Source organism: Urocampus carinirostris, chromosome 10 (assembly GCF_059441175.1).
Source record: "Urocampus carinirostris isolate Australia breed hairy pipefish chromosome 10, RoL_Ucar_1.0, whole genome shotgun sequence".
In the NCBI taxonomy this organism is placed as follows: Eukaryota; Metazoa; Chordata; class Actinopteri; order Syngnathiformes; family Syngnathidae; genus Urocampus; species Urocampus carinirostris.
In genome coordinates this window covers 18,220,469-18,508,163 of record NC_142358.1, presented here as the reverse complement: position 1 = coordinate 18,508,163, position 287,695 = coordinate 18,220,469, and the positions used below count along the sequence as shown (strand labels likewise).

The 287,695-nt window shown below is 39.9% G+C and overlaps 3 protein-coding genes across 4 annotated transcripts; 1 reads left to right on the top strand and 2 right to left on the bottom strand.

Annotated features, from left to right (window-relative positions):
• Window positions 1–28,676: 28,676 nt before the first annotated feature.
• On the bottom strand, window positions 28,677–50,504 carry egln2 (egl-9 family hypoxia-inducible factor 2). The gene is made up of 6 exons (XM_088345212.1): window positions 50,201–50,504; window positions 47,233–48,597; window positions 36,573–36,692; window positions 35,300–35,436; window positions 29,239–29,306; window positions 28,677–29,134 (listed from the first exon to the last, which is right to left on the bottom strand). Exons 2-6 carry the CDS (start codon window positions 48,373–48,375, stop codon window positions 29,082–29,084), a joined length of 1,521 nt encoding a protein of 506 aa, XP_088201338.1. The 5' UTR covers window positions 48,376–48,597; window positions 50,201–50,504; the 3' UTR covers window positions 28,677–29,081.
• A 25,926-nt stretch (window positions 50,505–76,430) lies between these two features.
• On the top strand, window positions 76,431–83,077 carry tmem160 (transmembrane protein 160). 2 transcript variants are annotated; one of them, XM_088346116.1, is made up of 5 exons: window positions 76,431–76,758; window positions 76,845–76,869; window positions 80,804–80,896; window positions 81,032–81,374; window positions 81,559–83,077. In XM_088346116.1, the coding sequence occupies exons 1-4, from the start codon at window positions 76,543–76,545 to the stop codon at window positions 81,358–81,360; spliced, it is 663 nt and encodes a 220-aa protein (XP_088202242.1). In that variant the 5' UTR covers window positions 76,431–76,542; the 3' UTR covers window positions 81,361–81,374; window positions 81,559–83,077. The 2 variants fall into 2 exon arrangements, with proteins under 2 accessions (XP_088202242.1, XP_088202241.1); XM_088346115.1 differs by having other exon boundaries at window positions 76,432–76,758; window positions 81,032–83,077.
• A 17,414-nt stretch (window positions 83,078–100,491) lies between these two features.
• npas1 (neuronal PAS domain protein 1) lies at window positions 100,492–201,544 on the bottom strand. The gene is made up of 12 exons (XM_088345379.1): window positions 201,073–201,544; window positions 179,924–180,091; window positions 173,749–173,987; window positions 148,646–148,713; window positions 143,261–143,350; window positions 122,434–122,614; window positions 119,565–119,677; window positions 115,061–115,257; window positions 113,583–113,689; window positions 111,100–111,247; window positions 105,147–105,259; window positions 100,492–102,869 (listed from the first exon to the last, which is right to left on the bottom strand). The coding sequence occupies exons 2-12, from the start codon at window positions 180,016–180,018 to the stop codon at window positions 101,848–101,850; spliced, it is 2,373 nt and encodes a 790-aa protein (XP_088201505.1). The 5' UTR covers window positions 180,019–180,091; window positions 201,073–201,544; the 3' UTR covers window positions 100,492–101,847.
• Window positions 201,545–287,695: the final 86,151 nt, after the last annotated feature.

Sequence of the window (287,695 nt, the reverse complement as noted above, 5' to 3'; positions counted from 1 at the left end):
ACCAAGTCCTGATACCAATGATACTTTTAATAGTTAAAATTAAAGTTCAACAAATAAATTGTTTATTTGTGAATACAAATATATAAAAAATATATTAAGACGCATACAGATGTTTGATACTGTTTTTCAAATGAATTGTATTATGTTGTGTTTTCAAGGTCAGGAAAATACTTGATTTGGGGTGAAGTGCTTGAAAATTCTTGAAATTAGTTCCTATGTCGTGTTTCCCGGCAGTCTGACTCGACAGACCAAGCTTTTAAATAAAGAAAATAAAAATAAAAAATGCATTAAAATGACGCCAGTCCTCGTTATCGAGTTTTCATGTGAAGCGTTACTACCACGTATTGTTGCATTCAAGAAGACAGTTTTATCAGACTAGTGGCTCAGAGGTCAAGAGGTCGCATGTTCGATTCCCAGCTCCTCCGTGTTAAATGTCGAAGTGTCGTTGGGCATGACAATGAATCCTTAATGCCCCCGATAGCACATAGTTGCCTTGCATGGTTGACGCTGCTATCCGTGTGTGCGTGTGTAAAAGGGAAAAGTGTGAAGCACATTGTGAAGCGCTTTGGGCGGTCCTCATTGACTTGATAAGCGCTATATAAATGCAGACCACTCCATTCCATTATACCTCAAATAAGTATCACTCTTTTTTCAAGGAACCACTGAAAAAAAATTTAAGTAAACTTTACTCATTATATCCCTTTTATTTGCCTGCCTCGGTAACCAGGCATAGATTTTGACAAACAGTTTTGTTTTGCTTTTCAAAAGTAAATTCTTTTGTGCCAGAAAGTCCCTTTAACGGCAATGATTGCCTGTAAAACCTCATACCCAATGCCCTTCTCCTTCTCTTTGTACTTTGGTTGTTTCAAACAGGTTCTTTGTTCAGTCAGTCACACCACATGTTTAATCATTGTGATTCTTAGAAACAAAAACAAGACGGGGAAACCTTTTTCTCTTGTGGGAAAAATCAACTTTAAACGTGGCGTTTTCCCAATGGAGCCCCTTTTTATAACAACAATCGCCCGACGAAATTGACGGGCACATGCCTTTGCACTGCGGACGAGCAAGAGACTGTCAGCTTATTTGGGTATAAGAGGAAGAGATGAAAAGAAGTCCCACAGTAATTTCTTCATACCACTTATGATTCAACTTTTAGACTGTCTGTTTTTTGTGGATTTTAACCACATTAAATCTTCAAAAAAAAAAAGTTGGAGGGAAATTTCACATTGCCAATCACACATAGAAGAACTTGAAATTGTTCAAATCTTCATTGAATTAACTCTAAAAATGTTTGCCTCATGTATAACTTAAATTAAACCAGCTCGGTGGCCTTGAGCGTATGTCGCCTGCTCCGTGACTGGGAGGTTGTGGTTCAAGCCTCGGCCGAGTCATACCTAAGACTTAAACATTGGTACCCGTTGCCTCCCTGCTTGGGGTTGAGCATTAGAGGTTGGAATTTGGGGGTTTGGTCACCTAATGACTCCTAACACCTCAGTTGGGTTGAGCGAGGGGGCTGGGAATCCCCTCCTCTGAATCAATCTCCCAGAAAGAGTCAGAAATGACTTTAGCCACCTCCCACTAGGGGGATATGGCTGTATATATATATATATATATATATATATATATATATATATATATATATATATATATATATAATATATATCAAATTGGTTAAAACATTTACAGATCCACTGCTTCGATGGATTTGATCTCACTTTCTGGGTAGTTTTTGTTGAAAATGCCTCAATTTGTGGGTTGTTTCGACCAATGTTATGTTTTTGAAGGGGTCCCTTTGAATAATGCAAGGGAAAGGTTGGGGGTTGTCTTTCAGTAAAAAGGGCATGTATTTTCTTTCTTTTTTTCTTTCTTTTTTTCTTTCTTTCTTTCTATTTTCTTTCTTTCGTTCTTTTGTTTGTTCTTTTGTTCTTTCTGTCTTTTCTTTCTTGCTTTTTTTCCATTCTGTCTTTTCTTGCATTCTTTCTTTCTTTCTTTATCTTTTTTTGCATTCTTCCTTTGTTGGGAGGAGGCGTTTCTGGGTTAGAAACAAATATGTGTTCTTTTTAAACAATGCAATAACTATATATATATATATATATATATATATATATATATATATATATATATATATATATTGGTAATTGTATTGCTTTTAAATTATATCTCACTTTAAATTCTATGTGTACATGTGCCCTGTTTGGGGCAGCTTTGATTTCATTGACACTCTGTGTAATGAAAATACAGATGTTCTATTCTATTCTATTCTATTCTATTCTATTTTATTCTAAATATATGAGTCTTTTGGTAGGGGAGTCCTCCAAAACAAATGTACTCTATGTTTTGAGTTAGTGTCAATTAAATGATTTTGTTTTTTAGAATCGTTTTCTAGAATTGCAATTAAGAGTTTTCTTGAGGTTGCGATAAACATTATACAATTTAAGTTATGATAGATAGATAGATAATTTCTATGTGGGTAATACCAAAATCACCCAACTTTTGTATTTATCGCATCAAACATGTTCTTTATAAAACAAATTCCAGGTGGGTCGGAGGTTGTTTTGAATGAAATTACCCAAATGTTTCTTTTGTTTTCAGCAAGCCAGTTTTATTGTATGAGTGTCTGTCTAGGTAACCAATTATTATCATTTTTTGACCAAATTTTTCTCAGAGTGCTTTAAAACAAATCTGTTAGGAATATGTGTACAAAAGCTCTTTGTTAGAGTATCTAACCATCAAAAGAGGGCAACCCATTTAAAAAAAAAAGAAAAGAAGAAAAGCATGGGACAACAAAGATTCTGCTGTGTCAGGTGTCACAAGCGAAGTCAAACAAGGAAGACGTTGCCAAGGTTGAGAAAAGGGAAAAACGATCTCTCCTAATCTCCAGGTAACTGAATACCTGTTATTCGGATAAAGAGAGTTATCAATACTGGTCATTCATGACAGCTCACTAACTGTGCTGTCCAGAAATACAAGTTTTTTTTTTGAGAAATAAAAAAAGGGAAATATTGTTCTTTAATGGCTGTTTGTTATTATTGAGGAATGTGCTTAGTCACGATGAAAGGACAACTGAGCCAATGTGGGGGAAAGAGTTACAGTATTTTGCCAATGGCGTTTTTGGGTGATTGAAAAGAGGCCCTTATTTGTTATATTAATGCAGTCAGATACAATATGTATGTTTTACTACTTAATGTTGTTTATTTTAAAGTGTAAAAAACACAATCGTGACCTAGAAAACTTGAAGCAAGTCTGAAATTGCCTTCCACACATAAGATTTCAGCATTCTGTTAAGAGGAAGAATGAAGCGTGCCAACAAAAGAACACTGTGGTCATGTGAAACATAGGGGAGGCTTGCTTGTATTCCATACTTAGAAATCAGTTTCTGTAGCTGTGGGCGGTACCCGCAAATGTTGTATCCATCCGATCCAAGTAATTGCAGATGCCTGTACTGATACTTTTTGCTCGGAAATGTCATGATAATTTTCCCCTCGTGTAAGTTTATAAGAACAATAAACAAAGATTCTAGGTGCCAAGGGGTTTAAACTTTTTATTTAAAATGTACAATTCAAACACATGAAAGAATAATTATAAATATTTATGTTACAACAATCTCCGAACTAAAGTCAAGAAAAAAAGCACAGTAACAGAATTGCAAATTTAACTATGTCATCACGACCATTAAAATCCATTTAATTGAGAGTTTTTATTTTAAATATGGTCAGAAAGTGCAGTGTAAATGATACCATGTAAACACCTTTAACAGTAAGAAAAACTGGATACTTCTACTGAAAGACTGATTCATAACAAAAGTGAAGAGTCAGACCAAAAAAGCAGGAATTTAAGGAAAATACAAATACTGTATAAGATATATACAACATATATATAATATACGTATGTTTTTAAAATAAATTAAGCTTTGCAAATTAAGTATATACACAATTTGATCCAATTTAAAAAGGATCTTGCTTGTATAATCTTACAAACCCCTAACAACGTTGTGATAGTACTAGTTAAAATGGGACGACAGAATAGATCCCAAGACAATAGTATCGATCCGATCCATATACTATCTATTGATATTTTACATAACCCGCCTAACCTCGCCTGTAACCGGCTATATACCCAAGCAGCACCACTATAGCTAACATTTTACAATTTATCTTATTGTATAATATTTGACTGCTAGATGTCATTAAATTGTCTAATGCAAACGAAAACCAGTGCTAAATGAGCACCGCTTGGCAGCATGATGACTGTCAAACATGGCGGCGACGACTAAGTATGGACTGTGCTATGTAAAAAAAATACAAATTTTTCAACCTATGAATCTCTATGTAAATTAACATTGGTGTAATCGTTTTTATCTGTTATCAAAATGTGTGTTTTTTCTTTATTAAATGGAGGTTTTTTTTGGACCTCTAGGAGTCACTAAATATTTCATACTGTGCCTCTAAAAATATAGAACACAAGAATATTGGAATGTTTCAATGTACAATACCATAAACCACTCGGGGGCAAAAAGCTCAATCTAAGTAACACAAGTTGTAAATATAATTCTCTAATATCATATGATAAGCCAGTTAAACAGTGACAAAACAGGCAGCATTTGCGTTTCAATAAGAAAAGACGGTGGTTTTTTATTGAGGAACTTAGAGGAAACATGTGTTTTCCAGCTGCTTTCTTCACAGCCCTCTTCCCAGTTTGTTTTGCCCGAGGACCCATGTTGAGTTCTCTGCACTTATTAGTAACATATTTTGAATGTAAGTGCCAAGTTCAGCAAGCCTCTAAAACTCTGTTCCTTGTTAACTCTGTCGGAACAAAAACAGAATGGGATCCATCAGGCTCTTTCTTCATTTTAAGTCAAATCAGGTCAATGCAAGGAAAATGACCTTTTCCATTTCCTTCATCTCGTGACAATGGTATATCAGTACACTCCCTTTGTTTGTATAGCAATACACAGTTACCTGCTTGAGGTCATAACTGTCTGTTATGTCCAAGGGGATGAAAACACACGGTTAGAAGACAAAGTAGCCTATCAGCTATCTTCTTGGACCTGTTTTTTACGATCTCAAGAGGCAATATTATTTATAAAATAAAAACCTCACTGTCAAACTTTATAACATTAAAGTTACAGTACTTTACTGGAAGCAATAAATCAGCAAGGTAATTGAGTTTTCCACAGTACGTACTCTAAGATTTACAATATGACGCTGTAAACGTATATACAGTTAAATACTGTACAGACGCTGCCCGACTTACGAACGAGATTCGTTCCGGACACTCGTTGGTAAGTTTAATTTGTTCGTAAGTTGCTTCAGTGCTATATTTTGTATGTTTGAGGTTTATATATGTATGTTTAAGGCTTGTTTTAGTAACCTATATTGTTTTGTACAAATAAATACAAATTTCATAAAATAATATGCTCTTAAAAGATAAAGTTGAGTTTAACTTACTTTTGGAAGATGTGCTTCAAGAGGTACTCCTCTGTGGTAGAAAGTGGCCGAAAAAAGCCATCCAACCATTTTGTCAACCGCATCAAGCATTCTTATTTCACTTTCATTAAAAAAAAAAACGTCTCGCATCTTCTTTACACTTTCCAACAACCATGTTGAATGGATGCACAAGATAATAAACAGTAGAAATGTCAAAAGTTCAACCGTATAGAATGTTTACACATGAACTAGGAAGAGGAAGCAGATTTTTTCTTTTGGTGAATGCTGGGTGATCTCTCACAGCGCCACCCCACGCGGGTAGCGGCGGAAAGAAGCACTACAGTACTGTCTTGTACTCGGAAAAAGGTGCACGCATCACAAAATCTAACTTACAGCAATGTCAGGATATTTTTAGACATCCCCAAAAGAGGGATACCCCGAGAAAACCCACCGAGGAAAAGGGAGAACATGCAAAGTGCATGAAGAAAAGCGGAACGTGTAAATATTATTATTATCATTATTATTATAAAGCGAGGAATTTTGGATTGTGAATTCGCTATGCTAACCGCTCAACCTTAGCCTGCTGCAAGATTATCGAATACAACTCTCACTGCTGATCAAGGGAGTAGGTTTGGACTTGGTATGGGGACATTTTTTAAGTGATCACATAATATTGGAGAAAAAAATACTCTATATTGGTGGGGACATGTCCCTTTCGTCCCCAAAAAATTAAGTACTTCGGTGGCCTTTTTAAAATGTGATATATAGATGATGCAGACTGCTTAGTAACTGTCAAGGTTAAAACTTGAGACTGTATTAGGATAAAGAAATGAACACACTCTGAGTCGGAGATTTAGGTTTTTGATAGCCCTTCCCTCGGAGGCGCAGGAAGGAAAAATACGCTCCGCCTACGGATAGAGGTTTATTTATTTGAAAGCACAGGCATGGGACAACACATCTGATTGGCTTAAGTGAGGTCTTATGACTGCAAGAAAAATAATCTTATTGGTTAAGACAGAAAACACATGTGTTAATTGGAGTGAATAATACTGGTTGCGAGATGGCGTATGAGCATAATACATGAGCAATAAGAATAGTGAAACTTTGTAACATAAAGGATACAATGCATCTCTGTAATGTAGGAAGGGAAGCAAGCTCTTGAGCGGGCTTCCCGGTACTAAAGTGAAGGCAATCTTGATTAATAGTTAGCGGGCCCCAAGAAGATACAATTGTAAGCTCTTCCCAGCACCAAAACGAAGGCCATCTTGATTAATAGTTAGAAGGGCCCAAGAGGGCAACAATCGTTGCAAGAATACAAACATACATACAAAACATACAAAATAATCTTCAGCTTCGTTAAGGTACTTTTGAGGATAACATCATACAAAGGCAACATTCAAACTATAATCAAACTATAAATTCCCTTACAGTTATATTTGTCTTAGCTAAAGTTATGGAAGAAATACTCTCACTAAAAAATTGCAGAGTTCTCAGCCTTGTTCGGGTAACTTTCCAGTGTTCGTTTTTCGCAGTGAAATTCAAACATTCCTTGCCTGAACATATTTACATTATTTTCCTGCAACACACATAATGTACATGCCAGAATGCCTTCCCTGTTGATTTTACAGCATGTTACTGAAAAGTTGTACGTACAGCAAGTATTTGTAATACGTTTTAACCATTATGCATTGTGACATACAGTTAACCATTGTAATAAAATAAAACAATATACTGTAGTTTTACTGTTGAAATGTCGGCAATTTGTTTAAGCGTAATGTTTCTTATTTTCACAGTTTCTACTTCAGAAGTGTTGACACCAATGTTGCAGAAATATAGTTTAGATTATGAAAGACAAGCAAAATGGCCTGGCGTTGCTGGGCTCATAGAAGATGGCATTCGGCTGCTTGAAGTGGTCGGTGGGCGGGAGGTGCAGTACACAATTCGGCGACTGTTCCGCTTCCTCATGGCGTCATTTCCGCGTCATTTTCTCGTGTGGACCACGGGTGTAAAAGCTCCCGAGCCGGTGTTGTGCCCAAATCCGCCTCCTACGCAATGGCAACGAAGAAGCCAATATGTTATTATTGTAATAGTTTTTCATTTTTATTTTATTATCTTGTTATGAAATGAAAAGAAATGTCAAGAAATAGAAAATGATTAAGACGAGGTCACTACGGTGACGGGGATCCATGTTCACCCCTTGACGTCTCGAGCACAACTGACGTGTGCTCGGCAAATCGCGCTGTGTATACGCGGAGAAAGGCGTTTGACCGTCACACGCGTAACACGCTAATTTCACGTAATAACACCGCAATACAGGCGCAGAACATGCTATTACCATGCTCCACCCACGATGAACCGCTGAAATTTCCCGTCCTACCCATGTGTAACCACGCCCTGGCCGTGGCCAGAGCACGTCGTTCCGCGTCATTTCCACGTCATTACCTCGTGTGCCGCCCGCGGTTAACACGTGCTCAAAGTTTTGAGCAGCTCAAAACTTTTTCACGTGGCCAACCGCGTGTGAATTTCCGACCGCGAGTAAAGCACTGCTGTATCTCGTCTATATGGCGGTCTCAAAGCGTCCAACAGCGCCCAACAGCGTCTGCGTCACGGCTAGAAATTTCTGGTCGTGGTTCAGTACTTTTGGAAACGGTGCATTCGCAATGATCGCAGCAAGCCTTTACGGCTAGGACCTTAGCTTGGCCTTTTGGCTGAGAGTAAGTGTCCCGGCTCCTAGGCTTTGGAGCGTAATATGAACTGACCGATAACGGATATTGAACAACGAAGATAGAACAATAACCCCTATCCCCCCCTCGATACGTCCGTGAAAGGCTGTGTACCCGCGCTTAAAAGAATTGAGCGGCGCAAAACATTTTCGCGCTGCCACCCGCGCGCGAATTTCCGACCGCGTGTTAAGCACTGCTGTATCTCGTCTGTATGGCGATCTCAAAGCGTCTAATAGCGTCCGCCTCGCAGGCAGAAATATCTGGCCGTGATTCAGCCGCAAACAGCTGTGTGACCGGGCACTTGCAACGGCCAGATGTACAGCTGAGTAAATTTTTACAAAAATCTGTTCAGCTGTTTCTGAGCCTGTAAGTCACATACAAACACACACATGCATGCATGCACGCACACACACACATACACACACAATATTTATAAACCAATATTCATAAAGTAGCTAAAATTTAGATTTAGATTTTCATTTTGATCTTGATAGATGGATAAAAAGATACATGTAGATAGGTAAATAGGTAAATAGGTAGATAGATAGATAGATACATGTAGGTAGGTAGATAGATAGATGGATGGATACATGTAGGTAGGTATGTAGATAGATAGATATCGATAGACACACGTCGATAGATGGATAGATAGATGGATAAATAGAGATGGATAGATAGATAGAGATAGGTAGATAGATAGATGCAGATAGGAAAATAGATTGGTAGGTAGGTAGATTTAGATGCCAATCAAAAAGGAGAGCAAGCTGGATCTTTTGCCTTTCAAACACAGGCAGAAGTCTAATTGCTTGCTTCTGTTTTGTATTCATCCACGTGATTTCTTTCCATGTGGTCCCGTGTGTCCAAACAACTTTCCTCTTATGAACACAGTGCGTCATAGGACGGCCCTTTAGTGGATCTAATTCAAGGACACGTTGCATTATTTCCATGTTGTCACTTGCAGAGCATCTTAAACGGTACGTGGTAGGAGGGATGAGTATGAGGCACCCGAGAAAAGAAGGCGGGAATGATATTGCTTTTCAGTATGTCATTCATCCGACAGGGATATTAGATCTCCTTATTTTATGCATTTTTGTAGCATGTACGTATATGAATTTAAAATAGGGTTTACAAATACTACAGAGACTACACACCCCACTAAAAATTGTTTCATGGTAATCACAAATAAGAGAACATATACTGGTATATCAGATGAAATTAAAATAAATAGAAAAAGCACCTGAAAGGAATATTGGTGCCACCGCCATGCTTCACTGTAGGCATTGTCTGAAATAACGTCTGCCCAGAAGCCCGGGGCGAGCATATTTTACGTCGGACGTACAACTTACAAAACGTCTCCGCCTGGGTGACCGACAACTTTAAAAAAAAAAAACAAAAAAAAAACCTAAGATTTATTTGCAATTCAACCGGTTTGCTTTATTCCAATTTCCAAACCTTTGTTCCGTTTGGAAATTTCGGTTCGTTTGGCATTTTGCATACTCTGCAGCCAATCAGAAGCCTGCATCAAATAACTTCGTGCTCCCAGACTTTCCCGAGCGTTATAAGGTCGTGCATTCGCATATCATTTTCCTAAGTAGACACACAGAGAACGCAAGAAAAATGGATAAGTGTTTAAGAATCAACCCTAAACCTCAGCCCCAGAAAAATGATTCAAAAGAGGCTAACAAAATTTATGACGCTACAAAACGTAAACGTACATTAAAAGCATCGTGGAAAGAGTTCACATTGCTTGTAGCAGACAACGCAACGCAAACATTAGTAAATACAGGTACATACTGATGGAAGATGGAAAACAGCGTTGTCATGTACATGCAATGAATGTTATAAGTAGTAGTAGTAACTTAATTTTAAAGTGTAGTTCTGTTATATATTCTGATTATCAATCCTTAATACTTTGCAATAATGGCTTTTTTTCAATTAGTCGTCTTATTATGGTTCAAGTTGTGAAAAATGGGGCAGGCAACTTTATGGCTGGTGTCCGGTAACTTTTTGTCATTAGTTTCAGACACTGCTCTAGGACATTTATACTTTGCTGGTTCTAGGTAATATTGTATCTGTGATAGCACCCAAAGATAATTTGGAAAATATAGCGTAGGTTCAACTTAAGTTTTATTGGACTACAATAAATTCGCTTTCTTTTTATGTTATTCATCAAAGACATTTTCAAAGTTTATGACGTTTGTTTTTTCTTTAATGGGACATTGTTTATTATTAAGCGCATTATACTCGTTAAAAAACGTAATCAGTAAAAAAAATGTTTCTTAACACAACACAATACAAACACATACATCATCGGTTCATTCCCTCCAGAATTGCTTTCAGCTGGTTAGTAATGCGGAGAGGGGCTTACCCAGGGTGAAACTTGGGGGCTCCTGAGCTGACTTGATGAAACTTGATTGTCCATCCATCCATTATCTGTACCGCTTATCCTCAGTAGGGTTGCGGGGGTGCTGGAACCCATCACAGCTATCTTCGGGGAGTGGGCAGGGGACACCCTGAACTGGTTGCCAGCCAGTGGCAGGGCACACAAGGACAACTACCTCGCTCATTCACACCGAGGGACGATTTGGACTGGCCAATTACAGGTACAATACATGTTTTTGGAATGTGGCAGGAAACCGGATTGCCCAGAGGGAACCCACGCAAGCATGGGGAGAACATGCAGACTCTACACAGGAAGTTTTGATCTCGCGACCTCAGAACTGTGCCGCGCGCGCACTAACCACTGCGCCGCAGCGCTGCCCTTGATTGTGTCTTTCACTATTCCACCTTACCACTCGTTTTGTAGACAATTCAGACTTTCTCACCTTCATTTTGAATGTGCTTTGCTTGTAAAATTGAGGGGAAGGGGACAGGGGATAAATTGGATTGAGCCTTAATAAATGCCGCATGCTCGCTTAACTGTTGAGAGTTGTTTGCGAAATGATATCTGAGAAGAAAACTATTGGCTTTAGGCAAATACAATAGATCTCGGGTCCAGCTGCTTAGCGATTGAAATTCGGTATTATTTACCACATGTGATGATTTGTTATCTAGAAGGACAAGTAAGGTGATTCATGTTAAAAGGACCTTGAGTTTGTTATTGTGCCTTTTCTGATTCTGCAGACGTTTTGGCAACACAGTAGCGAATCAGCATGGTGCAGAAAGCGCATGCGTCCTGTCGACTCCAGAATAGACAAGGAACACACTATCGCGTGCAGACTGCATTGAGCCGAATGCAGAACCACAAGATTACAAAGTGCTGATTGGCTGAGAACCACACACCCTTCTTTCCACGCCCCGTTTCCCAGAACAGGCTTCTTTAAGGACAGCACTTGCTATGCTGTTATACGATCTGGCATGCCTGACTCTGCTTCTCTGCTTTTGCACCACTACTGCTCTTCTGGCACTCAAGGATCGCCTTGTATGGAAAAAGGAAACAGAAGGGGAAAAAAGTAAAGGAGGAAAATCCGTGTTGGAATATAAGTACAGTGACTTGCAAAAGAATTGGACCACCAAGAATTTTTCGACGAAATCCCGTATTTTCAGCCTTCATTCTTATAGATATTTTTTCCCCAAGAATCAACCACTTGTTAGACACAATTGTGAAAAGAAACCAATTTTATCCAATAATTTATATTGTGTTAACAGATAAAACATTGACAAGTAGACGTTGCAAACATATCGGCCCCCTTTGAGTTAATACCATAAGCCGCACCTACCTATAAACCGCATGTGCCCACATTGAAACATGAGATATTTACAAAGAAAGAGTTTTCAAAATTTTAATAATATACCTTAACTTTCCTTATCTTGTGATGTGGCAATAACACGACAGCGACATGGTAGCAAAGCACTAACAGGGCCAGTTTAAAAAAAAAGACATACTGTTTAAAATCACTGAGATATTGCATTTGCTCTCTGTGTGTTCTGGCAGTCTTCAAGAATATTTTCCAGTTTAGGCCACCTGAAAGCTTTTTTCGTCTTTTTACATTGCTCCAGTTCTTCCCGCTGCTGTTTCCACTGTGTCACCATGAATTCATTTATGCCAAGTTTGCAGCTGTTTCCCTCTTTATCGGCCAGCTTGTATTTTCCATGATAAGGGTCTGTTCACTCTTAGTTTAGTCATGAACAAAGCGGAAGTTACATTAAACTTGCGTCTTCTCGACACATATATTGTCATGATTACCCAAGTGGAGCCACCTGGGGTAATCAGGGGGTGCGCTGGAATGTGCTTCCTGATTGGTCAATGCTCCCTATTTAAACGCGTTACGCTGAGAACTCTGAGTCGGAGGATTAATTCTGTAATTCTGTACCCCGTATGACGCTCCCGATTACCTGTGCCTTGTTTACCTGATTCTGTCTGCCTGCCTCCGATCCGACCTGCTTCCGTCCCAAGCTACGATCTTCTCTCCAGTCCTGGTAAACTCGACCTGCTTCCGTCCCACGCTACGATTGGCTACGTCGTCCGAAGTTGTCTTCACAACGTTGCTGTTGAGTTCGGTCATCGTGTTTCCCGCTAACCCTTACTCTTCCCCAAATAAAAGACTTGTAACGAACGCTCTGGGGTCCCCTGCTCTGTTCTGGTAATCCCCTTGACATATATTCCATGTGTCTCACTCTTACTTTTACGGCTTGGACACCCCTGGCGGCCGTCAGAAAAACTGAATTAATCAGTCGCATAATTGCAAAAACCGCAGGGTTGAAAGCTTGTTATTAAAATTGCGACTTGTTGTCCGTAACGAGGAAAAACACTGTGTGAAGTACAGTATATAATTTTAAAAAATGCTATTGTGGTTAAATAAACTGGATTAGTTCATCATTTACTCATTCACTACCAAGCAGGTGAGAATGAACCCTAGACACCTACAGACGTCAATGGCAGTGAATGAGTTACAAAAATTGTTCGTAAAATCTTGGGAAAAAAGCTGTCCCAAAGAGTTTAAATTCCTGTGGGTTGAGCTGGAAAATAATCACTATCATCATACCCAGGTCATCACGTGCTGCAGTACCGTACAATCCTTCCAAAAGCACATGCGTTCTCATGAGACTCGACAAGCGAGATGTGGTGGGGTTTTTGAGTTCATTAAATGGAGTTCAGATTATCTCTGCTTGTGCCTCACATGGTGCATTTCGCACGACCTTTTCTTGGTACATTTGTAATTCTTTATCATACGTTGCCCCAATTACTGTTTGAAGTGCGAAAGGAGATCTTTTAAGAACAATGCAAAACATGTTGGGTTTTTTAACGAAAAAATGACCTTCAAGGTGATAGTGATTTGGAGGTGGTGTATGTGACTTCAAAATATTCTTCTTGCTGACGCCATCTTTTGGCTGAAATTATCTTTTCAGCTCCCTTTGTTGTACATTCAAGTATGTGAAATTCTTACATGTACTCAAATAAATTGTCACTTTTTATCTTTTTGGGGGTTTGGGTTGGTATTTGGACTGTATTTAAAACAGTCCTTTTATCACTTTCACCTTTTTTATCCTGGCATAAAAGGAAAGCGCCACCACGCGTGTGACATCAACCCCATGGGCTTGTCTTTGGTCTCCTTGAGACAAAAGGAGAACCGGAAGGCTGAAGTCATGCGGCCACGGACAAGAAGACAAAGGTTGGGATCTTCTGCTGCGCCATTCTTCTCAACTTTTCCAACAAAATACCTTTTGTTCCTGTGAGGTAAATGGAAAAAAAAGGAAACACAGCAACTTGTTTTGGTGCAGGGGCAAATTATATTTCATTTCTGAAAAGATATGAAAATAATTCCTGATCATTGGAATACGCTGATTATCTTAAAACCGGGTTTATTGTTCGGTACTTTCATTATTGCTACAGAATCTCTCCCCCCTCCCCTACGCCAACTCTGTGAGTGTTTGTGTCAAAAATGTTCCTTATTCCTTTATTCTATTACATTTTTTCTTGACATGTTCATAAAAAGTTTGTTAGAATCAAACCACTTGCATTATTTCTTTGTGTTTCTCTACTTTTTTCATTCTGGGCTGATCAATTATTATCTATATCAATGTACTGAAAAATCAATAACTTAAAGCTAAAATAAAATCTGTTTAGTGTATTGCTTCCTTCATCATAAATGCTCGACACAATATGAGTCTATGTCGAAATAATTTGGGTGGGAAACTGTGAGCACTATCTGCTGGCCGAATTCGATTTTGAATTAAAAATATAAAATTTTAAGCATTTTTATCAACATAAACGCACTGTTTACAGACCTCCCCCAAAAATGTGTAACTGTTTGAAACTTTTTTTTATGATATTAAACTTTTTTAATATAAAAAGTCGTCGTAATATCGACCGGTACCTTGGATTGTGATTACATTTTACTCTAAATAATATTTCCAATGCATAACCTGTGAATGATACACCATTTTTTAATTTTTTTGACCTATCTATCTATCTATCTATCTATCTATCTATCTATCTATCTATCTATCTATCTATCTATCTATCTATCTATCTATCTATCTATCTATCTATCTATCTATCTATCTATCTATCTATCTATCTATCTATCTATCTCGACTTTTATAAATGATAAATTGACCTAAAAACAACTTAAATTTGAATTTAACCAATTAAGTCAAAAACAAGAAACATAATTCCAAATTGTCTGTCCAACTGTCCAACGGTCCATCCATCCTCTAACCATCCATCCATCCATCCATCCATCCACCGATGATGAACAAAGAAATACAATTTAAATAGTGATTTTTGTTATCCGTACATAACCTCACCATCAGAATAATCTACTCCTAATTCTATTTATCAGTTCAATGTTAATCATCCAAGCAGACTTTATTAAACCAGCTTGTCTTCATAATGGTAAACCGATGAATTTGTCATCATTAAGTTCATATTCCAGGCCAGTACATCCTTATATCTTCCCAAGTGTTTCATTTCATTTCATCCAAAGATTTATTTGGTAATATACCTCCTCGTCGTTTGAGCCCGGCAATATTGCCAAATATATTCCCTCAGTGGCTATCGTGATTAAAGGATTCACTTCTGCATAAGTAAGTCCGAAAATCTATTTAGGCTGCTGCTGGGATTCTCGTCTCTCAATATTAAAATCAAACTTTGATGAAATTTTCTAATATGAACCCATCCGCCTCCGTTTACTTCATTCCCTCCCACTGTGGACTCCTGGAAACGAAATCCCCTCAGGGGTAGACAACGGATTGTTGTCGGTTGATTAGAGGCCTCCTGACACAATTGATCTCTTATTTGTCGCGGTTGAAGTTGAGCTGACATGATGCTTTCCTGCGAAAAAGACAAACAGGTGACAAATGAGGACAGCACAAGCGTGCTACAACATTCTTCTTCATCCCGTCCCTGATCCCTGCAGCACTAATCCTGTTCTTCTTCTGCTCCAGTGCCGGCTCACGCTACAGACTGCAACTTAACTTCAACCAAATTTCAGATGTATTAGCAACAGTTTCCCCGGGAGAAACAATATAAATGGGAATGATCTGTTCCCAGGTCAAGCTCATATCAGTTTTTTGTGCTTAAGAAACACTTAGTTTGCAAAACTCACATGACCAAACTCAGAGAACAATTTCGTTATTTTTACCGTTTTCAGTTCATCAAACTTTATTTAAATTGCACGATCATTCACAAAATGCAACCTAAACCGATTAGTATTTAAAACAAGATTTTCTCAGGAGGTAGAGCATTCGTCTTGGGACCAAGATGTCACAGGTTTGATTCCCGGCTCCTCCGTGTTATATGTCAAAGTGTCCCTGGGCAAGACACTGAATCCCTAATGCCACTGATAGCAGATAATTGCCTTGCATGGCCGACGCTGCTATCGCTTAGTGTCATGATTACTGATGCGGGGCACCGGAGTGTCCTCCGTTGGCGCCAACAGCCGCGGATGCTGATTGGCTGCAACCTATTTTAAACCGCCGCCTTCCTGACAACACCCTTCGGATCATTTTGTGAACCTACGCTATACGCTAGGCAAACTTTTGTGACTCCTGACCCAATCCTGCCCTGTTTTCTGCCTGATACCTGTTGCCGACCTCTTTTCTGACCCGTTTATGTCTTTGCTCCTCCGTCCCAGCCATCGACCTGTTTTTCTCGGTGTCAACGACTACCTTTGCTCGACACGGAAGTGCCACTTCCGCGTTCCTGCTATCTGCTACCCGTGACAGACGATCATCGGATCGTGGATACAAGTCCTGTTCTCCTTCTTCATAAAAACGAACGCAATTGGGTCCTCTACATGACAGTTAGTTAGTGTGTAAAAGGGAAAAGTGTGAAGCGCTTTGGGAGGTCTTCATTGACTTGAAAAGGGCTATATAAATGCAGACCATTTTATTTACATTCACGACATAGCATCTGTTTTTCAGCGGCTCTGAGCATACACTAAAAATTACATTTTAAAATGCTAAAAGAGCAGGGTTGGGTTGGGTTATTTTAACTGGATTACTTTCAATTACTTTTGGATTACTCCAATACCAAATATGCTAATCAAAGACAAAATAAATTAAATATGAATACAATTATGACTCACAACACGTGGTAAGCTTTCTCTCCTGGCTTTGATCTCTTTGATCTCCGGCAAAACTAACATAAAATGCAACAGAAACAAAATGAAAATAAATCCAAACAGCTTGCCAACATCATTTTTGCCGTTCCATGTATTCCGTTACTCCCCAAGCCTGTACAAAATTCAGTAATTTTATTCATATTCAGTTTCTATTGTCTTTTATTAGCATATTTGGTATTGGAGTAATCCAAAAGTAATTGAAAGTAATCCAGTTAAAGTAACCCTACCCAACCCTGTAAAAGAGGAAAATTACCGGTAACCACTGAGAATTCCTCTTTGAAAATATTTTCCCCCACTTGGTGCACTATTTTAAAGTTCAAATTGTAAACATAATCTCATGAATAGTCCAGAATAATTGACCTGGAAATTTGTCTGTTTTCAACAAATGACTGCTGTTTTTGACCTGAGGATAGGGGTGACAATTTTGTGGTGTTCTTCAGTACAGAGGCTGATCGTTTTTTGATGGTTAAAACCCCCTAACGTTCCGCCGGCCTGCCTGACTGTTGAGAAGCAATACGTGTCTTCACGATGTCACCAGTCACTGAAATACGTCATGCAACTTATCATTGGAAAGTTTAAATTCTTGGAATTCAAGATTTGAAAATATATTTAGGGGTGGCAGTAGCTCAGGAGGTAGAGCGATCGTTTTAGGATTAAAGGGATCCCTGTTCGAATCCCGGCTTGTCTGTGTTACATGTCGAAGTGTCCTTGGGTAAGACATTGAACCCCCAATTACCCCCAATAAGCAGGTTAGCGTCTTACATGGCTGCACAGATCACGGCCGCTATTGGGAAATGTGAAGCACAATGTAAAGCGCTTTGGAAAGTCATTGACTTGAAAAGCGCTATATAAATGCAGATCATTTCATTTCATTTCATATTTATCAGAGAAACATCACGATCAGTCTGTAACAAGATACCCGAAAACTATAAAGCCGGTATAGCTCACCAATAATGTCAGCTGATGACACAATTCTCCACAAACATGGTCTTGTTACATTCATGAATGTCCAGTAAATCCAACCGTGAATTGTTTTTACAACAAAACACACAGTAATGCCGATGGCTAAAAAAATAAATAAATAAATAAAGAATCCACCTGAAAACATTTTTCCATCAATTCACGATCCTTGTTGAAATCCGTTTGTTTCGTGCTAGTATTCCCTTTCTCAAGTAAACAAACTCGACAGATGATTTCCAATATGGCCAAAGGCCTCTGACCTTTTGATAGAAACCATTCTCAAACAATTGGAAGCTTTTTTCACAGTCCCTCGCCTGTGATAGCCTTTGAGGGCCTGTATTGAACAAAACCTGACATGGCCTACTTTGGCTTCAAAAATCTTCAATAGTGACTGAATCAGATGATGATTGACACATTGGTTAGTGATTGACACATTGGTTAACCATTGAAGTCCTCAACAGAAATATATGCACATTTACGATGTATATTCAAATCAGAGCAGAAAATGAACATGCATAATGCAACTTCGGCTCCATTTGACGCGTGATTATCACGTGCAAGAGTGCACAATCAGTGATTGACTTCTGAAAAAATAAGTCAAACATTTACAAGTCTTTCACAAGGTCTAGAAATGGCCAGAGTAAAATACACAGTTGCAGAGGTTTTTAGAACTATAAACTGCTCATCTCCAAATGGCCTCTTTTGAAAACGCCTTGACATGTCTAATTTAAAATGTTCGGTTTTTCAGATTGAGAACAAATTTTATCTGGAACCATGCTATTGTCTCAGCTGTTTTACAGCTAAGATACCCATGCTACGCTATTCTGCAATTCAGGCCAGAATAAAAAACTTCTAATTCTGTATGTTCCAATTTAGATTACTTAATGTTGATACATTTTGCAGTGATTATTTCAGTTTGGGACAAAACTTCAGAGTGTTGCCTTCAAAAGAGACCAAAACCGTCCATATGCGCCATACGGTTCCAGAACAGCAATTAATTTACATCCAGTTATCTTGAATTTGGGTCTTAAGCGAATTTTACAGTATTGGTAAAAGGTCAAAGGATTTTGACCACCTGATAATCTTGCAAAATACTCACGTAGCCTAAAAAGATGGTAGTAAGTTGGTAAGTAATAACAGTTAAAAAAAAGTGGTCCTTCCTGCATATAATACCATGGCGGCGCGACTACACGCAGCGGCTTTTACGTGTCTCTCCAGTAATCGTCGGCTGCTCTCTGCCCAGTCTGGAGGACATCGCCTGCTCTCGCTACCTCAGCAAAGCAGAAAACATCATCAAGGACTTTTTTCACCCCGGCCACCATCTCTTCGACCTGCTGCCTTCCGGCAAGCGCTACAGGTCACACAAAGCAAAAACGAACAGACTCAGAGACAGTTTCTTCCCCACAGCCATTACCACCCTAAACAGACACCGCACAAAAAAATGAAAACTGTTGCAAAAAAAACTACCTCCTACCTACTACCTCACACGTATGTAAAATGGTACTCACGTACATGCTGTCTGCACTATGTTTGTTCACTGCTCAAACAGACACCGCACAAAAAAACTGAAAACTCGTGCCAAAACTACCTCATACGAATATAATGTTACTCATGTCTTGTTCTTGCACATGTCGACTGCACTACGTTTAATGCTCAAATTGCACAATGTCTGACCATTTCCTTTTTCTGCACTATGATGTCTATGCCTGCACCAATGTATATGCTGACTATTTTTACACCATGATGACTTTGCACCAAATGCAATATTGCACAACCGTTACGATACAACGTTATCACGACAACCCTGTATGTAACATCCCACATGCCGACATTTCTTGTGTAAATACCATGTAAATTATAACTATAGCCTTTTTCCCCTTATTCCCCTTGTTTTATAACATTATCTTCTCTGTTCCTTTATCTTCTTGCTCATACCCCACTATGTGTAAAACTGGAGTGTCATGCCCAATTTCGTTGTCACAATATGCTAGCCCATTTGTAACAATGACAATAAAGGTATATTCTATTCTATTCTCTATTCTATAATATCCTTAAAGAAAGTTTCTACACCCCTGATGTAAAATATATTAAAAACAACTAATTACCTTCAGCTTCTCCACAAAAAATGCTTGGTCACACGCACAACCTGGGGAACAATAAATGGTAAATATAAGAAATGACATGGCAGAACACAGAGAAACCATGTGAGGAATAGCATTTACGTGTGGTTGACCCACACGAAGCAGGATGAAAGCCTGCCACTAGAGTGAAACCTCAATTTGTCATTTGAGTAGCCTGGGTGTGAATGAGTTCTGCAAAGCAACAACAGACAAATGTTAGTGGACCGTAGGTAATACCTGCTTCTGATCAGCTTCCTTTTTCTAACCTGATCTGAAACGACCTATCGGTGTAGGCACAAAGCCCTCTGTGGGTCAAACAGTGGGGTGAGATGGTTTAATCCTGCACCCACCCCTGGGGGATGTGCCTGTGGGATCTGACTTCAGACACAAGCTGTCCTGTGATAATAGAATGCAAACACACACACTGTTCTGTAAAGCCCGCCTAGTCAAATCAAGCCGAGCGCAACATGCATCGGGGCACTTTTTGCCAGGTGGGTCCACATCTGGGGGGGTTCATTCCATCTGAACTTCCCCTTATCTGCATTATCTCCTTGTCACATCCTGACTCAAAGGCCCTTGGTCGTTTTCGTCGCATAACAATTGTTCTGTTGCATGACAAGGCTTTATGCTAAGTGAAAGTTTTCTTGCTCACTCCCTGGGAGTTGATCAGGCCTTCTTAAATACAACGAAACTATATCAATTCAAGTCAAGTCATGTTTATTTGTATAGCCCTTAATCACAAAGGGTCTCAAAAGGCTGTACAGAACACAGATTATTGCAAACTAGAATATTATTACACCATCTCCTGATCCAAAACCTACATGAGGCCAAGGAAAACCTCTAAAACTTCAACATGAGGTAAATGAAGAAACCTTGAGAAGGGACCGCACATAAGGTAATCTCCCTTCCAGGATGACCAGGCCAAAATGGATGTTGCAATAACAAATAAAACACAGATATTGTCAACATAAAATATAGGTTATTCATATGCTATAGAATACCGTAGAAGTGTGTTTAAGCTTAGATTTAAACATTTCCACTGACGTTGCAGATCAAATCTCAGGGGGAAGAACATTCCACAGCACCGGGGCCCGAATGGAGAACGCTCTCGAACCTGTGAATCTCTTCTTGGCTCTTGGGATCACTAGTAGACCAGCATATTCAGAGCAAATGCTCCGGACCTGAACATAGGGGAAAATTACATCTGAAAGATATGATGTTGCAAGTCCATGCATGATTTTGTACAATACCAACATAACCTTAAAATCACATCTTAAGCTAACAAGGAGCCAGTGCAGGTTAACTAAAATCAGGGTAATGTGATCAAACTTTCTTGTCTTAGTTAAAAGCCTCCTGCAGCATTTTGTACCAGCGGAATGCTCTTGATTTTGGACTTCGGGAGACCGGAGAGTAGTGCGTTACAGTCATCGAGACAGGAGGTAACAAACGCATGAATTATAATCTCCGCATCCAACTGAGATAGCATAGGGCGAATTTTAGCGATGTTGAAAAAAATGTTTCTAGTTATATTCTTAACGTGTGTTTGAAAGGAGAGATTGGGGTCAAATATGACACCTACATTTTTGACTGAGTCACTCTGGGTGATATTACATTTGTCAATGTTCAGAGCAGTTTTTAGATGGACCAATAACTAACATTTCGGTCTTTTCAGAGTTAAGGCGCAAGAAGTTGAGTGACATCCATTCTTTTATTTCAGTGAGGCAGGCCTCCAAATTTCCACAGTTTAGTGTAGCAGATTCCTCCATCGGAAGATATAGTTGAGTGTCATCTGTGTAGCAATGGAAACTGATATTATACTTGCAAATATCACCTAATGGAAGCATGTGAATGCTGAAAAGAAGGGGGCCAAGTACTGAACCCTGTGCATCACCACAGGTAACACTAAAGGGCTCAGATGTCATTTCACCATATTTAACACAGTGTGTAATTTCCTATGGCGAATCTAAGGTAAAACATATTAGTTCTCCTTAAAGATAGGAACACAACAATATCAGCTTGTGTTGTAATCATGAAATATGTCACTGCATATATTTATTCAGGTTGTGTAATTTCTCCATTTATAACTTCTTCCTTTATTTAGTTAAAATTAGATAACTTCAGTTACGTTGATTTTGTTGCCAGAAGTGGCCTTGATTGCTGTTGTTAGGTCTGTCACCTTACTTCTTTGAATAGTACACACAATGAGAGACAGGAATTGTACATTTCAGCTCATTGGAAAATTTGATCAGCTCAAGTCCTGAATGTTATCTGGCCAGCGTCTCAACACATCTGCTTGTATATTACAAGAATTCAGACACAGTCAGGAGGAGGGGTCTCAGACACTCCAAGAGGACACAATCGTAAATGGAGTGAGTAGGGGGTATATTCCTAACTGCTTGTCCGGGGGTAGATCATATCAAGCAAACTCCAACTATTATCCTTGTTAAAACACAATTGATACCCTTGGTCAAAGGTTGATGCTATCTTCAGTAGGACAGTGCGAACTCTTTAATTTCAATGTTTGACGTCGTAGCAAATGCATGATAGAATTTTAATCAGCTTTTGGACTGCTCTTTTAATATAAGGAGGCTGGAAAGTCAACTGACTACCCCTGTGTGATGTGCCCGTGGGATCCGACTTCAAACACAAGCGGTGATTTTTTTTTGTGCCCAGAATATTCTGTAAATAAAACCTTGAAAGGATCTGCTCATCTCTTCAGTCTTTACTTTAATTACTTAAGATCTCACTGCCTGGAATCAAACAAACAAGCGTAAGTAAAAATAGATAATTTACAAGATAGTGTAGAGCTCTGCAAAGACAACAGAAAAAAAGTTTTATTTCTATTTGATAAAAGTCCACTTTATTAGTCAGATTTTAAACCACTTCTATTCATGGACAAGTTACCTACTCAATGATTATCCTAATTATTATCAGTGAATCAATTCATACCCAGGATATTCATCCATCAAGGGAAGCACGGCAGCACAGTGGTTAGAGCGTGTGCGGCACAGTTCTAAGGTCTTCGGAACCTCCTGTGTGGGTTCAAATCCAGCTACCGGACCTTACTGTGCGGAGTTTGTATGTCCTCCCCGTGCTTGCGTGGGTTTCCTCCGGGCACTCCGGTTTCCTCCCACATTCCAAAGACATGCATGTCAGGTGGATTGGCCGGTCCAAATTGTCCCTAGGTGTGAATGTGCGAGTGAGTTGTCTGTCTCTGTGTGCCCTGCGATTGGCTGGCAACCAGTTCAGGGTGTCCCCTGCCCACTGCCTGATGATTGCTGGGATGGGCTCCAGCACCCCCGGGACCCTACTGAGAATAAGCGGTGTAGCTAATGAGATGAGATGAGAGATTTATCCATCAAGGGGAGCACGGCAGCACAGTGGTTAGAGCGTGTGCGGCACAGTTCTGAGGTCATGAGATCGAACCTTCCTGTGTGGAGTTTGCATGTTCTCCCCGTGCTTTTGTGGGTTTCCTCCAAGCACTCCGGATTACTCCCACATTCCAAAAACATACATATCAGGTTAATTGGCTGGTCCAAATTGTCCCTAGGTGTGAATGAGCGAGTGAGTTGTCTGTCTCTATGTGCCCAGCGACTGGCTGGTAACCTGTTCAGGGTGTCCCCTGCCCACTGCCCGAAGATAGCTGGGGTGGTCTCCAGTACCCCCGCACTGAGGATAAGCGGTGCAAATAATAATTCATCCATCAAAAGATTTATTAGAGGCACGTTTGAAAATTGAAGATAATATATGCTCATTTTGCAAAATTCATCTTGAAACCATGTTCTTTTCATGCCCAATTGTTCAAGAGTTCTGGCAAAATGTTTAGCTCTGGCTTACTCCTGTCATCTCCAATTTTCCTACCAACTTGACCAGAGATCATATCACATTTGGACTCATTTTACTGGACAAGAATGACGAAAATGTAAAAAGTTTCATCTTATTTACAGCAAAATATTTCATCCACAAACAAAAATATATCAAAAGTGTAAACCTGTTTTTCAGAATGTTGTCAGTGAATTTGTGTTTTTGATTGAATCTTTGAGTTTGATGAACACACCCAGTGTCCAAGGCATTTATAACATACTTTGGAATCTCATTCTTGCATTGATTCAAACAGGTCTTCATTTTTATTCTATTTATTTATTTGTTATCTCTATTCCCACAGCACCTTAAAATGTTTACCCTGCATTGTTTTGTTTTGTTTTGTTTTACTTTTCAATGCCAAATTCGTTTGTATTTGCAATGTTCAAAACAAATCGTTCAAAAGCACAAAACACAAAAAAACACCAAAAACTTTGGAACAGACGAGGCATCACGTGAGGGCCGTGGATTTTTAGAATTAATTTCATATTTCTATCTCTTAAAATGGCTGTTTGTTTGTCTGTAGTGAGACAAAACCAGTTTTTTTTTTTTCAGTGAAAACCTGCTATACCCAGGCCCCATAATGACATAATTCCTTCAGTTTGACACATTCTTGAGCAAATTCCTTTGATATTTAATGTGGGATCTTAGTATGAAGAACCTGAGACGTACAAAAAAGAAAAAAGAGCACTTTCCAGAAAAGTGAAGGGTGTGGGACACACACTTTGAGCCAACATCACTGTTTACCCTTTACCTTAAAGAATTGCACGCATGCGCAATGGTTTAACAAATTAGTTCAATTGCGTCATTGCAATGAGCCACTACATGTAGGACATTACTAATTAATTTCGCTAACTAAATTATATTTATAGAAATATGTCACAGTGCAATCCTAAGTGGTCAACGCAGCATGCTTTTTCTTTTACCTTTAATTTAATAATACTGTAATAACAAAAAGGTTTAAAATCATGGACACTATGTCCAAATACGTAGTTTCCGCATAAAACTAAAATCCACCGAAAAAAAAAATGTCAGCACTGAATTGTACTGTATTTGCAAGGATGCGTTAGTTATAAATATCTGTGAGCGACCCCTAGTGATTGATCACTGCACTTGAATTGCAAGTATTTGAGCTCTGTCATTGACTAAAAAAGCCACTGAGAGGTGCTATAGGAAAAGGTTTAGAAATTGCTTAGTGCAGCGCTATCTTGGGTGAAGCGTAATTAAGGAAAAAAAAGAATAACAAGCACCGCTTAGGTGATTACTTCAAATTCATATAAAGCCAAATTTTGGTATGATTTTATTTGTTCTCCCTGTAGTTGTCAAACATTTATTTACAGTACATAACACAAATATTTTTTAAACCAATAAAAGGAGGTAAAATAAGCAATCAATGATAGGCACAGCTCATCATTCCTTGTATTTTTCCTCTCGTGGTATTCAAAACAATTGTTATTGTACGAACGCTTTAAACACAAACTATAGATACAATTGTGCTTACTCAACCCCTACCTTTTTAGCTATTAAGAGGGCGTAAAATGGTGTCCAATCCAAATTGCCCTCACGACAGGCATAATTCGTTATTTTTTTGGCATTTTAGCCGTTTCTATCAGTCCAAATTATAAACAAATTAGGCATAAAGTTTTAAATTTAATGAATAGCCAGGTTTGTTGTAGCCTAACACCCAAACCGCTAGCTAAGTGCACCTTTAGCATACATTAGCGTAGCATTATTTTTTGGTTGATTCAATTTTTCAATATTTTTCTTATATTTCAAAAGAATGTCCTTCTAAATATTTAATTGTAAATTGCAGATTTAAAAGTTGTTCTCTGTGTTATTGTTGTTGTATAATTTCCTTTTTGTAAACACCAAAATAAATTGATCCTATTTTGAGCATTTAGCTCATTTGAATTGAATGTAGCTAATTTCTACACGGAGTACGGTGCTATTTTGTTTCGTCTTTGCAGGGCCTTTCAGCAATTATTGTTAAATCTTACATGGCAACGGATTGAAGTACTGAAGTTTTTGTAATTTCAGTCAGAGTAGCCATTTTAGCTGTTTCTATCAGTCCAAATTTTAAACAAATTAGTTATAATGAGCAGATAATTGTTACAAAATAATTGAAAGGTCAATGTTATTCTCAGCTTTACATGCATACATTTTGTAGAAAAAAAAAGAAAAATCCTAAGCATGAATTTAGCAAGATGTGTCAGATTGTGTGGCGTGTGCTGCTCTGAGTAATTTCTGAAAGTTCTAAAAAAAAAAAAAATCAAACACATCAAAACATGAAGTCATTATTAGTAGGCATTTATTTTTTTCAATTTTCACATTAGTTTACAATTGGTTTGATTGTTGTCAAGCATTTAAAAAAACAAAAACAAGGAGGCATTATTGCATTTTCTTCAACTACCGCAGCCAGTTTGAAGTCACTCCTTTAACCGTCTTGTTTGCCTTTGCAAAACGCTCAATCAGTTCAGTCAATAAAGTGCTTTTTGTTGTAGAGAAACCTTTTTAACCAGGCCAATACATAAAACCGTAACCATCTTTAAGACAGTAGAAGTAGATCTATTACTTGTGCAAATATTCATTGAAAGTCACTTTTACACGCACCCATACAGGGAACACTCCAATTCACTCCTGTGCTTATTATTGTATTGTGTGTTTATGTATTACAAGTACATGCATTTTGAAATGGGATCTGATACAATATTAAAATCAAAGCATAATTATCAGTAAACACATGCTTTATGTGGTTTTGAAGGGGCAAACCGTGAAATTATTTATTTAGTTCCTATACAATACATGCATGATTTAGTGCAGTACTAAACTACTGCAAACTTGTTTGCCATTTGTTAATGAGTATTTTTTAATATAGGTTTTTGGAGCATATTACCGTATTTTCCGCACTATAAGGCGCACCGGGTTATAGGGCGCACCCCGAAAAAAATAGTTTTTGGTCCTATTTTTGACATGCATAAGACGCACCGGATTATAAGGCGCTACAATGGGAACGTCGACAAGTCAGATAGTTCAGTCAAACTTATTACCCCCTTAACATTCCCAAAGCTTGCAAAGACGCAAATACGGATGCGGTGTCTGTACGATGTCACTCAAATGCATCGTTCAATCATTCGGAAGGTTAAAGTCTTGGGATTCAAAAAATTCCAACCATTCCTTAGTTTCTATTTTCTTTTTCGCTCGCAACTTTACTGTGCATATGACAATAAACACTTGGAATTGAGTTTAATTTAAAAATAGACACTCCATTCCATCCATTATCTGCACCGCTTATCACAGAAACATCGAGTTAAGTCTGTAACAAGATACAGGGACAATATAAAACCCGGAGTAGCTCACCGAAGTCGTTGTGTTCATAATAATGTGCAGCCAATGTCCTCTTATATCCTTGAAGGTAGTAAATCCAGGAGAATAAAATATTTACAAATACAGAATAGAAAAAAATGCTTTCTCTATGCCGTCAGCCACGTGCTATACACATTCATCTTTTTCGGCCAATTGCAGGCTTTGTTTTGCTGTTTAAGCCAATGCCAGCCTGTAAATGATAAAAAGGATCCGCTCCTTGACCTCCGAATAACTTAAGCCAATAGTGATAGATTCAAATGATGATTGACACATTGGTTAGCCAATGAAACGCAGGTAAATAAATCCCAGCATACACCACGTACTACTTAGCGTTCGGGGGAAAATCTAGTCGGCGGGTGCAAGTTAGTTGGAAAACTTTGCGATTTAATATTGATCCATAAATAAGGCGCACTGTATTATAAGGCGCATGGTCAGCTTTTGAAAAAAATAAAGGCTTTTAGGTGCGCCTTATAGTGCGGAAAATACGGTACCTATTTCTAGATGCTCACAACGAACTTTCGTTTATCTCAATAAATAAAACATTTTGGATCAGAGTCTACTGTTCAATTAACACAATTGAACAAAAAAAAACTCATGTTTTAAGTCGAGGTTGTTGTTCTTGATGCATGAAAAAAATAGAAAAATGTGTTTAGGAATATGAACACAATATATTCCTCTTTGTTACATTGCAGAATTCACCTATTAGCTGGTTTATTTGCATTTTCTTTGGTCACATATATCGTTCAGACAAATGTACTATTTTTGTTTTTTTCCTTCCCCAGCAAAACATCCACAAATTTAACCTAAAACAATTTAAAAAAATACACAAACACATGAGTTTAAATTCTACACATTATTTCGAGATTCACAAATCGTAAAGCATGGAAAACCTAAAATCCAAGAAATGAGAATACTAAGAAGCCATTGGCCTCCTAAAAACTACAGATGGTTTCATGAATTTGAAAAAAAATGAAAAATCTTTAACAGGTCTTACAGTTTCCCCCCGTTTTAGGTGCACTTATGTTCAGAATAAAACAAGGTGAAACCTGCAATGTAATCAGCTTATTTTAAAAAAAATGGTTTTAGGTCTGTAAAACATTAAATTATTTTCTCACATTTAAACTAAGGTTTTAAATCTGTACAGGTATGGTTAAAAAAAAGTAAGGCTGTGAATCATGTACAGCAATATACTGAGGGCACATTGTTTTTAAAATTTCTAATTGAAATTTATCTTTGTACTACTCATATAATTGCTTGTATAGTTTAAATATTCTTGCAAAACGAACCTTGTCAAAATGCAAAAATAAAATAGAAAGTTTTCATAGCATATGGACAATTATGGAATTATCTGCACATACTTTAAAAAAAGATATGTAGCTTGTTGTATTTTAATTCTCTTAGAATGTGGTTGACATCGACATTTTGTACATTCTTTTTACGTCAGAGAAAATACGAGGTACAGGTCGACACACACGCACGCAGTTATATGAGACCCTGTTTGAGACTATGAAGTGTAGTCCGATCACATCACTTCTAAATGTAGAGTAAAAAGTTTTTTCTCACGAGCCATCAGGGGAGAACAATACAAATGTGCATGTCGTCTTCAGGACGATTCCGTTTACGTTGATGGTGTTGACTAAGTAAAGAAGTACCATCTTCGGTCAAGTAGTCAATACTCTTTAATGGCTATTTCACATCATGCAGGAAGTCATCGCAGGGTCAAAATGACCTGGTGGGGATGAGGATGCCCCTTGTGTCTCTGGAATTATAATCATCTTATTTGACAATGAGGAGAATGGATTTGTCCGTGAATGATAAGGGAAAGTCTTTTTTAATTCCAGTTAATCATCCCTTATTGAGGATCCATCGCGATGTGTGTAGAGCAGGAAGGTTTGGTTTTCCTGAGGGGAAGGCCGCCTGCTGACCTTTAGCAGGGCGGCGCGGTCTGTTCCGCACAATCGGGCGACACTTTAACTGCCGTCACTCCTTTTATGGCATCCATTAAGAGCTCAGAAAGGCACACGGTGCTTTCATGCTCGCTCGCCGGTGATTTGCGGGGATTCATGTCCTGCTGTTCTGACTGACGGGCACTTGAACACCTTTCTGTCCCGTTGCTATGGACACAGGTAGCAGACAAAGCAGACATTAGTCACTAAATGAGCGGGGTGTTTTTTTTTTTAATAGAGAATTAACAAGAAAGACTAGTTGGTCAGCTCACCTAGCCTGTATTTCTCTTTTGCTTCTGCTCGCTCTTTGGCATCAAAGTACCAGACTGTGATGGCGTAGCTGCAAGAAAAACGTTTTTTTATCATTGACATTTTTCACACCACTTATGGTTAAAGGAACAGGGTCTGTCAATTGAAGAGAAATGTCTTTATTGTCATTGATAACAACATTGTTTGCAACCAGATAAGATAAGGCGTTCAAAGAGAAACACATAATAAAGGCTATAATGAAAAAAAAGATAAACACTTAAACGCTGCAACTAACAATTATTTTAACAATTAATTAGACTTTTTTTTAATTGATCAGTGAATCCTTTTTTTTTTTCAAACACATTTTAAATTTCCTCCTCTTTATTCAAATAGTGAAGATTTGGACTGAAAATACTGCAGTAAGTAACAGAATATTCTATAAAATAAAACACAAAACAATTAAAGTGTTTGTTATATAACTTAACAATAAACAAAGATGCATACATATGTATGCTATACACCTGCGAGTATGTAAGATACGCTTCTCCTACCATCTTATCCAAAGCCCATATTAAATTTGGACTTGTCATATAAAACAAAAACCAAGAGAGCAGTACTTTTAGTATTTAATTTAATGAGTAGCAAAAATTTGTATCTACAAAAAATATCAAAAATGTAAACCCATTTTTCAAACTTCTGTATTTAAATGTGTTTTTTGGGGTTAATTATTAAATATTATCAAATCAAATGTATTTGTAAAGCACTTTTTAAGCAAAAGAATTGCCACTCAAAAGTGCTGTATAAATACATTTAGCATACAACAAACAAGTCAAGTCAAGTCAAGTCATTTATTTTTGTATAGCCCTAAATCACGAAGAGTCTCAAAGGGCTTCACAGATTGTTACACTATATTACACAGACTATTTTCAACCGACAAGAGGAGTAGGTTATTCGTATGCAATGGAGTAGAGGTGAGTTTTAAGTTTAGATTTAAACATTTCCACTGAGGTTGCAGATCGTATCTCAGGGGGAAGAGCATTCCACAGCACCGGTGCCCGGATGGAGAACGCTCTCGAACCAGCAGAAGACTTCTTTGCTCTCGGGATCACCAGAAGACCGGCACTCTCAGATCGTAGGCTTCGGACCGGGACATAGTGGCAAATCAGATCTGAAAGATAAGAGGGAGCAAGTCCATGTATGATTTTGTACAGTACTAAGAGAACTTTGAAGTCACATCTTTGGCTTACTGGGAGCCAATGCAGGTTAGCCAAAATCGGTGTTATGTGATCGTACTTTTTTGTCCTAGTTAAAAGCCTCGCTGCGGCATTTTGTACTAGCTGAAGAGACTTGATTCTGGACTTCGGGAGACCGGAAAGTAGTGCATTGCAGTAGTCGAGACGGGAGGTAACAAATGCATGAATTATTGTTTCCGCATCAGACTGAGACAGTATTGAACGGATTTTAGCAATGTTGCGAAGATGGAAGAAGGCAGTTCTAGTAATTTGCTTTACATGCATCTCAAATGATAGATCAGGGTCAAATATGACACCTAAATTTTTAACTGAGTCACTCTGTGTGATGTGACATTTGTCAAGGTTCACAGCAGTTTTTGAGAAGAAGTCACGGCATTTAGAAGGACCAATGACTAACATTTCGGTCTTTTCAGGGTTAAGACGCAAGAAATTGAGTGACATCCACTCTTTTATCTCAGTGAGACAGGCCTCCAAATTTCCACAGTTTAGTGTGGAAGATTCCTCCAACGGAAGATATAATTGAGTGTCGTCTGCGTAGCAGTGGAAGCTGATATTGTACTTGCGGATAATATCACCTAATGGAAGCATGTAAATGTTGAAAAGTAGGGGGCCGAGCACTGAACCCTGCGGAACACCGCAGGTAACATTAAAGGGCTCAGATGTCGTTTCACCATATTTCACACAGTGCGTCCTATCTGAGAGGTAGGATCTGAACCACGAGAGGACGGTTCCTGAGAGACCAATCCAATTTTCCAACCGTTCTAGTAGGATATTGTGGCGCACTGTGTCAAAAGCAGCACTAAGATCCAGCAGCAGCAAAAGTGATGAAGCGCCAGAATCCATTGACATTAGGAGATCATTTGTTACCTTGATCAGCGCTGTCTCAGTGGAGTGGTTAGCCCTGAATCCTGATTGCATGGATTCAAAAAGGTTGTTCTCAGATATGAAAGCATTCAGCTGCTGTGCCACTACTCTTTCGAGTACTTTAGAGAGGAAAAGTAGGTTTGACACAGGTCTGTAATTACTTAAGATTTCTGGATCAAGGTTGGGTCGTTTCAGTGTGGGTTTAATAACGGCGGACTTAAAAGCTGCTGGAACTACACCTGAGGAGAGTGATGTATTTATAATATTTAGAACTGAAGGCCCAATGACGCTAAAAAGACTTTTAATAAGTGAACCTGGGAGCGGGTCGAACTGGCAAGTTGTCGGTTTGGCCGCAGTCACCACTTGTTTGAGATCATCAAGTGACAGTTCACTAAAACCGGCCATTTTCCCTGGGCAGCCACCCTGTCGTGCATCTGTAAGTTTCAGTTCTTTAATACGAGTGGTACTAATAGTATCTTTAGCAATTTCTTCCTGTATGCATTGAATCTTTTTAGTGAAGAAGACCATTAAGTCCTGAGCAGAGTGTGTCGAACTATCAGCGATAGTCTGTTGCCTTGTAAGCGATGCTACAGTGTCAAAAAGGGCTTTGGGGTTGTTCTTTTGAGACGCAATCACCTTCGAAAGGTAGGCCGATTTTGCAGAGGCAAGGGCCGCTTTATACTTTAACAAGCTATCACACCAGGTTTGATGGAAAACCTCAAGCTTGGTAGCGCGCCATTTTCTCTCCCATTTCCTGCATTCTTTTTTAAGGGTTCTAGTTTCATCAGTAAACCAAGGTGTGCGTCTTTTAGGACGTGATTTTAGTTTTAAGGGCGCTATGGTATCCATCACACTAGTCAGGGTGGTATTGAACTCATTCGTGAGTGAGTCAATCGAGCCAGTGTATTTAGGAAAGGACGCAACTGCTTCAGGAAGGAGTTCAAGGAGCTCAGAAACTGTGCCAGTGCTTATATTGCGTCCGCTAAATCCTTCAGCTTTTTTAACACTACATTTAGTTAGCACCTCAAATGTCACTAAATAATGATCGGAGATAACGGTAGTACACGGTAGCACCATAATGTTTGAGGTTAAAACTCCTCGAGTCAGAATCAAGTCTAGCGTGTTCCCATTTTTATGGGTTGGCAAATCAACCAGTTGAGTAAAACCAAATCCATCAAGTAAAGAACTAAACGCAATAGTGAGTGAACTGTGTGGGTCATTCATATGAATATTAAAGTCTCCCATAATTATAATTTTGTCTGCATAGGTTACTAGTCCAGACAAAAGTTCAGCGAATTCGTCTAAGAAAGTTGTGTATGGCCCAGGAGCACGATAGATAGTTATTACATCAATTGACAATTGAGGGGACCGCGTCACAAGAGCCTCAAACGTTTTGTAATTATTAGCGGTCCGTGGATTAAATTTGAGCGATTTTTCGGAGATTAGCGCAACACCACCACCCCTTTTCAGCGTGCGTGCTGTATGACTACTCTGGTAGTCTGGGGGAGAAGCATAATTAAGCGCTAAGTTCTCATCCGGGCGTAACCACGTTTCACAAAGACCCATACAATTCAGTTTATAATCACGAATAATATTATCTACAAGTAAAGCTTTAGGGGCGAGGGATCTAACATTCAAAAGACCAAATTTTAGCTTTGCTGAATCATTTGACTTAGCTGAACTCTTTGTAGTCTTTGTCGAGATCTTCAAAAGCTCCCGGCGTTGTGGCCGTTCGTGAGCGCCGAGTTTAAAGCGTCGGTTGTCCGGCGAGGAATGAATGATGGAATTAGTTACATCCTCGCGTCCAACCTCGTGTCCATCTTGCTGCTTAGACTTCACACGCTTCACACATCTACCTGCACGGCAGCCGCGTTTCCTTTCCGAACGCCGCCTCCGGCGTCGCCGCTTATTAAGAGGGATGGATGTCCACAACGAAGCCGGGTCTCTTTGAAGTTCGCTCGGTATATCATGAGCGGTATAAAAAGTGCCCGAAAAGTCGAAATTTAGACGCTCACCCAACCGAATAAGTTCGTCCCTACTGTAAGTGGTTTTAGCCACACATGTGTCCAAAAGTGAAAGCAAAAAAGACAAGAGAACAGCAATAAATAGAAGGTTAGCTGGAGAGCTACGAGCCGCAAGCATGTGTCCATGCGCAGTCGCCATTTTGTAAACAAACACAGTAAAATCCCCACATGGAATAAAAGTAAAGTATTATTCACTAAATATTATAAGTTAAACAGATCAAAAATAAAAATAATCAATTAAAAGCTACATTAAAGTCTGTTCGTACAGTTCGATGGAGGTTTCGATTTCCTAGTTATTGTTTTAATAACCAGTGGAACTATGTGATCAAGTCCTAATTTTTGGATTTATTTTTTTACATGATCATTTGTAAAATTGAAAATTTTGACCAAATCCAAAATGCCTCAGCACTTGAGTGTCGTCAGCCCTTGTTTACATGAAATGAAAAAGTGCAACTACTGAGGTATATACTGAATATGGGTCCCACCAGTTGAGAGACACGACGATACATAATACACACTGCCCTTTCAAAAATGGGTTTTCCGCTACATGTTATCACACTATTTTTTACGATCAGGGTTGTGAGGGTTACTTTCAAAATGTTATCTGATACAGTTACTAATAACATGTTAGAAAATGTAACATAATACGAAAATTATAATATTAAAGTAATGTACATTTGGATTACCCCAATACCATATATGCTAATAAAAGACAAAATACACTAAATGTAACTAAAATAACAAAATGTTGTTTAAGATAAATGAACAATGTAACCGTGAAAAAGAAATAGAGGAAACCAAGATCAGGTAGTTGTAGTTTTTGGTCAAACAAAAAAGTGCTCACAATTTAACCACGTAGTATAGTAGTATAGTATAGTGTGAATTTCCCTACGGGGATGAATAAAGTATCTATCCATCTATCTATTGAGCAAAAATCAAACGTTCTCTTTCACATAGCGGATATGATATGCTTCTTTTAATTCACATTATAAGCACATAAAAAAAAATCATTATTGTTCTAAACACACAGAGTGTTGAATTTTTTAATTTCCAACATACTTTGAGACTTTGTGTCATCCCTCCCTGACTTTCTAGTGCCTGTAATTGAAATTATAATGGACATAATTAATCTATAAGTGCATTACGTATATGTAAATGTAAGACAAATGTGAATGAGTGCATGGGCGAATTAATGGATGCTTGGTTTCTTGCGCATCGGGGCGTGTGAGTGTGGAATGGAGATGGCAGAGAGAGAAAAGCGTGACCGGACATGGCGAGTGTAAACAGAGCTATTGCAAACGAGGAAAAGAATAAAAAAGTTAAATGTAATGCACACCGGACTTCAATATTGCCTCCTGAAATAAAATTGTAATCCTGCAAAGTTATCCTTATTTTTTTTTACCAAATAAGCCTGTAATTTGATTACGTCTTTTTATGTCACCGTAACAGAATGCAACTAAAATTGTTTGTATTATTATTATTATTACATGTATTCCGTTACTCCCCAAGCCTGTTTACAATACACTATTTAAATTGCGCTAATATTTTAAAAGAAATTGCACTTTTTATCTAGGCCAGTCTCAAAGCATTATCTTGTAAACATTTTTTCCCATTTATCCGGACATTCTTTTGTCTTATTCTCATCTTTTTGGTCTGTATCATGTTTTATCCTATTGAAAACAATGTTCACGCTGACAGTAAAGGCAATTGTATTCCATTTAATTCTATTCTAAAACTTCCACTACTCATACATAACTTATTACACAATGTCTCCTCACTCCTGCGGGGTTACTTTGTTTATTCCTGTCTCTTATGTGTGTACCTCCCCAGCATGAGCCCTGCATCAGGAAACACACTTCCTGTTTCTGATCCCACCTCACCCCGAGCTAAGAAAGAGGACAGCCATGTGAACTAAAAGGTAAATGTTGTGGTGCGAAGCTCACCGAGTGGCATAGGCCGGTTTGACCTCGTGTGGGTTACGGCGGTCCGACCAGAAGATGAGCAGTCGATCGAACGTGGGTTCGATGTTTGCCACTACGTTTTTCCCTTCGGGGAAAATCTGTAGCAGGCCTCCTTGCGTCTAAAAAGAAAAAAATAATTCTGTTGGTGTTCATTCTAACCCTGAAAGACAAAGCTTTGTAAATTACACCGCTTTTATTTTCCCATTGTCTTTGGGTGCTATTGTTCAGAATCACAGCGATTCTGGATGGACCACGTATGGAAACCCCGCCCACAGCTGTAGAACTTTTATAAGCTACAATACTTTGGCTAAGGAACAACACCCGAAAATAAAGAAGATGTAGTATTGATGGGAGTGTGGGCAGCGCATATACTATCCTAGTGGGATAATCCCATTTATTATTGTGTATGTCAGCAGACACTAGCAAGGACGCTCTTGCGTTCTACAGCGCACACTGTCAGCCCAGTCCCCACGTTTCGTGACCTAATATACCTTCGTGACTGTCACGTTACTGCGCATTATGGAATAACGTGAATGAATCAGTGAGAGCAGGTGGGAGTTTTTGCTAGCTTCCTTTTTTGTAACAATGGATAAACTCTACGTAGGTGGTTCAAAAACACCGTCAGATTCGGTCCCCAGCTCAGATATCGTCAGTGGAACAATAGAAGGAGGAAAGGCGTCTATATCGGAGAACAGTGTTGCCTAAGCAACATTAAAATCAAGCAACTGGAATCTCTGCGTCAATTAAAAATATTGACTTTTCAGTGCAACAACAAATTAACTACAAAAATACACTGTACAGTTTGAAAAAAAAAAGCTAACCGTGAAACACATTGTCCCTGCCAAACATTGGAAACATGGATCAAAATATTTACAAATCTAAAAAAAAGGATCAAAACAAAACAAAACAAAAAAAACCCAATTCTAACCTTTAAAAAGCGTGTGCAAGTGAGACAGCTGTCTATTTTTTTTTTTTAAATTAAGCCGGTTGTAAGCTGTTGCTGGATGTGCTGTTGGTTATGTTTAACGTGCATTAGTGCTGTGAGAACGTTTTTTTGGGGGTAATAAAAGTTGTGCCCCCCCCCCCCCCCCTAATGGATTTGATATTTATCCATCCATCTTTTTATTTATTTAGATTTTGCCATGTATTTTTTAAAAATTACTAATAATTGATGACACCCCAAAACTGTCAAATATAGCCTGGTATAATGATGTGTAAACAAAGCTTGTATTGGGGGTTGTCTTGATTTTCATACCTTAACATCCCAGTTCTTGTTGAGATAGTAGATACAAGTGATGCATCGCCCGTCGCCATTCGGGTTATCCACATGGCGGACGTATCCTGCACCTTTCCCTGGGTAACAAGCGACCATGGCCTACAACAAAGAAAACCGGATGATTCAAGGCGGTTGGTCAGCACCATTACATATTACAAAAGAAATGAACAATGTGGCCTTGTGCCAAGAAATGTTCTACTGTAATATAATCTGGAAATTGTTTGGAATACCAACAACAATTAAGGGTTTCCATTCCGGTTCCCACAGTGCCAAACGCACTTAAATATGTGGAAGTTCAGCAGGTGGTCAATGCTATGATCTTGCACATTAAAATCCATTAGTGAAACAATGGTCTCACGCGGGTATTTCCCCCAATTGACGCCTGTGTGTCCAGGCCGGTTGGGCGGCTCTGGAGGCCGCTCTCGCCAGGGGAGCGAGGAGCTGCATGATTGCTCTCGAAAAAGTGCGCATTCCAATATAAAAATGCCTTCAATGGCCTTTAAATGGAGGAAAAATGAAGAGCGGGCGCCAGGAGTCCAGGCTGCAGAAACAAGATCATGTTTCTGAGATTCCTGAACCTGACTAAACGGGCATCAACGACTTGGGATCGTTTTACTGGCTGGCAGCAGAAAGAGATACTGAATGATGATCAATTGAACTGGTGATACGAAACGATACACTGCAAAAATTTCTGGGTAAGGGGAAAGGGATTCGGAGAAGTTCATTTTTACTGGCGCTACCTTAGGTCGTATAATGCTTCACACTGCTGGCAATTTTTTTGTACGGATAAGCGGGTATCAGTGCAGGATAAGCCAGCAACAAATAATTATTTTAATACGGATTTTTTTTTTGTCGATTACTGTAAATGTCAGACAACAGAGCACACCAAATTAAAGGCAGCATGCTCAGATTTGAGAACAATATTCAATTTTGTCTTCGTACAAGCCTCACCAAAATTTTTGCCACAGGCGTAAAAAGCCATAGAAATAAACTAATTCCCGTCCATTTCTTATAAGTCTAGCGCACACTTGGCGCCAACTGAATGGGGAATTTGGCTTAGACGCCTTTGGCTGCAGAATGCTAACGGCTCTGTGCCCTCGCACATCTGACACCTGGGTCGTATTCAATTCTGCCCCGGGTTGTTTACGTCACGTATTGGATCATGTGACCATTACAGATGGCTATTACAAAGGCGAGCAAATATTTAGAATTGCACCCAAAAAATGCGAATGAGGGCTGCGTAAAATGTTAGCCCAATATTTCAGATCAGATTCAGATTCAGATCTACTTTATTGTCATTCTAGTACACGTGTATACAGAACGAAATGTCGATGCATCTGACCCCCGCAAGGCAACAGCGTCAGTAAAAATTCACACGAGGGCTGACCAATATAAATTTATTTTGGTAACAATGTCGGAAAAATTACTTTTATCATCAGGAAATCGGCTAATCACAGGGTAGCCCTTAGCAAGTCTAAGTAAGTTTGTAGCTGCCTAACCGCTATTTGCTCAAGCTAGCAGTCGGATAGTTAGCTAACTGTTACCTTGTGTTTTTGTCCAATAACTAGCCAACCTTTATCCAGTCATTGTTAAGTCGTCCAATTCAGCAGCTAGTTAAGAATTGGCAATTATTGGCATGCTAGTCTTGGTTGGCTTTTGGCTAGATTTATGTTTACCGCTAGTCAGTCTTTGTTTTTTCGATTTAGTAGCTGGTTAATAAAATACTAGACTTGTAGCTCAGGAGGTAGAGCGCTTGTCTTGGGATCAAGGGATCCCAGTTCGAATCCCGGCTCGTCCGTGTTACATGTCGAAGTGTCCTTGGGTAAGACACTGATCCCCTAATACCCCCAATAAGCAGGTTAGCGCCTTACATGGCTGCAAGGCCGCTATTGGGAAATGTGGAGCAGATTGTAAAGCGCTTTGGGAAGTCATTGACTTGAAAAGCGCTATATAAATGCAGATCATTTCATTTCATTTTTCATTTATATCAGATTCTTTGTCATGAAAACATATGGCAGTGATTAAAGTGCACGAGCAGTGGAGTTTATCCTTACATACTGCAATAAATTAGCCATAAATAATTTAATCTTAGGTGACCACGGTTCGATGGTTGGTCAAGGTTGCAGACACCTCACAACGTTGATTGATTACAAAACAGATTTCCATCACCTTTGTCAACTTATATTGCCCCTAGTGGAAACTCCGCATCATCACCTAAACGGCAGCCGTGCGTTATTCTGTGACTAACAGGTTCCGTGCGGTCGCGTTATCGATTTGCCCAGGCTGGCTTGACACCGATGTCGATGCTGCGCTACAACAAACGTTTCTACCCTGAGGAAATCAAAACAGATTTCTGGTGCAGCCTCCACCTGTCAGTGTCTTTCAATGACGCGGGACCTGAGGGCATCCTCCCCCTGTTTCTCAATCCGAGCTAAGTGTTTCTGAGTTTGTGCTGCTGCTAAGATGCCCTGGGATTTCAGAAATGTTCAAGTTCATTCAGCTATTTCTATGTTGTCCTCGTTAGTAACTGTCAAAGAAATTATTAGACAGTCTGCCTGTTCCTGAAGTTTTCACAATTCCTTCAGGAAGCTGTTACAACAGAAACTGGTGTACTGTGGCCCTTTTACATACAAGCTTCTCTAGGTAGGAGAAATTTGAGGTGTGAGATGTCTTCTTGCCCGACATACGAGACAAAATCCGAATGACGAAAATCTCCAGATGCTCACTGTTAGCCCAGGCTCCTCCCGGTTAGCAGGCATGTTTTCCGCTATACAGACCAGATACCAGTTTTATTGTGCTCTCTCGTGCTCCCTCACTCCACCACCAAACACCGTTAGCAACTGCCGACTTCCTCCATGACTACGGATCATAATACACTCGCATGTTATTTGAGTAGTTTCATCTTATTTATTTTTACAACAAAAGTCAATCATAAATTTTGACAACAAGAACAACCATTGTTTACTAATGTCGCCAGACATATTTTTCTAGCAGCACGAGGCACCTTACACGATTATAATCCCCGGTGTCCGTCACACATGCGTGATTTCACTTCTGTCTCGAGCGGTAACACACAGAAATGATGGAGTCAACATCAAATATGTCTATGTTTGGGAGCATTTAGCCTAGATATGGCAGTACCTCGGTGATACACGAATATTTAAAGACAATGTACATTGGACAGTTGAACGAAACTGAGTATGACTCATGCTGGTAAGATTCAGGTAACATTCACGCCAATATGGTTTTGATGACATGCATTGTACATTTCTATGCGTGCATATCGCTACAAAACAGAACTCGAGTCTTATGCCTTACTGTGCCGGACAAACTTACTTGAAATTAAGTGCATGCAAAGAACAAACGTCTATTGTTAAAAGTTTAAAAAGACAAATGTCAGATGTTTGAACCCTTTGATATCAAAATGTTGAGAATCGTTAATTACTTTTGTTACAAACTGCTAAGTCTGTAACTTAGCAGTTGCCTGCTGAATGTACTTCACAAAAATGCACATATATATTTTATTTAATTAATTATAATCCTATAACTAGACAATTATATTTTTGCGCCCACAAAGGCACACCGTGTTAGAAGCCGCACTCTCTGCAGAACTGAACTGGTAGCTTGATCCCAAGACGAATCCCAGCTCGTCCGTGTTACATGTCAAAGTGTCCTTGGGTAAGACACTGAACCCCTAATACCCCCAATAAGCAGGTTAGCGTCTTACATGGCTGCAATACAAGGCTGCTATTGGAAAATGTGGAGCACATTGTAAAGCGCTTTGGGAAGTCATTGACTTGAAAAGCGCTATATAAATGCAGATCATTTCATTTAAGTATTGATTCCAGAGTAAAACACACAGATAGAAAGTTGTGGGAATTTGTTTTTCAGCTTCCTCCAACTTGCAAACCTTTGCTTAATTTGTCGTCAATTCTCACTAGTTATGGGTCTTTGTGATTTTGTAGGAAATCCGATTTTTAACTGGCATGAGAAATTAACATGACCAGTGTCTTTAATGGTGTGTAATATTTGGTGCCTCCTAGTGGTTACTAAAACAAAATCATTGATTTGAATACTAGGTAAAAATACATTGATTATCATAACAATGTCATTTTTTTATAAATAAAAAAAAATCATAGGTCGAAAAATTTGTATTTGTTTTACACAATGGAATTCACACTGCCACAGTATTTTCCGGGAGGATGCCGTCACGCCGTGCACTTTGTCCCACTAGCCTATGTCCTGACCAGAAAACACAGTGCCATCTAGTGATAAAATATTACACATTGGGGCTTTTTAATACATTAAAATAAATGTAGGAATTGATTCAAAAAAAATTTCCTAGGCTGAAAGTGGCGGACAAAATATTTTCCCCGTTGCGACTTCTTAAACAAGTCCAGCTTTTCTCAAAAAGTCTATCAAGCAAATGGCTTTGACAGTGTATTTGCGACCAAATCATTTTAATTTCCTTCACCAGCCACTGTGGGTTGACAAAAACGCTGTTAAATCAACAATATACTGTATTTACTTGTGCAGCGCATTAACAGCGGACTGTTGGTGCCATTGTTTTTGTGAATTACCGCCCCCCGCCTTTGTGAAAGCGGTAATGTTTCTCCAGGCACACGTGAAAAATTCGAATTTTGATTGGCTAAAACAACAGCGATAGCACATCCAAGCTATGCTGCACACAAAACTTTGAAGGCGTCTGGGCAGATTCTGGAGCCTAGCAATAAGTAATCCTGAGATGTGATTGATTAAATGCTTAAGAATGAAAGCACACATCTGGAAAAGGCGCAAGCAGAAGAGAAGCAATGAAAGGAAGCTGACATACAATTTGAAATTACTGTACATAACAAGTATTGATGGACAATATAATTCCCATCAGGATTCAGATATTTTTTAGGCCAGCAGAGAAGGCCTTGCAGGCCCTTACGGCCAGCCACCGTGTTAATCACTTGGTCCCCTCGCCTAAAGCAGATGTTTTAGTGGTTGACGCAGCCTATTTTTATCCTAATAATAACATGACATTTTTATTTTAGAACAGCAACTCAAACTGGTAGCCCTGTGCGCTAATCAGTAACAAAAAAAGTCACTCTCTGCTTCAAGTAGGTGACCCTTGCACTAGCCAGTATGGATTCGAGACAGTTCTGTTATTACTGTAACAAAAATAGAGGAAATCAATGTGACGGACAAGATAAACAAGCAAACGCAAACAAACGTCACACAGCATGACACAGCATAAGGCGATCCTATCTATGTTCCTCGGCTCAAATCACATCTCTGCTGAGATCAGCGCCCTCAGTAAATTAAATTCTAATTGGAGCCAAGCAATGCGTGCCCTGACAGGCAGCACTATCCATGCCCGCCGCGTGCCAGCCACATGCTCGATTTCTGCTGGTTGCTCGGGCAGAAGATGAGTGATTATTATGACTGGCAGCTACATGATTGTGCGAGGAACTGATAAAGAGACCTCTAAGAAACAGTTCTGTTATCTAGTTTCCGACCACGCCTATAATCTCGTTCTAAAAAACATCTTCATACTTTTATGAGTCAATACTTAATGTGACTTAAACTCATTCAATACCAGGGGTTTCACTCAATTAGCCAGTGCCAGCCAATTTTTGCCATTTTGATTCATTTCAAAAGGCTTACAAAAAATAGTTCTGTAGCTATATAGGCATTGGGAACATCAAAAGCAAGCTTCAACACTCATCTTTCATTAGAAAAAAAGGATGTTTTGTTGACAATATCTGTGCATTATTTATTATTGCAACATCCATTGTTGTCATCCTGGGGGGATTACCACATGTGCGGTCTCTTCTCAAGGTTTCTTCATTTTCCTCAAATTGAGGTTTTGGAGTTTTTCCTTGTCCTCATGTAGGTTTTAGACCAGGGGATGGTGTAATAATAGTCTGTAATAATAGACTGTGGTTTGCAATAACCTGTGCAGCCCTTCGAGACTCTTTGTGATTAAGGGCTATACAAATAAAAATGACGACTTGACTACAGTTGAACATTGCCAAGTTTCTTAAAAATACTTGTTTCCAAGTAAACGGCTATTTGTGAAAGGAAAAATTTCAAGCAGAACCTTCACTTAGGTGCATTTTTGCATGTCTGAAACCTTCAATATCTAAACAATGCTCTCCATAAACGCGAAGAACCTTTTCTAGCAAAATATTTTTTGCAAGAACACTCAACTTTGCAATAATTTTTCAGTGTCCAATGGTTACGGTGAAGTGATCACATGATTTTAGTCACCATGGCAATCACGTTCCCTCAAGGTCCACAAAATGTCATCCTTCTCTGACCAGATGATGAGGATGGGACTTTTTCTTTAAAGGAACAAATTGTCGAAGCTTTGTTGGCCTTTTGTCTTTGCATTGTAATTCTCACCACATTGCTTCAGTACACTTACTTGCTGTGTGGGGCTGCCCACACACACTCATTCGACGGAAAAAGGACAAAAAATGATCACAGCCAGTCCTGTCGGCTAATGGTGATTTAACATACTAAAATCATTGCCAGAGGCTTAATACTTACTGATGAACAGCCCCAAACTGTTTATAACATTTTTTTAAACACAACAAGGAAAGGGTATGTTTACATTTTAGCACTAAGGGACAATGCTTCTGAAACGTATTTACTGTATATATTATGGCACTGAATGAGTTAATGAGCTTATTTTTTTTTAGGTAGGGGTTTATCATTAATCCTTAATTATCAAAAGTCCCATTACTCGTTACAGACAGGGGTGAAAACATTTAAAGTCAAGATCTGTCACTGCCATGTTATCACATTTAACTTTTGATTAATAACTCGGGGAACAGGCAGAGGATATTACATGAATTAGCATCAAACATGACTAATGGATGGCCCAGTCAGTTTTTTGTGTGCAAGTCTGTCAGATATTTCAGTGAACAAAGAGCAATGATGTGAGGAACTCTCTCCCTCTGTAATATCAAGGCTCGTTATTTTGAAAAACCCATTTAAGTTAATGAATTAGAAAGAAATGGATCAGTAATAATAGTGTACAGTATATCTCACAGCACTCATATCAAGTTACAAGGAAACTGACCATGCCTAATTAGCAAATTCCTTAAGTCAATTGTCCAGGACCAGAAGGATTCTTGATGTTTGAGGACAAAGTGAATTCTTAGTTCATTTAGGGAGATATCTGCCTGTTTATTAAACATTCAAACTCCTTAGTCAAGTACTTTAACCGTTTTATTAACCCCCCCTAATTGTTTTATTCAGCCAACCAGCGGAAAGCGTTTTTGGTTATGGATGTGTAAAACAATTTCATTGAAAATGTAGAGCTAAAAAAATACAACCTAAATATGAAAAATGTAATTAAAAAGGACATTAATAGGAGCTGACCTACTTACAGTGGAAATTAGAATGAATATTCCAAAAGATAAACGGATTGATTGATGAGATATATATATCTCAATATATATCAATATATATCAATCAATCATTTATTTGTATAGCACTTCCCAGGCAAATAATTGCAAAGTATTTGATAAAAACATTTGATATACAATAACAAAATAACATTTCCACCTTACTTCTCACCCAACAACCCAAAACACCAATTATACAGACGCATGATAACGTTTTTTGACAAGTTTGACAAGACTGGACAGGGTTTTTCCAATATTTTATTTTTGTTAAATATTTTACTGTAACCGTCTGTGTTTTTGACGTTCCAAGTTGTTGAATGGGGAAAAGGGGGGAGGGAACTTTATTTTCTCATTCCACCCAGAATATTTTGATACAGACTGAAAAGTGCAATACATTTTAATTTGATGCTTCCTTTTAAAATTATCGTCCGATCTGACATAACCATTTCATAACCGATACCTCAGGCCTTTAGTGTCTAATCATTCTTCCCCCTCCATCTTTTCAGAATGAAATATCATGTTGGTTGTGGTAGCAGCAAGTTGTGTAACAGCCGTAACTCTTGTTATTACCAGCTTCAGCCGGAATGGTGGCACTGCTGAGCACCAAAAGGGCATCTGAGGACGAGCTGCCGCAGCAGACGCTTTTGGAATGGCACAGATTCTGCTGTACTATCACAAGATGACTGCAAAACCACATCAATGACCCAAATCAACATTGCACCACCACGGACGACTCATAAAAGTTTGAGCTTGAACAGTACGGCGCACTGCCGCAGCTGATCTTTCTGGTAATCTTTCAGCATATTCAGAGCTTGTCTCTGTATGGGCTTGTTACCAAGGAAACCCTTCGGAAAAAAAACTCTCCTTACTACAATTGAGCTAATATGATGACGTAGCAGGGAAATGTGCTAGAAATAAGTCTGAAGCAATCGGTTGGGATGGAGGAACTTTAAAAAGAAATGACACAAAATATTGAATATAACAGATAAGTACCCAGTGACCTTCTGTCCAGCTGCACAGCATCTAAATCCTCCTCTAATTTTTGCCGCAGTCTTCCGCAGTCTATTAGTAAGGACATGGTGGAAACCTGGCAATAAACCAAAGTAATTGAGAAACTTCAATATCTCATGCTCTTTCTTGCATTCATTTTCTACACTTCTCTCCGATTGCACCTGACAGCAGCATGAAACTGGGGAAGCAAAGGTCGTAGACAAGAGAGCGGCACTATCCAAACATCGCCTTGGTCTTATGTAAATGAGGAGACGGGGGGCAAGGGCTAGACCAGGGGTGGGCACACCCGGCCCTCGCATGTCCTACATGTGATTCCAATCACCAGAAGCATTATCAAGCTTCTGTACAGCTTGCTAACAAGCTGATAATTTATTTGTATCATCTGAGTTGGACAAGAGAAACCTCCAAAAACATGTAGGGCATGCGGCCCTAGAGGAATGGAATTGCCCACCCCTGGGCTAGATAGATGCCACGACTTGTCCAACACACGTGGTGACTCAGATTGTTTGAAATGAGTAATATCCTCCCAAAACTCACTTTTCAGATAAAACCGGTTCTAGCTCTGCAAATGGATAGCGACCAATACCCTCTGGGCTATCATCTAGTCAAAATGAAAGGTGACAGGTTTAACAAGCATAGTTCATTTCCAGAGGTAGCGACAGCATTTAGGAAAATAAAATACAGTCAGAAATGAGAGTTGTGTAGGAGACCCTAAAGACAGAATTTATGCTTTAATGGTACCCTTGAGGGAAATTATTGGAGTGAAATGGGACAGCGAGATGTGCTAGAGTACAAAAAGTAGAAATATTCCAGTCAGTCATTACAATAGAGAAGATAATGGAAGATACTTATTTCTTATTTTACATTATAATTATTTATTTTTTTGTAAACTAATAAAACATTTGCAGATAATGTTTTTACCACTGTATTTTTTTTCAAGTTACTTTTATATATAATCCTGAAAACACATTTTGAAAAATGATCTGTTATGGCAGATGGTCGAAATTGTTGGATTAAAAACTAAATGTAAATACTTTTTAAACATCTTTTTTTTCTAAAATTTTTGGAAATCGCAGCAATATAACATTCAAGAACAAAAATAGGAAAACTAATATTAAAAAGAAGCAAAAGCCAAGTCATCTGATACCGATGGAAAGTTTTATTTCCCAATATAAATAATCATTTTTGAGAAAAATTCAATAGAACAGGTCTTATTTTAGTTAAGGAAAAAAATAGATAAACTGTTTTTGCAAAAAAAAAAAAGGAATCCTTATTAATCAGATTACTTTTCCAACATTAAGGGTCAGTTTCCTTCTTTTGCTAGACAAAAATACATGAAAAATAACAACAATTCGTTAAATCCAGCGAACGGGGGAATGATTTTTTTTCATTGCAAGAATGTAAATTTACTTCAACACTTGGAACTACTGTATTTTTTCAGACTGTAAGGCGCACCTAAAAACCCAAAATTGGACGTAAATTTGAAAGTGTGCCTTATAATCCAGTGCGCCTTGTAGACTGGAAAATATGGTAGAAAAAGTTGGAAATTCATGGTTAAAATTAAATGATACTGCATACAGTAACCATTTATGAATTAATCCGTTCATTTTGGTGGTGAATCCAGATGTCATAAGGTAAATGTATGTTCTACACAATTAAATATTGTATTTACATGTATTTCTTTTTTCATGTAACCCAAGCTCTTACTGAGGTCTAAATTCCATTCGCCATAGTCCATTGCTCCTTATATATAAAAAGATATATCACAAAATACTATTTTTAGAGGGGTGCACCTGATAATCTGGTGACCTTTATAGCGTGTAAAATATGGTTCATTCAGTATGGTAAGAGACGAGAATTTTTGGGGGAAAATTGGTTATGATTGTTCAGCAGACTTTTTTTAATGCATCATCACCCAAATTATATTAATAGAGCCTTGAAAAGCATAAGATAAAAGCATTTGTTACTAAAGGTGCAGTGTCATGTTGGTGTTTTAAAAGGAAAGGAAGCATACAGGTAAGGCTACCTCTATTGCCACAGACAGCTAGGGGGTGATTTTTCCGGCCATACAGCTTCCTGGTGCCACCATGATAAGGGTATGGTTTGGACAGGCCTAACTATAGGCATAAGGCCAAGGTTTGGAAGAAGAAACGGTACACTGAGCAATCTCAACTTAACCTTGGGCATGGATGTCAATTTGCAAAACTCCAGATATAAACTCTCACCTTAGTTCGTCCGTTGATGACACAATCCCCAAGCTGTCCATTAGCAGCGCTGTACATGATGGCCTTGTCAATGAACGACATCAGAGTCCCGATGTTCCCGCATCCAGACTCGTGTCCTTCAACCCAGGCAATCTGGTCTCCGCGGATTCTCGGAGAGGGAATACCCCTCTGGCTCACCAGCTGCCCGCCTCGGAATTTATCATTCTGATTTAGGACTTCCACTTCCTCCAAGACCTGTTCGCCCAGTACAGAGCCCAAAAAATTGTCCTTGACGCATATGCCGTAGTACTTCATGCAGGGTACGATGTACTGAAGTGCAACACGCTCGGCTGACCAGACAGACACCTCTGACGGTGGAGGTGTGGGGATTTCATTGGCCTCTACGGGAGAGGTCCGACTGCAGTCATATGGAGGTCCAAGACAGGCGGGCTGATATATATTGCGCTGGTCGATTGGAGCTAATGGAACCGAGGGGCTGATTGGTGCTACGCACGGGTTCGTCATGAGCCGGTCATCGTAGTAACTCTTACCATAATCAACAGTCATTCTGGAACCCATAAAATTATGAGCAATACTTCCATCCGCCAGTCTCCTTCGCTTTAAGTCAGATTCCGAGGTAAAAACTGCAGGCTCCTCAAGCCCTGTTGACGCTGTAAGAGACAAAGAACCAAAGTCCCGGTTTTCTCCGCCTCTCCTCTTCTGTCGAGCTCTCAGGTCATTATTGATCTTCTTTATCATAGAAAGGTCCGCATTCTGTAACAGGCAAGCTCTGCTGGTCAAGGGGGACACGGGGGCAGCTGGGTTTGGTCCTTGGGCCAAAACGTCTGCAGGGGTTCCTTCCACAGACAAAGATTCTACGCCTCCTTCGTAAAGCGGCATGCCGGTTCTGGTATGTTGGGTCGGCGTTGCGAGACCAAGAGGGTCGCTTTGTGAGGCAAGACCCAGCAGAAATTCATCAGCGCTTGGACTACCCACCAAAATCTCACACAGCCCGTTGATCCCCATATCAGTCGGGTGCGTGTAGGCAATCTCCACCGGTGCGGGGGCGAGCTGCTGGCCGCCGATCCTCCTTTCCTTTTCCACTACTGATTTGCAGGAGGTTGAGCTGGGTTTTAAGAGGCCGGCGCCTCCCAGAGTCTCCATTTCATCACGTCATGTGCTGGATGCGCACGTAGCCCACGTCCGCCCTTCATCATTCAACTGAGCCGCTAGGTCGTCTGACGGAGAGGAGAGCTAATGCAACCACTTTCATGTCCCAGCCTTGTTTTTCTTGCTTTCATGGCAACCTTCCTCCACTAATCTGAATGCGACCAAACTGTGGATCGGCTAGTGTTATTTGCCGGAACATTGTGAAGTTTTGTGTATCTGTGGAGAGTAAATTGAGACATTTTAGAGATGTTTATAGCATGGCATTGATAATTTCTTATAGTGAGAAGTAATAATTGAGTAAAAGTTAAAGGTAATATTTTTTTATTAAATATTGCTCTTAAAGGGACGGAGTGTATTATTTGACCGGTAGGCGTCACTCTACTGTTTAGTGCAGTCTCAAACTTGCGACCTGTGGGATAATTGAGGCCAGCAGGATGGCTGTTAGAGGCCAGCGCCTTAGCATGAAGGTTTATTGTAAGTGCTGACCCTCCCTCGTAACTATTCATTTTAAACAGATGGTTTTATTATTTCCATATCAATTCTTAACAATTTAAGATCTTTTTTTGAATAGGACATTTTAAAAAATATATATTTGAGAAGATAAGGCAGCACGGCGGCGCAGTGGTTAGCGCTTGTGCGGCACAGTTCATGTCGTGGAAACCTGTCGTGGGTTCAAATCCAGTTCCAGACTTCCTGTGCGGAGTTTGTATGTTCTCCCCGTGCTTGCGTGGGATTCCTCCGGGCACTCTGGTTTCCTCCCACGTTCCAAAAACATGCATTTCAGGTGAATTGGCCGGTCCAAATTGTCCCTAGGTGTGAATGAGCGAATGAGTTGTCTGTCCCTGTGTGCCCTGCGATTGGCTGGCAACCAGTTCAGGGTGTCCCCTGCCCACTGCCTGGAGATGGCTGGGATGAGCAATTGCAATTATGCCAGCTCCCTTTTGGTGAGGCTAACATCATGAAAAAAATGCTAAAGTCTCGACAGGAGTATTTAAAAAAAAATGCTTATTTGTATTATAGATTAACTATAATAATATTGATTACCATTTAGAATAACTATTGGGTCATTTTCAATAAATGTTTTTTTCCCCATTAAGACACAAAATAAGACCCTAAATCCCTTTAAATGGACAATGAATATTATACAGTGTAATATATTTGACCACAAGATCTAACTGTATTGTGCAACCAAAAATGAGTGCTATAAGAACAAGGAAGACTACAAACTACTGAGACTCGTAAGTGGCCAAATCGCACCATTTTTCTACATTTGTTCCAGCTTTTTGCAAGGTTATTTTTTCCAGTCAGCTCCCTCTAGGTAAGGTTCTAGTTATGTGAAAAAAAGGGAATTTCTCTACTTGCAAGTGTTTTCTAAACATGCATGTGTATGATAGAATAGATTGTGTATTTTTGCTTATTATTTAAATCAATATCGGTTGTTGTTTTATTACCACTAGGAGGCACATATAAATGAATACATATTGTCACTTTACAGCTAAATGCACATGAAACCAAAGACTAATTAGATAAAACATGCTTTACATAACCTTTATATAATGTCTTTTTGGCTGTCAAAATGTATTTTATTTGCATTACATTCCATTTTTTTGATTAGTTGCAATCCAAAACTGGAATGACGTGGTCAAATGTTTAATTTTAAAAACTTTTCTTACCAAACTATCCGTTTTCAGCAAATATGTTGCAATGTTGTGGATGTGTCAAGATGTTTAGTCAATTTAAAAAAAATCACATTTAAAAATTGAAACTAAAAGGTGAAGTGTAGGCAAAAGGTAAAACAGCCCTGACGCGCTTGACTTACTTGAGCCCACAGCAATGCAAATCCACTCCTGCGCGTACGTGACAGGCTGTGTGTACGCATGTTATTTCCGGAATGGTCTACTCCAATCCACGCACCCTTTCTGGTTCCTTCCCTCCCACGTACATTCAAAACACGAGCACGCACGCGAACTCGCGAGGCAATGAAAAGAAATATACGAGTCGAGTGACTCGAAGCACGTGGAGAAAAACTGGGAAGCTCCTCATGGAGGTTCCTCTCTCGCGTACGTGTTTTTCGGCGAGTGGACCTAATGTGGTCTTCCCTCTCCAGCGCTCTCTGTTTTATTCCCTCCCCCAACTCTCACGTACGCTCTCGTGGCGCGACGCGCGTGGGCCATGTGACCACGAGCTACTATCGCTAACTACAGATAAGGTTAAATCAGTTAACGTAACCGTTACTTTTTTAGAATCCAAAATCTCATTTTGAATGTCAATCCCCTGAAATCAAGATTGTTCATAAAATTTATTTTAAATGCTATACCTTTTTAAAAGTTAACCGCAGAAAAATTCCATATGACCAACCAATCAGAAGATGGTAAACTGTGACGTCAGCCGAAAGACGATGTTCAAATCAGGGTGGGCGATACCTTGAGTTTTTTTATCGAGCCTTTATAGGGTAGTATCGATCGCTACCGGCTACTGACACCCTGCTTGGAAATCCTCTTTAAATTAAAAACTATTATCTTATAAAAACTAATACCCCGTCTGAAAATAAAATGAGCTGAAGGCATTATTTATAAATTACATTTGGATTATTTTAATATAAATGTTTGTTCTGAAATGTAATTTAAAAACTCCTACTCCTGGAATACATGTCCACCCAATTGAGAACCGTTGGGTTAGAGGTATCCATATAGAGGGCTCCGCGCTTTGTGCTAAAAATAGTAACGCGGCTTCGTGCCGCCATCTTGGAAGTCTGTCGATTACAAGCGGTGATAGCGAGAGGAGCAAATATTTACTCAGTTTGTCTATTTATTTACTCAACTAGCTTCGTTTGTGTACGGATTTTGTCAATCAACACTATGGAAAACTACGTGGAGAGTTTAGACAAGCAAGCACGCGAGCGGTACGCTGCGAAGTTGCATTTTATTGGAAAATTGGATCCCTACAAAATTAAAAACAAGGACTGGAAGTCTGATCCCGATTTGTTGCCGTGTGTGACTTACATCGAACTTGTTAACTATCTTATTTTCCACCCAAGTCCCTTTTGTGAACTGAAGGATTTTCAAAATTACAAAAGTATGGAAGCCTATGACAGATTTGTGTCTGGTTGGGTTCGGGATGTGTCTGTGCACACACCTACAGTATTTAACCTAGCCATACTTGAATGGTGTCGACAGATCTACATGAAGTACACATGTCCCATAACCTTTTAAAAAATTATTTCTACATCATAAATAATTCAATTTACCTGTCAGAAAGTGGTCAGAACAAACACGAACACAGTCAAGCTTTGGCAAATTCGACCGGTTGATAGCTGCCAGCCACATTTGTCTTCGCCGTTCACTTTTCTCCTGAGCTTCAATCCCCTGATCGTAAACACACTTCGGAAGTCTAAAGAAGCCCTTCCCACCCTTTTCCCCTCGGCTACAACAGCCAACAATAACGCACGTATTCGGCATTACAATGTAGAATCTAACTGGTTCGCTGAACAATAACAATGAAGTGAAAAGCTTTGTGGACTTCCAAAATGGCCGCCAGCAATGCATTGTGGGTAATCTTAGGACCCCGAAGCACTCTATACCCATCCTTCAAGGAGTATAAGTATTTATTTTGACGCTTATTGTTATTCGACATTTATTGTTTTTTTTTTTTTTTTACATTTATTGTAGTCTCATTCACTTATCAAATGAGACAAGGAGATCCAACTATTAGAGAAGCTAACATAATAACTTGGCTCACGATTTTTCTTTGCTAATTGTCGTTTGTCATTCTGTTTCTTAGCTTTCTTGATAAGCTATGTCAAAAGTAGAAACTCTGTTAACTTAAATTATCAGGAAATTTCAAAACATTGTAGTTTGCTTATATATCTGCTTATAATTAGAGTTTCCTGACTGTTTAAATGTCTTTTGCTCATATGTCAATTCGTAAATCTGTATTTTGGTTAGGAAAGGCTCAGTATTTCCAAATTTGCTCAGCATATGTTTAACATTTAGAGAGGTGAAGAAATATTACTCCAGGGGTCTAAAACTCCACTTTTAGGGGGGCTGCTGGAGCTTGGTTGAGGGTGAGTTTCTACACAGTGTAAGCTGTAAATAAAAATATAGATATATTAAGAATATTCAGTCAGTTAGTCAGTCTGTCAGTAATAAATAAAACAATACAGCATATAGGAAAACAAACTATATATGTGACTAAAACTATTTAATAATTATGATTAAGATTCTAATGTGTGTATTTACAGGCGTTAACCTCAAATTGTTTGACCACGAACTGTTTTGAACACAGCTATTTTCAAAATCTACAGAACAGAAAAAAAAAATAAAATACACCCAAGTTGTGTTTTATTACCATGTTCAAGCAGAGAAAACATGGGTCAAAAGCAGAAACTCACCGAAAGATATGTGCAAGGTGAATTCACTTTGTTTTAAGCTTCAGTTTAACAGTAGCGACTCTCTCCTCCCCAGAGGGAGCATCCATATCAATGTGGGGGCCTCAGGATAATATGGACAAAGGTAACACGCAAAAATAAAATAAAGTACATTACACAAACACATTGCATGACAAGTCACACTAAAATCGATATCAAACCTGGTCATATGTCAATAAAACTAATCTACATTGATTTTCATGCCTCATACATGAGGTTGTATTACAAATGTCAGTAGGATACTGAGAGGCTGCTTTGTGACATACAGGGCAACAATTACAATTAATATTGTATCGAAAATGAGCAGTCGGAGCAAATGAGGTTGTGTCAGGTGAAGGATGTAAGGATTATTGTCTCACCCGATGGAGGATTAGGGACAAATATTGACATCGGTCTGTCACGCAACATCAGCCTTAGACTTTACGCGGAACACGATTTGATGTTTGACAGAGTGAAGGGATTAAAGTTTGACTACTTCTCACTGGCTATGAATACAAATATATGTTTTACACTGCATAACGCATTTTCGTGTTATAGAGGCAGACATTTTAAGAGACCAATTTCCAATATTGTTAACAGGTCAATAGTTACAGTGCCTGAATATAAAGCAAAATATACAAAGGAATGGTTTGAAACTAAAAATATATAGGTGTTAGAATTACCAATGTAGAGATGATGGATAACAGTGGAACGGTGTGGCAGGTAAGTCAATTGTTGTTTGCAGATGTGACAGCGCTTGTGGCTGATTCTGAGGAAACATTGAGAAGGTTGGTAATGGAGTTTGGAAGAGTGTGTGATAGGTATAAGTTATGTGTGAATGTTGGGAAGAGTAAGGTAATGAAGTGTTCACATGATCTAGTGGGCATGGCGTGAGAAAAAAGGTTGCATGAACAGGTGCTGGAAGAAGTTTAAAGCTTTAGGTACTTCGGTTGTGATGTGGCTGCAGTTGGTGGAATGGAGTGCGAGGTATTGCACAGAGTGAATCAAAGAAGCAAGGTTTTGGGTGCTCTGAGGAGAGTGGTGAGCAACAAGAGTATGAGTATGGATGTTAAGAGGGGACTGTAAGAGACCGTTGATTGTGACGACTGTGTTGTACAGTGCAGAGACTTGGAGCCTGAATGCAGATTTAAGAAGGAAATTAAATGTTTTTGAGATGAAGTGTTTGATGAGTATGTTAGGGGTGACAAGATTGGATAGATTGAGAAATGAAGTTGTGAGAGACAGAACTGGAGTGTTAGTTTAACTGAACAAGCGTTTGGATGAGAGAGTACTTGGTTGGTTATGACACATGGAGAGGTTGGTTGAGGAACGAATGTTGAAGAGGATCTACAGAGCAGAAGTAAATGGAAGGAGACCAAGAGGATGCCCGCGATTGACGTGGACGGATTGTGTTATGAGTGCACTGCAGGAAAGAGGTCTAAAAATAGTGGAGGCTAGAGCTCTTGTTGGTGAGAGGAATGGAGTGGAGAGGTGCTGTAAAAGGATAGTGGGATGTTTAGACGCATTCTAAGGGATGGGCAGGGCACCCATATGATGCAGCAGGGGTAAACCAGTGAAAGCTATCGGGCCCTGCTGTTGAACAGAAGAATGTGTTGTGTCACCCTGACCCGAGTGACATGGCCGCTTTCCTGTGTCCCGTTTCACCTGGAGTGACGAAAGCATGACCAACTTGGGTCCCGAGGTTCTTAACTTGTTTGGGGGTTTGGGCATTTGGGTTGGTCAAGGTCCCCAAAAAATTGTGTGTGTTTTTTGCTACTTTTTCCCTTTTTAAAATTTTCATTGTTTCGTATGTGTTTGCCTTGCTGTCAGTCACCCCTCTCGAGGGATATGACCAGGGTAGACAGATAGATAGAATTACCAGACCTCAAATGAAATGAAATGATCTGCATTTTATTTAGCGCTTTTCAAGTCAACAAAGACTTCCCAAAGCGCTTTACAATGTGCCTCACACACACTCACACACCAATAGCAGCCGTGCAGCCATGCAAAGTGCCTACCTGCTTATTGGGGGCATTAGGGATTCAGTGTCTTGCCCAAGGACACTTCGACATGTAACACGGAGGAGCCGGGATTCGAACCTGCGATCTCTTGATCCCCAGACAAACGCTCTACCTCCTGAGCTAATGCCGCCCTCAATCCTACAGAGCATTTGTAGAAAGATCAAATAATCACTATCAAACCTATGAAAGCTTGATCTTTTTTGTAAAGAAGAATTGGAAATAATTATGGTTCAAGATGTGCAAAACCTATGGAGACATACCCAAGAAAGACTTGTGGCTAGGATCGCATGTTAGGACTGTATAATTATATTTATCCTACAGTTGACATTTAATATGTTATATGTGTTCTCAGCTATGTTTGAAGAGTTCTCAGCCTGCAAGGCCATGAGTTGTGTTTCGATGTACAGACTGTGTTTTGTTCTCACATACCAACGGATGTATGTTGACCTATGACCTCTTCATGCCATAACTCAAGATTGTTTTTAACCAAAAAGCGTGAGAAGAAGGAAAAGGAGGCTCTCCCAAAACAACAGGAAACCGTCCATCTTCAGCCAGATGACAAGCTTTCCAAAGAAGACTAATCAACTCTACGTAGCAAAGGCAAAAACTGAATATTAGAAGGGAGGTTTTTCGAGGAGATCCTCAGAGCCAGAGCCGAGCCGAGCCAGAGCGCAGCAAGCAGGGCAGAGCGAGCGAAAAGATGTCTAACAACGGAATGTCGGCGGTTCTCAATATGATGATTAATAAAGTAACTAATTATAAAGAACCGATTCTCTTTGTCCTATATTGCAGAGCGTTTTATTATAAATGTTGGAAACGTGAACCTAACATTTAATTGGTCCTTCGAGCCGGATTCCAAGATACCAGATGATTCCAGGACGCGAGAGGAAAATCCAGGAAAGACTGTGGCCACAGCATAAAGACCCTTTTTCCGGGACTGGACCTTCCCTCGCGGGCTGGGATCTGACGGTTGACGGAAAGCCAAGGACTTAGAGAATCGTGAGTAAAATTTATTCGTAACATTGTGTGCATGTAGATAACCGGTAAAAGAAATTGACTCGCGAGCGCGGGGGGTAGATTCTTAAGGTTTAAGAATCCTCCGTCGAAAAGATTAAGAATTCTCTGTAGAAAAGGAAAATCTTAACAGAGACAAAGTTTAAGAATCCTCCGTTAAAAAAAAAAAAAAAAAAAAAGAAATTAGGGGGGGCAGATTCTTAACAGAAAAACCCTGACAATTCTAGACTCTATCAGGTAAATAGTTTTCAGACAGTTAAAATTCCGCGGGAGGTGTGGACTCCCCTAACCCAGCGCTTTAAAGTTAGTTAAATTTCACAAGGATGTGCGGAGTCCTCTGTCAACTGAAAATAAGTGGAAAAAGAACAAGCGATGTAAGAACGTGATCACGATAAAAAACAAGACGTCTGTGTGATTGAGAAAGAGCGAATGAAATATAAAGTTGCCCCTGGGCAAATTGTATTTTATAAAAAAATATAAATGGGCTATTTAGATGCGTTAAATCAAAATAATGCCAGAATAATACCGAAAAAGATAAAATATTCCTGTTTTCAGTTCAAAAAATTGGTAAAAAAGGACTGGGAAGAATAGGAAAAATCTAATTGAGTGAATTGAAATACACTAATTTGAGATAAGGGCATTTTTATACCAAAAAATATTGAAAAAATTGTTTATAAATACTTTTTTTTTCTCTTTCAATTAAAATGGAAAAAATGGATTGAGTGAAATTCAAATGAGTAAGATAATTCATAAATAAATAGATGCCATTTTCACATTAAATAGGTGAAGCTAAAATAGTAGATTTAATTGGTTTAAAGAAAAAAAAAAAAAAAAAAAAAAAGGGGAGAGAGAAACATAAAGGGGAAAGTTAATTAAATATTAAGAGAGATAATTTGGTGAAAATTAAGTGAGACTAACCTTAATACAATAGATTGGAAAAAAAAAAAAAACTTACTTTTTCAATATTGAACTGTTTTAAATCTAGAGTAAGTAAATGGGTAGAGTGGAGCACATTATAGAGTGCTTTTGAAGATCTTCATTGACTTGAAATGCGTTGTTTAGATGCAAACCATTTGCGATTTATGGCATTACCTTTGTGGAAATACCGTAATGTATCCTAAAAAGGAGGATAACGAATATACAGGGCCATATAGTGAACCGCGTCGATTAAAGGGAGGAAGAGCAGGCACACAGTAATATGCCTCGCTCCACGCCGCCCCCACAATATGCCAAATCATTCACATGCGCTAACACCCCCCAGGCCATTTACCCACTTCCGAGGAGAAGCCGTGAAGAGGGTAGGGTTTTACCGCCCGATTCTCAATGGCTAAAAGGCCAAGTGGACCCCCTTATTGACAGAGTAAAACATAGATATAGATAACGAGAAACTGATTAATCCTGAGTAGGTCAGATCATGGGTCATAGCACGGCCTTGGCAGTGATTAATTAAAAAGGGAGTTATTTTTCTGGGTTGAATAATGGTTTTAAATCTAGAAGGTGGATTCACACGTGACACCGAGCAAGCTGTGAATAATTAAAAAAAAAAAAAGAGGTGAATATGAGGACGCAGGAATTAAGTGGACACTAAATTAAGGAGAAGATAAAGTTATAGTGAAACAATATTTACACAGAAATATTTGCATGTAAGATGTTACATACAGTTGAGATTTGTGTAATATGCATTTGGTGAAAAATAGTCAAAACATGTGACAGTAATTTTATAGATAAGCTATAAAAATAAAAGAAAATTATATAAAGGATGAAAATCTATTTGAAGGCAAATGAACATAGACATAACATATTGTTTTGCTTTAGAACAAGAAATGAGAGAATTGCAAAGTATTACAATAATAAATTCGACTACAAAAATACTGTAGTGATACAAAAACTACACTATTTTGTTGCCATAATGAGAAATATTATAGACTAAAAAAATAAATAAATATATATATATATATATATATATAAGGAAGGATAAGTTTGATTTTACAGCAAAAGTGTTGCTCTAACGATGTTTTTGAGATTCAGAATTTTGGTTCTTGTCTCATTTGGACTCAACAATCCGCTGAGGAGAAAATGGAAGAACGGTGAGGAAAAAAAAAAGTAGCATTACTAACGATGATGAAGATATTTGAATGGGATGAACGATGGTAAGTGAAAAACCAATTTTTATGATATTAAAGGAATATGTCAACAATAAAGGCGTTACAGGTGGGAACCAGAAAAGTTTTGTGTTCATATTCGGCCGGTATGAACCATAACTATGATAAGTAGATCTCATCTTGTTGGAATCCATCACAGCGATCATCGAGCAGCGATTGGAGGACACCCTGAACTGGTTGCAAGCCAATTGCAGGGCACACAAAGATAGACAATTCACTAGCTCATTCACACATAGGGACAATTTGGACCAGTCAGTCCACTTGAAATGCATGTTTTTTTTTGAAAGAGGAAAGTAAACCGTAACAATGAGAGCATGCAGGCTGGCTTGGAACACACACACCTGTTCCCAGGTCCTTAGTAATGCCGCACACGTGCTGGCCACTGCGCCACCGTGCTGCACACACATATATAATATATATCTCATCTCATCTCAGCAGCTGCACCGCTTATCCTCAGTAGGGTCGCGGGGGTGCTGGAGCCCATCCCAGCAATCATCAGGCAGTGGGCAAGAGACACCCTGATATATATGATTTTTTTTAAACTGAACTATCAATAATGATAATATGATAGGAATTTTGAATTCCGTGTACTAGCTTGCTAAAAGATTTATAGATCTTGGCAGAACCCCTGAAATTTAGTGATACAAAGATCGAACTTATAAATCGGTGACAAATATAGTAGATATCTGCGTATTCATTCAGTTTTGATCATCGAATTATTAATTTATGTTCTGCATTTGTTGATGGTAATTGCGAATAACAGGCTTGTCTTTTTCCATTTTTCTACTTACTGTACTTTTCTTTAACATCTTCGTACAACATAATTCGTGATATCAATCATCAAAACAAATGAGCCGTTTGAAAGCAAGCTCTCTTTGATGAATTGAACAAGGAAAAAAGCCGTTTGTCTAATAAAAAGACTGACCTTCGCTCGACAAGAATTACCAACAACAATGACGTAATCTCGAAGCGACGAGATCTCATTAGTAAAGATCGGCGTGCAGGAAAATAAAAACTCGTACAGCAAATTCAAAAATGCGTTAAATCTTTGTTAAAAAGTAAACAAAATGATAATGAAAATTTAAAGGAAAAAAAAAAAGGTTGCGTACCCAGCATAAATGATGCGTTTAAGACAGGTAAATAAAAAAAAAAAAAATAAAAAAATGAAAACACTGAGAGTATAATACAAGATAATTATACAGAATAGTATAAAAAGAAAGAATATTTGAGTGAACAACTAATCATTTTTCGTTGAAAATGCGAATAGCAAAGGGTAATAACTTTAAGACGTGTAGTTTTGCTCTTAATAAAGCAAGGGCGATTGAAGCAATGAAGATGACTAAAAACGGTCCATAATTTTAGTGTCAATCTTCTTGTTCGTAAATGGACAAATTCAAAAGAGGCGTAAGACGTAAAAAGATTATTTCCTTAGTTGTTCTCGTATTACAGAAAGGAAAATTCGAGATTAGAAATCATTAATAACGTAGCTGAAGCTATTTCAGTCAATGAATGAAATGTTTCCTTTAAACAAAGGAAAAAAGAAACGTATTAATAGTCGGACCAGATCATGTTGATCTGTATAGCCTTGGTCACGGGGGATCTTGAAGGGCTGCTTAAAACAAAGACTAATGCGTAAAGACAAAGATTGTTGCGCGGAATAAAGATTATGAAAATAAAATAAATACACTCAACAAGACATAAGTGACGAGTATGTATTGTTCTATATTGAATCAATAAAAGATTGATTATGGTTACAGAGAGAAGAAAATACAATTAGAGAAGTTATGACATTAAGTTCGATTTGGCATTTTTTGAGAAATTTTTGTTGATCTTTTGAGATTTTTGATGTTTAGTGTGAGGGTTTGGAATTTTGACAAGTTTAGCCCAAAGGACAATTGGGAGGACAATTGATTACACACTGAATTTTTTTAGAATGAGTGTTACGATTGACAAGTGATAAACAAATGTGTAACAAATACTGACTTATGGTTTGGTTAAGTTAAAAGGAAACGGTTTCTATGGAAGAGCATTTTTAGAAGACAATGAGAAACTGATCAATCTTGAAGAGGGCCATAGGAAAAAACGGATTAGTTGATTTTGAGACATATCGGGCTAATTTAAGAATAATTGCATGGGAAATAAATGAATAGAAATTAATTAAACTAAGATAATGTCTACTAGTAGTTAAATTGAGAAAAATTTGAATAATCCGGTTAATTTACAAAAAATCCCACTACGTAAGCACAGTGGAATTAACGAGACTCTCAAGTGCCAGTGAATTCCGCAAAAAGACTCTTTCTAAGTCTCCAAAGGACATATAAATCTGTCAAAAAGAGGCCATGGACTAATTTGCTGAAAGAGCCAAAGACATCAGTCATCCATTGTCTGCGCCGCTTATCAACAGCGAGGCCAAGGGAGTGATATGGAGCACATCCCAGCTACGCTCATAAACAACGAGCTCACGGGAGTGTGGGGGTAACACACACGGCGAGACGTAAAGTGTTGGGCCTGCAGTCGAAAGGTTACATGTCCTTTGAATGTGAAGAAGAAAGCTCTGCTGAGCAACACCAAACAGCGTGACTAAGCCAAGATAGTATTCAGACATAAAGTCAAATAGATAGATAGATAGATAGATAGATAGATAGATAGATAGATAGATACTTTGTTCATCCCCGAAGGGAAATTCACATTTCCAGCAGCATCCCTGAGCTGAGAACAAACAATCGAGAACAATCGAAAATAACACGGGAGCTGCTGGAGTGGCTGCCATTTGTGACGGCGCCGGAAGAAACGATTCAATTTGAATCATGTACAAACAAACAAACAAAATATTATTGCATATGGTAGCAGTTCTTTTTTCGAGCAAAATATAGAGTGGTTTTCGAGTGCCCTCTTGGAAACAAATGAAAATCATGGAACTTCAATGGACGCTCAAATGCCAATTTTTGAACGCTCATTGCAAATCCTGTTGCGTTTTTGCTTTGGAAAATAATTGTTCATAAGTATGAAACTGATTGTGCTTACTTGAATAATGATTTGTGTTTATGGTAACTGTGTGTACAAAATAATGTTTGCCATAGCAGCAGTATTCTTACCTGATCCACTCAAGCCAGATGCTATGGCTGGGATACAACCAGTGATTGAAAATTTAATATAAGCAGGGGTGTTAGTGGAATGTGCCGACTCCCCAGTAAACACGCCACAACATGCACTCTTGGTTAATATCGTGGACCTATAACAACTCTGTGACAGTGACTGTGCCACCAAATGCCACCATTGTGATGTCCATACCGATAACCTCTTTAAAAGGGTTCCAGTGAGGCAGTCTAGGGAGACAGCCAACACATATTACTGGGCAAGGGTGGGAGGAGTACTGGTGGTACGTGTTTGGACACGGAGCGTTCCAAGGGTGGGAGTATTTGGTTATAACGGAAGCAGGGGAGTACTGGACCCCAGGGGACAGCTCTGAGGCCCAGTATTTCAAAAAATCGGGTTAAATTGCAGCATCAAGGAAGCAATTTACAACTGACTATAACCGTTACAAACCAGACAATTCGACCTCCGGGATCAGATTTTTTTTAACAGCACGTGCTGGGGTTTCACGTTATGGGCCTGGTCCTCGGGCATGGACCCCTTTTTTCCCGGTCGTAGTGTGTGTAAATGACAGTATGAAATCGACTGATCAGCCAAAATTAAGTAACTACTCTGTAACGACAAATATCACATCAGTAAGCATGTCAGTCGAAGACATTGATGGGTGGTTCAAAGTTACCACAGGAATTTCAAGGATAGATAACAACTGGTTGCTAATGGCTGAGCAGGCGGCACATGCTGTCATAAATGATTGTGTTGTGTGTAGTCTGAATGATATACAATGTCACCGAATGTTGACAGTCAATATAACATTTAAACCACTCTCCCGGAGTGACATCTGGTGGTGGTGTGGAGAAGACAAGTTGTATGATAGACTACCGTACAATACCACGGGATTGTGTGCATCTGTGTCTCTTATTTTACCTGTGTCTATAACCGCCACCACAATCCCTGAATTGCTAACATCTGTGAAGAGCTTGTTACCACATGCATGGAAAAGTAAAGGTCTACCTATGCCTGGAGTGACAATGATCCTACATACATCGACAGTATCGGTGTTCCAAGAGGCGTACCAGATGAATACAAATTAGCAGATCAAGTAGCAGCGGGTTTTGAATCTTTGATTTGTTATTGGTGTACAATTAATAAAAATGTTGACAGAATAAACTATATCCATTTCAATGTGCAGAAGTTAGGAAACAAAACAGAACAAGGTTTCTCCGCCATACACGAGCAACTCTCTGCTACCTCCCTCATGGCTTTCCAGAACCGGATTGCTGTTGATATGCTACTGGCTGAAAAGGGAGGGGTCTGTTCTATCTTTGGTGACCAATGTTGCACGTTCATACCGAACAACACGGCAGCAGACGGAAGTCTGACAAAGGCCCTGGAAGGCCTCAGGTCACTTAACAACAAGATGAAAGACCACTCAGGAGTTGACACATCAATGTGGGATGGTTTTGGAGATACGTTTGGAAAATTAAAAAAAATAATAATATCAGCCATGATGGCAATAGCCGTTTTTGCGGCAATTCTCACATTGTGTGGATGTTGTTGTATTCCGTGCATAAGAACATTGCTAACAAGACTAATTACAACAGCTCTTGCCCCAATGCAGGCAAAGATGGTACCTTTGTATGCTCTGTTGCCCTCGGATACCGATGCTGATGATGACTCTGGCAATTACCATAAAAATGACGATGGTGAAAATTGTAATGACACAAATGTTGATGATGATTGCCTGTCTCTGCATTTTCCTTATATTTACTCAGATCCTGGTCATTATGACGACAACCTCTAAGTGTAACAACTGTGTTGTATTCATGATTTCTCTGTTGAAAATCGTATTGCGAAATGACAGTTGAATGAAGTATTATATCAACTGTAGGATAAAGAGGAGGGAAATGTTAGGACTGTATAATTATATTTATCCTACAGTTGACATTTAATATGTTATATGTGTTCTCAGCTATGTTTGAAGAGTTCTCAGCCTGCAAGGCCATGAGTTGTGTTTCGATGTACAGACTGTGTTTTGTTCTCACATACCAACGGATGTATGTTGACCTATGACCTCTTCATGCCATAACTCAAGATTGTTTTTAACCAAAAAGCGTGAGAAGAAGGAAAAGGAGGCTCTCCCAAAACAACAGGAAACCGTCCATCTTCAGCCAGATGACAAGCTTTCCAAAGAAGACTAATCAACTCTACGTAGCAAAGGCAAAAACTGAATATTAGAAGGGAGGTTTTTCGAGGAGATCCTCAGAGCCAGAGCCGAGCCGAGCCAGAGCGCAGCAAGCAGGGCAGAGCGAGCGAAAAGATGTCTAACAACGGAATGTCGGCGGTTCTCAATATGATGATTAATAAAGTAACTAATTATAAAGAACCGATTCTCTTTGTCCTATATTGCAGAGCGTTTTATTATAAATGTTGGAAACGTGAACCTAACATCGCAGCAAAAGGAGATTGTACAATGTATTAACTCAAAGGGGCCAATATTTTTGCAACGCCTTCTTTACAATTTCATAGTTTTTAGCACAGTATAAATCATTGGATACATTTTGTTTCTTTTCACGATTATATCTCTCATGCTGTTGATTCTTAGAAAATATTTTGAGTTCTTTATCTATAACTTTAAAGCCTAAAATATGGCAATATGTCGCAAAGTTCTTGGGGGACCAATACTTTTGCAAGGCACTGTATGTGTTGGCATCGATATTGGTTTTAAAATAGGCGTATCAAAATTCAGTATTTGGAACATACATTTCAAACTCCTGGCCCGCAGGCCATGCTCCTCCTTGATCTGCTACCTTATCGTGGTGGAGGAGTTTGTGTGTCCCAATGATCCTAGGAGCTATGTTGTCAGGGGGCTTTAAGCCCCTGGTAGGGTCACCCATGGCAAACAGGTCCTAGGTGAGTGGCCAGACAAAACGCAGATCAGAAGACCCCTAATGATGAGACAAAACTTTGGTCCTCGATTTCCCTCGCCTGGACGCGGGTTACCGGGGCCCCCTTCTGGAGCCAGGCCTGGAGGTGAGGTCCGCTGGCGAGCGCCTGGTGGCCGGACCCTTACCCACGGGGGCCGGCCGGGCACAGCCCGAAGGGACGACGTGGGACCCTCTTCCCATGGGCTCACCACCTGTAGGAGGGGCCAAAGGGGTCGGGTGCGCAGAGAGCTGGGTAGCAGCCAAGGGAGGGGTCCTTGGCGCGACGATCCCCGGCTACAGAAACTGGCTTTTGGGACATGGAACGTTACCTCTCTGGCAGGGAAGGAGCCCGAGTTGGTGCGTGAGGTTGAGAAAATCCGACTAGATATAGTCGGACTCACCTCTACGCACGGCTTGGGCTCTGGTACCAGTCCTCTCGAGAGGGGTTGGACTCTCTTCCACTCTGAAGTTGCCCGTGGTGAGAGGCGCAGAGCTGGTGTGGGCATATTAATTGCTCCACGGCTCGGCGCCTGTACGTTGGGGTTCACCCCGGTAGACGAGAGGGTAGCCTCCCTCCGGCTTCGGGTGGGGGGACGGGTCCTGACTGTTGTTTGTGCTTATGCACCAAATAGCAGTTCGGAGTACCCACCCTTCTTGGGGTCCTTAGAGGGTGTGCTTGAGAGCGCGCCCCCTGGGGACTCCCTCGTACTGCTGGGAGACTTCAATGCTCACGTGGGCAATGACAGTGAGACCTGGAGGGGCGTGATTGGGAAGAACGGCCCCCCTGACCTGAACCCGAGTGGTGTTTCGTTATTGGACTTCTGTGCTCGTCATGGTCTGTCCATAATGAACACCATGTTCAGACATAAGGGTGTCCATATGTGCACTTGGCACCAGGACACCCTAGGCCGTAGTTCGATGATCGACTTTGTCATCGTTTCGTCGGACCTGCGGCCGCATGTTCTGGACACTCGGGTGAAGAGAGGGGCGGAGCTGTCAACTGATCACCACCTGGTGGTTAGTTGGCTTCGATGGTGGGGGAAGATGCCGGCCCGACCCGGCAGACCCAAGCGTGTTGTGAGGGTCTGTTGGGAACGGCTGGCAGAATCTCCTGTCAGAAGAAGTTTCAATTCGCACCTCCAGCAGAACTTCGCCCATGTCCCGAGGGAGGCGGGGGACATTGAGTCCGAGTGGACCATGTTCCGCGCCTCCATTGTCGAGGCGGCTGATCGGAGCTGTGGCCGTAAGGTAGTCGGTGCCTGCCGCGGCGGCAACCCTCAGACCCGTTGGTGGTCACCGGCGGTGAGGGATGCCGTCAAGCTGAAGAAGGTGTCTTATCGGGCCTTCCTGGCCTGTGGGACTCTTGAAGCAGCTGGCAGGTATCGGCTGGCCAAGCGGAATGCGGCTTTGGCGGTTGCCGAGGCAAAAACTCGGGCATGGGAGGAGTTTGGCGAGGCCATGGAAGCCGACTTCCGAACGGCTTCGAGGAAATTCTGGTCCACCATCCGACGTCTTAGGGGGGGAGCGGTGTGCCATCGACACTGTGTATAATGCCGATGGGGCGCTGCTGACCTCGAACCGGGACGTTGTGAATCGGTGGGCGGAGTACTTCGAAGACCTCCTCAATCCCACCAACACGTCTTCCTCTGGGGAAGCAGAGCCTGAGGACTCTGGGTTGGGCTCTCGTATCACTGGGGTTGAAGTCACCGAGGTTGTCAAAAAAACTCCTCGGTGACAGGGCCCCGGGGGTCGATGAGATCCGCCCGGACTTCATTAAGGCTCTGGATGTTGTGGGCGTGTCATGGTTGACGCGCCTCTGCAACATCGCGTGGACATCGGGGACAGTGCCTCTGGACTGGCAGACTGGGGTGGTGGTTCCCGTCTTTAAGAAGGGGGACCAAAGAGTGTGTTCCAACTACAGGGGAATCACACTTCTCAGCCTCCCTGGTAAGGTCTATTCAGGGGTACTGGAGAGGAGGGTCCGCCAGGAAGTCGAATCTCGGATTCAGGAGGAACAGTGTGGTTTTCGTCCTGGCCGTGGAACACTGGACCAGCTCTATACACTCTTCAGGGTCTTTGAGGGTGCATGGGAGTTTGCCTGTCCGGTCTACATGTGTTTTGTGGACTTGGAGAAGGCATTCGACCGTGTTCCTCGGGAGGCCCTGTGGGGGGTGCTTCGGGAGTATGGGGTACCGCACAGTCTTATCCGGGCTGTGTGGTCCCTGTATGCCCGGTGCCAGAGTCTGGTCCGCATTGCCGGCAGTAAGTGGGATTCGTTCCCGGTGAGGGTTGGGCTCCGCCAGGGCTGCCCTTTGTCACCGATTCTGTTCATAACTTTTATGGACAGAATTTTTAGGCGCAGCCTTGGCGGGGATGGAGTCCGGTTTGGGGGCCTCAGCATTGCGTCACTGCTTTTTGCAGATGACGTGGTGCTGTTGGCTTCCTCAAGCCGTGATCTTCAGCTCTCGCTGGAGCGATTCGCAGCCGAGTGTGAAGCGGCCGGGATGGGGATCAGCACCTCCAAGTCCGAGGCCATGGTTCTCAGTCGGAAAAGGGTGGTATGCTCCCTCCGGGTTGGGGAGGAGGTCTTGCCCCAAGTGGAGGAGTTCAAGCATCTTGGGGTCTTGTTCACGAGTGAGGGTAGGATGGAACGGGAGATCGACAGACGGGTCGGTGCAGCGTCTGCCGTCATTCGGACCCTGTACCGGTCTGTCGTGGTGAAGAGCGAACTGAGCCGAAAGGCAAAGCTCTCGATCTACCGGTCGATCTACGTTCCTACCCTCACCTATGGTCATGAACTTTGGGTCATGACCGAAAGAACTCGATCCCGGATACAAGTGGCCGAAATGAGTTTCCTCCGCAGGGTGGCTGGGTTCTCCCTTAGAGATAAGGTGAGAAGCTCAGTCATCCGGTAGGGACTCGGTGTAGAGCCACTGCTCCTCCGCGTTGAAAGGAGCCAGTTGAGGTGGCTCGGGCATCTAATAAGGATGCCTCCTGGACGCCTCTCTCGGGAGGTGTTCCGGGCATGTTCCACCGGCAGGAGGCCCCAGGGGCGGCCCAGGACACGTTGGAGAGACTATGTCTTTCGGCTGGCTTGGGAACGCCTCGGGGTCCCGTCGGATGAGCTGGAGGAGGTAGCTGGGGATAGGGACGTCTGGGCTTCCCTTTTAACGCTGCTGCCCCCGCGACCCGACCTCGGATAAGCGGAAGACAATGGATGGATGGATGGATGGATGGCCCGCAGGCCATCCGCGGCCGTCAAGAGGATATTTTGGGGGCCCCGACATAATGTGAAAGTGCGAGATTGATATGGATGCTAATTAGTTAGGCAGTCCTCAAAATTCACAGGCTAATTCATGTTTAAGATTCAATGTACGTCTGCCCTGCAATATGTTTGGCTAGCTAATTCTTTGTTTGACCCATGGCATTTCGTACACATCACATACTATAACTTTCAACACATAAACTGATTGGATTAACCATTTTTTTGCAACCCGATATATTTTATTTGAAATTAAATGCGGAAAGAAGGGGGTTCTGGGGTGGTCTCAGGGAATACCCACTGCTCTTGAACTAAAGCTTAAAGGACATTGGATGCATCATACAAGTAACATTGTAAATGAGTTTTTGCCTTTGAAAACCCAAGGCAGCCCAACTTTACTGATAATCTAGTTACGGCGGTTCCTAAGTAAATTGCGTTTGAGACACTTGGATCTCTGTGAGAATTTTAGCCCACCCCATTTCCGAAATGGCCACTGTAAATAAAAACAGTAAGGCTGACTATAAAGGCCGCTGCTTCCAAAACATGTGTTGATTGGAGTATTTTTTCAGAGAAATCCGAAACAACTGCATCTGCCTAATTTGCCTGTTTCCAAAGAATATATTATTAAAGGACAATGCCAGAAGAATCAAGCTGACTACAAAAGCTAACTGGAAACGAACCCTGTGAAAAGGTGAAGCACCTGGAAGCGTTTTAAACGGCATATTATCGCTTTTTCACGAGACCCTGCGAGTCAAATGAAAATTCTACAAAGGTGAGCTAAGAGGTCGTGACGCTGATCGCTAAGCACTGCAAACCTTTTACAGAGTGTGAATTTATTGCAGACTGTTTGAAGAATGCCAGGCTGGATAGTTTTCCCTTACACACTTTCAGCTTACCAAATCTGGCTGGCTTTCTGAAAAAATTGGACACCCCTGGCTTAAAATGGACACAATCATCTGAGCAAGAAAATGTTTTTGGTAAGATTATTATTCTTATTTTCTGCAATTGGCTGGCAACCAGTTCAGGGTGTCCCCTGCCCATTGCCCGGAGATGGCTGGGATGGGCTCCAGCCCCCCCGCGACCCTAATGAGGATAAGCGGTACGGATGATGAGATGAGATGAGATGAGATTATTCTTATTTTACTGTATATTTTATTCTCTATATTTTTTACTTTAGTTTTTCCGTGTATATTTTTGTAACCGGTTCATTTTTTGGTTCTCGTTACAATAAATTAAGCACTGAATTTATATGAATATTTTGAGTAATTCCAGTGACGATTGTATGATTTTTTAAATTAATTTCTCTGCCATTGACGACTTATAACATCCAAATTCTTAATTAGCAGTGCAAGGTCTAAATACGGTATAAACTGTTTTTACAACATGTGAATAAACCACATAAAAACAAAGGGCGGCAATATAACAAAAATAATAATTAGGATAATCTCTTTGACAACAGATTTATCAAAGTGGTAATTGCATTTGGAGTCAAATGAGCCAAATCCTTTCATTTGCAGAATATGGATTTTGTGAGCAACATATTTTGCCATTAAGTTTCATGACAGCCAATTATATAATGCTGCGCAGGAGGCAGGTGGCCAACAAAGCCAGCCACATCAGAGCTGATCTGAAGAAAAATAAAAATCAAAGCTGCTGTACCTCGTGACGTCACAGTTACTCAAAAGGAAAGAACAAACTCATGCACACGCCAGCATGCACATACTCACACTTGCATTATTTATTATCGACCAGCTTGGATCATGTTTTAAATACCTTGCATGCTTTGGCACAAGGCAAGGTTTCAGGATTCAATTCATCATCATCATTAAATTTCTTGACTTTGCTTGGGTTTGTTCCAGAAAGTGCACAACAGTGTCGTCTTTGCAATGCAAGGTCAGCGCTCCCTCCACAGCTGGCTGAAGCAGTCCAGAGTAGTGCAGCTCGGCACGTATACATCTCCTCCCCCTTTCCTCTTCACGCCGAAAGAATTAAGTGGAGAGGGCAGCCCGGAGTAAAAGGAAGGTAGAAAGCTGTTTTTTGGTTCTTTCAACACTTTAAAAGGTCATTCTGTATGCATCATGGCTTTAGAAATGCTTGCATGAAGTACAGCAAAAGAAGCTGGCTTTAAAAACGTACATACTGTACCACGATGCTTGTGATTTTTACATATGAGTATCAGTTTCTATGTCTAATGTATTTGATTAAACATATTTAATATGGGGCAGCACGGCAGCGCAGTGGTTAGCGCGTGTGCGGCACAGTTCTGAGGTTGTGGGAACCTCCTGTGTGGGTTCAAATCCAGCTCCCGGCCTTACTGTGCGGAGTTTGTATGTTCTCCCCGTGCTTGCGTGGGTTTCCTCCGGGATCTCCGGTTTCCTCCCACATTCCAAAGACATGCATTTCAGGTGAATTGGCCGGTCCAAATTGTCCCTAGGTGTGACTGAGCGAGTGAGTTGTCTGTCCCCGTGTGCCCTGCGATTGACTGGCAACCAGTTCAGGGTGTCCCCTGCCCACTGCCCGATGATTGCTGGGATGGGCTCCAGCACCCCCCGCGACCCTGCAGCTAAAGAGATGAGATATTTAATATGATAAAAAAGCACGTGTTGAGGAGTAAATAATTGGTGAATCATGTTGAATTACCTTTGACAAAGCCAGCCCTTGTGGCACTACCATTTGTTATGTTGTCATGCTGATCATCACTCACTTGTTTTTACACGGTTGCCGAAGGCCTTTGCATGATATTTCATTCAAACGCTACGAAATTTGCTCTTTTCTGTCTGCATCTCTGTCCCAAACCGAACATGACAAGAAAAATGTTCTTCCCTAGGCAGATATTTTTTCTTGTTTTTATTTAGCAATTTTTTATTTTTCTTGAGTAAACAAAATAATGATTTAAATGCTTAAAATGTCTGCCATCAGCTTTGTAAAATAATTTAGCAAATTTTTATTTGATGCAATGGAAATTTTAATACAGAACAACTTTGAAATTAAATTATAAATATTTTAAATAAATATTTTATATTTAAATTCCATGGAAGTTGAGTTAAATGTAAATGTAATTCCATTTATGTCCATTAAAAGAAAACATAAAGTGTTTAATTTAATAATAAATATCGCCTCTTGTCAGGATCTGGCATGCCATGTTCAACTTTCAATATATCAATCTGGGGGGAGTGGCTGGAGAGCGCCCACCGGGCCTAATCAGTGACTACTCTTGCACCTCATTATTCCACCTCCTTATATTGACTGACTCTGACACACGTTTCGGCCGTTGCCATTGGCATTTCAGATTTGTTCTTTGTTTCTGGTTTGGACATTTTGTTGTTGTTTTGAGACCAGTTATTTGTTTTTTCCTTTTTTTTTCTAGCTTTTTTAAAATTAAAAATCGTCTTTTTTTAGCACGCTTGCTTCGGTGCCTGCTTCCCCGCGAAACGGGTCCACCCCAAAACAAAACGGTTATTAACAAAATTTAGAAACATACTATATTTCGAACAAACATTTTTTCAAACAGGGAAAATAACAACGGGGGTTGTTGGGCAACCAAATTTAGTTGAAGGAATCCCCTTGGCCAATTGTGAGCATGTGTGTGTACAAACACCTGCTGTCCCATTGTATCAGTGACAGTAGCGTGAGAGCTAGCACAAGGTCAGTTGTAAATCACATCAAAGCTTTGGCTTTTGTAAGAATGCTACTTTCAACACACAAATGCACACACACAAAAACACATAACTCCATGTGTCGCCCATAGAGACCTCCTCCAGTCCTCGAACCCGGAACATCCAAGTTATGACAGTTGTTTTGATGTGCCAAACCACTAAGCTCACTCCAGCTAAAGACAAAAGGCCATCAGGAAGTGAACATCAACACACGTCAATGTAGCAAGTCAACAAAAGGTCTCGCCCATATTGTCCGTTGACTGTGGATATTAAAAATGTGCACTCCCTTGTTTCCACTGCCAGATGTTTGTCACTTAAAACAATGATACCAAGATAGATCATTGCAAACTCTTTCCACCATTCATGTGACCTTCCACCTGAGATGGAGCCAAAATAGTTTAAGAAACAGTTATGTTAGTGTGCACACTCTCTTATACAAACCCTAGCAAAACGTATGGCATTACCAGTCTTGGTCAAGCCCTCACTCAGACATTCTGTTCTGTAGAAAAAACTCATCACAAACGTGAAACAGTCGTAAGGTCATTCCAAAGTGCAACATATTGGGATTCAGAGACACTAAAAGAAATTAGGACAAACATTGCAATGGTCAGTAAATGTTACTTTTATAGAGCAAGTGCAGATGAATAAATATGGAATCACTCCATTCTAGGGAAAACATGTGGAATCAGTGCATTTTGAGTAGAAAATAAGGACACGTCCATTCAATTTCCTTTCTTTGATTGGACACCTTGCTTAGATTAATTCAGCAGTTAAAAGCATTGCAGTTGTCACACCTTCGAGGGCTCCTGAAGTAAGTGGATTGGGAAGAATCACGGCTCCAATAAGAGACCAAAGACATGGTCGTCAAACTTATTGAAGAACGAAACTCTACTTGTATGGTTGCCAAAGATTTAGGCTGTTCACAGTCAGCTGCATCAAAGATTTGGACCAAGCACAAACAGCATGGGAAGGTTGCTAAAGTCAAGTGTACTGATAGGCCAAGGAAGATATTTAGGCTTCTAGACAAACAGCTAAATGCCATATGTCTTGAAAACAGAAAATGCACAACAAGACAATGAAGAGGAATGGGAGGAAGTTGGAGTCAATGTATGTGACAGAACTGTGCAAAATCGCCATAAGGAAATGGGATTTTAATATAGGAAAGCTAAAAGGAAACCACCGTTGGCACTTAAACACAAAAGAACAAGACTGCAATGGGCTAAGGAGAGCCAATCATGGAGTGTGGATGAAATACACAAGTTTATATTGACATTTTGGACAGCTTTGTTATTCAATTAATTGAGAAAATGTTCGGGGATGCTGAACTCATTTTCCAAGATGTCAATGCATCATGCCATAGAACAAAAACTGTGAAAGCAATTCTTGGAGAAAGACACATCCAGTCAATGCTATGGCCTGCAAATAACCCATATCTCAACTCAATTGAAAACCTGCGGTGGAAATTAAAAACAAATCGTCCACAGCAAGGCTCTGACTTGCAAAGATGATCTGGTAACTGCAATCAAAGAGAGTTGGCTCCAGATTGTTGAAGAACACCGTTTGTTACTCATCAAGTCCCTGCCTTAGAGACTGCAAGCTGTCATGAAGGCCAAAGGTGCTGCAACTAAATACTATCCATCCATTATCTGCACCGCTTTTCCTCAGTAGGGTCGCGGGTGTTCTGGAGCCCATCCCAGCTATCTTCAGGCAGTGGGCAGGGGACACCCTGAAATGGTTGCAAGCCAGGGCACACAGAGACAGACAACTCACTCACTCATTCACACCTAGGGACAATTTGGACCAACCAATTAACCTGATATGCGTGTTTTTGGAATGAGGGAGGAAACCGGAGTGCCTGGAGGAAACCCACACAAGCATGGGGAGAACATGCAAAATCCACACAGGAAGATTCGATCTCATGACCTCAAAACGTGCCACACACGCGCTAACCACTGTGCTGCAGTGCTGCCTAATAAATACTATTGTTATGTTTTTGTTGTTATTTCTTTGTCTTTTTTCTCCGATTCCATATTTGTTTCCTCAGAAAGGAGTGATTCCATTTGTATTTCCCTGCACTTGCTCTATAAGAGTAACATTTACTGAAAATTGCAACATTTTTTTTCCAAATTTCTTTTAGTGTTTCTGAATGCCAAAATTTTGCACCTTGGAATGACCTTACGATTTTTTTCTACACAATAAAATGTCTGAGTGAGTGCTCGCCTAATACTTGTGTTTCCTTACTATTTGCTAGGGGTTACTATTTGCTAGGGGTTCCTAAATTGATAATGATAGATGAATGGATTAATGGATAAATGGATGGATGGATGGATGGATGGATGGATGGATGGATGGATGGATGGATGGATGGATGGATGGATGGATGGATGGATGGATGGAAGGATGGATGGATGGAAAAGATAAGAAGGGAAAAGGGTCAGGGAGGCCATGCTCTGTCTTTGCCAAATTAGTCTTTCTGGACCTAGAAACATGATTTTATTCGTTTTAGGTATGAAGTCCAATCAGTGCAAATATTAACTCGTCTCACACATCTATTTAGGAGTTAGTAACAAATTAGATTGAGCAGTATGCTTGTCAAGTACTTTATGAAATGAAACGATCTGCATTTCTATAGCGCTTTTCAAGTCAATGACTTCCCAAAGCGCTTTACAATGTGCCCCACATTTCCCAATAGCGGCCTTGCAGCCATGTAAGGCGCTAACCTGCTTATTGGGGGTATTAGAGGTTCAGTGTCTTACCCAAGGACACTTCGACATGTAACACGGACGAGCCGGGATTCGAACTGGGATCGAGCGCTCTACCTCCTGAGCTACTACCGCCCCATATAAACTTTACTTCAAAAATAATTTGTCCATAATTCTAACAAGAATCTCAATTTCCTGTCTCAAATACCCCAATTTTATGCAATTTTCACAATAAGATTATTTTTAACTTACCTACCCACCTATCCATATATCTGTCCCTCCTTCCATTCATTAATCCATGCATGCCTCCATCCATCCAACCATTTCCCCCCATCCTTCCATAGACCATTTATAGATCTGTCTATGATTGATTGATTATTGCTCCAGCGAAGGTCGGGGGGTCCCGTCCCTGTGCGTTGAGCCGACCAGATGAACCAGGTTTTTCCAATGCTGGCGGTCTTGTGCCAGCTGCTCTGCATCCTCTACAGCAGGGGTGTCAAACTCATTTTAACTCGGGGGCCACACGATAGAACAAACATTCTGTCGGGGGCCGGACTAGTGGATTAAAGAGAAAGAAAAAGAGAGATAAAGAAATAAGAGAAAGAGGGAGGGAAAAGGAGAGAGGGTGGGAAAAGGAAAAAAAAAGAGAGAGAGGGGGAGAGAGCGTGAGAAACAAAAGAGATAAAAAGTCTTGAGAGAGGGGAAAAAGAAAGGGAGAGGAAGAAAGAAATCCAAAGAGAAAATGAAAGACAGAAGGAGAGAAAAGAGAAAAGAAAGTGTGAAGGGTAGGGAGAGAGAAAGAGAAAAGAGAGAAAAGGAAAAAAGGAAGTTAGAGCAAAACAAATTAGAAAGACACTGAGAGAGAAAAAACAAAGAGCAACAAAGGAAGAGAAAAAGAGAGACACAGAGAGTGAAAGAGACAGAGACAGAGAGTGGGAGTAAAGGGGTGGAAAAGAGAGAGAGAGAGAGAGAGAGAGAGAGAGAGAGAGAGAGAGAGAGAGAGAGAGAGAGAGAGAGACAGAAAGAAAGATATACAAGTACGGTGTCTTTGTTCGAGGCACCTGGCTTTGGCAACATCAAGTGGACATATTTCAACCTGCAGTTTGTTTTTATCTTGTGCTTCTCTGAGTGTTGTCTCGCGGGCCGGATTCAATCCCTTAGCAGGCCTGATCTGGCCCGCGGGCCGCCACTTTGACACCTGTGCTCTACAGCAACTCCGTGTTGTTGGAGGTCGCCCGCAACGACGTCGAGCCATCGAGTGCGGGGTTTCCCTCGTGGTCGTCTCCAGCCTGCGGCCTTTGGGTCAAACTGGAGAATGGCTCTTGTCGGATGGTCTGGTGGTAGACGAAGGACATGGCCAAACCAGCAGGTGCGGCGTTGTGCGACCAAGGAAGATGCTCGGGGCTGGCACGTGCGGGCTCTGAGCTCTATATTGGAGACTCACTGGGACCACCTGATGTTCTCGATGGTTCTGAGAACCCTGCTATCAAAACCGTCGATTCTTGTGGCCAGGGATTCGTTCAGGGGCCATGTTTCTGAGCGATAAAGCAGGATAGAGAGTACGGCGAGATCTGTCTATCCATCCATCTATTCATTGATCTGTCATTCCATCCATCCATCCACCCATCCATCCATCCATCCATCCATCCATCCATCCATTTATTCATTCATTCATTCATCCATGCATCTACCCATCCATTCTTCTATTTATGTATCCATAGATGTCTTTTTATCCATACATTCACTGATCTGTCTATCCATCAATCATTCATAGATCTGTCGATCCATCCATCATCCAATTATACATTTCTCCATAGATCTTTCATCCATCCATGCATCCTCTGTCCATTCATCTATCCATCCATCTACATATTTATCTTCCCTTCCATGTATCCATTGTTTTATCTATTCATTCATCCATCATCCATCCATCCATCCATCCGTTTATACATCCATCCATTTCCCCCTATGAACACATGGGTTGCCCGTGGACGGGTTCTGAAAATATCTAACTAGTGATGGGGTTATTGGGATTTTCGATAAATTTTATTTCTGATTAGCAGATAAACCGTCATTGACGTAATCAGCGTCTTTGAATATATAACCACTTCTTTCAATTTTTTTTAAAATCTGCCAAAAATGTTTATATGTAAATCACCCAGTAGGCAGCACAGTGCGGCAGTGGTTAGTGTATGTGTGGCACAGTTCTGAGGTCGTGAGATTGAAGCTCCTGTGTGGAGTTTGTATGTTCTCCCCGTGCTTGCGTGGGTTTCCTCCCGCATTCCCAAAACATGCATGTTAGGTTAATTGGCCGGTCCAAATCGTCTCTAGGTGTGAAAGAGCCAGCAAATTGTCTGTCCCTGTGTGCCCAGCGACTAGCTGGCAACCAGCTCAGGATGTCCCCTGCCCAATGCCCGAAGATAGCTGGGATGGGCTCCAGCACCACTGCGACCCTACTGAGGATACAGATAATGCAGATAATGAATGGATGGATGGAAATCCCTCAGTGCCCTTATACAACAGTTATTTTGGTGATTGACTGAGCCAATTTTAACTTACCTCTCATTATTACTACCTGGTAATAACATAATAGTAATTTAGAAACGAGTATCAAACTGGTGGCCCTTTGTGCTAATCAGAAACAAAAAAAAAATAGCTCTTATTTTCAGAACGGTTGGCGACCCCAATCTAGATGTTCGACTTTCTGGCACCACCGCGTGTTAAATTCTTCGATCTGCATGTTGCTTAATTCGCGCCGTTCTCAATTTTGACCACAAGGGGCGCTGCGTGGATTTAGTTGGGGCGTTGCTTTTGCATTCCTAAATGCTCGTTGACTGCGCTCAGAGTTCAGAGTTCGCGCGGGGCTCATGTTGATAGTCCCCACTCTGTTATCGTTTTCGGCGCCCCTCGACTCGAAATGTAATGGCCTTCCTGCGCTTGTGCATGCGGCGGCAGTTGCCCATAGCTGCGGCACATTTGTCCCGCGTCGTTGCGAGGCTGCAGTGGCCACCTGGCAGCGGGCTGACGGACGGCACGCGGCGGCTACTCACCGACAAGGCGCCGTGGGGGAAGAACCGATTGCCGGAGCTCCCACAGCAGAATTACCAGCTCACAGACCTTGACAAGGCGGACGCTTTGGTGCTCAACTTAAAGGCCGTCTTTTTACCCCCTGTGTTTATTTTGTTGTGATTTAATTCTAAATTTTCTTTCTCCGCCCTTGACAGATGTTGAGGAAGTCTCACGAAACAGGTGTGTTGAAGCAATGTTTACCTTAACTGTGCCATAATATAACGTCAACGATTATGTTTGCAAATTCAGTATACAGGTACAAGGACGTTACAGTAATAACGTTCATTAAACGGGCAACTTCCGCGTTCTGTAGGCTTATATAATCTCTGAACATTAGGTATTACATAAATAACCCTCGAAGAAAAGAACTATAGTATACTATCCTCAAACACTTACCGTAAATCCCGGACTATAGAGCGCACCTGATTATAAGCTGCACCCACCACATTTTAAGAGGAAAACCGATTTTGTACAGACACAAGCTGCACCTGTATATAAGCCGCATGCGCCCACATTTAAAAATGTAACAAACACAAAATTAACCCAAACCCGACTTCAAGTCCTGCATTTGAAACTAAATGTCCTACATTAAAGTCCACAGTCCAAAAATCACAGCCGGCAAAATGAACGGAAACTGATACCGGTACTTAAGGTTTGATGAAGACCTGCAGAGTCCGGGTCCCGTTGAAAGTAATCCAAGGAAAAAAGTGTATATTTCCAAAGGTAAGGGTGGGAAAAATATATCCGATGAACACATTTACTCACGCAACTCCTTTTTCTTTAACCAACTTTTTACCCCCTCTTCTTTCCCTGTCTGCCCCTCACCTTTAGCGGTCCCCACTTAAACTCGGCACCCCGTGTTTGTTCCGCCCCTCCTTTTTCATTCACCCGTGCAAAACATCAGAATAAGTGTCTAAAATAAATACAAATAAATGCATTACAAAAATATACAGTTGCAAATACATATTATACATGGGTTACACATATTTACAAAGAAAGACAGTACACCGAGAGAGTTTTCAAAGCTTTAATAATAATAATATAACTTTCATCCCAAACGGTGCCTGTGACAGGGCAGTTAATGGTAGCAACACTCGAGCGCCGCTGCTGGCCGTTAGAAAAATTACATAAATTGGCCGCATCACTGAATAAGCCGCAGGGTTGAAAGTTAAGGAAAAAAGTAGCAGCTTAAAGTCCGGAATTTACGGTAATTAATTTTGTACAGTAGAATTTGGACTTTGAGTCACACCTGATTAAAAGCCGTACCCAGTACATTTTTAAAGAAAAAATCTTTTCTATATACATAAGCCATGCCTGATTATAAGCCGCAATTGCCCAGATTGAAACATGAGATATTTGCAAAGAAAGACGGTACACAGAAAGAGTTTTTGTAATATGCGGTACTTTCACCCCTTAACGTTCCGCCAATGGGCTGCTGGACTTTTGATGAACATACGTAGCTGTACGGTGTCAGCCACATACCATTAGTAAGCTTAAACTCATAGGATTCAAGTAATGATTTCCATTTCAAAGTATACTCATTAGAGAACATCATCTGAAACAAGATACTTCAAAACTATAAAGCAGACGTTATTCACCATTACATCCCCTGGTCAACTTACTTCAATGTCCACGAAAAGGGCTTCGTTACATAAAGGACACTTTATACAATCCAACCGTGTACAGATGCTCCCCTTCTTATGAACGAGATACGTTCCGGGCAATCGTTCGTAAGTTGAATTTGTTCGTAAGTTGCTTCAGTGCTATATTTTTTATGGAATGTGTATTTAAGGTTTATCTAAATATGTATAAGGTTTATATACAGTACGTATGTTTAAGGCTTGCATAAGTAACCTGTATTGTTTTGTTCTGAAAAATAAACATTTAATACAATTAGATGCTGTATAAAGATAAATAATGTGAAGTTTACCTTACTTTTGGAAGATGGGCTTCAAGAGTCAGGCTACTTCCTCCTTTGTGGTAAAAAATTACCGAAAAATAGTGATCCAACCATTTTCTCAACCGCATCAAGCTTCCTTATTCCACTTTCATTTAAAATGAAACGGCTCGCCTCTTCTTTACACTTTACACAAACCATATTGAATGGATGCACAAGGTATTAAAAAAATGTCAAACTTCGTAGCGCGGCGGAGATACTGTACAGTATGTTTACACACAAACTGGGACTGCAACAGGAAGAATAGCCAGATTTCTTCTTCGGGGTGGATTCTGGGTGAGCTCTCACAGCGCCACATGCAGGTAGCGGCGGAAAGAAGCACTACAGTACGGTCCTGTACTCGAAAAAGGTGAACAATACATAATCTAACTTACAGCAATGTCCAGATATTTTTCGACATCCCGAAAAAAAGTTCATATGTACCGTTGTTTGTAACTCAAATGTTCGTAAGTAGGAGAGCGTCTGTAAAATATTCACTCCAAACCACACGATCATAGGAATCTGCCATAAACATTTCTGCTTCGTCTGACGTTGCTTCTAGTTATCCGTACGTTTCTCCACATTTCCGTTTACAAATAAACCGTCTCGTAAAAATTATTCCCAATATGGTAGTTGGCTTTCCCCTTTCGACTGACACCTTTTTCACGATGAGGGTCTGTTCATGCAAGTTTCTTTTCACTATAACCTCCACTGCTTGGGTGCTCCTAGTGGCCATTGGAAAAAATGCAAAAATTAGTCACATCATTGCGATACACGCAAGGTTGGAATCGTGTAAAAGAAAGTTGCGGTTTATAGTCAGATATTTACAACAAACAGCTCAGGACAGCTTTGAATTAGCCCTGCAGTGGGACCTTTAAAAAAAGACAGCATAAAACTTGCTGCTATTTGTTCTTGCTGTGGTTTTCTATTCGTGCCTTATTACTGCATGCTTGCACGCGAGGATGAGGAAGTAATTTAATTTGTGCTGTATGTTGTGCATATAGTATATTTTACAATAAAGTTGATTTTTGCAAGCTCAACTGAAATTTGCCTTTTGGAAAATAAGGGAACGTATTAGCACAACTTGTTACATTTTCTCCATGTTTCATCAGGTAAATTAAACTATTCCAATGGGAATGAAAGAGAAGCTATACCTGAAATTTGTGTTGATAAACGTCTTTTAAAAGACATTGAGAGGTTTAGCACAGCTTGCTACATTTTTCTGTGTTTCATGACTTTAACTATACGTTCTCAGGTGGGCCGGATCAGTTAAAGAATGTACAGTTAAGTCAATATGAATAGCTTACTGTAGTTTTTTCACTATACTCTTCTATCATTCAGCCTACTTTATTGGCCTATCCTACATATTATAATCATGGATGACAAAGGATTTTTTTCTCAGCATAACACATTTATTCACAAGCAATAGGAAATAAATTATTTTCAGGTTTGGCATCGAATGCGTAACTGGTTTCTTTTAGCAGTACAGTGAATGAAGTTTTACACCCGAACCAACTCACCTCGCTATACAAACTAAGTTGGAACTAAGAAAAAAAAATATTTTTTTGCCTTAATTGTCATAATGGTTTGAAATGAATACAAAATAAAAGTTTTAGCTGTGCATGGGAAATAGGATTAGACAACATGAGCTCAAACTACTATGCTGGGCCTACTAAAGCTGAGAATATATCCTTACTGCACTCTAGCACCCGGATGAAGCATTGGGTTTGTATTTATTTTAAATAGCATAACTTTTGATAGAAATTACCTGCAGGCTTGCTTATTTTTTGCCATTCTCAGAAATGTATGGTAGAACGATAAAATCATCCAACTGGTCTGGCCCGCGAGCTGTGGGTTTCACATGCCTGGTTTAGGGTATCAGTCACTTTTTGCATTAGAAAGGAATTTGATGTACCCATGTTATCTGTATGTGGTATCAGTATCAATAATTACTGAAGATTTGGGTATTGTTTGGAAGAAAAATGTAGTGAATATTCTTCCATAGCACAATGTAAAGTTCTGCAATCCATAGCACGATGCTTTGATTACAAAAGCTAAAATAGATTCATCATCAGACAAACCTTTTTTCTATTTCTTACCAAGTTCTAAAAATGGCCTGATTGCGCATTCACTCTTTTTAAGACTAAGTGGTTAAAACTTCCTTTGACTCTCTGGCAGGTTTTCTGTCGTGGTTCCGAAACGGTTTGCTTGCAACTGGAATCGGAGTCATCGCCTTCGTGCAGAGTGAAGTGGGGCGAGAGGCGGCATACGGTAACAAAGAAAAGCAACCGTAGGATAAGCTCCACATGGGAAATTTTACCAGGACAAAAGCGTTCCATTTAATCTCTCAAGTGATCACACATCGATAAAGACGTATGTAATAATTAAATTTCTGTTTCCCTGTAGCCTTTTTCATCCTGGGCGGCGCCTGCGTGGCTTTCGGTGGCGCCTCCTACATAGGCAGCCTGTTGACCCTACGTCGGCTGATGCTACTGTCCGTGCCCGCCTTACTGATGCAAGGGGCCGTGGTGGGCAGCGTGGGTCTCTTCTGGCTTTGCGCCGTATCGCTTTATATCGGCCGCCTGGAAGTGGAGATCATCCACGACGATGATGATGACGGTGATGAGTGCCAGGAGTGCCGCGAAAGGCGTGAGAACAGAGGTTATGGGGGCTCACCACGTGACAAGAGGCAGATCGATGCCGACGACGGGGACAGCAAAGGGCCCGAAAAGTAGACGTAGTCCGCTTTGTAAGTGTGGGTGCGTGCGTGTGTGTGTTTGAATGCAGGCCGTGCTAAATGTGGGATTTAAAAGGGCCAAAGCCAAAATATGGATTCTAATACAAGACCTCTTTTATACTGGTTGACTTACAAATACTGGATGTCCCAAATATTTTCAAAACTGATAACTCAATTATTTATTCTTTCTTTACAGACCGAACTCATTGAACAGAGTGTTGAGAGACAGATTTGTCTTTGAAGAAAAGATATTTACTGTAAAGTGCTACTGGAAATATGAAAACGCAGTACAAGTACAAGAGTCTTTAACAAAGAACCACCTACACAAGTCACCATTACTCAAATTGGAGATAAGTTTGAAGCTGACGGAACTGTTGAAGAATCCTCCAGAAGACCACATACCTCGACAAGCCCCATTAAAGAAAAGATGACTGGAAATCTTTCAATGAAGTCCAAGAAAGTGTTTATGGCAAGCTCGTCATGAGGCATTTCAAAATCATCCGTCCATCGCATCATGAAATGTCAAGATCATTTAGTCCATGCTTTAATCCTGCCACACTTTCTTCACTTCTTTGAAATGTTTCCAGTAATACTTAATGTTCATATAGGTGCTTGAAATCTATGCTCACATTTTAAAGTTGTGTTTTCAAGGTCAGGAAAGGGAGTCCCTGAAAAACACATGCAATATACCGTAAATTAAAATATTTACAAATAAGCAAAATATTAAAAAAAATAGCTTTTTAAACAGTGAACAGACATAAAGTCGAACAACAACGCAATATCCCTGACAATGCAAAACAATAAAATATAAATTAGAAAATATGATCTCTTTAGTGCAATAAATACATTGTAAGATGCAAAAAAGACGATTTATAATTCTATTTAAAACAATTTCAACACAGATCTTCAGACACTTTTGGAAAAACAGCCCAAAAAAAGGAAGTTAAAATAAATATAACAAAAGGCAAAAGATCAGTAGTCTCTAAAATTGAAAGATTGGATCCACTGTGTTTTGTAACAATCAATATCATTAATATTAGTCAAAATTTGGCTCATTTTTCTGCTTTTTATACATATAGTACTTTCTTTTTTCTTGTCTTCTGTACTGAATTCCATTATTACCCAACAGCTATAGGGCCATTTTTGTGTTTGTAAACAAGTGTGACGTAGCCAAGTTGCATGTGCATTTTTGAAGCAGCATGACGCAATTCGTGTCACTTTTTAGCAGCCCATTGACACCAAAGATAGTAGATTATAGATAGGAACCTCTAAAAATAGCACAAAGTGTGTGCTAGTAGCAAGATAGCGGCTTTACTTAAGTCATCAGAGCCAACAAAAAAAAGTTATTCTGATCAGCTCTGGATTTCTTCCTTTGAAGGTACTTGACATATTGGCCATGAAAGTGCTTGAATTTGGCCATGACAAATTTGTGTAAGAACCCTAAATATTTCTTCTTCTGTGGGTCTTTTTGATGTATGTGGTCCTCTAGACGCTTCTTTTTGACGTCCTGAACAGCTCCATCAGCTTCAAACTTATTTCTAATTTGAGTGAAGGTAACTTTGTTTTGGCCCCTCCTAAATTCTCTTTTCACTTCCAATTTGTTTTCATACTTCTAGTAGTATTTTGAAATCTATTTCCCCTCTTCACAGTCAAGTCTGGCTGCCATCACTCAATTTAATGGATTAAGTCTATAATAAAAACATATAATAGACTTGTCGGCTGTTAAAATGTGTTTACATTTTTTTTGGGGTACCCTTTATCCTGCCTCTTAAGTACAGTTTCAACATCGATTCGGTGCAAATCACAGGTTATCTGCAGAGGGGCGGGGGAAATTGTACGAGAAGGACTTAGCTGAATTATACACGTTTTCGAAAATGTTTGATAATGGAAAGTTATATGGTTTCTGTAGGACAAACATTTTTAGTTTTCCAGTTAATGTAATATTACATATGTTCCAATGTGGCTCTTTTTGGGGGTTGCTAGTAAAATCAAGCTGTAGTATTTGAGAGCTTTCCACTGGTTACCAATCAAAAATAGTGAGCGCAAGGATTACCAATCTAAACAATTCTCCATTATGACCTTATAGGAGGTATCTTCACCAATCTGAACATATCTGATGTACTCCATTGTGTGTTGCCTGTCGTTCAACACATACTGTATACGATGAAAAATTTGATTTTTCTGCTGCATTTACACCTTTTTTTATGTCTCTTTTGGAAATAATGCTGCAGTGAGTCTGCTTAGTTGCGCCAACTAAGTGTAGATGAGGCTATTAATGCACATTAAATCTTAAAGCTGTAGTAATCATTTTTTACAGATGTTGAGTTAAAAAATTTATTTTTATCTTTTCCCTAACAAAACAAAAAATCATGGTTGTATTGCCATGCAGGTTATGTCACATTTATAGTTTCGTAATCATTATAGACTCTTGCTTACGTTATATATTTTTTGTTTTATTTGATTTTCCTAGAATGCATTTACTTTTATCTACTGTTTTCTGTGCAGTTCAGCCTAACATTGTCCAGTTATTGCATTATTGTTTACCAGCCTGTACCTTTTTTTTTTTTTTTTTTTTTTTTTTTTTTTTTTTTTTTAAAGTTTGCTAGTGAATGAGTTTTTCGGGTAGGGTTTTGAGAGGAATAAAAGAAAAAACGTGATTCTACAAAGGCTTAGACAAGATTAACAGCAGTGTGAGCATTTGATTTCCAAACCTTGGCACTTTGTTCATCCATTGTCAGGCCACAACTCAGTTTTTACAGTTTTACAGATCGGAAAGGAAATATGACACTTTCTAAACTGGAGAAAGTAACCTATGATCTTCTTTTAGCAATAGATCCCGGCGTCGCATGTGACAACTGGGGTTTGTTTTTATTTATTATTACCGGTAGTTTGCGTGCACTTTATTATCAGTGTACATGCCGTACAGTGAAATAAAACACATGAAACGGGCTAAAGTGTCTGTTTTCTTGGTGGTAAATTTCAAAGGGAATCATAAATTCATGAAGAAAAGAAATGTTTTAAATGAGGAGCTTAGTTAGTCACCAACATGGTGCCTGCAGGGAATATTAGTAAAATTGACATCATCTGTCAATAGCCAATATACTGGTGCATATATAGTTTTGGATGATTGCAGTTTTCTGTTTTTTTCATTTTTGAAGTCGCTGTTTCTTTAATTAACGTTCCTGATCATAAGGCGCACCTAAAAAAATCCCTAATTGGCTAGAAATTCGAACGTGCGCCTTATAACCTGGCGCTCCTTATATAGCGCAAAATATAGTTTATAAGATTGAAAATGCATTCTCAAGGTGTGCGTTACTATGTGAGGTTTAACGGTGTACTACTATATTAGTGCAATGGTTGATCAATCTAAAAATATTCAGGTGGTGAGAGCGGCAATACTTAACTAATAAGCCAACAATGACACAGATGACATATGAAAAGGCATTCGGTTTGATCCCAATATCTTACGAACTTCACTCACGGTGCCAGAAAGGAATGTCAGGGATTGGAGAAAACAATATTTGGCCTGAGAGATATATCCATCCATTATGTGCAACACTTATTCTCAGTAGGGTCGGAGGTCTGCTGAAGTCCATCTCAGCAGTCCTTGGACAGTGGGCAGGGGACACTGAGAACTGGTTGCCAGAAAATCACAAGGGACACAGAGAGGAACAACTCACTCGCACATTCGCACATAGGGACAATTTGGACCGGCCAATTAACCTGAGATGCATGTTTTTGGAATCTGGGAGGAAACCGGAGTGCCTGTTGTAAACCCACGCAACCACGGGGAGAACATGCAAACTCCGCACAGGAAGGCTGGTAGCTGGATTTGATCCCATGACCTCAGAACTGTGCTGTGGACGTCCTAACCTTTTAGCCGCCGTGCCATCCCTAAAAGATCCTAATTGACACAAAGTCTGATTCATTATCAAATAGTGTTGTTTCATCATGCTTTTTAAAAAATGTATCGTCTGATCAATCATTGCACATATTGTCTATTTGTATTAAATATGCAAAATGTTGTACACATTAGTTCTTAGTGTAGTTTTAATTCTTTGTGTTTTTAGCTTTAATTTCATGCGCCTTATAGCCAGGTGCGCCTTATGCATGATAAATATATGGAGGGTGCATGTTATAATCCGTTCTACCTTATAGTGTGGAATTTACAGTAGTAAATATGATGCTACATTTGACACACATCTCCTTGAAGATAAAAAAGGTGCAGTATTTTGGCATAATGGGAACAGTTAATCAACAAATTGAAAGCTTTAAGCACAGTTTTATTGTTCAACTGAAATATACACATTGTTTATGTTGCGTATCTAGAATGATCCTTTTTGAAATGAATAAAACATTGCCTTAAAATTGCCTACCCTAACACGATACCTATTGGGTAATGTAGCTCCAGGGCAGGAGTGTCAAACAGGGGGCCTGCAGGCCGAATCAGGCCCGCTAAGGGATAGAGAAGCGCAATAGAATAATGAGCTGCAGGTTGAAATATGTCCACTTGATGTTGCCAAAGCCAGGTGCATCTGACAAAGTAGCTGCACTTGTATTTCTTTCTCTCTTTTTGTGTCTGTCTCTCACACTCTGTGTCTCTTTCTCTTTCTATGTTTCTCTTTGTCTCTTTCTCCAACTGTGTCTTTTTTCCTTCTTTTGCCCCCTCTTCCTTTTTTCCTTTTCTCTCTCGCTCTTGCTTTCCCCTTCTCTCTTTCTCTCCTCTCTTTCTCTCTTTCTATTTCTCTTTGGATTTCGTTTTCTTTCCCCCTCTCTCACTATTTCTCTTTGTATTTTTTTTTTGTTTCCCACGTTCTCTCACTCTCTTCTCTCTCATTCTCCTTTTCTCTCTTTTTTGGTCCCACCTTCTTTTTCTCTCCCTCCCTTTCTCTTATTTATTTTTCTTTCTCTCTAATTTACTAGTCCAGCCCCCGAGAGAATATCTCTTCTATCATGTGGCCCCCGAGTTAAAATGAGTTTGACACCCCTGCTCAAGGGTCACCAATGTGGTGCCTTAGTATACCAGGTACTCCCCCTAAGAACGCCCGAGAAGCCCACAAAATGGTTCTGAAAATAGCTCACCAGTGATGGGTCATTGTGATTTTCTAGGGACTAGCATGATGTTTGGGTTGACTGAGCTCCAATAATTACAACACGCCAATAACGACCTATTTTAGAAACTAGTAGCCTTTCGCGCTAGTGAATAACAAAAAAGTAGCCCTCGGTTTCCAAAAGGCTGGTCACGCGAGTAATACAGTGTGTTGCAGATGTGTCATCCCTTTTATGTGCACTTTTACCACATTTCAGGTTACAAACAAAAATATACAAATACAGGGAGTGCAGAATTATTAGGCAAGTTGTATTTTTGAGGATTAATTTTATTATTGAACAACAACCATGTTCTTAATGAACCCAAAAGTCTCATTAATATCAAAGCTGAATATTTTGGAAGTTGGAGTGGGGTTTTTTAGTTTTAGCTATTTTAGGAGGATATCTGTGTGTACAGGTGACTATTACTGTGCATAATTATTAGGCAACTTAACAAAAAACAAATGTATACCCATTTCAATTATTTATTTTCATCAGGGAAACCAATATAACAGCTCAACATTCACAAATATACATTTCTGACATTCAAAAACAAAACAAAAACAAATCAGTGACCAATATAGCCACCTTTCTTTGCAAGGACACTCAAAAGCCTGCCATCCATGGATTCTGTTAGTGCTTTGATCTGTTCACGATCAACATTGCGTGCAGCAGCAACCACAGCCTCCCAGACACTGTTCAGAGAGGTGTACTGTTTTCCCTCCTTGTAAATCTCACATTTGATGAGGGACCACAGGTTCTCTATGGGGTTCAGATCAGGTGAACAAGGAGGCCATGTCATTAGTTTTTCTTCTTTTAGACCCTTTGTTGCCAGCCACGCTGTGGAGTACTTGGATGCGTGTGATGGAGCGTTGTCCTGCATGAAAATCATGTTTTTCTTGAAGGATGCGGACTTCTTCCTGTACCACTGCTTGAAGAAGGTGTCTTCCAGAAACTGGCAGTAGGACTGGGAGTTGAGCTTGAGTCCATCCTCAACCCGAAAAGGCCCCACAAGCTCATCTTTGATGATACCAGCCCATACCAGTACCCCACCTCCACCTTGCTGGCGTCTGAGGCGGACTGGAGCTCTCTGCCCTTTACCGATCCAGCCACGGGCCCATCCATCTGGCCCATCAAGACTCACTCTCATTTCATCAGTCCATAAAACCTTAGAAAAATCCGTCTTGAGATTTTTCTTGGCCCAGTCTTGACGTTTCAGCTTGTGTGTCTTGTTCAGTGGTGGTCGTTTTTCAGCCTTTCTTACCTTGGCCATGTCTCTGAGTATTGCACACCTTGTGCTTTTGGGCACTCCAGTGATGTTGCAGCTCTGAAATATGGCAAAACTGGTGGCAAGTGGCATCTTGGCAGCTGTACGCTTGACTTTTCTCAGTTCACGAGCGTTATTTTGCGCCTTGGTTTTTCTACACGCTTCTTGCGACCCTGTTGACTATTTTGAATGTAACGCTTGATTGTTCGATGATCACGCTTCAGAAGCTTGGCAATTTTAAGAGTGCTGCATCCCTCTGCAAGATATCTCACTATTTTTGACTTTTCAGAGCCTGTCAAGTCCCTCTTCTGACCCATTTTGCCAAAGGAAAGGAAGTTGCCTAATAATTATGCACACCTGATATAGGGTGTTGATGTCATTAGACCACACCCCTTCTCATTACAGAGATGCACATCACCTGATATGCTTAATTGGTAGTAGGCTTTCGAGCCTATACACCTTGGAGTAAGACAACATGCATAAAGAGGATGATGTGGTCAAAATACTCATTTGCCTAATAATTCTGCACTCCCTGTAGTTTGTATCAAACATGAGGTGTCTTTAGACAAGGAAATCAAAAATGCAAGTTTACATTGGCTCCAGTGGCTGACTAATACCAAACTACACCCCCCCCCCTCACCTCCATCTTAGGTAAAAAGAAGATGATTTCAGATGTAATGTCTTGAGAGGCAGCTGAGATGTATAAACTGTCGGCATGAATGTGGTACATGTGTAATTTTTATAATGAGGCCATCATCTAAAATATGCATGAATACGTGAACTCCCCCCGCTGTGTGTGTGTGTGTGTGATAACCCACAGAATGAGTAAAGGGGGCTGTCCAGGATATAGCCGACAATTTATAATAGTGGTGGATGGTTTGGACATGATGTAGTTAAATATGTTCAAATATGGGTTCCAAAATTCCATACTTTATTATACTATTCTATTATTTATTATTTTGAAAGTATGGTTAGCGTTCTAAATAGGGGGGTTAATGAATGGCTTTGGCTCAATATTTTGGGCAGGCGTTGGAAACCTTTTTGAGCCATAATAGCAAAATATTTTGATGGTTTTTTTTTTTTTTTTAGAGAGCCATCCATACACCCATTATCTGCACCGCTTATCCTCAGTAGGGTCGCGGGGCTGCTGGAGCCCATCCCAGCTATCTTCGGGCAGTGGGCAGGGGACACCCTGAACTGGTTGCCAGCCAGTCGCAGGGCATTTTTTAGAGAGCCATACCATATATTTAAAGACCAGATTCAGCAAAACCACCAAACCCGCTGTACAGACAAAATCTAATTTTCAGCGCATTTATTTCTCTGTGTGACATTGGATGGTTTGATACTTTTTATGAAATAATGCTAATGCCAGAGTTTGTGTCCTATATCAACAAATATACCACTTTAAACCTGCCGCCATCCCACAGTTACTTAAAGTCAAGCTCATTCTGACCTTAATTGTTTTGCAAATATTGGTTCCAAAACAAGGTGCAAGCAGAGTTCTTTAGATGAAATCACAAAAAACTGTAAACGAAAAGTTTATGTATTTCCCTTCAGCGCAGTGGGCGCGTGAGAGAGGGTAGTGTGCTTTTGTGTGCTTAGCTCTGCCCACCCCTATCGCTCACCCAATCAAATTTTTCTGTGTCCTTGGCTAGCATTTGGGGTAATTACAGTTGGTTCTGTGGGTTTTTATTAAAGTGTCAAATTTGGAATGCATGGTTAGCGTTTTATCACCAAGCCATATGTACTTATTAAAAAAGCCATATATGGCTTGCGAGTCATAGGTTCCCGACCCATGATTCAGAAGGTACAATAGTGGTAGGGTTTTAAAAGAGAGTTAAAATTAACACCTTTCGCTTACAAAATATTTGTTAGAATGTGCGAATCCCAGCACGGCGGCGCAGTGGTTAGCGCGTGTGCGGCACAGTTCTAAGGTCTTGGGAACCTGTGTGGGTTCAAATCCAGCTACCAGACTTCCTGTGCGGAGTTTGTATGTTCTCCCTGTGCTTGCGTGGGTTTCCTCCCGGCACTCCGCTTTCCTCCCACATTCCAAAGACATGCATTTCAGGTGGATTGGCCGGTCCAAATTGTCCCTAGGTGTGAATGAGCGAGTGAGTTGTCTGTCCCTCTGTGCCCTGCGATTGGCTGGCAACCAGTTCAGGGTGTCCCCTGCCCACTGCCCGATGATTGCTGGGATGGGCTCCAGCAGCTAATGAGATGAGATGAGATGTGCGAATCCACTTTTGGAATATTATTCCAATTTACGATTCAAACCATAGTGAGAAGTTCAAAAGTTGTTACAATTATGGGTAGGATTTGTTTGTAGGGTTTTAAAATCTTCCTATTAAAGTAAGGTTTTGAAATAGGGCTATGGCTTTAAAATTATTGTAAGGGTTTCAAAGTAAGGTTTTGAATTTATAATACTTTCAATGCAGGGTTTTAATTAGGGCTAAAGATTTAAAATGAGTGTAAGGGTTTCAAATTATGGTTTTAAAATGTTTTTTCCTTTCAAAGCAAGGTTTTGAAACAGGGCTAAAATAAGGTTTTAAATCTGATGTTGGGTTGCAAAATCAAGAGTTCTTAGAGTGCTGGAGATACAGTATAGAATGTTTACACACGAACTAGGAAGAGGAAGCGGATTTCTTCAGGGTGGATACTGGGTGACCTCTCAAAGCGCCACATCCCGGTTGTGGCGGAAAGAAGCACTACAGTACTGTACTACAGTACTCGGAAAAAGGTGCACACAATACAAAATCTAACTTACAGCATTGTCCGGATATTTTTCGACATCCAGTTTTTTTTTAACGTAAGTTGAATCGTTTTAAGTAGGGGAGCTGATAAGATAATCAGCACTTCTCAACGCAGACGGCCATGGTGACGTAGAAACGCTCGAGGGTGTTTTGACCATTTCAGACATCGAGGCGAGGGGGCTCTCCTGGCACGCCCATCGGAGGAGCCGGCACACCATCTTGCAGGAAAAAACGTGGGCCGGGACAAGGAATCAAAAAACGAGAGAGGAGGCTTGACAGAGACTCAAGCGACACTAATCCAGCTAATTCGGCGATATATTCGATGAAGTTCACTTAGCCAAATTATTTAAGAAATTAAATATGCCCCCGTGTGGAAATGCCAGTCTCTTGTCCATATTTTCCCATCAAGAATCAAGTGCGCATTGTTAGGAGAATGCAGGTTGTGTTTGGTTAAAGGAGTCAGATAACTAATTCGAACAATTTGGTAAACGGTACATTCTTAATATTAAATTCCTAACAGGAGGTACAGGAAAATTTCCAAAAAATGGCCTTAAAAGTGCTTGAAAAGTGCTAGAATTTGGCCATGAAAAACTGTACTAAAAAGAGGCCCTTTCTCGACCATGAAAACACCACGTTAGATTCAAGCATATCCCGGATTCCAAGCACCCGTACAAACCCAGCGTATAAGGGTTTCACCCCCTCATCTTTCTCCTCCTCGGCAGCTTCACTTGGGTGTGCAAGTCCGTTTGGCATTCCGAGGGCTGTCCGCCGTGGCCCGTCTAAAGGGCGAGAGACGCGCGCTCCCTGACAATCGCCATCGGTCTCCGACCTCCAGAGCGCCTTTTGCAGCCGAGTTCACGTACGATACGGCGCCACCGCCGCCGCCGCCGCCGTCTCTTGTGCTGGCAGGTGCGAAATGCCACTGGTACGGATCATGGGAGCAGCATTAGGAGTAGACCGTCTGTGACCTCCCAGCGTCGCCTTTTCACCATTCACTACACTGGTGGTGTCAAAGATGAGGGATTGAATCTGGCCCGCGAGACAACGCTAAGAAGCACTAGAGAACTGCACTATTAAATATGTCCACTTGATGTCACCAAAGCCAGGACAAGACGCTCACAAGAGAACTGGAGGTGTATTCGCTCTCTCTCTACTTCTCGCTCCCATTCTAAGTCTCTCTTTTTCTCTGACTTTGTCTCAATCTTTTTTCTCGCTTTCGTCTCTCTTCTTTCTCTTTGTCTCTTCCTCTTTTGCTATCTGACTCTTCTCTTCCTCTTTCTGACTGTCACTCTTTTTGACTTTCTTTTTTCCCCTCTTTAACTTTCTCCCTCTCTTCATCTTCCCCTCTTTCTTTCTCTTCTCTTTCTTTCTCACTCATTCTCTGTAGGTCTTTTCTTTTTTTCACTCTCTTTAATGCTGTCTTTTCCCTCACATTTTCCATCCATCCTTCCATTATCTGCACCGCTTATCCTCAGTAGGGTCGCGGGGGTGCTGGAGCTAACCTCGGGCAGTGGGCAGGGGACACCCTGAACTGGTTTCCAGCCAGTCGCAGGGAACACAACTCACTCACTCATTCACAACTAGGGACAATTTGGACCGGCCAACTAACCTAACATGCATGTTTTTGGGAAGTGGGAGGAAACCGGAGTGCCTGGACGAAATGCACACAAGCAAGGGGAGAACATGCAAACTCCACACAGTATCGTTCGATCTCAGGACCTCAGAACTGTGCCGCACACGCGCTAACCACTGCGGTGCCATGCTGTCCTTCCTCATATTTTATCTCTCATTATTTCTCACTTTCCTCTCTGTTTTTTTGTCTCTCTCCCCTCTCTCTCTCTCTCTCTCTCTCTCTCTCTCTCTCTCTCTCTCTCTCTCTCTCTCTCTCTCTCTCTCTCTCTCTCTCTCTCTCTCTCTCTCTCTCTCTCTCTCTCTCTCTCTCTCTCTCTCCTCTCCCCATTTCTCTTTCTCTTGGTTGTGTATTTTGTTATTTATATATAAAAAAAAAGCAACAATTGTATTGTACTGCTCCCATGTGGTCAAAGCTCATATTCAGAAGTACAATGGAGTATTCGGCAAGTCAGATGTTTGTAAACAATGATGGTGAAAGGATCTGTACTAGAAATTTCATCCATACTTTTCTAGAGTGACAAAAAGAGAAAACAAAAAATCGCGTGCACGCCATACATAGGTTGGGTCACGTAGAGCGCCATTTTCTCCCCAACAACGGCTCTTGTTTAGTATGCGCTTCCTTTGGTCTTGAGGAGGAATGATCCACACTCTAATGAACTTGGGCCCGCCACTTGAATGTAAAACAGGTTTTAAACCGTCTTCAATGTCAGAGCCCCGTCCCTGGGGCAGCTTCACACGTCTCGCCCGCATTTTCGCTCTCGTACACGGATTGCGCTTTTGTCTTCATTTTCAAACCCATTTAGTCATCACGTCCCTCCGTGTGGCTTTGTGTCAAGGTTGAATTTTTTTCTCTGGAAATGGAGCTGAGGTTGGCTTGTTCTGCTTGATGTTTCCTCTCAGGAACAGCCGAGAAACTTGCGTTTAATATTTGCGCCGTAGAAGCCGCCTTTCATGTTAGGTCCCGAGTGATTCTTGCTCTCGGCGTGCTTTATTTGAATTTGTATTACCTTGGTAAATAGTCACTTAGAGTTGATGGGCAGCACAATATTGTGCAGGCTTCCACCTTTGTTCCGTGTCACATGAATAATAATCAGAAATTCAAATGTGAATATTGCCTATCTAAGCTAATATCATTTTTTGATCATATTATTTTCCATAAAGAGACAGTGTGTGATTTAGCAGTTCATAGTGGTAAAAAATCGCCGCAATTGAAAACTTACGCTCTGTCGCCATCAGCTGGTTGAAAGTCATGATAGCAGCTCATTCATCAAGTATGTGTTTTCTTACACAGGCTCAAATAAACTCATATTTTTTCATCTTTTGGGGGTTTGGGGTAGCGTTTGGACTGTATGTGAAACTGTTCTTTTGTTACTTAGACCATTTTTAGGTTTTACTCACAGAAAACCTTGAGGACGATAGGTCAAAATGGGTTCCTGTGTGAATTGTGTAAATCCGAGGGGAAAATGTTTTGAGAGGGGTATCATTAGTTTTTTGCAGAGTAGTAGCGCTTATTGCAGAATGTTGGGGGTCCCATGTCCTGGATAGGAGTCCCTTATGCTGCAGCATGTAAATAAATGAAGAATCTGCAGCCACGACATGTACATACATGAAAAACTATCCTTTCTTCCGCGGATCGTCGTGAAAACGTACAGACGTGAAAATGGATCAGGTGTTAAGAAGGTGAAAACAATGTGGAGGAACCACACACACACACACACACACACACATACATACACCTTGAGGGTATTGCACACGAACCAAGAGAAGGGATTAATCCTGGATATGTTTGTTCCAGCTTCAAGTCAGTTGCATGAAAGCAGGGTAAATTCAGATCGGCTCAGTTAATGCGGCGATTTGTTCTCTACGGCTAGCCTGCTCCTGTGACCAGCCTAACTACCAGGCTAAGATTATCCCCGGAGATACATCTGGGACCTCTACTGTCATTCTTGTGAACAATTAATAGGTTTTCTAGCATTTCCATGGATTTTTGTGGTTATTTTAATTATCCTGAATTAAAAGTTTACATGTAGTCCATATTGTGGTTTAATTAGCCTCTGTTGACTACACAATTGCAAGAGTCATTTTAATATAATTCTTGTCATTGTTTTGCTTTCAGGTTGTTTTTTTGCTTTGCCAATTAAAAATGCTAGTCAAATAGTCAAAACAGCTTTCATGAATATGTACTGTATATTGCTCCTTTTTTGAGATTCTAAAAAGTGACGCAAAAAGTATTTGGCAGTGTCATCTATACGTCAAATGTATCTGTTCCCTTGTCAAAGAGAGAGAAGGGTTGTGTTGGCAAACAGGGTTTGGGTTTTGGTTGGAGTTTGGTTAGGGTTTTGACCAACAGGGACATTACTGGTATCTTAAATGGTAAGATACCTGTCATCCACACACAGGGTTGTGGGTTCTAATGGTGTGGTTGTGGTCGGAGATAGCGTTAGGCTTAGAGTTTAGGATAATATGAAAAACTACTGCTAGCTCAAATGAGAAGATGCCTGTATTACAGTCACAGGCTGAACCCTAACCCAAGTTCAGACCAAAACCGTAATCTAAATTTCAACCAAAACCATAAGCCTAGCTCCAACCAAAACCCTAATCCTAGAATTTGTACCGCCTTGGCTGGGCATCAAACCCAGGACTCTGGAAGTGTACTACAGACATCTCAGAGCTATTTCCAATGGTAAATAACACTAACCCTACCACTGCTGAAACAATTACCCTTAAACAAGGCTGTGTGTAAGACAGCCATCTTACCAGTTGAAATACCCGTGATGTTCTTATTTAATCAAAACACTAACCATAACTCCAACCAAAACCCTTACCCCCAACACAAACCTAACCCCTACCCTAAATCTAGTTCCAACTAAAACCCTATCCCGAGAATTTGCACTGCCTTGACTAGGGATTGAACCAAAAACCATGTGAGTTTAATATAGGTCTCTTACCAGTTGAGTTGGCAACACTGTGGCTGCTCCGAACCAAAACTCAAACCGTAACCCGAACTGCAACCCAAACCATGAAGCAAAAAACGCCAACACTATAACCCACTAACAATAGCTCCAAGATGAGGGCTGTAACCCTAAAATTTGTATATCCTGGGCTAGGAATCAAACCAAGAAACCCTGTGAGTGTAATACTGGCATTTTACCAGTTGAGCTACCAGTGATGGTGAGTGCTCCAAAGCCAAACTCTTACTCCAAAGAAAAAATAATCCCAGTTCTAGACATAACCCTAGTTTAGACCAAAAACATAACCTTAACCCTAGCTCCAAAACTAAGCCACTAACCAAACTGACCGCATAAAACAGTGTTTTAATTTCTTGTTGTAAATTTAAACGATAGTGAGAATATCTCCATGAGGAGAAATTCAGCGTCTTAGTACTCTGTGTGCCATGTTTTATGTAGAAACAAAGTTTATTACTGCATCTAGCTTTTTAACAGCAGCAGCATCCTCTTCCCCTAACACACCAAGACGGAAAGGCTAATGTTCCATGAGTGCAAATTCACACCAGAAACACCTAAAACCGTAATGGCTAGAATAACCGACATGAAAAGGTGACGAATGCTTGCAGAAGAGACAAAGAATAAAACTGAGTTCTGATGACTTTGGCTAAGCCTTTCAGAGAAAATCACCCAAAACATATAATATCGACTGTAATATTTTATTGTTATTGTCATCGTTATGACCGCTTGTCTTATTTCCCTTTTTCTTTACATTGTACATTTTGACAAAGCAGCTGAAATATTCACAAAGATGCGAGGATCACGTTCCATTCACAGTGATAGCCGAAATCAGTTGAATCCGAGTCGAAAAATGACCTTCAGCGCAGAATGTCAAACGTTGTAGATTTTACAGACGGCACAAGAAGGAAGCAAAACAAATACAGAGATGTCCAAAAGTGACGTTTTCCTGACACGGCAGATCGATCCAGCGTACTTATTTGCGGGTGTACAAAGTGCTCTAGAATTCAAAGTTTTTTTTTATTTTATACTAGTATTCAAACTAGATTTCAAGAAGTAAAATCTCGTCCCATTTTTCACAGTTTAATAGCCGCTCTGGGTAACCTTATTTAGCATTTTGCATGACTTGCTAGGAGGACCAATCCCACCTCATTAAGATATAGTTATACATAAATCGATACCTAGAAATACATGCAATATAAATGAATAAACACATGAATAAATCACGTAATACCTAAATATTATTATAAATGCACTTGACTCACATATAGATACATTATAGTATTTTGTCGTGTATTTAATCATTTATTATTCTTGTGTAATTTGTCATTAGTTTTTCGTGTATGATATGTAATTAACGTGTTATTTTGTCTCGTATTTTGTTATGTATGTTGTTATGTTTTCGTGTATTTTGTTGTCACCTAATGACTCCCAACACATCAGTTGGGTTGAGCGAGGGGGCTGGGAACCCCCTCTTCTGTATCAATCTCCCAGAAAGAGTCAGGAATGTGTTCTTGACTCTAGCCACCTTTCACTTGGGGAAAAAAAAAGTATATATATATATATATATATATATATATATATATATATATATATGTATATATATATATAATCTTGTCGTGAATTTTGTCATTGGAGTTTGGCACGAACAGTATATTGTTGTGTATTTTGTTACTTATTTTGTAGTGCTTGTAGTCGTGTCGTGTATCCTGTATTTCGTTGTTTGTTTTGTGTATACGTTGTATTTAACTTTGTTGTTTTTAGTTGTGTTTTTAGTCATATACTGTACTTAGTCATATTTTTTAATTTTTCTCCTGTATTATGTTATTTAAATGAAGGAGCGGGTCAATCTGTCTAAGTTTTTCACAGATTGGTTGATCAAGGAGTGCACCCATCAACTGCAAAACCTTTCCTCCGCCAGCTAGCAGGCAGCCAATTAGGGCGGGACTGTTCAACCAATAGGTGAAAAGGTCAGCCAGTTTAAGCCCCTCCCCCCTTTTATGAATAACAAATTGTTTACCTCTGCTGGTTTCCTGATTACTTGAGTCAGTTGAGAGTTGAAAATACATGGGAACGGTCAACGTCTTAAGAAGATTTATAGGTTTATGCTATAATTAATGCTCTTGGATTAGAAACACTGAGTTCTTAGAAAAAAAAATAATTTTGTTGCAAAAAGTACACAAAATAATACCCAACAAATTTGACAAAATGCATGAATAAATATAAATAAATTGCATCTGTGTCATATGTTTAGGTATCACGTGATTTGTTCATGTGTTTTCTTATTTATATCACATAAATTTGTATCTATTTTTACATTTATTTCCACATCTGCAAGGATCGTTTCTCCCAAACTTGCAAGTTGAGTTGCTGTCTTTTCCCAAGGAGTAAAACCCATTGGGTGTAAAAGTGACAGATGGGGTTTAATTCCCCAGTGAACTGACACTGCAAGTGTCTCCTGACCCCACAGCGACGGTAATGGCTGTCATTTTATGACCCGTTTTTCTGCTCCGTTACCTCATCAATGACTATTTATTCCCTGGGCCGCACAAGCTAGCGAGCCAGCTAGCGAGCGGCTGCGGTATTGCAAGCGCTCTCGCGTTTTTTTCCTGTTTTAACAGGACCGAGCAGAGCTGCGGCAAGTGCTTACAGTTAGGAATTGCGTTAAGTGCATTGAAAAAAATGTGTGCACTCAGAAAACATTGGGTAAGAAATAACCCAATTTAGGTCGAGATTGGACTGATCTACTAACTTGGTTAACTTGATGTAACTTTCAATTCAGCGTAAACTACAGAAAACATGAATTTTGTTTGAAAATAACCACCAGATATTCTTTTGGTATTTAATTAACCCCGCACCCCCCCAAAAATGGGTTGCTTTCCAACCAAGCATTCCAAAATATTTGGTTTGAATATTAAATTATATTGCGAAATGTTTATTTTCAACATCAAATTATATTGGTACTTCAAAATTGGGTTATTGTACAAACAACCCACGCAACGTGTTTGCTTCGAATGACAAATTAACTGGATTGTTTTACAGATAACCCTCTCAAAATGTTGGGTTTAACTAACAAATGCTATTTTGTTTCAAACCCTAAATTTGACCCAACTGCTTGGTGAGTGACTACAAAAGATCATTTATAGGTAGATGCTCTCAAAGAGTTGGGGTTAAAATAACCCAATTATAGTTTAAAAGGGATTGATGAGACCTGGGTCATTTTGACTCTCTTTCAGAACTATTTTTGTACTTTGTTTTTTCGAGGGTTTTTCTATGCAAAAGAGCACACCTAGGAAGTTCCCCTTAAAGCCATAATTCATTTTTGACCCAATAGTATTTTAAAACAATCTTTTTTTTTTTTTTTTTTAATTTCATTAACTATCTGAAATAAATTGGAACTATGTATTCCAATTAAGGTCCTGGCAACTCATTGGTCAACTTTACCCCATGTTTAGTACAAACTATGAACCCAAAATGTTGGGCCAGAGTATAATTGGTGAATGTTTGACCCAACTATTTTTAGAACACTTTCATCGAAAGGATGTTTTAATTTGCATAAGTTACAAAAAACAACCTGGGTTGAATTTGGGTTAAAAGTAGTACACTATTTGGGTCGAATTGACCCAATCATGGAAGTTTTTTGGAAGTAGTCATGACAATCAGATAATTTGAATCCATAATTGAATTATATTTACCAGATTAAAAGTATTTATTTCATTGGCTCACTGCAGACGCAGCAGGGCTACTATAACTCAAGTTGGGTCAAAAAGACTGACCAGTACTTGGGTCATTCCGACCCAAATTTTATGCTTTTTGAACGACACTTACGTTTCTTGGAGTCGTTTTGTGACTTTTTTACCCTACTTTTTAGAGCATCTTAAATCCATTTTCGACCCAAATTGGGTATATTTGACCCAACATTTTAGAGTGCCTTGTGACAAACACATATAAACAAAACTATGGCTTTCATACACAAACAAAACGATGCAGAAAATATCAATAATCATCCCCAAAAATATTGTTTCAATTGCATTTCCTCCATATGGAATGTCTGGGCATGTATTTTTTTCTTTCCCCAACAATGTGCTTTGAATTAGTACAACTATTATTATTATTATTCTTTTTCGGATTTTAAATTTCAATACAAAAATCTCGAGAGTACCCCAAGAATCAAAGTGTCACCCCAAAAAAGAGATTAATCTTATAATACTGCAATAATAAAAATTCAATCTACAAGTGTTTTCTTTTTTTTCCTTTCTACTGGCGAATGGTAATGGTGTTAATTGAGTTGAGTGCTGCGTCTGATGCGGGTGAGTTGAGGATCTTCATGGTTGCTGTCTCTATATACAATATGGCTTCTCGGAGTGGAAGAAACACTGGAGTGGTCCGGCGGAAAACTCTTCATTATTTAGTCGGGAAAGTCTTGGGGGAGTTCCCATCAAAAGTCATCCCTTTTTTTTGTTTTTGAGAGCGTCAACGTGTTCGTCGGCGAAATCAATGTTCCCCAAGCGACTCCTTGTCACGTTTTTAACGCGACGCCTGTTCGAGTCCAATTAGCGACGTCCTCCGAGACCAGACATCCTGACACTTTGACGTCTTCTTCAGTCCTAGAGGTAAGATCTTAAGCCTGAGTCCAAGCCAGACCCGAGTTTTTATTATCCGCCCGTCATTGTCCTTCTTTCTCTTTCAGGGGTGTCAAACATTTTAGCTTATCTAATTCTCATGGGGGCCAGACTAGTAGATTAAACAGAAAGCAGGGACAAAAATAAGAGAGAGGTGGGACAAAGAGAAAGAGGAAAATAAATATCAAGAGACAGAAAAAGAAAGAGAACAAGAAAAAGTAGAAATAAAGAAACAAAAAGAAAGAGAGAAGAAAAACAGAAAGATCGGAGACAGGGGAGAAGAGAGAAAGACAAAAAAGAAAGCGAGAGAAAAATAATGATTCGAGAAAGAGAAAAATATAGGGACGAAGAAAGATAGAAATCAAGAAAGAAAGACAAAACGACAGAGAAATAAAGAGTAAGAAATATCAATAAAGAGAAGAAAGACGGACAAAGAGAGAATGACAGAAAAAAAGAGAGCAAGGGAGACAAAGAGAGAAAGACAAAAAACACAGCAAGAGACAAAAAGAAATAAAAGGCAGATGCAATACAGACAGACAGAGATAAAAATAGATAAAAAGAATTAAGAGATAAAGAAAAGAGATAAAGAGGGAGAGAGAGAGAGAAAGCACAAGATAAGAAAACAGAAAATATAAAGAAAAGAGGAAGGAGGACAAAGAGAAAAACGAAAAACATAGAGAAATAGTGAGAGGAAAAATAAAAGACAAGAAAGATAGGCAGAAAGAAAGAAAGAGACTGAGAGAGGGAGAGAGCTCAAGAGAGACCAAGAGAGAGAGAGAGAGAGAGAGAGAGAGAGAGGCCAAGAGAGAGAGAGGGGGGGAAGAGAGAAGAAACGGAGAGAAATAAAAAAGAAAAAGAAAGGGAAAGATAAATAAAAAGACAGAGAGAGACAAAGTGAGATATAGAGAAAAAAAAGGAGAAAACAAAAAAGAGAGAGTAAGAAAGAAAAAAAGAGAGAGTAAGAGAGTGCTGCGCACGATTCCTAATGAGGCAGTGCTGCTGTGGTTTATGGCTCAATTTTTCAACCCGTCAAAATGACCGCAGCCTTAAATTTTCCCGCCATCTCTTAAAAAAATATTCAAAATGGTTGGTTAATGTAACCTTTGCATACACAGAAGTATAAATGATTTACCATATTTTCCCCACTTTAAGAAAAATGTTTTGGGGTGATATTCTTTCATACATAAGGCGCACTGGACTATAAGGCGCATGGAATCAATACTACAGTTATCGGTAGGGTTGCACAAAAATGAAGAAAAATAAAATATATATCACTAATCACTATGGCACGATATTGAATGCAGCAGGAATTGAACCCAGATTGCTGTGGGTAGCCTGCCAAATTCTATCCATTAGACATAAAGATGACACATTTTTCTCATCACACTATTTTTAGTCACAGTACCAAATTATTGCTTTTATTATTGGGCTGTCCCGCTAAATATTGTCAGGTAATAAACCAATCTGTTGTAAAGATAAAGTTGGGGACCACTGAAATACAGTCTTGTATTGCTTACTCACAAAGTTTCTAAGAAGCACATGAGATTTCTCATTGAATGAAGAGAAAGGCATTGTGGGAAATCATTCATTTGCATGAATTCAAAACGTTAGTATTTCTTGGACATATCAGGTACGGTGACTAAAAATAGATTAATAATAAGAAGAGACCTATAGCCTTTTCTGATGTCATCTGTTTCCCTAGTGGCATAGTAGATAGGATTTGGTGTTGTGCCAAAAATGAGTTGCCTTGTGGTCAAGATTCGGGTTTTTTTTACAGATGTTATCCAGTTCGATTCCCATTTCCTCTTTGTTAATTGTGTTCAGTGATAACATGTAATGACTGATCAATAATTGCACATATATGGTGATGCATATCTAATTTTATCCACATCTAAAGCGTGCCAAATTATAAACCGCAAATTAAGATTTCCTGCCAAGTTTGGTTTTTTTTGTGCGCCTTATAGTCTGTAAAATACGATAAATATTTATACAGTCTTGTTTAACTTAAAGACAGGCTTGAATTTGTTATCCTAAGTCGCCTCTCCTCCCTCAGTCCTGCAAACCAAGTCAACTAGTCGGTCGGGCTCGGGCCGGATGGGGCTTGAATAACCGGGGGCCAGGGTCGGATCAGGCTGGACGTTTTAAGCCCGATCTTACCTCAATTCAATCCTCTTCGGATCCGGCGGCCCCCCGCAGTCCGTTCATACAGAAGGGCAAACCGGAGGAGAAGGGGCTGTCGGACGGGGAGAAGCCGCTGAAAGGGGGCAAGCCGGCCAGCCGCTGCAGGTGGGGGAAGAAGGCCGGTGGCGGCCCCTTGTGGTGGTCCGAGCGCAACTGCAGGCCCTCCACGTGTCCGACGGCGTGGTGGTGGGACGGGGGCAGCTCCGGAGGAGCGTAGCGGATGGTGCTGGGTGCATACAAGCTCTGGGGTCCTTGGGGTCCTAGAGCGAGGGGGTGGAAAAGAACCCGGCCTGCCGCTCCTCCTGCGGCCAGTCTCTGGAGGAGCTCCAAATCGGGACCGCCTCCCGCTCCGCCGCCGCACCGACTGAGTGGCGGCACCCGCTCCTCGCGGGATAATGGGGAAGACACAGGCATGACGGGGGACAAGGCCGGTGAGGGAGGGGTGAAAAGACCCTTAGGGGGGGCATCACTACCGGAAGAGGAGTCGGGTACGGAGGTGTTAGGGCTATCTCCATTGAGGCTGCTGGAGGGGGTGTGCGCATGGGAGGGTTGGGGTTGACTGCTATGTGACCCCCAGCGCCCCCCGGTGGCCAGGGCCTCGTGTTCAGTCTTGATACTAGCGGATGGGGTGACCTGGATGACAGCCCGCCCGTTATGCACTCCCCGCCCGCCTCTCGTAGGGGCGTCCGATCCCCTGCCCGGCTTCCCCGCGCCATCCTCTCGTTTGAGTTTGTCGCCCCCCTGCTCCCACTCGTGCTCTTCGTCCTCGTCGTCCTCCTCCTCCTCGCTTTCGCTTGCCGGGTCCGAGGAGGCCGACACACTCTCCTCAGCGTGGCGCATCTCCTCCAGACGGCGTCGGCTCTCGGGAGGGGCGCTCTCGGGTTCGGTTCGCAGCGGGCGCTTCCTCCTGTTCTCGGTTTGGCCGGCCGGGGCAACGGCGTACTTGTCCCTGGTTTTCGTGTCGGGGTCGCTCTTCCCTGCTGAGCTTTTCGCTGGCTGAGAACCTAAAGATGGGGGAAGTGGGGGAACATGGAAAAAAAACCTTATTTAGTCACAGTCAATGTTCCCTATAAGCTGCGTGTGTGAATTGCAATTGTGCACTACCCAGAGCTTTTCCGCACACAAGAAAATCTTGCCAGCTCACAAAAATCAGTGCTCGAAATTGCTAATTAAGAAGCGAATTAAGTCAAAGTTACAGTGCATGAAGGTAAAAATACAAAGGTTCCCCTGACCCGCGCTTTCGGGTCCTAAACGGCTCTTCAGGTTGTTTTTGCTTCTTTAATCCCTACACGACCAAAATTATGTAAAACTGTGCACAAAATGACTTAAAGGAAGGGGGAATAGAACAAAAAAGAAAAAAATACCAAAATGAAAAAGTAGTGAAAAGCTGAGAAAAAAGAAACAAAAGGAAGTTAACAAAGAAGGAACAATTCAGAAAAAAAGCCAGAAAAAAAGAAAAGAAAGAAACAAAGGAAAAAAGGTAATAGAGAACAAAAAAGCAAGAAAAAAGCAACAGTTAGGAAAAAATAAACACAATGAGTTTTTTTTAAAAAGGAATTAAAAAAAATGAGAAAAAAACAGGTAAAAATAAAATATAGTTTGTCTTGCATTCAAATAATTTCCAATTATACCAAGTCAATCTTGTTGCCGACATTGTACTTCCACTACAAAATGTGATCAAATACAGTTCTGTATCGTGCAACCGACTAAATAAGCCCTCAGAAACGTTAGTATTATGCGACAAAAGATATCAGGAAAAAAAAGAAATGGATATCTTGTGAAAGAATTATAAAAACAAACGCCGTTTGTAGGCCACACAACCTTTGCAATCGTACATTAGTCAATTCATGCAAAAGTGAAAAATAATTTTGCATTGCTGGAAACTGTAAAATGTAACTTGATGTCAGGTTTTGGACATGTTTGTTAATGACTTGCGGCTCTTTGCCTCATCATATTTTCTATATACCGTGGCTCTTTGCCAGGGTTGGGTAGGGTTACTTTAATTGGATTACTTTCAATTACTTTTGGATTACTCCAATACCAAATATGCTAATAAAAGACAAAAGAAACTAAATATGAATAAAATTACTAAATTTTGTACAAGCTTGGGGAGTAACGGAATACATGGAACGGCAAAAATGATGTTGGCAAGCTGTTTGGATTTGTTTTAATTTTGTTTCTGTCGCATTTTATGTTAGTTTTGCCGGAAATCAAAGCCAGGAGAGAAAGCTTACCACGTGCTGCGAGTCATAATTTTATTCATATTTAGTTTATTTTATCTTTTATTAGCATATTTGGTATTGGAGTAATCCAAAAGTAATTGAAAGTAATCCAGTTAAAGTAACCCTACCCAACCCTGCTCTTTGCCTCGTTTTATGTTTATTTTTTTCCCCTCTAAAAACACTTGAATCCATCAGGGATAATAACAAATAATAAAAAATATTTTGAAATTAATTTGGCAGATTTGTAGTTTTTATGCTGCTCTGGACACAAAACTGACTGACAATCATCTGCGTAGGTTACGTCTAATGCCGGGAAATTAAGTAAACATTTCATTAGCATGCATACGTTATACTGGGTATATTTATTTTATTTTATTATTATTTTATTTCTAACACAAGGATACTGCTGGAAGTGTGAATCTCCCTACGGGGTTGAATAACGTATCTATCTATCCATCCATCCATCCATCCATCCATCCATCCATCCATCCATCCATCCATCCATCCATCCATCCATCCATCCATCCATCCATCCATCCATCCATCCATCCATCCATCCATCCATCCATCCATCCATCCATCCATCCATCCATCCATCCATCCATCCATCCATCCATCATTCCATCCATCTATCCATCCATCTATCTATCTATCGACTGTTACCCTCGTGGTCAAAATGTCCAAATGCAAAGCGAAACGGAAATGGTGTTATGTTGTGTGTGTTATGGGAAATAATATGTTTTTAATTGTGTGTGTTTGTGTGTGTCTGTCTGTCATGGCAGGTCAGTGCGTGGTGTGGCTGTTTGACTCTCACAGTTAAACATTTCGGCTCTTTGTGTCAAACATGTTCGCCACCCCTGCACTGGATCACGGCAGAGTTTAGACATATTGCAGAAAGTCTAGGGTTTTTATTTTTTAGGTTTGTACAGCGCTTTGGGACTCCTTTGTGATAAGGGGCTGTACAAATTATCATCATTTGACTCATACCCCACAAAAAAACTCAATTTCTGAGTTAAAAATCCCACACGCAAGGTCTTAAGAGGCTTCTAAGAGTCCTACCTCGGGCCTGCGGTGAAGTGTTTGAGGGCGGAGAGCTGACTCGAAGTCGCTCGGCTCGGACGCTCTCCGGCAACTGCAGCAGATCCAGAGGAGTGTCGGGAAGCTCCGTGAGACTGCTCCAGAAAGATAAAAAACGGGAAGGGGGGGAAAAGAGGCGTCCATAAATGATCCGACAACAAACGAGAGCGCAAAACACCTATTAACAGCCAGGCTCCTCTCAAAAACCTAGAGAAGTTAATGAGCTCTTGTAATGACAGCGCTAATGAAGTAAAACACTATTCAAGCCCCAAAATTCTGTCACGGGTTACATGTAATTATACAGCCTGGGCCCAATTAGCACCGACGTTCGTTCATCCTGCTCTAGCTTTTGTCTGACTGCTATGCCGCCTAAACGCGCTATTATGCACTTAGTTTGTGTTTACCGCCTGTCTAAAGGACAGGGAAATTGGGGTGCTGAAGGGGGGGTGTAATTATTGAGTTTGTGCAGTCTAAGGTTTAGGTCCCTTTGTTGGATGCGTGTGAAATTAATTGTAATTTGTTTTAAGACTTGGCCAAATATACATATTCAAAGGAAATATTTGGCAAATGTTATGGTGGTCCGAGCGCAACTGCAGGCCCTCCACGTTGCGCTCGGAAAACGTGTTGTTCGAATGAATTTGTAGACCTGTTGCGATTGCTGTTAGAAATAAAATCTAAGTAAAACCAGCTTTAACGTTTTTAGCTTTTGGCTGGCTAAAGTCTAGAAAATGCCTTTGAGTTCAAGCTTTAAATTCCTCTACAGTTAAAACAGCTACATATATATACAGTAAAAGAGTGCTGTATTTTGTTTTTTCTAAAATCTTGCAATACACCATGCCTGAAGAAACCCCCCACTTGTCTAGGACAGTACCTAGAAATGGAGATCTTGGTTTGAAGACAAAAGACAAAATGGATATGGAGTGTCTTAAAGTGTTAGTTTGCAAGCTTTCATGATTACAAAAGCCAAGGAAATTCAAGGTTTCACCATTTTCCCAGGTTGGTGTACAGGTTTCCTTCTGTTTTTCTTTTATTATGCGACTGTTTTTATGACGTTTTAGGGGGTCGGCTTCAATGTGAGTATATCGGGTAATTTGTAACAAGATTATTTTCAGAGTTTTAGGCTTTGAAGAGAGCTTTAAAGCCCCAGAGCTTAATATTTGGCCATTAGTTGGCAGTGTTTTGACTAATGCAAACAAAAACCAGTCCCATAGAGCACAATGAATCAGCAAGATCCCAGACAAACATGGCGGTGACCTCTAGGTAGGGATTTCACTGTGTAAAAGAAATATAAATTTCTCGAGCTTTGATTTATTTTTATTAAAATCAACATTGGTATGATAGTCGTGTATTTTTGACAAGTATTCAAATCAGTGTAAATTTATTTTGTTTTATTTTTTCAAGTGAATGAAAGTTGTTAGTACCACTAGGCACTCAATATTACAAACTGTCCCTTTAAACTTTTGACCTTAAGTTAAAGCTTTAACTCTGCTTTAAAGGTTTTAACTTTTGACGGATGAAGTCAAGGATATGCCCCTGACTTATTGTTAAAACAGTTTTCTAGAGCCTCCACATAGACAAAGTTGTAACGAGTGTGTCCCACCATTTGAAGATTTTACCATAAGTTAAATATTTAATGTTTTACTCGAGTCCAATAAGCTTTAGGGAATTTTAGCTTTTGATGTTGTCAGTTTTAGAGAGATTTCAACCTCGTTCTCTGAGTAACAGTTTTAACTCGAAAGTTAAATTGGCATTAAAGTTCTTAGCATCTGAAAGTAGTTTTTTTATTTTTTAGCACTTTGTCTCTTAGTTAAATCTTTTAAGTTGTAACTTTAGAGTTAAAACAGTTTTACAGTTTTTAGCTTTTGACAGTGACAGAAAGACAAAGTTAATCTTCCAACTTTGAGTTAAAGCTTTAACTCCAAAGTGAAAGCACCTTCAAAGTTTTAACAATTAATCATTAACATTTTAATATCAAAGGCCTTGAGGAATAGAAAATGGATCACACATATAAGAGTCAGAACTTGAACGTTTTCTTTAAAGTTACGGTAAATGTTTTGTATACCTGCTTTAAGAAAAGGGTCATATCAGCATTGAAGCTTTAATTCATGCTTAAGTTAAAGCTTTATCTTCTAAGCGCTGCTATTAATATATTTTTTTGGTTGGGTATTTATCGAGAGTACTGGTGATATAGTTTTTTTTTCTTCAATAAAGCAAGAAGTCAAAAACGTGGAATCGAGCATACCTAAATACAATGCCATAATAGACATAAGAATTTTGAAATGTATAGAAACAAAAATATATAAATTCATACCCATTTGAAACAAATAACATTTGAAAAGAAATAATAATAATAATAATAATAATAATTTCCTTGTATTGTCATTCTGTGTAACAATGTACACAGAACGAAATGTCGATTGCATCTGACCCGATGCAGCCGCAGCCAAGAGAGGGCGCCGCCGACCACTTTTTAAGTCTTAGGAATGACTCGGCCGGGGCGCGAACCCGAACCTCCCAGTCTCAAAGCGGGCGCCTTACCATCTAGGCTACTGAGCTGGTATGAGTTTAAAAATATTTAACAGTGATTAAAATTGAAAAAAAAAAGGTTGAAAAGCAAACCAAAAGGTATTCCGATCAATTTCCATAAGAAATCATCCTTCAATTAAAATCCAATCTCACAAGTGTTAAATAATGTACAAAAAAATATGCAATACATGTTAATTGAAGCACTGTTTTTGGTTTCAATTATGACAGTAAAATTCGAACCCGAAGCCACAACTTTTTCCTCAGGCCTTCAACACTGCAGCTTATGCAATGATGCGGCTAATGTATGCATTTTTTTCTAAAGGTAAGAGTGAAACACATGGAATACAGTGAAGAAAATAAGTATTACAACACCCTGCTATTTTGCTATTTCTCCCACTTAAAAATCATGGAGGGGTCTGAAATTTTCATCGTAGGTGCATGTCCACTGTGAGCGAGATAAACCCCCCCAAAAAAATTAAAAATCCAGAAATCCTAATCCATGATTTTTTTAACAATGTATTTGTGTGATATAGCTTCAAATAAGGGCAGCACGGCGGCGCAGTGGTTAGCGCGTGTGCGGCACAGTTCTAAGGTCTTGGGAACCTCCTGTGTAGGTTCAAATCCAGTTAACGGACCTACTGTGCGGAGTTTGTATGTTCTCCCCGTGCCTGCGTGGGTGGGTTTCCTCCGGGCACTCCGTTTTCCTCCCACATTCCAAAGACATGCATTTCAGGTGGATTGGCCGGTCCAAATTGTCCCTAGGTGTGAATGAGCGGGCGAGTTGTCTGTCCCTGTGTGCCCTGCGATTGGCTGGCAACCAGTTCAGGGTGTCCCCTGCCCACTGCCCGATGATTGCTGGGATGGGCTTCAGCACCCCGCGACCCTACTGAGGATAAGCGGTGCAGCTGATGAGATGAGATGAAATGAGCTTCAAATAAGCACTTAAACACCTGTGTATCATCTGGAATTCGGACCCTGAAAGATCTGTTAGTCCGCCCATTAGAAGTCCACCTGCACTCCATGTATTATCCTGAATCAGATGCACCCGTTTGAGGTTATTAGCATAAAGACACCTGTCCAAACGTTGGACCTCTGTAATAGCAAACAAAGGCTAATGTGTCGAATATTAACATTCATTTTCTTGAAGGTGTTCAAATACTTATTTGCAGCTATATCACACAAATAAATCATCAAAAAATCATGTATTGTGATTATTCGATTTTTCTTTTTAGTTTATCCCTCCCTCATTGGACATGTACCTATCAGGGAAATTTCAGACCCCTCCACGATTTCTAAATGGGAGCAAAATAACAGGGCGTTAAAATACTTATTTTCTTCACTGTATAAATGTCGAGGAAGACGCAAGTTTAATGTAACTTCATGCTTTGTGCATGCATAAAACTAGCATGAACAGACCCTCATCATGGAAAAGGTGTCAATCGAAAGGAAAGGGCTAATTACCACATTGGGAATAATGGTACGAGTCTCTATGTTTGTAAATGGAAATAATGTGGCAAAATGAACAGATTACAAAAAGCAACGCCAAAAGAAACGTTATCGTGTGTTTTGGATAGTCCTTGATGTAATGAAGCCATTTTCGCATTCAAAGAAGTTGAAGACAGCCAGTGGACGTAATGGTAAGTTACATTGTAATGTAATGTAAATCTGCATTTATACAGCGCTTTCCAAGCATCCTTCATTTGACAGGATGACTATATTACACACACCACGTTGTGTAGAAATACTATGGTTAAGGTTTTGGTTGCGGCAAAATAGCCTGATCCCAGAATTTGTACGGCCACAACTGCCTGGCCTTATAGTTTTCTGGTATCTTGTTTAAGACTGATTGTGATGTTTCTGTGAAGAGTACCGTATTTTCCGCACTATAAGGCGCACCTAAAAGCCTTTATTTTTTTCAAAAGCTGACCATGCGCCTTATAATACAATGCACCTTATTTATGGATCAATATTAAATCGCAAAGTTTTCCAACTAACTAGATTTTCCCCCGAACGCCAAGTAGTACGCGGTGTATGCTGGGATTTATTTACCGGCGTTTCATTGGCTAACCAATGTGTCAATCATCATTTGAATCGATCACTATTGGCTAAAGTTTTTCGGAGGTCAATGGGCAGATCCTTTTTATCATTTACAGGCTGGCATTGGCTTAAACGGCAAAACAAAGCCTGCAATTGGCCAAAAAGATGTGTCAATCATCAGTTGAATCGATCACTATTGGCTAAAGTTATTCGGAGGTCAAGGGGCGGATCCTTTTTATCATTTACAGGCTGGCATTGGCTTAAACGGCAAAACAAAGCCTGCAATTGGCCGAAAAAGATGAATGTGTATAGCACGTGGCTGACGGCATAGAGAAAGCATTTTTTTCTATTCTGTATTTGTAAATATTTTATTCTCCTGGATTTACTACCCTCACGGATATAAGAGGACATTGGCTGCACATTATTATGAACACAACGATTCGGTGGGCTACTCCGGGTTTTATATTGTCCCTGTATCTTGTTTCAGACTGAACTTGATGTTTCTGTGATAAGCGGTGCAGATAATGGATGGAATGGAGTGTCTATTTTTAAATTCAACTCAATTCCAAGTGTTTATTGTCATATGCACAGTAAAGTTGCGAGCGAAAAAGAAAATAGAAACTAAGGAATGGTTGGCATTTCTTGAATCCCAACGATACATTTGAGTGACGTCGTACGGACACCGCATCCGCACGTGTTCTCGACACGTATTTGCGTCTTTGCAAGCTTTCGGAATGTAAAGGGGGTAATACTGTAAGTTGGACTGAACTATCTGACTGTTTTGTCGACGTTCCCATTGTAGCGCCTTATAATCCGGTGCGTCTTATGTATGTCAAAAATAGGACCAAAAACTATTTTTTCGAGGTGCGCCCTATAACCCGGTGCACCTTATAGTGCGGAAAATACGGTATATTTTGAAATCACCTCCTAAATTCCAAGCGTTTCAGCTTTTCAAACATATTACTTACTGTGTCGTCTTTCTTTGTAAATATCTCTGTTTCAATGTGGGCACATGTGGCTTTAGTCAGGTGCGGCTTATGTATGTACAACATGTTTTTTTGTTTAAAATGTACTGGGTGTGGCTGATAATCGAGTGCGCTATATAATCTAAATTGCATTGTCAATGATAATAATGGCTGGTAAGCTTTGTTTGCAAGAATAAAATGTAAAGATCACTCTCATGCTGGTGCAGAGCGTATTTTCCCTTTTTCTCCCATGCCGACAGACAGCTCCTCAACCGTCATTGACCTCGATGATGCCTTTTCTTTCATGTCACAAACATTTTGCAGGTGCGTCACTCGCTCAGACTTCTTTTGGTCACAGTTGCCTTCAAAGGCTGGACTCACTCGATCGCTCGCTGGGGAAAACTGACCTGAGGACGCAGTTGACCCAGATGACGTTGCGCTCGTGGGGGGCTTTGTGGTTGATGGAAACGGTCGCAGTAGACTGAATCCACAGGTATCCGCCTCGCTTTTGGAGCCAGCGGTAGTAGCCTGTCACCACCTGGCCTTTCCTCAAAACTGGCGAGAAAAGAGACAATTTGAAATTCCAATTAGCGTTGCACGATAAACCGAAATCTATTCAATGATGCAATGTGACGTGGTGCGTTTGTGTTATCGCAAGACACTGCGGGTTTTCAAAGATTTGTGTTTTTTTTCCCCTTTTTTTAATTGAGTGATGGAGTAGTTGGGTTAGCCTATAAAGGTGAGGCAGGGTTTGCTAGCAGCACGCTATGCCACACATAGCTTCGTGTAACCCTCATGTGAGCAAACCTTACAAAGCTTCCCAGAAGAGGGCGCTGTATTCTTAAGGTTAAAGAACGTCAATACAACAAGTACTCCCAAAAAACATAACTAGCACAGAAAATACATCGAAATTGCGACACTGGTCCGAAAATCGCGATTGCGTTTTTTTTACAAAATAATGCAGCCCCAAATTGAATCAAATTCTTTTATAAAGTACTTTTCAAGGAAATAAATTTCCACTCAAAACTACATAAAACATTCAACTTACGAAAAACGGTAGATACGGACATTTTGTGTCGGGATGTCGAGAAATATCCGGACATTGCTGTAAGTTGGATTTTGTATTGTGTGCACCTTTTTCCCGAGTACAGGACATTACTGTATTGCTTCTTCCCACAGCCGAGAGGTCACCCAGAAACCACCCAGAAGAAGAAATTCAGCTTCCTCTTCTTCGTTCGTGTGTGCATACTATACTGTATCTCCAGCGCGCTAAGAATTTTGACATTTTTTTTGTTTCATATCTTGTGCATCCATTCGATATGGTTGGTGTAAAGTCTAAAGAAAAGGGGCGGTCTGTTTATTTTAAAACAAAAGTGAAATAAGAATGCTTGATGTGGTTGAGAAAATGGTTGGAAAGCTTTTTTTCTGCCACTTTTTACCACAGAGTAGGACAGACCTGGGCACTCCGGTCCTGGAGGGCCATACGTCCTGCCAGATTTTGAAGTTTGCTCTTCTTTAACTCAGGTGATACAAATTATAACCTCGTTAGCAAGCTAGCAAGTACTCGTTAACGATACTGGTGATTGGAATCACCTGTATTGGATCAGAGAAACCTCAAAAATCATGCAGAACATACGGCCCTCCAGGACCGGAGCGCCCAGGTCTGGAGTAGGACCTATTGAGGCACATTTTCTAAAAGTAAGTTAAACTCAACTTTATTTGTCTTTATAGAGCATATTATTTTATAAAATGTTTATTTTTTAGTACAAAACAATACAGGTTACTTACACAAGCCGTAAATATACAAAATATAGTGTTTCTCAGCAACAGCTCATAGACCTGTCTAATCTAGAGAAGATTTGTGAGTAGGAGTGGGTCAAGATCCCTCCTGCAGTGTGGGCGAACCTGGTAAAAACTACAGGAAATGTTTGACCTCTGTAAGAGCAAACAAAGGTTACTGTACTAAATATTAAGATCCATTTTCTCAGGTGTTCAAATACTTATGTGCAGCTATTTTGCACAAATAAATCGTTAAAAAAAATCATTCATCATGATTTCTGGATTTTTATTTTTAGTTTATCTCTCTCACAGTGGACATGCACCTAAGATGAAAATTTCAGACCCCTCCATGATTTCTAACTGGGAGAAATAGCAAAATAGCAGGTTGTTCAAGTATTTATTTTCTTCACTGTTTATATGTTATTTTTTTATTGCATTTACTTAAGTTTTAATCACTCCACACTGCCCAGGGACAAATAAAAAGAAAATAAATAGAGACTCTTCATTTTTAAATCATGGAAATGAGTCAAGTTATGAGAGTAGTAAAAAAAAGAAGTATTTTTCTCCGGCCAATCAATAATCTTTTTTAAATCAGTGATATATTTTTTGACTTATTATTTGTTATATTCTATGTTAAATGTGGTGTTATTTAAAAAAACAATAAATCATAAAAATAAGGCGAAATAAAAATGACAAAAATAATCAATGATGTGCAAAAACATTAATTTTCTTTGTTATTTTAAAATTTTTATACAAGAAAATAAATACAGACTGGAGAATTATGTTTAATGTGAATTTCAATGGTCAAAGATGAAAATGCTAGGAGGAGCTGAGTAACGTACACACAATAACACTGAAAACACATACAACAACCACACAAGAAATCTTAAAAAATCTTGGATCTAAGCAAATCAAAACTGTAGTTTAGAAATGTTAACCACAAATAAGCATATTTGCTGCCTATACGCAAGCAAAATACAAACACGAGTTCGACCTTGCCGACGGAGGTTATGACTGACACTTCCCAGGAACGGCAGCAGAGGGCGCTAATGACACCGCAACACAAAAGGACTCAACAGGCTCCCCTTGAAAAGTGATAAAGGACACTCACGGTCTTCGTGGCTCTGTCGCATGGTTTCTAGATCCTCCACGTAGACAAAGTGGTAACAAGTGCGTCCCACCACCTCTGCGGGTGTCAGGTCCATATAGTCCGATATCCTGCAGGTGGACACACGTTGGGATGAAAAATGGCACCAGTCAACCAGAGGCCATTTTAGGTCCACAGTGTCTGGATGATTTTCATTACACTTCAAATGCACTAAGATCATTCAACACTGTCCACTCATATAGTGTATGCAAAGCTAAGGCCCGCCGGCCGCATGCACCCCGTCACAAGAGTGATGAAATAAACCCCAGAAAAACGTGTCCTTTTTCTTGCTTTTCTTCTTCATTTGTAACTCTTTTTACTTTCATTTTGAAATATTTTGTTGTTTTCATAGCTTTTTTTTCTTTATTACTGGGCTTTTATTTATTTTTCTTGCCTCCTTTCTTCTTTTGTTCTGTAGTTTCATTTTTATTTTATTTCTTACTCCCTCTTCTGTTTTTTCCTAGCTTTTTTACTTATTGTTTTCTTGCTTTTTGACTTTTTTCACCTACTTTTTAAATTATTCATTCCTGTTTTTGTGAGTGGAATCATATTGCCTTAAACAAAACTCCTATTTTAAACAAGCATGTAGCCATGCTGATAGAAGATTGGATTTGGCTGCTTGGAGGGGTCAGGAGTCGGAGTACCCAAATTAGAGACCCCACAAAAGTAGACCACACAGAAGCAGATGTTAATCAGTTTTGTTGATATTTTATGTGGGTGCTTTGACAAGAAACAAAACTAAAAACACCCACAGAGGCCTAAAGTATCCACCCATCCATCCATTTTAAGCACTGTTTATCCTCAGTAGGGTCGCCGAGGTAGTGGAGTCCATCTCAGCCGTCTCTGGACATTAAGCGAGGGACAACTTCAACTGGTTTCCAGCCAGTCGCAGGGTACACGGGGACATACAACTATTCATACAGTTCTTTATACTTGTGGACAATTTCAGAGTCACCAATCAACCTTCCATGCATGTTTTGGGTATGTGGGAGGAAACTGGAGTGCCCGGGAGAAACCAAAGCAGGCATTCGTAGAACATGAAGACTCTGTATGGGGAGACCGGTAGCTGGAATCAAACCCTGGACTGTGGGGCTGTGTGCCAACCACCCAGTCCTCGCTGACCTTAAATACAACTCTGTAAATTGACAAAAATGGGTTCAGCCATTTCACCTATAAGTTGCATATCGCACAAGTTGGGATTTATGAAGTAGGTTAGACAGATTCAAAAACACAAAATAAACAAAGACATTTGAATTCAAACGCACCACTTTAATCGCTCGATTCACTCTGAGAAATCCCACAATACCGGCCTCCCCAAATCAAAACATTTTCTCCTCGGATTTATACCATTCACACAGGTCACCCTTTTTGACTTCAAAACGGTGAATTTCTCCTAAAGGTAGGAGAATTTAATGCATGGAGATGAAGCAACGCTACCGTACCTGTTCTCGCAGTAAGTGACCTGCAGGTCCATGTTGACCCTGAAGACGAACATGTGGCTCTCCATGCGGACTTCATTGAGCGTGGAAGGGGGAAGCGTGTGGGCAAGTGCTACCATTCCCATCGGCCGAGGTACAGAACGTGCCGAGCCAGGGACAATGGTGGGCCGGTAGCGAATCCTCCCCGTCACGTGGATCACCTACGCGTAAAAAAATACAAAACGATTAACACGCGGCCGGTTACAAACTAATGAATTGGATCCCGTTCGGGCCAAAGAATGCGACAGCTTTGGCTTTGCGGAGCCATAAAAAGGCGGCGCGCAGCTATTCAGTGTGAAATAAGGTCAAAGCGATAAAACACGCTGAAAACGACCATCTTGACACTGCTGCGAAACACTGGCGGAGCAAAACAAAGTGACACTGCGCTGCTTGTTATTCCTCCATGCAGAAAAAGCAAGGACGCCGAAATAGGCACACCTGCGCAGCCGGATGGCGTCCTAAAAAGGGAAAATGAATCCCTTTTCTTTGAGTATCAGGCAAAACATGCATCTTGGCATGATTCAGTCGGAATTGTTGACAGGTATAATGGCCAGCTGATTTACTTCCAGACCCATTCAGTAGAAAACCACAGTCACGACGTTCTAATGTCCAAAAAAACAAAAATACATGCGTTGTTTTTCTTTTACTCTTGTTTGCATGAAACTCTTCTTAAGAGGATGCAAACTAGCAGTTTTTTTTAACCTCCCTTCCTTTGGACTTGTACTATATGAATTCAAGCTGTGAAACTATTTCCTATTTGGCTGAAACTTCCTCAAATAAACGATGCTGATTCAAATTCAACATATCATATTAAACATGACAAAAAGAAACTATGTAAAGGTAGGGATATTCAAAACCCCTTTTTAGACCAAACACTAGCAAAACTACACGACCCTTTTTGTGTTACTAGCACCGATACTAAGCACTGACACATTTCATATTTTTGAGACCTAAAATGGATATTAAACAATAGCTGATTTAAAAAAAAAATTGCATGACATTATTTGTATATTTATTATCGTCTCCCGAACAACTTCTAAAATACATATTTTGATGTCAATATTAATATCCTGTATACAGTGGCTTGCGAAACTATTTGGCCCCCTTGAACTTTGTGACCGTTTGCCACATGTCAGACTTCAAACATAAATATATAGATCTGTAATTTCTTGTGAAGCATCAACAATAAGTGGGACTCAATCATGAAGTGGAACACACTTTATTGGATATTTCAAACTTTTTTAACAAATAAAAAAACAAAAAGTGGGTGTGCAAAATTATTCAGACCCTTTACTTTTAGTGCAGCAAACTCTGTCCAGAAGTTCAGTGAGGATCTTTGTATGATTCAATGTTGATCTAAATGTGTAACGATGATAAATGGAATCCACCTGTGTGTAATTAGGTCTCTGTATAAATGCACTTGCACTGTGATAGTCTGAATATTTTATTAATATTCCCTAAAGTTTAATTTGATTCAATTAATATCAATGTATTTGTTCCTCTTTAAAACCTTCGACACATTTTAGTTTATATGTGTTTAACAACACAATCATAATTGAGAATTGATCTTTAAAATACATGTGACTTTAAAAAAAATGGAAATTCTCCCTTAAAAATATAATTGAAATATAAAATCAATTTTCATTGGAAATTGGCTTTGGAATAAAACTAAGTATCAAAATAATAGACTCAATTTTCCATTAATTAATTTTTTTAATCCAATATTCTATAGTAACAAAAAATAAAATAAATCACAAAATAATGCAGTGGCCAGAAAAAGCTTTCGTTATAATAATTAACTTTTTTCCTGGTACCGTATCTCCAAATAATAACCGTATTGGAGCAATACTGATACGTTATATTGGTCCTAAATTGCATTTATCATCATTTAAGTATTGATTGGTACATAGACCTACTGGCCGTGTTTTAAGCTTTAACAGTGTTTTTTGATGTCACGATTTATTATTATACAGTGTTGAACAATTTGGGGTTGGCACGGCCCACCCAATTTAAGTATCGAGAATATCGATTGTAGCTCGGTACTGGATACAGCAAACGGACGACGGAGAGTTGGTCCCACATACTTTTGTTTAACGGTTACTGTTGGCCGCTACAACGCCGAACGGACAATCACCAAAACAAGCAGTGTTTCCAACCACTTATTATCCGTGCTCATCCTCTTGCTCCTCCACACGCATACACACGCTTGCCTCGCCTCGTACTCATCCAACCTCACAAACCCGACCATATCAAAGGAGTTCAGTGACGGTAGGCAGGGGTTATAGAACATAGAACAGCAATAACATTGCGAGGTCCATTCATTCATTCGTTATCTGCACTGTTTATCCTCAGTAGGGTGGCGGGGGTGCTGGAGCCCATTCCAGGTATCTTCGGGCAGTGGGCAGGGGACACCCTCAACTGGTTGCCAGCCAGTTGCAGGGCACACAGAGACAGACAACTCACTCGCTAGTTCACACCTAGGGACAATTTGATTCAGCCAATTAACCTGACATGCATGTTTTTAGAGGAAACCAGAGTGCCCAGAGTAAACCCACACCAGCACGGGGAGAATATGCAAACTCTGCAAAGGAAGGCTAGTAGCTGGATTTGATTCCATGACCTAGGAACAGTACCGCGGACACGCTCACCACTCAGCCGCCGTACCACCCTATTGCGGGGTCATTACACTAAATATTCATCTCATCTCATCTCATTAGCTGTACCGCTTATCCTTATTAGGGTTGCGGGGGGCTGGAGCCCATCCCAGCCATCTCCGGGCAGTGGGCAGGGGACACCCTGAACTGGTTGCCAGCCAATCGCAGGGCACACGGGGACAGACAACTCACTCGCTCAGTCACACCTAGGGACAATTTGGACCGGCCAATTCCTGAAATGCATGTCTTTGGAATGTGGGAGGAAACTGAGGTGCCCAGAGGAAACCCACGCAAGCACGGGGAGAACATACAAACTCCGCACAGGAAGTCCGGTAGCTGGATTTGAACCCACGCAGGAGGTTCCCACGACTTCAGAACTGTGCCGCACATGCGCTAACCACTGCGCCGCCGTGCTGCCCATACACTAAATATTCGGTCACATAAAAATGACTACCACAATATCTGTACTATTACCATTTGAGGGGATGGGTGGGCTTTTCCCACCCAACAGAAGTTAGAAAAGTGTTGTGAATAGCACAAACTTTGAAGGACTGCTCACAAAACGAGTAGAATAGAAGTGTGCATCTTACATGCCTTGACTTACAGCCTAATTTTTAAGATACTAGTTGAGAAACATGGCAACAATCTGCAGTGTTCATTTTACCTCTGAAAAGTGATGGGTCCCAGGGACTCGCATGCTCAAAAATCTATGGGTCCTAACAGAAACGTATGAGTCCCCAAAATGTAGTGTTATCGAGGTTGAAATTGAAATATAAATCTATATATTCATTCAGTTTTAATCATCCTGGTTTATTGGTAATACAAAGCAGTTATCACTTCAGACTTCTAGTTCACAACAATATTGTACATTATACAAAATAATATTGCCGAAATATGAGTCTATATATTCATGCAGTTTTAATCATCACCGTTAATTGGTAATACAAAAGGAGTTATCACTTCAGATTTTTCAGTTTGGTTTGCTGTCCCGCCACAGTTGTAATGCCTTCTCAAGGTCCAATCCATTATCATCCTCCTCATAGCGTAACCAGGAATATAATTTAGTGCATTTTGGCAGAAAAGTCCTTTTCTTGCTAGGAGTTTTCTTTTGTTTATTTTCTTTTGTCGAATCGTTAGCTTCAACACACGTGTTTTCCTTGCCTCCTCAATCTTCTGAAGAATTTCTCCGCCGTTTTTTCGTGCCGGAATTAATGCCGTTGTTATCACTCTCTGCATTATGTTTCGACTTATTACTGACACTGAAGAAATGACCAATTTTGTGTTGATTTGTGCCTAATACTAAATGTGTTTTCGGAGGCATACTTTTCTTTCGCTCGACAACAAGCACCACATCAATGACCTAATCTTGAAACGAGATCGCGTTTGCCGAGATCGGCGAAAACTCGAACCGCGAGACCAAAACAACAATGGCGGATCTGCCTGACGAAAAGTTTGGAGTGCGGTAAATCTTTGTTTAAAAAAAAGTAATTGGGTCATAATGACAATTTTGTGTCAAAAAAGTTGGGTCCCGGGGACGCACGTTGATTTGACACTATGCGTCCCCAGCAAAAATTATGCGTCTAGGACGCAGGGACGTGGGCAAACGAGAACACTGCAATCTCAAGCATTAACAATCACAGCACTTCACCAAAAATTCAACCACTTTTCAATCCTTGACAGGATTAAAGCTCAAGCATTTTAAAATATTTCAAGCCTGTACGAACCCTGTGAATAGTTCTAAAATATTTGCAGTCATCCAGTGTGCCTGCTTAATCAAGTTTCCCGTACGGAATTATACAGAAATAACGAGTGACCTTGTATCCGGAAGACTTGACGTGCAGTCCTCTCTTAGTGAGCGTGGACTTCATGCGGATGAAGAAGCCGCGGTCAGGAGGTTCATCGGCCTGAGCGTGAGGACTAGATGGCGCTGATGAGGATCACAGAGAACCAAAGATTAATCAAAGAAAGTTTGTAGGTCAGAGTTCGTCAGGACGAGGTTTAATCAATTCATTAAAGTACTGTAATGTGATGAAGTACTAAATGTTATGAAACAGAATGCCTTCAAAAACTTTAATCACAAGAGCGTTTTACTTACTTTTACTTTACAAGAAATTTGATAAATATCTACACAAATAATATATAGACTCTTAGGCGCAGGAGCTACCATATATTTTCATGTGTGCGCATTGCACATTTGTATACACTTAAGGTATATTCTAGTGCAGTGATTTTAAACCACTGTGCCGCGAAACACTAGTGTGCCGTGAGAGATCGTCATGTGTGCCGTGAGAAATTATCCAATGTCACTGTTTGAAATTGAAATGTCTGTGCTGTAGAAACTGGGGGTATTATAAATTATATTGTAATTAAACATACTGTTGTAATTTTATAACATTTTTGGTTGGTTGGTTGGTTGGTGGTGTGCCACAATTTTTTTCGAATGTGAAAAATATCCCCTGGCTCAAAAAAGGTTGAAAAACACTGTTTTATTGTGTGATCTGTGATAATTAATAAGTAAAATAATTGTCATACAACTGGATTCAAACCTGGGCTGCGGCGGTGAGAGCGCCGAAACCTAACCACATATGAAAAGGCATTGGATTTTATCTCATTATCACACTATTTGTACTCATTATGCCAGAAACAAATGTGAGAAAATCGGGAAAACTGAAAGTTGTCCTGAAAGATATAAATTAGGGCAATATGATACAGTGCATCCGGAAAGTATTCACAGCGCTTCACTTTTTCCACATTTTGTTATGTTACAGCCTCATTCCAAATTGTATTAATTTAATCTCTTATCTCAAAATTCTACACAAAATACTCCATTATAACAATGTGGAAAAGTTTTTTTTTTACTTTTTTTGAATTTATTAAAAATAGAAAACTAAGAAATCACATTTACATAAGTATTCGCAGCCTTTGCCATGAAGCTCAAAATTGAGCTCAGGTGCATCTTTTTTCCACTGATCATCCTTGAGATCTTTCTACAGCTTAAATGGAGTCCACCTACAGTAAATTCAGTTGATTGGACATGATTTGGAAGGGCACACACCTGTTTATATAAGGTCCCACAGTTGAGTGTGCATGTCAGAGCACAAACACCAAGCATGAAGTCAAAAGAACTGTCTGTAGACCTGCGAGACAGGATTGTCTTGAGGCACAAATCAAGGGAAGGATACAGAAAAAGTTCTGCTGCTTTGAAGGTCCCAATGAGTACAGTGGCCTCCATTATTCGTAAATGGAAGACATTTGGAACCACCAGATCTCTTCCTACAGCTGGCCGGCCTTCTAGACTGAGCGATCGGGGAAGAAGGGCCTTAGTCAGGGAGGTGACCAAGAACCCAATGGTCACTCTGTCAGAGCTCCAGCATTCCTCTGTGGAGAGAGGAGAGCCTTCCAGAAGGACAACCATCTCTGCAGCAATCCATCAATCAGGCCTGTATGGTAGAGTGGCCAGACGAAAGCCACTCCTTAGTAAAAGGAACATGGAAGCCCGTCTGGAATTTGCCAAAAAGCACCTGAATGACTCTCAGACCATGAGAAACAAAATTCTCTGGTTTGATGAGACAAAGATTGAACTCTTTGGTGTGAATGCCAGGCGCCATGTTTGGAGGAAACCAGGCACCGCTCATCACCAGGCCAATACCATCCCTACAGTGAAGCATGGTGGTGGCAGCATCATGCTGTGGGGATGTTTTTCAGCAGCAGGAACTGGCAGACTAGTCAGGATAGAAGGAAAAATGAATGCAGGAATATATAGACATATCCTGGATGAAAACCTGCTCCAGAGCGCTCTTGACCTCAGGCTGGGGCGAAGGTTCATTTTTCAGCAGGACAACGACCCAAAGCACACAGCAAAGATCTCAAAAGATTGGCTTCAGAACCACTCCGTGAATGTCCTGGAGTGGCCCAGCCAGAGTCCAGACTTGAATCCGATCGAAAATCTCTGGAGAGATCTGAAAATGGCTGTGCACAAACGTCTCCCATCCAACCTGATTGAGCTTGAGACTTATTGCAAAGAAGAATGGGCAAAACTGCCTAAAGATAGGTGTGCTAAACTTGTGGGATCATATTCAAAAAGACTTGAGGCTGTATTTGCTGCCAAAGGTGGATCAACAAAGTATCAAGCAAAGGCTGTGAATACTTATGTAAATGTGATTTCTTATATTTTTCCATTTTTAATAAATTCAAAAAAAGTAAAAAAAAAAAAAAAACTTTTTCACATTGTCATAATGGAGTATTTTGTGTAGAATTTTGAGATAAGAGATTAAATTAATACAATTTGGAATGAGGCTGTAACATAACAAAATGTGAAAAAAGTGAAGCGCTGTGAATACTTTCCGGATGCACTGTAAATCTGACTTAGAGGTTATTTATATATTTCAGGGAAAAAAAATCTGTTTTCTCCATTCTCTTGTTTCTGGAACCGTGAAAATAGTGTGATACTGAGATTAAATGTAAAGCCTTTTCATATGTCATCTATGTCACTGGGGTCTAGTGGTTAGGTTTCCACAATTCCACTATTTGATTCTCTTTTCATACAATGTTTTGCGATTTTGGTCAGCGATGTTTTTCGATTGATCAACCATCGCACAATTACGGTAGCGTACCGTAAAACTTCATGTAGTAACGCACACAAATAAATACTGTATGGATTTCCAAACTTTTGTTTTTTTTTACCGCCAGGTTCGGGCGTGCCAGCCAGGGAAGATGCGGACGCAGAACTGGAGGGGGCGCTTTCGGGGCCCACTTGGCATCCGGCTTCCGCCCGCAGGTGGGGGTGAATCCCCAGCCGCTCGGCCATCTCCACGTGGTCCGCTGGGTGGATGTAGTCGAAAACGCTGCTTCCCGTCAGCTCCACCTGAGGGCAGATGTTTGCATTTACCTCCAACTGTTGTTTCATTGCATATTTGTTCATAAGAGGGCCTTTTAATCCAATTGGTTTGTAAGCACATGAAATAAACAAAGACATATATTAATTTAAAAGTACAAATTTTAATTAATGGTAATAGGATAATTTGCATTGTAAATAATGAATGCAATATTGCTACTTCAGAAATTTTTATTGCATGAAATGTACTACTTTTATTAATAAAATTGATTAAAAAAACAACATATACTAAAATAATTAGCCAGCTATTTGAATGTTGACCATGAGCACTATGAAAAACATAGTTTTTATGGGGTAGACAAAGGGACACAGCCCAGGAAATCCAGGTGAGTGGAATCTGATTGCCTTAATAAGACTCCTATATTAAACAAGCAAATAGCCTGGTGTTGCCGTGTTGACAGAATATTGGATTCGGCTGCTTGGAGGGGTCGGGAGCTGGAGGAGCCAAATTGACTGGCAGAGGGTGTTAGAGACCCCAAGAAAAGTAGACCACACAGAAGCAGATGTAAATCAATTTTCTTGATATTTTATGTGGGTGCTTTGACACAAAACATAACTGAAGACACCCACAGTTGCTTAAAGTATCCATCCAATCCATTCATCCATTTCTTGCACCGTATATCTTCAGTAGGGTCGCAGGGGTATTGGAGCCCATCTCAGCTGACTCTGGAACAACCTCAACTGGTTGCCAGCCAGTCGCAAGGCACACAGGGACATACAACCATTCTAACGCTCCATCATACCTAGGGACAATTTCAGAGTCAACAATCAACCTTCCATGCATGTTTCTAGTATGTGGGAGGAAACTGGAGTGCCATGAAGAAGCCCACGCAGGCATGAAAACTACACTGGTGGAGGCTGGTAGCTGGAATCGAACCCTGGACCGTGCCAACCACCCAGCCATTGTGCCCCGCAGACCTAAAGTACAACCGTGTACATTTTCACAAAAATGGGTTCTGCCATTTCGCCTTTAAGTCACATACAAACACACACAGACACAAGTCAGGATTTATGAAGTAGTTTGAATAGATTTAGATTTAGATTAAGATTGAGATGGATTTTGACTTGCATTACTGGTAGATTTACAGTAGATAAAATAACATCAATATGGCCACAACTCTTCTCCACTTGATAAGTGGCAGTCAGCATGTGCAGCTGTGGTTTGTAGGGGTGCGTGGCTATGGCGACATCCAGTGTCCATATTTAAAACTGCACGTCGTTGTTTGAAGAGAAGCTGCTCATTTTTTCCCCGATGCTTCTCAAGGCACCACCTCATCATAAATCCGTTGACGGGCCTTATACGGCCCTTGGGGCATAGTTTGGCGACCGCTGCACAAAACAAACAACAACAAAAACACGCTGAATTCAACACACAACCGGCGAGGAAAATCAATATGTGTTATGACGGGAAAATGAAAACCTCGCTGTGGAATACAATTCAACAAGGAGTGTAGCGCTTGTTCGACACTACCAACCCCCGCCCCCACAAAATGTCGCACACAATTCAAATCTCACAGGGCCAAGCGACGACAGTATTACTCAAATAACCCGGCGAGATAAAAATCAATTGTATGCGCTGATTAAAAACGCTCGCACCCTAAGTATCTCCGGAGGTGGCATCACTATTCTTCTTGGCCGTCACCCCCCGCATCCTGCCTCGTGCCTTCATTTCGTGGCTGCCGGCGGTCCGTCCCGGCAGGCATAAAGTGCTCATAGCATCCGGCGTGATCCCATCATCACGATACATCACAGTCAAATCTCCAATCATTTAAAGGCAATAATGGCCGCCGCTCTAGTGCGACATCCATAAAACGGCACAATCGTAGCGGGCGCGACCCGGCCCCAGATGCGAACGCACGTGCGCTATACGAACGTGCGTTTTCTATTACATCTCTGCGTGGGACGGCGCGTGCCAATCGCATCGCATCTGATAAGGCGCCGGCTGCGGAGGCTGTGGCGGCTTCACACCCTTGTCTGTAGGACACCGCCATTTATTACCGGATTAGAGCCATTTACTGCAGGCTTTATGGGGGCTTCGGTGGGCCCTCAAGGACGGCCGGGGGAATAGCAGACTCGGCGTCTGGGTGCGAGCGAGGCTGGGAGAAGCTTCAGGAGTCTCCCGCAGTGGTGCGGAGGTTTTGTCCACTCTCCGTCCCACTCCCTCAAATTCATCCATCCTTCTTTCTATCCATCATCTGCACCGCTTATCCTCAGTAGGGTCACGGGCCCATCTCAGCCGGCTTCGGGCAGTAGGCAGGGGACACCATGAACTGGTGGCCAGAAAATCGCAAGGCATACAAAGACAGACAAATCGACTCACTCATTCACATCTAGGGTTTTGGACCAACCAATTACCCTGACAGGCATGTTTTTGGAATGAGGAGAAGAAATAATACATAATTGTATTCATGATAAAACGGATTGCCGTTATAATTATTATTGATCCCACCAACGGGGTTTTTAATTTTTCATTTTTTAAAAAAACTATTTTACAGGCTTAGTTGTTAACGTATTACCTATAGTTTTCTTTTATTGATGTTCACTATGTTTTGTGTACTGTTTCCCAATGCTAAATCTATTGCACCCTGGTCATCCTGGAAGGGGGATGACCACTTGTGAGGCCCCTTTTAAAGGTTTCTTATTTTACTCATGCTGAGGTTTCTGAGTTTTTCCTTGCCCGTATGTTGGTTTAAGATCAGGGGATGGTGTCATTGTAACCTGTGCAGTCTTTTGAGACATTTTGTGATTAAGGGCTATAGAAATAAATGGGATTTGACTTGACTAAAAATCTTTGCTCTAAGAAACATAGTTTCTCTGTCCTGTTTAGGTATAACATGTAGCAAAAAAAAAAACATAGATACGCTAGTCATCGCCGTGAATGCCCTTTGATATGACTGGAGCCAGCTGACAATCCAATTGTTACTAGTTAGATTAGTTTTGCATACTGTGCAGCAAGATGTACGTGTGTTGTTCCATGTTTTAGTCATTGTTTGTATTTTACGTTTTCTAGCCATCGTTCATTAAAACAGCAGCCGGCATCCCTGTCTGCTGCACCTGTCCTAACACACTTGTAGGAGGCGCTTCACATGACAACGCCATACAAACGTATGCCAGCCTCCGTTATTCATAAGGGAGGAAGAAACGCAATGGCAAAGCAAATCACCAGAGAAGGCCTTTTTTTAAGGAGATTTGTTTTAATTTTGTTTAATTAATGCATGGTCTTAGAGTCAGACTGCCGAAAAACATGGCAAAAATTGTAAACATTTATGAGCACTTCACCCCAAATTCAAACACTTTTCAAACCTTGAAAACACCACATTAAAATTCAAGCACTTTTGATAAATTCATGCACCTGTACAAACCCTGTTAATTACCGTAAATTCCAGACTTCAGAGCACACTTGATTTAAAGCCGCATGTGCAAATTTAAAGGTGGGCTTTGTCGTTTGTGGATTTCTTAAAAGGTTCATAGTAGAATATTTTCTCTATTAAGTATGTTTTAACAATGCCCTGTAGAGTTCAAAGAGCCTTTATATTTTTCCCCATCATCTATCTGCTTATATCTTTCTTTTAGCAAGGCTGTTCAGTACGTGCAACAGATTAGGTTGAAGGAAATGGGCGTGGGGGGGTTGGAGAGTGAATATATGCTTGTTATTGCAGTTTTTTGCATGAAAATGGTGAAAGTGAGAAGAGACCTGTTTCAAATACAGTCCAGAAGTCCCCAAAAAGATGAAAAACAGTTTCTTCAAGCATGTGTGAGAAATGCACGTACTCGCACGTGGATCATGAATGAGTTGACTGAGGCTTTGATCATGACCTTAAGTCTGAAGAAGGCAGTAGAGAGTAACAAAGTTTCAAATTCCATGCTGCCCCTTTAATGAAGAAAGTCAACTTTGTTTTTGTACAGTGCACACTAGCACTTTAGGACGCAGGATTTTAAGCTGCAGGCTTAATAAGACTTAGTCATTTACATTAATTTCTTACAAAGTCACACATTGTGCCGCGATGATGATACTTGTTTGCAGAACACATAATTGAACTTCATGGATAAAAAAAGGACTCTATCCAATTAAAAATTGACTTAAAGGAGTCAGAAAATTGAAATGATTGATTGTTTTAACCTTTTAATTGTACCTGCTGTGCGGGAAAATGTTGTATTAAATGTCACCATTTATTATTATTTGCAGGCATGTACAATTGTACTTTTTCTAAGATCAATGCCAACTCAGATAATTTAACAACTACAACATTCAAAATTAAATTCCCCAATAATGAATTACGTTTTTTAGCAAATTTATCGTTTCTTGTTGCTTATTGTCAAACAGCTACTAGAGGGCGGTCAAGCGAACAAAAATAAAGTAAGCCCTGTATTTGTATCGGTGCAAGGTATTCACATATATACCAATTCTTTTGTATCGCTGTTTAATGCAATTGCTTTTTTGTTACTGTTTTGACTAAATGACAGGTTCTATTTGATTTCGGTGTTGCCTACTTCAAACGACTTTGACTCAACTTTCATGACAAGACTCTAAAAAAAGCTTTTTGATGAGCAGCTTTTTTTAAATTTTAGCGATAACAAAATTCTGTTTATTTCGGTTAGCCTTATTCCAAAGGGGCAATTACCTTTCCGGTTTTATTCCCATTAAAAGCAACTTTGAGATGAGGGCAAACACGATATGGATTTCCTTTAAATGCACACATCCTGTGCTGAGTATTCAAAGCTCTCCCTGCACACTATGAATAATATACATAATTAATTCCCTTCATTAGGTGGCAAAAAGAGAGCTCACCAGTTGAATTTGTCTTCTTTTTGATTCCTAACTGACTCTTTCATTCTGTTCAAACATTTAACGTATCCATTGAGAGGCTGGCTATGGACAGGGTTTAGGGGGCGAGGGGGGACTGCATGCTCACCACCACTATCGGGGTCTTTTGTGTGGTTTTGTGGTTGTTTTTTTTTTGTGGGGGGGGGGGGTCTAATTTAATATTTCTAAACCTGCAAATGCAATTGCAGAGCTGCACGCTGAGACTAATTATTTGCAGATTTACAAAAGCCGCACAAACAACATGTGTCCTCTCTGCAGTTTATCAATTTAATACTCAAGTTTTTATCTTGCCTTTTTTTTGCAACAAAAACAATCATTACACTAAAAAAATATTTAAAACGTGTAATCATGGTAATTTGCTCATGCTTTAGTGCCACTCATAAAAATGCCACCGAATCTTGTCTTATAATGTTATGTTTCATGCAATTCTAAAATAACTTGTCATATCATTGAGTCAAGTCATGTTTATTTGTATAGCCCTTAATCACAAGTCTCAAAGGGCTGCACAGACCACAGATTATTGCAAACCACAGACTATTATTACACCATCCCCTGATCTAAAACCTACATTAGGGCAAGGAAAAACTCAAAAACATTACAATGTTACTCTCATGTTATAATCAGGTGATAATCAATAGAAGTAAGCTCAGTTAACCACTAAAACACCCGCCTTGTATAAAGTCACTGTGTAATTTACATATACAAACTAATTTTAAAAAATCATTTCTGAAGAATCCAATTTCCTATAAATTATAATGACCCATCATTGGCGAACTATTTTTAAAAACAATCTGCAGGCACCCTTGTTGACAATGGCATTGTTACCAGTTAAACAAGTTCTAGAAGCAAAGCATAGCAATTACTTTTTTACTTTTTGGGTAGTTTTTTTGGTTTGTTTTGGGGTCGTTTTTGAGTCTGGATATTAACATAATGTCTAGCAATGGAAAATGAGTTTTACCTTTTTTGGGTGGGAAGATAAATGATCATGTTCTCCATTGAAATTTTCCAAAATCGCATCTTCCCGTGAAGAAAACATGGACAAACAACAGCACCTTATGAGCTGTACGTTAAGGAGGCGAATGTGAGAGGTTGGGGCTTAAGATCTACACAAAATCCATCACTCCATTGCTAAATAAAGGGAGGGATTGAGGATCAAGATCACTGTGAGGAGATGAGAAGGATACACGGCCATTGAGGGGACGAGCCAGGATCAGACAAACTAAAACAGGTATAGCATGAGGCGCACACCAACGAGGAGGGGCTTGGTTGGGTGGGGGTTTGTTGAGAGATGACTTACATCATTCCAGTATTGCGGTACCGCTTTATACTAGCACCTCTAAATACCAAAATTCCGGTATACAAAAATATTGTTCGCCATACGTAGGAATGTCCAGTTCATGCGCAGTCCCAGAGGCTACCACTAGATAACGTTTGAGACCGCTGACTGCCCGTGACTGCTTACCGCAAACATTAGCTTGTCCGAGCAAAAAAAGTGCATTTTTTTGTGTGTACGTTCATTTAAAGTTACAGTAACTTTACTTTTAAGTGCACAGTAAGTGCTTACGCATCAACAAAAGTTTCTCGATCTCAAGCATTTCAACCTCTGACAATCGCTCCCCTTTTTAATGGTTGCAAATCCTGCTTATTAAACGATAATAAACCCTGAAAATACAATGTGGCACTTATTCACAGAGAGACAGACTACGTAAAATATTGCAAGAATTATAACAATCTATAATGACGTTGTCGTCTTTAACCTGCGACAGAAACGATCCGGATTAGAGTCGAGATGGCCAAGACGAGATTGATCGTTTTAAAAATAAACAAAAAATCCTGTATGAAATTTGTTTTAAAGTGTACACAATGTGAAATGATCAGAAACGTATACCTTGACAGCTATGTGATCTCTGTAACTCGTCCTTACAACCGCCCCCCCTACCTTCTCAGCACGTGCACACGTTCAATACACTGCTCATAACAAACTCACATTTTACTTTCTTAATATCAATTTATTACTGTATTTTTGTTACTATTTAAATTGGTTCCAGTGATCAAGACGTGTTTAAAAGCTATTTAGGGTTGACTTGTAGTCTTTTGGAAGGACGGGAGAGGACCAAGTAGTTTTTAATTATTTGATATTGTGAAAATTGGCTCGTTACACGACAAGCTATGAGCACGATCCTGGAACGAATTAAGCTCGTGGAAACAGGTACCAGAGTATGTGTGTACGGCTAGACGGCCCGTTTTTAATACCATTGTGCATGTCATTGTTTGTGCGGACATGCACGCGCATGCAAGTGCTGGGATGAGGGAAGCAAAGGAGAAAGGGGGTGGAGGTCTGGCGGAATGGGGGAGGGAGAGGCGAGGGGGAAGAGACATGATATAAATAATAGCAAGAGGGGCTTTAATATGTATGAGGCATCCGGGCAGTGGTCCACAACACACTCGCAGTCCTCACTGACTGATGGGAGAGGAGAGAGGGAAGGAGGGAGGGCAAAGGGGGAAGGGGTAGAGGGCAGGTGGGGGCTGCATACTAACCATTCCAAGATCAATTCTCCTCTCTTCCTCGGTCCGAGCATCCTTCCTCCCTTTTCTTTTCCCCATTTAAAAACCCCCCTTCTCCCGACCTGTCCCACCCGCTCGCAATCTCCTTGATTTCATCCATCCTCACACCCTCCGCTGCTTCCCATCATGCACTCTGTGGCGTGGCTGGGGAGACCCTGGTGAGAGGGGCAATGATACGAGTGGGCGTCTGGGGAAAAGGAGGAGGGGGCTTGTTGTGGGGGTTGGGGGCATGCCCTTGGTCAAGGTGTGTGACCTGGGCTAAGGCTGTTAAGCCACCCCCATGTCAGGGGAGGGACCCGTGGGCAGAGGGGTCAGACATCCGGACAGGGACCAGGGGGGATTGGAGACCAGCCCCCTGCCTAGGAAATGATGGGGATTTGGGGAGGGGGGCTACATGCCCTCAAAAACAAACCACCAGTTACACATTTGCACTCGTTTGTTTGTCTGTCCTTCCTGTCTCCCCTGTGCGACCCCAACCCTCCACACCAATAGTATTTTTCTGTGTCTCTTTTTCTATTGTGTCTCCTCTCTATAAACACAGCAGCACCCTTTTTTTCCCCTCAAATACAGTGGTCCGCAACTACCGATCATTTGGTACCAGAATGCACAGAAAGAGAAATAAGTTGCATTACTTTTTGTTTACAACAGCGATGTCAAACTCAGTTTGGCTTTCGGGCCTGATCCAGATGTTCTGTTCTCGGGCGGGCCAAATCAGTAAAAGAATGTCAACTCAACATTTTTTGCTTTGTTTTTTTAGTATTACGCTTTATCATTCAGCCTACATTAGTAACCTGCCTTACATATTTTACTCACAGATTACAAGTGATCTTTTTTAAGATACAACACGTTCATTCACAAAAAATCTGAGAAAAAATATTTTCATTTTTGACATTGAATGGTTTATTGCAACAGTTGAGTGAATGCAGTTTCACACCTTAACCAACTCACCACGCTATACAAGCTCAAGCCGGAGCTAAACAGAGCTTTTAATGGTATAACTCTAGTGCCTAAAGAAAACATTTGGTTAGCACTTATTTAAGAATAAAATAAAATAAATGACCTCGACACTTCGTTCTTTGAAATTCGTAGAAAATTATTGGGTGCCGGATTGAATCATCCAATGCGTCGGATATTGCCTGTGAGCTGTAGTTAATACCGTATTTATTTGTGTTAAGCGCACATTTTTCTAATCCAAAATAGAACTCAAAGTTTAGTGGCGCGATAAACCGAACACACAGTATTTTATCGTTTTTGAACAATGATGAGTCGATAAAATAAAATCACCAATCACATTTGCACAACATTGCATGCAAAGGGAATCAAACCCGGATCGTGGCGTGACAGAGCCATACATTAACTACTGGACCACTACGAGTGTGGATGACATGGGAAAAGGCTTAGATTTTATCTCATCATCTCCCTATTTTACTCACGGTACCACATTTTTCAATATGTCGGGCCACAATTAAAATAATTCAGTTTTTTTTCCTTCGACATGATTTTTTTTTTTGCATTTTTAAAAATATATTTCATGACAGTAATGTGGCTAAAAATAGTGTGATGATGTGATAAAAGGTAATGCCTTTTTCCTATGTCATCTAAATCCTTAGTGGTCTAGTATCTACATAGTGGATTTTGTTTTAATATTATTACTATTATCCATCCATCCATTATCGCTTCCATCTTCGGGCAGTGGGTAGGGGGACACCCTGAACTGGTTGCCAGCCGGTTGCAGGGCACACAAAGACAGACAACTCACTCGCTCATTCACACCTTGGGAGAGTTTGGACCGGCCAATTAACCTGGAATGCATGTTTTGGAATGTGGAAGGAAACTGGAGTGCCTGGAAGAAACCGACGCAAGCTTGGGGAGAACATGCAAACTCCACACAGGATGGCTGGTAGCTGCTTTTGAATCCATGGCCTCAGAACTGTGCCTCGGACACACTAATCACTCAGCTGCCATGCCGCCTTTTACTATTATTGGTATTATAATCTACATTATTATTGGGCTATCAGTGTGTATTTGTGTTTTTCTCAAGACTTTCCCTTTCCCTCTGTCAATTGTTCTCTCTCTTTCCCTTTCCGTCTCCTCTCCATATCCAGCATTCACCATTGTTTTTCTCTAATACATCCTCCCTCCTATCATACAGTTGTTGTTTTTTGTGGCAGGTGTGTGCATGCAACGCAAGGTTGTACGCTGAAGGTTTGTGGGCGTAATCTGCGATCATAAATAATTTCATTAGAATGCTGATGGCTGAGGTCCTGTTTGAGGAGCCGTGATGGGTCGGGCCATCTGCCGGGCTGATAAGAACAGCTCTGTTTTATTAGCATCTCCGCCGGAGCCCGGCTTGCCTTGTTTACCTCAGCAATCCCAAAGCGAATTTTCTTCCCGTCGCACGTTTAAACTCTATTTACACACTCGTAGTCACCAGCTCCCATGTTCGCTCATCTTCCTCTGTCGATTTCCCTTGTTTCCCCCTGCACATCCTTTTTTCCCCCCCTCAGTTTTCATGCATTTCAACTGTGGACGTGAGTGTCATGTACACGAGGGTCAATCCCGAGCTTCAAGGTCTGCTCCTTTATCCGCTAATCCTTCTACCTGCTTCCAATGGGACTTTGATTTGGTGTTAAGTAGAATTTAAAGGGCATAGGTGTGCCGTCTGTGGATTGACAATGCAGGTCCAGGTGCCCGGTTCCGATTTCACACCGACATTTTTGGACTGCATATTTCTATCATTCACTACAATGAAATAAAGAACAAGGAGGAGTAGCATACAGTGAAAAAAATACACAATGAGTCCTGGTGTATGATACAATAATCAATCAAGATCAACTCAGGGGTCGAAGAAAAACCTTGTCGGGGTTTTATGTGAGCCTTGATTTTGACGTATGGGTGCTAAAACAGTATCAACCGGTTGGTTCACGACCCAAAATTGGGTCGTGAATATGTTTTCAGCCTTGGTAAAGTAATAAGAACAAGAAGAACAAAAAAATGGAGGTTCAATCACACTCCACAACAGTACATGGCAATAGTGCCCTGCTCAATAACTTCTTCCTATTCAGTCAATCGGCACGTTTGAGAGGGAGCATACCTCATTTTGTTGTGATTTTGTTGGTTCTATTTCCCTTTTCTGCACCTAATAATGGGTCCCAAAAAGTCGGCGATAAAGAAAAGTGGTAAACAACAACGATAGAGTCAAAGAAGAAAATCATTGCGGATTTCGAAAATGGTCTACAAGTGTCTGCCATTGAGTCGGTGCCGGAAGGTACACTAAATGGTTTAAAAATGTTTTATTTAATCTTTTTAGAAATATATTCATTGAATATATGATTACATATTTACCAAGGTTTGGGTACATGCTTTATTAATATTTTGAATTGGCTATTCTAAAGCAGTTTCAGGGGGTCACTTATATGCGTTGTAGGCTATATATTATCATTTTTTTATCATATGCAAGTATATACGGGACTAGAAGTCGTTTTGCTGGTCATTTTGTTCGATAAAAAAAAAGGTGAATGTATTTTACTATCTCTGCCTTAAACAGTACAATATTTTGATTGGATACGTTTGAGAAGTGGAATTTCTTTCTTGCCTGGGTCCCAGCTTGTCATTAGCATGGAATGAGTCAGACCAGTAGAGAATTAATGCACTAAAACATCTGCCTTGTATAAGGGTACTAAGTAATTTTCATATATAAACTATACATTAAATAATTTAGGAAGATTTGATCATGTGTTTGAATTCAATTTTTTGGAGGTATTTTTGTTCATTTTTTAATTTGTTTGATTTCATTGTTTTAATGTCCATTTTCGGTCATTTTGTTTTGGTTGATTTTTCTTTTTTTTAATTCCTTATTCTTAAGGTTGGTTTTCTTAATCGTTTTTTACATATTTTTTTGGACCGTGCAAGTCAGTCAAACAAAAAATGACATTGAAGCATTGCTAACATATCAGAGCATTTGAATTCATGCAATTTAGTTTCTGTGTGTTGTTAGGAATGCGTATGAGTCGAGTTACATTTTTCTTTCTTAAAGGGACACTGTCAAATATTTATCAATGTTTTAAATTTTTAGACACTCTAAATCACAGGTGTCAAATAGGCGGCCCGCGGGCCAAATCAGGCCCGCTAAGGGATTGAATCTGGCCCGCGAGACAACACTCAGAGAAGCGCAAGGGAAAAACAAGTTGCAGGTTATAATATTTCAACTTGATGTTGCCAAAGCCAGGTGCCTCTCACAAAGACACTGTACTTATTACTTATGCATTTATTTCTCTCTCCCTCTGTCTCTCTCTCCCTCTCTCTCTCACTCTCTCACTCTCTCTGTCTCCTTTCCACCCCTTTTCTCCCACTCCGTCTCTGTCTCTTTCAATCTCTGTGTCTCTCTTTTTTTCTTCCTTTGTTGCTCTTTGTCTCTCTCTCTCTATCTCTGTGTCTTTTAACCTCTTTTGCTCTAACTTTCTTTTTTCCTTTTCACTCTTTTCTCTTTCTCTCTTCATACCCTTCGTGCTTTCTTTTCTCTCCTTCTGTCTTTCTATTTCTCTTTGGATTTCTTTCTCCCTCTCCCTTTCTTTTTGCCCTCTCTCACGACTTTTTATCTTTTGTTTCTCACGCTCTCTCCCTCTCTCTCTTTTTCTTTCTTTGTCCCGCCGTCTCTCATTTTACCTCCCTCTTTCCCTTATTCCTTCATTTCTCTTTTTCTTTCTCCTTAATCTACTAGTCCGGCCCCCGACAGAATGTTTGTTCTATCGTGTGGCCCCCGAGTTAAAATGAATTTGACACCCCTGCTCTAAATGAATTAGGTGGAGTCTAAATTATAATTCAACAAATTAAACTATGTAGCAGGAGTAACTGTTAAAAATATGTTCTTCCCTCCGTGTTTTGTACCACTAGTTTTGCACTACCCAAAGTTCCGACATCGATCTAGTACATGCTTATGGCAGCTTGCTGACAGTGTGGACGTTCTTGGTTAATTGATAATAGCTATGTATTCTAAGTAGAAAAATCAAGTTGATAAGTCAACTAATGTTTACATGATTTATGTATCCTTTTCTTTATCTTCGTTAGGTTTTGAAAGTTTCTTGATGTTTCTCTATGACAGGATGAAACATTTCTGTGATAAAAATCCCTGAGCAAGTGAAACATTTTATTGTAAATATAATTCTAAAAACGTACCGGTAAATGTTGAGTACTCTTTACATTATTATCATTTTTTTGGTTAAAAGGTTCTTGATGTTTCTTAATCACAGGTGGACCATCTAAACGTTCAAATCCCCAAACAAGTGTAGATATAAACGATACAAGAAATTCCAATGATGGTTGTATTTTCATTCTTGGATCGATTAAAATGTTTAATTACCATAATGAAGTGCTTATTTAATTGTTTTTCTCATTTTTTTCTGTCACATATGTGAGTTTTCATATCGTCACTTTGTGACACTTTAATGTTTGAAGTTTTTAGCAGTGGTCAGCCTCGATTTAGCTCATATTTGCACTGAAGCGATAACAATTGATAAGGCACCCACTAGCATTAGCGACTACGAGCATTCGTGGTTTAAGTACCAGGGTTTAAGAAATGTTTTGGGGAATTTGTGATTCTCTATGACAGGATGGAAATCGTGCGAATTGTTTTTTCATTTGACTAATTCTTTGCCTGTATCTGCATTGGCATACCTGATTTCAGTTCAAACTAGTAAGAGAGTGAATCTGCTTCCATGTGTTTTTCTATTTACGCTGCCATGACACGTTTCTCGATTGTGCCGCTTGAGAGCAAAAAATGGGAATTGTGTCACTTGAAGCGTGCAGTGTAGATCCAGCCCTAGGGGTTGAAGACAACATTAACCATCCTGAACGAGTATCCTGCTGGCTTTTTTCTTCTTTTATAAAACAGACATCAGGTCAATCACGAGGGGGCCAAAGAACAGCACTTGGGGCCCTTTTTTTCATGCCCGGCACAAGAGATTTTTTCCTTTTGTTATTTTTCTAGAAAATGTCTCCTGTGTCCTCACCCCTTTTCTTTAGGGGTTAGAAAACACTATTAATTTTGGTTAGGTTTAGTCGTGTTTTTTGAGTAACGTTGCCGGTCGTTTTTCATTTCATTTTATGTTTTCAGGCATTTTTTTAGGGGTGTTTTTTTGTGTTTCTTTGTGACTTTTTTGTGGTTTTTGTGATCTTTTTTGGTAATTTTTTTGTTTTGTTGTTTTTTGGGTAGTTATTTGGGAAATTTTTGGTCATTTTATGGCCATTTTCAGATGTTTTCTGTCGTTTTTCAAGGTGTTTTTCGGGTCATGTTTTGAAACTTTTAGGTCGTTTTTTTCCTTTCTGTTTTTCAGTCGTTATTTTGTTGTTTTTTTTTTGTTTTTTGATTTGTTTGCTGTTTTTTTTGTCTAATTTAACATTTTTCAACTTGCAAGTGAAGTTGCAGTGCTACATGATGAGACACATTTACAGTACTCACAAATTTACAAAGTGCACGCAAACAACACATGTTCCATTTGTAGTTTGTTCTAAACTTAATACTTGATTTTTTTATCTTCTCTTCCTTTTAGCTGAAAATCATTACAATACAATATGTATTAATCTTTAAAAAATATTCATGCATGTTAATTTATTAATGCTTTACTGCCAATTAAAAAGAGTGCAAGTGATACATTTCTTCTGTCTTTAATATTGGACACCTGTAAGGGAGATTGCTTGGGATGTCAGTTTGTTCTTTTGATTATTATGTACTGCTTAAATCATTGCCACCATTGGCCAATGATTTTGCTGTTCTTTTATTTCCACACCCTTTAGAGCGGATCTGTTTCTTGCAACCTTGGAGATTTATTGAAAAGAAAGACTCGGGGAGGACGTTTTAGAACAGGTTTCAATTTCTTATATGAGGGTTGGGTCCTTTCCTGTTCATAACTCATTGATGTATTTTCTTCTTATTATGAGTATCTACTAAAACTATAATCTTATCAGCAACCAAAACTTGGTTGCACCATTGATACCTTTGTAAAAGTTTGTGAAGTGCTCTGTACAGCGACCAGGGATCTTTTGCCTCATGCTGGCGTGTGATTTTTGTGCTGAGATTGAGAGAAAAACCGCCCTATTTAACACAGCCTGCCGCAGAGGTTCAATCACAGCCGATTCCCACAATTAAAATGACTCTAATTTACATCCAGTATTGTTGCGTTCATCTTATTTCCCGTTATCCCCATCCTTAACACACTGTCTCTTTCTAGCTTTGAAACATTCCTCCCTAATCACACCTTCCCCCCTTCTTGATCCCCCTCCCGACTGTCTCTATCTATCATGCCATCCCCCTTGGTGTTTTTCCCCCCTCCTTACAATCAATGTGGCTTTTAAGATGCCTATCGATTTGTTCCCCTAGACGGGCCCGGCGTGCCGGGGCGACACTTTGATTGCTGGGCCAGTAATTACTGTTATTATTTATGCATCTGGGCAAAATGGCAGGACTTAACATTCACAGTACAAGAGGCCACAGGCAATCAACAGAGGTAAGCACCTGAAGAGCAGAGGAGACGCTCCGAGGAGGAGGGCGACTAGGAGAGGAGGGACATTAAAGACGAGCGCCGAAACACACACATTGCACGTGTGCTGTAAACGGCTTAAAAAAATGAATTTAATCGCCACAAAATGTGTTACTTGTATTGAAGCTGCCTTATGGAAATAGTCAGTAGTCATGACAAAAATTCGACTCTATGGTCAAAACGAGATTTTGATATGAACAAGTACCGTATTTTTTCATGTATAGTGCACAATGGTGTATAGCGCACCCATTTTAAAAAATAAAATAAAGATCAGTATATGAAATGTTGTTTCACCTTTTTTTTAGCTCAAACTAAACATTGAAAGTGATTAAAATCATTTACAGTAGTCCTTCATTTTTTGCGTGGGTTGTGGTCCTAGACGTCTTGTAATCATACCTGTCAACCTGTAAGTTTTTGCCGTACAAAGTATGTTTATTATGCATTTTAAGACGTGTACTACGTACAAAAAAATCTGTACGGAAAAACGCAAATTTGTCAATTATGGGTACCATCCAGTAAACACAAACTATCACGAAAATCAATCAAGTCTAACGAGTTCGCCGCGGAAGCATCTATCTTAGTATCGTTTTTTTCGTTGCAAACAAAAGGAGCGGTTTGATGCTACGGTGCGCATGCGTCTGCCGCCAGAGGATTTCCCATCATGCATCATTACGAAAAAAAAAAATATGGCATACGATTATTTTGTACGGGAAAATACGACAGTTTGTACGGCATAGAGCCGTGGAGGTTGACAGGTATGTGTAATGGTCAAAGCCCGCCGAGTAGAAAGCTTTATTTATTTATTACTCATAAACAAAACCAATTTACATGTTCAAGTATTCATTTAACAAACTTTTAACTTTTTTTTGTACTGTCAAATTTTAATTTAAAAATGATCTTGCTGTTCGGTTGTACAACTGTACCGATTAAGGGCACAATCTATCTTAATTTACTTGATACATTGCCTCCATCATGTGGACGTAATTGGAAAACTGCATTTGCCTTTTGGTTCTATCGTACAGAAACCATATATTGTTCCATTATCAAATATTTTTGAAATAGCGGCAAGAAGCCACTAGTGAGCGCCAAAGACACACATGTGGCTCGAGAGCAAGTCAAAAAGCATCTCCCTCTGCCTTTTGCTGCTTTTGTGGGTCCAGAGCAATTTGTCTACATGATAGTTTTCAGAGAAACTTGAAAATGAAAAGTATTTTCGCATACAGAACGTAAATTCGTCAAGCTATTTTATATATGTAAACAACTCTGCCACATTACTGACGCGCAGGCATACAGGCAGAATAGAGGAGGGGCAACTATATAGCCAATCAGAATGCAGAACAGAATGCTCAATGAAAATTCACAAAGCGTCGAAACCGCAATAAGTAAACCGCGATACAGCAAGGGATTACGGTATTGAAAGCGTTAACTATGAACATGTTACAAACTTTAAAATTACAATGTATCTTTTTAATGTCCTTCAAATTCTGATTCATCATCAGATACACTAAAATATTGTTTCTCTCCGTTTTTCTCCATTCTCTAGCATTCGTCTCTGGTACTGTGAGTAAAACTAGTGTGATAGTGAGATGAATTATATCATCCATATCACTGGTCATCTAGTGGTTAGGATTAGGCACTCTCATCGCCATGACCCAGGTTTAATTCCCGTTGCATTAAATGTTTTGCTGCATTTTTCAACTGATGAATCATTGCATTAATATGTTAATATTAACGTAAATGTATAGCGCACACCCAAAACTTGAGTTCTGTTTTAGGTTAAAAAAATGGGTGTTGTATACAAATAAATACGGTATCAAATTTTGTTTTTCTAAGCCATTTACTAACAAGATTGCTGACTGGGAATAAAAATAAAGATTTTCCATTACTGCTATAAAGTAAATCCAGAGCTACGAAATACCTCACTGCTTTTCATGTTTTTCTACTGATTTGCTTCATGTTCTGCATTCTGATCGACTAAACAGTCTCCCCACTTATTGATATTTGACAATCTGGTTCTTTTTGGAACGTACTCCCTGTGGTAACTGAGGAATTACTGTCCTAAAAATCTTCAACAGTCTACTACGCCAGTTTAAAAAGCAAATTATCAAATACTAATTTTTCAATCAAAACAACAAAAATTGGAAGAAAATCAACCAATGTTTATTTCGGTCTTCAAAATGTTGATTTTCACAAATTTGTTGATTCTTTGAAACAATTATATTCATACTGAATTTGTACAATAAAGTAAGTAATGATCACTACTTTGTTTTTGTCTTTTTAAGTGATAACATTGACTTCAAATCTAAAAATGACACTTTTAAATAATGCTAGGAAGATCTGAAATATTTTCAATATTTGGCAGCTATGTTGCTCAAGCAAATATTGTACCAATTCAGTACTTTATATTTTCTAATATTTTAATTAGCACAGTTTATGCACTGTACTTTTTTGAGTTTTTGGGTTATGATTAATTTATTTGTTATTTGCCTATAAATATGGGTTTCTTTTGAAACACCCTAATCTTGAGTAAAATAGTTTAATGTCAAGAAGTGGATAAAATTGAAGATGTCTACATTCAAGCCTTTATCCAAAGATCCTCGCGCTTCTTTACTTGTTCACTACTTTGTAAATTTTGAATTGAATTCTATTTATTATCATTGATATCAACGTATCGTTCATTGTGGTCAATAGAGAACACAACAAGTGCTGCATGGGGCAGACTGTATGTGTGTGATTTAGGTGAGCGTGACTGTGATGGGCTAGTGTGTGCTGTCAGTCAAACACAGACCGGGCGCTAAAGCCAATGTGGCCACCAAAACAGACTGGGAAGCACAGCAACCACTCGCTTTCAGCGGGTCCTTTCATTGAAAAAAAAAATCATCAATGAGGTTGCACTCTGACGAAAGTCAGAAGAGCAACCAGTGGGTGCTCCTTGGAGTATTATCGTGTTCCAGAAGTGACTGGAGAAACATCTGGGAGAAGGCTAAACTCGCAGTCCTGCTGGTCCGGCCTAAAGCTTCAGATAAGCTAAAAACTTTCCTAAGCCACCACTGCAGATTGTATATCTTGACAATGCCAGGTCCATTAGCCAGTAAAAGGATGACCTGGAGCAACAACTTGTGGGAAACCATTACATTCAGGGCGGGTTTATTTTAATCATAGCTAAGATCTGGCTCAAGCCGAGGACCTCCAAAGCCCACGCGCAGCTAGCCAGCCACTCTTTAAATTGCTTTCTTGCACTTTGTCTAAAATAATAATAAATTAAAGTATTCTACTGCAATTATAGGTTGGGTGTAGATCTATAATTATTATTTGTACTAGTCGTATACTCTCAGTCGGCAATGAGGATATCTCAAGGTAAGTTTACCATTTGGGGCTTTTAATGAATGCATAACTTCACGGATTTTCATTGTTCGCGGGTGGTTCTGGTGCCTATTAACTGCGAAAACCGAGAGATTTATGTATAGTTAAAATTACTCATAGAAGAAAAACCCCACAATGACTTATATGAGAATATAACATTATTTCCTGAAAACAATGCATACTAATTCTTGATGATGAAACGGTCACCGGAGGGCATTATCTGCATCAACTACCGATACCTTGAAATAATTCAGGATATCATCTGATACTAACGCTGATATTGGCACATAACTAAGATCCCTTAAAAAGGATTTTTTTCATTCAAATTTAAGACTTTAGGAAACCTTTTCAAGACAACATCCATTTCAGTTTAAGATATCGCGTACCAGGCGCCTGAGGTTTGAAAAGCCAGGACTAATGGTGGGACTGAGGTGGCTGTGAGCAAGGTCGTGCGGGGGTCGGGTACCGACCGTGATCGGGGCGCCGAGGCGAGCCCACGAGCCGCCGCCTTTGGGAGGACAGGACATGCGGCACAGCCCTGTGGCACCGCCATGACTACGCGGTCGAACCAAACACTACTGGCGACGACCTGGCCGCATCTGTGACCGTTCGATCAGATCCAAAACCTTCTGGGATAGCAGAGCGGCACGCTGCCGCAAATAGTTCAGGACGTCAGCCAGGCGACACCCTGACGGAGGTCCACGCCCGACTGCCACTGTTATCCCCACGCCCCAGCCACGACGGATTACGGACATCAGCTGGGCGCCCAATTGCCGCCCCTACCCCGCCGCTCCAGATGATAATGGCACAGCCACCGCAAAGGTTTTTGGCATCAGCTGAACACCACCAAGACCAGGGAGATGGTGGTGGACTTCAGGAGAACCAGAACTCACCCGGTTCCTGTAACCATCAAAGGAGAATGTGTAGAATTTGTCCAGACCTACAAATACCTGGGTGTGCAGCTGGACAACAAACTGGACTGTACTGCCAACACAGAAGCTCTATGTAGGAAAGGGCAAAGCCGACTTTACTTCCTCAGAAGGCTGGCCTCCTTCAAAATCTGCAAAAAGCTCCTGAAAATATTCTATGAGACAGTTGTGGCAAGCGCCCTCTTCTATGCGACAGCGTGTTGGGGAGGCAGCGTCAAGAAGAAGGATGCCTCTCGTCTCAATAAACTGGCTAGGAAAGCGAGCTCTGTTGTGGGCAAAGAGCTGGACAGCCTAACAACAGTAGCTGAAAGACGGGCACTGGAAAAGCTGCGGTCAATCATGGACAATCCATCGCATCCACTACACAGCATTATCTCCAGACTGAAGAGAAGTTTCAGCGACAGACTGCTGTCACTGTCTTGTACTACGGACAGACTGAAGAGATCATTTCTTCCTCATGCCATGAGGCTCTTTAACTCTACCCGGCAGAGTAAAAGCCCACATTAAGCCCACATTAAACCACACCCCTTACATTGCATATTACCGAATTTTATTGCAATATGTATTCTGTGTAGCACTATTTAGATATTCTATATAACACGCTACAGTGGGCATTTGCACGTCACACTGGGTGTTTGTATATTGTATTCTTTTTGCTTTATTATTGTATTGTTCTCAGCTCAGGGATGCTGCTGGAAATGTGAATTTCCCTTCGGGGATGAATAAAGTATCTATCTATTTATCTATCTATCTCCCACTCATACCCTGGTACAGCCTGAACCCAGTTATACTTTAAATTACTCAACCACAACCACACTCCCAATTCCAAAGTTACTCCAACAACGACAGCGGGTTAGAGAAAGTAAGTAAAGCTCCAACATAATGTTGCATTTTTGAAAACCCGGAAATCTGGATTTTCCAACCGACACATTGCGTAAGTCGGTCAGAGATAGAAAAATAAAAATGTCCATACTTTTGTAGAAAAGTTATTTGTGCTATCGAGCAGATAAGACATGGAAAAATTAAGATATTTAACTTAAATTTAAGACTTTGTAAGACCTTTTCAGTGCCTTAATTTGCGGTTAGTAAAAAGAGGACATTTTCAAGTTTTTAAGGCCTTGGGGCAACCTTGTTAAAAGGACATGATGCAACAAGTTCTATTTTTTAAGACTATTATAAATGTATATCTGTGACCTGATTCGTCTTCACAAAAACTAACCACTTATTTTCACTTTTCATTTAAGCAGGTCGGCCACAGTAACTCATTTTATTTTATTTCTTTGAAATGCCTGCTGCAAAAAAACAAAAAACAGTTACACGTGACTAAAATATTAATGAAGTTGCCTGAGAGACTGATGGTGTGTATGTGAGCGTGAGTGCAGCGTTAAGTTTGCCTTACCTGCGAGAGTCCCAGGTAGATAGAAACTGTCTCTGAGATGTATAGAAAACGCCCCTCCTGGCTGACCACGAACACAAAGCCATCCAGAGACTGTGCAAATACACAACACACAGAACACAACACCAAAGGCAAATAAGACATCTAAATTAGAGCAATTAGTGAGTATTGAACGAATAACAAACGACCAAACAACCTGCCGCCTCACGACCTTTTCTTATTCAAAAAATTCAAAACACGCACCATGTATAAGTATATGCAGTGACGTCAACGTGATGTTCATTACGACAAATAGAAGGCAGACTTGTATAGAAAAAGCTATAAAACGTGACATAAACACACAAAAACACTCATACACATGTTCTTGTATTCAGACATTGTGAAGACACACATTGACAAGATGCATTTCTAAGCCCCCTTATCTAAACTGAGTGTTCACCCCCAACTAAATTTAAATTCAAACCTAACACCAGTTCTTGAACCCCCCCAAGAGAGGTCTGGAAGAATCTATAAGTCCTCTTTTTGCTGTTAAGGGGACATTGTGTATTATTAAGCGCCTTCTAGTGGTTAAACGAAAACCTCATTCAATTAAAAAAAAAAACAATATTGATATGAACAATAGGCAAAAATACAAAAAGAATAAATAACATGAGGCTCACCGATAGGAAGCTGACATGATTGTCCGCCATCTTGCTGTACCCACATAACCCCAAAATTTGTGAAAGGCTGGGACGAAAAAATGATAAGCAAAAGGCTGCCATTTGGTCACTTTGAGTCTTATAGAGTACAACAACATCTAGTGGTTATGTACTACACACTGGCCCTTCAAATACAAATCCAGAAGTACATTGCTTTATACAAATAAGGGCAATTTTTAAATGACCCTCCTGAAATGTTTAGTTAAAGCTGGCAAACCAAAATGTTGAAAGAGCCATATTGGACAAACAAAACAAAAATAACAAATATTTGTTTGGAGCCCAAAAAATTAAATACATTACATAAGCCTTAGAAAGAAGGCAACACATAGATCTATATTCATTGGGAAATTGTAAGAATATTTGTGTCATGATTGCCGTCCGAAAGAAAGTGGTGCTCCTCTTCTGTGTTTTCATAATAGGTATTGCTAAGCAATATTTTATATTTGTTTCATCCGTAAACAATTTTCCTCCTGCTAAAGTTGAATATGGTCACGTGTCGAGGCTGCTACGTCTGATTGCTTGGGTAGAACCTGGCGGAGTTCTGCATCAAAATAAATGCTCCTCAGCAGAGACAGACAGACGCGTACTTACGTGGGAGGGATTTATTAAGTAATGACTTCAATATAGCCTAATGTAGCGGAGTAAGAGTACCGTTTTCTCCCCACAAATTTACTCAAGTAAAAGTAAAAATACTCTTTGAAGTACAAAATTTCCCAAAACCTACTCGAGTAAATGTAACGGCATGCATGTACGGTACTCTGTCACTACGCACCTCTGCATAGAACACAAAGCTTAAAACACGAGACACATCAGAGCAGAGTAGCGCTCGCACCGATCTGCTTCAATCAGATGTAATGAACTCACAAGTAAAGCGATACACTGTATCACATCACACACACACACACACAAGTTTACACAAACACACAGGCACATGCATATGCAGACAGCAACAGAGACACAGATAAAACCAGAGTCATTACAGTCTGCGGTGAGTCTAATGAGAAGTGAAAGGTATACAAGCAGCCCATTAGAGAGGACTGCTTCACAGAAAAATATTAATCGTCACAACAAGCTTCCACGTACGCACACACAGGGAGCAAGGCCACTTGGCTGTAAAGAATGATTGCTATTTTGCCGGGCCGGGTGCTTAAAGTGGCAGCTGTAATTTATGCAAGCGACACATCCAGTATGCAAATGCACGGGGAGTCGGGCGAGGGGAGTCGCGTGTCGCGGCGACTAGAAAACCAGCCGCCTGAATGTCGGAGAACTAAAGTGCAATTATCAAGCTATTAAGGCCGGAGGACGGCTGGGGAGAAGGAAGAATCGTAGGTTTTTTTTCCTCCTCTCTTCCGCCGTGTTAATTTGATTCCTATCAACACCGCTACCCAAGACTCCCATCCCTCTTTAAAATGCCAGAGGAGAGCGGACGTGTGCTTTTTATTTTTTATTTCCTCCCCACAAACTGTCTCGCTTCTAAAATCCCAACCTCACTCCACCTGCTCCCACGCCTCCCTTATTCCATTCCTGCCTTAATCCTTGTAGTTTTCCCTTATCCCTCGCTGCTCCGCTTGCTCTTGCAACTGGCGTCTTTCCTTCGTAATCTGCGGCGTTACCTTTCTGCCGGAGTCGACCCGCTGCACCTCATCCAACCCCCCCGGGCCGTCCTCTTGTACCACGCTTTTCAGCCGACACTTGTGCAAAGTCTACAGGTCAGAGGGCTCGGTGCTGTGATCGTTGTTGTCTTGGATGTTTTTCAGCTAGTATAAAATAAATCACTATCAACCTGTGATGGGGCGTGAGAGCCTACAAAGACTTCTCTTATGGCTTAAAAATATATTAATCATGTGATTTTACTTATATTGTTTCCATCAATAAACAATTACGAACTATCTATCAGCTTATTTTTGTTGCTTCTCCCTGTTGAGCTGTTCCAGATGCGGGGCTTTATAGTAAAGCGGGAAAATGTTTTATCAGCCACTTTCAGCTCAGAGGTAGGATTTAAACCAGAGTCCAAGCCTGACTCGATCTGAACTTCGACACGGTCAAGCCTAAAATGTCAATCATTACGTCAGGGAAGGCTGAGCTACCCTATCGCTGACTTTTTTTTTTTTTTTTTATTCATTGCGTTTCTTTGTCTCTTTTTATACAGTCCAGGTTTCATGTGTCACGCGTTCACATCTTTTTTTTTTCGCCCAGCCTTTTACAAGGTTTTTGGCTTTTGGGGTACCCATGGAGTGAAACATGGCGGCCAATTGTGTCAGCTAACTCTAGGTGAGCCTCATATTAATACAAATTATCTCGCATTTAAAAACTGTACGTCTATATGATCTCATGTATCTACTTTTTTGCTTATTAGGCAAATGAATACATTTTTTTAAAAGAACAAAGTATTTTTTCCCACTAGGAAGCACTAAATAATACACAATTCCCTTTTAACTGCTTGGAGTCCGTCAATCTGCACTTGTGTGTTTTGGCCATAAAACTTGGATGGCTAGCTGAAATCAACAGGCGCTACCTGACTCCGTGCAGTATGACGGTGCCTCGAGCTTGTTGGAATATTTGGGTGAAAATTGAGGTAGAAGAAGACAGCAAAGACTAAAGCCAACGAAAAAAAAACCACTCAAAAACATTTCAAACTGTGAGTCCAGTTTTTCACTGGCCACACCCACTGACATATACCTCCAATAAGAAATTGACAACGTTGTGTGGGTGTCATGAATTCAAACAGAGCAATCAAACTAAAATAAAAACAAAACATTTTTTGTCTAAAAATTAAAAAAACAATAACAATTTTAACTACATTTTATCCAATAAAGACACTGCTAAAAGATTAGTATCGCCAGAGAATAAGAGGACGATAGCATTTGGGGCGGACAAATACAATTGCACTGTATTTTCCGTACTAAAAGGCGCAACAGCATTATAAAGGACACTTAAAACTGCGGCCACCACCTCTTCTTAAAAAAACAAGTATTAGAAGGCTCAGAGACAGGGCCCAAGAGCCATCACCATCCTAAACAAGTGCGCAAGACTGTAAAAAGATAAATCTTGCCGGTTGCGTTGAAAAATTTGTGCTCATATCTTATTTATCAACTTATTTGGGAATTTTTGTTGCTGCTAAACATTATTGCACTACTTTTCATTGCACGATTATTACAACTCAGGACAGTCTCAAAGCACTCCCTTGTAAAGTTTTTTTGCCTATCTATCCTGACATTTTTAAATCTTATTTTTATCTTTTAACTGTGTGTGTATCCCGGGGCGCCGTGTCTGGTATTGCAAACAGTGTTCGATACGTTCTTATCAATGGAAATAAAGACAATTCTAATTCTGAATCTGAAAACCCGAAATTCTCCAGGTATTCAAAACTGCGCCTTACAATCCGGTGCGCCTAATAGACCAGAAAATACGATACATACAATTGAATTGTTACGATATACAGTAACCATTTGATAACTAATCTATTCTTTTATTGGCGAAACAAGATTTCATAATAGTTATGTTTAATGAAACAAGTTTTTGAAAAAAAATCTTGTGATTCTTTTGATGCAACCCTAGCTCTTACAATAGTTTTAGTTTCATGCGCCTTATAGTCCGGTGCGCCCTACATAGGAAAAATAATTCTGCTTTGTACAGTGCACCTTATAATCTTATGCGCCTTGCAGAAAATACGTTAACTTTCGCTGTAGAAGATGACAACACTAGCTTTTGAGACAAGTTGGATGTTAACTCTTGAAGAAGACATGCATTTATGGTGTAGTTGAAGACGACGTTCGCTTTTTAAAACAGCGCCTTTTCCGCACGGGCGAAGATGAGGCTAGTTTTCGGTGTAGAAGAAGACGGAGGTGTCCCTCTGTAAGGACAAATTCAACACTAAATTCTGTCATTGAAGAAGTTGCAAAGTTTCGAAACGCGCTAGTAAAGAATTGTTTTTATCTAATTTCACAAAGTCATATATATTCTATATGAATAATGGCTTATAGGCCAACGGGACCAATATGAAAAAGACTTTTTTTTATAGAAAGCGGGAGTGGCTTTTAAAACAATTGGTAACTTGGTCCAACAAATACTGTAAAATCTATCATTTTTATTTTTTAATTGATTATATTTTTAAATATTGTTAATTGATTATATTTTTAAATATAGTTTTGCTTTAAATATAGTTATACAGTATAAGATACAGTATAAAATGGCATTTACCTCGCTCTCAATTTATAATAGTTTCATTATATGGGTTTTTTGGGGGGTAGAAAAGTAGAATATAATAACAGTAACAATATAAGTCACCTACTAGTTGTATTTGCTACTACAATTTCCAACAGTCTGTGGTTCATCAAATATGTCCGAAAGAGAATAAATTAATGTGATTGGATAAGCAGAAAAGGAGGTGGGTCCCAAAAATCCCAAGTACAACAGGGCAAGGAGCGTGTTTGGAGGTGAGTTGGCGATCGAACCCACAAGATCAATAGACCTCATCAATAAAGAATAAACGTCTCAACCATCATCACCCAAAAAATCAATACATTAATTTGACGTATTCTGCATACATATCTTTACCCTACCAATAACTGACAATGACCTTCTGTAGATTTTACATTAAAACTTGGCCTTGAGGGCAACAATTAGAAGGAAAACATCTTGTGAAGTGGCGAGGAAGGCAGTAAGGAAGATGAGAGGTGGCAGCAGTTACCTGCAGGAGATGCGCCCCAAGGTGTTGCTCAAAGATGTCGGTAGCCAGAGAACGCGAGGAACGTCTCACTGGAAAAAAACAAAATAAAACGGATGAGAACACATAGCAAAGGGAACAGGCTCAGTAAGACCTCAGAGAATCTTTCACATGCTAATAGCAAGAGCCTTTTTCTAAGTGGCCATTCATCTGTTAATTAATGATATAAAATTAATAGAGAATTAAAGTCTGTGGCATGCTTGAATGGGCCCTGTGTGGGGTAGGTCATGATGAGGGTAACTTGGGATTCCGGCTTAACACTTGAGGAGGAATGACTTTTCTTCCACCGCATGTTCATTTAACATGTCCGGGGTGTGAGTTGGATAAAACAAGCATTGGAACTAAGCCGATCCATTGGCATTTATTTTGTAAATGAAAATGTAAATGGTCTGCATATATATATAGCGCTTTTCAAGTCACTAAAGACCTCCCAAAGCACTTCACAATGTGCTTCACACTTGCCCATTCACACAACCTCACACACCGATAGCAGCGTCAGCCATGCAAGGCAGCTACCTGCTTATTGGGGGCATTAGAGATTCAGTGTCTTTCCCAAGAACACTTCGACACACAGTATAACACAAAGGGGCCGGGAATCTAACCTGCAACCTCTTGATCCCAAGACAAGCGCTTTACCTTCTGAGTTACAGCTTGAATATTTCGGGGAAAAATAAGGTACAGAAAAAAGCAGTGAAAATGGCTGACAATCACTTCTATACTTGGAGGGCGCCTTGTGAGGAAAATAAAACTTAGGAGGTGGAAAACTCCCTATTTCGTATAACCCTTTGTTCAGACCCAGGGGTCTCAAACTCACAGGCTGGGGGGCAGTTGCAGCCCCTAGGATGATAGTTTGAGGCCCTTGCCCTAATATGAAAGTTAAAGGAACTGTATGTATTATTTCCCCACTAGATGTTGCTGTATTCTGCCTCACCCTTGGAAATGAGTGCAAAGCGCACAATGGAAGAAGATAGAATACGAAGACTCAAAGTGACCAAAACGGCCCCTATTACTTTTGAAAAGAGAAATAGGAAAACATTAAGAAAAAAAAAACTGAAAAAGGACAAAAAAGACAATAATAGAAAGAATATTGATAAATACTATGAAAAGTAAAACTCAACAAAAAGGAAAATAAAAAAAGAGAAAAAAAATTGCGGAATATGATTTTCTTTTCTGTGTCATTTTTGTTTAGCCCCTCTCAGTTTTTAATATAAATTATAGGCAATGTTAAAAATATCAACACAGGCCTAGCGCGCCCTCTTATGGTTTAGTGTGAAAATAACATGTGACATGACATAATAATGAGTTAATAATTCTAAACATAAGGTTTAGTGTGAAAACAACAAGTGAAATTATATAATAATGTGTTAATTTCACACATAAGTCACGCTAGAGTATGAGGCTATGTTCACCTTGAAAAGCTCAATGCGCAATTCAGATTTGTCTGGGTGAAATTCGATGATTTAACATTTCCAAATAAATTCGACTTCTTTGCGTTTGTATCTCATGTGTGAACGCCACAACTAGTACGCAGGCGCAGAAGAGGAAACGTGACGTCACAAGCAATGCGGTCATGTCTGCGGAAGTACTCATGGATGTCAACAGCGGAGTGTTGTGCCCTCCATATAATAATTACATCCAAAAAATTGCTTTCCCTTCATTGAATGCTCTCCGTGTAGTGTGATTTGAATGTAAAGGTTGTTAACTACCACTAAAGGATACTATCGCTTTATCAATGGGCGCCACTGTTGTTTACAGCGGTGACGTCGAGCAATATGTTGTATGCGATGTGATGTTGGTTGATCAATGAGTTAGAAAATAAACAAGTGTTTGTCTTCCATGAATGTGTCAATTCATAGCACTACATGTTTTCATCCACTGTGGTTGTTGGTTTTTCTGCTATTTCCAACCTTTTCGAAGATACATCTGCTGCTAATCATGCGTCTCGACCGTTCACACAGAAGTTGCAATCTAGGACCACATACCAGTGTGGCCTGGGTCCAGTGTGAAAAATACGGACATGTGCCGTTCGGACGGACCTCACTAGATCGGACACAGGTCGCGTCCGTGCAAGAAAACTAGACTTCCCTGCAGTGTGAACCTAGCTCAAGAAGCACCCCAGAACAAACTATGGAAAAAAAAAACAGCGACTTATAGTCTGGAAAATACTCTACGTGGATCGACTTTCGGAAAGCAAATCACATCGTTGATTTCTTTAAAACGGCAAGCCCTCAAGGTGACCTCGCTTAATGAGTCTATGTCGCTGCAGTTTTTATCTTATCAATTGGTGTGAAGGCCAGGGTCAAAGGTTAACCAGCGACCAATCAGGGATATCCTACCGCTCGTTCAAAGTAAGCCGGGATAAAACCCGGGTGACCCCAAAAAGGCAAAAGGAGATTGTTAAGGGCACATTGTTTTCCTTCAGGTAAAAGGAATCATTTGAAAGAACAGAGTACAACAGTCCAACTAAACGGATGTGTAAAAATATGAGCTTGGGGCGGGATCACGGATCCCTGAAGATTCAGCACTTTTTGGCATAGTTAATTACAATGCAATATCTAAGAAGTAGATAGTATTTCACTTTAATGAATTCGCTTTCAAAGGACATTACTGCACGATAAGTCTGGTTTGTACTCAGATGAAGATCACAGCCGAGGGTTTCTTTTTTTACATTAGCAGAGACAAAAGCGGCTTGACATTGCAGAGCCCATCAAGCATTTCGGATTATCGGTTAATAGGATTCAAACGCATACTTCTGGAAACCTTGAAAAGAAACGGAATAATCCGTACTTTACTACAAAACCCCCGTATTGATTTTGAGGGTTATGGCAGTAAAATTTTATTTACAAAATTAAATAAAAAGATCAATGATAAAAAATATCTAAAATAATTGAAATTATTCTCTGAGGTCTTCTGATAAAACATAAATGAAATTCAAAATGAGCAAGAATATCTTAAAAAGAATATTTATACACTGACAAACACACTTAAAATGATTTAAAGTTAATATTATCTTCTAGAAATCACTTTTATATGTCCTAAATTAGTATAAAAATAAAAACGCGAAAATCATGATAATTTTTGGGGGGATTTTTTTTTCTAGTAAAAGACATAAAAGACCTGAACTATCTTAAAAAAAAAATAATAATTACTTCAAATGATTTATAATGAAAACTATGGAACAAGAATATGGCAAATAATAAATTTGACCCTTTTTTCTATTAAAATGAGATATGTTAAAAATTTATATACAATTAAACATTATTTAAAACATACTTAAAATGATTTAAAATGAAAATTAATTTCAAAAACAAAAATAACGTATTGTTTTTAAGTTTTTTTTCTTCCTAGTAAACAATAATTAAATCATTTTTGTGGTGGGTTAACTTGTCTTATAATTTAAATATATATTTAACCAAGAAAAAAAAATATAATAACAATTCAAAAGGAAAATGATCTTCCTGAAGAACAAAAACATAATTACTAATTCATATATTTTTGGTCGTTATTAATAGACAAAAATGTTGTTTAAAAACTGCTTAATCTTAAAAAAATTAACCTATTTAAAAGAACATTGAAAACAATTAGAAAAAAAATATTACAAAAGCAATATTTTATAGAATAAGAATATGATAGATGCTAAAGGTTTTCAGCTTTTTTTTTTTAAGTATTGTTTTCATGAATGGTACGAGCAGGAGACCCAAATGCGTAACGTTTCACACAATGCTTTATTAAGGGATCGGCGAAGTCTGGGCGAGAGGAAAAAGACAGCAATCTGGTGCTCGTTGGGCAGGAGGAGCGGGTAGCCCTCATGAACGAAGCGTGGTTGGAGATCGGAACAAGTCGGACAGCCGAGACGAGCGGGAAGCCAGGGATCGATACAGGAAACAGAATCAGGATACTGGCAGCCGGGACAGGAGAACAGAGCTTGGATCGGGGATCGATACAGGAACTAGAATTCAGGATACGGGTAGCCGGGATAGGAGAACTGAGTTTGTAGAGGGGACCGATACAGGGAATAGGTCAGGATCAAAACGGGACCCAGAGTCAAAAGTGCTTGCCTTGCATGCGCTGAGGTTCGCAGACGGACTGACCAGGAGTGAACGAGAATGACCTGTTTAAATTGGAGGAGGACTAATTAGGGAACGAGTGGCAGCTGGGGCTGAGCGAGTGAGCGCAGGTGAAGGCAATTAGCGAATCATGACAATTGTATCATCTTAAGACTGTAAATATACTAAAACAAAATTATATAAGGAATACATATTCAGAATGAGTAAAATAAAAAGTACTTAAAAAATAACTCACTTAAATACTTAAAAGAGAAAGATAGCATTTTAGTTTAAAATACTCCTTATTTAGTTAATTTGACGCTCGTACCCCCCTGATTATGTGCTAGGTTTCTTTCTCTCAAGTCTACTGCGACCATGCTCAGAACTGATATTTCTGCCCGCAACTGTTTAGATGCAAGAACTTGCCACTTCCTATTTATTTTAAACAATGCCCAAAACAATAAAGCAGTAATCAAACAATGCGGCACATTTGAAAGAGCACAAGAGGATGCACGCCACTCAATATTGCAATTCCGGCCTCATGCACGCACACACCTGCCGTGTCTGCCCGGCCGCTCTTAATGCATCCCAAACACAAGCTATCAGAGCCAAAGTGGTGCTGTTTACCCAGGCAATTACAATACAAATAGAGTTGGAGGTGGTTAGGCAGGCGGGGGAGGGGCAGGATTATACACTGGTGCAGGTTGGAGATAGGTATGCGACTAGGCTAAGGCGAGAAAAAGGAAAAAACGCTAAGCAAGGCGAGTGTGATCATTTTCTTTGGAACGTGGACCCCTCGCAAAATTAATTCACCAATCAGAAGCATTTACTGTTTTATGTGGGAGGGAGAGCAGGGTTGCGACTATTGCGTAACAAAAGAACGCGTTCCTGGAACACAATTACGTATTTATTCGTGTACAACGCGGACCTAAAAGGTATTCAAATTTTGGGTACGCATTATACACGAGTTGTGACCATATTTGTGCATGATCAGTCAAAAAATATTCCTGACCACAACGGAAAACATTGGATGCATCAGGGATCGAACCAGTGTCGCCGCAGTGAGCACGCTGAATATTCATGTCACAGTACCAGAGATGAATGTTAAGAGAATAGAGAAAAAAGAAAATCACCTTTAAAAATAGAAATAAAGGCAAAAAAATACCACAACTAGAACAACTCTTGGGTGTTTCTGATGATGAGTCAGATTTTAAAGCACATTTAATGAATGCATTGTAAATTCTATGTTGGTACCATGAATAAAAATATTTTGACCTTGAGATAAAATCAAATGCCTTTTCATATGTCATCTATATCACTGGACCACCAGTGGTAAAATTGACATATGTTAGGATTCTGAGCTCTCACGGGCACCACACAGATTCGATTCCCGTCTATCTAACCACAAAGTTTGAGCTGAGAAAAAGTCCACTATTCAACCAATTTTTAATCAAAAATTGGGGTTGCAGGCGATACAGCAGTGTGCATGATTCTCAAATGAATATATTACTTTTCTCGATAACGATCACTGTGTTATTAAGAAAATCGGAACTGTCATTATTGCATGGTGCGTTACTGCGTGGTTCCGCTGCTCAATGAATACTGTTTATGAAGTACAATGACAACAACATTCAGATTGTCGCATAAAACCTTCATTACCGACAGAAGGCTTAGCGTGCTTCTATTTCGTTACAAAGTATAACTGAATACAGTTTTATCGCAATCGTGCAAATATACAATATTTATACCAATTAAATTCATATTTACTGCTGCTCAGGATTCAGGGTTTGTACACCTTTTTCATGGCCAAATTCATGCACTTTTTAAGGACTGTCAAAGCCAAGTTTTCAATTTATCGAGTACTATTAAAAGAAAAATATCGGTCTGAGTCATGTATTTTGCAGATTTCAGTATTTCTGATGTATTGTCAATTATCAAGACATAAGATTCTTAGGTCTCAAGTACTGTATATCGTGAAAATATTTGTGGACTCGGATAATCTGTGTGTAAATATTTTTGAGACAAATCTCTCCCCATATAGGTGTAAAGTACAATGACAGTAGCTTACATTTCCCTTTACAATTTACACCTGGGAAAAGCTACCTTATTTTTTTACATAACCTTTAATAAATGTCTATAATTGATACATAATTCTTGCAGTAATACACATTTCATAGTGCCTTGTTTAGGTGTAGCATCTAGCAAACCGTTAGCAAAAATATATATATATATATATTCCAGTAAAAATCTACCACTACCTTAATTTTTTTGCATGTTCCATAATTGATATGTAATCTTTGCACTATTACATGTTTAGTACATGTTTAGGTGTAGTCACGCTTCATACGACAACGCAATATAACTAAATGAGATGCTGTTAATCAAAAGGGAAGAAATGCAATGGCAAAGTGAAGCCAACAATGTCAAGCATTAACAAATATTTTACAAAAATCATTGGAAACACAAAATTAGATAGATAGATAGATAGATAGATAGATAGATAGATAGATAGATAGATAGATAGATAGATAGATAGATGGATAGATAGATAGATAGATAGATAGATAGATAGATAGATAGATAGATAGATAGATAGATAGATAGATAGATAGATAGATACTTTATTCATCCCTGTAGTGTAGGGAAATTCACACTTCCAATATAAAAAAGGAATATAATACATAAATACCCAATGTAACGTGTTGATATAGTGTATTTAAATAGTGCTGCATAAAATACACACTGTAATAAAAATAGGGTAATATGCAATGTGGGGTGTGGTTTAATGTGGGCTTTTACTCCCGCGGGTGGAGAAAAAGAGCCTCATGGCATGAAGAAGAAATGATCTCCTCAGTCTGTCCGTGGAACAAGACTGTGACAGCAGTCTGTCGCTGAAGGTGCTCTTCTGTGTCCAGATGATGCTGTGTAGTGGATGTGATGAATTGTCCATGATTGATTGCAGCTTTTTCAGTGCCCTAACAGTCTCATAGAACATTTGTAAGAGCTTTTTGCAGATGTTGAAGGACGCCAGCCTCCTGAGGAAGTACAGTCGGCTTTGACCTTTCCTGCATAGAGCTTCTGTGTTGGCAGATCAAGTATTTTCAAGGATTCATGGATGTATATGATCCATGAAGATTGACAGCTTTGAGTGTATTAATCGCGGCATGATTTGTTACTTTTCTGTAGTAGACATTTCCCCGCTGATTTTTTTTAAAAAAATGTAAGAACTGGACGTAAATAAGTTCCTTTTTATGGCTGTTTGGGGCTTAAAATCTGGTGCTGCTTGTACAAAAACAAGTTAAGTTTCTTCCTTAAAATTGCACATGCGGCTTTTCATCAACAGACGCTCTGTAGTCTGGAATTTGCAGTACAGTTTATGTTGGGTGGTGGGGCAGCACCTGTGAGCGTGCATGAGGGCATATAAGAGTGACTAATCTCACTTGGACAGGGCTACCTTTGAACAGTCCTCCCTGTCCGCGTGAGCCTTGGACATCTGTGTTAAAAGTACGTGTGTGACTGCAAGGCTGACGGAAATCAATACACGTTATGACAGGAAAATGAAAGCGGCGCTCTGGGTTACAACTGAACACAGCGGTGCTGGGGACGCGCACACGCACACATTTATTTCTATATTGGCCAGCTGCCTGCTTTTGATGTGAGTTCAGTGAATAGAAGAGGGAGGCATTCCATTAGAGTTATAGACGCACCTCCGGAATACACGCAGCAATGATTTCTCATGCACAGAACGCACGGCAGACTTTCTGAGCTTCGACGCACGCACAGGAACGCACACATAAATACGGAGTTGCCGGACAAAGCCACAGTGGCACTGTGAGATTGGGGTCCCCCAGTGTGACCGTGTGAATATAAATAAGGGAAGTCCATTCAAGGTTTTGAAAGGGGGTCTGGTGCTGGGACCCTTTCGCCTAGCTAGAAGGGAAGGGGGGTTCTGCTGGGGGTGCTCTCGGTCAGTGTTTGCAATAGTGATGGGAATTTCTTCTCTTTTTAGAGAACCGACTCATCCGGTTTGGAGCCTACTCACTCAGCTCCCAACCGGCTCTTCAGGTTTTTATATTTTTCATTTTTCTTTATATGACCTATCAAAGCGAAACATTATGCACCTAATTCAATAATACAGTGTTTCCCATGGACATCTGTGACAGCCTGGTGGGTGGACAGTCTAGTTTTGTCTGGGCCATTGCTCCCCCGAACAAAATTTTGAACATTTTGAATGTGGGAATGTACAAAAATTAAACAGGTGAATTTTTTAAAGTAAAATTGAGAAGTTAGATCAATGACGAATCTGCGCCCTTGTAAAAATTGAATCCCAAATACACTAGTTATGAAATGACAAGGCAAACAAGTTACATCCACAAAGCATGGTAAACTAGTCAGGAATTTAATGCAAAAACAAATAATCACATCATCTATTTAGAAATAAAATAACCAGTGATGTTCCGATGCAGATTCTGTACTATTTTAAGTCACCGTAAAAAAAAACAAATCACTATTTTAAACGAGTTTTAAATTTGATTAAATGTAATACTCATAACCGTGATTTGGTAATTTATAGCATTAAATATCAGTACCGCTTTTGTGATTGCTGTTATGACAGGATGCCAGTTATTCTTTAGTGGTTCACAGGTTATTGTAAGGTGCGACTTAAGCACTAATTAGGGCCCATGTCCACCAAAGTGTTTTCCTGCTCTAAATGGGTTTTTGTAATTGTTCGCAATGGCAGCAGATAATTAAGAAACTCTTTTGAAAAAAACGCCAGCAGTGCGACAAGATGCTGAGCAGGTTATACACTCAAATCAAAGTGATAAAGAAAGAAAGAATGAATGAAAGAGAGAAAGAAAGAATGAAAGAGACAAAGAAAGAAAGAAAGAAAGAAAGATAGAAAGAAAAATAACTTTTAAATAGATAAGGATAGATAGAGAGAAAAACAAGGAGAGAGAAAGACAGAGAGAGAACAATAGAGAGAGACAAAAACGAGAGAGAGAGAGAGAGAGAGTAAGAACAATAATAAGAGAAAAAAAGCAAGATTAAGAAAAGAGGGAAAAGGAGAGAAAGAGCAAAATAGTGAGAGAAAGAGCGTTTTAAAAGAAGCCAGCTCCTTACTGACAGGGTTGGGTAGGGTTACTTTAACCTGATTACTTTCAATTACTTTTGGATTACTCCAATACCAAATATGCTAATAAAAGACAAAAGAAACTAAATATGAATGAAATTATGACTCACAACACGTGGTAAGCTTTCTCTTCTGGCTTTGATCTTTTTGATCTCCGGCAAAACTAACAAAATGCGACAGAAACAAACTGAAAATAAAGCCAAACAGCTTGCCAACATCATTTTTGCCATTCCGTGTATTCCGTTACTCCCCAAGCCTGCACAAGATTTAGTAATTTTATTCATATTTAGTTTCTTTTGTCTTTTATTAGCATATTTGGTATTGGAGTAATCCAAAAGTAATTGAAAGTAATCAAGTTAAAGTAACCCTACCCAACCCTGCTTACTGATGGGGACCTGAACTCTCTTTGTTTACTTGAAAGAGCCGGCTCATGGAGCCGTTTCGTTCGCAAATGACCCGTCACTAGAGTGCTAACATAAAAGAAGCAGCACCCATCATATCACAACAATCTCAAAGGTCACACATAGAAAGACATCGAGAGATCCCGAGAGGGACAAGGTGACGCCAAGTGATCAGTAGCGCTGACTCGTGTCCACACATGAAGGGAAACGCTTGGTGTTACGCGAGGAAAGTGGAGGAGGAGGGGGGAGGCAGGCGGTTTGGCTCTGAGGTGGCGGGGGGTCTGATGGATGAGTTTAAACTCGCGCTGCCCAAATACACAGAGGGCCATTTATTAAAGACTGCCAGGGTACAATAGGCCGGCCAGGAAAGCAAAACACTGGACACGCTGTGTGTTGCCGTGCACGTGTGTTTTTTCACAGTCGTGAGTACAAGGGGGTAAGTGGAGGGGGTGGCATGGGGGTCCCGCAGCGGTCTCGGTATCTCACTCGGAAGACAAAGATCCTTCTGTGTGAGAACTTCTATAACTGTGAGAAACGAAGGCAACGGATCTTGCCGGTGTGTCTTTGCCACCCCCTGGGGCAAGAGTTTACAACTTTAACCGATGACAATTTCACAATGGGGTTGGATAGAGGTTTCACTCTTTTTTTAAAGGGACACTATGTAACATTTGACCACTAGATGTTGCTGTATTGTGTATTGCAATGTTCCCAACCCTTTCTGTACCAGGAAGCAGTTTAATGTCTGACAATATTCTCACGGCCCTGTCCAATGATGGCAGTGGCAATAATGACAATAACAAATATAATTAGCCTATATCCACTGAGTAATCACTAGATCACTAGGCATGTAGATGACATGGGAAAAGGCTTTCGATTGTTACTAATGTTACTCAAAGTACCAGAGGCGAATGTTATACAACCCCTAGCAAAAAGTATGGAATCATCAGTCTTGGACAAGTACTCACTCAGACGTTTTGTACTGTAGAAAAAACTCAATCACAAACATAAACTGATCATTAGGTCATTCCGAAGTGCAATATATTGGCATTGAGAAACACTAAAAGAAATTAGGAAAAAGCATTGCAACGGTCAGTAAATGATACTTTTATAGAGCGAGTGCAGGAAAAAAACATGGAATCATAAAAAACAGACAAAGAAATAACAATCAAAACATAACACTAATATTTAGCTTCAGCACCTTTGGCTTTTATGACATCTAGCAGTATCTGAGGATTGGACTCGATGAGAGACTAAGAGTATTCTTCATCAATCTGGTGCCGACTCTCTTTTATTGCAGTTGCCAGATCATCTTTGAAGGTCGGAGCCTTGCTGTGGACAATTCTTTTCAATTTCCACCACAGGTTTTCAATTGGGTGGAGATCTGGGCTATTTACAAGCCATCACATTGACTGGAATGCCAATATGTTGCACTTCGGAATGACCTTATGATTGATTTTTGTGATCTGAGATTTTTCTACAGAATAAAAGGTCTGGGTGAGGGCATGCCCAAGACGTTTGATTCCATACTTTTTGCTCGGGGTTGTAGAGTGGCAAAAACAAAGAGTCATCCAGAAAGATATAAATAGACACAAAAAGGCACAACAAGGAAAACAAGCCTTTGGTGTATCTGATAATAAAACTGGTTTTGAAAGACATTAAATTAACCAATTCTAGAGGTCATTTTGGGATTGTGTTCATAGGTTAATTCATTAATTCATTATCTGCACCGCGTATCCTCAGTAGGGTCGCGGGGTGCTGGAGCCCATCCCAGCTATCTTCGGGCAGTGGGCAGCGGACACCCTGAACTGGTCGCCAGCTAGTCGCAGGGCACACAGAGATGGACAACTCACTCGCTCATTTAGACCTAAGGACAATTTGGACCGGCCAATTAACCTGACATGCATGTTTTTGTGATGTGGAAGGAAACCGGAGTGCCCAGAGGAAACACAGGCAAGCACGGGGAGAACATACAAACTCCACACAGGAAGGTGTGATCTCATGACCTCAGAACTGTGCTGCACACGTGCTAACCACTGAGGCGCCGTGCTGCCCCCTGTTCATAGGTTGTGTTATTAAGTGTTATTAAGAGACAAATTCAAATATCTTCCCCTATGTCATCTACATCCCTAGTAGTCTATCGGTTAGGATTCGGCACTCTCGCCACTGCGATCTGGATTCTATTCGCGATGCATCCTATTTTGTGCAAATGTGGTCGGCGAGATTTTTCGACTCATTAATCAATGCTCAAATATGGTAATATCATACCGTAAAACCTTGTGTATAACACCCTTTTGTAATGCTCATTATATACGGTACAAGCCCAAAAAGTTTTTTTCTAAAATGAAACGACTTTTATTTCTGTGCAGCCCAAGTACCAAATGACCCATGGCCTGGTACCAGCTCACGTCCAGGTAGTTACTGACCACTAGTGCAGTGCAACCAAAAACTCCTGCTACAAAGCACAGGGAAAAATACAAACAACAGGACTCCAAACAAGTAAAATACTGCACCTTATTTCCTCGCATATTTTTGCCCAGCTTTTCACAATTTTTTCCAGGGGTACGCGTTGCAGCAAAATGCTGGAATAGCGATGGCGCCCTATAGGTAAGGCTCATGTTAGGTAAAATAAGTGCAAATTTCTCTACCTATGAGTATTTTGGAAAATGCATGTCTTTGGGAGTTCTCATGATTTTTTGCTTGTATTCAAACACAATTGGTTCGTATTTATTAAATGATTTTTTTTTTACTACGAGAACAAGGGCTCGAAACCTAGGGCTAACCTATGACCCTTTTCACGAGTACATATGGCTTGGAGATGAAATAGTTGTGCTAATATTTATTTGGTTATTGCGTGTAGTCGCGATATTCGCTCAAGAGAAGCCGAGATGATGCCAGTGTGCAAAGGGTACAGTCCAGTATGTTTAGGACACCATTTCTATTACAGTTTAAAGTCAAGGTGTCACACCAACAGACCCCGTTGTGGCTTTAAATCACTAAATAATTCTTTATATGGAAACTAATTAAAGAATCTATGTACATTGTTGAGATACTTTTTGATGAAAAGCCACAGAACAAGCTTTAACCCAAAACAAACTCTTTACCCAAAAGCTCTAGCAAAGCACCTAGTCTAATATGATTGTGTGAAATTTAGGAATGGGTGGAGCTATACACAGGGCATGGCCAATCTTTCTCCTCGCCCAACAAGATTATATTCCAGCTACTAGTTGCCAGTGACGCCTGTCCTTCTGACCTGCTGCACTGCCAACTAGTAGCATTGCTAAGTAATTTTGCGATTTTTTTTTAGTAATTTACAGCCAAAACAGGGTCTGTTGGTGTGACCCATTGACTGTAAACTGCAGTAAAAAAATGGGTCGTGTATAGAATGGAGTAAAAACTATTTACCCCTGACACCAAACATTATTTACAAAATTAGGATGAGCGCAGTTTCTATTTCATCTCCGAGCCATATGTACTCATCAAAAAAGCCAGCCATAGGTTTCAAACCCCTGCGTTATATAATGTCTTTTTCCCCATATTATTTTGTATCGTGTATAATACTTTTGTGTCCAATATACAAGTTGTTCGGCAAACATCTGCTGGGTCAAATTTCCAGAAAAAAGACTTGTAGCCAATCTGGGCCCATGTTGGAATGGCGAACTGGGACTTGCTGCAAGGCTTAATTTCATAGCGGGAATACGAAAGAGCGGGACAGGAGCCGTTAATTACGGTCCTGACTCGCAGGTCAATTCTCCGGGTCTCCCCGGCGCTCGGCGGGGAGAAAAGACAGAAATTTCATTTTAATGATTTTCATTATACGTCTGTCTAATACATAATTTAGTCCCAGTTAAGTTCATGAGTAATAGCGCTCAGAGGCACACATGGGGGGGCGGAGGGGGTCGCCTACCCCCACAGGGTCAACCTTTTTAACCTGTTGCCATGGGAAACAGATAACAGTCACTGCAGCCTTCATTCAAACATCTGCCCTCAGATAAATATACAAATAATAAATACCTACAAATATATGTAATATAAATAAATGAAGACATACATAAATCATTTAATACCTACATCTTTGACTTAGATGTAATTTATTCATTTTATTATGTGTTTCGTCATTTATTTTGTCATTAATTCAATTTGGTGTTTGTCGTGTATTCTGTCATTTATTTCTTCAGGTATTTTGTTGTGTATTTTTTAGTTTATTTTGTCATTTATTTTGTTGCTTTTTCATTGTGTATTTTGTCATATATTTTTTCCATTTATTTGAGGTGTATTTTTTGGGCATATTTTGTAATTCGTATTGTACTTTTCATGTATTTTGAAAGGCATTTTGTTGTGCATTTGGTAGTGTATTTTAGCAATTATTTTGAAGGTATTTTGTCATTTATTTTATCATCTGTTTTGTTGTGTATTTTGTTGTGTATTTTGTTGTGTATTTTGTTGTGTATTTTGTCGTGTACCTTGTTGTGGTTTTTTGTATTTTTTTGTCATGTACAGTATTTTTGAGTAAATGATGTCTTTTATTTTGCTGTGTATTTTGTCACGTATTTTTTCATTTATTTTGTCAGATATTTTTGGGTGTATTCTGTAGTATATTTTGTCATTTATTTAGCCACTCATTTTGCCATGTATTTTGTGTTGCAATTCAAAAGAAATGACTAAATAAATACGGAAAAAAAAGAAATGACCAAAGAAATGACAAAATACATAAACATATGAATGAATTGCATTAATGTTATATATTTAGGATTTACACAATCAATTCATACGTTCAATTTTTAATATGCTACATTTTACATATGGAAGGATGGCAAGGCACAGACTAACCATGTGAGGAATGGGATCTAAAGGAGGCTCATCCACACTGATAGAGATGGCAGCAGATGGTCTCAGGAAGTAGTTTAGAACCTTGCTCCAATCAGAAAACACTGAAATCTCAATTTTCTTTTTCATATACAACCGATGACGATATATAGTTATTTCTACATAAGGGAAGATCGGTCCTCTCAACGCTGCCCTCCTAAAAACACCGAACCGATCACCCGCCGACTTGTTTATCCGATTGTCCGATTGTGATGTTTCATCAGATCCGGGGATAAAAAGAAGAGTGACCCTAATTGCCCCCCATCCCCCACCCCTCCGGCGCAATTATCTTCTCCATCCTTCCATCCCTCTGTCTCGGCTCCGTCATTCCCTCACTCTTCCCTGCGGTCGAACATAATTTGAGTGCAATTAACTTGCCTTAAAAGCCCCGGCTGCTTTTAACGCCGTGAATTAGAGGAGTGGCAGATGCGAGGGGGGGAGGGGGAGTGTGACGACGGCAAGCAGAAGGGGGAAAAGGGGGCTTCGGTCGCGAAGGGTGCGGAGTGAAAGTCAATGTCAGCGGCGCTTGGTGTGTTTGACCTCACTAACAGAGACAGTAAAACACTGGAGGCCGAAGCCCACTTGTCATTGTTGGCTACCTTGTAAAAGATGGGGGGGTGCAGGGGGGCTACAGCTGCCATGTTGCACCTGTTAAGCACCCAGTTGCGTTGGCGGCAATGTACCGAGAGGCTCTCATGCCGTAAACATGGCTGCTTTTATAGGCGCTTGAGAGTCACCGTGCATCAGGTGGCTGATGACAGATTGCACTTGGTCTTAAATTCAATTTTGGACATTCTGTCAGTCCGACACAAGTAGACAGTAAATAATGCAAACTGAGTAAAACTCAAATGGTGGTTTTGTTGACCCACGGTGGATTTTAGGCACCAAATTTTCTGGATATGAAGCGCAATTAAAAAACCCCAACCGGACAGAAATGTGAATGTTCGTCTTATACAGCGGAAATTATGGTGGATAAAATTGGAAATGCATAGTTACAATTAAATGTTGCTGCAAACGGTAACTGTTCAGCCTTAGAGCAACACATGGAGTAGTCTTCGAGTGCCATCTTGTGGTTAACATGTTACCTGTTTGTTGCTAAAAGGAAACAAAAGAGAAGTGCAGACCTTAGAAGACAATTGCAACGCCAATTTAACATTTTTCATGAATGGTAACGTTAAGTAGAAAATTTCGTAGTATTGTTTGAATTGTTATCATATGGTACTGTATATGGAAACTGTTCTGCCTTTGAGAAACATATCGAGTGGTCTTCGAGCGCATTGTTAAGGTTACGATGAGAATTATTTGTTGCTAAAATTATTTCTAGAGGTGAAACCAAATGTTAATGTGAATTTATTTCATCGAATATGAAATATTTTCATTGCTATGTATTTATTTATTTTCTGTGCAACTCTAGCTCTTACTGTAGTTCTAATTATTTGTGCCTTATCTATTAAAGTATTTCATAAAAGACTATTTTTGGGCGGAGCGCATTATAATCCGGTGCACCTAACAGTGCGTAAAACACGGTACTTTAAATAGGTTGAGGACCGTGGCAACAGGCGATGTAATGACTGATCAATAAATTGAAATTTCATTTATTAATGAGTGAGTCAACCATTTCAAAATGTATTAAAGGTTTCTACACGGAAAAAAAATATCTTGATTTATTGTCAAGTGCGTTTGTTCTAATGCAATAAAATAAATGACAGAAAATTAAAAACATGATTTGTTTTTTTCATTTAAGATTTGAAAAAGGGTTTTTCTGCATTTTTTATGTCATTTATAGGTTTAGTGGATAAAACAGTTAAAAGAGTGAAGAATAATTGTTATAATAATATAAATAAAATAAAATTGATAATAATTAAAATACTACTTGTGTCATGATTACCCATTGTCCTCACCTGTGCCCACTCATTTGGCGCCATCTGGGCTGGTTGCCCAATTGGTTCCCCTCCTATTTAAACTCAGTACTCCATTCACCGAACCTACGCATATGCAAGGTGAGCACTCTGGCTCCCGTCTGTCCCGTCTTCACCTGTATCCTGCTTGTCTGTCCCTGACTTCCGGATCGTCTCCGGCTACTTGACCCATTTTTGCCCACTGACCACGCTCCGATCACCCGCTCCGGCTACTTGACCCATTTTTGCCCACCAACCACGCTCCAATCTCCTGCTCCAGCTATTTGACCCGTTTTTGCCCACCGACCATGGTCCGATCTCCCGCTACGGCTACTTGACCTGTTTTTGCCCACCGACCCCGCTTTGATCGCCCGTCCCGGCAACTCCACTCGTTTCCGCACACCGACCACGCTCTGATCCCGTGAGCTCCTTGCTCCTCCTGCCAAGTGAGCACCAGATCGTGGTTGTTTGTTTCCCCGCACCGGACTTCCTCAATTCTCCAATAAAGCTTTGTGTGAAAAGTTACGTGTTTGGGTCTACCATCTGTTCTGGTTCTGACAACTTGTCATTTTAAATAAACTAAAATATTTCAGATTTCAAAAAAATAATAATAAAATAAAATATTTTAAACAAGCTTAATTGTTTGCCATCCAACAAAATAACTTATTATTATTATAATTTTATTGAGAAAAACAGGTTGAAACATTGTGAAAAATTTGAAAATTGTTTAGTACAATATATATCAAATTAAAAGTATATATATATATATATATATATATATATATATATATATATATATATATATATATATATATATATATATATATATATATATATATATATATATATATATATATATATATATAAAACACTCAAGATACAGAAGACACAATTATTAGGGGCCTTAAAAGTGACAAATTCAATTTCAACAGTGATTTTTTTTTGTGAAGGGAAAACCTTGATGCCCTTCCTTTTTATTTTGAAGGCAACGTTTGCAAGGAGACTCATTGTAAAGCAATAAATATTAAGTCCTTGGATGAGCTGATAATGAAGACCAATCAAGACGTACGCTGAATAAGAATCAAGGCTTTTCTTTTCATTCACTTCGCTCACAACTTCCTTGCTTGCACCCCTCACTCCTTCCTTCTACCCCCTCACAATGCTCTCTCAATCTTGCTCCCTCTCTCCCCCTGTGAAGGTCATGCAATTGATTTTGCTCTGTCTATTCATTTTTCAAGACGGCCTTTGAAACGTGGGAAGCAGACAAAAGCCACAGCGGCCCCTCCCCTCTCTTCCTCCTTTCCTTCCTTCCTTTCTCCTTTCCTTCCTCCTTTCCTTCCTCCCTTCCTCGGCCTGCATCTCAGCCATTCTAACACCGGTCAAACGAGAAGGAACGTGGAGGAATTTGACTCCCGCCCCGCCCAACAACTCCCAAGCTTTTCTCTTTCCTTTTTTTGAACCTTCTTTCTTTCCTCATCTGTATCATTCCATTATGCCGTTCATGTTCGGTCCGGCCACATCCTGCTTATAGATTTAAAGTCGTGCATCACACTTAAAACTGTAGAATGCTTTGTCGGTAGACATGGTCAAAGTAGTCTCCAAATTGGGATGCGGTTCTTAGTCGGTGATTGTCCGGGCTGATGGCTAAGCTCTTAAAATATATTCCATTTTTATTTGGGTATAACCCGTGAATAATGTGCTCTCCAAGATTTGAATTAAAAATTTGTATAAAAAAGTTTTTTTACTTTTACCCAGTTTAAACCTTTCGGTTTGATACAACAGTAATTGAACCTGGGTCACGGTAGTGAGAGAAATCCTTACCACAGAACCAGCAGTATAGACTGCATGCGTAAAGGCAGATCATTTTATCTCTTTATCACACAGGGTTCGAACAACTTTTCATGGCAAAATTCAAGCAATTTATCAGGAAGGCCAATGTTTCAATTTCTCCAGTACCAATAGAGGAAGAAATCAAGAAAGATGTATTTTGCGATTTGGAAGTGCGATTTCAAATTTTACGTGTGCATCTATTACGACATGTGATCTTTAGATCTTGAGTGAATATATTTGTGGATCTGAACGATACGTAAATTTTTTCGAGACAAACCTCTCCCCGTATAGGTGATGCGTAAAATGACGTTAATAAGTAGCTTACATTTTCAGTTGCAGGAAGTTCTTCCTGTGAGTATTTACCACTGGGAAAAGCTACCTTAATGTTATGCATGGCCCATGATAAATGTCGATAATCTTTCCAGTAATACACAAATTAATGACAGTTCACGTTAATCACGAGGGATGAAGAAATGCAATGGTAAAGCAACACCACCAGAGAGCAGTGTTAGTGTTATTTTTAAGCAGACTTGTTGAGAACCATGGCAACAATTTTAAGAATTAAATTAAAACATTTTTCAATCTTTGAAAACAGAACATTAAAATCTTCGAAGATTTCAAGCACCTGTACGGACCTTGATAATTATATTTTTAGTCAAGACCCAGAGACAAATGTTCATTTAATTGTGCATTTAACGTGTTACAATGACAATAAATTATTTTCTGTTGGAAGAATTTTAAGTGACCAATTTGTTGTCATTGTAATATGTGGAATGCACATTTAAATAAACATTTGTCTTCAGTACCATGACTAAAAATAGTGTGATAATGATATAAAATCTAATGCTTGTTTAGTGATTTGGATTTGGTGCTTTCACCGCTGTACCCAGGTTTGAATCCTGTTGCATCTGATATTTTTAGGTTACGTTCAGCGATATCTTTCAACTGATTAATCATTGCACAAATACCGTACAACCTCATGTCTAAATAATGCATGTTGTACATGAACAAATACGGTACTAAATTAAAAAAAACACTGCAATAAAAGGTACACTGAGTAAAATGGGACAATTAGATATCACAGTATTGTATATTGCAACTGAAAACGAATGCAAAAAAACACGTTTCATACACCTTTTTAATGACCAAATCCAAGCAATTTTTAAGGACTTTCAAAGCTATTTTTACAATTTCTCCAGTACCATTAAAAGAAAAATATCTCATGTGAATCATGTATGTTGCAGAGGCACAGTCATATCTACGATTTACGTATACAATTTTTAATTTTGTGTATGCATTCATCAAGACATATGATTTTTAGATCTTAAGTAAATTGTGATCTATTTGTTTTCGAGACAAATCACCTCACCATAAAAGAGTAACAGTAACAGTGATATGTAGCTTCCTTTTTCATTTTCAGGAAATTCTTCACAAATACAATTTACGACTGGGAAACGGAACCTTATTTTTTTTTCATGGCCCAAAATAATTGTCCATAACTGATATGGAATCCTCTCTCTCCTTGTTTAGGTGTAAAATGCACCTGTCCCCTTGGATGCGACCAGTAGGGGGCGATGACACTTTATAGGACATTGCCATACAAACTAATGCCAGCTGCCATTAATCACGAGCGAAGAAGACATGTAATTTCAAAGCTAAGCTACTAGAGACCAGTGTCGGTGTCTTTTTACGTTGACTTGTTGATAAACATTGCAACAATTTCAAGCATATACAAGCAATTGACACACATTTGAAGCACTTTTCAATCAATGAAAACAAAACATTAAACTTCAAAAGCACATGGAAGAATAAAAATTACGGAGACTCAACGTGACCAAACCACATCTTTTTTTCTTTTTTATAACAAGGTTTTTGTTTTTTGGACTATGCACAGCAGCAAGATCTACAACAATGTCAGCCCACAATAAGTGAGGCTTTTATTATTTAAATTTAATCCAAAACGCCTGAACTACGAGTTTTTTAATAAATGCACGTTTATGTATTTTTGCATATTACTCAAATCAATATTGTTTTTTTTAAATCATTAAGTTTATTTCAAACCATGGGGGCACTTAATAATACAGACTGTCCCATTAAGATTGATGACCCCGAAAACCCATTGTTATACATAATGTTAAAATATAATGAAAGTGTATTCCCAACATGGAAAGAGATTTCTTTTCCAAACCACACGTGGTCATTTGCAGCCAAGCCTGCTTCAATATTGAACAAATGTGTGAGCTTTTATCTGAGATTATCGAGTCGCCTCTTATTGGACAGCTGCCAGTTGCTGCCCCGCCCCCTTGTCTGCCCACTGATTTAACACAAACAAACGTTGAATTGTGTTTACCAGTGTGGCCACCTGCCTCCTTCCGTCTACGGCCCAGAATCACACACAAAAAAAGGGGGAAAAAAGTCACTTTAACACCATTCAGTCCTGAACAACTTAATGATACAAACTTTTACAAATGTAATTTCCCTTTTGGAAAATAATACAAAATGAAACCAATGTAAACAAAGGGTTGCGAACCTATGGTAGCAAGCCAATAATGGTTTTCTCCATTTAGTACATATGGCTCGGGGTTAAAAAAGAGCTGGCGCAATTATTTAATGTATTCTAACAAGAAAGTCCATCATGGCACATGCATAGCCAGGGTTCAGTCCAGTCTAGATAGGACAGAATTTTAATTTTAAATACAGTTTTAAGTCAAGGTGTCACACCAAGAGGCCAAATTTTAGCTGTAAATAGCCTAATAATCCTTTATATAGAAACTCATGAAACAATCTATGTTCATTCTTAAGACACTTATAATGAAAGACCACAAATTTTAAGCAGATCTAGCAAAGTAACTAGAGCAATTTAATGTTGTTAAGGAATTGTTTATATGGAAGCTCATTATACAATTGAGGTTCACTGTTGAGACACCTTATGAAGAAAACCCACAAAAAAACTCTAAACAATCAAAAACAACAGACTTGGTCTGGGTGAGCGGTTGGGGTGGTCAAAGCTATGCACACAGCTCAGTTTTCTCTGCCCTGCGTCGTCTGCACTGAAGGTAAATATTTCAGTATCCTCGTTTGCAGTATTTTGTAACATTTTTACAAAATGACTTTGCTCGCAACTTGTTTTGAAAAATAACAATGACAAATTGAGCCTCAACACTATTAAGCAACTGCGCGAGGGAGACGGAATTTAAGTGGTATATTTATTTCGATATGAGACACAGGCTGTTGTATTATCATTAGTTCATGGATTTTATCAATTAATCACACAGTGAAAAAAAATGCGCTGGAGAACTAGATTTTGGTGAGCGGTTTTGTTGAATTTTGTCTTATGGTATATGCTGAGGCTCTTTCAATAAATAAATAAATAAATAAATAAATAAATAAATAAATAAATAAATAAATAAATAAATAAATATATATATATATATATATATATATATATATATATATATATATATATATATATATATATATATATATATATATATTTATATATATATATATATATATATATATATATATATATATATATATATATATATATATATATATATATATATATATATATATATATATATATATATATATATATATATATATATACACATATTTTTTTTTGGGGGGGGGGGCTCTTTGGGTCAAAAAGGTTCCTGACCCCTGATGTAAACTATGAACAATAATGCCAAAATAAAATCTACAGTGTATTTATTTAATGTCCTTCAAAGACCAATTCATCATCAGATTTGCCAAGCTGATTATTTGCACACATATTTATTTTTAAAGAATCCACTTATTTGATAGCATTTCTATTACCAACTCTTTCACTTCACAAAAAGTTGTCCTCATTTGAAAGTAATTAGTTATTCAAAAATGTTTATGTAAATTACAAAACACAAAGCTCAAGTTTTTTCCTCACACTTAACAACAAAAGGATTTTGATATTATCATTTTAATACATGGATGACATTTCACAAGACGACGATGGCAAAAGAACAAAGGAAAGGGATTTTAATAAACACTATCTGACATTTAATTTTTGTAATATATATATATTATAGATTAAAATGACAAAGCTAGTTCCTTAATAACAACAACAAAGATGCGTTAACTTTTGCTCGATCGATCATCTTGCCATAAAAGCAGGCCTTCATTATGTGTCAATATAAATCAAGAGTCAAACGGAAAGTAAACTTGTGAAGTAAACATGGCGGAGCCGGATTTGGTTGTTATGCCGCATACTAATTTGAAATGTGTTATAATTTAGTTTATTTTTCTGTAAAACAAACTTTGCCCTAAAATTGTATAAGCCTGTCGGCTGACCTGAAAGCTGGACTACTTTACAGGTAAGCCTTGCAAACCAGAACAAGGACAACTTGTTGTGGTTGATGGAATGATTAATTCGGGTGTTTAACAGAAGACCCTGAAGGACAACGTCCGGCTACTAGCTTGTGCTCTCAAACTCTAGAATCATGCAGCAGGAGTACGATCCGAAACACACCAGCAAGTCCACCTCTGATGTGCTTGAAAATCAAAACAAAATGAAGGTTCTGGAGTGGCCAAGTCAATTGAGATGCTATGGTGTGACAATAAATGGCCAGTTTATACTAGAAAACCCTCTGCAAAGAAGAATGGGCCAGCGTGGGCTAGTTTTTTATTATTTAGAACAAAAACGTACATATTTTTTAATGAGATAACTACGTTTTTATCCATCTATCCATTATCTGCATCGCTTATCCTCATTAGGGTCGCGGGGGTGCTGGAGCCCATCCCAGCTATCTTCGGGCTGTGGGCAGGGGACACCCTGAACTGGTTAACTACATTTTTAACTAGTGAAAATGTATTAGGAAAAAACAATACTTAAAACAAATTGTTAAAAGCAAAAAGAAAATAAAGTAACCCCTTGCTATAGCGCTTATTATGGTTTCTCTGTTTTATGGATTCTCATCGTGCATTATGTTCTGCATTCTGAGAGTAGGTATTGGTAAAAAAAAACAAAAAAACGATTGCATGTACAGTATACAGTACTTTTATTTGTAAAATGACCGGTTTGATTTCAATGCATATTAGAGTAATTAATGGAATAATAATCATAAAAACGGTTCGACTTACAGATTTCACCTATCACAGTTCTTATTGTAACCCGTGTGATAAACAAGGGTATACTGTAGCGTCGATGATTTATTGTTTTCTTTGCCGCCTCACAGAAAACTCTCAAAACACTCTAGCATCTTTCGTCAATATTGTGAATAGTTTCGTTTTGAGTGTGAAGAAAGTGCAAATAAATGCAAGGCGGAGACACGGAGGAAGTCTCGCCTCCAAGTGTCCTTTCCCGGGGCCAGCCGATCAATCCTTTGAGCCTCAAGAGCCCCTTTAACGCAGCCGCAGTATTGACACAAGCATCCATACCCGACCAAACTTATCACACTATTAAAGCCATTAAGTCTTATCCGGAACACGCGGCGCTCCTATTGTGCTGATCACAAGCTAACAGCAACAAACTTGCATGCAATTAGCATTAATATTTTTTTTCTTTCCTCACATTAGACCCAAAAAAAAAGCACAATCACACACGCGGACGCACGCGAAAACACGCGCCTCTAATTGTATTGCATCTGCGTGGTTTCCCCTCAGTAATGCTGGCAATTAGACAGGCTGTGTAATTACACCGTCCTTGTTAAACAGTTAATTCCTGTAATTACAAAACGCGCCAATAGTTCTTTGTGTGCCGTGCCGCACGCAGGAAGATGGGAAGACGCCTATGGAAAGTCTTTGTGCGATTAAAATGCGTATGCACGTTCGTGTTTGTGAAGGAGCAAACGCGCGTGTCTGTGTGTGCCCAAATGCAAAAGACTATTAATGATGCGGGCCAATAGACGACTGAAAATGATTTGTTTTGTAGGGAAGGTTGGAACTGTTGCTTTGTCACTCACATGGTTCAAATGTGCTTGGATGCAAAGTTAGGCAAACCTAGGTGCGACAAAAAACATTCGCCAAACAAAACTCTATGCACTCTACTCACTTAAGTTCAGAAGACCATTGTTCTGTCGAAACGTCCTATCCTCTCGGGACGTCCTACCGTAGGCTGGTCTGACAGCAGCAATTTTGTTTTCTTTATAATCAAGTTAAAACACCAAAACTTACGCTCAAAATTATTGCAAACAGAACTTTTACTGATGATATAAAGTAAGGGTGGGCATGCATACATACACCGTGTGATTACCGTCGTCAAAAACCCCATGTTAACAAGCTACTACAGAAAAACATGCCAGGCTTAAAAGCTACATCGGAAAACAGTATTTCGAAGCAGTATAAGAGTCGAGTATTACTGAAGAAAAACGAAAATGATAAGCACTCCCCTCTTCCGAAGGCAGAAATCACTATCAGCATTGAACGCATGCACACAGGCAATTGATAGGAAATTTCAGAACACTATACATTCACAACAACCTTTACACTTGCAGAGCCATGTGAGTTGTCTTAAGCTCTCCCATCCTTTGCCTACATTACAATGTGATAGAGAGGAGACCAAGTACCGCAACTATGGCAGCTTTGATATCAAGAAAATTCGCTTGTTACATGAGTAATTTGTCTGATCCTGGAACAAATTAAGAACCAATGTAGTGTATTTCTTTGCTTCGTCAGCCATAGGCAGGATTTTTGTTGCAAAACGTTTACGATCGAGTTGTTTTTGATAGTTTTAGACTGAACGAGTATCTGACAGCCCTGCTCCTGTGGATTATTCAGTCAAGCTTATAAATGAAAATATCTACACAGACCACCCTTTGATAAAGCCGCCGTAGCTATTGCCACATCGGTTGGGTAAATACAAGGAATGGTAATGGCCCCAGACAGTCAATAGTGACCAAGTTCATGGCAAGAATGCGTTGCTAACCTTTGCTGCAGTTGCTGTCTCCCTCCAGCAGGGGACTCCAGGGCGGGTCCCCTTGACTGGCAAAGGCGCGCATGTGCAGGTAGCTGATGGTGAGCCGGATGACGGAGGCCTTGTCCAGCTGGCTGGTGATGGCACCGGGCAGGGGAAGCATCTTGGCCAGCTCGAAGAACTCAAAGTTCTCCTTCCCGCGTCTCGAACGGGCCGCATTACGCGACTTCTCTTTGCGCAGGTTCTGCAGACTGTGCAAAGGAAGGCGCACAATCAAAGATGGATAGCAGATGAAACAAAAAGTAGGACTGAAAAGGACTGAAATTGCTCAATGTAAATCGTATGTTCAAGAAGATATAAACACACCCATGTTTGTAAAAAAGTAAAAGTTCTAACACCGTTTGTGATTTTGGAACAGTAACACGCCATATTGTTTTGTTTTAGTATATGTGCTATGCCCCCGCGACCCTACTAAGGAAAGGCGGTGCAGATAATGGATGGATGGAAGGATGGATATGTGCTATGCACCCTATGCCCCCACGATGTCATTTAAAACAGTGGTCTGCAATCTTTTCTGTACCACAGACTGGTTGCATGTCTGACAATATTCTAACTCCATAAAATTTTCAATTAATATTATTTATTTTAATATAATATGAGTAACAATAACAATAACAACGTATTAATACTAAGCTTAAATCCACTGTGAAATCACTAGACTATTAGGGATCTAAATGACACTAATGGGACCATGATGTACAGTGTTGTAAAAATAGTGTAATGATAAGATAAAATCTAATGCCTTTTTGCTGGACGCCAAAAAGAAATCTGCAGGCTCAAGAGTGTTCTCCTTTTCGGGCTTCAGTGCTGTTGAAGGCTCTGCCTCCTGAGGAGAGTTGCAACCTCAGTGGAAGTGTTTAAATCTAGACTATAGACACACTTTTATATTTTAGAGTTTCTGTGTGTTGACGACCTCATTCTTTTGTTTCCTGTCCTTTTTGGCTGCCTGTCTGAAGGCAGAGTGAGGCAGGGAATGAACCGGGATGAGTCAGCGAACCAGCACCTGAAGTATCATCTGCATTAACCAGCTGGCTGAGATGGAAACACGTGTTGTCGCTGTCTGAACTATTTTACTTATTACCTATGTTTGTTACTGATGTTGACAATGTTTAGTGTAATATTACCCAATATAACATGCGTTGCAGCCTGGTCATTCTGGAAGGGGAATTATCTCTTGTGTGGCCCCTTCTCAACATTTCTTATTTTCCTCATGCCGAGGAGGCTTCTGACAGGGGTTTAGTAGTTATGGTCTTTGCAGTCCTTTTTGTGATATGGGATATACAAATAAATGTGACTTGACTTCAGATCAGTATTGGTAAGTAGAATAGAGTTCTCAGGTCTGTTCAAAAAATGTTGATTTGCTTTAGAAAGATTGAAGACACAATGTTGTCCTGTCTTTTCCATTGTTGTCACACTTCTAATTTAAATAGATAAGGCATTTCTTATCTTCGTCAGCCATAGGGAGCACTTTTGTTCGAAAACATACGCGATCATAGTGTTTTGGATCTTTGTTAGCTAAACGGGTACCCGGCGGTCCTGCTCATCAGAATCATTCAGTCAGCCGATAGATAAAAACACATACGCCGACCACCTGTTGGTGAAGCGGCTCTACGGATAAATGAGCCGCCGCCGCGCCAATCCGAATGCCATTCGGGTAAATACAAGGAATGGTAATGGCCCCCGCTGCAATTCAAGTGAAACAATCTGTATTGTGACCCATCTCCAGCAGATTGGCCCGGTAATTACACACAAACTCCCTTCATCTGTCTACCGCAGCGCAGTCCGAATAATGCCATTTGCTTTCAAATCCATACGTGCACGCATGTACACACACACACGCGTTTTCCTCACTTTGCCTCCCACTTCGCCTCACCCTCATCTGGTCCCGGGCTGGTGAGCCGGGGCCTTGATTGAGGGATCAATAGGAGAAGGAGGAGCGCAGTGACAGAAAGGGCGAGAGGGGGGAGGATGTCGGAGGGGGCCGGGCTCAGGTAGCCTGTCTCTCTGATTGGGTATTGACTCTCCTCAATGGGGCCTGAGCGCTGGAATTATGTTGTCACCGCCACTTCACAATTTGTGTCGCCGCTGTGCACAAGGCTAAGGTGTGTGTGCGTGTTTGCATGGTGCGCTTTCGTTCCTCGCCGGTGTTTGATTCTTATCCTGCTGAAATTACGAGACGGCTGAACATTGTGTTTGTACCACGATAAAAATACCCTAGTTGCATTTCTTTTTGCCGTTGTCCAATACACTGGTGGGCAACCACTGGGTCGCGGACCGGTACCGGGCCGTGGGTCACTTAAGAAAACAAGACTTGTTTTTGCCCACACCACATATATTCGTGTGCACAAGCATTTTAAGTTAGGGTCTGCGTAAGTTTCGAGGTTTTACTGTAGTATATTGCCATAATTGAGCAATGATTGATCAGTCGAATAATATTGCTGATCCTGTTTGCTCAGCATTGGATACAACCGTGATCGAACCCGGATCACATAGGTAAGAGCACCAAATTCTAACCACAAAGTCACTAGGTTTATCCACAACACAGAAAAAGGCATTCAAGTTGATCTCATCATTACAGTATATTAACTCACAGTGTACATTATGGGAAATAGTTCACCAGAGACAATGTTGTACAACGTGGCACTGTGAGTCAATATACTGTGATGATGAGATAAAATGTAATGCATTTACCTATGTCATCTAGTGTCCCTAGTGTTCTAATGAATACACAGTGGCTAAGGGCTTATTACGATTATGGTTACCACTAATATTATTATTGGGCCAACCCACAAGAATGTTATCAGACATTAAACTAGTCTGTGGTACAGAAAAGTTAAAGTCATGTTTATTTGTATAGACCTTAATCACAAGAAGTCTCAAAAGGCTGTAAAGACTACAGACCATTATTACACCCTCCCCTAATCTAAAACCTACACAAGGGTAAGGAAAAACTCAAAACCTCATCATGAGGAAAATGAAGAAACCTTGAGAAGGGAATGCAATGAGGTACTCTCCCTTCCAGGATGACCAAGCTGCAATGGATGTTGCAAGGGCATCAACAAACGATACACAGACGTCGTGAACATGAAATATACGTCATTCAAAAAGCTATAGAATAGAAGTGTGTTTTAAGCCTAGAGGGCAGAGCATTCCACAGCACCGGGGCCAGAATGGAGGACGCTCTCCAACCTGCGGATCTCTTCTTGACCTATGGGATAACTAATACACCAGTGTTTTCAGAACGAAGGCTTTGAGCAGGAACATAGGGGGAATTAAATCTGTAATATATAAATGGGAAAGTCCATGCATAATTTTGTAAAGTACCACTGGTCTAATACACTGGTTCTGGAGGTAAAGAAATGGACGTGATTCAAAAGTCTTTAAAGCAAGGATCTCAAACTCTATGTACTTGGGGCTGCCAGGGCTAGGTTCTGGATGAGATTGGGCTGAAGTGGGTTTTCATTTAAAATGTTTGCACTGCTCTCAAATACCTTGTTAAAAATGCTACACAAGATACAATCTAAAAATATAAATGCATTAAGAGTTAACATGAAAATAAATCAGTCAGTAATAAATAAATCCATAAGTTGTGTTGGCTGCACTTACATCAAAGGGACAGTGCGTATTATTTGGCTACTAGATGTTGCTTGTGTAGTGCAACCAGATATGAGTGCTGAAAAGCAAAAGAAAGAATACAATCTGAGGAGCCTCAAAGTGACCACACCAATGTTCCCTCTAATTTTCCACGAGTCTGAGCGTTCACACAAAGATGGTGGGCAACGCTTGAAACAACAGTGAGCCACCATAATCCCAAGTGTGGCAAGATAATTAATTATCAAACATGTCCAAAACTTGACATCAAGTTACATTTTGCTGAGTTTCCGGCAATGCAACATTATTTTTCTCTTTTGAATGAATTGACTCATGTACTTGTACGGCCTACATACGTCATTTGTTCTTACAATTTTTTCACAAGATATCCATTTCTTTTTATTTCCTGATATATTTTGTCGCATAATATTAACATTTTTGGGGGCTTATTTAGTCGGTTCTAAGATACAGAACTGTACTTAATCACATTTCTTAGTGGAAGTCCAAGTTTGGCAACACGATTCACCTGACATGATTGGAAATTATTTGAGCGCAAACTTTTTATTCTTTTTTTGGTGTTTTTTTTCTACTTTTTTTTTTAAATTCCTTTAAAAAAAATCTCATTGTGTTTATTTTTTCCGAGCTGTTACTTTTTTCTTTTTGTTTTCTATTTACTTCTTTCCTACATTTCTTTCTTTTCTTTTTTTCTGGCTTTTTTTCTAAATTTTTCCTTCTTTTTTCTCTACCCTTTGTTTCTTTTTTTTCTGAGCTTTTCATTACTTTTTCATTTTGGTATTTTTTTCTTTTTTGTTCTATTCCTCCCTTCCTTTAAGTCATTTTGTGCATAATTTTACTTAATATTTGGTCATGTTGGGATTAAAGAAGCAAAAATAACCTGAAGAGCCGTTTAGGACCCTTTTTAGTGAGCTGAGCCGAAGAAGCCTGTTCTCGACACACTCTACTAACTTTACTCAACTTTGTTCGACTTCAAAATACCGCATTTAGGACACAACGTCAGGGGAACCCGTGTATTTTTACCTTAATGCACTGTAACTTTGACTTAAGTCGCTTCTTAATAAGTAATTTTGAGCCCTCATTTTTGTGCGCTGGCTAGATTTTCTTGTGCGCCGAGAATGTGCGAGCAGTGCACAGTTGCGCACGCGCGCAGCTTAGAGGGAACACTGGACCACACCATACCAATTTTCTTTCTATTTCTTTGGCCAGCCTTGTGCGAGGTTTTTTGTTTTTTTAGGGCACCCGTAGCAGCAAAATGGCGGACAATTGTGTCATGTCCTTCTAGGTGAGGCTAAAGATATGCGAAATAAATGCAAATTTCTCATAACAATAGATTTTAGTTTTTTAAATTTTACCACCGGGTGTATTTTAATAATACACATTGACACTTTAAGATTTCACAATAAGGCGGGTGCCGCAAACTATCATGACATGGGCCACAATTGGCCCCCAGGCTGTGATTTTGACACCCTTGCTTTGAAGGACACTAGATGTCCCTGTATTGTGTAGTACAAACCAAACCGAAACAATGCAAGTTTATTTGAAAGTTCATTTAGGTTAAAAAGTTAATAACACATTTCTAATGTTGTGTAATTAAAATGAGCAGCACGGCGGCGCAGGGGTTAGCGCGTGTGCGGCACAGTTCTAGGGTCTTGGGAACCTCCTGTGTGGGTTCAAATCCAGCTACCGGACTTCCTGTGCGGAGTTTGTATGTTCTCTCCGTGCTTGCGTGGGTTTCCTCCAGGCACTCCGGTTTCCTCCCACATTCCAAAGACATGCATATAAAGTGGCTTGCCCCAAATTGTCCCTAGGTGTGAATGTCCCTGGGTGCCCTGCGAATGGCTGGCAACCAGTTCAGGGTGTCCCTTGCCCACTGCCCAATGATTGCTGGGATCTAAGCGGTGCAGCTAATGAGATAATGAGATTAGATAATTAAAATGTGTACATTTTCACAGTGGAAATTGTACAAAACATTATGATCATGGACGCCGTAGATCAGGGGTGCCCAAGCTTATTCTGCCTGTGGACTACATATAAATTAGACATGTCCAAATGATCTATATATATATATATATATATATATATATATATATATATATATATATATATATATTCATATGAATAGTGTGTGGACTTGCGCGTGTGTGTGTGTTAGCCCATTGTATCATCTCATTATACAGCCACGACCCCAACCACAGAGAACAATCGATACCTAGATATTGATTCTGCTTAGTTTTTATATCCGCCCCTAACTGACTTCCCATTAATAATTCCTGCTAAATTTGCTTAATCTCCTGCCAAAGGGGCGCAGATTGGCGGTGCCAGCTCGATTGACAGGGTGACCAAGAATACGCCTCAGATTTTTGAAGCGCTCTTGTCTTCCCGGGGCTGGCACTGCATCGATACAGTTTGTTTTCTGCGTGTCGATGGGCGCGTTTCACCTTGCGTGGATGAATTCATAGGCATGCGCCGAGGCTTAAATGGTATCATTCAATTTATGTGTGTGTGTGTGTTGTCTCACCAGGGTAGGGTAGGAGGTTTGGCCAGAAGTCCTTGCAGGAAATCCCATTCCACGCTCACGCACTTCCCCTCACTGACAAAGGGCATGGCGGCCATCCTTTTCCCGTTGTGTCACCCGTGCCGCTGTTAACGAAGGCTCTGATTGGCGGGCGATGGCACAGACTTGGACCTGGATGGAGAAAATATTTGGTTAAGGGCACAATTGGATAAGGAGCCATTGGGGCCAAAGCCAACAGAATGGCAAGTGCCATTTGGAGCGTTTTTTTCATGCTTTCCTTTTTTATCGTTATTCAATAATTTCAGTGCCATCTGGCTCTTGATTATCCTTCAGTGGCCTCAGCAAGATATGGACCTAACAATCATCCACATAACAGAGGAACTTACTACCATATGTTCTAAAAATAGCACCAAAGGGCAGCCGATACAATTGAAACAGATATGTCTGGAGGATTGAACCTTGTTGGACGCCAAATGACAATTGTCCAATGAAATGAATGCAAAATCATGGCTTTGTGAAACGATTTAATGCTTCGATTGATTGGGTTTTGATGTGGTACAACTCCATTAAAATGCATGATTGTTTTTTTTTTAAACTTTATTTATATAGTGTATGAATACAATTACTAATATTGCGTAATTCCCTTACCAATAGTAGACAATTCAACTATTCTTATTTTAGTTTTACTGATATTTGATGTGAATACAATCGCCAATATTGAAAATGTTTTATTTTCAGACAAATAAAAGACGGGTCAACAAGCCAGCAAGTTTGATTCAAATCACTATTAAAACATATTTTCCCTTAAAATCCACACCGTTATTAAAAAATATCAAATGGAAAAAGCATTAATTCAAATGTTCTTGTGCTGTGCAAATATTGTAATGTATGCCCAGATAGTGTCATATTCATATTTTCCACCTATTGGCTACATTAGTTATATGGTCGGTAACGTTCAGATCTCTTTTTTAACACAGCGGGAGTTTTATAGGATCTTTTCACCTCCGAATTGATGAATTTAAAAGACATATATAAGTGAAAACAGGCAAAGAGCACTCTGACCTCCTGTGCAAAAAATCCACAGCAGGAGAAATCATTCATCAGCCGTAAAAGAAATCTTATTTGTGCATTAATCTCCAACTATTAGACCAGCTAGAAAGGCCTACTCTAAAAATGCCTTGGCAGATAACTCAAAATCTGATTTCCCGAAAAGTGGTGGTTTTGGAGATGCAAGGATAGTGCCAGACAGTGATGATCTAATTCATTGCGGACCATTTGTAACCTTGAATGACGTAAACCGAAGCTCTCTCAAAGCAAGTCACTGTAAATTAAATTTTCCATTATTTTTCTTGATGAAGGTTGGATTTGAGAGAAAAGCTCGTTACATTAAAGCCTTAAAAAGTCACAATAAAAAAAAAGTCCTTCTGTCAAACATCAGCACATTTTCATCCCTGCTCATCAACCACACACTTCCTACACCCCCGAGTTGCCTTCTCCATCCCCTCTGTGCTATGTTGACATTTAAAGGGCTTGTGTGGCCCCTAGCGCCAGCGAGTCATGCCCTTGGGCATGAAATGCCTTCTCTCGTTCCCGCTCTCCACTCAAACTGTGGCCGAGCTGGATTAACTCACCGCAGTGTGGGGAGCCGGACCAGATTGACAGTCAATGGAGCTGTGTGGTCCAACGTAAGAATATATGCGCGACAAGCTCTTGGACCGCGTTCAACGACAGCAGAGTCAAATGGATTGGTTGTTGAACAGGGACGTTGGGTCACTGGCTGCCGTCCAAACTCTCGTTTGACATCCCCATGTCTTAGATCATTTCAATCCATACATAGATCTGAAGTAGTGTGCAGTATCTTTGCAGGTGCCATGTGAATGTTAAAGTCCATTCCCACAAAATAATCATTTGAATAGTTGAAATATATGTTTGAAAATTGAAGAAATACGATTTCCCACAGCCTTTGGCTTTAACCTGACAATCTTTTTTCTTTTCTGGTGATTTGTTAATTCTGTAATGAAGAAAAATAAACGAAATACAACAACAACATAGGTGATTATTCACTTATTACAGATTTGAGAGATGGAGCTAGATGGCTACACACCAACTGGTTGGCAGAAATTAAACTGCAATCAGAGCAGAAAGCAATATATAAGACAATAGAGTGGAATCCGAGATGTACAGTTGGCAGACGGCCAGTCTGAGCTCGGCCCTGTCCCTCAGACAAAGGCCAGATGGGTGAGGAGGATGAAGCTCACCTGCGCCCATATTATGTACGATTAGAAATAGATGATGAATGGGTGGATCGACAGATGCAAAAACAGGTTATGCTTCACCACGCTACACTGGTATGATATTAAGTTATACAGTCTGATCCAGATAGACTATTTGTTTGTTATTTTACAAATGTAGAAAAACAAAAAATATATAATTGATTATTCAAACAGAAAATGTAGGGTCATGGTTGACATGTACAGATCCTTTTATATTCCTGAAAAATGTGTTAGCCTTTCTCTTCCCTTCTGTGTTCCAACAGATAATAAAAATGCAGTAGCAGTAACTTGAGGTGAAGTAAGAAGGATGGGCACTGCCAGGCTGTACTTGCCCAGGACACACCGTGGAAGATGGTGCCCCTAAGACTCTTGTGGTTTGGGAATACACCCAAGACAGTTATAAAAAAAATATGTTTTGATGCATACGTAGGGATGTCAGGTTTTTCTATTCAGGCCATTGGTCTTTGGCATCTATGTTGGTGCTTTTCTTATATTTAATTGGAAGTTGTGGATAAGTGTTTTTATGGGTGTCAGACAAATAGCTTGAACAGGATTTTTTCAAACCAATAGTAAACAAATGATCGTTTATTGGAGTGATGTACCTTGAAAGGTAATGGAACATCTATAACATTGAGAAGAGCAGGAACTCAGAGATCTGGTCAATCACTTGGACGAAGGATCAACCCCATATGGGATGGGAATCAGCACAGAAAAAAAAGTAATAACCAACAACATCCAAGGTATCGCCCAAAACATCACCATCAACCGCCAAGAGCTTGAACCTGTCACCTAATTTATGTATATTGGAGTTTTCATATCATAAGAAGGGTCAGGACCTGAACTCATTGCCAGGATGGCTTAAACAACAGTCACACTTGCTAGATTAAAACTAATCTTGAGAGACAAGAACAGTGCAGTGAAATCAAAGATCAGATCCATGCAATTTTGCCAATTGTTCACAAACGAAAACTGCATCGGTATGGTCACGTCACAAGATCATCAAGACATGCCAAGATCATTTTCCAGGGTGTAGCCCAAGGGGGCTGAAGAAGAAGACATAAAAAGAACTGCGCCAAAAACTTCAAGGAAGGGACAGGTGCCAATTTTGCCACAACCCAAATTCAGGCCAGGAGACATCAACAGTGTAGAGAGCTGTCCAGAGTTGTGTCCTCAGTGGTGCCCTGATGACCCATGCGGTTAAAAGGTCCATGAACCGTGAGTTCAAGTAGACGTAAAATGGAAACAAAAAATTAACCATTGCATACTGAGTCGTACCATTTTGAACCCTATCCTAAAACAACCATTTCCATCGTTTCTTACCAACATATGGAAAAAAGTATCAAAGTGCCTTTTCAAGTGATTTACAGCTGTAGTGTTTTTTTAAAGAATGGTCTTTGGGCAACCAGAATGGGAGAACCCAACAACGAACCCCAACAGTATTAGCACTGCAGACGTTATCTTAAAGAGAAAAGTCCGCTCCCAGGACTCCTACATAATGTCCTGACTAACTTTGAAGGCTTATTGTGCTCAGCGGTCACCGTGATTATTGGACTATTTCTCTCTGTGTGCTGCAGGGGAGACAGGGTCAAGCGGCGGGAAGCGCCTTCCTGTTGAACAGCATTCACCTCTGTCACCTTCTCTATCTCAGTGGGATAAACACACATCAAGTACAGTGCGATGAAGATCAGAGGGAAGAGTTTTAATTTGAGCGGCTCGCAAACACAGGCGTGGAATTTTCCCCATTAAATGCTCCTTTTGTTTATCTCCTAATTGACCTTATCTACGCCTGTCTGATCTCTCGCTCCATCTTTCTGTCCCGGCGCAATCTTTCCCATCTCCCGATTCTATCCGGGTCGTAATGGACAGGGGGCCTCCACAGGTAATTATTCAATCAGCCTCATAACCTTGTGGCGGTCTGGGCAGGCCCATTAACGCACTCGCCCAAATGGAGCCGGCCACTTTGACGAGGTGGGGGGATGAACGTCGGCTTTGCCGTCAGGAGGGCGCTACAATCTGCCGCGTTGTCCCCTTAAAGGGAACATTTGAGAAGCGGAGCGGGGGCTTTTTGAAGCGCTCGGCGCTAGAATGCGCCTTTTGCCAGGAGCTGTCGGGATCAACCGGCATCAAGTGCGACCGCAGGTGTTTTTAGTGTGTCGCCGGGGCCGCTGCATATTCATGGAGACGTGACCCCGTAGCGCTGCGCTCTCTCGGCACTGCGGCCAGCTTTCGCAGGCGCTCGATTCGCTTTGGCTCGGGTTCTTGTTTATTTTCTGCGTGGACATTTTAATTAGGGCCTCCAGCTGTCAGAGGTTTGTTAGTGCGCCCCTCCTCTCCGCCAGGTCTGGCCATCCCTGCGGGGAGGCAGCGACGTCATGCAAATGAACACATTTGAGTCAAACGGCACGCAAGCCGACAATGGCCCCTTACCGCCACGCCATGGGCTCCCCGAGGTGGAGACATGCTTGTTTTATGCCTCATCTCTCTAAAACCCCCTGAGCTTCCCCACACTTCAACAGAGCCTGGCGGAGACTGACAATGCACTCGCCGCCGTCAGGCAAAAGGTGAAGAGCGGGCGCAAGATAGCCAGAGACGACAATCAATTGTCTCTTCCTTACTGTGAACTACAGATTGTGATTGTGTATTATTTACTAGGAAGATACAGTGGACAGCAGTACTTTAATCAACAATGAAGAGAAAAACAGAGTGTAAAAATATGTCACGAATTGAGAACTGACATTTTATTTTATTTAGGACTGTTTGGCCACTGCTATGGTTAAAAAAAAAACTAATTCATGCTGGTAACTATCCTTTTAAAACTATTTTCTCCCAGTTAGCCAAACCCAGCATTATGAACTGCCAAGGCAATGAAAGCACATGCCAAAAACGATGTTTAAAAACGCTATTATGTCTTTCCTTGTGCATTTGAAGCAAATGTTTAACAGTATGCTTATTTCTATAGATAGCCTACGATACTGTAATAATTAGCGGATTCTTAAGTCATGTTGTGACATTGTTTTGCGTAATCAAATAGGGAAAAAAAACATACAAGTTACCCTGCAATTGAGAAAAAGACAATGCTAGTTTTTGGCATGGAACAAGACGGTTTTAAATGTACAGTAGAATATGACAACGCTTGCTTTCGGGCAAAACAGTAGAAGGCACCAGTTACCAATGGTAATGGTTTAATACAATGTTATTTTTAACCTCTAGAAGAAAATATTTTGCATTATAAGGCAAACTTGAATAAAAACATTATTAATTCACTCATCATGCAATTTATAATAATAAATACAGTGGAACCTCGGTTTTCGAACGCCTCTCAGTTCGTACAAATCCGTTCTCGACCAAAGATTTCGAGAAATTCTTGCTTCGCAGTTCGGTCAAAAAATCGGAGTTCGAACGCCGGTACGCTAGGGCGCGATGCTGAGTGGCGTACGGGTGTTTTAGCCCCTAATTATGCCTCCGAAGAAGGTCGGTGCAAGCAGGACAGGTGAAAAAAAAACAAGTTGTTCGTCCAACTAGTAAATAGTAATAGTAAAGAATAAGGAGGCTGTGAAATCGAGTGATGCGGCTAAGGAAGTTAGCGCTATAAGCAAGCAACTGCCGCAAGTTTTGGAAGAGGTTGAAAAACTTTTGATGATTTTTCTCTCCCCACCGTCCACCACAAAGTTAAGGAATCCTATTTATAATCATTTTTTTGTTTTTACACGTTCATGTTATCTTTTGTACGGAAGATTACGATAACGCGAACGTACGATTAGCCCGGGTTAGCTTTATTATTCGAGGTAAACATTCAGAGTGTTGTAACTGAGCCCAAAATTCAGGGTGTTGGAACGGAGCCCCCTTTCCAATAAAGCGCTGGCCACTTGTGGTGCTAAATGACTTGTAAACGACCTGATTTTTTTATTTTTACACGTTCATGTTAGCGTAATCTTTCGTACAGAAGATTACGATAACGCAAATGTACGATTAGCCTGGGTTAGCTTCATGTTTACGTTAAACATTCATGGTAAACATTCAGGGTGTTGGAACGGATTAAAAACGATTTTACATTACTTTTAATGGGAAAAACGATTTTCGGTGATTGACCAAATCGGTTTTCGAACAGGGTTCTGGCACAGATTATGGTCGAGAACCGAGGTTCCACTGTATGTAATAACACATTTCAGCTTTTACCTATTCAAATCACATCTGTTTTCCCGAAGCAAAATATATATCCATGTTGTATAGTCCTGTTCTTATAGCGCCAGTGTTTAATATTTGACCACTAGATTGCACTGTGTTGTCTAATGCGAACGGAATCCAGTCCTACAGAGCTCATCGTAGCAGTAAGATGCCAACAAAACATGGCGGCAACCGAGGTAAGGATTCCACTATGTAAAGGAAATACACATATCTTAACCTACATTTTTTTAAATAGAAACTAACATTGGTATGATAATCAATGTGTTTTTGCCTAGTATTCAAATTAATGTTTTGTTATTTTTCTAAATTAATGTTTTTGTACCAAAAAAGGCACTCAATGTTACACACTGTCCCTTTAAAGTTATTCAAGTTTGTTACAAATATTATTTGGATCAAACTATATGTTGTAGCCGACCTATGACTTATAGGCAGAAAAATACGTTAATTTGTTTTGGCTTGGTCAACTCGTGCTGCCTCTTTGTCCAGGGGCAACATTTTTTATCCTCTATCCTGCTATACCTATTTATTTTTCATTAGCCTTTTATATTATTGATAATGTGCCCTAGAGCAAGTGGGCACATGAAAAGTACCTAATCGTGTCAATCAATTTCATGACGGTCGTCTCCTGGTCAAGCATGGCAGCATAACAGTTGGTAAAACTTCCTTGTGTGCAGTTTGTATGTTCATCCTTTGCGCTGGATATATGTAAAGTTTAATCAATGTACACGGAAGTAAATTGTTTGTATGTGCCTTGCAGTCGCCGATTGGACAGGAAAGTAGTCCTTTGCATCTTTGTGAAAAGCAAACTGGCATAAGACATGCCGACAATAGACACGGTTTTGTTGCAACAGACCTGGTTTCCCCAAAAGCATGAAGAAAAAGAAAATCAATCATAAACTCGTAAAACCAAGGTCGAGCTGTTCATGCTCAATTCAGCTTTCATTGTAACCAAAAGCATGAAATGAAGTATGGAAAAATCCAAGACCAAAATCCAGTTGAAAATGTGTAGGGAGTGGCCTCTGACATACTGGTGGCAGTTTGGATGCGCTGAATTGATAGCTTTGCACCCAAATGTCCTCAGTGCGCCAGGTTTTGTTCGTCATTAGTTTTTTTGTCTTCTAAAAGTGAAAGTCATGTTAAGCTATGTCATAAGCTAGTTTTACAGAAGACTGAACTAACGTTTTATTCAAAAAATATTTACTGGTCATGATGTATCCTGTCTAATTTTTTTCAGATACATGAACATTTGCATGCGGAATTTGGAAAAAATCATTTGAATACCTTTGTAGACCTTCGCATTCGTTACACAATTGAGCAGACGTTTGTGTAAAATTAAAAAAAAAAGACTTTGTATTTATCTGAGTCTAGATTGGTAGTCAAGATCGATTCTGAGTCAGCAACTACATGATTTTGCAAGATTTCCGATCACATGATTGAATCGTAACCTTAGTTACTATTAGACACAGAGGGGAAAAAGTACCTTGATGGCAGTCTATTTATTTTCTTTCATAGATTTGCAACCCTAGTTTCCAATTATAGTAAGACTTAAAATCTTAAAAGTATTGACTATTTTAGTATTATCATTTAGTAATTAGAATTTAGGCTTGATATTATCTAAGACATATAAGTTTACGTAGAAAATAGGGAAAATAAGTTAAAAAGATATGTCAGGACATACATACATACAGGACAAACATAAATACAAGGTCGTGCTTGGAAACCAACCCATGTTGTAAGCAATGTTCCCTCTAAGTTGTGCGCATGCGCAATCGCGCACTGCCTGCACATTCTCAGCGCACAAGAAAATCTAGCCAGCGCACAAAAATCAGGGCTCGAAATTGCTAATTAAGAAGCGAATTAAGTCAAAGTTACAGTGCATGAAGGTAAAAATACACGGGTTCCCCTGACGCTGTTTTCTAAATGCGGTATTTTGAAGTCAATGTCGAACAAAGTTGAAAAGTAAAGTCAGTAGACTTTTTCAAGAACCGGCTTCTTTGGCTCGGCTCAGTAAAGAGAACCGGCTCTTTTGGGACCCAATCGGCTTGTCAGGTTGTTTTTGCTTCTTTAATCCCTACACGACCAAATATTATGTAAAATTGTGCACATAATGACTTAAAGGATGGGGGAATAGAACAAAAAAGAAAAAAATACCAAAATGAAAAAGTAGTGAAAAGCTGAGAAAAAAGGAACAAAAGGAAGCGAAAAAAGAAGGAGGAATTTAGAAAAAAGCGAGAAAAAAGAAAGAAAGAAAAAAAAGACACAAAGTAAAACATAAAAAGTAACAGCTAGGAAAAAATAAACACAATGAGATTTTTTCAAAGGAATTTAAAAAAAATAGAAAAAAAAACTGGGAAAAAGAAGAAAAGGTTTGTGTTGCATTCAAATGATTTCCAATTATACCAAGTCAATCTTGTTGCCAACATTGTACTTCCACTAAAAAATGTGATTAAATACAGTTCTGTATCTTGCAACTGACAAAATAAGCCCCCAAAAATGTTAGTACAGTATTATGTGTCAAAAAATACCAGGAAAAAAAAATGAAAATCTTGTGAAAGAATTGTTGTAAAAACAAATTACGTTTGTAGGCCGTACAACCTTTGCAATAATACATTAGTCAATTAATTCAAAAGTGAAACATTTTTTTGCATTGCCGGAAACTGAGCAAAATGTAACTTGATGTCAAGTTTTGGACATGTTTAATAATGATTTAGATGCCACACTAGGGATTGCTGTTGCTCGATGTTGTTTCAAGCGTTGCTCACCGACTTTGTGTGAATGTTCAGACCCGTGGAAAATTAGAGGGAACATTGGTTGTAAGTGCACCGTAACAATAGTGCAAATAGTGCATTCACATCTAGCAGCAAATACATTCCGAAAAAGTAGATGTATACAATATTGAATACCAATTTTTCTATACATGTACTATTCATTTTCTCATTCTTGTGCAATCGTTCAGAGTGGAGATGGCTCTGCTTGTATAGTTATTGTAAAGTAGGACAAAAATGCGTACTCATGCAGACATATTAAACGATATTATATATATATTCATAAAACTTTTTTGCAGTGTAATAGTCTGTATTGTGACAATGAATTGTTAAATAAAAGCCTTATGGTATGCACACTGATAATCCAAGCAAATTGTGGCTCGCGTTTTATAATACAAACTGGATTCCGATGAGGTTTACACAAGACATTTTTCAGGCCTTTCTGCGGCATACACAAGCACCATAAGAGCGCCTATAATAATTATGCTAAACCGAAGGTAAAAGCAGAGTCCACATAAAAATGCCATATGAAAGATATTCTGGAGGATAATATTTTAGGCAGACAGTCAATGTCCAATATAAGGCAAGATGTAGCAAAAACACGCTTGGAAATCACACGGACAGAATATTTGATGTTGCTGGTCTTGCAGCTCGGCTTTCATGTTGTTGAGTAGTTATAATTGAGTGTCTGCAGCGTCGGGGGAGATGAAGTTTGGTATTCTGGTTGGAGGGCTAAAAACTACTTATCATGCATTACGGTCCTGCTTGGACCTCTGGATTTGGAAGTCAAAAGAGTTTCTAACGTAGATTTTTTTTTTTTTTCGGACGCTGATCAATCGACAGCTGCTGGACATGACAGCCCCGCCCCTGCGCTCCCCCTCAACCGGAGCGCCCTAAAAGCACGACCTCGTCTTTTAATATTCCATATTCGCACTCCGCTTCTGCGGTTGACCTTGACGACTCGGGGATCATTCCCAATCCAAGGTTCTGGCCAACTCTCTAGGGCCCCGCCTGCCACACTTCTACACCCCCTTGGGTGCCTAGCCCTCCTCCACCGCTAACTTTGCTCCTCCCTTGGCCCCTGCTTGGGTCATTAATTATCTAATGGAATCAATACACTGTCATATTGCACCGGCGTGACCCTGCCCAATCTCGGCGGCCTCCACAAGCATACGAGTGACGGGCTCCTTAGAGCTTGAATTCCCCGAAATCTGGCAGCAAAGTGAATACGAGCACCGTTAAACACGAAAATGTGGATATTCGAGTTTTATTTGGAAGAAAAATCTTGCTCCATATACGCCGGAAAAGCCAGTTCATGAGTAATACTAGAGGTCTCCACTAGAGATGGCCAGCATCAACTCGTTCCAGTTTGCGTATGCAAACTACTACAAAAAATGTGCCATAAAATGTTTTGTGTACACTAATTCAAAGTTAGATTAGTTTTAATTTTAGGTGTAGAGTAAGTGCATATGTATTACCAACAATCTCTCGATCACATACTTGTCAACTGCTGCCAATTCCTCCCTGCAAATGGATGCAATTCCTTTTTTTTAAGTGAAAATATAGCTTTAAAACACAATGTTGCGCCTATTTAGTCACAGCAAGACATACGATGTATAATGCGGCAACAATGATACGAGACGATCCAATTTAGAGCCAAAATGGGCAAGATAAGATTTGTCTTTGGAGCTGGAATGTCACGAAATCTGGCAGTAAACCGAATACTGTGATACCTTTTCATACGAGCACCCCTGAACACAACATTTTCAGTTTTATTTGGAAGTAAAATCTTGCTCAACATACAGCGGAAAATCCAGTTTCAAGAGCAATCCCAAAGGCTACCACTAGAGACCGCTCAAGACTGCTCACCGTTCGTGACTGATCACCGCCAGCATCAGATTGTTGCAGTTTAGCCATGCAAACTACTAAAAATGAAAAAAATGCTTTGAAAATGTTTTGTGTGTACATTCATTTAAAGTTACAATAACATGTTCAAGTGTACAGTAAATGTTTTCGCATCATCAACAGTCTCTTGATCTCATACCTGTCAACCTCAGCCAATTGTTCAGATTGTTAATGGTTACATTTGGCTCTTATTAAGCAATAATAAACCTTGCATCAGGCATGTCAAAAATACCGCCTGCAGGATGGACCCGGGCCATTGGATGCTTCAATCCAGCCCACCATTAATTTCTGAGTATTTAAAAAAGGAAGCAAGTTAGAAGTTATTGTTTTGATTATAAATACAAAACAAACGCTCCTTCTGGCCACTAAAGGACGATGAAGTATATACTCTCAACTTTAGAAGGCTCTAATTTAATTGGTCATGCAATACTAGAACATTTATTTTGTATTTCTTTTTTCATTTATTCATAACCAGTACAACAATTGAGGGAAATATTTTACTTTCTTTGTAGCTCCTACTTGAGATTGTATAGCGTGGTGAGTTGGTCCGGGAGTAAAACGGCTTTCACTCTTTTTGAATAAACCAGTTAACGCATTCAATGCCAAACATGAACATGTGTGTTATGCTTAAAAATATTCCCTTGTCATCCATGATTATGATTTGTAGGGTAGCCTACTAAAATAGTGAAAAACTACAGTAAGCTCAGAGTTTTAAGTTGTCGTTCTTTTATTGATCTGGCCCCCGAGAGAACAAAAAGTCTGAATCGGGCCTCGGGGCCTCAACTGAGTTTGACATCCCTGCCTTACAAACAATGTGGCATCTATTTACTCACAGCAGGAAACCCTGTATAAAAATTGTTATAGGGCGTACACAATTTGAAATCATCAAAAAATTGTATAACATACAGGGAAAACATACAAGTTGACCACCCACACACCTTCTTTAAGGCAACTGCCTCCATGGTAAGTTCTCATCATAAACTCACATTTTATTTCATTAATATCAACTTAATCATCTTATTACCGTATTTTTGAATGTTTAATTACTCTTTTAATGTGTTTTTAGTGATCAAGAAGATGTGTTTAAAAGCTATTCAGGTTTAACTTGGATGACTTTGGGAGGCCAGTAATAGATGAATTGATTTTCAGTTACTTATTATGGGGATGATCCGCTCGAGGTACTAGAAATTTCTAGATATTAGTACAGTCCTTGAACGAATTAGGCTTGTATGAAGAGGTACTACCGTAAAAATATGCCGATAAATAAATGTTTAAAAGAGCAAAGGCAGAGTGGGGTTGGGTAAGGTTAAATCAAAGAGAAATGATGGCAGAATGAAGATAAAGATGGAGGAGGGGGTTTTTGCTGATGTTTGCCATTGGTTATCAATACTATTCTCCTCCTTCTCTTTTATTACAAGGCGCTTCGGCGAGCCTCTTTTTCATGCCAACGCCTCCTCAGAGAAGCGCTCGGATGACTGTGGACGAAATGCTGATTGGGTGCATAATGTATCGCACCGTTCTAATTTCTTATTTGGTTATTCATGTAAGAACCAAAAACATCCCAAAATACTACAACTAAGATAACATGTTAAGTGACAATCAGAAAGAGGTATTATTTCCCCCCCAAAAGCAAAATGAAAAATATTCCTCTCTGCCAGTACTGGATCAAATCAGACTGACTTTTACACAAAAAATGAATTTGGCTGTTATTACCCACGCTGTAATACTTCAGGGCTTTGCTTTCTTCAAATTCTTACGAAAATACGACAAAGTTTCACTTTTAGTTAGAACCAGACTTGCAGGATCAAGCAGATTTGTCCGACAATTAAAAAATAATCGGTAAAACCAATTAAATGTTATATTAATGAGTCCCGAGGTAGCTGAAGCGGCCCAATTAGAAAAGCGTACATCGGTTTAATCTCGGTAGGGGGAGGACGGCTCAATGTAAGATTTAGCGAAAAATGTGCTCAAAGACACTTACTGGACACAAAATTAGGCACAATTGTGCAGAGCAAATTTAAATACGGTGTAACAGATGGCTTCTTTAAAAAGGTAATTATGGTATACTTAATTCGTTACTGTGATTATAATAAAGTAAATTGTTGTTACATTAACACAATTGAACCTTTACAATAAAATCTTGTAATCTTTTGCTCTATGAAAATTGTCCAACTTTTAACTCTGCTTACAAATAATGTAATTTTTGTTTATTCCGTCACTTTTTGCTGCTGCAAGGCAAAATAAATCACACAACCTTAATTTTGTAATGTCCCTCGTTGGCTAGATTTTGAACATTTCGTAACCATTATGAACACTTTTTCACGAGGTTTAACACAAAGATATATTGATCATTGACAGATTTAGAAAATGATTACCGTTTTAATAACTCTTCAATAAACCCTATAGGGATAATAATTAAAAAATATATTTATATATTTCACACGGCATTGACGATATACAGTTTTGTGTGCCAATATCAGTGTCCGAGATCTTAATGTAAGTCAAACTCAAGGTGTGTCCTTTATGTAATTTACGTGTTCCAATATCATTAATACTATAATTATGAGTGTAAGGGATGTTTGATGCCGCTACTTTTCAGACTTTCGGTTCTAATACTTAAGTAAAACTGATACCACACAAAAACTTTAAAGGTTAAAAAAATATACAAATAATCACCCAAATGATACATTTCCATAAAAAACACTCAGTTTAACCACAATGCAATATTGTTATTTCTAGTCCTGAATCATCAAACAGTCAATAGACGCTAACCCGATACTTTTATCGGTCAGAGACCTTAAAGGAGTTGAACAGACTTTGGATCTCTGTTACTTCCTGCTGCCACATCCTGGCGTCTGTCAGGGCTGGTATTCATGCTGGCCCATCCCCATATAATATTTAGTATTATTATCATTGGTTTCTTGTTATCAATTCAGAAAATAGTGTGTTTTATTATGACAGTTCCAAAATACACATTTTTTAAACTACGGATATAATACTCATATATTCATCTATATCGACATGAGCCAGCGGCATGGAATGTATATTAGCCCCATTGCCCCAAAATTCTACAAGAAATACAATCCAACATTCCCATAAAATTCATTGATCTTAAAAAATGTAATATTGTTATTACTAGTTCTAGGAGCTCTAAAGGATTCGGAACTTTTTTACTCACTATCGCCATCTCCCGGCTTGTGTCATCATTGCAGCCTCAGTGAGCTCATTAATGATGCGCACGCAAGTATGTGCATTTCTTAAATGCGCTCATATAAACTCTTTTTTTTTCATCTTCCCCGGGGTTTGGTTTGGTGTTGGGACTCTACTTGAAGAAGGCTTTTGCCTGCTTTCACTATTTTCATATTACACTGACAAATGGAAATGAAAGAAAAAACTTGTGGGGACAAACATGACATTCCTCCTTAGCACTCCCCCCAGGCCTTAATCTTTGAACCTAATGTGTTTCGTCCCGAATAGCTCAGATCCAGCCGAAAATAAAGCAAATAAAGGGCTCTTTGATATCAGCGCGGCATTGTTAACATGTACTTAATAAAGAAAATATTCAACGTTCAACTTTTTAAGGACACCTCGGAAGCCACACCCCACTTTTAAAGAAAGTTTGGCATCAGCAGGGATTCAAAACTTGCTTGTATCAGCACTGGCTCATCTTTGATGAATTATTACAATTAGTTATCGTTTAATATGTATTATTTATCATTATTATATTGTTATCAGTTCAGAACTAAGTACAGTTGATGTGCCACTTGCAAAAAAATACTTGGGTAAAACATCAAGGCTAACCGAATGCTAGCGAATGGGAAACGAGTCCTGAACGCGAACGTGTGAAGCGGATTGGCCTGCTCTCAATAAGGCTGAAAAAGCTAAATCCACTCCTGCAGGCAGGGACAACATTGAATCTGACCTCCAAATAACCACAGGCCATTGCCAAGTACACAAGGTCACCATCTTATACACAAACACACACATACTCTTGCTAACATGGACGTATCAATTAGCGAAGTGCAGAAGTCAGCGTTCAGAAAATCTGTGTGGGCGCTTGGAGGATGCTGGTTATCCAGCGGCTCCATGATTTTCCCACACACTTCATTTATACCAGGGGTCTCAAAGTCCATGCCTGGGAGATGATGGTTTGAGGTCCCTGCCTTAATACGAAAGTTTAAAGGGACAGTGTGCATTATTGGGCACCTCTTAGCGGTAGAAAAAACAAAATTGATTGACAAAATAAACAAAAATGCATGAACTACAGTATGTAGTGCATTATTTTGAATGCTTCTCAAATGAGCCTTACCTCAAGAGAGCTGATTTAATTTTTGGACATCTTCCTGCTAAGGGTACACCAAAAACCTGACTTTTATGTGGTGTTTTTTTTCCCCTTTTCCTCTTTTTTTCTCCTCTGTCTGTGTTTCTTTTACTTTGTTTTTTTCTCCTATTTTCCCCCCCATTTCCGTTTTCATTACTGTATTTTCTTTTTTCCTTCTTTTTCTTTTCCTTTTTGCCTGTTGTATCATTTTCTTATTTCCCCTCTAGGGAATTGAGTTTGAGACCCCTAATCCGTATGCTCACTTTGTCAACTTTTAAACACTTGGGCTGCAACAATAAGTTGATGTTGTCAAAAAAACCCTGACAGACAACAATGAATTTCATTGTCAGACACGTTTTTTCCAACAGAGAGAGGCATCCCTACATTAATACAATCTCTTCAGAGTCTCGCATGCGCAATAGCTCATATCATTTTTTTCGAGCGGTAACATAAACGTACAGAAATGGCGGAGTCAACATAAACTACCAAAGTTTTGAAGCAGTTTAGCCTGAATACGGCCAAATAACTTGCTTTAGATCGATAGATTGGTGACGCACGAACATTTAAGAGGACGTCGGACCGTTGAAGGAAACAGAGCCCTACCCTCAAGTCAAACGAGTTTGAGACCCCTGATCTATGTGCTCACCTTGTCAACTTGTAAAAAATTGAGCTGCGACAGTTAGTTGATGTTGTCAACAAAAACTGAATAGACTACAATGAATTTCATTGTCAGACACATTTTTCCAACACTAAGAAGCATCGCTACATTATTATATTCTCTGCAGAGTTGTGCATGAGCAATAGCTAATAGCTTTTGTTTCAAGCGGTAATATAAACATACAGAAATGGCGGCGTCAACATTAATTACCAAAGTTTTGGAACATTTAGCTTGAATACGGCCAAAGCAGAACTTGCGTATCAAAGCAGTAGATCAGTGACGCACAAACATTTAGAGAGGATGTCAGACCTTTAAACAAAATGGAGCCCTACGCTCAAGTCAAATGAGCCTGAGACCCCTAATCTAAACATCATATAGACACAAAAGAGAGGAAACCGACAGGTATGAAAATCAGAAATGCCTTTCCTCTTGTGACGCATTTCAGTGTGTGAGTGTGTGTGCGGCTGGTGGATCCCTCCAGGCCGGCGTGTGAATGACAGCGGGGGGTTATGTAAGGAGCCGCCGCGGGGCCCTAGTGGACAGTCCGAGCGGAGATCGCGTCAGCCGAGTGTGACACTAAACACATCTCCCTGACACTGCGCTGACACCCTCTGTCACAGCCGCGTACGCACACTGTCTGTCAACGCTCACACACAAGCACACGCATCCAGGCACACTCGTGCGCACACAAGCAGGAAGTGCACGAGTGCCTGTCATTCAATATGGCCGGCGCCAAGCACCTTAGGGTGTTTGCACGGAGAAGAGAGGAGGTGGAGGTGGGAATCTTCTGGTGCATCTTAAAACCACATTTAAAGGTCATATAGTTTGGAGTTTAAAGGGAAATTAATTTCACCAAAGTTACACGCAATGAATCTTGGTTTTAGGTGGATTGGAGAAGTGGGGCGGCACGGTAGATCAGTGGTTGGCGCATCTGCAGCACTGTTCTGAGGTCACGGGCTCAAATCCAGCTACCAGCCTTCCTGTGCGGAGTTTGCATATTCTCCCCAAGCTTGCGCTGGTTTCCTTCGGGCATTCCGGTTTCCTCCCAAATTCCAAAATCATGAGTTGTTTGTCTGTGTGCCCTGTGACTGGCTGGTAACCAGTTCAGGGTGTCCCCTGCCCCACTGCCGGAAAATTGCTGGGATCGGCTCCAGCACCCCTACGACCCTAATGTGGATAAGAGGTGCAGATAATGGATGGATGGATGGGCGGATGGATGGATAGATTAAAGCAGTGATCAGTAACCACTGGCCCATGGCCCGTGGGTAGTTTGGTACCAAGCTGCACAGGAATGAAAATAAGCTCCATTATTTTTATACCTAGTGTTGTTTTACTGACACTGCGATATTTCAGACTGTCCTTGAATCGGGGCTTTTAGTTTGGGTGTTTGAATTCAAATCAGTGTGGTTCGCATAGGAGGGTGCGGTTACAAGGATTACCGCCCGCTAAAGATATATTGAAGAATGAATCAAACCAAACTTTTGCGCTAATAGCCAATCAACATGGAAAACTGTCAACTACGTCACACTAGAACGTAAACAAACTTGCCGCCATTGAAAAACTTTTGCCACCGGAGTCAGGAGGATGCATGGATCCCAAGTCAAGAGTCAATATTGGAGACCCCTGCGCTTAGGTAACAAACACAAAAACCACGCCTAAATAAAAATACCCAATCAGATGCAGAGAACTTGATTTACGAGGAGTCATTTGCACAGGTACGCCCATTGCGACCTCGAACAAATGAAAATTTCACAATAAATCAGTTGCTTTTTGGGCTGTAAGGGTCTATGCAAGATTGTGGGTCTAAAAAAAAACGATTTTCCCTGGCTCTGGTTGATTGTTCTTCAGGGGTGATGGTTTTCTTGTGTCTTATCAAAAATTGTTTTGTTTTTTTATTTGTCATATAAATAACTTATCAAAAATGTCTTTCCTTAATCCGATTGTTATAATGAAAAAAATATATACATTTTAGGTTCAACAATTATGAATACACTGTGACACAATACAAAAAATAGTTTCTTTTACTTTCTGGCTTTCAGTAGTTGTGATCTCTTCAGTAGAGTGCCAGTGATGGCAAAAAAAAGTGGACAATCGAACCATGAATCGATTATGGAGAAACTGCAAGAAACCGAGACGGAGTAAATGGAAGCGATCAGGCGTGTAGCGACACACACAACATTGTGGAGAGGGCAAATCATTGACGACGCCGTCTCCGTAAAACGAAAGCTGATCTATCGGGCTTCCAGGGAACTTGTCTCGGCACTCAAATTCAGCTTCGAAGCCGTGTTCGGGTGCTGTTGTTTCGGTTAGCAACTTTGTTAGGTACATAAACGAATTAAGGGAATACAGCGTCCATATTAAGATATTGTTTGCAACTTTTCTGACTGTTCTTTTAGTACGCAAGTATTACACCTTATGTTAACAGGTCCGTGGAGACCCATGTCTAAATCAATCGTAAAATACACTAAAAATAATTATCTAAATCATCCATTTCTTTTAATCTCTTGGTTACTGTGTTAGTCTTCCTTATCCATCAAAATGTTTTTTTTTGTTTTCTTAATTGTGGGTCTGGGCCTTTTCTCTGCCAGAAAACCCCTCAATTTTAATTTGGATAATTTTTAAAACGAAACTTAGAATAATTATATAAATACATAAAAGGTTGTTTTGATATCCATTACTCTGTTATTATAACACATTTGCTAAATATATATATATATATATATATATATATATATATATATATATATATATATATATATATATATATATATATATATATATTTTTTTTTTTTATATAATCAACTATAAAAACATCTATTGTGTTACGGTGGGTTTTGACTCATAGATATTTACTTCAACAATACAAATGTATAATGAAAATCACAACAGATACACACGACTATATACATTAGCAAAAAAACAAACATAAACCAACCAAGAAGGACCAAGATCAACTGTCCCAAAAATAATAAAAAGAGTATTCATAGTAAGTAAGACTGTGGAAGTGTGGAAGAACTTGTATGTGTATCCAAGTATGTATTAAAAAGCATGTGTTATACTTTTACTGTCTTTTTTTGCAGGAATTTCAGTTTTTGCTGTAGCAAGTGTTTTATAATCTAGTTTTTATTGCTAGGTGAAAACCGACCCTAAAAATACAATTGTAACTATTTCAATTAGAGCATTTTATATTGTCATGAATTTTAGTTTTACTCGATTTAGTTAAATAAGTCATTCCTGACAAAGTCGATAAGCCTTGATGCAATGTGTATGTGTTTTTTGTATGCATTTAAAGTGATCCTAACACAAGGTAGGGTTAAAAGTTATGATTTCCTTTTCCCATTTTCATCATATTCCTTGAAAATAAGAACCAACCAGAGACCAAATAGTGTTGGATTCACAGAAATTCCCCGCCAAGTCTAAAAAAACAAGAACTACATTTGTTTCTTGCGCTGCTTATTTGCATGAGTTTGCGCGGCGTGATTAGTTATGCTCAAAAGAGTTTTTCGCTATCATTCTGGCAATAGGGATGCAAAGCTCACAGCACCATCATCAAAAAATAAAACACGCCGAGGATGCTGACTCGGGAAAAGCGAGACTCATCCTGGTGCCGCCTTTAAAACGCCCATCCAAGACACGCAGGGGCATGAGTCGCTTGCCTCTGGGCGATGCCGCCTTTGATGAGATCCGCGAGAAGACACCTCGGCCTCATAAAGAAGGCCTAAAGGTGGGTCACAGGCGAGGCAGAGATATATATGTGTGGGAATATAAATATATATATATATATATATATATATATATATATATATATATATATATATATATATATATACTTATATATATAAATACTTGCACATGTCAGGAGCCAAGGGGATGGAGAGGCTCAGAGGCTCAGCGAGCCCAAGCACGAAATGTGATGACGCGGGTCTGTTTCGAGTCAGGGGCGCAGTCCCGTTTTTATTGGCGCTCCCGGCGCTCAGAAAGAAATATTCCCCCTTTTTCGGGGGGGATGAAAATTGCATAGGGAACTTTTTCTGTATTCTGTTCGCAGGGCAGGTGGATATTTTGCACATTTATCCGTAACCGCGGTGTGCCAAGGAGCACTTCCGATGAATGGCGGAACTTGGACCTTCGCCTTCTCCCGGAGGAATTTTGTCAGAGGTTTTCTGGATTGAGATGTGTAATTTCTTGGTAAAATACAGCATGAACAACCTTCTTGGCGCTTTAGAAGAAAACAAGTGAGCCGCGCATAAAGACGCAAAAAAGAAAATAATCTTTTCTACTTTCTCTCAATGACAACAAAGAGCAGGATAACAAAGTAGAGGTTTGACGCAGCTTACTTTGCATGCCATTGTGCCAACTGGGACCACCTGCTGCTGACTGCCTGAAGGCTCCCTGTGTTCCTCTGCCGCTTAACTGAGACCAATCCTGCCGCTGCAGGTGGAAGCGGACAAACTGTCTAGGTCCTTGGACATTCGGCGCACACACAAACGTGGCAGTGGCAAACCGTTGCCAGAAGACAAATTTTGGGTAGCTCCAAAAAGTAAAAGGTGAATGGAATTATTGTATTTTCCACACTATAAGGCACACACAATTATATGGTGCACTCCCCAAAATTATATTTTTTCAGATGTAAGGCGCACTGGACTATAACGCGCATGGAATTAAAAAGACTGCGAAGACCAGGTCTTCACAACAATTAAAAAGTGCCGTATTTGCATATTGATTTATCACTCGGAATCACTGATCACAACTGTATTGCATTGAATGCAACAGGAATTGAATCAAGAGTACGCCGGATCATCACTACCCCACATACGATACATATGACACATAAAAAGGTATTACGTCTTATGTCATTATCCCACTAGTTATAGTCCAGAAAATATGGTAACTACTGTGCTTTCGAGGGTCATTGTACTTTTTTGAAGTCACAGTAAAAAGTTTTGCTGAGGATTTTGCATGAGCACAACTATATCTCGATAGAAAGTGTGCGCAAGCGAGCATGCATGTGTGTGTGACTGTTTCAATTTGTATTATCTACTCACCTGACGGGCATTTCCAGCCTGGGACGTGCAGCTTGCGATCTGATCCACTTTCCGTCTCTCTCCTCCTCCTCCCCCTCCTCCTCCTCTTGGGCTCTGGTGCCCCCAGTGTCCTGGGTGCGCACCCCCTACCACCAGCACCTGCACCCTAAAAACGACCAACAAATGCTCTGTCCATGCGTGTGCCTGCGGTGGCCGGATGCAGTTAAGTTGTATGGGCTCAGGACCGGGGTCTGTCCCCAGGACCCCACAGCTTTCCTTTCCACACCCCCGCCTCTTTCTTTCACTTTCACAGAAGCAAAGCTGGACACATTGTGGACTCCCAAGTAAGTATGTGTGTGTGTGTTGGGGGTGTTTGCGCTAGCTGATGTCGCTCTCCTCTCCTCTTCCACTCACTTCACTAACACTCTGCTCCGCTGCCTCCAGGAGATGGACTCGGATTAGGACACAGCCAGTGTGAGAATCTCTTCCAGCTTCTCTCTCTCTCTCTCTCTCTCTCTCTTTCTCTCTCTCTCTCCTGGTATGTGTGTCTCTCTCTATCGAGCCGATGTGCTACCCTTCTTCCTTCTCTCCGCGCCGAAGCTCCTTTCTTTCCATTTCCTCCAGGGAAAGCTGTGCACACACCAGTTGTCTTTGCCTTCAGCTGCTCCTTCTCCCTCTCTGTCTCAGTCACTAGTACATATAAAAGGCATGCTTGTTCAGACCCTCGCCTCAGTCTCTTCCTGGCGCTCCCTCGCTCTCTGCCTGCCTCGCGCTTTTCGTTTATCCTCACCTTCCTCTCCCCCCAAACCAACCGAGCAACCAAGCCAGCCAGCCAGCCAGCTACCTCGCTCGTTCCCTAGCTCCCTCCCCTCCGCACTTTTTCTCACTGTCAAAGTTGCCTTTCAAATGCTGATGAGCAGCCGGAGCGAAAGAATGAGGGAGAGGAAGGGTGGCGGAGGAGTGGACCACTCAAACAAGTGGGGAGATTCCGTCACACCCCCCTTAAAAAAGACATCCCGTCCCGTCTGGGTGCTGGATCATAGGGTACACCTGCAGGAGATCAAAAAAAACAACATTTAAAATTTCAAGAAACATTTTAAATTTTAAATATCAAATGTCTACATTCACATTAGTCTAGCACAATACTGGTTCTGAAAAGTGTTCTTAGCTAGAGCGTTCAAACCTTGGCTTTCTGCTGAAGAACTAAACAAAGGGTCAACAACCTTTTAGAAACTGAGAGCTACTTTTTGTGCACTGATAAATGGGACAAGTGACCAGTTGGGTGTACACTTTGTAAAGATGGAGGATGCAGGGGAATCTTTTATCACGCCACCCTCTTTCTCTGTCTCAACGTATTTTTTTACAGCAAAACATGTGTAGCATTATTTAAACCAAAAACGAAAGATAAAATCAGATGAATGTAAATGATCTGCGTTTATATAGCGCTTTTCAAGTCAATGAAGACCTCACAAAGCGCTTTACAATGTGCTTCACACTATTCCCTTTTTACACACTAACTAAACGACAGCAGCGTCAGCAGGACAAGGAACGCAACCTCCACGTGGTGTCCTGTGGACGGCCTCATGGCCGACGAATGCGTCTCCCACCCGCTACACGAACGCTTCGGTACAAGTTACCCAAAGCTGACCTCATCCGCTTTCAGAGCGGCCAATTCGCGGAACTCGTAACACAACCGAAGCGTTCCATGTCGTTCCTAAAGATCATCTTTAGACGACTTGAAGCGATCTAACAACAACAACAACAGCAGCGTCAGCCATGCAAGGCAACTACCTGCTATCGGGGGCATTAGGGATTCAGTGTCTTGCCCAAGGACACTTCGACATATAACACGGAGGCCGGGAATCGAACCTGCGACCTCTTGATCCCAAGCCGACCACTCTACCTCCCGAGCTAATGCCGCCCTTAGTAACTAACTAGGTTGGTTTTCAGTTACAATGTAATATTTGGAGAAGGAAGAAATGAATAAGTTCAAACCATTTTTTTTCGTATGCGTCGACACAAAGCAGCAACACGATATGTTAAATATTGTCAGAGCCAGAACAGATGGTAGACCCAAACGCGGAACGTTTCACACAAAGCTTTATTGGAGAATCGAGGAAGTCAGATGCGGGGAAAGAAACAACAGCGATCCAGCGCTCGCTGGGCAGAAGGAGCAAGGAGATCACAGGATTGGACCGTGGTCGAATTGCGGAAATGAGTGGAGTTGCCGACGGGAGATCGGAGCGTGGTCGATGGGCAAAACGGGCCAAGTAGCCGGAGTGGATCGAGAAGTCAGGGACAGACGAGCAGGATACAAGTGAGACAGACGGGAGCCGGAGTAAAATAGTGCTTGCCTTGCGTATGCTGAGGTTCGCTGACAGACTGACAAGGAGTGAATGAGAGTGTTGGGTTTGAATAAGAGGGGAACCAATCAGGCAATGAGCAGCAGCTGGCGCCAAACGAGCGGGCAGAGGCGATCATGTCAGATATAATCGTTTCCTCATGTTTTTTCTTGTTTATGGTTTATTGTTAAACCTGTTGTAAAGTGTGGAAATAATGATAATACAAAAAAATGCAAAAGTGTTTGTTGGGTTGACTATATTTCTCATCGCGTTTATAGCATTTCCTGTTTTTTTATTTAATGAGGTGTTTAAACCTTGACCCATTTTGGTGGCTATTAATAAAACGTTTAAGAGACAATGTATAATACTTGACCATTAGATATGTTGCTTTTTGTGTAGCTCTGTGTAGTGTAGAGCAACCACAAAATCACAAGGAAGAATATAAACTATGGCGACTTAAATAGATCAAAACACATTTTTTTTCCTTTCTTTTTTTTTTTCCCTCCAGCTTTCTTTTTTGGGGGTAAATGTAGTAGCAAAACAGCGAAAAATTATGTTAGGAACCTAGGTAAAATAAATACAAATGTCTCATTTTAGGAGTATTTAAAAATGCACATTTATGTAATAGTTCATGTATTTTTTTTAATTTAAACATTATTTTAAATAAATTAAGTTTTTCTAACAGTAGAAGGTGCCAAATTTTGCACAATGTTCCATTAACACATTTTAAGCCAATGAGTCATTTTGAAGGAGTCAAGTCCAGAAATATCTGCATCCTCACTGGTCTAAACGCAGAATATTGACGAATGTTTGGTATTTAGAAAATGAAAATTCCAAAAAGAAAAGATTTTGTCACTTGCTATCCCCTGCAAAAGAAATCACAGAAGGTATAACCACAGGACACTCACTTGCTTTTAGAATTTTCATCTTTATAAGATATTTACATTATCAGTCTGCATTCCAACGTGTGTTCTCACCTGAAATGGAGTCGAATAACATAAGGAACAAGAAACAAGGAACAAAAATGAGTGAATAGATGAAAAGATCATATGAATAAAATGAATAGAATAGCGATTGTAAAAGTTAATGATGATCTAAAACGGTACTTAGAATGTTGTGTTTGATGACAGCGGGACATTAAGTATGCTCACACACTGAATCCGATGTCATTTTTCATTGAATTTAAAGGCACCGTCTGCAAAGTAGGATTTCCTAATGATGGCTGTTTAAAGATGTGCTATCACTTGAATCACACACACACACACACACACACACAAGCCAGTGTGCAGACTGCAGCGGATTTGAAGCTTTAAATACAGTGATAAAATCACAACATTTGACATATTATGCTGAAAATAGCATAAGCGAGGGCACCATCATTTTACATTGTGGCACATACACTTCCATCAGTACATCAACATTGAAAAAAAAAAGATGGACTGTTGTTTACGTGTGAAAGATGAAGCTCAAAACGTCAACCTTAACGACTTCGAACCTTCATGAGGACGATCCGTCTTCGGCCTTATCTCGACACTTCAAGAAGTGTTCGACTAGGCTCATGATATGATGAATGAAAACTTTTAAAATAATGAATAATACTCAAAGGATCTAAGGACTATGCAAACTAGACAAAGTTATGCGACCCGAGTGAAGGCTGTATGGACACAAATTTGGCGGAAACCCAAGTTGACGGGTCGAGGTGAGGGAGTGTTTGCAACTGATTTCAATAGTGGCCAATCACAGTGGCCCCTTTAATCACTACTAGTCACGTACTAAAGGTTTGACATGGCGGAAGCACATCTGTGCCATGAAGTAGGCACTTGAAGCTCAAGCCCATACCCCCCCGATAGTTCACGTGCCCCCCCATTACTAAGCCGCCCAGTGGGATGTTTTAAAAACTATATGGCAATTATAAATAGGATTTGAGGCCAGCTGTTTACGCATAATGAATGAAATGGATCGCGTTCCACCAGCTGTCTATTGTGTGTCTTTGTGGAAGTGGTTGGAGTAGGTTGAGCTCAACTTCCTTACAGTAAATCTGACAAGCGAGTCGTCAAATCAGTTCGATTACTACGTTTGCCCACTTAGCTCGGCTAAAAATATAAAACGAAAATGTATTTCGAATTCTCATATAAAATCAGGATTCACTGTCACCATTTTTGTAGTTTAAAACAAGGGTATTGTTTTGAAAGTCAAAACGATACAGAGTTCATTGTGAATGTCACAGCTCAATGGCGATTGACAGATGTACAATATAGAATACTTGTCTTGATGTCTTCTTTAAAGTATTTTGCAAAAAATGTAATTTTATATACTTTTTTTCCTAGAATTTTGCTGTTCATTTCTTTTTTTCCTGTCTACAATCGACAATTACATTTTTGCTAAACAAAATAAACCTTTGAGCGACCATAGGTGTGTGGGTGTATTCCTTAACCTACTAAAGTCATAGGGGCACCATTTCCAGCGATGTGTCTTGGGCAAGTACAGCCTGGTGGTGTCCCAAATGTTGTGCCAACAAATGTTTCCACCTGGTTTTGAACCTGGGACCTTTCGTGTGTTAGGTGAATCTGCTAACCATACTCAAAGAAACATTTATTTTCCATAAAAAGTATGCTAATACCGTGAATTCTGGACCACATGCCACTACTTTTCCCTACATTTTAAACAGTGGCTTTAAATACAGAGTGACTTAATCCTTTTTTTTTCCTAAGCTGATGCCAGGAAAACGGCAAGCTGCTCTTTTTCAAAACAAAAGCACTCTAAACACAAAACACCGTGGAAAAGTCTGGAAACATTTTTGACACCTTTCCTGAGAAATGAGTCTATGTTTTAGCCAACACTATTCATATAATACTTTACAGGAGCAAAACAGGAGGTTTGACACTACAGTAATTATTCAATAGTTACAACATACTCACTGAGTTTTTCACCCATAAATCAAGTGATACATCCGACTTGGGAAATGATAAAAGTTGAATGTAATTCGGTGAATTATCATGGTAACCACCATTGACAACAACACAAAAAGACATGAATGTGTTGCAATCAGGCACTATTCTCCACAGTATGGTTGCTCTGGCACTGGAGGTAAGATCGGGCCTAAAAAATTCCGATCTGGGCCCTTAGGTGGTAAAGACCCAAGCCCGACCAATCAACTTGATTTAAGGGGCCGAGCCCAAAACAAAACCCGAATTTTTCCCTTCTAAATGTGAGAACTTGGGAGGACAAACGATGTTTTTGGTGACTACAACCCCCAAACCGTTTGGCCCGGGCCTAATATTTTAATGCAACCAGCCCAGTGTCTATGGGGGCAGGACACCTGCTCCAAGACTGGGAGGTCGCTGGTTGGGTTGTACCAGGTGTATTCTATAATACACATTTTCACTTGGCACTTTCACATGAAGGTGGGGCCTCAAACTACCATTGAGCGGGCTTTGATTTTGGGACCCCCTGCTTTAAAAGGACTCTGTGAATACTAGATGTTGTTGGATTGTGTAGCACAACCTAAACAAGTGCTACAAAGCACAAGCAATATTACAAACTACGTAGATTAAAAGTGGTCTTTTTTACTTGAAATATTTTTGCCCGGCCTTATTAAAGTTTTTGGGTACCGGCAGAAGGAAGATGTGAAAATAATTGCTAATTTTTCGATCTACAAATGTATTACAAAAATGCAAGTTTGTATGATTCATTTAGCTTCATTTTATAACTATGTATATTCATTAATGTATATATTATAATGGTATATATAATATTGTTACTTAATAAAATGTGTATATTTTCGCAGTGGTAGTTGTACAGAGATGCCCACACATTTTCTGCATGTGGACTTCTTATAAAATGGACATGTCACAATTATCTACCTACCACAATAAGGCAAAACATGTATTTATAAATATAGCCTATTGAGTATTGTTTATTTGTACCATATATGCTGAACTAGCCCGCGATCGACCGATTAACTTGATTTGATGGACTGGGCCTGAAAAAAACCCGAAGCTTCATTTCGGCACCGTGCGTACTTCGGTGCGGAAGTGTGCACCTCACCACCGAAACGCCTTCTTTGGTTGGTCTACGGGCAACGCCAAAATGTAGCGCCATAATGCAGCTTCGGGTTTACTTCGGGCCTGGTCTCTCAAATCAAGTGTGCACTTCGATGCCTAACTACGCATGGCGGTGAAGTGCAGCGCTACAGTGTGTTACTTAAGTAAAGATACAGTTACTTCAGAATAATATCACTCAAGTAGAAGCAAAAAGTAGTCATAATAGTAGTCATAAATAATTACTTGAGTAAAAGTGAGTGCATGCTGTGCAGATCCTCCAAGAAAAACAATGTAAGATAGAAGCCCAGCCTGGCTCGACTTAATGATTTAAATTGTATGCCCGAATGTGGCCCGAAATTCAAGCGGGGCTCGGGTTGGTTAAAGTCTAGGTCTAAAGTCCTTCCTCTAACTTTAGTTGAATAGAATCAGCCAGGGATCCCTAGTCTAGACAATACCTGCTGATAGCCAGCCTCAAACAGACTCCTGAATGACCATCAGTCATGGTCAAACGGTATTGTTCGGTTTTTAATGTTCCCAATGGCCATTAAGTGTGTCAGTCAATCTACAGTGAACTTTTTCCTAATTTTGTCATGATTACTGATTCGGGGCACCTGTGGCTGCCCCGTTGGCGCCAACAGCCACCGGACCTGATTGGCTGTTGGACTCTTTTTAAACTCCCGTCTTCCGAAAGGAACCCGTCAGACAGTCTGCGAACCTATGCTCTCAGCTAGGCAAGCTTTTGTACTCTCCGACACTATCCTGCCCTGTTTCCTGCCTAATACCTGTTGCCGACCTCTTTTCTGGACCTGTTTCTGTTTTTGCTCCTATGCCCCGGCCATCAACCTGATTTTCTTGCTACCAACGACTACCCTCGCTCGACACGGAAGTGCCACTTCCGCTTTCCTGCTATCTCCTACCCGTGACCGACGATAATCGGATCGTGGATGCAAGCACCATTCTCTTTCTTAATAAAAACTGAGTAAAACGAACGCAATTGGGTCCCGTCTCCGTTCCTGGTCTGTGACAAATTTAAACCTTCATGTTGTTTATAGTAAGCAACTTTAATGTCAAGAAACACAGAATCCAAGAAAAACTCTGTCGTCCAGGATTTACAGGTTCTTTTTTTGTAAATTGCGGTGTTCAGTTTTTTTTCATCTTCGAAACACCTGATCCAAATTTTACTATTACGATTAAAGATAAATAAACAAAAGAAATTGAGCAGTACCTACCTCCCACAATTTACTGCATTTTCACACCCAAAAGTCTCACATTTCATTCAAAATGTAGGGCTCACCCTATTGGGCAGAGCGGTAGATGGAGACCAGCTTGCTGGCCTTAGGGTTGGGCGTCCACTATAGGGAATGGGAGGTCCCGGGCCTTACAACACTTTTGGGTGACATCCCATGTTTTTATGAGTTCAAATTTCCAACTAAATACAACTTCTATGCGCCCCCTGTGACTTTTTAACTTCTCTTGTTGGAATGCCATCATATCCCTGCTTGCGCGGCAGAGGACACGTGACGTCAGACGCAATGCATTGTTAGCGGAAGTACTCATGGACACTAATGCCATAGCGTATTTAGTAATTTGAAAGTTATTGTGCTATCAGAGTCTGAAGAGAGTTGTCCCCCTCAAATATGAATGAAATCCAAAACCTCACTTTCCCTCCATTGAATGTTTTCCGTGTTTTTGACTGCCTTGGCGTGTTTATTTCTACGCTATGCAGAGGAACAACGAAACCCAGCAGCCCCCGCAAGAGAATTGAAGATAAAGGAATCGAAGGTTCGCAAGTTGGAGGAGCTAAAAAACAAACTCCGACAAGTTTTTGTTCGTGTGTTTTACTTTGTAATCAATACTTTAATAAACAACAACCAAAATCATCTTTTCTCCTGCTGCTTTTTAACACGCACACTCGCATGCTTGTCTGTCGTGCCCAATAAGCTGGTGCACCGTATGGGTTAATGAATACAGAAATAGAACCAGCTACGGAGAGTCCGCCTTTTAACAGGTGCGCCTTATGGGCGTAAAATTACGGAAAATGTGAAATTTAATGAGTTTTTATCATCCATCCATCCATCCATCCATCTATCTATTGTCTGCACCGCTTATACTCAGTAGGATTGCAGGGGTGCATGAGCCCATCTCAGCTGTCCTTGGGCAGTGGACACCCTGAACTGGTTGCCAGCCAGTCACAGGACTTTTTATCATGTCCTTAATATTTAATGGATTTTTCATTCATTGCATGCATATCAATAAAACAAACCCAAATAACTGGTATCGGTACTTTCACGATATAGGTAGACACAACGGGGGACGATACCAGGATCGGACCCCCACTAGTGACATGATCTACAATCAGGATTAGAAATTTGGGAAAAAATAGTATAATGAATGGCAAATTATGCCATGATTTTTTTTAGGATTATACTACACTTGGAATTGTTTAAAATGGTCTTTTTTTGTTTAAGTGGTGTCTGTATCTGGAATTGCAATCGGTAACTGAGAAGAGTGGTATCAAAAATCCCTATTATAATTTGAAAATAGATCCAATTATACTCAAATTAAATCTATTCAGGAAACAAAAAGCTTCACCCTGTGTGGTGTCATACCTGTTAACCTCCACGGCTCCATGCCCGTATAAACAAAATAATCGTACACCTTTTTTTTTTGTTTTGAATGGTGCATGATGGGAAATCCCCAGGCGGCAGGCGCATGGGCACAGTAGCATCAAAGCGCTCGCTTAGTTTGCAACGACAAAAAACGATACCGAAATAGAGGCTACCGCGGCAAACTCGTTTGACTTGATTGATTTGCCATTACGTGACAGTCGGTGTATACCGGATGGTACCCATCATTGACAAATTTGCGTTTTTCCGTACAGATTTCCTTGTATGTCGTACTCGTCTTAAAATGCATAAAAAACGTACTTTGTACGGCAAAACCGTACAGGTTGACAGGTATGTGGTGTTAATGTGAGGGTGAAATGTTGATTGTCTCAACATGTCACGAAAGTTGACTGGCAACCCAAATGACTCCCATTTTCTAATAACTTTTGAAACATATACAACGTGTCCTGCTTTTTGAGCTAATTTCTGATTAAAATGTCTGCAGATCAGGTCTGAAGTCCTCCAACCTTGAGTGCGAGGTCTCGACTAAAAATGGAGGCGCGTTGAAGCCAGACAGTGAGCGTAAACAGCCCGTATACGTTTGAAGGCGCGCCGCACACATGCATGCATCTACGTGAGCAAATAATCACACTCAGACTCACTCAAGTATACTCTCTATACCAAAACAGCCCCTCCGCCCTGCCGCACCCTCTCGCCCCCGCCCGCCTTCCACCTCTCCTCTGTTCGTTCCCCTTGCCCTCAAACGCTACTCAGAATATTGATACATCACCCCCACCTCGTCTTCCTCTCCTCCCTCTCTCCCTGTCTCTCCCTCCATCACTCACTTTCCCTTCTGAATACTGATAGGCTGTCTCGTCCGTGGTCTGAGTTTCAAATCTGGCCCCTCCCGTCTCTGCGGCTGGAGAAAGTGCCGGCATAAAGGAGCAAATAGCGCGCAAGTCGGGGCGCGGAGGGAGACGTACATGTACTTTAGTACCGTTTCAGATTATGTCGGAGAAAAAAATGGAGAGAGAGAGAGAGAGAGAGAAAGAGAGAGAGAGAAACAGAAAAAGATAGAAAGAGATAAGAGAAATGGAGAGAATGCTGTAGATAAAAAGAAGGACAGAGAGTTTATACTAAGCAAACAACAGAGATGACGCCCATTTATATCGAGTCACAAGACTTGGAGAGAGAGAAAAGTAAAGAAAAAGATAAGACAAATGGAGAGAGAGCGAAAGATATAGATAGAAAGAGTGAAACGACCGAAAGAGAGATACAAGTAGAGAGAAATATATAAGAGAAATCGAGAGAGAATGATATAGATGGAGAAAAAGAAGGACAGAGTTTATACTAAGCAAACATCGGTGATGACGCCATTCATATTGACCAGTCACAAGACTTTAGGAGAGAGAGAGAGAGAGAGCAAGAGAGTGAAAGAGCGAGAGAGAAAGTGGGGAGAGAAAAAGAGAGAGAGAGAAAAAAAAGAGAGAGAAAAATATAGATAGTGAAAAGACAGCAAGCGAGAGAATAGAGACAAAATGTAAGAGAAATGGAGAAGGAATGAAAGATATACATAGAAAGAGTGAAAAGACAGAAAGAGTGAGAGAAAAGTAGGGAGAAAGACATGGGAGAAATAGATGATATAGATGGAGAAAAAGAAGGACAGAGAGTTTATATTAAGCAAACAACAGAGATGAAGCCAATCATATTGACCAGTCACAAGACCTCTGAGGGAAAAAGAGAGGGAGGGAGAAAGAAAAAAGATATATAGAGAGAAATAATGGAGAGAGAAAAGACAGAAGGAGAGAGAAAAGTAGAGCAAAAGAGAAATGGAAAGAGTGTGAAAGTTACAGTATAGAGAAGAAAAAGGAGGAGAGAATGTTTTACTAAGTAAACAACAAAGAGGCCACTCATATTGACCAGTCACCAGCTCCTTCAAGAGAGAGAGAGAGGGGGGGGGGTACAGAAAGACAGAGAGAGAAATATAAAAAGACAGAAAGATACAGAGAAAGAGAGTGAGAAAGAGGTACAGAATGAGAATTAGAGAGAAAGAAAACGAGAAAGATAGAAATACATGAAGATAGTAGGAGAAAACATAAAGGACAAGAAAAAGAGTGCAAGAAAGAAAGAGAAAGGGATGGAGGGAGACAGGAGAATAATAGAGAGGGAGAACATTAGAAGGGAATTAAAAGGGAGAGAAAAGTGGAGAGAAAGAATAAAAGACATTTCAAAGGGTGCTGGTTCCTTATTGCTGTGGCTCTCATCGATCACTTCAAAGAGCCGGCTCATTGCGCCGTTTTGTTCGTGAGTGACCCTAAAAAAGACGTGTGAAAAGTTCAGTAAAATGAAGACGCGTTCAACGAGGGCCAACAGGGCCCTGTGCAGACTGGGAGGGGGGGCTCGATGAGGTGGTCAACACGCCCCACTCAACTCTTCTGACACACTCGCACAAAACAGACTGGCAACTTGTTGCTTTTCTCACAGAAGGCGCAAAATCCTGACAAGACTGCTGGGGAAAACGAGGTGCATGTTTGTGTGTGCACTCTGTTTCTGCTGCATTACAAATACAAACTCAAATTGTGTGTGCGCCTGTTTGTCCTCCAAGTCTTCTCCATTTGTCCTTGAAGAGAACTTGCAGGGAATATATGTCTTTCTAATAGAGAGAAAAAGTGTGTGTTAGCCGTGTGTGTTTGTGGGTCACTTACTTGAAAAAAAAGCAGCACTCGAACTCCGACAGGGGGCAGAATGTTACAAGCAAGTTGCGGTTCCAATAACTGTCACCAGCTTTCAGACTAAAAGTTGAACAGGTACCCTTAACCTTTGTTGGTAAATCCGCATATAACACTCATTGTCAAACTAATTTCAAGTAAAAGTAGAAATTAGAATAAATACATTTTTTAAAAAGAAAAAAAGGGGCTGAAATTCAAAAAAACAGGGTGTTCCAATAGTCTTGGTTACAAGACTCTTTCCTTACCTATGAATGGTAGTAAGATAACATACCTGTCAACCTGTACGTTTTTGCCGTACAAAGTACGTTTATTATACATTTTAAGACGTGTACGACGTACAAGATAATCTATATGGAAAATGATGGGTACCATCCGGTATACACCGACTATCAGGAACCAGCAAATCAATCAAGTCAAACAAGTTCGCCGCGGTAGCCTCTATCTCGGTATTGTTTTTTTCGTTGCAAACGAAGCGAGCGGTTTGATGCTACTGTGAGCATGCGTCTGCCGCCTGGGGATTTCCCATCATGCATCATTCCGATCAAGGGTTGATTGCGTAAATTTGAAATACATGGGGTCTTAAAAAACAGCAGATTTCACGTGGTAGTTTTGTAGTGAAAGGAAGTCCGTCTATTTTTAGAGAGCCGGCTTTTATGGCTCAACTCATTAAAGAGAGCTTCTCTCAAACGGCTCACTTGCTTTGATGCATTATATTACGTATTATTATGTTGTATAAAGAAGTTAAGAAAAAAGGAAGTATAAAAGGAGAAAACGAATAAAGACAGGTTTGTGGTTATCCCTTTAATCAGTATATTACCAACAATAATTTAATGCAGAAGATGAATTAATAATTTGAATAAGAAAATGTATTATTCTACTTAATTATATTTGCATGTATTTTTTCCTTCTTCAGTGAATGTCCAACCTAATTAATTTTTGAACTTTTTTATAATAAACCTCATTCATGTCGAGCAACTTAGTATCTCACAACAAAATGTTAATAAACAATATATATGATAAAACGAAACACATGTACAATATACCATGTTAAACTACATAAATAAACACATTTGAAAAATAATATGGTGTAAGATTATTTTGTATTTTGTAAGGGAAAATACAACAGTTTGTAAGGGCATGGAGCCGTGGAGGTTGACAGGTATGAGTTAATTACTTTAAGTATTCATTTATTTATTCATTTTTGGACCCATTAAACGTGCCCACATAATGAATCATTTTACAAAATGCCTTTTAATGCCTGTACAAAATTGTTACTGAAATATCATTAATATACAGTGGTACCTATACTCACAAATGTCTATACATACCAAAAAAAAAAATCAGGTAAAAAAGTACCCAAACGTGAAAATGTTTGACTCTAGTTGCGAAGGCGTTTCAGGATACGTAGTCAAAAATACAGTACAGCACCAGCTGATAGTCACTCCCAGAGTTTCCTGAACATAAACAAACTGGCTATCGCTCAAAACCTGCCTGGAGACCCAGTTCGCATTTGTGCTCCCAACATGCCCTTCGTGTCAGTGTCAGGGTTCTAAGACGATAAAAGAGGAAGGGGTTCTGGCAAGATGGCGGGGATGAGGACACAGCCATCAATTAATCAGCCCACATCTAAAGACAGTTTTGCAAACTTCCACGAAGCTTCCGAATTTGTGGAAAGCAATTACCAGGAAAAAAATGTTGACAAGTCAGGCTAAAGCTACGTCTTCCCCCTGCAGACGTCATCGGATCAGTTTTTCAAGGAACACGAGGAAAAATGAAATGTTATATTTGTATTATTTCCTTTATTTTTTTGTATTTTACGTTACATCTGTCACAGTCTTGTTTCATGGACAGACTGGGGAGATCATTTCTCCGTCATGCCATGAGGCTTTTTAACTCCACCCGCGGGAGTTAATTGCCCACATTAAACCCCAGCTCCACATTTGCATATTACCCTATTTTTATTACAGTGTGTATTTTCCGTAGCACTATTTAAATACTATATATCAACACGTTATATTGGGTATTTTTGTATTCAATATTTTTTATTTATTATTTTATTTTTCAACACAAGGATCCTGCTGGAAGTGTTAATTTCCCTCCGGGGATGAATAAAGTATCTATCTATCTATCTATCTATCTATCTATCTATCTATCTATCTATCTATCTATCTATCTATCTATCTATCTATCTATCTATCTATCTATCTATCTATCTATCTATCTATCTATCTATCTATCTATCTATCTATCTATCTATCTATCTATCTATCTATCTATCTATCTATCTATCTATCTATCTATCTATCTATCTATCTATCTATCTATCCATCCATCTATCTATCTATCTATCTATCTATCTATCTATCTATCTATCTATCTATCTATCTATCTATCTATCTATCTATCTATCTATCTATCTATCTATCTATCTATCTATCTATCTATCCATCCATCCATCCATCCATCCATCCATCCATCCATCCATCCATCCATCCATCCATCCATCTATCTATCTATCTATCTATCTATCTATCTATCTATCTATCTATCTATCTATCTATCTATCTATCTATCTATCTATCTATCTATCTATCTATCTATCTATCTATCTATCTATCTATCTATCTATCTATCCATCCATCCATCCATCCATCCATCCATCCATCCATCCATCCATCTATCTATCTATCTATCCGTTACGTGCCTCTCGTTTTATGAATTATTTAAAAAAATATCGTATTGTACTTTCATGGGGCTTGGAACGGATTAGTACATTTACATTCTCAGTGTTTCTCTACTTACAAAGTTTTCTGGTTAAAAAGCTACGCATCGAATTCATAAGTAGAGGTACCACTGTATATTAAACAAAAGAAATGGCTCTTACGAGGTAAAACTTGCCCTGGAGAATTATCTTGAATAGTCTTGATCTTCTGACGTGACCATACCACTCAAGTATTCTTTTGTCATATGGGCTAAGTAGCTGATGCTTAGAAGTTTCCTGTAGCATCGCAACTCCGTGGTCTGGATTTTCCTCTCCAGTTTTGCTGTGAGAGTCCATGTCTCACAAGCTTAGAGGAAGATGGAAGTAACCAGCGCTTGCATGAGTCTGATCTTTGATTTCACTATTTGGTTCTTGTCCCTTCAGATTGGTTTAAGTCTGGCAAGTGATGCTGTGGTTTGTGCTATAATGGCCATGATTTCTGGTTCTGGCCCCTCTTCTGATATGACAGCTCCAAGATATTTAAATTTGGTGACATGTTCTAGCTCTGTGTGGTTGATGGTGATGTTTGAGGTGATACCTTCGGGATTGTTGGTCATTCGGAGGGTATTCAATTTTCTCTCTTGATATCTGTTTACATGTAAATAAGGTAAAATGAAATTATCCGCATTAAGTTAGATTTTGGGGTGGACCCATATGGTGGGAAAAATGAACTGAGACAGGGGTGCTCAAAAAGAAGCATGGTAATTAATGACAAATGAGGTACAAAATGACAAACAAAAAAGGGTTGATAAAGCAAGGAAATGTCCAAAAAAAACCGAATTTGATATGATCCAAACCAGAAACAAAGACCGAACCAGAAATATAGTTGCAAGGAACAAAGTAACAACCAAACAAGTGGGCACTAAACTACAAAAAAAAAAAAATGTTCTAACAAGTCAAAAAACAAGTGTCTTTTATACTTAGTTTTTTTGCCAGTCTTTTGGCTCGGTTACATTTCAAATCCTCACATCACTGCTACTCCAACTTTCAAAATCAGAAAGGTAAAAAAAAACACATCAGCATTGATGCAGTCTCCTCCTGCGAATTGAAATCTATATGCCTGTATTTAACACCAAAGAGCGTGTTCCGTCGCCGTCACCTTGACGATATTCTTATTTAGAATAACATTGTTAGATTCGGACAGCGGGCGCAGGCGTCGGCGGGCAAGTACAAAAGGTTCTTTTAATGATGCCGTGAGAGGAGATAATATTCTAAATGTATCAGACAATTCTTTGAGGGCGCGTAGCCATTAAAGAGCCATTTTGCTGTCTGTTGAGTACGCGCCTCCATATTTCATTGAGATGCATATCTGCCTTTCGCACTGTCTGCCTGCTCCGTTATTCTCTATTCAGAAGTGACCCACTGCTCCCTGCCATACAATCCGTCACCTTCCTGCCTTAGAAGTAATTACCACTTTAATTTGCGGCCCGCTTTTGTGCATGTGTATCTGTAACTGCGAGCGTATGTGTGTGTGCGTGTGTGTGTGTGCCTGTGTGTCTATATGGATATTGGGGGCAAAGAAATGCAGAGATTCATCACTCGAACTATATGAGTGGGATTTGAGTAGGTTTTCAAGAGTTGATCAGCAATCCTTTACATTTAAATATGGAGCGATAATGCTAATCAACTGACCGAAAAGTATCTTTCAAATGTATTTCTTTTAAATTCTATTGTTCAGAAAATGCCATGATATTTACAGTTGAGTGAGTCAAACTCCACTATTTTTTGTGTTACTTTTTGAGAGTTTTTAAACCCATTACCACACGGGCTGTACACCTTTTTCTGTCATGATTACCGAAGTGAATCACCTGTGCCTGCTCATTTGGCGCCAACCGCTGCGGGTTCTGATTGGCTCCCTGTCCCTACATAAACCCAGTCTTGTCAATCCCCTGTTGTCAGTCCGTCTGTGAACCTCTGTTTATACAAGGCAAGCCTTTTTTCAACCCTGACTCCCGCCTGTCCCGTTTTTGGTCCCGTTTGTCTCTGGCTACAACCCGTTTTGACCCAGCCCACGTTTGCTCTCACGTCCCAGCTTACGACCCATTTTTGATCCCGACTGCGTCTACTCTCCCATCCTTGCTTACGACTCGTTCCCGACCCCGACCACGCTTTGCTCTCACAGTCCTGGCTACCGACCAGTTTTTCCCGTCCCTGACACCGTCATCGCTCGCCACGGAAGATGCACTTCCGTGTTCGGATCACGGTCCAAGTGCAAGAGCGACTTTCTTCCCGCGTCCAGCGAACATTGGATCGTGGCCGCAGCCCTTCCTCTTTCTTTCAATAAAACACGTGGTAAACGGGTCCTGTTTCCATTCTGGCCCTGACATTTTTATGGATGAATTCCAGCACTTTTTTCAAGGACTTTCAAAGCCAATTTTTCAATTTCTCCAAGAAGAAATCAAGTGTGAATCGTGTATTTTGCAGATCCACATGTATTTTTGTGGTTTACAGATGCCATTTTTTAATCATTTACTTTTGTTAAGACATATGATTTTTGGATCTTGTGCAAATTGAGAATATATTGTGCATATGAATAATACATGTGCAAATATTATTGTATTGGGTAAAAATAACATAATACATTTTCATTTGCAGGATGTTTTTCCAATTACAATTGGCTACCTTATTTTTTTGGGCTGACCAATAATAAATGTCCATAATTGTTAGACCAACATAATATCGTACCCTGTTCAGGTGTAGCATGTTAGGAGTGACCCGCAGGGAGCAGTAACGCTTCATAGGAAAATGCCATACAAACTAATGCCAGGTGCCGTTTATCACGATGGAAAATAAAATACAATGGCTAAGCGAAGTCACCAGAGAAGAGAGTGGGCTTATTTTATAAACAGACTTCTTTTATTTTTCTACGTTTAATTTGGGTCCATCAAGAAGAAACATGGCAAATATTTTAAGCATTTACAAGCACTTCACCCCAAACACTTCTAAAACCTTGAAAACACATTAAATCTCAATAATTTTCAAGGATTTAAAGCACCCGTATGAACCCTGATACCAGTAATTGTAAGAGTGATTCTAAAATTGGAAAATATGATGATAATAAATGAATTACCTATAAGAAAGCCATGCTACTGGTGTGGAGCTCAATTTTCTTACGGTTATTCCAAATACAACAAAACCATCAAAACACTGATCTTCTGTTTGTGACCAGAACAGTTTTTCTAAATCTCCTTTAAAGGTTTCACTTTCTTTGGAAAGTGACTCCGAAAGCTTGAACAACAGTCCCAAAACAAGTTAGCCCAAGTGACGACATTCCATTATTTTTATTATAATCCGCTGGAAGTTTCTCCGTAGTGCTGGTCCCAGTTTACAAATGACTGAGTTTCATAAAACGAAAGCACCAAGATGATAACAATAACTTTTAAATTGTTGATAAATTACAGCGTTAGCATCCATGAGTGATTACGCAAACATTGCATTGTGTGTGTGACGTCTCGTGTCCTCTTCTGCTTTGTGGGGAACTTGTGGCGTTCACATAGGGAAATGGAAAAAATAGGAAATTGCATGCAAGTCCCATTTATTTGAAAATGTGAGCAATGTCACAAAACCATCGGACCCAAAAATGCTGTAAGTCCTGACTCAAACCTGTTACCTCCCAGTCCTGCCGGCGTATTGCAAACCCTAAGGTCACCAAGCTGGTCTATGTCCGGCACTTTACATGACACACAGGGCACACTGCACATAGAGCGCGCCACACTATTTGAAGAAAATCTGAGAATTTTATGTGCGTCTTATAGTATTGAAAATACGGTAATTTCAAGTGCCTGGTTATTAAATGTCTCATTCCCATTACAGAGCCAAGAAAGAGTCCTGTGTTATTCTTTTTCATCACTTCCTCCCTGTGTCGGGAATGGGTGATTTGCATGCCTGTAGCCTTCCTAGGATGTTGTAGCATCGTTTCTCAGGCTCCCTCCCTGAATTAAACACAGAATTATTTCACTCAAGTTAAAGCTCGATTAAACAATATTTATGCAGAACAATTTTAATGCAGGGTTGGGTAGGGTTACTTTTACTGGATTACCGGCAAAAATGATATTGGCAAGCTGTTTGGATTTATTTTCGTTTTGTTTCTGTCGCATTTTATGTCAGTTTTGCCGGAGATCAAAGAGATCAAAGCCAGGAGAGAAAGCTTACCACGTGTTGTAAGTCATAATTTTATTCATATTTAGTTTATTTTTTTAATTTTTTTTATTAGCATATTTGGTATTGGAGTAATCCAAAAGTAATTGAAAGTAAATCAAGTTAAAGTAACCCTACCCAACCCTGTTTTAATGTAATGCCATTTTTTAATGTAGTGCAATCTATTGCACCCTGGTCATCCTGGAAGGAGTTTGCCACTTGTAAGGCCCCTTCTCAAGGTTTCTTATTTTCGTCAAGTTGAGGTCTCGAGTTTTTCCTTGCCAGTGTGTTGGTTTCAGATCAGGGGATGGAATAATTGTGGCCTGTTCAGTCCTTGAGATATTTTGTGATTAAGAGCTATACAAATAAATGGGACTTGACTTGAATTATTTACATCCGTTTTTAGCCTAGTGTTACATTTTAAACACAAGGAGAACACACTCACCGCCAGTCTTCGTAGGACATTATAAAGAAACCTTGCAAGCGGGCAACTCACCATGAGATATGATCCCTTTTGTCAGTATTTGAGAATTACTACCCACTGTTCTTCGACAATTTGACTATTACGCCATTGTAGCAATCAGCCAATCATGTTCAATGATATCCACACCCTTAAGGGTGGATCTGCTTCTGCAACCTAGGAGCTGTGATTAAAAGAAAATAATCAGGGGAGGGCCTTTAGAAAAGGTAGTACTTCCTGATCCGAAGGCTTCTCTCCCCGTCTTTGCAAGTTCTTAAATCCATTGATTCTTTCCCTCCCTATTTTGAATGTCTGATAAACTCTAAAAGTTTTTATGGCTAAAAAATAAGTCATTTTGTGGTAAAACAAGACCTAAAATGAAGTTGTGTTGTATGGAACCAAACTTAAGACAGGAATCCCTTGTTTTTACAGAGGGTTGCGCACCAAAAACTTCCAGCAAAAGTAGAAACCCAGGGAGTAGAAACCTTTATGTGTTGATTACTCAAGAGCAAACCCAATTTACAGGCTCCAGTATTTGTTTAACACATAAAAGTGTGGTACTTATTAAACATTTTTGTTTCTTTACAAATAACTTGAGTACTGTTGAATTATATTTAAAAAAAATCTTATTGCTGTTTTATCGCACAACCCTATTGATTAAGGACCCTATCCACTTTACTTTACATGATAATTTTACCTTCCAGTTTTGTCCTACAAAAACCATATATCTTTCAATTATCAAAATTTTTCTAAAAAGCGGCAGGGAGCCGTTAGTGAGCACCAAAGAACCGCATGCGGCTCCAGGGCAAGTTTAGCAGGTGATAACAATAGTAGCGGAAGTAGTTTGAAGTAGCGAAACCGTGATAAGTAAAACAGAGTACAGCAGGGGATTACTGTATGTCTGTTTCAACTAAAACCAACTCCTCACATTTTTTTGTTTTGAAACGCCAACAATCTGATAATTATAAAACAACCCCAAATATAAATATATTTGAAACTCATAAAAAATGTCTTGTAACCATATAGCACATGTGATCATTTTATTGAGCATGGGTCGGGAAACCTTTTGACCCTAAGAGCCATGATAGCAAAATGTTTTGATTTTTTTTTTTTAGAGAGCCATACAACACATTTTAAGACAAAATTTAGCAAAACCGCCAAATCCCCACGCCAAACCAAATTTAATTCATCAGCTTATTTTATTTCACGTTGGATGATTTGATCAAATGTATTCAATAAGAATAATGCCGATGCTTGTGTCCCACATCAACAAACATACCACTCTAACTGTCTCCCTCCCGCAATTACTTAATATTGTTGAAGTTCATTTTTACATTCTTTTTTTTTCATAAACAATGGTTTCAAAACAAGGTGCAAGCAGAGTTATTTTATAAAAATGTCCAAAAATACTGCAAACGAAGTTACTGATGTATTTACCTTTGGTGCAGACTGCGCTGAGTAGATAAGAGTGAGCTGTGAGCATAGCTCTACCCACACCTACTGCTACCCTAAACAAATTGCTCTGTGTGCTTGTCTGGTGTTTTTGGTTGTTTACAGTTTTTCTGTGGGTTTTCTTCATAAAGTGTCTCAACAGTGAACCTAAATTGTTTAATGACCTTCCTTATAAAAGGTTCCTTAGCGACGTACAGCCAAAATGGGGTCTGTTGGTGTGACACCTTGACTGTCCACAGTAGAGGGGAGTATGCTCTTTCTATACTAGACCCAACTGGTTTTTATATAAGCACCACGTCAGCCATGTGTGCACTAGGATCAACTCTGTGCTTACCAGAATTGGAACGCTAAATATTAGATTAGCATGGTTACAATTATATCTCCGAGCCATATGTACTCATGAAAAGAGCCATACATGGCTTACGATCCAAATGTTTTCAACCTCTGTTATAGAGGATAACACAACCTGGGTGATCTTTAAAAAAAATTGGGATACTTTGTACAACTCCAAAAGTTGGATCAAGTGGATCCCAGTAGTGTATCGGTCAAGTTTTCTTTGTTTTTTTTTTGAGCCAGGTATTTTTAAAGGTGTAGCAAAATTGGTTTGGATAATTCAATCAGTATCATAACAGAAAATATGAATTAAATGTAGGCATACATATGAGATGTGAGGGGAGTTGTTTATCATTATACATGCACATACAGATAATAAAATTAGCATGCATGTCACTGTCTAATCCTTTAACTTTCGTCTCCAAATTTGCAGCCTTCTCCCAAATCACAAATGCAAATGAGCACATACGGGAGTGTGATTGTGCGCACCATATGATTTGTTATACTTTGTGTGTGTGTTTATGTCTACCCTCCCATTGGTCCAATTATTCCACAACCAAAGCTTGTCTGCTTCCCTGCATCCTTTTTAAAAAACCCTCACCCGACTCACCCCTTCAGTCCCAATGGTGAGCCGAACCGCTCCCCCCCTTTACCGCTGCACAGCCAGATCACAATACACCTCTGCCCCCCCTTCACCCAAACGCCTCACAGGACCTCTGCACCCCCCTTCGCACCTGCAAATCTACCCCATTGTTCCCCTCCCTTCATCGTGTCTTCCTCCTCCTTCATTTGCCCCCTAAACTCTTCCTTTAGCCCTCCCCCTTTCCCCATTCTTCCCACTATACCCCCACCTGCCCTCCCCAGTCCCAGGTGAGCTGACGACACAAGGAGAGCCAAAGCACCCGGTGAATATTAATGGTTTGATCTGAATATTAATAAACTGTGCATTTTAATGATCTTTAAAAAAATAAATAAATAAACAAAGAGCTTCAATAAAATGCTATACTGCTGGGACGCACACACATAGATGAGAGGCCGTTTGAGAAGTAAATACTTGCTCTTACATGAAACACCATACTCCTGCACAACTATACTCTAATGCATACATGGCATACTCATGCAAAAAACACTACTATACTTTCTCAATCACACTACTAAACTCATTCACACACACTACTACATTCTCTCACACATACCACTACATTCTCTCACACATACCACTATACTCTCTCACACACCAAGATACTCTCGGACGCACAATACTTCACTGGCTCACACACACTACTATTCACTCTGGTTACTGTCTTATTGCATACAGAATGTTGTTATAAAGCACTTTGAGTGGCAATTTTCTTGCCTTATAAGTGGTTTACAAATAAATTTGATTTGAATTTCATTTGACTTTGATAAATTACAATACTCCCTCACACATATAACTATACTCTCGTACATACACTACTCTACTCTCATACTCACACTACTATACTTTCTCATATATACGACTATATTTTTATAAACTCTCTCACACAAACATTACCATATTCTTATACACACAGTACTATATTCTCATGCACACGGTACTATATTCCCATACAAACAATACTATATTTACATATATACACTAGTATATTCTCATACATACACTACTATACTCTCACATACATACTATTCTACTCTCATCAACACACTATACCCTATCACACACTTTAGTATACTCTCTTACACACACTATTATGCTGTCACACACACATATTACACTTTCACATATAGTACTATACCTGCTCAGACATATTACCGTACAACATGTACATGAACTGTACAAGATATGCACACAGATAGACCAAATTCAAGCACTCCTTAAGAATATTCAAAGCCAATTTTCTAATTTCTCCAGTGCCAGTCAATTAGAAATCTGGTGTGATCATGTATTTTGCATAACCACCAATATATCTGTGATATACATATGCAATTTTTGGCCATGTCTGTGTATTTGTCAAGACATATGATTTTTGGATCTTGAGTAAATTGCAAATATTTTTGTTTTTGAGATAAATCTTTCCCCGCCTATAGATGTTGGCTATAAATGATGGTAATATCTAGATTTCATTTTCAGTTTACCGTTGGGAAACAGTACTTTAAGTTTTTGCATGGCCATGAATAAAAGTCCAAATTTGATACAAAATCCTTGCACTTAGACTTATTTCACAGTGCCCTGTTTAGGTGTAGCATTCAAACTGTTCTTTAAGCACAATGTTTTGCAAACTACTGCCGGCCGCCGTTAATCATGAGGGAAACAGAAATGCAGAAGCAAAGTGAAGCCACCAGAGAGCAATGTTGGCGTAATGCTTAGGCAGATTTGTTGAGAAACATGGCAATTATTTCAAGCATTTACAAGCACTTCACCAAAAGTGCAACCACTTTGCAATCCTTCAAAACACAACCCTAAAATTCAAGCATAGCAATGATTGTGCAAGGGTATTGCTGTGTCTTTATGAGAGTATAGTTGTGCATGTTTTAGAGTATGCTGTTATATGTGAGAGCAAGTATGATTTAGTTCTCAAACGGCCTCTCATACACAAACACACACACGCACACACGAACTCCGTCACTGCGCATAGTTAAAACGAGGCCTTATCCTCCGAGCCGGCGTTTAAATGCCGAGCGCGGAGTTGAAGACAAATGCCTTCTCTCCTCCTCCCGCTCGGCAAATGAAGACACTTCTCCTTTCCCACGTCCTTCTCCTCTATCTCATCCTGTTGCGCTCTTCACTTTCTTTTTATCTCCTTCTGCTCGTTTAGTTCAGCCGGCTCTCGTCGCCCCGTCTCACCTCCCTTTACTCGCTCCCCACCACTTGGAATTTTTTTTTTAAATATACCTACCCCTCAAACCTCAACCCCCACAAACTATCTCACCCTCTTTCCCGCCATATATTACCCCATCTCTGGCGCCCGCTCCCATCCTCACCTACTCGATATTCCAGCCTTGTTCTCCTGCAGTCTCCAGCACAACTTTCTGACCCACTTCCTCTCTCGTCCCTGGCCTCCTGATCAAAGCCTGCAGGACGGCATCGCCTTGGGCAGAGGAGAGGGAGAACGTGAGTTGGGTGGGGAGGCGAGAGACGGCTTTCGGGGAGGGGTGGAGGGATGAAGGGATCCCAGTTGAGAGGAGAAGAAGAAGAGACAGATCACGAAAGGGATAGAGACGCAAACCCGGAGATCACAAAGCGTCGGGAAAAGAAGAGCCAGGTGCCCTCTCAAGCCCAAGGACAAAAGCTCGCCCCGGCTGAGCTAGTACACGCACACGCATGTGCGAACGCACACGGCAAGAAAGCTGTCAGCGCCGTCGTGTACGTTTACGTGTGATGACAAGGGTGACATTAACAGAGCATGATACGGAAAAATAAGGGTTTTTCCTTGCCAGAAATCTGGGAGGGAGTTAGCAAACTCAAAATGATGTTTGAATTACACTCTTACATGACATGTGCTCCCACATGACGAGGTATCAATCTGCGTCCCAGCAAGTTTCATTCGGGTTGTCGCAAACTCACACGATTAAACGGCGACAGGTTCTGGGTGTTTGTACATTATAGGGCATGTCTCTCGCCTTGCATTAGACCTCTGAGGAGGATGAGTGCTCTAGGAAATTGATGAATAAGTCATTGCGGTGGAATCAAAATCAGAATCACATTATTGCTGATGTGCTACAATGCGTAATCAATTCATAATAATTACACAATTTCGACGTGACATTAAAAAATGAGCCCCTGTTCTTAAATGAAAAGAGGAGAACCTAAAAGATTATGGTGAGGAAAATAGCTACAGGCTATGACTTCTAAGTATGTGCAAAGATTTGATTAAACCGTGTTAAAATATCCAAACAATCAGCTTTCACTGTATAAGGCACTTAAGCCTGGAACTGTTTACCCACTGAACTGAACTAAAGGAAAGGTCAAACTGGGTCCCTTTTAAACATAAACCTAAATACTTTGGAATCAGAGGTCAGACATCTGACCACCTGTAGCCTCTGCAATTGTGCTGATTTATAATATTGTGTATTTTATGTATGTTGTTTTCTGTAAAAGGCCTTGTGGGGACAGACATTGAGAATTAGCTTTGGCTAAAATGTTACAAAATGTGACATGAGTTTATGGAGCATACGTGTCCCTTTTCAAATAAACAAACCATCAAATATGCAGGTTTTCAGTTTACTTTTTTTACATAACAAGAACCTCTTTGGTTAAACAAACTAAAAGTATAAATTAATTATTGCATACAGTACGTTCGTATGTTCTATTCACACCTCAACAATTACTTCACAGTACAATAATGTTGATTTTCAATTCCAGAGTGAGATGATATAACTCCACAAAAGACTTACCGGTATTTAAAACTACCACAATAAAAGAAAAAATACCCCGTCTTCAAGTTCATCACAATTCAATATTAATTTTGTGTAAAAATATATTAGAAAAGTTCTGAAGATAAAGCTCAACTCACTTAAAAATATAAGGCATTTTGTTATCTGTTCTGCGGTAGAGTTATAAAAAATAAAACCAAATAATTGGATTGTCATTAGTAGGCAAATAAATAAAACCGTGGTTTGTATGTGGTTGTTTTTAAATAACAACCGTTCAAAGCAGGGGTCTCAAACTTACAGCCTGGCGTCAATTTAGGTTCCCAGGCTGAGTTTGAGGCCCCTGCCTTAATATAACACTTTAATGAATGTGCAGTCACACAAATCAATCGATTTGTTTCACATTCATTCTTAACTTTCTTTAGATATTATTTTGTGCATTTTTTTAACAAAGATATTTAAGAATGATGGAATCTGCATCTGAGATATTTTGTGGACAACTCAATTTGGGCCAACTTTACCAAGAACCCAGCTTTGGTGGCCCCCAAGTAAATTAAGCTTGAGACACCTGCTTTATGGTGTCTCTGATGTCTCTTATTAAGGTCTAGATGTTTTAGTAGGCTTTCCTTACTTGCAGCATAAGTAAACATATTTCAACAGTGTATGTTTTGTCCCCAAATCAAACCTTTTGTGGAGATTCATTCAAAAACTGTGTGTCTGAGTTGACACACAAAAAAGATTAGGCACGGGACCATATCCAAAACTGAGGCCCGCGTTTTGTCCCTAAAACATTGTCTGTACTGCTAATAAAGATTAAGATGGCCACGGCTCGACTCCGGAACCGATGATTTCAATTATAATTGATCCCAAAGGGAAAATGCGTGGAGAAATTAGAACAAATTGGAAGCGTGGCAGGCGTCACGGAACAAATTGCGTTTGATTTGGGAAGCCCCACTGTATTTGGAGTCTTAATTTCTGTGAACGTTATGAATTATTCAACTAGCGCTGGCGCTAATTTGCGGCGAATTATGAAAAGGGGGAAAAAAATCAGCTTGCAGCTTGTTATATCAAGGAATGCCGAGACTTTTAGGAGCTTTTTAGAATGTAAACAAGTCGGCTCTCGGCGACGGATTTCGGTCTAAGGACTCGACCATCCCAGCGGCTGTGTCAGTCGGCGGCGGGCGGGGTGTGGGGTGTGGGGGCTGCTATAGGCGTGAAGGATGGAAGAACACCAGCCCATTTGTACCCACAGTGTGGTGGCATGTACTTTAACATTCCCTGCGCATCCCGACAAAGAGCACTAATTATAAATAAATTAGGGACACGACACGGTGCACCGCGAGGAGGGCGAGGGGTGCGGGGGATTGAGAATCGAGAAGCCAAAAGCTGAAAGAAACAGACAGAGACGCTCCAGTGAGGGAGAATAAGACAGGAGAGATTTTGCAATGACATCGAGGTGCAAGTGGGAGAAGAAAGTAGATAAGAAATAAGAGGAATGGAGCGCAAGAAGGCCAGGGGATGGGGATGAGACGGCGGAGAGGGGATTGGCGGAGGCTTGTAAGTGAGCGAGTAGACAAGGCCTGAATCTTGAAAATATAGCTTGAGCATACAGCCCCGAAAAAAAACAAAAAAAGCGGGGCGAGATTCCCACAAGATGACGGTGCCGAGACGCCGCAATGTGTTTGAACGCAGATAGAAGAAAAGTGGCGGGGAAATTAACAAGCGCAATGACACAAAGGGGGAGAAACGTCAAGATGAACGGTCCTGGAAGAAGAAGAGGGAAAACAAATGGGCCCCCGGTTCTGAACGAATTGTCTTGCATTTTAGAAAGGAAGTGATACGGATCTGATTAAACAAATACGACGCAATAAGGAGGAGACAGAGATATCAAGCCGAGTCAACACTCCCAGCCTGCCACTCAAGCTTATCTGAGATGACTTGTCAAGCCGAGCGAGCGCATGTCGGGAGACTGCAGTGTGTAGTTGTGCATGTGTGTTTTGGGGTGAAATGACTGTTTTGTTTTTCACATGTGGGCATATGAGAGAATTTCGTGTATTTGCAGTGTTCCGGGGCAAGTGTGTGCGTTTTCTTTGTGTGTGTAGCATGTGGAGGAGTTCAAGCAACTGCAGAGGGCCCTTCGACAACAGCCAGAGAGACTTGTGGTTGATTAATTGATCAACTTTTTCAATAAACACAAAAACGTCAAAGGATATTGTCCCTCCATTCAAATTTTGGAATGAAAAAACAGACAAAGATATCAAATTTAAAATACACTTAACCCTTAAGAAAGGGTCAACTACTTACGCAAGTGAGCCGCATGTTTGATTCTATGTGACAGGATAAGTATTGGTACTTATGACAAAATATGACAACTGCAGGTGCACAGAAACTGCATAGCAACTGATAACATCACCAGGGATAAGAAGTGAAAAGTTCACAACTCTAACAACAATGACTATGGAAACAACACAAAAACAAGAGAATATGGCTCTTATTTGAGTAAGCCCTACTGTCTGTTGTTATTTCAATTTGTTTGTACATAAAGACATTTGTGTTTTTCTGATTTTAGGGCTGGTAAATATTCCCTACTTTTTTCCCCAAAAGAAAATCATGGAGGCAGGTGGTTGGGGCGGTTGCCCTGGGTTAACCCCCTACCAAATATGGAGAACAAATAAAACAAATACTGCAAATGGCTGGAAATCAGTTCAGGGTGTCCCCTGCCCACTGCCCGAAGATAGCTGGGATGGGATCCAGCATCCCCGTGACCCTACTAAGGATAAGCGGTGCAGATAATGGATCGATGGATATAAAACAAATACTCATAAAAATGTCAAACTTACTAAAATTTTGGGGCTAATTTAGAATTGTGTACAAGAAAAACAAGTATCGAGAAGAAATTACTACTCAATTTTATTTCTCATTTACAATGTTGGCACGATTACCTTTATTTAAGTGTTCTGGGCCACTTGAACAATCTTTTACAAGAGAGCCGTTTAGTTGTTAAAGAGACAAAGTATATTATTAAGCATCCCTAGTGGTTATTTGAAAGAATCTACTTATTCTAATAAGAAGCAAAAGTACATAAAACACAAACACTCCCCACACCTTTTATTGAGAAATAATTGACAGTATGCACTTTTGAGCCCCATACCCAAACTGATTGCCCAACTCCAACCAAAATCAAATTCAAACCGAAAACCAGACCCCCCCAAAAAAGATCTGGGAGTATAAAAATCCCCTCTTTTGCGTATTATTTAGTGCTTTCAGTGGAAAAAACTGCTGATTTTCGATAATGAGCAAACATATAGTACATGAACTATCATATTAACCTGCTGTTGACGATTAACCAACCCCCTACCCCCAGGCCAAACTTTGTGAAAGGCTGGCCAAAAAATATATGAAAAATCCTACGGTTTGGTCACTTTGAGACACTATAGCTTGTATTTATCCTTGTGCTTTCTAGCACTCGTTTTCAGTTGCACTACATAAGGGGTGTCCAAACCTTTCAGAAAGTGGCCCAGATTTGGTAAGCTGAAAATGTGTAACTATTCAGGCTGGCATTCTTTGAACAGTATTTCATAAATTCCCTTGTGGTCAGTTTGCAGTGCTTGGCGATCAGCAACCTCCTAGCTTGCCTTTGTATCATTTTCATTTTTCTCGCAGGGTCTCGTGAAAAAACGATGCTGTGCTGTTAAAACAGCTTCCAGTTGCTTTACCTTAGCATAGCGTTTGTTTCCAGTAAGTAGTCAGCATGTTTGGTATGGTGCCTCTTAATATTATATTTATTGAAAACAGCCACAGTCTCTTCGCAAATTATACAGACGTAGTTGTTTTGGATTTCAGTGGGAAAAAAACTTCAATCTGGACTTGTCCTGGAAGCGGCGGCCTTCACAGTCAACTTTCCTTTTTTTATTATTATTTGCAGTCGCCATGTCGGAAATGTGGTGGGCTGAAATTCTCGCATAAAGCCGAGGAAAAAGTTGTTTAAAGGGTATTGCTATCATCTGGTGAAATGGTGATCTTTCAAATGTTTTTTTATCACAGATTTATTTTATACTGCAGTCAATATTCCTGGTGGGGCACATATGATTAATATTATGATAGAGACCGCGGAGAAGCAAAAAATTCGATCACAGGCTGTAACTGGCCACCCGACTGGACTTCGGACATGACTGCACCACATAATAGAGCAAATACTAGTGGTCAAATATTACACAGTGCCTCTTTGAATTCAATCAATCATGCATGCGTTGAGAATAATGTTGTGTAAGGGCCCGGTCACACAGCCGTTTGCGTCTGTATCGCGGGTAAAATTTTGCGGGGTTTTTTTGCCCGTGGTTGCCCGCAGTGGAAAATGCGCAAAATTGGCCAACCCGCTGTTCATCGGTGGTATGCCCGCAAAACAGACGCCGGCGACTGTTCCGCTTCCTCATCGCGTCATTTCCGCGTCATTTTCTCGTGTGGACCACGGGTATAAAAGCTGCCGAGCTGGCGTTATGCCGAGAAATGCGTCCTTGCCGAGATTTGCATCCCTCGCTACTACAACCACTTTTACCTCGTTTTATCTAACTTTTATATCACTTTTAGGGAATTTAATGGCGAACATATAACCAAAACCACTTCGTCTTGCATTTGTGGGGAATGTAATACAACTTAAACCGTTCCGTCTTTGTATTTGTTGTGAATGTAATCGAACGGTAATGCACGCCGTATACAAATCACTTTTGAGCAGGTAACATGTTTATTTTGCCTTTTTCTATTCAAATCGCTCGTATTGAAACAGTTATGCGCTCTACCATAAAGCTTATTTCTGCATAATAAGCTTTACGGTAGAGTGCATAACAGTTCTCAAAAGTGATTTATATACGGTGTGCATTACCATTCGATTACGTTCACAACAAAAACAAAGACAGAATGGTTTAAGTTGTATTACATTCCCAACAAATGCAAGACGAAGTGGATTTGGTTATATGTTCGCCATTACATTCCCTAAAAGTGATATAAAAGTGAGATAAAACGAGGTAAAAGTGGTTGTAGTAGCGAGGGGATGCAAATCTCGGCAGGGATGCATTTTTCGGCATAACATCGGGCTGTAGAAATCATAACCGCTCAAGACACAGTCCCGTGAAGATCAAGATTTCAAGCTATGGCACCGAAGAAGCCAATATGTTATTATTGTAATAGTTTTTCATTTTTATTTTATTATCTTGTTATGAAATAAAAAGAAATGTCAAGAAATAAAAATGGATTAAAACGAGGTCACTACGGTGACGGGGATCCATGTTCACCCCTTGACGTCTCGAGCACAACTGACGTGTGCTCGGCAAATTGCGCTGTATATACGCGGAGAAAGGCGTTTGACCGTCACATGCGTAACACGCTAATTTCACGTAATAACACCGTGATACAGGCGCAGAAAATGCTATGACCGTGCTCCACCCACGCTTACCCGCTGAAATTTCGCGTCCTACCCACGTGTAACCACGCCCTGGCCGCAGCCATAGCACGTCATTCCGCGTCATTTCTGCGTCATTACCTCGTGTGTCCCACGTGTGCCGCCCGCGGTTAACACGTGGTCTAAAGTTTTGAGCAGCGCAAAACTTTTTCGCGCGGCCAACCGCGTGTGAATTTCCGACCGCGAGTAAAGCACTGCTGTATCTCGTCTATATGGCGATCTCAAAGCGTCCAATAGCGTCCGCTTCACAGGCAGAAATTTCTGGCCGTGATTCAGCCTCGATACAGACGCAAACGGCTGTGTGACCGGGCCCTAAAAACAAAACCATTGAGAGCACAAATTTTGCAGATATTTAAAATTGCTATCTGTTATGTAACTTCTGAAACAATATGTTGACCTCGTCTGGCCTATAAAATGCCCACCCTTGGTGTCTGCTTGTGTATGAGGGCCTCACCCCTATCTAAATGGATCGCACTTCTTGCGAGTCGGCTTTCATTTCTCACCGTCTGCCATCTCCGTGCAAGGAGACAGATATAGATGGAAAAAAGGATAAATGGGTGGGTGGGGTCCAATGGACGGATGGATGACGATTTTTTTGGGGGGGTTATCTTCAACTCAAGGTTATGAACTGTCTGAAGCGGGAAAGGGCTGACAGGTGCCCTCCTCGAGGCAAAAAACACCAGTAACCACATCCTATAACCTGATAGGAGTCAGCAAGCCTGAGAGGTCGATATTAATTGTTGGCCAATTTGTGACGGGGGTCATAGGCCATCCAGATTTTAGCAGGGACAGAGAAAGGTCTGCTAACTCAGTGGTCGGCAACCACTGGCCCTCGGACCGGTTCCGGGCTGTGGGTAGTTTGGTACTGGGCCGCACAGAAAGAAATTGTTATTTTTAACCTATTGCTGTTTTACTAACATTGGTATGATTCAGACTAAACTTAAACAGGGGCTTTGAGGTTGTACGTTTAAAAAAAAAAAATCAGTGTGGTTTGCACAGGCGGGTGGAATTACCTGTCGGGTGCTACACACCGACGATACAGTAAATGATAAATCAAACCAAACTTTAGCGCTCGTCTGTGTGGAGAATGGTCAGTTACTTCATACTAGAACAGGGGTCGGGAACCTTTTTGACCCAATGAGCTATAAAAGCAAACATACATATATATATATATATATATATATATATATATATATATATATATATATATATATATATATATATATATATATATATATATATATATATATATATATATATATACATATATATATATATATATATATATATATATATTTATATATATTTCTTTTTTAAGAGAGAGCCACAAAAGCTAATTATCAATTTTATTTCACTGTGTGATGTTTGACGATTTAAAAAATATTATGACACAATAATAATTCCAGAGCCTGTGTCCCATATCAATATAAATATTTCAGCTATCCATCTACCATGGTCACATTCCTCGGGAGGGGTGACCGACAGCAAGACAAACATACAAAAACAAAGAAATAAAAAAGGGGAAAAAGTAGCAAAAAAACCACACAATTTTTTTGACCATGGCCAACCCAAATGCCAAAACTCCCAAGCAAGTCAGGCACCTCGGCACCCAAGTTGGTCATGCTTTCATCCCTACAGATGAAACGGGACACAAGAAAGCGGCCATGTCACTCGGGTCAGGGTGACACAACATACTCTTCTGTTCAACAGCAGGGCCCAACAGCTTTCACTGGTTTACACCTGCCACATCCTACAGGTGCCCTGCCCATTCCTTAGAGCGCGTCTAGACATCCCACTATCCTTTTACAACACCTCTTCACTCATTCCTATCACCAACAAGAGCTCTTGCTTTTACTATATTTAGACCTCTTTCCTGCAGTGTACTCATAACACCATCCATCTACGTCAATCGCTGCCTTCCTCTTGGTGTCCTTCCATTTACTTCTGCTCTGTAGATCCTCTTCAAAATTCGCTCCTCATCCATCCTCTCCATATGTCCAAACCAACCAAGTACTGTCCTATCCACACTCTTGCTCAGTTCCATTACTACTGGAGTTCTGTCACGATTTCATTTCTCAATCCATCCAATCTCGTCACTCCTAACATACGCCTCAAACACTTCATCTCAAAAACATTATTTTTTCTTCTCAAATCTGCATTCAGGCTCCAAGTCTCTGCACCATACAACACAGTCGGCACAATCACACTTTCATACAGTCTCCTCTTCACATCCATACTTATCCTCTTGTTGCTCATCACTCTCCTCAGAACATCCAAAACCTTGCTTCCTTGATTCACTCTGTGCGATACCTCACACTCCATTCCACCAACTGCAGCCACATCACCACCCAAGTACCTAAAGCTTCAATAACTAAAGTGTCCTGTGGTGAGGGGGCCCTCTCCCTCTGGGAAGTGTGAGAATGTTCCCACCGTGGTCCGCTGTGTGTCATAAGAGGCGACTAAAGTGGAGTGGATTGGGGATCCTCTTCTCTCTATCTCAAGGCAAAGAAAGGGGAGCGGGAGACCGAAAGGTCTCGCAAACCCTAGTTATAGGGTCATTCAATGTGAGAGGACATGGAAGTAATGCGACTGAATGGAAGAAAGAGGAGATCTGAAAGCAATGTCAATATACCACTTGAAATCTGTCTCCCCTCCCACAGTTTCTTGAACATTTTTGTCCCAGCAAAGTTCTTTTTTGAAAATCTCACAAAATACTGCAAACAAGATGTACTTACCTATGGCGCAGACAGTGCTGGGTAAGGGGAAGAAGGGAGTGTTTAAAGCTCTACTCATCCCTTCAGCTACAAAACCAAATTGTTCTGGGTGGTTTGCTGGCGTTTTTGGGTGTTTGCAGTTTGTTTGTAGGTTTTTATCATAAAGTGTCTCAACAGTGAACATAAGTTGGTAAATGAGCTTCTATTTAAAGGACTCTTTAGCAACATACAGCCAAAGCGGGGGTCTTTTGGTGTGACACATTGACTGCAAACTGTAGTTGAAACATACCCTATATATACTGAACTGAACCTTTTGCTTACTCTATGGTGTCCTGGCTTCGCTCATGCTAAATTGGCTGCACACGAACTATAATTAGAATGATGCAGACAATGAGAAAATATTAGTTATATTTAATATACTATATATGTTCCTGTGCCAAAACTGTAATGGAATAACTTTTGAGTTGGAGGACCCATGGATCCCTAAGTCAAAAACACGACACAGAGATTACATAATACAACCAAGCTTTTCGAGGGGGTTGGTTCATTAAGTGAGATTTTAAATACTTAGCATGCAGATCGACGTGGCATATTGCATTAAATGTTACTGTAAAAACCTGTGTGTGATGCTATTAGCATGTCCGTATCACAGTTCAGAGGTCCCGGGTTGTATTACAGCTACCAGCCTCCTTGTGCGGAGTTTGCATGTTCTCCCCGTGCCCTCAGGCACTCCAGTTTTCTCCTACATTCCCAAAACATGGCTGAGATGGGTCTAAAACCGCTTGTGACGCTTGTTGGGATAAGGGGTTATGCAATATGGGTGTAATGTTGCAAGGACATCTAAATGTTCCACATGACTACACAGTGAATTTGTTCTCATTATTATTATTATTAATGTTGTCATAATTATAAATGTTATAACTGCTGTTAACAGTATCACTATTATTATTTTAGAAAAACATGTTCAATGCCACTCTTGGGCCAGGCCGTGAAAATGTTCTCAGACAATGAACCGGTCAGGGGTACAAATATTGTTGCCGACAACTGGTCTAACTGACGCGCCATCACCCCTCGTCATGATGGTGTACCCTGGTCACCATGGAAACGGAGCTGCACACAAATCTGATGTCCCTAATGGCCGTGAGGGAGCTGCTGAGGAGAGGTTACGGAACTCAATACGTACAAACATCATCCAAATGAGAGCTAGAATAGAATTCAACTGTGTTCGACTGGTGCAGAATTCTCAGGTTCTGAGTTCGAATTAGCGCGGTATAAAACAAGTAAAGCTACATTTTTATTTATCAGCTTTACTCGTTAGTGCAGTTTTGGTTAACAACGGAACCCTAGTAAGAAGTAAGCAATTTCAAGTGTGAACAAAAGCTAATCAATGTTTATGTCCTGAACTTGATGCTCTGACTTCTTGCTATGCTAAAGCTCACACAGAGTAATTTTCAGATTTTATATTGTAAATTTCACTTTTTTCATTGGTTGGCTGTTCCCGCGGCATATACTCCAAAGCAATATTTACTAGAAACTAAATAAAGGAATATAATTTTGAACAGATGTAGTCCTTGTGCTTTGAGCGAGTTTCTTTTCAAAAAACACAGTTATAATAATACGGAAAATTATTTTTTATTTCCATGATGAATGTTTCCTTTTCTTGAAAGCTGAAAATTATGTGTAACTCTTTTTGTGTCTTCTTCTATGCGGAAAACTTTGTCAGCACGGAATAGCAGTATCTTTTTAGCAGTGTCTTTTTACGTGGAAAGATTGTAGAAGCTTCTTATAAACCTAGACCAAGGTTCCCCCAGGATTTTCCCATTAAACTTAAGACTTAAGAATTTTTCAAAACCAAATCCCATGATATTTAGGACCAATCTCGTTCCTACTCTGGCATACATGCAGTGGAACCCAATCCGCCAAACTGCACCTCTTAGTAATCGGGCAACGGTTTGGCGGGCACGGAGGCTGAGGACTGCATGTGGGCGGACTACAACTGTCCAGTCAGCCACAGCGACAGGTTCGGGCATCAGCTGGGCGACCCCTCACACTCATTTCCTGCTACAGCCAGACTTCAGTTATACGTTCAATTACTCAACCTCAACAGGTTAAACCTAAACTTTTCCATCCCAAAGTTACTTTGATGCCGACAGGGGATCAGAGACTGACTCTACGAAAAGCACCAAGGAAATGCTGCATTTTGGAAAACACGGAAATCTGAATTTTTCGACAATTGCATTTATCGGTCAGAGAATCAAGTCAAGTCAAGTCAAGTCATCTTTATTTGTATAGCCCTAAATCACGAAGAGTCTCAAAGGGCTTCACAGATTATTACACACAGACTATTTTTCAGCCGACGAGAAGAGTAAGTTATTCATATGCTATGGAGTAGAAGTGAGTTTTAAGTTTAGATTTAAACATTTCCTCTGAGGTTGCAGATCGGATCTCAGGGGGAAGAGCATTCCACAGCACCGGTGCCCGGATGGAGAACGCTCTCGAACCAGCAGAACACTTCTTTGCTCTTGGGATCACCAGAAGACCGGCACTCTCAGATCGTAGGCAACCAAGACGTCTATGAGTTGACTTTCAGACAAGTAAAAAAAACGTAAGACCTTTTTCAGACCTTGATTTGTGGTTACTAAATTTAAGACTTTTTCTGATTTCTAAGACCCCTGTAAACTATATTTTTCTTCTTTATTGAAGATTAACTGTCTTCCACATGAAAAGATACTGTTGTTTCTTTTATTTTCTTTGTTATCTACCGTCTCAGATCAAATAAATCGTCAATATACAAGGAATCAAATTCTTCTCATTTGCATCTATGGTTAACACTACATGCAGATATCTACATGTACATGTTTTATTTATTTCTATATCTGTTCACAGATTAATCTATTCAATTTGGTTTTGGTACTCAAAAATAAGGTCCTTGTTTTTAAGCCCCAAATTTGATAGAAATCATTTAAAAACTCAACAATAGGACTAGGGGATTTTTTTCTCTCGTAAAATTTGATAAACGTTTTCATAAATAAAAACATACATGATGAAAAATGCAAGAACAGAAGAATGAAGACTATTGAAAGGCTGCCCTTGAACTCAGGAATCAGTACACATTAAAGGTTCATGAAAGATCAATTTTTTTCATAGAAGGCGATACACAAAGGGACACTGGGGACAAGAGCGGGACCAAAACAACAATATTTTATCAGTAGTACTTTATTTTAAAGGCATACATGTATTATGCTTAAATGATTTACATTTGTGTTTGGTGGGCTGGATTCAAAAGCCCGATAGGCTGTCGTTCGCCCACGCCTGTCATAGAGCGACTTAAACTCTTGTGCGGCTTTCGAGTCTGTAAAACCTGGCAACGCCAAATATATCTCATCTCATCTCATTAGCTGCACCGCTGATCCTCAGTAGGGTCGCGAGGGTGCTGGAGCCCATCCCAGCAATCATCGGGCAGTGGGCAGGGGACACCCTGAACTGGTTGCCAGCCAATCGCAGGGTACACAGGGACCGACAACTCGCTCGCTCATTCACACCTAGGGACAATTTGAACCGGCCAATCCATCTGAAGTGCATGTCTTTGGAATGTGGGAGGAAACCGGAGTGCCCGGAGGAAACCCACGCAAGCACGGGGAGAACATACAAACTCTGCACAGGAAGTCTGGTAGCTGGATTTGAACCCACACAGGAGGTTCCCAAGACCTTAGAACTGTGCTGCACATGCGCTAACCACTGCGCCGCCGTGCTGCCCCGCCAAATATATATTAACCTGAAATTTGATCTAGGACAGGGTTGTCAAACTCGGTTGGGATATGGGGCCGGATTCAGACCTTCTGTTCTGAGGCAGGCCGGATCAGTAAAATAATGTTGAGTACAAATTTGTAGCTTTTTTTTTTTGTGTTATCATTTAGCCTACATATTATTATCACGGATGAAAAGGGATGTTTTCCTTAACACAGCACATTTATTCACAAACAATGGGGAAAAAAGATTTTCATGTTTGGGATTGAATGTGCTCACTGATTTATCTCAACAGTCAGGTCAATGCAATTTTACACTTGAACCAACTCACCGTGCTGTACAAACTCAAATACTGCCTTCTCGCTGCCTAAGAGAGCCTTTGGTTTGCGTTTAAAAAAAAAAGAAAAACTTTTCATAGAAATACCCAAGAGACTTGCTTCTTTTTTTACATGCTCAGGAGTTTATGGTGGGATGGATTAATAAAGGGGGCAGATCCAGATTGTGTGTTGTGGCAACAAAATTCTCCATTGTAAAAACAAAAGATCATTTAAAGTGGTTTGAGTTAGCAAGACATTGAGGATATAGTATTGTGAGAAAAAAAAAGCAACTCATAGCTGCCTCCGACTTTTATCCCCCGACTTTTTAATTTGAAGTGACCACCCCCCCAGACGGGACAGACACTCCATTATTAAAGTGAGGTTTCCGTACGAGTCTTGTGTGTTAAGTTGCAGCAAAGGCAGGTGGGGTGGGAGCGACTTAAAGGCAGGTAAAGGAGAGGAGCGAGGAGAAGCTTGTTGCATTAGCATTCCGGCAGCAGAGAGGCTGTCTGTTTGCCTCTGGCAGCAGCCGACAGAGCGGGGACACTCTCTGCATCCTCACGCAGCTCGTCTATCTCTCCCTCTGTCACTGTCTATCTCTCGCTCTGTGTGTCTTTGCCTGTCTCGCTCTCCATTTGCGCTCGCCGGTTCAACATCCAACAGCAAAGCACCCTCCGATTCTCACCCCGCCCCGGCCCCTCTTTCTCAGCCGCCGCCGCCTGTCACCGTTTTTCTCCACCCGGGACGTTTTCCTCTTGTATTTCCCCCATCTCGCTGTCAGAGCCGCATCTCGCTTGTTTATCTCCCCTGCTGCTAATTTTCTATTGTGCTGGAGTCTTTTTCATTAAGAACTTGGGGCCCTCCGCCTTCCTTGTTTACCTGGCCCCCACCTCTGGGACCAAGGATTGTCCCAGCAGGGAAACTGCTTTAGACATGGGAGATAAAAGTATGATAAGTCAACAGGTGTTTGATTGTAAACCTGAAGATCAAGTACCAGCAGTTAAAAGTGCCAACAAAAATGTAAAAATATTGAAAAAAATCAATAGAAAATAGGGAGAAAAGGCCATACAAAATATCAATAGTAGAACAAAAAAAGAAGCAAAAGAGACAAATTTGACTTTTGACTCAGAGAAGTGTTCTACCAGTAATTAAATTTAAAATATTAGTTGTTTGCAAGGGTTAAAGAACATACACTATACCAATGTTTTGTCAACCTTTTGTGAGCCAAAGCACATTTATTTTATTAAAAACAAATCCCGCGGGACACCACAACTTGGTGCTGTTGCATTTCCAGTAAAAGTAAATCCAAATGAAAGATAGCTTTCGCTAGCCCGCACAGGCAGACAAATTGGATAATTTCTCACGGAACAGTACAACAATTAATTACTGTGTTATCATGGCCCATGGGCAAAATGTGGCAAAATACATGAAATTATGTGGCCCTTCTTCTTCTTTTATTGATTTTTAATATTTTTATAATTTTCATATTTTTTAATGTGTATATTTTCCCCTGGCTTTTTTATTTCCCTTTTTCTCCTTTTGTTCTCTATTCTATTTTTTTCATTTGTTACTTCATTTTCTCTTTTATCTTAGCCTTTTAGTTCGTTTTTCTTTTTCAGCCTGTGTGTTTTCATCTTTTTTTTTTCCCGTTCTGTTTTCTTTTCTATATATTTTATTCCATTTCTTTCATTAGTTTCTTTTATCATTTTTGTCTATTTTTTTTTGCTTTATGTTTCCCCCTATATATATATATATATATATATATATATATATATATATATATATATATATATATATATATATATATATATATATATATATATATATATATATATATATATATATATATATATATATACATACATGTACTGTATGTGAGATTGAATTCTTTTTTTTTTTCGTGTACCTGTAATGTAAAATAAAATTCAGTAACACTCGATGTGTCTTATAATTAGTATTTTACATAATATAGATCATAAACTATTGCAAAAGAATAATTATTGATATTCATGTGCCAGTGCTGACCTCTAATTACATAATTTTCCGTAGCTCCTTTTTGGTCGAACATTTAAAAAAAAAAATGGCCATGGCAATTTTAATAAACCATTGCAAGCATACTTACAGATTTATGAAGTCTTTGCATTGATAAGGACTCTGCTCACTTTTGGTTATTTATTCAGTGGATTTAGTATAATGTGATGCTGTTTCACAGAATGGCTGAAATCGTAGCACCAACCCCTGATTACACTTACAGTAACTTTATTAGGGACACGTGGACCTGAATGGAGCACTTTTATGCTTCTTACACACAAAAAATATAAAATTGACTTCTTGAATATCAAGCCTTTCCAATGTGACCTTCAGACTTAAACTGGCTTTATATCCATAAAAGGGGTCAAGATCCCCAGAATAATCACCATTTAAAGTTTTAGGTGAGAGGGCAGGGAATTTCTCAAAGGGGGGGCTCCCAAGCGTTTACTGACCTCTGAGTGGTACGGGATAATGGTCATACACTACAATTGTCATTCATTCTAACGCTTCTATTTATATGTCTATAGTTCTTGGGATTTTTTTTTTTCCTTTACTAATTGTTTCTGGGGATAGGGCTGTTTTTTTATTGTTAGTGTTCATCTGTTGTTGCTATTATCAATAAAGGTGGGGTGCATCAATTGAAGTGTTCTTAAAAAAGTTGAAAGTTATATATTTTCTCTAAGTACAGTATGTGTTAACAATTACCTCCTGAGTTTAAATAACCCTTATGCTTTAGTTTCCACCACGCCTATCGGATTTTATCTCACTTTTAGCAAAGCTGTTCGGGGTGGAACATACTTAGGTATGAGGAGTGAAGATAGTGCTGAAGAGTGACGTCATGCACGTGCCCTAGGTTTTTTTTTATGTTTCTCTATGATAGCGTAACATTAAAGTGGTAGCAGTAAGACAAGGCCTTCAGGTACAGTCCAAACGCCAACCCAAACCCCGAGAAGGATGAAAAAAATAAGTTTATTTGAGCACGTCCAAGAAATGCATGTATTTGCATGGGCATAATGAATAAACTGACAAAGGCTGACACAAGCCATGAGATGGCGGCAGCGAGGGAAAAAAAGTTTAAAATTCCGCACAACTCCTTTAAAAATTCCATAAGTATAAAAAGAAAAATCGAGAGAAAAAAATATAACTCCTCTCTTATCCCCCAAACCAAGCTATTAGAATCATTATTCCACAGTCATTTACTTATATTGCAGAGGATTATGATTGTATCAGACAATTTTGCTTTACTGTCGGTCAAAAATTGTTTGAGAGAAACGCAAAAACTAAATAAAATGTTATTCCACTGACAGACAATTTTTCACATCACAAGTACCACATTTTTAACATGTTTTTTTTTTTTTTAGTCATGCCAAATACTTAGGGTCATTTTATGTATTTTTCTATCGGCATTATATTTTCAGTGTTATATTTTACTATATTTGATCTTCTTTTTAGAGTAATTTCTTTCTATCCATCCATCCATCCATCCATCTATCCATCTATCCATCTATCCATCTATCCATCTATTCATCTATCCATCTATCCATCTATTCATCTATCCATCTATCCATCAATCTATCTTCCCTGGTCACATACCTCGAGAGGGGTGACTGACAGCAGGACAAACACATAATCATAAACAAAGAAAAGAAAAAGGAAAAAAGTAGAAAAAACTAAACAAAATTTTACCATAGCTAAGTCAAATACCGAACAAGTTAAGCACCTCGGCACCCAAGTTGGTCATGCTTTCTTCCCTCCAGATGAAACGGGACAGAAGAAAGCGGCCATGTCACTAGGGTCAGGGTGACGCAACAGACTCTTCTGTTTAACAGCAGGGCCCGACAGCTTTCACTGGTTTACCCCTGCCACATCATACAGGTGCTCTGACCTTCCGTTTGAACACATCCAAACATCCCACTATCCCTTTACAACACCTCTCCACTCATTCTTATCACCAACAACAGCTCTAGCTTCCACTAGATTTAGATCTTTTTCCTCCAGTTCACTCATGACACCATACAACCATGTCAATCGCGGCCTTCCTCTTGCTCTCTTTCCATTTACTTCTGCACTGTAGATCCACGTCAACATTCGCTCCTCATCCATCCTCTCTATGTGTCCAAACCAGCCTAGTACTCTTTTATCCACACGCTTTATCAGTTCCACTACTACTCTAGTTCTGTCTCCCACAATTTCATTTTTCAATCCATCCAATCATGTCACTCCTAACATACTCTTCAAACACTACATCTCAAAAAAATTTAATTTCCTTATCAAATCTGTGTTCAGGCTCCAAGTCTCTGCACCATACAACACAGTCAGCACGATCAGACTCTCATACAGCCCCCTCTTAACATCCATACTCATACTCTTGTTGTTCATCACTCTCCTCAGAGCACCAAAAACCTTGCTTCCTTGATTCACTCTGTGCAATACCTCGCACTCCATTCCACTACCTGCAGCCACATCACAACCCAAGTACCTAAAGCTTTCAACTTCTTCCAGTACCTGTTCATGCAACCTTATTTCTACCGCCATGCCCACTCCATCATGTGAACACTTCATCACCTTACTCTTCCAAACATTCACACATAACTTACGCCTATCACATACTCTTCCAAACTCCGTTACCAACCTTCTCAATATTTCCTCAGAATCAGCCACAAGCGCTGTGTCATCTGCAAACAACAACTGACTTACCTGCCACACCGTTCCACTGTTATCCATCATTTCTATACCTCTGCCAAATACTCTTGCATTCACCTCTCTCACCACGCCATCCATGTACACATCAAACAGCCATGGTGACATCACACACCCCTGTCTCACACCAGTCAACACAGGGAACCACTCACTTGTCTGACTCCCTACTCTTACACATGCTCTGCTGTTTACATAAAAACTCTTCAATGCTTCCAACAACTTTCCACCCATTCCATACATTACCATCATTTGCCACAAAATAAAAATACTAAAAACAAACTAAAATATTTGATATGTACTAAGGCAAATGTTTTCTCAATTGATTTCAAAAAAGTTTTTTAATAGCATTTTAGATTATCAAAGCTAAAATTTAGTAGACAACATAAAAGAAAATTGGATGTTAAGATTATTGTACTTATTTTTAACCTTTTCTTCTCTTACAAGAGGGAGTTAAATGTCGCACCAATTGTAATGGTACGTACGATGCTCAGGCATTTTACATTGTGATAGCATTAAACATGCAAACCTTCGAATGTTTTGGTTGAATAAACTTAAAAAGTGTTTTTGTGTTTCTGTTTTTGTTAGACTAAATTGTCAGTTTAAAAGGCGAGACAATATTTGGTGCTCAGATGCCAGGTTTGAGCTTCCAAAATGTCATATTAGAGACGACTCATTCGAAAATGGAGGTAATACTTAGGACCTTCTTTTGAGCTTGTCCTGAACACATTTTTTTGAATGACTCCTCTGACTTGGTTGGAATATTATAGCAGGGTTCCTACAGCTTAATGCCAGTTAAATTCAAGACTTTTTAAGACATTTTAATGCATTTTAAAATTATTATTATTATTATTATTATTATTTAAAATTTAAGGCCAAGTTGCCCAAAAAAAACCCACAGAGTTGAAACAAACAAAACAAAACAAAACAAAACAAAAAAAAAGTTTTCTTGCATACAATACATCGTGCCTCATGCACATAACCTAGCACAGCTTATAGCCATGGCGAAAAACGTCCGGACAGCCTCTTCTCCTTAAATATACACTTTCCCATGGTCCCAAGTAAACTTTTATGTCTGTAATTAACCAGGCATGTGGGTAGACCTAAGACATGGGTCTGTACTTAAAGGCCCGACTGAAACCACATCACCATTTTGATAGTTCTGTTATTGTGGTCATGCCATGTTGCCACAAGAGTAAATTGGTGAATTATTGACAAAAGACAATTGATAAATGTTATTAAATATTTTTAGTCCAAAAAAAAGTAAATTAAAATAATGTGTTCACATTCAATTAATTGAATTAAAGACATTTAAATGCAAATGAAGGCCTAATTTTGAGTAGGATTAATTCAATGATTTTTTTGAAGGATTCGCGGGTAACCCCCAAATAGGTTAGAAGGAGTTAGAGGTAAGCTCTTATGCAGGGTTCGGGCTTAAAATGTCAATCAATAGGTCAGGTTGGCCCGGCTTCTCTCCCGGGTTTTTTTTTTTCTTCGTTTACCTCTTTTTCCCTTTCATGGAGGATCTGTACGATATACTCTTACTTTTACTCAAGTGATTAATTAGTTAAAGAAAAAAATTGCCAAGCTATCGGTTTAACTCCAAATCCCTAAATCCAAAGAATTTTTCATTCTCTGTGTTGGGGTAAAAGACAAGCCGCTTCCTCCTTTCACCACCCACAAGCTTTATAAACTTTCTTTCTGCTTTTCACTATTTGCATCTTGTAATCTGCAGAATATGATATTGTTATCGGTGCCATTTTGTTCGGTTTCACTTTTGTTCTCTGCATGTCTCTGAAACGCACACTTCGGCACCAAACTGTTTTTGGCTCTGCACTTGCAATCCACTTGATTTGAGGGACTCTGCCCCAGGAATACCCCAAGCTGCATACTTCAGCCGAAACACACAGTTGGGCACTGAAGTACGCACGGTCGAAGTAAATCTTCGTGTTTACTTTGGCGGGAAATTAAAGTTTATCATCAAGTTAATCCGGCGGGTTTGTGCAGGTTCGGGCTAATAGACGCCCGACTCGGGTCGGGTCGGACTGAATTCTTTAGGCCCAATCTTTCCCCTACAAAGAATTATGCAACCCCAAAATATATTTACTGTATAATACTAATGTTAGAAGCAAAGACATGCAACACCAAAAGAGGTAAGGACTACAAAACCGCATGACATCGCCTCAATTCTTCCAGCCTTCATGCGTTCTGACATTCTTTTCCCTGTTCAGCTTTGAGCCACCAATGCTTTTTCGGCATGTCAAGGCCAGTCTGTCTTAGGATGCCATCAAAGAAGTCAATCATGCAGAGGATTCAACCTTTGTCAGCATTTTACCAGTTGACGCCGGCGAACAGCGAACACGCGTTTAGCGCCACGACCGCATTTAATTCGCTGTCTGTTGGCCTCAAAGCCAATCGCACTTTCTGACATCACCGAACCGCCGTTGAACAAAGTCAGCAAGTGAGCGCGATGGGTATCAACATAATACTCTGATGACTGCTGCTTTATTAAATTTAATTAGATTATAGCGGTTTAACGCATGGAGGCAGAAGGGGGAAGCGAATAGCTCGCTACTTTGCTGAGCTAACGTAAAAGGACATCTCTGAGACGAAATGCAATGCCGCTAATTAATAGGATATTAAGTAGAAGCCGGCTAACGGTGCCTGGAAACCATGACACCTGTTCTCAGGAGGTGCTGCTAGAAAACAATACAGCCAGCTTGGGAATTTCTAGTTTGTGTATCCTGGAATATGACTTTTACTTGATGAGTCAAATGGACTAAGAGAGTTGAGAAAATGGATGAAAGAGTATTTAACAGGGTTTGTACACCTTTCTCAGGGCCAAATTCAAGCACTTTTTGATTGTAAATTCTTTTCAATACCTTGAAGGGAGGAAATCCAGCGCCAATTAAAATAATGTAGTTGTTTTTGGTTGACTTAAATGACTAAAATTAGGTAGCTATCTTGCTGCTGGCGCATTCCTTGTGATACTTTCAGTTGAAGAAAGTTCCTCACTTTAGTTTACCACTCGGAAACGCTACCTTAATTTTTTGAATGGACCATAATAAATGTTCATAATTGATACATAACCCTTGCGCTAAACTAAATTTAATAGTGCCCTGTTTGGGTATAGCATGCACCTATCCTCTTTGGCGCGACCCGTAGGGGGCAATGACGCATCATAGGACATTGCCATATAAACAAATGGCAGATACGGTTAATCACAAGGAAGGAAGTGCAATGTCAAAGTGGCGCCACCATAGAGCAGTGTCAGTGTCATCTTTAAGCAGACTTGAGAAACGGGGCAACAAGTTCAAGCATTTACTGGCACTTTACCCAAATTTTAAGCATTTTCAAGGATTACAAGCACCCGTAAAACCCTGATTAGAATAGAAATAAACGAGTTAATAAATATGCGGTTAGCGCAAAGCCTCACGTGCAGAGGTTCAGGGTTCAAGTTCTAGCTACCACAGCATCCCCGTGTGGAGCTTGCATGTTCTCCCCGTGCTTGCATTGGTTTCTTCCGGGCACTCTGGTTAATTTGCCAGTCCAAATTGTCCCTAGGTGTGAATAAACGAGTGAGTTATCTGTCCCTGTGACTGGCTGGCAACCAGTTCAGGGTGTCCCCAGCGCACTGCCCGAAGATAGCTGGAATGGGCTCCAGCACCCACGCGACCCTACTGAGGATAAGCGGTGCAGATAATAATGGAAGAAATACAGTGATACCTTGTACTTCATCATTACTCTCACCGTTTTTTCCCCTTTTTCTTCCTTTATCACTAGCTTTCTTGAGACCCATCTTCCGAAATGATGCTCCACAACCTGATCAGGTTAAATCATTACTCAATTTTTTGGGTCGAATACCGATTACAGAATGAAATATGCACTATGCATGTTCAGCCATATGACTGAGTTTTCTGTAGGCCTTCAAAAATGAGTCAGAATGACTCAAATTGGCTGCCACCCACATTTGCCAATTGAAGGCAACGTCTGAGTCAAGTTCCAACGATATACAGTAAATGCATACATTTTCTTTTTCCAGTTTCATCAAAAATATATATTTTTTAAATCAGGATGTATTCTCTTTTGTAGCCTTTGCCTCATTGTTTAGCCGCTGAAGAAAGACACAAACAAAAAGTTATGAATTTCAAATAAAAGTCAAGTAGAAAGTTTCAGCTTTACTTTGGTAAGGAGGGAAAATGCCTCTGCTGTATTGGTTGGGACACTTCTTGTCCTACCCCACCAGAGAGCAAACATTGGACAACCTGTTTATCTAATGGAATTGTTTAAGCAAATGAGGCTCTTTCTGGACATGACATCAGGAGGAGGTTTTTGTCTCCTTCGCCACTGTGAGCGATGGTCTGACTTAACCCGGACCTAATCAACTATTTTTGTTTCATTGTGCCAGAAAGTCATCCTTCTCATTTAAAAGGTAGTGTATCTCCCCTGTCTCAATTCATCTTGGCCGCTCCCTCTGTTTGCCCTTCCGCAATCCCCTCCCCCCTACACCCTTGCATCCATCTTGTTCCCGCCTCCCTCCGGCCCAACAACCGTTCTGGTATTCCCAAAGTCATCTGCAATCAGACATCTTCAATGGATTAATTACACTGTCCTCGTGCGGCCTGATTGAGCGTCTAACACCCCCACCCTCTTCGGACCACAACAACACCGCCCCAACCCCCTCATTCGCCCTTTGCCGGCACATCCCAGTCGTAAATGTTTCATTTTTCCACCTTTGTTATCAACTCGCTTCCTTTCTTTTTTCCTTTTTCTAAACTTCACCTCCAGTTAGCCCCGTCGCTCCGCCCTGCGGGTTGCGGCGCTTCGCTAATTGGACATCGATCGGTATTGGGTCCGCTCCATGATCTTTCCTGAATATCGGGATCACACTAACTTAAGGATGGACTCAGGTGAAGCGTACGCCAGGAAAATGGATGAGCGAGGAAGGCAAAGGCACACTAAGTGCCTCAAATTAAAGAAATACAATATGGTGTGTCCTGGCACTTTCTACGTTTTCTTACTTATTTGCATACGCTCATACTTACTTAGAGATTTGTGTTTTCTGACCAGTGTGACGTTAGAGGTCATTGTGTGTGCTCAAGAATGTTAAAACAAGGTAATTTAATTTTTGGATTATAGCGCGCACACAAAACCCCCAAATTTTCCAGAAATTAAAAATTGTGCCTTATTATCCAGTGTGCTTTATAGAGATAGAAGTATGGTAAATAAAAACAGAATAGCGTAACTAAAATGAAATGCTTCTACATACAGTAAACATATAAGAATAAATCAAGTTAATTAAGTTGCAAACCTTGCTCTGACAGTATTTCTAATTTCATGCGCCTTATAAATGAAACAAATAGCTCACAGAGGAATCTTTTGATACAAATCCAACAAAGCCCAACTTGTTTATGAGGCACGCTACATTAATAAAGCTGCCGTGCCTACTGCATTTGCAGTCCTTAGAATGAATTGCTAGTTACACTCACTGACACTTCATTAAGCCACTTAAATAGAATTTCCAGCTTCAGTTAATCATCGAGCATCATTGTCCCTACTTGAAAAAGTAAAATCTGCGTCTGAAATAAAAAAATTCGGGCGCTTTCACAAGATCAACGGAAAGTACTTTAACTACAGTATTAGGCTTGATTTATGGCAGCATGCTGGGCTAGCGGTTAGGGCTACAGACTCATAGTTATGACGTTTGGGTTTTTGAGTGAGGTCAAGAACTTCAGGTACTGGATGGAGCGCGTACGTCAAAAAACATGATGATGGACAGTCAATGCCGTTCTGAGCAGAACTGAGCAAAAGATGACCCCATTAAGTTGAGTGCAACGCGCACTTTTTGGACACAAAAAGAGCTCAGAGTTTGGGTGTGCACTATATAAGAGTATTTACGGTAATTTTTTTTAAGGAAAGATTGATCACTCGAAAAATGATGCTGACCACATTTGCAAGATTCGAACCCGGATCTCGGCGGGGAGTGCAGATTCTCAACCACAAGACAACCAAGATAATAAATGAGATAGGAAAAGGATTTAGCTTAAGTATATCATCACACTATTCTTAATACAAACACAATACAAATATCTATGACAATATTTATCTAATGTCTTTCAAAGTACAATTCAGTGTCAATCAATTATTTCAATCATGGTACATATTCAGCAATGTAGTACAGTGAGTAAAAATAGTGTGATGATAAGATAAAAATCAAATGCCTTTCCCTGTGTCATCGTTAACCCCAGTGATCTAGTGTATAGGACTATGAGTTATCACATCTGTGATCCGGGTTGGAATCTTTTTGCGATAGAGTTTGTGACTAACAATTCGTTGTTTTAGCTGAGTAAGTAAAACGGATATTAACTGAGTTTTCAACAAAAGTTAGGTACAAGAGTCCGCGTTATACAGGAATAAACACAGTTGCTTTCTTTTGTGTCACGTCCTAATAACTCAGGGGTGTAAAATTCATTTTCACTAAGGGACGCATCAAAGGGGCCTGATGTAACTTATACATGTTACTTGGTGTAAATTGTGTGTAATTGGTGTGTAAAATAAATGCAATCCACTCCATCATGTCTACTAACTCTGGGTGAATTTAGGAGGTCGGGACCTAATTAAATGGTTTTCTTTTATTTCGTATTGAGACAATTTGCTCGAGATAAGAGCAATCGTAGACACGAGCAGGATCAGGGAATAAATAAGTCTCGTATGTAAAAGCATTACTGTATAACAAATCTTCTCCGACATTTTTGATATAGTTCATTTCTCATTTGGCATCAATACGGAAATATTGGTATGTGGTGGTGCTGAGCCGTCAATTGCGGATATCGTAGATTACAGGCATTGTGGGAAATTTATTTTTTGATTGTAGCACCTTTTGGACACTTAGACATTTTAAGCTCTTGTTGGCCACATGAAATGAGGTTATTAGCCCCATTCGGTCATTAGCTTGCTGTGTGTTCTAAACCGTTGCTGATAATAAACAGATAAATCTACGAGAATAATTTATACAAAGGAATTCCTGACACAGCACAGCTCATTTGAGACAGTACGGTATCAGAAACGGTTGTCATCAGATTAGGGTCTCCTTTAAAAGCTCTCGAAACAACACTAACCCGCGGCTCATCACATTGGTTCACAAATGCTCACAAACACACACACAGCGGGCAATCTCTTTCGCACTCTCGCCTGCAAAACACCCATCCAGCTCGCATCAATCATGGATCCCAGACCATAACCCTCCAAGCTGAGTGCTGCTTTGAGTCATTCTAAAACCATGATGGATGACAACTTCCCAAAGCAATCCCTCTTGTGCACGCCGGCATCATTTAACTAACAGCGTCTACCTGCCCTGGCCAATAGCAAAGCAACCCCCACAGCCATCTCTATACCTGGATCTCTGCATTTAAAACCAAAACACAGAGGAATCTCCATTGTCGTACTTTCAAATGAACTTCGAGAATTCGAAAAAAGTAGAACTCATCAACTCTTCTCAATCCTTATTAATTGTATTTCAGAATGCTCTTCAGAACGAGAAAAAGATTGGTGGCCTGGTCCTATCACTCATCTTCGTGCTTCTTTGCATTTCAGGCTGTATGTCTAGTTGAGTAATGACAGCTGAATTCTTGAGTATCGCAACTTTGTGAGGAGTAGTCGCTGTTGGTAACAAAAAAAATCCTCGGTTTCTTCTTGTACCTGATGTATCTGGTCTTTAACAATACCTTCACACCAAGTAATAATTAAAAAATAAAATCATGTGAAAACAATGGAGTCTACATTAGAGGTTAAGCAGGGCATGCAAGTTTGAAACCCTTGCTTGTAAGTAGGCCTGGGCGATAGAACAAAAACAATAATTATCGTAATAAAACTTTAATTACGATAAATATAAACTTTTGATTAAAGTTGATTATTTTAACTGCAATTACCAACCAAACACCAGAGAAAACGGGGGTGCTAGTGCATTTAAAACACAGGTTCCAGACCAACATTCAGGAGACGAAGAAGGTGACGAGAACCAGCCAATCATTCGCAGGAATTGTGGGAGGTCGTCTCACACGGTGAAAATAAAAGGACTCCATTCAAAATGAGAGTTAAAGAGACGAGGGGCACACAGCAGACCCGCTTAAAACATGCTGAAAAAGTCAGACAGGAGAGGTCCTTTATCTTCACTTGTTTGGAGGTATTTTGCCTACTTAGAGTCTGATAAAAAACAGAGCGGCGATATACACTGCAAACTTTGCCGACAAAGATAGGCAACAGGACAAACTCATTCCACCGTATAAAACACCATCGCCTGCTAGAATACGCTGAAGGAAAAACAATTCAGCCCCAAACAAGTTCTAGCGGACGTAGAACAAGCACCGGACCCTATGAAAAAAAAACTTCCATGAGTGAGTCAGCTAGCAAAGCGCTACCTGCAATCAATACCACCTCTGAGAAAGAATTATCTTGTCTAATGTTCCTCATATTTCTGAAAATGCTGTTTAATAGTTTGTCAACATGTTTATTTGTTCTGACTTTAAAGATTGGTTAAAGCATTATCGTATTTTGTCAACTTTAACTTAGGGGAATTAGACTTAAATATGAATGGAAAAAACGTGTTAATTATTGACATCGGTCAAAAATAAGTTAAGTCAAATTAGATCTTTAGTCAAGTTGTTTAAACAAAACAATAACAACAACAAAGAGGATATAGACATTTCTTTGGATGTTTTGTTGATAACCAATCGATGAAAACATCTTCAATGAAGATATTTTTTCAAGTACGTGATTGCCCAGGCTGTTTGGTTAATCAAATGTGCTTAATCAGTCTATTTTTTTTCTCACACATTTTGTTATATTTTTTACACCATAGGGTTAGAACTTGCGTGGAGCACCAGATAGAGGGAGATGTCCACAGTCTTGCATGTCTTCCATTTTCTAACAATTGCTCCACAGTTTTTTTTTTATTCGCACCGATCTATTGTAGATTCAGACTTTCTAGCCTGGTGCCAGTCTACGATGCTGTCTCTGGTGTCCTACAACAGCCCTTTGGTCTTGGCCACCAAGGAGTTTGGAGTGGGACTGACTGAGGCTGGGGACAGGTGCCTTTTATAACCAGGTGCCATTAATTCAAGTAAAGAGTGGAGCCTCGTTCTATCTCGTTAGAAGTTGGACCTCTTTCACAGCCATAAATCTTACTTATTTTCCTCTTTAATTATATATATATATATATATATATATATATATATATATATAAAACGCAGCCATATCCCCCAAGTGGGAAGTGGCTAGAGTCATTTCTGACTCTTTTTGGGAGATTGATACAGAGGAGGGGATTCCCAGCCCCCTCGCTCAACCCAACTGAGGTGTTGGGAGTCATTAGGTGACCAAATTTGGAAATGAATTATTTAAAAATCAAACAATGTGATTTTTTTCCTTTTTTAATTCTTTCACATTCTCTCAAAGTTGAGGTTTACCCTCATAGACAATTGCAGGGCTCTACCGGTAATATAAATGAAGGAGTTATGGCATCCTAGAAGGCTGATTACGTTGGAAAAAAGAAAAAAGAAAATAATACTTAAAACTTAAGCTGTCATGGTCGCCGTGGCGACCGGTCTGCCCCGCCCCCTGGGCACCAGCTGAAGCAGATCAGCTAATTGCGTGGCTGCTATTTAAGGTTGGGTGGTGGGTATTGCGGTTGTTGGCTCATTACATCTTTTCTGTTTTGTTATGCCTTGTCCTGTTTAGTTTAAGTCGGAGGAAACCTGTACCTGACCATTCTGAGTGTAAGAATGTTTTTGTTCTGTTTTGTCCCGGAGTTTTTGGACAACTTTTATTTTGGTAAATAAAAGCTTTAATCGTACGCAATTGAGTTCTCCCTTCCTGCCTCCGTTCTGGTCCGGTCACCCCTTCCACCTCGTGACATAAGCATAATCTGCCATTTATCATATCAGACATATTTGTCCATTTGCACATTATTTTTGCTGTTTTAATAGGAAAACACAATTGTATAATATGAAATGAAATGAAATGAAATGAAATGATCTGCATTTATATAGCGCTTTTCAAGTCAATGACTTCCCAAAGCGCTTTACAATGTGCTCCACATTTCCCAATAGCGGCCTTGCAGCCATGTAAGGCGCTAACCTGCTTATTGGGGGTATTAGGGGTTCAGTGTCTTACCCAAGGACACTTCGACATGTAACACGGACGAGCCGGGATTCGAACTGGGATCCCTTGATCCCAAGACGAGCGCTCTACCTCCTGAGCTACTAAAGCCATGTTTAAAATAACCACTTTCTTGACAATGATTAAAGAGTGATTTTAGCTAATTTTGCTCATGTTGCCAGTATTTTAGTGAAATACAGTAATAAAAGAAAATAAATACCCCATATTAAGTGTTATTTGAAAAGTTAAAATATGACTGAAAAGCTGTGATTGGCTGGCAACCAGTTCAGGGTGTCCCCTGCCCACTGCCCGGAGATGGCTGGGATGGGCTCCAGCCTCCCCCGCGACCCTAATGAGGATAAGCGGTACGGCTGATGAGATGAGATGAGATGACTGAAAAGTTCATTCTGTTTTTAATACTGGCCACCTGCTAAGGACATTTTATTGGATTCTAGTATGTTATTTTGACAATTATTGCGCACCGTTTGTGGTTTTGTCTAGTTGCTATCGGCCAATCATGTTTCTGTTCTTTGACCTCCACTCCCTTTAGGGCAGATCTGCTTTTGTAACAAAGAAGATTTAAAAGAAAGGGCTCAGGGGAGAGCTTTCAGAACAGGTTGGACTTTATTATCTATAGGCACCCCTCTGTCGTTCAAAATTCATTAATATATCCTCTCCTTATTTCGAATGTCTACTAAACTATAAATGTGTCAATAGTATATTTAAAAACACCTTACTTCAAATAAGATACATTATCTGGAAATAATTGACAGTGTGGTTTTTGGGAAAGGCAAAACACCTTGTTGCAGCAATAAAAACATTTTTAGACGTTGTTTTAAGAGTCCAACCACAATTTTTGAAGCCTTCCTGACCTCACGCGTGATGGTTTGAAGTTCAAATTTTGTTTGACATTTGAAAGAGAAAAAAAAATACATAAAAGGAACTCACATGAGATGACTTTGATAGGTTTTGAAAAAATATTGGAATTTTCTAGCTTCTGAAACATTAGAAGGCTGTCACGTTGGAAGCGAACTGGGCCCGGGACATTACATCCCCCTCCCCTCGCCTTCTCTCGATCATGAGTGGTAAAGACAGGATTGCGAGGAGGTTAAGCTGACCTCAGGCTCACGCTTTGGAGTGGGCTTACCCGGGAGTGCGAGATGACAAAACATTTAGCCCAATCTCACTTGCAGCTCGCTGACAGGCGGAAACAAAAGCAGCCTCGGAGGGGATCCGGAATCACTGAATGAATGTCAATTAATTTCGCAGGACCGACGTTGAATTGATTAGAATATAAAACAATCTTTCTGAGGCGCGGAGGGGAATTGACGTGCGAGACCTTCAAATGGAAGGGAATGCGGAGGAATGACAAAATGAAAGAAAGATGAGTGATTTCTGCCAGCGCGTGTGCGTAGTTTTCAGGGTGTGTGTAAAGTAATTAACATGATAGGCTCCCTCTCAGCCCGATAGCCCGTTCCCTACAGCGAGGTCGTTCAGCAGACATTAACGGACACCTGAGCCGCCTCTCAGACAACAAACACGCCTCGCATCCCTAATGCAAACACGTGGAAAACATGTTCCGCCCGCCTCTTCCCTGCAACCGACACCTGCTGCAAGCGCGAGGCAATCGGTTGACGTGAAGGCAAGCGCATTGAGCTTAGCAGCGGCGCATGTGGGAGTTCAAAATAAATGCTCACTGGTTATTTCAAATACGTTTATTACGCCACCTTGACACTCACATGGATCAAATGAGACGAGGATGACTAGAATGTTAACCCATAACACTGCATAGAGGTAAGTCAACGTGTATTCCAAGAGTGCCAGAGAACAAAAAGGCAAAACGTCGGCCTCCTTTTATGGTGGTGGTTACGTTCCATGGTGTACCGTGATAGGTGAAATCGGTGAAGTACAAAACCCTTCATACCAAGGGTTGGGAACTTATGGCTCACAGGAAATATATATGGCTCTTTTTATGAGTACATATGGCCCAGAGACTAAATTGATTCCATGCAAAATTCCCCCATTTCATTTCTGACTATAGGGAGCAAAGCTTATGGCGGGCACGCGTGCCGAAACCAATATTTAGGTACCTGTGGTGGAACTGTCCTATATTTATATGGTACATTTTTAACAACAGTTTACAGTCAATGTGTCACACCAAGTTTTGGCTGTACATCGCTAAGGAATCCTTGATATTGAAGCTCATTAAATAATCCTGTCATGATTACTGATGTGACTCAGCTGTGCCCGCTCATTTGGCGCCAACCGCCGCGGGCTCTCATTGGCTCCCCGTCACTATTTAATCCCACTCCTGTCAGTCCCGTGTTGTCAGTTTGTCTGCGAATCTCCGTGTATACTAGGCAAGCCTTTTTCGACCCTTACTCACACCTGTCCTGTTTTTTGCTCCTGTTTGTCTCCCGCTACGACCTGTTTTGATTTCTACCACGTCTGCTCTCCTGTCTCTAATTACGATTCTTTTTTTTTATCCCGACCGCGTCTGCTCTCCCAGTCCCTGCTACCGACCAGTTTTCCACCCCTGACACCACCATCGCTCGCTACGGAAGATCCACTTCCATGTTCGGATCACAAGCCGAGTACGAGAGCGAAACCGGAACGTGGGCGCACCCCTTCCTCGTTCCTTCAATAAAACTTGTGGTAAACGTTTTGCGAGCGGGTCCTGTTTCCGTTCTGGTCTTGACGAATCCTTGTTCACTGTTGAGACTCCTTATGATGAAAATCCAAATAACAAACTGTAAATGCACCAAAACGCCAGAAGATCACCCAGAGCAATTTAATTGGGTGAGCGTTAGGGATGGGTGGAGTTAAGCAAATAGTGCAAGCACTATCTCCTGTCTCTCGCCCTGCGTCGTCTGCGCGGAAAGGAAATTTGTCGGGAGCCTCCTTTGTAGAACTTTGTGACGTTTCTACAAAATAATTGCTTGCACTATGTTTAGAAACCATTTTTTATGAAAAAAAAATGAAAGTCAAAATAAGCCTCAATGATCTTAAGTAATTGCAGGAGGGAGACAAGTGTAAAGTGGTATATTTGTTGACATTTGGGACACAGACCCTGGTATTATTCTTATTCCATAAATTTGATCAAATCATCAAATGTCACACAGTGAAAAAAATGAGCTGAAGAATAAGCTTTTGTCTGGAGAACGGCTTTAGCGGTTTTGTTGAATGTCTTAAAATACATGTTGTTGTTCTTTACCAAAATAAAATCAAAATATTTTGCTTTTATGGCTCATTGAGTCAAAAAGGTTCTCGACACCTGCTTCTTACAGTCCCTATCATTTGATTAACAAATAAAGGTACTGTGTACTCTGGTTGTTAACAATTATAATGACCAATATCTAATCTCTTAGCCAAGGGCGGAGAGACATGGACAGAGGGGACGTGTCCCTACCAATATCAAGCAATATTTTTTCCCCCCACCAATAGTGAGCTATCATTGCGTTCCACACCAATATTATTTGATCTTCTTAAGTCAAGTCATTGTCAAGTCATTTTTATTTGTGTAGCCCTTAATCACAAAGAGTATCAAAGGGCTCCACAGGTTATTGCACAGACTATTATTTCAGACTATTATTACACTAACCCCTGATCTGGAACCAACATGAGGGCAAGGAAAAACTCAAAAACCTCAACATGAGGAAAATGAAGAAACCTTGAGAAGGGACCGCACATGTGGTATCCCCCTTTCAGGATTACCTGACAGCAAAGGATGTTGCAATTACAAATAATGCAGAGATATTGTCCACAAAAAGTATAGGTTATTCATATACTATAGAGTAGAAGTGTGTTTTAAGTTTAGATTTAAACATTGGTATGGAGTGGAGTAACGTACATCCGAAGGCACCACTGTAACTCCAAAAACAAAATCCACAGCTCTCTGTGTGCCAAACTCTCATGCACACTCGGTTACATGCATGTACACATCATAAAATCGATTCCATGGCTCCGCTCGCCAAGTATTCATGATGACTGCAACTTAAATAAACAAATCTAAATAATCTATATTCAAAAAACCTCAAAGGTATCTAAGGGCACATGTGACCAATGTTCCCTCTAAGCTGCGCGCGTGTGCAATCAGGCACTGCCCGCACATTCTCAGCGCACAAAAAAAATCCATCTAGCGCAATGTTCCCTCTAAGCTGCATGTGTGCGCATTTGCGCACTACCCAGAGCTTTTCCGCGCACAAGAAAATCTAGCCAGCTCACAGAAATCAGGGCTCGAAATTGCTAATTAAAAAGCAAATTAAGTCAAAGTTACAGTGTATAAAGGTAAAAATACAAGGGTTCCCCTGACGTTGTGTTCTAAATGCGATATTTTGAAGTCAAAGTCGAAGTAGAACGAAGTTGAGTAAAGTCAGTAGAGTTTTTCGAGAACCGGCTTCTTCGGCTCGGCTCACTAAAAGGAACCGGCTCTTTTGGGTCCTAAACGGCTCTTCAGGTTGTTTTTGCTTCTTTTATCCCTACATGACCAAATATTATGTAAATTTATGAACAAAATGACTTAAAGAAGGGGGAATAGAACCAAAAAGAAAAAAATACCAAAATGAAAAAGTATTGAAAAGCTAAGAAAAAAAGAAACAAAAGGAATCAAAAAAAAAGGAACATTTCAGAAAAAAAGCCGGAAAAAAAGATAAGAAAGAAACAAAGGAAAAAAATAGAGAACAAAAAGAAAAAAGTAACAGCTATGAAAAGAATAAACGCAATGAGATTTTTTTAAAGAAATTAAAAAAATAGAAAAAAACAGGGAAAAAGAAAAAACGTTTGTGTTGAATTCAAATAATTTCCAATTATATCAAGTCAATCTTGTTGCCAACATTGTACTTCCACTAAAAAATGTGATTAAATACAGTTGTGTATCATGCAACCGACTAAATAAGCCCCCAAAAATGTTAGTATTATGCGACAAAAGATACCAGGAAAATAAAAGAAATGGAAATCTTGTGAAAGAATTGATGTAAAAACTAATGACGTTTGTAGGCCATACAACCTTTGCAATCGTACATTAGTCAGTTCATTCAAAAGTGAAAACGTTTTTTGCATTACCGGAAACTCAGCAAAATGTAACGTGATATCAGGTTTTGGACATGTTTGATAATGACTTAGTTGCTACACTTGGGATTGCTGTTGCTCACTGTTGTTTCAAACGTTGCTCACCGACTTTGTGTGAACGCTCAGACTTGTGGAAAATTAGAGGAAACATTGCATATAGCAGTTACTTATTTTACCTGATGAATGACAAATTCAGGCATATAAATGTAGTTTTGTAATATTAGCCATTATTTGAAAATAATAAACATCATACACATGAGTTTTGATAAAGTATATGTTTAATTAATATCCATTAGATAGGTACTCACGCATCATTGGGCTTAATATGTTGTTTTTGCAAAACCTTTTTGGGATTTCCTTATTTGGGGTTATTTATTTATTTATTTATTTTAGTCATCTTAAACTGGATATAGAAATAAAAAACCTGTTATCTGCCAAACTGCTGACTGAAAATTATTTAGATTAACTCAGGGGCATACAAGTTATATCCAGGAGAATGTCTTGGCGAACCTGCATTATTTAGTTTCTTTGTGTATTTGTTTTGAGCGGAACCGGTGTTTAATCATTAACAGAGAATGTGCAACCCACAGAAGAAGCACATTGACAGCTAACGAACAGCTAAATTTACATTCCAACCCAATAGAATCTATTGAAAATAATGTATATGAAAATAAAAAGTTTGACAGCTTTAAATATCTGATAATTAAAATTAACAAACTATTTAAACATGCTGGAACTAACGAGGAATCCGGACCAACATCGGCTGCTCGTAGAAATGCTGACAATACGGTTCGTTTTCCCCTCCGCCGCTACCTTTTGTTTCTTTGCACTTGATCCGTCACAAACCCGAGACCTTCACTCCTCTAATCCCAGAGCCATGGCTTGGCCCAGACCCCAAACACCCCCCTCAGAAACACACAACCCCTAATTTGCTAAAGGATTAGAGTGGGGGCAGCAGGGTCAGTGCAAGGCCGGCGCCACAGACCCCAAAAGAGAAGAAATGCAAACACGCCAGGGACCTCAGCTCCGAGCACGCGCACACACAATTGTGTGAACCCTGCACACATGACACAGGCAGAGGGCTAAACAGCATTATGTATTCACACACTGTATGTGCACGCACTAACCTCTTCTCCAGACACGTACTAAAACACAGACAGAGAGGCGCGCAAATCAACACTGACCTTAACGTGGTGACAAATACATATTAGTGCAATCTTAAAGTATAACAACACTCTGCAGCACGCAGACCTCTACCAAGGTTAAACTGCTCACAAAAACGGGAAAAATACAGTAGATTTGTCATATGTCTGAGTGATCGGGGGACATTGACTGTTTCTCGGCGAATGATTAAATACATCTGGGGGATAAACTCCTTTTGAAAAATAAAAAAGACAAAAAATGCTTGCCAATTTTGCCTTAATAATTCAATTTAAGTCAATTTAGTTGGTCCCCTTAGGGTAATTCATTTTCACCGACTGTACCGGGGGTTGCAATCAGTGCTGTGGCACCAGATCATGCACCAAATGACCGATTTACAGAACCAGGTATTCCCAGGCTGTCTCCCATCCGAGTATTAATTGGTCCGACCCTGCTTTGCTTTCTAAGATCAGGCATTCTCAGAGTGGTATAGCCGTGAACAGGTCATTCTTCACCTACCAATACAAAAATAGTCAGAATTTTCCACAATAACAGCCATCGAGCTGCAATATGAGGGGACAATCTGGGTCACAGCACCAACTGAAGACCTTTATCTTTCAAATATAGTGATTAGTTTCATGAGAGATCCATGTCTCCATATAATATTGCTGTATTTTTGCAGCTGAAATTTATTTGGAATGTAAGATAGTCTAAGGAGATGTTTCTAGATATTTCTTGGAAGAAAGGAGGTTACCTGAGATAGTGGATACCAGCTGGTTTATAGATTAATTTGTGATTCAAGAGTTTTAACTGGTTGTAACAAGATTATGGGTCGAAACCACTGTTTTGGATAATTTTAAGCCTGTCAACCATTTTTTACCCATTGCATATAATGAAACTGATTCAGGGTGTCCCCTGCCCAGTGCCCGAAGATAGCGGGGATGGGCTCAAGCACCCACACGACCCTACTGAGGATAAGCGGTGCAGATAATAGATGGATGGATATATGGCATACAATGAAAATGTTACCATTTTAATTATTAAAAGAAAAGAAAAGATGTACTGTATACTCTGTTTGACCACATAGATTGTGTGTAACCATTTTTAAAGTAACATTTTTATTTTTCAAATTTAGAAAAATATTTTGGTTTCTGTTTTAAGACAAAAAGATAAAGAAAAAAAACAAGAACAAAAACTTAAGCAGAAAGCAGAAAGAGCTATGATTGGATCTTTCCAGTAGCCTGAGCAAAATAAATGGCATTCCTGTCACCACCTCTCAAAACAGTCCCCTACAAAGGAATATCTACATATCAGGTGGATATGTATCCTTAAGTTATACAAATCAGCATTTTTTTTCACAAATTCAAAAATGTCTGGATCGAAAAAAGCAACCCAAAAAAACCCAACACCAAACAGGCCTACAAATGTCCAAGAACCAAAAAACACCCCCCAGAAACCAAAATTTGAAGAATTAACTGAAGTCCTGGAAAGTATAAAAAAGTAACTGAAAATATAGACAAGCTAGTGTTAGGATAAAGTAACAAAAAAAAACAAAATAATATGAAAAAGTACTGGAAAGCAGGAAAAGGAAAAAGAAGAGTTAAAAAAAAGCCGGGACTAAAAAAAGGGAGCATAAAATGACAAAAAAGATCAAAAGGGACCGAAATATGACCAAAAAACGAATAGAAACCGGTTAAAAAAGGGCAAAAAACGAACCAAAGACGAAAGACTGAAACCAAACTAAATACCAACTGAAACAACCCTAAAAACGAGAAATTGTCCCGCGGGCTGCTTGAGACCCCTGCACTACATGAATATTCATGGACTCACCTTTTAACTTTATCCTAACCCTTACTCAGAAACACATTATGACTTAGTATATAAAGAAAAATATAGACAAATAAGTTCAGAGGGTTTGATGATGCTGGCGAGCTTAAGGCTTCTGAGAAGCAGGTTGCAGGAAAGAGAAAACTGGATGTCGGGGCAAAACCACTGGCGCGGAGGACGTTAGAGTCGGCGAGCTGGCCACAAAAGTGATTGTCAAGGAAAGATATCACATCAGTGGGAAAACTTCTGAAGAAGGCCCTGCTCTGGGTTTTAAACGCTCTCCTCTCTTTACGGCTCTCTCCTCTCCTTCCTTTCATGAATTAAAAGCGGGGAGGCTCTGAGGGGAGAGCGTAGTTAATTCTGATCAGATCTCCTCCGCTGCCGCCGCCTGACTTCCCTGGGCGATGCTTGCCAGCGCTCTGACAGACGGAGATGGGATCTGACAGTAAACAGGCGCGCCCGTGCCCGGCTCATGATTGACACGTAGGCAGGTCGGCGGGGGCCCGCCCCCCTCCTAATCCTGCCCTGTCAGCTCTAATTGGGGAGGTGGGGCTCCGTGTCACCAAGGTGACTGATTGACAAGACCCCGGCTTTGCATAGATATGAGGCAAAGGTGGGGAGGTTCACGCATGGCGTCACACTGTTAACACTATGAAACTGCTAATAGAGCTATGCAGGTGTGTGCGTGTAAGCTAGCGTGTGTGCGTACAGGTGAGAAGATTCATGAACACGTCAAAGTCTATAAATACATCCGGCACAATAAACTGTGAGTAATACAGACATGGACACAAGGCGCAACGTCGATTCGAGCATTTTTGCATGTGCGCACAGGAACACAAACACATTCGCGGGAGATGAAATGATAGGTAGCGCACTTATATGCTAAGCAACAAAAGGTCAGCACATGAGAGTGAAGTGAGCTGTTTATTTCTTGACACGCGGGGGACAGGGGGCGCGGTTTGAGTCGTGAACCCAACACGTAATTAAACAATCCTAAAGCTGACCCAGGGGGTTATTAGGGCTGGTACGCATAAAAACGTACAAGGCCTTTTAGCAAACATGTGTGATCTCAGCTGACCCCAAATTTGCCCAGGTAATATAGCAACATACTAAATAAGAAGTGTCGGGGCTAAAAAATATGAGATCAATATGATTTAAGTATCGTATTTTCCGTATGTCCTTTGATTTCGGCAAAAGATGGATTTAAGATTGGAAATGCATTCAGAGTTTATATGTGTGCATTACCACAAGACGTTTTACGGTATGTTAGCGAATTTATGCGACGATCGATCAATCGAAAAACATCGTATACAACGGGAATCGGACTGTGAGAGTGTGAGAGTGTGTGAGGTATGTGGTGTATACCGTTGTATACCGTTGTATAACGATTCAGAGAGTATAAAAAAGAATGTCAGGGCTGTGAGAGTGCTGACACTAACCTTGTAGAACCCCTGTCATACAGATAACATATGAAAAGACATTAGATCTGATCTCAGTATCACACAGGTTTTACAGTGCCAAAAACAAATATTAAGAAATTAAGAAAATAGAAAACAGGGTTTGTACACCTTTTTCATGACCAAATTCAAGCACTTTTCAAGCACTTTATAGGCCATTTTTTCACTTTTTACATTACGTTGCAAAGAAAAAAATCCAGCGCCAATCCAAAAATGTTATATTTCTAGTTTACTTTGATGATTATAATAAAGAGGCTATCTTGCCACTAGCACATACTCTGTGCTATTTTGAGCGTTTCATACGATCTTTTTGTTTCAATGGGCTGCTATAAACTGACACGAATTCTGCCAATCTGGCTTAAACAATGCGCACACAGCTTTTGCACGTCACACTTGTTTACAAAAACAAAAAGGGCTCCTCTAAAGGTTAAAAGTGCATTCAATCTTTCAATCTTTTTGTTTTATTTATCTTATTTTATTTTTTTGGACATTTTCAGAGGATCTGCATCTAAATTGGTTAAAATAGAATTGATTGAGTTAATGTTTTTAATTTATATTTAATTGTTTAGCATTTTGTGCGGTTGTTTGAGTTTAAATCTGTTCAGTGTGTAAAAAGTTAAAATTGTTTTGTACTTTACAAATAAAAAGTGCAGATCTGTAAATCGTTGAATTCATTTTTTTTCCTCAGTGAGCCGAGCAAAAAGAGACAGTTTTCTAAATAAAGCTGTCCTCTTGGGTGCGACCAATAGGGGGCAATGATTCTTCACATGACAACTTTATAATGACAAGGGATCAGAGCAGGCGTTTCGGCGTCATTCTCACCTATTTTTTTGTTTTTCTTCATTTATTGCGTGGTTTATAGAGTCAGATTGCCAAGTAGTATGGCAATGGCAACAATTTCAAGCATTTTCAAGCACTTCACCCAAAATTCAAGCATTTTCCTGACCTTGAAAACATATTATTAAAATTCAAACATTTCCACAGATTTCAAGCACCCGCACGAACCCTGAAAAAACATTCCTCAAAAGTAGAACTAAACCTCAAATCCATCATCAGATACAGCAGAGTTGTTTCCTTTTTTAGGCTTTTTTATGTTTATATCTTTCTCCATTCTATAACATTAGTTTTTGGCACCATGAGTAAAAATTATGTGATAATGAGATAAAATGAATGCTTTTTTTGTGTTTCACCTCTAGTAATAGTTGTCCAGTGGTAAGGTTTCCACCAACACCGCAACATGCTGCTGATTGTTCAAATCTAGTTGCATCCAATGATTTACAATTTTGGTCAGCAATGTTTTTCAACTATTCAATTAGTGCATTCATATATTATATGTATTGTATGTATATACTGGAGCCATGTCCCCTTAGTGGCAGGTGGCTAGAGTCAAAGACACACTCATATTCTTGCATTCTTGATTCTCTCTGGGCGAGATTGATACCGGAATATATATCAGAAGTATATAATATGCAGAAAACAAATACAGCAGATCTTACTGTAGTAACAATTCCATGCCTCTATAGTCCAGCCCGCATTATATATGAAAAATGTATCACCAAAGATTATTTTGCGAGGGTGCGCCTGATAACCCGGTGCACCTAATTGAGCAGGAAACACGCTACATAATTTATCGGTATACCGAAAAGGTTTCATACCAGCCTTTTTTAAATCATTGGTACGGTTAAAGGTAGAATACCAGCAGTAGCTGCCCTCTAGTGAGAGTTCAATCAGGAAGTAGAAATAAGAGAATAGTAAATTATCACTAATTAAATGTAATATTAATAATATTATTATGTTGTGATTTCAAGGTAATACATTAAAAAATACAAAGGAAATATTACATAGTGTTTTCAGTACCCGGCATTGATGCCGCCTCAATAGTTCAATACCTGCAATATGCCGGGCTGAAGAAATGAGGTATTGAGCGTCCCTAACAATCAAGTAAAAAGAAAAATACCCCTGTGGCCATTTCATTAATTAAACCAAGGCAAGAGGCGAGATGATGGGTTCTTCCCTGATGGATGTGCTAAATGTTTCATGTAGAAATATTTTACGAGAGTTGACTCGATGGCTGCCATGTTGCATCATGTTGTCTTGACGGATGACAGACGTGTGCGGGGTGCGCAAACATTGATGATTTGAAACTTTACGACCTCTCAAAGTCAAGCCAAGAAAGTGGCGCAGGAGAAGATATGCGTTTTTCTAGTGACACCATAAAAACTCAACTCATGTGGCCAATATTTGATATAAGAAAGAAACCGTACCAAAACAAAGAACAGATTTTCTATTCAATCAATAAAGATGGTGGAAAGATGGATGAAGGAGCAATGTTTTCAGGGATTTTCTATTAAATTTAAAAACCAACAATGAAAAACATATACTAAATGCGTTTTATACGGGTAGCATAGGATTTAACAGCATCAATGATTTACATACAGTATCAATTCTTAATAAGAACTCTTAATTGATTTTTTTAGTCAGCTTATAAATCATAATTGGAATTACCTGCCATTTTTCAATGTATTATTATTAGAAGTATAAGTACAGTAAGCTGCGCGACACCGCAGTTGAGTACTTTTAGTTTCGCTACTTCATTGATTTGCATGGTGGATTGTTTTCTGAATTCTGATTGGCTAAAGAGTCCCGAAGATAGTAGTTGTTGGTCATGAATAAAAACACGTTTAAAGTATGCAGTACTTTTATTTGTTATGATTGTACTTTGATTTGAATGATTGTACAGTATGTAATTGTATAATATTTTTTAAAAAGTAAAGATTTTGCCTATCGAGGTTCATTTTGGAACCTAACTTCTGCAGCAATTGAGGGATCACTATAGTAGTGATAGAGATGTGCGAAAATGTTACAACCCATACCAAAAAAAGGCATTGGCAATACCTGTCAACGATATGTTATGAGTATACAATCAGCTTTATTAACTCATTCAGTGTCAGACGTTTCTCTCGAAGTCCCAATGCCAGCCAGTTTTTGCCATTTTGACTCATTTTTGAAGGCCTACAGAAAACTTAGTGCTGTAGCTACATGGACATAGAACATATAAAAAAATTGCTTGACCACTCATTTTTAATTAGAAAAAAAAGTATGCTTCTAGCCTTTACCACTGTGTCGTAAACAACAGTTGAACATTGCCAATTTTCTTGAAAATACTTCTAAGAAAACAGCTTTTTGTGGAAGGATGCAATTCAAGCAGAACTTTCACTTTGGTGCTTTTTTTTATACATATTAGTAAGACCTACAATATTTAAACCATGCCTTCCATAAGCACAGGGGCACTTTGTGTGCAAAAAAATCATTTTATTTCAAGAACACAGAATTTTGGAATAACTTTTCAGGCCCCGATGTTTGCGGGGAAGGCATCATACGTTTCGGGTCATCATGGCAATCGTGTACGTGCACTAACCGTCATCCCTCTCGGTCCGAACAATTACGAAGGGACTTCGTCATCTTTTTTAGAAAGAATAAAGCTTTGAAGCGTTAACAGTCTGTACTTATATCTTATCTTTTATTACCACACTGCACATACTCGGCACATGGGCCGGCGCCTACACACTGCCATACGGTGTAATAAGGTGAAATGAGAAACAAAATTAGGCACTAAAGGTTAACGAAGATTTGATCAAAGCCACTCCTGTCATCTTGTGGTGATTATTCATACTGAAATAGCGGTTTGATACTCACAGAAGGGCTGCACCAAAGCCCTTAACATACTTAAAAAAATACGTATCCTTTTACGTATTTTTGCGCTTTGGTACTCAGGGACAATGCTTCTGTAAACTTACTCGTACATTTTAGCACTGAATGAGTTAAAAAAAATAAACTCACACAAAATACAATTATTAATGAAATGTAAAATATATTTCTTTTTGGAACAGTCAGGAGAGACTAAGCATCCTGAAGAGGTTGTTTGCTGTTCCACATTGTTTGCTTGCCAAATATTCTCCAAAATCTGACCGACGCTAGAGCTTAAACATCTGCTTCAAACATCAGGTCAAAGCAACACTCACTGTTTCCCAACAGATTGCTTCACCCGCCAGCCTGGCTTATTAATTTCTTAATTTTTTTGCACACTAAGTAAATTAATGAGCAGCCAAATGAATAAGTGAGAAACAGCAGTGACTCATAAGCTCTCTAATCAGTGCAAATGCAACATTCCCTTTAGGCAACAGTTACGTCTGTGTAAAGAATGTTCTCTTTTTGTACAATTCATGTTTGGCTTCGGTGCGTGCTTATTTATAAAAGCAACGTTAATAATTGAGGAAAGAACAGTTTGATTGCATCACTTGAGAATTACTGGTCGAAAATGTTCAGGTTTTGTCTTCTGAGGGGAATCCTGTATACAGTATCAGCAAAAAAGTACCATATTTTCTGCACTATAAGGAGCACCAGATTATGATACGCAACCCCCAAAAACAGTCTTTTGTCATATTCAGTAAAACTCAGTTAATCCAAATTCAGTTTATCAAGATCGTCGCCAAATCCGGATAAAAAGTTTGGTCCAAATGATTTCTAATGTATTTATTCCAGATTTTATAATACGGATCTTCAGCTATTCCGGATAAAAATCCCAATAATTTCAATCCATTCCAATGCATTTTGTCATGACTATTCCAGAGTTGTATTCCAAGTCGACATGCCGTCTTTGATGTCTTCTTTCATTCATGCATGTATTTTCTTCTAAACATCATTTTGAGGTCAGGGGGTCTGAGAAAAACGGACATAAGCTAAATCGGATACTCTGATAATCCGGATGATTTTCCCGGTCCGTTTTAATCCGGATTAGCCGGGTTTTACTGTATAAATCACACTACATTATAAGGTGCATAGAATTAAAGCTATGGTAAGAGCTACTGTATCCTTTTGTGAATGACTGTTGCATTGCATATTTTATAAATTTACCGTATATATTACTGCAACGTCTGATCATTAAAAAAAGACGCTTATCAAAATTGCATAATATTGTATGCAATGGGAATTGAACCCACGTCATTGCAGTGAGAGCGCTAAAACCTAACCACTAGAGAGCATCAATGATACGGATGGTATTTGAAAAGGCATTTGATTTGGTCACGTTGCAATATTTTTACTCACGGCTCCAGAAATGAATTTTAGACGATTAGAAAAAGCATAAAGTTGCCATGAAAAATATAAATAAATGAAAGAAGCACGACAAGGGAAAAAGCATTTGGGGTATTTGATGATGAATCCGACTTATCTTTCAAGATGATTCTGTTTTCTCCACTCTGCAACATTTGCTTCTGACACAGTGAGTAAAAATAGTTTTATAAGATAAGAGTGAATGCCTTTTTATACGTCATCTGGTTCACTGGTGGTCCAATAGTAACAAGTTAGTGCCCTCACAGCTGCGACCCGGGTTCCATTCCTGTTGTATAGAATGTTTTGCGATTTTGGTCTGCGCAGTTTATTGATATACATCAATCATTACACAAATACGCCATACAGTAAAACTTTGTGTAGTAATGTACACATATGCATTTATAATCTTATCCATCATACTTTGTGGTATATAGGATGTATTGGGTTATAAGTCGCACTTTCAAATTTTTGGCCATTTTGGAGTTTTCAGGTGCACATCATAGTTCGGAGAATATGGTAATTAGACCTAGACGGCAGAACGCCAGCACATGTGCGGCACAGTTCTGAGGTAATCAGATCAAACCTTCCTGTGTGGAGTTTGCATGTTCTCCCTGTGCTTGCATGGGTTTCCCTTGGGCACTCCGGTTTCCTCCCACATTCCAAAAACATGCATGTCAGGCTAATTGACCAGTCCAAATTGTCCCTAGGTGTGAATGAGCGAGTGAGTTTTCTGTTTATGTGTGCCCTGCGACAGGCTGGCAACCAGTCCAGGGTGTCCTTTGCCCACTGCCTGAAGACATCTGGGATGGGCTCCAGCACCCCCGCGACCCTACTGAGGATAAGTACTGCATATAATGGATGGATGGATAGACCAAGACATAAATCAAGCAAAATGAATATAAGTCCAGTGTGTTTTAAAAAAGAGAATTTAATGCTGCATAAATATAGCAGTCATCTATAGCATGCACATATGCCTGCTCAGGTGTGTGAGTGTAGTGTATATATATACTGTATATATATATATGTGTGTGTGTGTGTTTTGATTGACAGCTGCCAGTGACCCATGCCAGTAAGAGTGCCATGCTAGGGGGCGACAGGGTCGATCGCTACGGAGACGACCTCCGCCCTCATCTGCATCCCGCCTTCATTAGGCGAGCCAGGCGAGGAGAATAACAAGCCAATAAATTAATAAAGAGAAAGCGGCAGAGGAAGGGGGGGGGGGGTCTTGGGTAGAGTGCTGGGGGTGGTGGTAGCCGACAAGAGAACGGGGGTGCTGGGGAAAAGAGCAGCGGAGTAAGGAAGGCTTGAAATGAGGAGGTGAAAGTTGTGCAGCTGACTAGTAAAAAATTAAGGAAGGGCGCTTGAAGAGTACGGACTGGGGAACTCTAGATCGGCTGCTTTGTTGGATTAAGATAGGACTTGATTCAAGATATTAACACACAAAGCACATGCACACATACCCTGTTGTTCTTACAACCAAATACTCACACACAAACTCTCATGACACCTGACCACGCCTTGTTTCGTAGGGTAAAACCAAATTAGTATCTAACACGCTGACACTATAATCTTCTATGCATTTTATGTATTGTATTTAAAAAAAAATTGTAATGTGTAGCTGGGTTGCTACGGTGATTTTTCATCGTAACCCAATTAGTAAGTTTAAATTTGTACCAGCAATGTGGCAAATCTCTCTCTCCTTATCTCTCTATATTGTATATATACTGGACTGTCTCAGTGTCACGGTCGCCTTGGTGACCAGTCTGCCCCGCCCTCTGGGCAACAGCTGAAGCAGTTCCACTAATTGTGGGTCTGCTATTTAAGGCTGCATTGTGGGCTCTGCGGTTGCTGGTTCATTACTCTTATACACAATCCCGGTCTGTTATGCTTGTCCTGTTTTAGTCTGTTATGCCTTGTCATGTTTTAGTCTGTTATGCCATGTCCTGTTGAGTTCGTGCCGGAGGAACTCTGTATTGTTCTGTTTTGCCCCGGAGTATTGGGCGACTTTTATTTTATTAAATAAAACTTATGGATCGTCAACGCATTTGAGTTCTCCCTTCATGCCTCCTGCCTCCGTTCTGGTCCGGTCACCTTCCACGCCACCACGCCTCGTGACACTCAGAAAATTAGAATATTGTGATAAAGTTTTTTATTTTCTGTAATGCAATTAAAAAAACAAAAATGTCATACATTCTGGATTCATTACACATCAACTGAACTATTTCAAGCCTTTTATTATTTGAGTATTGCTGAATTTGGCTTACAGCTTAAGAAAACTCAAAAATCCTATCTCAAAATATTAGAATATCATGGAAAAGTATACACGTAGGCTATTCAACTAATCACCTGAATCATCTAATTAACTCGAAACACCTTGCGAGGGTTTCCTGAGCCTTAAAAACACTCAGCTTGGTTCAGTAAACTAAATCACAAGTATGGGGAAGACTGCTGATCTGTCTGCTGTCCAGAGGACCATCATTGATACCCTCCATCAGGAGGGTAAGACACAAAAAGAAATTTCTCAAAGAGCAGGCTGTTCACAGAGTGCAGTTTCAAAGCATATCCACAAAAAGTCTGTTGGAAGGGAAAAATGTGGCCGGAAACGCTGCACAACTAAGAGAGATGACCGCAGCCTTAACAAAATTGTGAAGAAGAGCCGCTTCCAGAATTTGAGGGAGCTTCAAAGACAGTGGGCTGAAGCTGGAGTCCAGGTATCAAAAGCCACAGTTCACAGACGTGTCCGGGAAATGGGCTACAATAGCCGTATTCCCATGGTCAAGCCACTTCTGAACTCAAGACAACGGAAGAAGCGTCTGACTTGGGCTATGGAGAAGAAGCACTGGACAGTTGCAGAGTGGTCCAAAGTCCTCTTTTCAGACGAAAGCAAGTTTTGCATTTCATTTGGAAGTCAAGGCGCCAGAGTCTGGAGAAAGGCTGGAGAGGAGCAAAATCCAAGTTGCTTGAAGTGTGAAGTTTCCACAGTCAGCAATGGTTTGGGGAGCCATGTCAGCTGCTGGTGTTGGTCCACTGTGTTTCATCAAGTCCAGAGTAAATGCAACTGTGTACCAAGAGATTTTAGAGCACTTCATGCTTCCATCTGCTGAAAAGCTCTATGGAGATGAGGATTTCAGTTTCCAGCATGATCTGGCACCTGCCCACAGTGCCAAAACCACCAGTAACTGGTGCACTGACCATGGCATCACTGTCCTTGATTGGCCTGCTAATTCCCCTGACCTGAACCCCATTGAGAATTTGTGGGGTATAGTTAAGAAGAAGATAAAAGACACCAGACCTACAAATGCAAATGAGCTGAAGGCCGCTATCGAAGCATCCTGGGTATCAATAACACCTCAGCAATGCCACAGGCTGATTGCCTCCATGCCACGCCGGATTGATGCAGTAATCCGTGCAAAAGGATTCCCAACCAAGTACTGAGTGCATCAATGGACATTTTCAAATGTTTGATTTAGTTTTGCTGTTATAAATTATTTTTTTACTTGGTCTGAGGAAGTATTCTAATATTTTGAGATAGGATTTTTGAGTTTTTTTCAGCTGTAAGCCAAAATCAGCAATATTCAAATAATAAAAGGCTTGAAATAGTTCAGTTGATGTGTAATGAATCCAGAATGTATGACATTTTTGTTTTTTTAATTGCATTACAGAAAATAAAGAACTTTATCACAATATTCTAATTTTCTGAGACAGTCCAGTATATATCTCATCTCATCTCATTAGCTGCACCGCTTATCCTCAGTAGGGTCGCGGGGGTGCTGGAGCCCATCCCAGCAATCATTGGGCAGTGGGCAGGGGACACCCTGAACTGGTTGCCAGCCAATCGCAGGGCACACAGGGACAGACAACTCACTCACTCATTCACACCTAGAGACAATTTGGACCTGCCAATTCACCTGAAATGCATGTTTTTGGAATGTGGGAGGAAACCGGAGTGCCCGGAGGAAACCCACGCAAGCACGGGGAGAACATACAAACTCCACAAAGGAAGTATATATATATATATATATATATATATATATATATATATATATATATATATATATATATATATATATACATTCAAATCTTAACACATTTTTTTAAGAATTGTATGAAATCAATGACAGTGTTTTTTCCTTTAATTTCTAGTTCCTGATTGTGAAATGCCCACACGAAGGCAGTCAATCGATCAAGTAGTGGTTCTTACACCTTAAACAGATAATTGTAGTATTTTAAAACAAAACATTTCCTGTGCTCTGTGAAGCAACCCAAAATGAGTGCTACAATGGACACGGAAGAATACAAATTATAAAGATTCAAAAGTGACCAAACCGCACCATTTTCCTTCTAATATTTTCCCCTGGCACAAAGTGTTTTGGGGTACCCGTAGCAGTAAAATGGCAATCATATTACCTACCGCTAGGTGAGCCACACGTCATTTAAAATAAATGCAAATTTCACGAACAACAAGTCATGAAAAATGCACGTTTTTATGATAGTTTTTGCATTTTTGTCAACTTATGTTTATTTGTACAGCCCTTAACCACAAAAAGCCTCAAATGACTAAACAGACTACCATAACATTATTAATATTCAAATCAATACTGTTTATCTAAATGAAGTTTTTCATGTGACCAAGATGTGCTAAATAATACACAATGACCGTATAATATAGTATCACTACTTGCCAATCCATAATAACAAACATTGTTTTTTGTTTTTGTTTTCTTTTTTTCTCATTGCACAAGCATTGTTTTGGGTCAAATATTTAGGTGTCATAAAACTTCATACTTAAAATTAAACAACTCTTTGACTACCATTATTGCCTTTGAAATAAAGTCAAACGGAAAGCACTGGGTTAAAAATGCCTAAGGCACTCAACTTGGTTGTTCCCATCTCTTGTGTCAAAACTCTTCCTACGACAATCTCGACAGTAACTTATGCCGGCAGCAGAGCCAACGTGTTAATAAAGTATGAGGTTTAATCATCTGTTTTTCCCGGTACTTGTTGTTCATAAAGAGACAGCAAAAACGAAGGGAAGAAACACATCCACTCTGGCGTAGACACACAAACGTACACACAGAAAAAGAGTCGGGTAAGCTTGTCTTGTAAATAAATAAATGATGACCAAGTATGTTCCACAGGATAGACTGTTGGTCGAGGGCTCTTGACAGGAGGACTCTCGTAATGATGCATACTCATCCTTGCTGCACATTGCTACTGCCACTACCAAACTCAAATTTATTAATAGAGCGCTTTAAAAAGGATCGCGGCTGTAACAAAGTGCTTCGACAGAACGAGAAAAAAAAAATAACATAACACAACCACTATTTCATCGCACTATTTCCGCAAATATTGCAGTCCCTGTAAGTAATTGTAGGCGCACTGTCTATTTTATTGAAAGAGGAATAAATAACTCTCCTTTCCAGTAAAGAAAGAAAGAGTCATTACCACATTTTGTAGATGCAATGTGTACATCCAACAGTGCTTGTTTTGAGCCAATCAGAACGTGAGGCAGATTAGCTGCCGATTTAGGTCGGCCATCTTTGTATCACAAACACTGCACAGGTGATCCACATGCCTGTACGTTTTTTTGTATTAAAATGGTTTGACGATGTGTCTGGGGCATTTGTAATATAGATTGCTTAAGACGTTTCCTGTCAAAGAATGGGCTTGAACCCATGTCTCGCATAGCCTATGATGGTTATGATGGTTTTTATAGTATAAAAAGAAATGACCTGACTCATTACTGTTATTTTACATGGAATCAACCATCAGGATTAACTCCTATAATCGCAGTAACATGCTGGGAAAATTAGTTTGTTACAATTTTAACTGATTCTGTCATGATGACTGATTACATTCACCTGTGCCCGCTCGTTTGGCGCCAGCCGCTGCTGGCTTCCTGATTGGTTCCCCTTCCTACTTAAGCTCCGTCCTTTCACTCGCCTGTTGTCAGTCCGCCAGCAAACCTGTTTCCACAAGGCGAGCACTTTTTACCCTGACTCTCGTCGGTCCCGTTTTTCACCCGTTTTTCACCCGTCTATTCCTGATTTCCCCGTTTGTCTCCGGCTACGACCCGTTTTTTGACCCCGATCACGTTTTGATCTCCCATCCCGGCCAACGACTTGTTTTTTGACCCCGACCACGTTCTGCTTTCCCGTCCCGCCTAGCGACCTGTTTTTCTATCAACTACACTACGATCTCCCGCTCCGGAAGATTCACTTCTGCATTCGGAACACGTTCCGATTCTGCGAGCGCTTTGCCTTTCCTCTATACCGCAATAAACTTGTGATTAACGTTACGCATCTGGGTCCTACTACGTTCTGGTCGTGACAGATTCCTTATAACACAGAACCCTATCAGCCTCATAGCATGACGTGTAGCTCCTCCCTGTCACGTTCAGTTGGAAACCTGGACACCCCTTAAAAAGTTCCGCAATGTACTGTCATAAGTTTTGTGAGGAGCTTTTCCAATATCCAAGCATGACTCCATTCAAAAAGCGGTACAAAAACATGGTATTCACTGGGTACAGGGAAAATGAAGGTCTTTGAGGATCACTAGGTGTTTTTCACAGATCAGTTATAAAATTGTTAATTAAATATGGCTTATCATTTTTATTTAGCATTATCATTATTTCCATTTTGTCTTGTAATATGTACTCGTGTAAATATGTATATTTATGAGGTGTTTTATATACCTTAATACACAGAATCTTTAGTTGTGCGACCAAATTGTTAAGAAAGCAGAAGGGGTATGATTAAATAACCTTATGGTTCTTCCTACTCATTTTTGGACATCCATCCATCCACCCATCCATTATCTGCACCGTTTATCCTCAGTAGGGTCGCGGGGGTGCTGGAGCCCATCCCACCTATCTTCGGGCAGTGGGCAAGGGACACCCTGAACTGGTTGCCAGCCAGTTGCAGAACACGCAGGGACAGACAATTTGCTTGCTCATTCACACCTAGGGACAATTTGGACCAGCCAATTAACCTGACATGCATGTCTTTGAAAAGTGGGAGGAAACCGGAGTGCCCAGAGGAAACCCACGCAAGCACGGGGAGAACGCACACGCGCTAACCACTGCGCCGCCGTGCCGCCCTCATTTTTGGACATGTTACTCTAAAATTGTATTTTATTTTATTTTTTTAAGAAATACAATTTAACAAATTAATTTGTTCATCCATAATATTCCTTTAAGGTCAGCATTCTGTGATCAGGGTTTGTACACCTTTTTCATTGCCAGATTCAAGCACTTTTTAAGGACTTATGGAGATTTTTAGTGTTGCGTTTGCATTTATCAAGAGTTATGATTTTTACATCTTGTGTAAATCACAAATATATTGGTTTTGGAGACAAATCTCTTCACATTTAGGTTTTCTGTAAAAATGACAGTAAATCAGAATGTAGCCTCAACTTTCAGTTGCAGGAATTTCTTTTCATTTAAATTTCTATTGGGAAAAAGCTGCCGTCATTTTCTTCAGGCCCAATATAACTGATACATAATCCTTGCACAAAAAATATTTGATAGCGCCCTGTTTAGGTGTAGCATGCACCAGTACCATAGAGGGAAATGACTCTAGGAAAATACTGTAAAACTAATGCCAGCTGCAGTTAATCACATAGGAAGAAGAAATTAATTTGATAGATTCGACAGCATTGTTTTCAGCCAATCAAAACACTAGACAGACCACAGCCCTGCCCCTTTTGTATCACACACAATGCATTGCATACTAGCAGCTTCACCATCTCAACATGCATGGGATTGATGGGAACCGAAACTAAGTTATTTGTTTTACAGTAAGCGTTTTCATTTTTATGACGCTGATGTTGGTTCGGTTAGTTGTCAGAAGTTTGTAAGTTACTGCGGCCGTTTTACTAGCACTTTATTTGAGTATACCACATCACCCTCGGGCAGGACGGCGGTGCAGTGGTTAGCGCATGTACGGCACAGTTCATGTCTTGGGAACCTCCTGCGTGGGTTCAAATCCAGCTCCAGACTTCCTGTGCAGAGTTTGTATGTTCTCCCCGTGCTTGCGTGGGTTTCCTCCGGGCACTCCGGTTTCCTCCCACAGTCCAAAAACATGCATTTCAGGTGAATTGGCCGGTCCAAATTGTCCGTGGGTGTGAATGAGCGAGTGAGTTGTCTGTCCCCGTGTGCCCCGCGATTGGCTGGCAACCAGTTCAGGGTGTCCCCTGCCCACTGCCTGATGATTGCTGGGATGGGCTCCAGCACCCCCGCGACCCTACTGAGGATAAGCGGTGTAGCTAATGAGATGAGATGAGACATCACCCTCGTTAGCATAAAACAAAAACAAATACAAGCAAAGGTGGCGTTTCGGAATTAAAGTAAAACTTTAATTATTGGATAGATCAACTTGTGATGTATTTTCCATATGTTCTTCACCGGAGATGGCACCACTTGTTTTGTGAATTTGATATGTTGGGTCACTCATTTGTATGTCCTATACATACCGTATCCAGAGGTGGCTAGTAACAGAGTACATTTACTCCGTTTCATTTACTTGAGTAAGTTTTGGAAAATGTTGTACTTCTACAAGTATTTTAAAAATCCCTATACTTTTACTTGAGTAAATTTGTGAAGAAAAAACTATTACTCCGCTACATTAGGCAACATTGAAGTCGTTACTTTGTTAGTAAATGGTTTTAAAATGTTATATATTTAGCTTGTAACCAGTATAGTAATCTTAATTAACTGGATAATTGAATATTTATTGATGTTTACAGTTGGGCTTTATTGATATTTTGAAATTCTTTTAGTATGTGGATATTTTAAAGCAGTTTTAGGGGGTCACCGTATGGATGTACAGTATTTAAAGTTCTTTTGGTTTTGTTGGTCATTTTGTTTTTAACTACAATTTGAATACTATTATCACTGTTTTAAATTACACAATATTTTCATCCAATATATTTGAGAAGTGGAATTTTATCTTATTTGGGCCGCAGCTTGTCATAAGGGTGGAATGGTGGGTCCTCAAGTCGGGCTAATTAAAAACCACTGGTTTTGACAATGGAAGGACAAAAAGTACTGGACCAAATTGCAGAGTGTAATTTGTACTATTGAACACTGCAACACAAGATGCCTGGCATGCGAAGTAAGTGGCATTAGTGAAAACTATTTACCTGAAGACTAGTCACGTCCAACAGAATTGAAAAGAGAGGCGAGCGGCACGCAGCCCGTTAAAACCGCTTCGTCAAGCAGTGCCCAGAAGATGAGAGCGGACGCAGGTAATGCACCCGCACCCATTTAGTCTGTGGATGAAAAGAGCCGACTGGCGTGCGAATGGCGGCCAGCGGCGCCCGCTGCGTCGGGAAGGGGGATTCGCCGGGCGATCGATGGGGAGGATTAGAGCGGGATTTGGCGGGGGCTCTGGATCTGAGCGGCAATCTCAACGGGGGGGCCCCGCGGGAGCTTTAGAGGGGAAAGCAGGAGGGCAGGGAAGAGGAGGGCCAAGGGGGAAAGTGGAGAGAGGGCTAACCTGGAACTGTCAGGAGGATGAGGCGGAGGCGAAGGCTGGCCTGGCTGGGAAGAAGAGCTACGGCAGGGTCCCATCGGGCTTTTACGGAAAATGTACACCATTGGGGGAACTGAAGAACAAAAACATGGAGATATATATTTGGCATTTATTAGGCTTCATGCGGGCAGCACGGAGGCGCAGTGGTTAGCATGTGTGCGGCATAGTTCTCAGGTCATGAGATCGAACCTTCCTGTGTGGAGTTTGCATGTTCTCCCAGTGGGTTTCCTCCTACATTCCAAAAACATGCATGTCAGATTTATTGGCCAGTCCAAATTGTCCCTAGGTGTGAATGAGCGAGTGGGTTGTCTGTCAGTTCAGGGTGTCCCCTGCTCACTGGGATGGGCTCCAGCACCCCCGCGACCCTAGTGAGGATAAGCAGATAATGGATGGATGGATGGATAGGCTTCATGCTTATTAAGAAAATAACCTGATACATGTTTATCTACAAAAGACACAATGGCTTTTAGCACACTATGCAAACAGCCACCTGTGGTGTTAGTTGCAACAGTTTTAATCATCTCTGCATTTTCTTTATCATACAAAATAATAAAAAATAAATTGAAAAATTAAAAAATAAGCCCAATATGCAATTTTCCATTGCATGTTAGTGTTATTTAATAGTAAAGTTTATTAAGTTTATGCATTTTCTTTGCTTTGCTAGTTGTAGCCAGGTAGAATTGAAAATGTGATAAAATCAAGAACATGAAAAAATGGGCGTAAAACAGAGGACCTGAAATGTTAAGCAATGGTGAAAATCTGACTTTTGGTAGCAAATTATGTCACACAGGTCAGTACCACAATAATCCAATCAATTTTGGGCGAATAGCTTGGCTATTGAAATGAAATATAGTTGTGGTACATGTTGGTTGGTCATCTAGGAGTTTAAAGGCTTTCAAGAACACAGCAGCACATTGAGCACAGAAAATGGTTCAAGAGAGATTGCGACACGAAGGACACAAAGGAAATCTAAAGAAATGGGTCAACGTAGAAAAATGATCCTTATTTGGACTCATTTTAATTATATTAATGGTTCCTAATGATTTTGCATGGTCTATCAATGATTGAATAATCTGAATCAGTCCCTCAAAGCTTTGCACTTTTTGTTCATAAATGCCAATATTCAATAGACACGATACAATTTCTGTTTTTGTTATACACATTTTAATTTGTATTTTTCGGGTCAAATGGCTGATTATTAAAGTCAAAATAAATCACTTATTTTGGAGTCACTGATTTATCTTCATTTTCCGGCTTGCTGGAGTTGTAAATGTTATTGTAGCGTCATCGATATGGCGATACGACAACGAAGTGGGCAATACAGTCACTTTCTAGAAGTTATTAGTTAAAGCTCATCATTACATCCTTACAAAGTAATTGAACTAAAAGTTCTCTATTTCTCACCTTAAAAAGGGAGGCATTGTAATAGTTTCCCTATTTTTTTTATATCAAACAGTTACGATTCTTGAACAAGGACGTTTGAAAAAAATGTGCCCATTTACTTAAATATTTAATCTAATAAAATGTAATTTTCTCCATCATGCCTGCCAGGTCATTGACCTGATGAGTACGAAGAACTTTTTACCTTCGACTGCTCCTGCAAATGAACTTATTAGAAGAAGAATTGTTAACCTGCAATTAGCAATTACGTTGTCGCGAGAGGTTTACCAAATTCCATAGAAAATATTTTGCACTTTGTTTTTACCCGACAAGGAGATCTCCTTCATCGGCGAGTCCCTCACCCACACCGCGATTGGTCAACCCGTTTCGCCGGACTCCCACGAGTACACACGGCCGGATCCATGATTCGTTTTACAAAGAGGTAGAGGAGGGAGGGGAAAAGGAGTTAGAGAAGAAACAGCCGAGACCACTGGGAAATTATATGGAGCAGAAGCACGGTGGATGTAGAATTAAACGGCATAATTAATCAAGCACAAAAACAAGCACGTTGCTCATACATTTATTACTTGCATTTTTTCCCCGCTAGAGAGGAGGTAATCAGCACGGGTATATGTCGGCGGCCCTAATCCTTGTCACGTTGACCTCCGGCCCGGGCATAACCCTAATTCTTTTCCCCCAAAGTCTTTCCAAATCCCGCCATTGTCTCTTTGTCCTTTAATTTAGGATACCTTTAAAATTGGGTTGACAATTCTGAGCTCTCAGCAGAGCCGTTTCACATTATGCGCTTGAACCAACGGGTGTCACATACTAACCACTTTCCAATAAAAGGACGCTGCGCAAAATATACATGGTGGCGGAACTTAACAAGGCAGGACACTCGCAGGTTACAGCCCGAGCGCGTTTATCAAAGTATCGATCGGCAAACTCTTGACTGACAAACGATGCTGATTGTCATGCAACCTTGTGGCACATTTTACTGGCTGACCTGATTTAAATGTTAATATCATTCTGCCTTTGCTTCTGTAAAGAGAACAAAAGGTCATTTCCTTCTGTTTTTTTTTTGTTGGCTCATCAAAGTCAAGCCCTTAATTTCCGAATGTAATCAGTGGTGTAGTGATCTCTGGAGAATTGGAATTTCCTTTTTTTTTGTTAAAGGGACTTTGGGTATTATTTAACAGTAGTCAAGTCTAGTCACGTTTATTTGTATAAGAATCATAACGTGTCTTAAAGAGCTGCACGGACGACAGATTATTGCAAACCACTATTATTACACCATCCCCTGATCTAAAACCTCCACGAGGGCAAGAAAAAACTCAAAAATCTCAATATGAGGAAATTGAAGAAACCTTGAGAAGGGACCGCACAAGAGGCGATTCCCCTTCCAGGATGACCAGGCTGCAATGGATGTTGTAATAACAATTAATACACAGATGTTGTCAACATAAAATATAGGTTATTCATATGCCTATAGAATAGAAGTGTGTTTTAAGCCTAGATTTAAACATTTCCACTGAGGTTGCAGAATTTCATTTATTTTACATTACTTGAGGCTCATCTTGAGGGCGCAGACGTGATTGTCCAACATCTTGCTGCTAAAAAACAAAAACCTTTGTGAAAGGCTGGGCAAAAATAAAAGAGAAGTAAAAGGGTCCAGTTGGGTAAGTTTGAGTCAACATGGTTTGTATTCTTCCTTGTCCTTGGTAGTAAAGACGACCGATATGGATTTTCAGGGCCTATACCAATAACGATTATTAGTATTAAGAGGAGGCCGGTAACTGATGATTGAGGACGATATGCATGTGCTGTAAAAGCGTAAAGAGACAGTGTGTAATATTTAGTGCATCCTAGTTGGACAATATTGTATTTACTAAAAAAACAACAACTTGATTTTAATACTGGACAAAAAAGAACTATTTTACCAATGTTAATTTTTATTAAAAATCATAAATCGAGAAATTATTAATATTATTAATACTTCTTTTACACAGTGAATCCCAAATCCAGCAGTGCTCTGAGGCACTGGCCCTCGCTTGCAGTAGACAACACAGTGCCATCTAGTGGTCAAATATTAAACATAGGGGCTTTAAATATTGGTGTAAGATTTTTTTTTATAATGCAAAAAGAAGCAAAGAATATTCCTTATGAATTCAAATAAAAACTTAAATAGCTTTCAGAAACCCTTTACAGTAAATAATTTGAAATTTCAAAAGGACTAACTTTTTTAAGTAATAACATCCTTCAAAGAAAAATATTTAAATAATGAAAAATAATACATGATAATAATTAATAAAATAAAATGATAACATAATAATAAAATTATAGTGATAATACTAAATAATAAAAATAAAGTAATACAATAATGAAACCATAAAATAACAATAATAGAAATGTTTTTACAATATTATGTTCAAACAGTATTTTAAATATAATTGTGTTTGCAGAATATGAATTCAATGTTTAAAAACAAATTAAATCCTTGAATGAGGCCAACTAATTTCACACTTTCAGTTAAGATGACATCGGTAGATACAGTGCATCCGGAAAGTATTCACAGCGCTTCACTATTTCCACATTTTGTTCTGTTACAGCCTCATTACAAATTGCATTAATTTAATCTCTTATCTCAAAATTCTACACAAAATACTCCATTATGAAAATGTGAAAACGTTTTTTTTTTTAGTTTTTTTTTTATTTATTAAAAATAGAAAACTAAGAAATCACATTTACATAAGTAATCACAGCCTTTGCCATGAAGCTCAAAATTGAGCTCAGGTGCATTTTTTTCCACTGATCATCCTTGAGATCTTTCTACAGCTTAATTGGAGTCCACCTGCAGTAAATTCAGTTGATTGGACATGATTTGGAAAGGCACTCACCTGTCTATAAAAGGTCCCACAGTTGATCAGATCAGATTAGATCTACTTTATTGTCATTCTAGTACACGTGTATACAGAACGAAATGTCGATACATCTGACCCGCCCAGTTTCCTTGAATGTACAGATATAAGTAAAAGTTGTATTGTATTATGGCTACGTATAATATTTTACCATAGTGCCGATAGTGCAAGAGGAGTAGCTAACCAGATGTGCAAAATGGGCAGTCAGGTTAACAAGTCAGGTAAACAGTAACATTAACACTGTAACAATAACGCTGTAAGTACAATAGTGCAGAGAGCAAATGTGCAAGGAGTGGCAAGCTATAAAGAACTGCCAGTTGAGTGTGCATGTCAGAGCACAAACACCAAGCATGAAGTCAAAAGACCTGTCTGTAGACCTGCGAGACAGGATTGTCTTGAGGCACAAATCTGGGGAAGGATACAGAAACATTTCTGCTGCTTTGAAGGTCCCAATGAGCACAGTGGCCTCCATTATTCGTAAATGGAAGACATTTGGAACCACCAGGACTTTTCCTAGAGCTGGCCAGCCTTCTTAACTGAGCGATCGGGGAAGAAGGGCCTTAGTCAGGGAGGTGACCAAGAACCCGATGGTCACTCTGTCAGAGCTCCAGCGTTCCTCTGTGGAGAGAGGAGAGCCTTCCAGAAGGACAACCATCTCTGCAGCAATCCACCAATCAGGCCTGTATGGTAGAGTGGCCAGACGAAAGCCACTCCTTAGTAAAAGGAACATGGAAGCCCGTCTGGAATTTGCCAAAAAGCACCTGAATGACTCTCAGACCATGAGAAACAAAATTCTCTGGTCTGATGGGACAAAGATTGAACTCTTTGGTGTGAATGCCAGGCGCCATGTTTGTGCCATGTTTATCGGGGTTCTTATTGGGGGTTCAGTGTCTTGCCCAAAAACACTTTGACATTTAACTTGGAGGAGCCAGGAATCGAACCTGTGACCCTGAAATTACTTGAGAGTAAATTCAGTCTAAATGTTTTTGAGATGAAGTGTTTGAGGAGTATGTTAGGAGTGACAAGATTGGATAGATTGAGAAATTAAATTGTGAGAGACAGAACTGGAATAGTAATGCAACTGAGCAAGAGTGTGGTTTGGATAGTACTCGGTTGGTTTGGACATATGGAAAGGATGGATAAGGAACGAATGTTGAAGAGCATCTACAGAGCAGAAGTAAATGGAAGGAGACCAAGCGGAAGGCCGCGATTGAGGTGGATGGATGGTGTTATGAGTGCACTGCAGGAAAAAGGACAAGATATAGTGGAAGGTAGAGTTCTTGTTGGTGATAAGAATGAGTGGAGAGGTGTTGTAAAAGGATAGTGGGATGTTCAGACGCGTTACAGGGCACCTGTATGATGTGGCAGGGGTAAACCAGTGCAAGCTGTTGGGCCCCACTGTTGAACAAAAGTGTGTGTCGTGTCACCCTGGCCCGAGTGACATGGCCACTTTCTTGTGTCCCGTTTCATCTGGAGGGACGAAAGCATGACCAACTTGGGTGCCGAGGTGCTTAACTTGTTTGGGTGTTTGGGCATTTGGGTTGGCCATGGTCCAAAAAAATTTTGTGTGTGTTTTTTGCTAGTTTTTCCCTTTCTTTTATTTTCTTTGTTTTTGTATGTTTGTCTTACTGTCAGTCACCCCTCTCGAGGGATATGACCAGGGTAGGTTAGACAGATAGAAATTCAGTCAGCAGTTATTTGTGATTTGGTTACACAAATAGCATGATAACGGTTTTTTTTTTTAATCAGGAGACAGCGTATAAATCATTCTGTAAATCGCATTAAAATATCTAGTGATTACCGAAAGGAAATGATGAATAGCTGTTAAATTAACCCGAATCAATTACAACGCTGATGCATGACACAAAAAAAACCCCAACATATTTTTATTCATGTTAATATTTCAAAGTCAATTCATTAATTAGCTATTTCATGAATATACTGTCCTCCAGGGTTGACACTGTTAGACAAGGGAAGTTGATTACTAATGTTATATTATAAAACAATATTTTTACTAAACCTACTAGGGCTGCAACTAATGATTATTTTAAATAATCGATAAATGAGTAGATTATTTTTCGATTAATCCGTTTTTTTTTAAACATTTTCTATGTTCTTCTGTATATCAAAATAACTACGTTTTTGGACGGATAGAAAAATAGTGCACAAAACAAGAAATTATTCTTTCGTATTAAACAATTTAAAAAAAATCAAAGTGAAGGGAAATAAAGGTAAATGCTATACACCTGCAAATATGTAAGATACTCTTCTTACTGCTTTATCCAAATATCATATTATATTTGGACTTATCATACAAAACAAAAAAAATATTTATTTCATTTTTTTCATTTGATGTATAGCAAAAATCTTTATCCCCAAAAAATATCAAAAATGTAAACCCACTTTTCAAAATTGTGTCAACAATTTTTGGGGGGGTTAAATATTTGAATAGAATTTACAAATAATATATAATATCCTTAAGAATCTGCCTCTTATGTTGAAGTAAACATGTCCTCATTATAATTTTTATTTTTATTTTATTTAATTACGTAATTTAGTTGGATTTTTTTTCTCTTTCTGTAGCACTTTCTGAAAATTGTTATCTTTGTAGCGTTTGTTTCATGCCACTTTTGTTAGTAATGATTAAATGTTCAATAAAAAAAATATATTTTTCATAAAAACGTTCCTGAGGCGCCCTCTGCCAGACAAAGGTGGTACTACAACCCTCAACATCACAAGAGATTTCAAATCACTCTTATTTGCATTGGGATAACGTGCTTAGTGACTCACACATCGCCCGGCACAACAAATCGATGATTATATTAGTTGTGAATGTTTTCGATAATCAATTTTACCAATTTGCTGTGTCAGCCCTAAAACACACTACCATATTCATGTTCATTTTTCTGAAATAACAACTTTAACTCAGTTGAATATTATGCATTATTTGTTTACTGAATTACTTCCTAGATCTTTCAAATTATCGAGTCGTGTTTTTCGCCAATAATTCTTAGAGCACCTCAGGTAATCAGCATCTCCTAAAGAATGTCACAATGTCATTAACATTTTCACACTTACAGTAAATGTAATTTTCAGTGTCACCAAGTTGACCAGTGTCTTTTATTAATTGAACTGGATGATTTTTAAAAACCTTACCAGTTTTTGCCACAGTTTTATTAAAGTGAGCAATAATTCTTTATAATAAGAATAATACCAAATAGTACTAAAATGCTGGAATCAATAATTAAGCATGTTTGTTTAATTTTGTTTTCTAATCCTGGGCTTTCCTTTGCTGTGTTATTCCTCCATGACTTTTGTCAATTCCAAAGCATGCATAGCAGTGTCATTATTTTTATTATGTAGACTAGGTTATTTTTAGCTGTGTTTCACATTATCGCTATTAGTCTTTGTGGTGTGTTTCATTTCTGTCCTGTTTGTTCACTGTTCTTATGAGCCTCACCTCCTTGTGTTAACCAATCAGAAACATGTATCTTGCCCAGGTTTTCATGAATGCCTGCTAAAATATGCGTTTGATTGCCTTTGAGTAGTCTTTTACTGAATTATTGCCTTATTGACAGGGTTCAACACCTTTCATAAGGCCAAAATCAAGCACTTTTCAAGGACTTTCAAAGCCAGTTTTCCAAATCCTCCAGTACGATAAAAGAAAAAAAAAATTGTGAATCATGTATGTTACAGAACCACAAATGTATCTGCGATTTACATATGTGATTTTTAATCTTGCGTGTGCATTAATCAACACGTGATTTTGAAATCCTTAGTAAATCACGAATAGTTCTACACAACCATTTGACTTACGTAAAACGGTAGATAAGGAAAAAAAATTCGGGATGTTGAAAAATATCTGGACATTGGTGTAAATTACATTTAGTATTGTGTGCATCTTTTCCTAGTACAGGACAGTACTGTACTGCTTCTTTGCACCGGTACGGGCGTGTGGTAGTGCTGTAAGAAGTCCCCCAGCATCCACAGCAAAGACGAAATACACATCCTCTAACTTGTACGTGTGTAAACATACTATAATGTATCTCCAGCGCGGTAAAAACGTTGACGTTTTTATTGTTTAATATCTCGTGCATCCATTCAATATGGTCGATGTAGAATGTAAAGAAGCTGTTTCTTTTTAAATGAAAGTGGAATAAGAAAGCTTGATGCGGTTGAGAAAATGGTCGAAACGCTTTTTTTCGGCCACTTTTTACCACCGAGGAGGACCTCTTGAAGCGCATCTTCCCAGTATTTTAAACTCAACTTTATAGAGCATACTTTATGAAATGTTTATTTTTTAGTATAGAATAATACAGGTTACTTACACAAACCTTAAACATACATTCTATACAAAATAAAGCGCTGAAGCAACTTACGAACAAATTCAACTTACTAACAATTGTCCGAAAACAGCAACTTGTAGCTTATATTTTCTGTTGCAGGGAGTTCTTCCAATTACAATTAACCACAGGCAAATGCTACTTTATTTTTTGCATGACCCATAATAAATGCTAATTATTCTTACATTATCCTTGTGCAACATTTCATGGTGCCCTGTTTAGGTGTAGAAATGCACCTGTTCATAGGACAACGCTTTACTAAATAACACCAGATGCAGTTAATCTTGAAGGAAGAAGAAATTCAATGGCAAGGTAAAGCCACCAGAGAGCAGTGTCAGCATAATTTTAAAGTAAACTTATGGAGAAACATAGCGACAATGTCAAGCATTTACAAGCACTTTCCAATCCTTAACAATACAACATTGACATTTAAACAATTTCAAGGATTTTAAGCACCAGCATGAACCCTGCACTTAATGTTTCTGTCATCTCATCTCATTAGCTGCAACGCTTATCCTCAGTAGGGTCGCGGGCGTGCTGGAGCCCATCCCAGCAATCATTGGGCAGTGGGCAGGGGACACCCTGAACTGGTTGCCAGCCAATCGCAGGGCACACGGGGACAGACAACTCACTCGCTCATTCACACCTAGGGACAATTTAGACCGGCCAATTCACCTGAAATGCATGTTTTTGGAATGTGGGAGGACACCGGGGTGCCCGGAGGAAACCCACGCAAGCACGGGGAGAACATACAAACTCCGCACAGGAAGTCTGGAGCTGGATTTGAACCCACGCAGGAGGTTCCCATGACATGAACTGTGCCGCACATGCGCTAACCACTGCGCCGCCGTGCTGCCCTGTTTCTGTCATATTCAAGATTTTTTTCCCAATTTTAAGTTTTTTGCTTTGTTTCTAATTTGGTTGTGTCTTAAGGATTTTATGTTTCCTAAAGACAAGTTTGCTTGCCTGTTTGTTCCTTCGAGATGAACGGCCCATTTTCTTTCTCTTACAACCAGGCACATCCTCACATCCGCAGTTGGCTTCATTGAAGACTCTTAATTATCCATTCGGCGTAAATGTGAGTGTCAATGCTCATTTATCTACACATAGTGCGCAGTTGGCCAAGAGCCCGTCCGGGACGTACCTAACAACGACTCGGGCTCACGTGACCCTAATGAGGACCAGCGCTATAGAAAACGGACGGATAGTTGTCAGGGGATGCAGAACGTAGCGTACATTCATTTGGACGACCTTTTCATTTTTCTCGGGTTAGACGCACCGCTGTCAACAGAGACTAGTAACAATGGCGTCGGGTGTGTAAGCGGCTCGTACGAGCAGCCTTTTTTCCTGTGTCCTCTACGCCCTTGGTTCCCATCAATAATGCAGCGCCGTCTGAGGAGAAACTAGAAGGGGGTCCCTTGCTTTATGAGAGAGTTCCATTCTTATTATGAGGGGCAAAGTAAGTAGAAATTGTAAGTCGAGACACATCGCAGCCCATCGCAAAAACGCAGTAATGAAGCCACACAGTAAACATTTGG

Bases quoted from the DNA above. Each gene is read 5' to 3' on its own strand.
- npas1 (XM_088345379.1), bottom strand. From the start codon at position 180,018: ATGGCCGCCATGCCCTTTGTCAGTGAGGGGAAGTGCGTGAGCGTGGAA. The intron at 122,615-143,260 runs GTAAGGCAAACT...ATCTGCCCTCAG, and splicing joins TCTACCTGGGACTCTCGCAG to GTGGAGCTGACGGGAAGCAG. The intron at 115,258-119,564 runs GTCACTCGTTAT...TTTTACGCGTAG, and splicing joins TCAAGTCTTCCGGATACAAG to GTGATCCACGTGACGGGGAG.
- tmem160 (XM_088346116.1), top strand. From the start codon at position 76,543: ATGGCCTTCCTGCGCTTGTGCATGCGGCGGCAGTTGCCCATAGCTGCG. The intron at 76,870-80,803 runs GTGTGTTGAAGC...ACTCTCTGGCAG, and splicing joins GAGGAAGTCTCACGAAACAG to GTTTTCTGTCGTGGTTCCGA. The intron at 80,897-81,031 runs GTAACAAAGAAA...GTTTCCCTGTAG, and splicing joins GGGGCGAGAGGCGGCATACG to CCTTTTTCATCCTGGGCGGC.
- egln2 (XM_088345212.1), bottom strand. From the start codon at position 48,375: ATGGAGACTCTGGGAGGCGCCGGCCTCTTAAAACCCAGCTCAACCTCC. The intron at 29,307-35,299 runs GTGAGCTTCGCA...TTTTTCTTGCAG, and splicing joins AAACCGGCCTATGCCACTCG to CTACGCCATCACAGTCTGGT. The intron at 29,135-29,238 runs GTGAGCTGACCA...CTGTGTCCATAG, and splicing joins AAAAGAGAAATACAGGCTAG to CAACGGGACAGAAAGGTGTT.